The sequence below is a fragment of the Trichomycterus rosablanca genome, chromosome 18 (assembly GCF_030014385.1).
Source record: "Trichomycterus rosablanca isolate fTriRos1 chromosome 18, fTriRos1.hap1, whole genome shotgun sequence".
In the NCBI taxonomy this organism is placed as follows: Eukaryota; Metazoa; Chordata; class Actinopteri; order Siluriformes; family Trichomycteridae; genus Trichomycterus; species Trichomycterus rosablanca.
The window spans coordinates 23,515,236-23,743,323 of NC_086005.1; the positions used below are offsets into that span (position 1 = coordinate 23,515,236).

The following is a 228,088-nucleotide window of genomic DNA, read 5'->3' on the forward strand; positions in this document are numbered from 1 at the left end:
CCGTGATCTTTACATCATTATTTCGTTTTTTCACTATATAATTCTGGCTTAGTTTTAAAATAAATACAGCCCTCCTGTACGTTTGTGAGTCGACTCTTATTATTGAACCGAGCATGTCAATATGACTCATAGAAAAGAGCCGAAATGCCCATCAATAGTTGGAGGATGTGGTGAATGTAAAGTCTCGCGATAGTACCGGTTGGCTCCCCCCCTGAAGCGGTGCCCTGCTGCAGAGTGTGTGCGCCTGTGTGTGCGTGTATATAGCAGTGAGAGTCGGTGAACGAGAGGAGGAGTTGCGGCAAGGTCGCGGACAGCATCACAGCTCAACTAGCCAAACCAGCTTGTAACGGGAGAACGCGCCGCGTTTATAGAAGCGCGGGCTTTGACACGTTACTCATCATCGGCGTTTAACAGCAGCTGCTGAGCCGGATGCTGGCATCAAGTGGCGCCGGGCTGCTCCATTTGCATGACCGTGCGTAAAGTGGCACGAATTCCGCCCTGCCTACTGATACACGGAAACTAGACAAGCCAGCGTGAAGGAGCGTGGCTAGCTAACAGCGTGCCATCATTTCTCCGGGCCCGGTCATCGCGACTCATCCCGCGCTCAAGCGTTGGCCATGTCCGCGCTATCCAGTCCGTCCCCGGCTCAGGGTGATGCCCAGCCGCAGACAGACTTCTTGGGCTTGAGCAGTGGCATTGACCCCCCTGCCGGTCCAACCCCGAGTCAGAGCCGCTTCCAGGTTGATCTGGTGGCCGAGGCGGCCGGTACTGAGCAAGAACCCGGCGCCGCGACACCTCCCCGACCGACCGGAGATAGTACCGGAGACGGCGAGGCTAAGGGCCGTTTTCGCGTGGTGAACTTCGCGGACCCAAGCAACGCCTCGAGCCCAGAAGAAGCCCCAGGTGACGGCCTCCAGAACGGCGACACGGCCCTGAGCGAGGGCAGCGTTCACTCATCCACCGGCGGCCAGCACCACTATCACTACGATACGCACACCAACACCTATTACCTGCGCACGTTCGGACACAACACCATCGATGCCGTACCTAACATCGACTTCTACCGACAGACTGCTGCCCCTCTGGGCGAGAAACTCATCAGACCCACCCTGTCCGAGCTGCATGACGAGCTGGACAAGGTAAGCATGCAGGACATCACCCAAACCTTTTATGCCATTGTTTTAAGCCATCATTGTAGGCTTCAGACTTAGGGTTGCCAGGTTGCACACATTTAACGTTGCCGATATAACAATGTACTGTATCATATAACTGCTGCATTGTAACCACTGGTTTAAGGACCCTAGTTTCCAGACAGGTGTAAAATAGCCGATTTGTCAAAAAACTATTTAACCCGTTGTATTCAGGGCTGGGTAAATAACAATACCTGATCATTGACAGCCAGCACATTCCTGTCATGCACTGTCTCTGCATGCTTCATCTCAGGGTTGCCAGGTTGCACACAACATTAGTTTATTAAATGCAATAGTACCTTCAATAAGTGTAAAGAGTCTAATATTTGTACAAATTATTTTCAATAAAAACCCTTCTAAAAACTTCCCTTTCTACAAGACTTATTTAGGACATCTTTTGGCAGATATATGACCAAAATACTGATTCAGAAACAATTGCCTTCAGTCACAGTCACTGATTTCTGAACTCTGTGAAAGTAATTGTTGGTGTCATAATGACTTTAATTTGTTTGTTTGCCAAGTTTAGACCCAGGCTGTGTGGTTGTAGTTTCATATTTTCTCTGTACTGAACTAAGCTCCAGTTTATGTTTAGTGTCTGTAAGAGAGCATTTACTCTGGTAAATTATTTTCATGATTAGATCCCTGACTAGTTTTTGAATGCATTTTTATTGTTCTGTGGACAGAGTTTAACACACTAATAGACCTCACACAATGGCTGGCTATTTATTCATCACTTATTCGTCATTCGTTCACCCCCCAAACACACACTCTCTAACTCTGGAAGATCTTTAGTAGCTACAATTGGCCTGACTGCCTGTCTTTGGACTTAGGACACATAGAGAACATGCAAACTCTACACAGAAAGGACCTTGGCTGCTCGACCAGGAAATTGAAACCAGGCCCTTCTCGCTGTGAGGTGGCAGCGCTACCCACCTGCTCCGTAATTGAAATCAGCTGATCCACAATAGTTTTGCTTGACAGTTGTTACGAGCCGTACAAGTACAAAAGGTATAAATAATTTTAAGTAATTAATAATAATAATAATTTTTCTGTTGTTCACAAAACAGAGAGATCAACAGGAAACCCAGTTCCCTAAAATATATTGGAGACAAAATCTAAACATTTGGGAATTTGGAAATTAATACTTTTTCTAGGGACTGTGATTTTGCCGAGCTATATATACTAGCTAAAGGCTATTTATTTTTAGTCAGGTGTGAAATTGGTAATAAAACTTCCAGGAAAGCAGGCGACTCAGAAAGGATTGCTGTGGGTATGCACATATTATATATAATACATATACATATAAGTACATATTTACCATATTTGATGTGTTTACTAGAAAAACAGTGGAGCAGGATAGTAAAATTATACTAAATTTTATAATCACACATACAGTATGTAGGCTGAGTGGATAGTACTGGTGTCGAACATGTCTCAGGGTACAAAAATGTATATGTATGTAAATACTGTATATACTTATACTGTATATAATCTTATTGAACTCACCAACAAGTGTGATTTTGATTGGCGGTTTAAAATGTCCACGTGATCACAGACTAACAGGCTGTTCTTCAATGAGACATTTAGGGAGTCACAGTTCAGATAACCGTAATCAGAGGCATCACAGGAGGGGGATTAGTGGAACTGATTGCCCAGGGACTCGGGCTCAAGGAGTCTAAACTAAAAGGTTTGGAGTTTTAAGAAATGGGAAAAGCTCACAGATATGCATTTGCACACTGACAAAGTTGATATAAAACGTCCTGCAGCAGTGCATGTAAGCATTCAAGACACTGATTCATCATTAAAGTTTATCTGTATTATTTCTATACAGTTTAGACTGAATTTACTGTTGGAGTTACAGTCCTATCAGAAAAGGCTGTATTTTTAGCTTGTGTGACGACCCCCTCTACATGGACCGTCAGTGTTATTTTTTTTATACCAATTTAGTTTCAGCTTAACTGTATTTAATTTGTAAGTCAGGGGAATGAAATAATTAAGTCACGGCATATACTGTATGTGTATACATGATAGAGTTTATCTAGTTACCCCACTGTCAACTAATTCTGACCAGAGAAGTCTGCAGATTTGAATGATTTATAATGAGTCATCTGTGAATGAATCAGCAGTAAAGCATTTTGGTAATGAACCAGCAGACAAAGACACAGAAAAAATCCTAACTAATTTCGCCAGATGAATGACCTGATACACATGGTTTAAAGAAGTACCGTCCCACATGCAGTACATGTGTGAGAGGGTGCTACATGCTAAATTTTAGCAGTCTGTCATATACAGAAAAGGTAAACTGGTATATATACAGATCTGGAGTGTAACTGAAGCATTTGACTATTTCTTTATTGGTTATATGGGACAATTGTAGCCTAGTGGTTAAGGTACAGGACTATTAATTGACAGGTTGCTGGTTCAAGCCCCACCACTGCCAGGTTGTCAGTTGTCACTGTTGGGTCATTAGTCTGTATACTGTCACAGTGCTGTAAGTCAATTTGGATAAAAGCGTCTGCTAAATGTACTCCGACAAGATTGGTTTTGCAGTTACATTTGTAGACGTATTAAACAAACAAAACAAAATTGTTCATTTGTTGTGTCTTCTCTTTTAAATAGAAAAGACCAATTGAGTTTAATGATTGCTAATGCTAATGATTTCTATTGAAAATGCTGTAAGTGCTAACATCACATACTGCTATAAGAATAACTTGCAATAAGTAACTGCAAAATGATCATTTAATGGCTCAATGTTACAATTAACATGAATTAAGTTGAAACAGATAATAGTAATGTGCTAGAAATAAGTCTTATTGGCTGTTGTCTTTGGCAATTTTAATTAGTAATGTAAGTTAATGTAGAAGATTATTAAAAATGCGGTAAAAATTGGTGAAAATTTGTACAATAAAACATACTTGAATAAAAAGTTGAGTCTATGTTGTTGAAGTGAAAGCAGTTTGGCGAGAATGTCAGTTGGCACTGCCTGTGCTTAATGAGCATACACTGCAGAGACATGCAAGACCTACTGACTGATTAAAAATGTCTGTGTTTTATAATTGGTATCTGTGTCCACTGTCTTTTGGTAAACCCTCGTTCACTTTTTAAATGACTTACCACATGGCCGTCGTAGTACGTTCCTTTTTTGGCTGTGCCTGTCTTTGGCTGAAGCAGCTGACGGTAACCGGATACTCATTTGTAATGGTGCGTGTTGTGCAATTACACACAGTTGCTACTCTTATTGTTTGTTATGAGTCCTTATATGAGAAGCGTGTCTGATGCAAAAGTATGTGAACACCTGACCACGAGAGGGCTTGATGGACACCCAGTTTTAAAACCATGGGCAATAAATGGCATGAAAAGACTTTATTTTACTCCCATTACATTCTGTTTCCTCCCTATGTTTAAAAACAGAGGAATTTTAGGAACGCGGTTGATGTTGGCAAAGTGTATACTCGTATAATCGAGTATAATCATATAATCCTAGTGAATTAAAAGACTAAATTCCTGATGCCTTAATAAGCACTGACATTTTTAATTTGACATTTTGACCCCTAATAGTTGATAAAGTCCTGTCTCTACCAGTGACTTCCAAGCCCAATGTATACAATGTCTAACCTTTAAACTGGGTATAATGGGAGTCAAAGCAGTCGAATCTTACATGCAAAATGGGAGGCGCAAAAACAAAATGCAAATTCCCATTGCTGACTTTTTGTGCTTCGATGCTTTTCCTTCCACCAGTGTACCAATACATTTACAGCTGTTAACATCTTCCTTGAATTGGACTGGTAGGGGTAACCAAAACCCTTCAATGTCAAGGCCCACCTATTAAATACTACTATGCTTTAAAATTTTCTTGGATTACAGTATTCAAAACCAAAACTGAATTATGCCAGCCCAGGGTTTAAATCCCCACTGGTGCTATTAGCTGGACGGTCTGGACAAAATGTTGTAATTTGTCAACATTCTGTCCTCCCTTTTTAGGCTTTTTACACCTCAATCTGCTTTAAGAGAGTCTTTCATTTGTATGTTAGCTTTGTCGGTCGATTTGAACATTGGCACTGCTCTCTAATTGAACTACTTTCCCAACTGTACGAATCTGTAACTGCACCATAAATCCATGATTGAATGACAGTCCCAGTTTCTAGGCTGCCCTGAAAGGATCTTTAACAGAAATCAATGCGTGTGCCTGTACACGTTTGTTCTCTTTGTTAAATAGGACTGACCATCATTTGTCTTTACTGTAGCGTTTGCTTGCCAGATTGCCGGATGTTCGCATATTGATGACGTCTTTCTGCTGTTTGAGAATGATTTGTGTTTATTGGTTGTGGTGTTTAGAGACTGACCGGAGGATGGTGGTGCTTTATTGTGTGCAGGACCCGTGCATGACAGAGGCACAGTATTGACCGATCAGAGGGAAGCCCTGACAGGGCAGGTTTATTCAGTGTGGTGTGGCCGAGCAGAAACAGATTGTACTAAAATATTGATGGCTTTTCCACTGCTATTGATGAGAGAAGCTGCATGCCAAAATCCTTTATCGTTGTATTTGTAATTTTATATCATGATAAGGGTGTCCAGTTTACCGCCATTGTCGGGTTAAAAACAAACTGAACCATATTCAAATGATGGATCTGGTGTTACATTAAATTACAAGCTAATGTTTATAGGTCTTGTAGGAATGACAATTGTCAATCCTGCTATGATTTCTCAATTCTGTCAATTACAATTAATTTAAAACTGTTAATTTGAAATGACAAACTTAACTTTCTAACTCCAGTGATCTATTTGTATCACACTGTATAAACAGTAGGCTATAGGCAACATGGCTTACAGTAACAACCAGACCCTGTAACCAATGACCATTCGTTAGACTCTATACTTTTAATTATAGTTTCTATTCTGTTACCTTTCACCTATATAAGTGCAATTCAAACGTGCAATAACATATTTGTATAACAATATGTAATATATTACTCAAATTATACATGTATAAATTACAGTATATTTATATTAATATATAACAAAGTACATAACTTGTTTCAAGCCACCATGTTGCTGCGTTGCAGCCGAGTTCCCCTGTTTCGAGATCCAGGCACAGTGATGTCATTGGTCCACCTATTTCTGGCTTTTTCTCAGAAAAGTTTTTAGCGTAAATGTAATTTTCATTTTAACAGTTTCCCTTTAAGTGCCAAGAAAAAAACAACCATAAGTACATTGGTAAACCCCCTGAATCTAAATCTGCGTAATCAACGGTTATCGGGTGAAGCAGTGGTCTAAAATCTGGGTTCAAGTCTCAGAGTTGCCATTGTCATGCTGAAACATGATACAGAGGCAGGACCGGGGCCTCTGGGTATTCTTGATACAAAAAGATGGAACGTCTATCTGTGCAAAATGATCAAGATTTCAGCACAAGACGTTGATAAAAGTCCCAGAGCAATGTCCATTTTCTACAAGCTTAAAAGTTGCCCAGCTTGATCGATTCTGCTGTGTGGCTGTTGGTGCTTCCAGTGCTTAACAGTCTAATGTCAGTGTGCTTTACAGCTTCCGGTAGAACTTGAGAAATTAGACATTGTGTGTGTTAATCTTAGGATTGTGTTTGGCGGCCCAGGTAAAGACAATAATTCCTAAAACCTTTGTTGAACAGAGGCAGGTTGGAGCAGAGTGTGTTTTGCCCTCCCAGTATTTCCTGGTGGTGCTGGACACCCCTCCTTAAATTCTGGACCATTATAAAGCAGGTAAATGAATAAACTAGTTGGAGTCATTGAGCTCTCTACTATGTTTGCTTAAAGAGATTAAATGGCTATTGGTCTGAAAGAACGTACCTGATATTTAGAACGGGTCGCCATACTTGTACGTGTAACTTCAGTACAGAATCGATACAGAAGCTGTTGGTTTGTGCCAGCTTTAACCGGCATAAACTGCGGTAAAGAATTACAACCCTTTTTTATGGGCCCATCAATAATTGGATAATTAGCTGCTCAGTTGTTTCCGGGCCAACTACGTCGCTCGCATTATTACCTCATTCATGAGACGGCTAACGAGAGCTTGGAGTTCTTCCTCCATGTGGTTTTCATATATGAGGTGGAATTTGATATCACAGACTGCTCGGCTTACAGGAAAAAAAATCTCGCAGACAAGCGTGCACAGAAGAACCTTTTTTTTGTTTGCTAGTTTCTGAATGAAGTGTACTGGTACAAGAATTACCAGGTACACAAAAGTGCTAAACATGCTCATATGATCAACAGTAAAATGAACAACGTAAATAGATATGTAAATATGTAATGTAAAACCTGTATATTAGTATTTAAATTGGACCATATTCAGATTTTCAGATTTTGTCTGTTAAATCCGAAATTTGTTAAATGGAAGTGTGTTAAATTGAAGTTGAAGGAACACTTTTGGGCTCCATTGCATTTCCGTGTCTGGTTTTAAATAGGCTGTGAATTATCATTGAACTCCTTAATTGTAATTGATGTAAATAATAGTTCTAATTGGCTCAGTTGCCCGTAAAGTGGTGATATCTTCTACATCTTCTACGGAGTGGTGTGCTGGGGTGGTGCAATATCGGAGAGAGACAGAAAAAGACTGAACAAGCTGATCAAGAAAGTGAGCTCTGTCTTGAACTGTCCTCTCGAACCTGTAGAGGAGGTGTCCATCCTGGACATCACCACACATCCACTACATGAGTCTGTAGGAGACCTAACAAGCTCCTTCAGTACCAGACTCCTCCACCCCCTGTGTAAGAAGGAGCGCTACCGCAGGTCCTTCATTCCAGCAGCCATCAGAGCTTACAACAATAATAATCTATAATAATATCACTCATTCCTAATCTTTCATGTTGGGTGTAATAACAAGTGCAATATGTAATTTATTTACAATAAGTGCAATAACCTAATATATTTTGCATATTTTTAATGTATATATTATTTTTTAGATATTTTTAGAGTAAATAACTACACACTATGTGTGCAATATTTTTTACTTAGTTGTATTTCTTTCTGTTTTTCCTGTCTTCATACTGCTTTAACAAGTTAATTTCCCTAAGGGGATCAATAAAGTCTTATCTTATCTTATCTTATCTTATCTTATCTAACTTTAACATGGACAAATAGGCAAAACCAGTAGGTTTAAATCGGGCATCCTTTTAGCAGAACCATTAGAGAGAAAAACAATAATTTGATGATAATTATATTACATTAAGATATGTTTCCGGAGAAAATTCATCGTAGGTCGGAGAGATCCAGATCGTTGATCTAATTGTTTTTTTAATTATTGGATTCTTTGTGCTAATCACAGGGCCAGGACATGAACTGGTATTTGGAACCTCACCTTGTTGCACTGCACTGTTTAATGGAAAGTGTCCACAATCATAATCACATCCCAACAAACTGAACAAATTCAAAACAGCATTCCAGGTTATTAGTGTTAAAAAGTACTAATTATTTATAAAAGTGTAGTGTTTTTTGGTATGCTTTTCAGCCCTTCATTGCTGCCTCGTAATGCTAATGCTCATTTTCAGTGCTGTTGAATTCGAGAGGACTTTTTGCTCAAGTGCTGTTGATTCTGCATTAAAAAGCTCTTCAAACTGAAGTATTCTTGGTGAATAATATTTCCATGATGTCATTTTGAATCATGACTTTGGTTTTAATTGCAGTCAAGAGCAAAGCTGGCGTATTTTTTAATAACCTTTAATAACCCTAACCTGCGCTTGCTGTTTGTCATGTCGGTCAGCTGTATTAATGTGAGTTTATGTCTGAGTAGAGTGTTTTGTTTGGACAAGGTCATTATTCTAGTGTGTTTTCAATTATCCCTCTTAAACTTATTGGCAGCTGATATGTTTTATTGTGGGTTTATTTTCCTCTTTTGATGCGAGTTAAAGCACACAACGTTATCGCTGGCATATTGTTTGTCCATCCATCAGTCAGACAGTGTGCCAGGTGTGCTTTTAAAGACCAGACCAGATGGGGAGGGGGGGAATAAAGCTTCGGTTTCCTAGCACCCAGTGCTCCATGTCTCCATAGCGATGCCAGTCTCTTGGGCGGGCGGGAGAAAAGTCCCATCAGCGAGCTGAACACAACAGTCGGTGTTGGAGAACATTAAAGAGTAATGGCACGTGTTATTGATTGTTCAGTTTTTCAAATTAGAATTAGAAGTTAGGATGTGCAAAGGTGGCTAAATATTTTGGCCATTCAAGGTGTCACTAAACACTAAATTCGCTCTTTGGGTGTTTGTTAGGCCTGACCATTTCCATTTAGATTTTCACCACTTTGCAGATGCTTTTATCCAAAGAGACATACAGTACTGTGACAGTGTACTGTCTAAGCAATTAAGGGTGAAGGGCCTTGCTCAAGGGCCCAACAGTGACAACCTGGAATTGGTGGGGCTCAAACCAGTGACCTTTTGATTACTAGTCCAGCACCTTAACTGCTAGGGTACTGCCCTAACATGACCTTATTTATCTTTTTTATCATGTTTTTCTACTGCTTTATCCCGGTTAGGGCCACAGTGAATCACTGGGCACAATGCAGTGAAACGCAGGGCTCCAGTCCATCAATCTATCGTGGGTCTCTATCCATCCATCCATCCATCTAACCATCCATCCACAGTTTGCGTGTGTAAATATATATAGATATATGTACACACCAATTAGGCATAACATTAAGCATTATGACCACCAAGTTCACTGGGAAAACCCAAACTAGTCCTTAATACATGTGAGGTGCAGTAGCCAATCAGATTGTTCCTATGTTTAAATAAGTTTGCTCCTGTTTAAGAAAGTATGACTGACATATCTTATTACACCCACTTTGTTCCACATACCCTTGATCCACCAATCAGAACCCGAGAAAGACACACATCAAGACTCTTATCTGTACTATCACCAGGTGGTGGATTTAACTTCCTCTGTCTGTTCAAACAGCCGAGTCGCTCGCCGTCTTTAAAAGACGACTAAAGATTGTCAATTTGTGCTTCTGAGGAGAACCAGAGTTCATGTGGTGTTTGATATTAAATGTCTGTGACATGTGAAGCGGCTGATTGACACTAAGTGCTGGCGGTATTGTGAATGGCTGTTTTTCTGTGTTGTGACAAAACCATGTGTTGCTTGTCACTGTGATTTTCGGGTGACAAGCTCAGCCTTTTATTATGTGATCTATTACAGTTAAACTGTACAGGTAGGATTTTATTTTCTGCTTGTTTTGTATTATTCTGGATCATCTCAAAATGATACCATGGCCACAAGAAAATGCACAGTCGTAAACAGTGGATACAAAAAAGTCTACACACCCACGAAGAGAGAAATTTACCTAAAAGTCCTTCTGTGGGGTAAAATTGCACCACATAGCAGTGTGCGGCCCATCAAAGAGGAAGAAAGAGCGCTAATCAGTACAGGCTTACATTTTCTTTATCTCTTAAATGTAAACGTTTCCTGAGTAAACAGTGAGTGTAACAGAGTTGCAAGTGTCAGACGGGAAGCCAGTGAGGCTGGGCGACTTCTGTAAATGATGTAGGTCGTTACTTCACTCCACGTGGTTCAGTGTTTATCTCTCTCCCTCCCCCCGTCTCTCTCTCTTCATGTGGTCAGAACAAGGAAGAGCGATGGCACGGGCCTCCTCTCACTTCTGCTATGTTTCAGAGATCAACATGGCATTTTGTTGCCACCTGAAGCTGTGAGCCTTCGGTTGGAGTAATGTAAACACCGCCTGATTTGGAGGAGTCTGGCAAGCTGTGTTAAATCTGGTGCTCACTAAAACAAATCAGAAGCTTTTGAGATTTAGGGAGAGGAAAACACCAGCTGAACGGTCTATAACTATCTATCATAACATAAAAATGATGAAGCGCGTACATTTAGCTGCCTACCTTCTTTTTGGAGGCGGCTTGCGAACATTTTATATAGGTGCATGCAGACACCTTTAATTTATGAGGCCACTACCTTTAATCTGTTACAGAAAACTAGATGAATTCATCTTATTTGCTGAATTTAATTCTTTCATTTTCTCCTTTTTGCTCCCAATTTATCATAGCCAATTTGTCTTCCGCTCCTGGAGACCCTGATCACCTCGGAGAAGGGTATTTTTGCCATACTCAACCCTCCCTCCGACATGTGTGCTGTTCACGACCCCTTTGGAAATGCCCATATTTGGTGGATTACCGTGTGAGGCCAGTCTTGCGCATGGAGATTCACACACTGGTCTCTACAAACCAGAATCCTTACACAGTGCCACAGATTTTGACCCCTTTTAGTCCGTTGTTTTTCCCCACCATGCAGACTTTTATCTGCTGCAGGCACTATTAATTGTGTCCACTAGGGGGTGTCCAGCCAACCGGAAACACAGCTGAGATTTGAAGTTGGGGAGTTCAGAATCCCAGCGCTGGTGTGCCAGCGGAAAATTTCGCTGTGCCAACGGGGTGCCAATTAAAGGCATATTAAATGAGACTTCCCACTCACTCTTCTTTCTATGAGGGATTCTTGGCACACCTGCCAGACTGCCTTTGTAAATAAGCAATACATGGTACTGTAGACTGTACATATACCTTTTGGTGCTGGCACTGGGGTATCGGAGTACTGGCTGTAGGAGTTGAAGTCGCTGTTGCAGTAACAAGGAGGTAATTCCTGACATGGCTTTCTCTCCATCAGACACAGCCCACTGTGTCTGTTGAGCACCTACGGGGGGGCTGATGTCTTAGACTTCTATGTGACCTGCACACAAACCACAGGTGTGAAAACACCCTAAAAGTTTAGGGTGAGTGATATAAAAACTACTTTTCAACTACACAAGTGCTAGTCAGTTTTGCACTAGATACAAGTCCAGGTGCAGATACAGCAGGAACTCGAGCCTTTTTTTTATCTGCACATTCAAAAACAAGCCTAAACAGAGCCTGAAAAACTAGATTTTTGTTGTGGTTCATTTCCTACCAATCTAAGAAACATCTGGCTTGGTCTGATTTTAGTATCGTGACTTGAATGATGCCTTTAAATAGTTCACTCTTAATATAGGTTTGTTATATAGAATGGTTAATCATGACAAATCTAGTCTGCAGAACCAAACAGCAGTACATTGTACATACATATACTCTAGTCTGTAGTCTGTACATATACCTTCTTTTGGTTCTGTCACTGAGGTACCACAACTGGCAGTAGGAATCGAAGACACCGTTGCAGTAACAACGAGGTAAATCCTCACATTGCTTTCCTGTTGAGCGCCCAACCAGGCCGGTGACACCACTTGGACTAGTGTCTTAGACTACTACGTTATCTGAGCACCTGAAAAACAAACCTACCTCTGCTCACCTCTATATTCTCAGGAGAAGCCTATGCCCTTCTTATGGCAGTATAATATGCAAGACTAGTAAACATCATCCGGATATGTACAGACTCTAAATCATGCCTTCAGGCACTAAACACACCCAAAGCGGATCACCCAACAATAATCAAAATACAGAGCACCATAAAAGATCTCATTATGCTGGATACCTGGGCATTGTGGAATATCAGGGAATGAAAAAGCCGACCAGTTGACAAGAGGAAGAACTCTACAAAAAAATCGTTATCCCAAACGGACATCAAACCTCTTATAAAACTCCTTTATTTGTCATATATACATATACAGATGTACAGTACAATGAAATATTTTCTTCGCATATGCCAGCTTGTTTGGAAGCTGGGGTCAGAGCATGGGATCAGCCATTGTATGGCGCCCCTGGAGCAGACAGGGTTAGGGGCCTTGCTCAAGGGCCCAGCAGTGTCTGGGATTCGAACTCTCAACCTTTCAATTGATAGTCCAAAGCTCTACCCACTAGGCTACCACTGTCCATAAAGGCTTTGAATGGAGATGCTGGGGCTTGAACCCAGGACCTCATACATGCCAAGCACGTGACGTGCTCTACCGCTGAGCTACAGTATATATATATATATATATATAAGATATACATATACAGTGTATGATACAAAACGAATAAAACTAGCATAACAAAAAAACACACAATTAAGTCTGCGCACCTGAAAAAAAACGCTTTGTCATTGTGTTAGACCTTCCTGTTAGATAACAGTAGCTGGACGTTGTGTTTCTATACTAATCCTAATATCACCAGAGAATCTTTCTTTTATATTTGCACCCTCGAGAACAAAACGCGTGACCTTCAAGACGGTTCAGTCACCGCTGATTGGAACCCACTGTGCTCATGTTTGTTTTGACTTTCTCTCTGAATATGGTAATGAGTTTATAGAGTTGAAACCCAGCTTGCTGACATTTCTCCTCTTTCCTGACTTGAAGGACATAAGATGGTCCACGCTGTTCGTCTCAGTCTCTTCAAGGAGGCCTCTTGCTAGGCACACATTGCTTAAAAGCGGTTTGGAGCTACCGAGCCAGCTCGTTACACAGGCCGTTGGCAGAAAAGCAACACTCAGCGAATGATTTTTTTCTCTCTCTCTACGTTCTTGGAAAGCAAATGATCCGATGATTTGTTTTGAATCTAACAGGCCTGCCTCGTATTACTGATGGCTTTTTGCTTTTGAATTGTTTTGATTCGTAGGTTTTAGCACGGTTATGTAGCTAGTGATGAGCGAGCTCGCAGCAACAATGGGAGGCTTTGTAGCCTAGTGAGCAAACCCAGTTGGCTGAGAAGGACACGAGCTTGTATTTCATCATGTTCTTTTTGCATGCGTAGTCTAGCTCATATGGTTTTGTTTTTTTATGTTTTTAAACTAGCGTCTGAGCTTTGTACAATTGGTTGATCTGTGTTAAATGTCTTAAAAATAGAACCTAGTCATTTGAAATACAAATATAAGAAGTAACATCAATAATACAATCCCAGTCATAACATGTCCAATCAGCATGATGTCTGTGGTCCTTGAACCTTGAACGACGTCTTTAGTCGAATCGCTAATCAACTCAATGAATCTCCAACTTAATTAAACTAAAGCTTAAAACTAATTCTCTGTGTACCCACAGTTTGTTTTTGTTTACTTAAAGGTATAGCATAGCGCTATAGCTTGTCATTTGATTTAATTAATTGTTTATTTTTTAACTTGCTTGTATTGTCAGCTTTATTTGTTCAGCCTGGCTTTTCTTTGCCTTTTAACCAGCTATCTGCGTTCACGTCACGTCAGGTGACTTTGTTGACAATAATCCGTTCTAAAAATGCACACGCGACCAGTTTGTGTTTGCTGCCCTTTTGTTGCCCTTTTTGTTTGGTGGGACCTGTGTGATTGGCTGATGCGTACTCTCGAGTCAGTCGTGCAGGATTGACCTAATGGTCGAAGTCGTGGCTCAGGCTGAGAGGTTAGATTGTGGTTAAAATCATTTGTGTGTTTGTTGTTGCTACATGTGGGAATTGTTTCCCCGAGGCCAACTGGTTTACCACTTTAGGTTTGTGGTTTAGGTTTGTTATAAACTATGACGTTGTTTAGATTTGATAGCTGAACTATGCAGGCAGATTGGAGTTGATAATCTAACACTGCATTTGGTAAATGTGTAAAATAATAATAATAATAAAAAAAAAAAAAGCATTTTCACATATTTTAGATGTGTAAATAGTTTCTATGTCAATCCCAGTATTGAAATGAGCTGTAATTCGAGCCACGGTAGCTCTACTGTTGGGCGACCAAGACATTGATGACAACAACCTGGTGGCAGTTTATGGCTTGTCCCTCCTCAGACCACTGTTGATGGTTGCTGTTTTTGAGATACTTAAACTAAGAAATTGGTTGATATGGGGTCTGTCCGAAAACCTAGTGAGCTCCCTTGCTACCTACTGCCTTCCTAGGCAGCTCCCTAAATAGAGTGGATTCTAATAAGGAATTTATAAGGCAGATTTAGACCCACTTCTTAGACAGTGATTATGGCGATTACATCACTACAGTTGTTTAAGCTTACTCTGACTGAGGAGAGCCGTGACTAACACACACCCCCTTTGACACGTGCAGTAGCCGACTGCATCTATTTTTATTGAGCTATATTATTTTAAAAGTGTGTGGGGTGTGCTAGTAAATAAGCTAGAAAATAAAGTAAGCAGCTATGCCCCCCCCATCCTTCCCAAATGAAACCCAATGGAAACGTATGCCCTAATTCATGTGATAGTCGTACACTGGCTAAATAAATGCTGTTTTATTAACGTGACCTGATCAAACTCGAGATTGAGCGCTGAATTCTAAAGTCTCTGACTTTAGATCCGGACCTTATCCCGAATCAGGTTATCGTGAACAAAGCGCACTTCAGGAGGCACTGAGTGCTTGTGCAATTCTCAATCCAAACTGCACTTCCTAAACAAAGGAGTCTTTATGAGTGGGGGGGAAATCTCCACCTCTCTTTAAGGTAGCTTGTTTTTCTGAGTGCTAAAAGACTTTAGGTAGTTGAGAAATGATCAAAAAGGGCTGCTTCCTGTTTTGAAACAGGAATGACAGACATGTTACATTATGAGGTAAAACTTAGCTCTCAGGCAGAGCGGTCACTGTTGGGGAAACAAACAGGTACATTTTAGCAGGTTGGTATAGGGATTTACATGGGTAACGGCGTTGGACCATGTGTTTGTGTTTGCTCTTGGATATTATTGAGTAGTGTCAGTTTCTGACATTTAAATAAAACCACAGCAGCATGATTAATGCCTGTTTTGCATTATTCAAGCCCAGTGGATACATGTACATCTATGTCATGTAAATGTTCTATATTTTTAATATTTCGTCATGTTTCATGTTGTACCTAGTTATTTATGAGAGTCTGGATGTTACTACAATGATGAAAAGTCATTATTAAATTAGTCATTATTTAAAATGTCACTTATTTAACTTTAAATGACCAATAGTAGGCAATAGTTGCACTACTGTGCACAAAGCAAAGTCTTGTAGAGGAACTGCACTGGCCTGCATAAAGCCCTGACCTCAGCTCTATTCAACATTTTTGAGATTATTTGGAATGTCTATTCCAATGACAGTATACATTGCAGGGTACTTTTCTCATCTCAGATGGTCTAAAAGAGTGTAAACTTATCTGACCGCTGTTGTTTTTTAGAAAAGCGAACGTTAAGTTCTGCTAAAGACAAAGTGTGCTAAAGACAAACAGGACCATCCAGACCAAACGTCTGTCAAGACACAGGGGTTTATCAGTGCCCTGGAATGGTTGACTAGAGGTTCCATTAACGCAGAGACATCATGATGCTGCCATCATGTCTAGGGTCGTCTTTATACATTAATAAAGAGAGTCGCTGTACAGTGGACGGGAATGAACGGGATGCAGTATTTACAATAGAAAAAGAGTGTGAACAGAAATATACAGGAAATAACACTATTTCTATTTACAATTATGTAAATACACCCTTCATGGACCCAGAGTGTGTGTGCTTGACTTGCCTGCCTCCAGTCCAGATCTGTCTTCTGTTGAACATTGAAAAACAAGAGAATCAGACAAGGATGACCAGCAGGCAGCAAGGCAGTTGGCAGGTAGGCAGCTCACTAGGTTTTTAGACAGACCCATTGGGTATAGTGTGACCCTCTGTATGTGATAGAGCTCTCTGTAATAGACAACTAGAAATTACTATATTAAGAGACAGTAATTCCACTTGTGAAATCAATAAAAGTTCCCAAACCAATAAAAATGTCATTTATAGGAAACGATCAACATCCTTGTCTGAACGCACATCAATGAGCAAGTCCTTGCAGCAATGAATTTCATACATTTACCAACATAAAATATAACTGTTCTGTATTTTTCTTTCTTTTGACTTTCTAAGGTTGTTCTCTTGAGTCATCTACAGCCGTCTGTTATTTTTAGCGCGATGTAAAACTTGGCCTGCTGTTCCCGCTGAATTTATGACTCACCTTAATGTATTACGGAATGTACAAGCCAAACTGTCAGGCAGTGATGTGCAGTTACATTCCTTTTAATTAACACATGTCAGACTAAGCACCACTGCCATTAACACATTCATTGTGTTTCCCTTATAATTAAACCTAATTTATGGTTATATAATCTTTAGATAGATTTAGATTTAGTAGTTGGGGTAAATGTGGAGGCAAAACTGACAGTATTGTCAGTTAAATTGTCTTGAGTGCCCAAACCAATATTTATCTGTCCATCACATAAAGTCCAAACAGTTAGAAACAGTGTATAACAGAACTGTAATTCCTATGCCCACATCTGGAAATTACCTGAGATAGGAATCTATAATTAAACAAACTAATTTATTTATTAGCCCAAGTTATCCCATGTATTTGGGCAACATGCTTCTCTAAATGACATTAACACCCTCATTCCTGGGCTAGACGTCTCATCAGCAAGAGAGATATATCATTGCAAACATGTACTTTTACCACTGTAGACATATACTGTAGATAACAGCTTCTCTTCTAGTTTAGTCTTTTTCCTGCTTGCCTAAATGTGTGTTGTAATAACTGGTGCAGTCTTCTGTTTTTGTTCCTGTTTTCATTTTTGCAAAATAAAAAGCTCAAAAATAGTTTGCAAACAAAAAAAGAACTCGGAAAATTTAAACTTGGTTAGCAACGTGTAAGCTAACATTGTTAAGATGAATAAATATTGCCATTCTACCCCCTTACTTCAATATCGTTGTAATACTTGTACTGAAGTGAAGTAAGTTCTTACAAGTCAGGCAATAATACTGTTATAGCGGTAAAGCACTCTGGCATTACACTGCATCTGGCACTAGATTATTGCTTTATAAGTGAGGCCCTACTAATTCACTGGAAAATGTACTTAATTTCAAGGACCTCGTTTTTCAAAAAATCACAGATTTCAGTTTAGAATTGGTTGGGAATTTTCCAAACTCAGTTACCTGAATAGTGTTTAGTCGGGGCTTTATTTATATGTATTGGGCGAACATGCAAAAAAGTCATCGGTGCCACCGATTTCCACAAGACGGCTGCCCAACTGCTGGCAGCAACAGTTGTAGATTAAAGACGTGCTGTCGTCTGCCAAACTATTGTGAAAGTTTACTTATCAGACCACTTTGCTTCTTTTTGGTCACTCAGTGGTCCAGGTTTGGTGCTTCATTTTACCAGTTAAGCAGCATTTAGCAATGATCATGTCAAGTGTAGAGCTATTCTTTTAAGTGAGCTTTCCCTCGAGACTTGAGTTTTGTTTCGCTGATGCTTGGTTTGTCTTATTTGAGACGGTTCCTCCTGAAACAACACATTTAGTTCCCTTTTTCTGCCTTTTTGGGACTGTTGTTTGCTTTATGATGTCTTTGATTTCTTAAAGTCTCACATTGGGGTGCTAATACATGCTCATACATCTGTGCAGCTCTGACTGCAAAGTGATAAATTCACAGTTACAAACAATTATTTTTTGTTTTTTTTGTGTGTAACTGTTTTAAAACCCAAATTTTAAATCATTTGTTTAATTATTCAGTGTAGAATTAGCTTTAAGAGTGCTGGTTTGGCACAGCGGTCTAATGTGCTAACACATGACAGCTGAAATCAGAGTTTAGGCTATGCTACCGACCTGGTTGGCTGACACAATTGGTCATGAATAAGTGAGAAGCTGGACCCGATCTGCTCCTGCATACTGCCATATACGTCAGTGGTTGGGAGACTTGTTTGGAGATTAGCGTAACTTTCCATACCCAATGAAGCTCAGTGCGAGCCCTCACTGCCGGCCAGTGACTAAGAAGCGCTTGGCTAGAACAAACGTGCATTGGATGGGACGCGTGACTTCGGGGAACAGGGAATCAGAAACGACTAGATTGGGACCCAAATAAAAACAAAACCAAAAGAAAAAAGGAATTTGCTTTTAGTACCTATTTAGTTTTAGTGTTGATAAATGAATCCATCAGCTTACACAGCTGAGTTCTCACTGTACCAGTTACCTGATGAGATAAATCAGGTGTGTAGTGGCAAAGAGAACATGAGTGTTGGTGCAGCACGACTTGGATTCCTTGTACCCATGGATAATTCCATTCAGCGTTCATTTAGTTCAGCATGTACCACACATTGTTCATGTTTAGCATGAATCAGCGTCAGGTGAAATCGGTTGTTCTGCTGATTTTCCACATTTGTACGTTTCCATTATTCTTTCTTTAGGATCTTCATATGTGTTATGCTAATGCAGGGAATCTAAACAGATTGGATACATAACAGCTATAAAATGACTGGGCTCGACTTGAGAAAAATAAACACCTTTTACTTGACTGTTTTTTCCTTAGCTTTAAAAGGCATGATGTGGGTTGCTGGGATTTTTTCCCCCAGTCTCTGCCAGACAAACCTGCCACATGAAGTGTGAAACGTTTCTATTTCAGTCTTTAGACTGTGTGTAGGCTGCAGGATGCGCTGTAGAATGTGATGCTCTTTGACTCTTCGTTTCCTGCAGAAAAATGAATTGTCGGCTGGACAATACTGGCGTATAGGATTATCCTGAAATATGGGAATATTATTTGGAAATAGTGTTTGCACTGGATTATTGCTTTATATGTGTTGGATAATTCGTCAATGCCACTGATTACCACTTGTACCAGAGATGTTAATGACTATTTGTTAATTGATTAAATGAATTGTTTGGCCGGTTGGGCGTCTGCATGGACAAGATTGGCTAATGTTGTGTGGAAGAAGGGGGCCTAGATCCCAGATCCCAAGCCTGGGTAGAAATGAAGGGTTGTGCAAGGAAGGGCATCCGTGAAAAAAACGTGCCAAGTCTGGTTTGCGGACTAGATTTGCTGTGGCGACCTTTATATAAGTAAACAGCCAAGTGTTTTATGCAACCCCCCTCCTTCTCCAAATTTAGCATAGCCAATCCACTGGTGGGGCCTCGATGGCCTCTAAGGTTGGTGTTTTTCGCCTGACGCACTCTCCCTCCGATATGTACGCAGTACACCAATCCCTTCTCCTTTAGCCATACTTCAGTAGTTTTGCGTTTGAGGTCGGCGTCTTGTATGGAGAGCCACGCTCCAATCTCTGCGATCCTCTTTCTGTACAGGTACCCTAAGCACCCATCCCCTTAGTCTGGTCTTTCCCACCCAGCAGACTGCAGGCATTAGCCAATTGTGCCTTCTAAAGGGCACCCATCTGACCAGTAGCAGAGCCGAGATTCGAACCCTGGAGCGTTCTGTGTTGTTTACATTTTAACCCCTTTGCCAACAAAGAAATTGCTTGTAAATTTGTTGAGTAAAAATATTGCATTGCTGAATTTGTGTCACTTGCATTTAGAAAGTTCAAGACTACAGGTAAAAGCAACAAGTAATTACATCAATTTAGCTGTGTGCTTTCAGACTGAATTTAGTCTTAACACGAAAACATACTTGTATATTTTTTTCTCGTTCTTGTTCCATTACAAGACTCTTATTATCAGCGTTGCATATTGCGCCACCCATCCCTCTTTAATTATTGAAAATACAGTTCTTGGAAGGCTTCGAGTCCCCAGAGTCAGTTTGTACTGGTCTGAGTGGCTGATTACATGTTTTACCGTTAGGACTAACCATTCACTGAGTCTGTACAGCTGCTCTCCTCTCACCTGGCACCGTAAGGGGGGTGTTGCCGAGCCAGAACAAAGCAGCCCTTTTTCCTGCTTTCCTCCCTCTTAATAGCCCCCATGTCCCTGGTGTAAGCAGAGCTTGGTGGGGTTGTTGATGACGTTATGAACTCTGGTACAGAGCTCGTGTTGACAGATGGCTCAGGTGATGCTGCACCCTGGTGCTGGTGCTGTGCCACACGCTGGCGCACATGCTAAAGACGCCGCGTCATTTTATAATTCATATGGCTTTTGTTTCCACATCTGTCCTTAACCGACAGACCTGTTTACAGTCTACTTACCTTCATGATCGAGCTACATGTATTAATGCTGCTATTTGACAAACTGTGCAAATGGTAATGCACAGTTACTTAATATTTAATGAACTTTACATAGAAAAAATAGCCTAAATGGGTGATTATGGACCAACTATTAAATCAATACCTATTAACACCTCTATTTACAAATTCTTGCAAACTGTTATTAGATAGATAGATAGATAGATACTTTATTTATAGATCTATTTACAGATATATGTATAGATTATTTATAGATACTGTATATTTACACTTTATTTATGAAGTATTTATTTACAAAAAAAATTGTTTATAGATATATGCATAGATACTTTATTTATAGATATATACTTTATTTATAGATAGATACTTTATTTATAGATACTTTATGGATATATGTGTAGATTATTTATAGATACATTTATAGATACGTTATTTACAGATCAATCGATACTTTGTTTATAGATATATTTATAGATACTTTATTAATAGATAGATACTTTATAGATAAATCGATACTTTATAGATATATTTAGAGATACTTTATTTAAAGATAAATCGATACTTTGTTTATAGATATATTTGTAGATACTTTATTAATAGATAGATACTTTATAGATAAATTGATACTTTATATATATATATATTTATAGATACTTTATTAACAGATAGATACTTTATAGATAAATTGATACTTTATAGATATATATATTTATAGATACTTTATTAATAGATAGATACTTTATAGATAAATTGATACTTTATAGATATATTTATAGATACTTTATCTATAGATAAATAGTTATTTTATATATCATGAAGGAAATTATTTTGTAGTTAGTTAGGAGTCCAAAGAGACCTCTGTACCTTTGCTCATAATTTTGCCCAAATGTTGTTTCACTGTTGCAGCATCAGATCATGATGATTAATTCAGACTGATGATTGGCTAAGACTATTTAAGACTATCTAGAAATTTGACTGGTTTGTCCTCTTGGCTGGGTACCACAGGTACGTGAGCTTTTCGGGGAAACACAAGTGGTTGCCATGGTAACCAATATTTTCAATAAGTCAAATTACCTTGTTGTGTCTAGCAGTGAAACATTTTTTGGAAAGTTGATCAACATTTGCCAATGTTATGGAAAAAATACAGAGGGCCCCTTTTTAACTCGTGTTCATGTTTTAGGAATTTAACTTGCTCGTTTTTTCCCCAGTTTTTTTTCCACTTTTCTCTGGAAATTCAGCAAGTAATCTCAAACATTTTATAACCTTTAGGCAGATGATTTTTATTTAAAACTATGTTCCTAGTGCTAAAAACTAATTTTATCACACATTTAAAATTTGTTGTCTGTTGCTGTTGAGTAAAAACCACAAATGGTTGCCACGGTAACCAGTATTTTAAATAAATAAAATAACCCTGTTGTGTCTAGCAGAGAAATTATGGTTAAAGTTACAGAGGGCCCCTTTTTGACTCGCATGCTTTAAAAATTGACTTGCTCTTCTCGTAAAATGCTTCTAGTTCTGAGATATTCTGAGACTTTCAATGACATTAAAGCGTAAGTGTAAAAGTGCTGACTGGGTTCAATGTTTAATGTATAAGGTCAACTGTCCTATTCTACTTTTTTTTGGCTTCATTTTTTCTTACTGACTACATCACATCTGATTCCAAATTTTGCACATATTTAGTGGACTCGATTCTTCCGGCTCCTGTCTTGTGTTTCCTGTGCCACTGGCTACCGCACAACCTCGAATCAAAACAGAACCACCTTTATGCTTAACAGGACAATCAAATATTGCTTTTTTCTTTCTTACCTTTGATTAATGCATTCTTTTTTATATAACCTTGTGAAATTTATTCATGTTCATACTGTGGTCAGTACTTTGTCACTGACGATATAGACAAAAATATTTAACCGTTATTGCCAGTCACTTTATGCACATTTTAGCCATCATATTTAAAGTGTTGTCCTGGGCAGGGTTGCACAAATCAGGTTTAACTGGGAAACTCTGGATGCAAGGTCAAGTTGCAAATCCCTCTTAGAGGTCCAGCCATCCACCCTCAGATACAGTGTATCACAAAAGTGAGTACACCCCTCACATTTCTGCAGATATTTAAGTATATCTTTTCATGGGACAACACTGACAAAATGACACTTTGACACAATGAAAAGTAGTCTGTGTGCAGCTTATATAACAGTGTAAATTTATTCTTCCCTCAAAATAACTCAATATACAGCCATTAATGTCTAAACCACCGGCAACAAAAGTGAGTACACCCCTAAGAGACTACACCCCTAAATGTCCAAATTGAGCACTGCTTGTCATTTTCCCTCCAAAATGTCATGTGATTTGTTAGTGTTACTAGGTCTCAGGTGTGCATAGGGAGCAGTTGTGTTCAATTTAGTAGTACAGCTCTCACACTCTCTCATACTGGTCACTGAAAGTTCCAACATGGCACCTCATGGCAAAGAACTCTCTGAGGATCTTAAAAGACGAATTGTTGCGCTACATGAAGATGGCCAAGGCTACAAGAAGATTGCCAACACCCTGAAACTGAGCTGCAGCACAGTGGCCAAGATCATCCAGCGTTTTAAAAGAGCAGGGTCCACTCAGAACAGACCTCGCGTTGGTCGTCCAAAGAAGCTGAGTGCACGTGCTCAGCGTCACATCCAACTGCTGTCTTTGAAAGATAGGTGCAGGAGTGCTGTCAGCATTGCTGCAGAGATTGAAAAGGTGGGGGGTCAGCCTGTCAGTGCTCAGACCATACGCCGCACACTACATCAAATTGGTCTGCATGGCTGTCACCACAGAAGGAAGCCTCTTCTGAAATCTCTACACAAGAAAGCCCGCAAACAGTTTGCTGAAGACATGTCAACAAAGGACATGGATTACTGGAACCATGTCCTATGGTCTGATGAGACCAAGATTAATTTGTTTGGTTCAGATGGTCTCAAGCATGTGTGGCGGCAATCAGGTGAGGAGTACAAAGATAAGTGTGTCATGCCTACAGTCAAGCATGGTGGTGGGAATGCCATGGTCTGGGGCTGCATGAGTGCAGCAGGTGTTGGGGAGTTACATTTCATTGAGGGACACATGAACTCCAATATGTACTGTGAAATACTGAAGCAGAGCATGATCCCCTCCCTCCGGAAACTGGGTCGCAGGGCAGTGTTCCAGCATGATAATGACCCCAAACACACCTCTAAGACGACCACTGCTTTATTGAAGAGGCTGAGGGTAAAGGTGATGGACTGGCCAAGCATGTCTCCAGACCTAAACCCAATAGAACATCTTTGGGGCATCCTCAAGCGGAAGGTGGAGGAGCGCAAAGTCTCGAATATCCACCAGCTCCGTGATGTCGTCATGGAGGAGTGGAAAAGCATTCCAGTGGCAACCTGTGAAGCTCTGGTAAACTCCATGCCCAGGAGAGTTAAGGCAGTTCTGGGAAATAATGGTGGCCACACAAAATATTGACACTTCAGGAACTTTCACTAAGGGGTGTACTCACTTTTGTTGCCGGTGGTTTAGACATTAATGGCTGTATATTGAGTTATTTTGAGGGAAGAAAAAATTTACACTGTTATATAAGCTGCACACAGACTACTTTTCATTGTGTCAAAGTGTCATTTTGTCAGTGTTGTCCCATGAAAAGATATACTGAAATATCTGCAGAAATGTGAGGGGTGTACTCACTTTTGTGATACACTGTATATCTTATCATGTCTGTGTAGACGCCTGACCGGCCTGCCATCAAGTACCACCGTTTATAATGATTATTTACAATGTCTGGTCATTCATAGAATTTTTTAAATTATTTAAGGTTTATTATTATTATTATTTTTAATATGAAGAAACCTACCGGTATTTATTGCACTTGTATACCAAGGTCACTCTTATGTGTACAAAATACCAAGCCATCACTCAGTAAGCAATAAAATATCTGATCAATGTTCCCTGAACGTTCCCTACAACAAGCTCGCGTGCCAATCCACTATAAATGAATCGGTGTGAAAGGAAAAGACATTTAAAAGGTAATTTATGTGATGCTAGACTTTGGACTAAAGATTATCTTGATCTTGTTTCAATGTGCATGCCCTCTGCACAGCGTGCTACTATTGAACATATGCAAAATGCCAATATACCCTCCAGCCCACAGTGGCACATTAGCACGCGGCCTGTGGTTTATCAGTAACAGAGTTGTCATCCATGCTTCAATGCCAGGATTTAAAACTAAAACTCTGGTTGCTGCCTTTAAAATCGTGATTTTATACAGACTGCTTTCCTTATGATCACAAAAAAACCTGGTAGATGGATTGACTACTTTGATTTGCCCCTAGATATGTAGGGGTAGTGTAGTAATGGGGTAAGTGGGTGTGTATTGCCCTTTCATAGACTGGTCCTCTGAAGACATCTTCACCCTGGGCAATTTCAGTTTGAATGTTATTATAAAACGTTTTGATTTCTTCTTCACCGGCATTTGTTGTCGCATCGCTTGTTGCTTTGTCACTTCAACAGGGCACCGTACCATTAGAAAGTTGTCATGTCCAGCTTTTGTACAAGTCGAGGGGAACAATAGGCTTGAACAAGGGGGTTAAAAGTTTGGATAAACATTCATCCTGTGAAGGCATCAAGTAACCTAGGCTTAAAAATAGCCTATGGTTAAAAAAAAAAGTGTCAGTCGTCGTTACCTGGGTTTTTTTGTGTGCTGGTGGGTCATTACAGTGAGTATAACCTGTAAAGTTTGATGAGGTCATTGTACATTGTTTGACATTTTGTCCATGGCGTTAATAAGATTGAGAGACCGGTGGTGACTCTTTTGTGGAGTTGCTAAGCAAGGAAGTTTAATAGCGAGTATAGGGCCATCACCAGCCTGCATGCTCAGCGGTGGTCCCAGAGGGACATTCGTGTCTGCTGTCTACGTCAGAGCATTGTCCCTACACAGGGGGGAGTCTTCCTGTGTTTGACCTTCCTTAGATACAAGGACAGATAACTCTGCCTGTCTGTCAGTATGTCTAAATGACTTGGAAAAAAAGGAAAGTGTGTGGGGGGGTGGGGGGGGGGGGGAGGGGGGGGGGGGGAGGGGGGGGGGGGTAAAGGAATGAGACATGCAACTCAGAATTAGATAAAAAAATCTGTCACAATTAGTTATTAGGAATCTAATCGCAATCTGAAACTGGTCATACAGTCGCTTTAAGTGTCAGTCTGGTTTCTTAAATAAATTTCTCTAATTTCCAGTTGAGTATGCTTAGTCTGGATTAACAAATATAACCCACATAAATGTGTTCCTGGTTCTGGCTGTTAAAATGTGTTTTACGTCACAATTTTATGAAAAAACATTATTTTTTTCCGTTGAGCTCCAAGACTAGAAACCACTAAACACAAAGCTTGTTCTGTTTCATTATTTTTTATTTAAATAATTAATTTTAGCATCATAAGTTCTCTTTACACATTTCTAGGAGATTTAACATTTCCGTCGACTAATAGCAGAGCTTCTATGCTGAGCTGGCATCTCTGAATGGCTCAGATACCTACCCTGTCATAAATGGCATGAGCATGTGCAAACGTGATGTTCAATCTCGAATAAATAAATGTACAAATATATTCCATTATCAGATGAATAAAATTCCTATCACTAAATTATTTAGGTTATTGTTTTTCTTGTATGGTGTTAGTTATATTGGTATAATATGAAATGCTTTTATTTGTTATATATATACGTATACATAAATTCTGTTATCCTTGTGTCATTGTAACAGAAATCCTATTTTCTCCTCTTATTGTTTTGTAATGATGTTATATAAAGGCTCCAGAGAAAGAACAAATCACAGAATAGTGTTTGTAAAATGAAATTATTAATCGGGTAGTATAAAAAGTTGTACAGTGTAATTTTACTTACATTTTCGACTTAGCAGACGCTTTTATCCAAAGCGACTTACAGTGTACAGTCTAAGCAATTGAGGGTTAAGGGCCTTGCTCAACAGACAGTTTCTGAAATTCTGCTATCCTTGTGTCATCGTAGGAGCCGTTCGAAGATGGGTTTGCAAACGGTGAAGAGCTGACCCCTGCCGAGGAGGCTGCGGCCAAAGAAGCATCCGAACCTAAAGGTGTCGTGAAGTTCGGATGGGTCAAAGGAGTTTTGGTAAGTCTGTTTGCAATTAGCTTTCCGATATATCTAGGAAAAGCAAATAGAGGAAAGAGTAGATGTTGGAATGTGTATTTTCAGGTTCAGTCATGTCTGGTGTGTGTTTGCAGTTTCATTAGTGTAGTTCACACAATGATAAGAGTCCTTGATGCGTGCATAGGCATGGAGGACGACTCTTCAAAGCTCGCGCTCAGACTGAGGACTAACCGACAGGAAAATTGGAAACCCCCAAAACAAAGCAGGAGTGCCGACTGAGTGCAAGTCTCGCTCTGTATAGGATTTTTGCCCCTGGTGGAAATGACACCACTCATTCCATCCTACTTATAGAGTGCATGTAGCGGGCAGCTTGTGCTAGCCTTTGGATGTACTGCTGTCAGCAAATAGATGCATATTGGGTAGATATGTAATATGTAATATTATTCTTATCCATGATTTAGGCATTAGAAAAGGATAGATGCACTGTTTAAAACAAAATAAAGAGTTTCTTCAATATATTAATACATAAATCTTTTAAAAGACACACCTCATATATACACACAATTACAATTGGAAATATTTGACCTCTTTCCATAGGAAAATAAGGATTTATGACTTTATTTTCCAGTACAACTGAATCTGCCGCAACCCTGACCGGATAGTGGCATCAAGTGGCTGATAAAAATGAAATGGAAAAAAATAAAATCTGGAGATTAAGAAGCCCTATTACAGTACCATGTTACAATTCAGTAAGTTATGCTGTGAATCATGATTGAGAATAAAAGGCTTGTGCCATGTCACTTGTGCCTAACTTTTTTTTACAAAACTCTTCTCAATACAAGATTGCATAACTTATGATCTTTTTTTTTTTTTTTTTTTTTACCATCTACCAGACAATGTTGTGAAAAGATTCTGTGAATCCGTAGAAATGTCAGTCCACTTCCAAATGTGCATGTTTTTTGAGCCCTCATATGGAATTGCAAGAAAAATGCCTAACCTTTGTGATGTAACGCAGTCTGTATATGTGTAATCATACATATATAAATTCACTATATATGTATATATTGTATACACACACACACACACACACACACACACATATATATATATATATATATATATATATATATATATATATATATATATATATATATATATATATATATATATATATATATATATATATATATATATATATATATATATATATATATATATATATATATATATATATATATATATATATATATATATATGATGCATCACCTAACAGTGCACCAGTACACTTAATTCACAATACTACATTTATGACTTCATATTTTTACATCAAGTTTAAGTAAAAGCTTCAAAATAAAAATCAATAAACAATTTTCTAAAAAATTATTCTTCTATACAAGTTAAAACTGTTGGTAGTATTAGTTTGTAAAAAAAAAAAAGAAACATTAGCTGCCAAACTAAACCCAACAGCATTAATCAAACTATTAATACTTTGTCTGTTGTCATTCAGTTGGTCAATTATTAACATTATTAACATCACTGTAACAAAAGAACTGTACTAAAATCACAACAATAATGACATACAACAGTCAGACAGTCTCTGATATAAAGCAGAATACACTTTCAACTAAATCAGGTTTTAGAGCTGTAAAGCTCAGTGGAAGAATCATATCTGGATTTTGTCACTCTTCTATATTTTGACATGTGCAGACCATACTTCCTCTCGCTAACACCATTGTCCTCATTTCCACCTACCTACTCTTTTAAAACAAACATAATCCAGATACCTGTACCAGGCGCTGGAAAGATGAAAGACGCTTCTCTGGTCTCTACGTAATTCTGGCTTCAAAGTAACGACTGAACTTTCAGTTTAGAATCTTTTTGACTCGGTTTTAAGCTGTTGACTTTCTGATAAAGACTGATATCATTCAGCTCCTCATTTCATCCACATCAAAAGTTCGGCTCATGTTTTAAATGTCACACTGCACTGTGCGCTACACACTTATCTTGTCCTTAACCTTGCTTTCCCCTGTATATGAAATCTTTGGACCAAGGCCAGGTCTGGGAAAGGGCTTCACTTGACGGTGTTTTTTGTCAGGTTCTCACAAAGCCTAACTGCCGTCCTTCCTCTGTGCAGGTCCGCTGCATGTTGAACATTTGGGGTGTGATGCTCTTCATCCGCATGACATGGATCGTGGGCCAGGCCGGAGTTGGTAGGTTTCATTCTGTTCACGCGGATCGTGTGAATTAGTGTCAAAATTCACCCGACCTCATCAGCCTTCCATCATCTCACCGTCATCTAACGTTCACATGCTAAACTACTAGCATCCACATGCAAAATGCTGCTGCAAAGTGACAAGATCAAACAAAGATCAAAGCATTTTTACTAGTGCAAGTACCACATGCTGCAGAATTGTGAGAAATGTTTAATAGGCTGCAAGTTTTAATAAATGTGGGAACATGAAAAAAAGATTAGATTTTGTAAGGTGTTTATTATGATTCCTTGATGTATTTTGCTGGATTTGTGCTAGCCATAGAAAACATGCACCCATCATTGGACAATTTTCCCAAAATATGGGCGTGTCCTATGAATAAATAATTATTTAGACCAGTGTTTCTCAACCTTTTTTCAGTCACGGCACCCTTTAAAATTATGCAAAATCTCAAGTCACCCCAGTCTAAAATGTATTAAAAAACGTACACTCTGCATCCCTCGGACTGCTAACGCACACACACCATAAGGTGTCATTTAGGGAGGGAGGGGTAAACGTGACTTACTTTTAATGGGAAATCTGAGCCTGGGATTGATGCACTCAATCGCCCTATTCTGGCAGGGATGGATGAGAGGCAGACGTGGAGCTCCTGGTCCAGAGCCCTCAGTCGCTCCCTGTACTTGTTCTTGATGTAAGTTAGGCTCGAAAAGCTCAGTTCGCGCCATGAACGAATCAGATTTAACATAATTAAATGAGTTTATAGTTTATTTCTCAATTATTTGTCATTATACTAAGAGCACTGCTTCTTTTCTGCATGTTCTCTCTGTAGCTCGGCAATGGCTCTCTTAACTCAAAAGAAGCTTTATTGGCATGACAAATAAGGACATTCGTATTGCCAAAGCAAGTTAGAGAGAAATAATAAAAAATAACAATAAGAAAGAACAAATATATACAAAACAGTTACATGTGCAAAAATATAAAATAGAATAAAATATTAATAAAAACAGTGCAAAATAATAACAATAAAAATTATAATATTTACATTATTGAGGTAGTAATAACGATCAGTTTGTGTGTGTGTGTGTCTCTCTCTCTCTCTCTTTGTGTGTGTTTTATATATATTAATAATTTAAATATTAAATTATTAATATTTTATTCTATTTTATATTTTTTTGCACATGTAATTGTTTTGTATATATTTGTTCTTTCTTATTGTTATTTTTATTATTTCTCTAACTTGCTTTGGAAATACGAATGTCTTTATTTGTCATGCCAATAAAGCTTCTTTTGAGTTTGAGTGTCTCTCTCTCTCGCTCCGTGTGTGTGTGTGTGTGTGTGTGTGTGTGTGTGTGTGTGTGTGTGTGTGTGTGTGTGTGTGTGTGTGTGGCTCGCTCGCTCGCTCGCTCTCCGTTTTCAGATTAGAATTTCGACAATAAACAGCTCTTATTATGACTGATTAATTCCCTCTACTGATGGAAGCGGAATGGGTGAATTACAGCCGAACTGCGCAGAAATAAACATATATGTAGCGGCTCCCAGAAGCGCGACTCGGTTCCTTTTAAAGAGCCGTTCAATAGAATCGGATCGTTCGCGAACGACCCATCACTATCAGAATATTTTTGACGGCACCCCTGATGAAGCCAGACGGCACCCCAGGGTGCCGCGGCACCCCGGTTGAGAAAGGCTGATTTAGAGGTATGGTTTTAGTGTGGTTAATATGATTACAGACGTAGTGCCATCTTCTGGTAGGTATGTGTCATTAGCACTGCAGCAGTCATAGAACAATGGTAGTATCAAGTTTTATCTGTACCACCAGTCCTTGGAGAGTCCATTTTTACTATTTTATTTTTAATTGAGCATAATGTAAGGTATATTATTTTATAACAAATAATAGATATTTTTGTATATATTTTTATATTTTTTATTATTTTATTTTTAATTGAGCATAATGGAAAAAAGAAAACTTTTTTTTACTTAGCTGTGGGTTTATCAAATATTAGTATCATAAAACCATATCGAAGGCAAACATTTATGTGTTTTCCCCCAAATTTTGTCCTCCCAATTGAGTCAGGTCCAATTACCCAATCAGAAGTTGCCTCTACTGCTGCAGACCTCCACTTCCGACCAAGGACGTTTGCAACCGACACATGAGGCGGATTAATATGGAGGGAACTCATTTTACCTCTGTGCCACCCAAGCACACCCCCCCCCCCCCCCCCCCCCATTGATGTTTTACTGCTTTTGAAAACTATTGGAGCTTTATTTTGACATCTAGCTTAAGTAACACTTAAGTAAAAGACCTTCAGTGTAACAGTTTATTACCGATGGGTCACACACTTAATTAGCCCTGTAGAAGTCAATATAATTGTTTTACCCTCTCATAACGCAGATATGTCAACACATGCAGGATATTGAACTTTTATGGTTGTGTGCTGAACTAATAAGAAACGACCTTTAAAGTCTTTCATACATCATAGCGGTCAGTTCATAAACATAAGATCATATGATCACACTGTTGACAGACCAGACCAGCACTAAAGAGAGACTGCTAGACTGTAAGGCAGCAGTACTATAATACAGCGACTGTAAAAGCATAAGCTTTTATATATAATAATAATAATAGAGGAAGATTTAAACTGAAATTACTGTCTACACAAAATTATGGATTGCATATATGAATTTCATCTGTTATACCTACTAATATTGTATTTCTTTGCTTTTTTAAAAACAGCATATTCCTGTCTCATCATTGCCATGGCGACCGTCGTGACATCCATCACCGGATGCTCCACCTCTGCGATAGCGACCAACGGCTTTGTACGAGGAGGTGTGTAAGCCTGAAACGCACCATGCATGACGTAACGCGATACACAGAGCCGGAGCGCTGACAAGCAGGATGTGTTTTCATTTAATATCCTCGTACAAGAGAGCGATTGTGCTGGTGAAGGTCACCTAATCTCTCCTCCAGAACTCTGCTTTCAGTAAGACTGAGTATAAAAGTCCTGCTGTCTTGACCTGTCGAGTGATGGGTGCTTAGTTTACAGGCTTAAATTAGTCCATATAAATACTGTTTCTTCAAAAGGTGACCTTAATACACACACACACACACACACACACACACACACACTAGTGCTTTCAGCCGCTCAGGCATCTACATGCAGACATGATTGATTGAGGGGATTGGATGGCTGAGGCCCTGAAACGGCGTCCTGTCCGAGCTGTGTTACTGCAACCCTGACCAGGATGAAGCGGTGTCTAACAAAAGAAAATGAAATAAAATATACTGTACATTAGTGGTAATAATTAAGAACTAATTTTATTAATAACAAACTAGTAATTAAGAACTTTTTTTATTAATAACAAACTAATAATGAAGAACTATTTTTATTAATACAAACTAATAATTAGAACTAATTTTATTAATAACAAACTAATCATTAAGAACTAACTTATTGCGTCTTTTATTCCAGATTAATGAAATACATTCCTGATGCAGTACTTCTATGTATCATCAGTATGCAGATGTCCTCACATGCAGGGTTGATGAGGATATTGGTCGTGTCCATATTTAATAATAAACAACCTTCGTAGTCCTTCATACATCGTAGCGGTCGGTTCATAAACCCCAGATCACACGGTCACATTGTTGACAGACCAGATTAACACTAACTCTGTACCACATGATGAGATTTTAATAAAGAAAAACATTGACCTGAGGAAAGTATTAAGTCCATGTAAGAGTAGAAGAAAGCTGCACGTGATGAAATACGAGAGAGAATCAGGTCACGGTTGAGGCTGGTTAACACTGCAGTAATGGTGAGGTCACCTGACGGACACAGAATCCTTTAACGCACATGACGACATCAACGCCCATTCATTATAGACACATAAATCATGTCTGTGTATCACTGCTCTATTAAATACTGTTGAGCATGGTAGTGCCATAGGAGCTCCTGACAGTGGGTTTGCAACTGTAAATGTGTGGGTGCATGATGCCCTGTCCTAGGTTTATTATTGGGAAGGTACTGGACCCTTCCAGTGATAGCTCAGTGGTTAAGGTACTGGACTAGTAAACAGAAGGTTGATGGTTCAAGCCCCGTCACCACCAAGTTGCCACTGTTGGGTCCCTGAGCAAGGCCCTTAACCCTCAATTGCTCATCGTGTTCAGCTCATGTAAGTCGCTTTGGATAAAAGCGTCTGCTAAATGCTGAAAATGTAAATGTAAATGGACCCACTGAAGATCAATCTGTCAAAAATGAGGAAGTTAACTTTTTTAAATGAGCAGTATCTTTCCTCTGGTTTCTGTCTGTAAGAGGTTTGGTATGTTGACACTGTGTCTTGCCTGGGTTTTTCCTTGGGCACGTTTGTAGGTGGATTGTCATTTAACAGCCTGGCACCTTGTCTTGCGATTTTTATTTTCATTTTATTTTATTTCCGCCAAGAGCTTGCAACCCTGATTACAACGAAGACACATTAGCCTCACCATAGACACTTAAACCCAGGATTTTAAGCTTAGACTCTTTAAAGTACTGCACTATCAGTCATGTTTGTTGCCAAGTAAACTTTGCTCCAGTATACATTTTCAGTCCGTTTGTATGCACACTCACACTTTTGCCTCTAATTTAATTTAGGATCCTAATTTGCCGAGACCACACTGCTCCACTAACTGGCCTGACTGAGAAAGCACTTTGCAGATTGTTCTCAGTTGTTACAGCTTGTGGGAAAATTTAGCAGGATGTTTCGAAATCCCAGCGCTTTTGTCGTCCGCTGTAGAGCACTGAAACAGATACAGGGCACACCCTGAAGCGGTGTTTTTTTATTCAGCTTTCTTTCTGAATAGAAGGGTTATAGTGTTGTAGAGCGGGTATTTATATTTTCTGAGGTTACACCAGCAGACGTAATATTCTGTTCAGCTCTCAGGTCAGGTTTTGTGTGCACAGGATTGGTTTACAATTGCATGCTGGGATAGAAATGTAGCTGGTACCTGTTGGTGTTTTGTAGATAGTTTCACAGCGGGTGATAAGTAAGTAGCCATCAATAAAGTTGTAAAGTTGCTATAATAAATGGTGCTTTTGTGCAGAACCACAGAGGAAAGCTCAGTTTAAGTGTACAGCAATAGGAAAAAATTGGAACTCTGCCTATGTTGGTAATTATTTTTGTTCATAGATTGAATTTGTCTTATTATTATTTCTTAAATGACGATCAGATGTAACTTCATTAACACGTTAACAGCTGTCAACGACTGTGTTTTAGATTGAATTAGTTTATATTTTATGGTTCATTTTTATTACTTTCACACAGCAGAACATTTTGCATGTTTAACTTAAAATAACAAAAAAAAACAAAAAAAACCCACATTTTTCATCTAAAAGTAAAAGCATTACATAAAATGTTCCATTTTGCATCGATGATATAAGTTTTTTGGAGGAACAACACATAATAATAATAATTCAGGAGTTACGTCACCCACCCACATTTTAATAAATTGTTTGCAGTTGCTTTAAAATTTATGTGAACTCCTGAGGTACTGGCCTTCAAAGTTCAGATGTTACAATCAATGAAGTAAGATTAAATACATTTTTGGAAACTCTCTAAACAGTGAAACTATAGTGTGGGTTTGTGAAAAGCTGAGGACGTGACCCGGCACAATATTAGCGCTGTTCAGAGTTAACTTCTCCACAACTTTTAACATAGGTAGCCTCTTTAGTGACCACAGCTGGCCCCATGAGAACAGGTATTTATATACCTTGTACTTTCACGTACGCTATATGGACAAAAATATTGGGACACGTCTTCTAATTTTTGAATTTATGTGTTTTGGCATGACAGGTGAAATAAATCAGTTTTGTAAAGAAAATAAAGTCCTGTTGTTCTAGCAGTGGTAGCCTAGCGGGTAAGGTTCTGTACTACTAATCAGCCAGCTCATGGTCAGGTGTCCAAATACTTTTGATCATATTGTGTACTTTTTCTAGCCTGGACAATGAATTATATATATATGTTTATTAAAGACACTAACATCCATAATGTTTATCTGTTCATATGACTGCTGAAAAAGTCTGCACATAGTCATTAATCCCACATTAAACCCCACTAACCCTAATCTACTCTGGAATTCCAGCAATTTCTCAGGTCCCCTTATTAGACCCGAGCTAAACCTACTTAGCAAGTCTGTGCCAAGCCACCATGTTTACATTCCAAACACTAAAGTTCTAAATTTGACACACAGTGTCTCAAAGCTGAGCAGGTTTATATTAAAAATATCCCATTAATTTAAACATGTGTACCATTAACAATGTTGTTCTTTGTTGTCTGTTTTTAGGAGGAGCTTATTACCTGATATCCAGAAGTTTAGGTCCAGAGTTTGGGGGGTCCATAGGGCTCATCTTTGCCTTTGCTAATGCTGTGGCAGTCGCCATGTATGTTGTAGGCTTTGCTGAGACTGTTGTGGAACTTCTTAATGTAAGAACCATATAAACTCTTATTTCTCTCTTGACTACAATACTAGACGTACATTTAAAAATTCTGCTTTAATTATAAACTAATCTCTGCTAAAAGTTCTAGGAAAGAGAAATGATTAAAATGCATCAATTATTTGCCATGCTAGAATATTGAAGTAGACTTAGACCACCTCAGTGAGAGACATCCTCAACCAGAACAAAAATAAAGATTTAGGGCTCATCTTAAAATGAAGGACTTGTAAAAACTGAGGACTTGTAAAAATTGAAGACTCAACTTTAAATTGAGGACTCGGTTGCTCAGGTGAAAACACACGCTGGAACCAGAGCTGGGATCTCGAATAGATCGTATCAAGTCTCAGCTCTGCCTGCCAGCTGGGCTGAGCAGCCACATGAACAACGATTGGCCTGTTGTGGTGATGGGAAAAGAGGGTGTGTCTCTCCATACACAGTGCTGATCTGCACTGCATTCGTCAAAGTGTAGGTGACAAAATGCATACGGCTGCTGCCCACGTGTCGGAGGGGACGTGGGTTAGCTTGGTTCTCAATCAGAGCGGGGATCGGCAATGGTGGAGAGAAAGCATGACGCAATCAGGCAATTGGACGCGCTAAAAAAGGGGGGAAAATGCATAAACAAAATATTTAAAAAATTGAGGACTCAGCTTATAATTGAGGACTCAAAAGTGAGGACTCAACTTAAAATTGAGGATGTGGTGTGTGGTGCACTGTTGAACTTAAAAAAAAGATCACATTGTTATTTGTTTATCTAATCTTGTATCCTAGGATGCTGGTCTCACGATGTTGGATCAGGTGAACGACATCAGAATTGTTGGAGTCATCACGGTCATTATCCTTTTGGGAATCTCAGTGGCTGGTATGGAGTGGGAAGCCAAGGTGAGATGTTGGGATTTGTATTTTTGGGATTTTGTATTTTTATGATTACATTGCACACACCTTATATAAGAACATGAATCATTATTAGCTAATTATTATTTTTTTGCTTTCCCTTAGGCTCAAATTTTCCTGTTGGTCATCTTGATTGGTGCCATCTTCAACTACTTCATTGGCACATTCATTCCCATGGAGTCGAAGGGAAAATATGGATTCTTTGGCTACGATGGTACCAATTTTGTGGATCATTTTTGGATAGTTTGCCTTTTCTTGTAGCTTTTATCACCTGTTCATGTTATACCTCTCTGCTCTGTAGCTGACATCATGCTGGAAAATTTAGTCCCAGATTTCCGAGGAGAAACCTTCTTCTCCGTCTTTGCCATCTTCTTCCCTGCAGCCACTGGCATTCTGGCTGGTGCTAACATCTCGGGGGATCTGGCGGTGAGTTCAGAATATAAACAGTGATGGTCAGAATACAAAAGTTGTTTCTGAGGACCTGACGATTGGTTTTTATTAATGTTTATGTGTATTTTATAGGATCCGCAAATGGCGATCCCGAGAGGAACCCTTCTGGCCATACTTATCACCGGTCTTGTGTATGTAGGTGTTGCTATATCTGCAGGTACGTGATTTTAACTAAGGTCCTGTTGTACTGTGTGCCAGGCACTTATTAATGGTCCGAGTCAATAGTGTTAACTGAAAATAAATTATATTTCTGCATAATGAATATGCAATCAATCCAAGAGAGAAATGGTTTAAACTGTTGTATATTAGTAATTAAGATGTTGTATATTTTGTATTGTTGTTGTTGTTTATATTGATGTAGAAAGACCTGAGTAACTTTGACAGAATGCACTCATTAATTTTCCCTAAATCAGCCCAATATCAAAGTGGACCAGCACCTTAAAAGACAACAGACTGGTTTTAAAATAGCATTTGTTATTTAGAATTGCCTAATCAGGCTTAGTCTCTTACCCAAGTATAATATTGTGGAATGAAATGCAAATTTAGGGACAGTGGTAGCTTGTTTGGTTGAGCACGTAGCCACTAATGCAGCGCTGCTTTCACATCATTATCACATGAAAATCTTCTTCCTCTTAAAGCTTCTTTGAGCGTCCAAAAAGGTGGAAATCAGATGGTGCTAAATCCAGACTATAAGCATCTCAGTCTCTCAGACACGACAAATTACTACTCCTCCCATCCTCATCGTTTCTAATGAAAATATAAAAGTGCGGAAACTTTTTGAAAATCGCTCGTATATATGATAAATCAAGCCATTCTGTTTTTAATCTGGCCTAGATTATCGATTTATCTCATATCTAAATTGGATCCTGTGTAAAAAACATAACAGTACTTGAGTACTGGAGTTTTAATCAAAATATGACCAGAATATATTTAATGATCCTGCCATGAATGTAACTAGTGTGTTGACAGAAGAAACTGCGCCTGTTCGTATGTGGTATAGCATTTTCAGCTTGGTATTTGTTATGTATTTAAAAGGTGCCTGCATTGTCCGAGATGCCACCGGTATTGAAACCAACGGCACCCTGAGTCCTGAGCTGAACTGCACCGGTCCTGCTTGTAAATACGGTTATGATTTCTCCTCCTGCAAGCCCGTTGGTGTGGAATCGCCATGCAAGTACGGACTCCACAATGACTTCCAGGTAAGCATATGAAAAGAAAAATGTCATTATGTAATAATAGCTGCACTTGAAGTGAAACTGATTCCTGTCTGTTTATCCCCAAGATCATGAGTGTGGTGTCTGGTTTCGGTCCTCTCATCACGGCAGGGGTTTTCTCTGCGACCCTGTCCTCGGCCCTGGCCTCTTTGGTCAGCGCCCCCAAAGTGTTCCAGGTGGGTGTTTATCTACCCTGCTGCTGAATGTTTTCCATTCTTAAGTTTTGGAAATACAACAGCATGGAAAATGAAAATTCGAGGTCATTTGGACATTGTTTGGTGTGAAAAATCAATGCTAAGGTTAAATTTCAGTCCAATGTACTTTCAATGAAAGTCTGAACCATCTAAATAATACATTTAGTTGCTTTTATTTCTCAAATATAATTAAATAAGTAATTAATAATATAACAGCATTTACATATGGGTGATTTTAGTGTTTTAGTAACGTATTGGATCACCATGAGCGACCAAAACAGCTTTGATTTATCTAAATGATCACAATTCCTCCAAAATATATTATTTAAATTTGGATTTTGCTGATGGTTGGCCCTGACCTCAATCCCACTGAACAGCTTTGAAATGAATTACATCAAATGAGACCTTCTTGACCAACATCAGTGCCCAACCATACAAATGCCCTTTTAACTGAATGGGCACAAATTCCCTCAGACATACTTTAAGGTCTTGTAAGAAGCCTGGCTGTTGTTAGAGTGACCCCTGTGTGATCTTTCAGTTATATTTTAATACCATTTGTTTTTTAAATGGGATGTCCAACAAGCTTATGGTCAGGTGTCCAAATACTTTTGGCCATATAGATGTCCGAGGCCCTGCAGTGGATTGGCGCCCTGTCCTTAGTATTTCAGCCCTGCACGCAGTCTTTTTTAACTTTTTCAAAGCCTGTGTTTTATATCAGGTCGTAAATACTTTCTCACTTTTCAGGCTTTATGCAAAGACAACATTTATCCAGGCATTGCCGGGTTTGGTAAAGGCTACGGCAAGAACAATGAACCCCTGCGTGGCTACTTCCTCACGTTCGGCATCGCCATAGCGTTTATTCTTATTGGTATGCAGACATTCATCAGTATTTACATATTTATCCATAAGCTTTAAATACATTTTCTAAATTTGTGTGTTATTATTTCTCCAGCTGAGCTGAACATCATCGCTCCAATCATTTCAAACTTCTTCCTGGCATCCTACGCCCTGATCAATTTCTCTGTGTTCCATGCCTCTCTTGCCAACTCTCCTGGTAAGTTTTTTGTAATGCAAGTAATGCAAGTTCTGATTTACTGTAGGTTTGGAGGGATGCATGCAGGACTTTAAGTCCTGTGCATTGATTTTCAGCAGTTTACTGTAGTCCAGGATGGGTGCTCTGCAGGGTCACATGTTGTACTTGGAAATTAATGGATATTAATAACAAAACATGCAGAAAAAAGTAAAAATCAGTGATGTTTGTTTATTGATTTGTTTATTCATTATCTACACTGGTCTAAAATTAAACTAACTTTGGCATAGTTGCCATTCCTACCCTTCTTATTTTTATCCAAGCTTGGTACTGGCACCTAGAGCACACTGACAAGTGCACCTCCCAGTGGCTAGGCTGTTCGGTTATCCCACACACAGCCAATTATGTCTGTGTGGACGTCCGACCAGCCAAAAGCATCACTGAGATCCAGGATTTGAACGATCCATGATCGTGGGCTAGTGTATTTTATCACTGCACCACCTGAGCGCCCACATTTAAGTGTGAAACCACAAAATGTTTGTTTATTTATGCCCCATGACCATCTGTTTATCAGTAATTGCTCTATTTTATTAGAGTTTATTAATTATTACTTGATTTAAACTGTCTGAAATGAGAACATGAATGTTGATAAGGTTTCTGCCGTTTCTTTTTGATGACAGTATAACGTATTTGTGTTTGATCATATCTTAAGTACTTATTTATTCTTTGTGTAAAGAGGTACGTTCTTCCTTCAGTACCAAACCTCTAGAAGACCATCAGGTAGATATTTTGAATCTAACTGTGATGTACATAACCTTTTATACGTCCACTTTCATGTACGTAAAGGGTACCGTTTAAAGCCGCACTGATGTAAGAGCTCATACTGAGCTCCATTTTGAGGAATCACAAATCATGTACCCTTTATGTCATGCACCCTTAGTACCATTACTGTTTAATTATTTGACCTTACTAAATTTCCATTAGCTTAGAAGTTCCTTGTCAAACAAACTCATTTGTAAATTTTAACCTCATTTTGTATCCTAACTGGTGCTAACTCATCTTAATCCACTTTGTTTTCATGTTTATTTTAAATTGTGGCACTAGTACATATAACTGTCTGGTGATGCATTTATAATGTATAATGTATAATGTACCAGCCAGGTTTAAAACATGAAGGACCAACATATATATATATATATTTATAATTGTTAACATATATTTATATATTTATAATTTATTTATATATATAATGTCTAATTAATTTTTTAGTTTAGAATCTGTTTTCTTGACAGATTGACCTCTAAGGTTTGTGAAGGGTTCTACAGTTCACTCCATATTAATGCCCAGGAATTGGAATAGGATACTCATACTCAAAAATATTGGGTTTATTTTTCCATCAGGCAAATGAGTGTTAAATTTGCTAACATTAAAATAATGGATAAAAAATTTAGTAATTTTACAAAATAAAAGATTTATAATAATAATATTAACGATATTTCATACAAAAGTGCCCTACTGTAATTTTCCTAAGGGTCCGAGTACATTTGACAGTATCTAACGTTTGTGGCTGCGTGTGTTGGGCAGGGTGGAGACCCAGCTTTAAGTACTACAACATGTGGGTGTCCCTGGCTGGAGCAGTGCTGTGCTGCGTGGTCATGTTCGTCATCAACTGGTGGGCCGCCCTTCTGACCAACGTCATTGTCCTGTCTCTCTACATCTACGTCAGCTACAAAAAACCAGGTATGACCAACGAAGAATCATTTTTAATAAATGCAAAGACGTTCCTCAACATTGACAAAACCATGTCTTCCCTAGTCGGGCGGCCAGGGTCCTTTTCTGTGTGGTTTGCATGTTCTCCCCATGTCCGTGTGGGTTTCCTCTGGGTGCTCCGGGATCCGCCCACAAGTCCAAAGACATGCAGTCAGGCTAATTGTGACTAAATTGCCTCAAGTGTGGGTGTTTGCCCTGTGATGGACTGGCAACCTGTCCAGGGTGTTTCCTACTTTTTACCTAGTGAATCAGACCCACTGCAATCCTGTCCAGGATAAAGCGATGGGAAGGAGGGAGGGAAGAACGGAGGAAGGAAGGAATTAAGGGTAGAAAAGAAGAAGGTAAGAAAGTAAGAAAGAAAAAAGTGATGGAAAGAAAGGAAGGGAAGGGAAGAAGGAAAGGCAGGGACGGAAGAAAAGAAGAAAAGTAGGAAAGAAAGGAAGGGAAGGAAGAAAGCAGGGTAGGGAATAGAAGGAAAGAAATGAAGGGAAAAAATTGAAAGAAAGAATGGAAGGAAGGAGGGAAGGGAAGGGAAGGGAAGGAAGGAAAAGAAGGAAGGAAGGGAGGAAGGGAAGTTTTTACCACAGATTTTCTAGAATCACTGGGCACAGTGCACTAACAGCCCAGACAGGACGCTGTGATAACCCCACTGTGGATTTAAACCCTGAATCCCTGCAGTAGTGAGCTATAATAAAATATCGCCGGGCCACCCGAGAGCTTGTGATTAATAATCAGCAGTCTCTAATGTCTGTGGAGTTATAATCCCCGTCCATACCTCTCTGTTTTATTTTGAACGAACTACGGTTTAATTAAAATTCCGTCTAGCTGATCTGGGTCAGCTGAGCTTTGCAGCGAGTTCTGCATAACAGACACCAGAGATGAACGACGGCCGGGTCAGTCTGGCACTGATGCAGCAGATTGCCTTCCACCCCGGATATTGATACCCTTTTTCTTTTTGCCGTGTCCTTGTGATCCACTGCATCTCTATGCAGCAACACTGCAGTGGAGCTGATTTTCTATTTTTGGGTGTAGATGCGGACGGGAAGGGCAAGAAGAGTTCGACTAATGTAGACTCGGTCTAGTCGTAGCATATTGGTGCAATCTGATTAGATAAGTAAATATATAGAACTGGAGGAATTAAAAGGCTTCTCCTGGGTTCCTCTCTAAACTAATGGTTATTCACTTAATTATATAGAACAGCTTAGGGCTTAAGGAAAAGAATTCATTTAAAAAAAAATACTGTGAGAAAAAGCATATAATATTATGATTTCTGGGGTCCAAGTATGAATTCGCCAAATGTGGTCCAATACGTATTTAATATTTTTATTATTATTTTCCTTTAACACTGTATCACCAAAAGTGTATATACACCTGACCACGAGCTTGTTTGAAATTGAATGCTTTCCACAGGAATTTGGATTGTGACTGTGGAAATTTGTACCAAATGGAACAATTGATGATGGATGAGAACCCCTGGCTTGCAGTTGTCATTCCAATTCATCCCAAAGCTGTTCAATAGGGTTTAAAGTTTACAGTTTTGTGTAGTCCAGTGGAGTCCAGTGTAGACCTCAGTCTTGAATGTCATTTGAGTTCACATGAAGCTGCAGCCTTCAAATGCAGTCTGAGTGCACTTACTTACCTCGCATTATAAAACTCACAACACAGAGATCACGAGATCGCAGTCTGGGCCTGCTCCAATTGCGCGTCCCTAGGAGGAGCTGGCTTGAAGCCTGTACCACCTGCCGGAGCAGTCCGAGGGTTCGCAGCCCTCCGGGTCAGGGACACACTGAGCCCACATATGCTAAGAACTCCCATGTGGTGTGTGCGTGTGCACGTGTGAATGCCGTGTGTGTGCACCAGTCTAAAGGTCTTTCATATGAAAACACAAACAACCATGTGAATGTTACTTTAAAAATAAACAAAACAATGAAGCATCTTGGTTTGATGTAAACTCTGCTCATTTTGCAGATGTGAACTGGGGCTCTTCCACTCAGGCGCTGACCTACCACGAGGCGCTCACCCACAGCCTGCAGCTCTGCGGAGTCGCCGACCACGTGAAAACCTTCAGGTAGAGAAACGCCGGGTCTCTTTATTTCACCATGTTGTTTCGTTTAGAGATTTTTATCAAGATATCTTTCATTTTCAGCTTGATTAAGTTTACTGGGAAGATCTTATGATTGGCTCATTTCATTTCTTGTAGCTTTTTTGTGCCTAATTAGTTTTAATGATTCCAGATTGTGTGCACATGTGCAGAAGTTTGCAGCCTCTTTTTTGTTTGTTTGTTGGTAAAAAGGACTTTGGCTACATCACATCATTTCCAGCAACAGGTGGTGCGGTGGTAAATTATGCTAGCCCAGTACCGCTGGCATCCAGGGTTCAAATCCTTATTATTTATTAGAATTTTACTGTCATGTTTTACACACTTTGGTTACATTCATGACCGAACAGGTAATTACTGGTTACTCCAGATTCATCAGTTCAAGTTTAATATCAAACACAGTCATGGACAATTTAGTATCTCCAATTCACCTCACTTGCACGTCTTTGGACTGTGGGAGGAAACCGGAGCTCCTGGAGGAAACCCACACAGACACGGAGAGACGGAGAGAACATGCAAACTCTACACAGAAAGGACCCGGACCACCCCACCTGGGAATCGAACCCAGGACCTTCTTGCTGCGAGGCGACAGTGCTACCCACTGAGCCGCTGTGCTGCCCCGACTTACTTTGTCTTGTAGTCTGTTTGGGAGGCAGATAGCAAGTCAGTAATAAGAAATACGCTGAACCCATCAAAACAAATTGTGCTGACTTCCCTGCACACTTAGGCTTAATCCGTGAACAAAAGCCGACCATGTTTTAAATCTATGACCACTGCAAATAACCTGGGAAAAAAACATCCAGCCTGTAACCCCTGTCCTGAAAGTTTCGAATATGAGTACTGAAGAACAGAATGTCAAGGATGATTAATAGCTCTCCAACCTAGGTGAGCTGTCTTATGTAACGATCTCATGGGGATCCAACGCTGGAAGAAATATCCGCAGCAGCCGTGACTCACCAAGGCAGATCTATTTTTTTGTCCATGGGATAAATGCAGCCAATGCAGCAGTGTTATGTAGTGTTACAGCCAAAGAACAGTGTTACTACATAACACTGTTGTTCTCAAATGTAAATGAATTCTCATTACATTTATAAAAAGTACACAGAGGGGGATGCTAGAGGGTTGTGCCGTTTTAGTCCATTGGTTTGAATGTCCTGAGGCTAACTGTGTTAGATTAGTAAGTGAAAACTATGGTGACGTAATCACCGTCTAAGTAGTGCGTCTAAATAATCTGCCTTATAAGTTTGATGTCGCATTAGAATCCTTTCTACTTGGGCGGCTGACTAGGTTGGCAGTAGGCAGGAAGGCAGCTCTCTAGTTTATGTGAAAACTATGACCATAGTTTGGTGAAATTAGTACACAATAAATGTAATCTTATCAGGACCAAGTCAGGGTTCAGCTCGAGGAGACCGCTGGAGCTGTAACGGAGAAAACTCATATCAGCATGTGGCCTATTAGTGTTCCCATGGCAATAAGTCTGTGCAGGATGAAGGAGTATCTGATAATTCCATAATCATCAAACGATGTACTCTTAGCCTTTGCTTAGCCATAATCCTATTTATTGGAAAAATGTCTTTGAAGTGCTTGAATCTGAACCGGTCATGTTCTATTCCTGACCTAAGAGGGGATCTACAGAGGTCATGTGAAGGTGGGTTGGTTTCATTAAAGCTCCAAGCACTTCTGTTATCGTAACTGCAGTGGATGTTTTTGGCAGCACATAGAAGCGAACCACACAGGCACTGGATTTTTACAATTTGACAATTGATGGTGCAAGCCTCACCACTGCAAATTTGACATGAGCAAGGCCCTTAACCTTTCAGTTGCTTGAATTGTATTCAGTTTAGTACAAATACACAGCTTGCACACTGGAAGTTTGTTGGCTGTTTTTCTTATTTGCCAGCCTGTCAGAGATACAGTTGTTAGTAAGATCTAAGTGGATTCTATAATTATATAACTATTATATTATTTTAACTATATCATAGAATAGAATGCCTTTATTTGTCATATATACATATACAGGTGTACAGTACAACGAAATTCTCTCTCACATATCCCAGCTCATTTGGAATATGGGGTCAGAGTGCAGCGTCAGCCATTGCATGATGCCCCTGAAAGGGCTAAGGGTCTTGCTCAAGAGCCCAACACTGGCTGCATGGCAGAGCTGGGATTCAAACTCTCCACCTTTCAATTGATAGTCCAAATCTCTACCCACTGGCTACTACTGTTTCTAAGTAACATAATTCATAGCCAAAAAGGCATTAATAATATGTCTGCACGCTGACACTAGAAGCACCTCACGCTAGTCACTTAACCGCTGTGATGTCTTACTAAAAGTGCCACGCCTATTTGACCTACTTATATCTAAAAACACCAAGCACCGGTCCTCTGACAATAAATGAAGAAATTCTTTGCACCCAATCAAATACTCCACAATTCTGCAATGTCAAATTGTTTATAGGAAATAAAAGTAATTTAATTTTTTCATGCAGAATTGAATTTAAAAATGTATATGACTGTGGGTTTGTATTGCTTGTACATTTCCACTTAGAGTTCTGAATTGTGGCTAATTTTTGTTTGTTTGTTTCCTCTGGTTAAACAGCATACTACATACACAGTGCATTAAATTCCTGCTGCATTGATACTCCTGCTAACATTGGGGGTGGGGGTGGATGTCAAAGATGCCAATTTGTGAAGATTTGTATATTATTAACACTACAGTTTTGTACATTGACACCAAATGGCATGACATTTTGTTTCATTCTATTATTAAAGGGTTAACTTGAGGGTAACAGTTAATCAGGCCGTATCTGAACCATATCATCTTTATTTATTTCTAATACATTTTTACCAATTTATTTCCCAATTTATTCATATCCAATCACCCGATCCCATTTTGCTTCGTCTGCTGCTCCTGATTTTCACTCCTAACCGAGGAGAGCCGTGACTAACATACATTTGCAGTACCCACTGCTTTTTCTCACCTGCATTAGTCGGTTTCATATGGGAATCAATATCTCATATAGAGAGTCATGCATGGATCTCCATTATGCCCCCGTCTCCATTATATTATCTTTATTGACGCCAACTTGGCCAACACCCTGTCACTGTGATACAAGTAATGCAAGCGCCATTAAATGGATTTAGGGAATAAAGCCTTGCTGTCTGCGAAGACTTGGAGCAAATCTGCTGAAGAAGCTTTGTCAGTAGAATTTGTAGATGTTTTGTTCGTCAGCAGAACTTTATAAAGTGTTACTTGGATCCTTAGTACGAGGGTTCTTCAAAAAGTTTCGGCACTTTTTAAACTCTATTTATTAAGTACTTTAAAAACAAATTACATCACTTTTCTACATCGTCTCCTTCTGATACATTTTTCCCAGCGTCGTACCAACTCTTTAATGGCATCAGCAAAAAATGTTTTTGGTTGAGCGCATAGCCACTGATGCAGCGCTGCTTTCACATCATCATCACATGAAAATCTTCTTCCCCGTAAAGCTTCTTTGAACGTCCAAAAAGGTGGAAATCAGATGGCGCTAAATCCGGACTATCAGCTCTCTCAGTCTCTCAGACACGACTGATTACTACAACTCCCACCCTCACCGTCTCCAACCAAAATATAAAAGTGTGGAAGATCCTCATAATTTAAGTGTTTACTGTGTTTTATTGGATCCTAAACTAGCGGGTGCTTACATAGACAATGATGTTGCATATGATGTAAAAAGCTTACAGTTTTTATCCATGAGCAAACAGCTTAACTATAAATTTATTATAAATATTTGTTTGTTTGCTTTTTACAGGCCTCAGTGTTTAGTAATGACGGGAGCACCTAATTCAAGACCGGCTCTTCTTAATCTGGTTCACGCCTTTACCAAGAACGTTGGTCTGCTGATGTGTGGACACGTGCGCATTGTAAGTACTTAACAAAAGTTCATTTTTTTTATCTTTCGGCTCTTCTGTTTAGGGGTCGCTGTAGCGGATCCTTCTGGTCCATATACCTGATTTGATAAGTGCACCTTCCTGGTTAGGCTGTTCGGCCATCCTGCCCTCAGACACAGCCAATAATGTCTGTGTAGACGCCCTGTTTTACTTACAGGATATAAAATCTACTTCATGAACTTGCAATACCGAATTCTTCAAACTATAAATGCTTCTACATGTTTATAGCTTTTAACTCAGTCATATTCAACAGTAGCCTCTTGTTTTCGAGAATATTTGTACACTGAAATGAGTCCACGTGGATCAATAAATGTTCCATTATGCAAGTGTTGGGAACAGGAGTGATGTCAGAGTTAGACGTGAAAGGCACTTTAAGGCCGTTTTACAGCCGGCCCCTGCAGACTGCAGTAATCAAAAACACACCGTTTGGCCCATCTAGTACCCACAACAGGACACAAAGAGCCCTGTACCCTTCCGCTGGCTCTGGCTAAATCTTCCATTAGTAAACCGAAAACTGGTCAGGACGTCTAATTTTTGTAGCTTTTATGAGGTAGGAACAGGAATCGGATGTTAGAAATGTTTTGCTCATTATATGTAATGGGAACCATTATGTAAATGTCTCCTGGTTAGCCTGTGTTGATTACCACTACAAAAAGGCTTGTGGTTTTTGGGTTGTATGGCACCAGAGTGATGTTGTATTATCCAGTAGTGATATCCAGTTTGTCATTTTAATAAGCTGTTTATGTACTTGTTATCAGAGCTCTCGTCGGCCCAACTTTAAGGAGCTGAACAACGACACGATGCGCTACCAGCGCTGGCTCCTCAATAACTGTAAAGCTTTTTACACACCCGTCATCGCAGAGGACCTTCGCCAGGGCACGCAGTATCTTCTACAGGTGTGTGTGTTTAAAACAACCGATCTCTTATGTAAAAGCTTTAATTAAACTGTTTTTGATAACTAAGCAGGCGATGTCTTTAAAGAGTTACGTTTTGACTCTTTTGTCAATGTACATAACAGGCTGCTGGGCTCGGCAGACTGAAGCCCAACACACTGGTGCTTGGCTTCAAGAATGACTGGAGGAACGGAGATATGAAGGATACCGAGACCTACATCAACATGATTCAGTGAGTCACGTCTTAGCTCATTTAAAACCTTTAGCATTTACAGGTAAAATATGGGCTCAGAAAAAGTCATACACACAAGGCGCAGAATCAGCCACACCAGAGTAACCCACCAACGCCTGATAAAAGGAGAAACACCTTCCGCATCCTAATAGAATTTCCCAAACACACCAAGGAAAAAAAGACAACTACAAATGCCTGAAACTTTAAAAGAAATTCTTACACAAGACAACAGTTTTAACCTACACAGCCATAAAAATAAAAATGCCAGAATCTAAAGACAAGGTACAATAAGCAGACTCAATAATATCCATCATGCCATACAATGATTGACACAAGTATGTGTTAAACATGGCATTAAAATCCAAACAAACAAACAAACAAACAAACAAACAAGAAAAAATACTTTTGGGTTCCTAATTCAGAGATACGAAGGTATGTCTAACTCTTTAGAGCACCAATGAACCACAGTGAGGGCCATTTAAAAACTAGCATTGAATATACAGATTCATACAAGGGTGTGAGCTTTTTTGGAGGAAAAGGCTGGCCTAACCCTTCTTCTGATAACCTTTTTAAAAACTGAGAACAGTTTTAACCTACCCTGCAGCCATAAAAAAAATAATACAGACAAACACATTAAAACACGTTAAAACACAAACAAACAAACCTTACTGAAATCAAAATATTAATACCCATTTCTGATATTTGGTCCTCTCCCTGTATGCTTGTTCTATCTTGGAGTTCAGACAAGGTGAACACTTCCTGGTTTCAGCATTTAGGAGCTAAAAATGAAATCTTATTTGGAAAAAAAGATAAAGACAAAGTTATAGGTGGTGTTAGAACATAAATAAGTGGCTTTCAGATCATCTTATCCTAATGCTGAACAATTAGCATTATTTTATACAGTAGTTTGTATGTTTTCATGACTATATTTAAACACTTCTCACTCCTAATAAAAATCAGTTTAATTTAAAGAGAACATAAGCCACGTACAAATCAAATCAAAACGTACAGAGGAAAATGAGTGATCAGTGACGCTGCTCTGACTAAAGAGTCATGTGCTTAGAAACCGCAGTACAATAGTTCTGTTGTGTACGAGAGTTCATACTCATACAGTCTCAGATTATCTTTACTCTAATGATTCTGATGACAAATTATTTGTAAATAAGTCTGTGAACGATTCGCTTGAAGCCAGGTCCAAGTTCTGTCCTCTAAATCACCACAACATGCTGCTGCTTGTTTGTTTGTCTGTTCTGCCTCAGTATTTACAATAATTGTTTCGACCTGGTGGAAAAGTACCGCTCAAACGTAAACGCCACCCAGACCGTCGTGGTTGTTGCGATATCCGCCCACCACTGGGCACCAATGGTCATTTATCTGTGTGTTTGTGTATTTGTGTTTTAGTGATGCTTTCGACTTCCAGTACAGTGTGGTCATTCTCAGACTGAGAGAAGGACTTGATGTTTCCCACATTCAAGGACAAGGTAACGAGCAGCTTCTGGATCATGAGGAATCCCCTCTGACACCCTCCCTACGAACGAGCCAATCATTTTTTGTGTAGGCGCCCAGCCTGTTGGTAGCAGAGCTGAGATTTGAACTGAGTAATGCGCCACCTGAGCGCTGGAAACAACCTTGATTATTAACATGGCTTAATAATGTCCAGCTAATCCACTCATATTTTTACCCCCTCTACAGATGATACATCAGGCATGAAGGATGTTGTGGTGTCTATCGACATGAGCAAAGACTCGGATGGTGACTCCTCCAAGCTCTCGTCCAAGGCCACAAGTGTTCAGAACAGTCCAGCTGTTCAGAAAGGTCAGTCCCCCCCAGTAATGAAGTGGATTAGAATTGCGTGATTGAGTTTAGAAAAATGACATTTGTTTATGTTTTGTGTGACATTCAAGAATTCTTAGTAAAAGTTCTTTTGTTTACATGTTGTTTTATCCCTCGAGTTCTGTTACGCTGCTGAACGTGCTACTTATTATCAGACCGCTTTAATCTGTTCACAGAGGAAGTGCAATGACGTCTCTGTGATCCTGACCGTCCAACTGGGAACGTGTGGCCTAGTCACTAACACATACACACTCATTCCCCCCACAGCTGGGTGACAAACAAACTGGGAGCTAATTCCCACAGACAGGAAGCAGTTTTTCTGGGAAAGGAGCTGCACTGTAGTAGTTGCATGACATGTCATGGTAACTCTGTGTTAAGTGAGCTGAGAATAACAAAGAGCTCTGCTTCTAGAATCCTCCTCCAGGGATTAATGAAGTGTTATATTACCTTATCTTACTTCCTACAAGCTCTGTGAGTCCGTATGAACATGTGACTTACTGATAAGATCAGAGTGTTGTAGGGTAGCGGGAGCTCGTTGATTTAGGGACTGAGGAGCTGAGATTTAAATAAATAACACCTCATCATTATAATAATAATAATTTTAATTTATATAGCGCCCTTTACATCCCCAAGGACACTTTACAATGTAAATATTAAAGAAAAGAGCATATAACATCATTGTAAAATAATAATAATAAACACAGTAAAACTAACACATACAGAAAGAAGAATAATGTGCAGTAAAGAGGAAAGGAGGGAGTTTCAGAGCTTAGGGGCTGAGGAACTAAAAGACCTGACACCAACTGAGCCCAGAACTGCTAGAAGGCCCTACCGGAGGATGTTAGGGCGCGGTTAGGGATGGTAAGGGTGCATTCACATGAGAAGCGGCAAAATCGCTTTTGCGCCATGGAGCGTAGTGGTGCTGCTTAGCTTGCTGGTGCGCTTCTCTCAGTGTTCACATGATTGAACTTTTCAAAGCGCCTCCAATGAGATGAACTGTTTGATATGACGCTGGCAGTACGACTCGGGCAGTACGAACAACGCTTAACGTGACATTGTATTAAAACAACGAGCGAGGAATTTCATTAGTGGAGAGAACTTATGAGCAGTAATAATTAAGAGAGGTTTAGGGTTCCTGTGTCATTCTTATAATACATTAAACAACGTTAAGCTTTATTTTAACGATAAGCATTTTAGACTCTTCTAATTTCTCAGCTTTCTAAGCTATAACACAAGTTTAAAAGTGAAACAGGAGGAAAATCCAGCTAAAATACATGTGGACACTTTCAGACGTGATTTGATGGTTATTCCACACCAGTGCAGATTCGTCTCATATTTGCACTTTGATGAAGTTTTACCGCACTGTTCAAGCCAGGCGCTGAGCAAAGCGGTAATTTGCGCCGCTTTCGCCGCTTCTCATGTGAATGCACCCTAAGAGTGAAGGACTTTGCTAAGGTAGGTAGGAAGGGGTGAGGCCATGAAGGGCTTTAAAAGTAAACAGAAATCATTTGTATTTGATCTGGGTATTTACCAGCATTTTAACATCGTCATCGCTGAGCATATGGTGGAGACGTGCAGTAGTAGGAATGGTAGCAATGGTAGTAGGAATTTTTAGTGATGGACTGGTGAGCAGTTGTAATGTTTGCTATAGCCTCTACTTACTGTCACCTATAAATAATCACAGAATTTGATGTTGAGCGTAAAATTGCAAGGCTAATTTGCTTGTTGATTTGGCATATAAATCTATTTTTTTTACATTAAATGTCTCACAAATGAGGTCCTTTTATTCTTTCTGTTTCATGGTAATTAGCTGCTCCTGTTTTCTAGCTAAAACTGCAGATTTATTAACGTTTGGTTTGCGGTGCTCCACAGAGCTTATTTTAAGAATATTCTGGCCATAATTATCATCAGATTGACTCCAATATTCCTAAATTCCATTTTGTGGTTAAAGGATGGTGCTTTGCTATGACCAGATATTTTCTTTCTTCTTCCGTACAGAGCTGTTCGTATCATTCGGAGATCTTTCCTCTGTGTAACAGAACTGACGTCTCGTTGTACCTCATTGTTGACGCATGTGTTTCTCATCACGACAGCAGCACGCATTAAACCTTCTTATTTTCTTTTTCCCCCCGTTTTTCAGAAGATGAGGAGGATGCCAAAGCTCCTTCACAGCCCCTGCTGAAAAAAGGCAGTCAGTACATTTTGGGTTTTGTTCTCTCTCCTGCTTTCTAACTTTCTTTTTATAGCTTTCTGTATTTCCTCTGCCTGGTCAGTCTGCTCGTCTGGCTTCCTCACACTTTTTCCTCATGGCCTCCTGTTACCTCAAGCCTGTCTGTACAATACAGTACATTACTATGTGCTCTCTTCTAGCTGGGAATCTGATCTATTTCAGTCTGTGTGTTCTGATGATCAGTCTTCCTTTCTTCCTTCTCTCCTGGTTTCATCCTTTTGCTGAATCTATTGCCTAACCTGAAAAAGCAAGGGCTGTACTCAGAGTTGGCAAATGTAGTGGCAACTTAAAGGTGCAGTGTCGAACTTTTTGTTAAATATATTTAAAAAAAAAATTAAAATAAATAAGTGGTTATGTTTGGTTCTCAATGTCCACAATATGGCTACATGTGGAAACACGAAAATTTCAGGGGATAAGAAGTGGTCGCAGATTGGACTCACAGATTACAGATTAATACGGCTCTCCTTGATCTGATCGGCGGTTTTGCATTTTAAATAACTCTAAATGAAGTAGATCTGAGTCAAGATGTCATATAAACCACACATTGTTATATAGTGCCAAATGAAATAATCCTGCTTTTCATCTTAGTAGATGGAACTCCAGATGAAGTAGAATTAACTTGAATTCAAAAACTCAATTTCAAATAATTAAGTAGCACCTCTGTTTTGGTACCTGCCCATCCAGCAATGTTTATATGTCTGTTATTAAATATCATACCAATGTGCATCAGTAGTAATAAATCTTTGCCACTCACACATAACTCAACCCGGAGTACAACCCTTAATTCTTTGTTGCAGTAGTACATATAATGTGATGTAGTGTAATAGTGTGATAACTGCTGTTAAATACAATAACCTACATAGTGTGCTTTTTATATTGCCTCTAGTTATGTATATTTGTCCTCTATATGCTTTTAGATAATAAAACAGCACAACAACATTTTGTAAAACATTGCTTACCAACTACATTTGGCTGGTTAAGTAACCAAGAGGTTGTGTATTATTGTTTTCCTTAGATAAATAAAATCAATGAAATAACAAAACCTGAGGCAATCTGTAGCGGACTATTACTTTTCTACACAGCTGTTGTAATATAATCATGAATTTACTGGTACCAGTCTACAGCAACTTTATTGTAACACCAATCTGGTGCCTCGAATAAAACTTGTGCGTTTCTCTGTCCTATGAGATAAGCACCACCCTGCAGTCAGGTTTAAATCCAGCAGAGGAGTTTTATCAGTGCCTCCCTGTGCTTGTGCCTCCATTTATTTGTGGTTTTGTGTTCACAGATAAAGCAAGTCCCACTACGCCACTCAACGTGGCAGATCAGAAACTGCTGGATGCCAGTCAGCAATTTCAGAAGAAGCAAGGCAAAGGCACAGTGGACGTCTGGTGGCTGTTTGATGATGGAGGTGTGTGACAGGGTTTTTAAATAGCAACCTTGCTTTAAAATGTTCTGACCCGATGTCCTTCCTAATTCTTCTTCTAATTCTAATTCTACTTCTGTACTATCCTCCAAAACCACATTTTTTTCATTGCTCTTTCTTGTCAGTTGACTTTTGCTTGATTTCCTGTAACAGGCTTGACTCTGCTCATTCCATACTTGGTCACCAACAAGCAGAAGTGGCAGGACTGCAAGATCCGCGTGTTTATTGGGGGCAAGATCAACAGGATCGACCATGATCGGAGATCGTGAGTAGTTTTTTTTTTGTCCCTGTAAAAAGTGATTTTTTGTAAATATGTAACATATTGCAATTGCTTAAATGTAAATGAGATGATTGTGTTATTGGTGTCCTTGCTACTGGACAGTTGTAGTCTAGTGGTTACGGTACTGGACTAGTAATTGAAAGGTTGCTGGTGTATTATCATAAATGAATTAGATTTTACAGAAAGTGTTTCACATAGTACAGCATTTGTTAAATATGTATGTAATACTGAGGTGCATTTTTGAAAGGTCATGTGATCAGATCTGTGTCTCACTGCATAAGCCTCTAATCATCCCTAACTTCTTTAGATCTTTAATAATAATAATACTAGTATACACCGACCAGGCATAACATTATGACCACTGACAGGTGAAGTGAATAACACTTGATTATCTCTTTATCACGGCACCTGTTAGTGGGTGGGATATATTAGGCAGCAAGTGAACATTTTATCCTCAAAGTTGAAGCAGGAGAAATGATCAAGTGTGAGTTTGACAAGGGCCAAATTGTGATGGCTAGACGACTGGGTCAGAGCATCTCCAAAACTGCAGCTCCAAGGAAGGAGCAGTGGTAAACCGGCAACAGGGTCATGGGCGGCCAAGGCTCACTGATGCACGTAGGGAGCACATTCTGGCCCGTGTGGTCCGATCCAACAGACGATCTACTGTAGCTCAAACTGCTGAAGAAGTTAATGCTGGTTCTGACAGAAAGGTGTCAGAATACACAGTGCGTCGCAGTTTGCTGCGTATGGGGCTGCAGACCAGTCAGTTAGGAAGGTGGTCATAATGTTATGCTTCATCGGTGTATTTAGTTCCCCTAAAAGGAAGGCAGTTGTAATCTGCTCACGACTTTTTTGAGTAGTATTACGTGAGGTTATAGATTGTACGACTGCACTGTACGACTCAGTCCTGTAAGAAATAACACTTATGACGGATGAGTGACCTGGCACTAGGTTACTCATAGTACTGTGTTCTCCTGCCATCTCTTTTTCAAAAGGTGCTGAAACCATGTGGCTGCATTGTCCAACACAAATGTTTCCCATTGTCCTCTGCAGCTGCCTGCCGCTCTTTGTTTGCTAAATTTAGCCATGTGCCAGGGCTCAGTCTTTTCACAGCACGCTCGGGGAAGCGTAGAGTTCGCAGTCTATCAATGAACTCCGTGCTGTATATAAAAAACTAAGCTTCTCTGGCACGGCCTGTTCTGTTTGCTAATGTTATTTTATGCTAAGTGGCTGATCAAATGCAGCTGAACGTGGTTCGGATTTTATGTTTCTTCACAGCATGTGAACGAATAATACATCATGGTTGGATTTCATCACGGAAAATGAGTCAGAAAGAGCCAATCTATAAATCCAATGAATTTCTGGGATTGCATGAAAAGCGCTGATTTTTTTAAAAGTATTATTACTTAAGTACTATTTGAGTTTGTGTTCTGTGTAGAACGTGACTCATTTATTGGCTCTGGGTGGATTGAGAACTACAAATGAATCATGATTCATTCTGAACATGACACATGCAGCACTAACTCCACTAAGTGTTGTTTTGAAGTCCCTTTGAGAACATTCAACCAAAAATAAATAACAAAGCTATTGTACTTAATAAAAAAGCTCTGACTGAAGTTGCATTTCCTTTTTTAAGCCGTGAGGAACTTGCTATCTAGAGAGTATTTTTTCCAAATCTACAGAGTTTTAATTTGTCTGACTTTACCTCGATTTGTGCATTGCCCGTTTCCACTAGCTCAGGGTTTTTAAACTTTTTTTTTTTAAGCGACCCACATTTTGTCCACGATTTTTACCACATGGCATCAAAGCATATCAAATTCATCAAAATGAAACACAAAAAAAGGGGGCATTTGTATATAAGTTTTTTATGTTCCTGTTAAAATGATTTATTAGTATTTAATTATTATTGTTTTTGTCTGTTTAAAAAACCCTGCACTAGCTGAGTCTGTTAATGTTGGCTGCCAATTTGGGAAAACGGGGACTAACAGGGACATGTTTTAGCCATGTGTATATCACCAAATTACTGTTTGTTATCTCTGACAAGGAACAAATATAGAAACAAACGTCTAATCAGAATCTAAGCAAGTTTATGTTTCACTGTACATTATTGTACACAAAGTGGGCAGAGCTGGCAAAGCTGGACAGTGGTTGGTCTGCATCCAGTTCTTATTGAAATAAATGACTTATGGTCGCATTGTTGTGCCACATGGAAATGGAAAATAAAACATGCAAACCAGCCACCTGCTTTGTTTTGATGATGCATCACCATTGAACAGGTCAATAAGCTTAAAAAAGAAGCTTGAAAGAGAGGAAAACCCTCCAAACACATCTCTAGATTGGGTAGTGTTGATTTAACTGTTAGGGCCCAGAGGAATGGCATTCTTTCCTAAAGTGCAGGACCATTTATGTCCTCGTTGACTTACAGGCACAGGTTACTATGGTGTCACCAGGGCTCAAGCTCTGATCTCTGGATGAATATTGATGCAAACACCACTCTCTGGGGCCACCAGTCACTTATTCCTCAGAAGACATTTTACACTGACCCCAAGGCAGCTATAAATGTGTTTTTGAACAGAATGGCGTTGTAGGTTTTCAGTAACCTCTGCTTGTTGTTTTCTGTCCTCAGGATGGCCACCCTGCTCAGCAAATTCAGGATAGACTTCTCAGACATCACCGTCCTGGGAGACATCAATACAAAACCCAAGTCTGAAAGGTAGGATGAGAGCTTCCCGTCCCGTCTCTTGTGAGCGCTAATCTTATTTATGATTTCACACAAACACAGCAAAGCATTATTAAGCCCACCGTTATTAAGCTGACTAGATCTAAGTGAAGCTGTAAAATGTGTATTTTAAGAGTAACTAAAACCACTACAGTTAAAGTACATTTGAGAAGCATGTAAGCGAATCGGATTTAATATAAAAAATAATAGGATGACCAAAAGTTTGCTACATTCATTATAATGCTTGTTTTGCTATTTAGCATTATATAATTTTTTTGACTAGTAATAGTGTGCTAAGACCACTGTACATACATAGTACATTGTACATACATTGTTTATGACCTGTTTAGGAGTACTTCACAGGGGAAAAAAGATTACACAATTATAAACCTTGGGCGTGTTTTTCAGTGTGACAGATTTTGCTCAGTTGATTGAACCGTACAAGCTGCGAGAAGATGACATGGAGCAGGAGGCAGCCGACAAGCTCAAGGCTGATGAGCCCTGGAGGATCACAGATAATGAGCTGGAGCTCTACAAGGCCAAGGTGGGCACAATGTTTACACTAACAGCTGATTCAACATTTGAGTGTTTAGTTAATGGGCCTCCATTGTAGTAAGTGTGATCTGGATAGACCTTGTTTTATTTGTTATGAGCGGCTGATCAATTTTCACAGCTGGACACATTTTCTAAAATAAAAACAATTAATACTGTAATTACTCTCACTAAGTAAGAGGTAAATGGATAGTAGTAGCTCAGTGGTTAAGGTACTGGACTAGTCTGTTTTAAGAACCCACCGCCGCTGTTGGTTTCCTGAGCAAGGCCCTTAAGACTCAATTGCTCAAATTGTAGTAAGTCATAACTAAGTCACTTTGGATCAAAGTGTCTGCTAAATGACACAAATGTAAATAGGCAACACGGTGGCTCGGTGGGTAGCACTGTCGCCTCACAGCAAGAAGGTCCTGAGTTCGATTCCCAGGTGGAGTGATCCGGCTTCTTTCTGTGTGGAGTTTGCATGTTCTCCCCGTGTCCGGGAGCTCCAGTTTTCTCCCGCAGTCCAAAGACGTGCAAGTGAGGTGAATTGGAGATACAAAAACTGCCCATGACTGTGTTTGACATTAAAAACTTGAACTGATAAATCTTGTGTAACCAGTAACACAACTGTTCTGTCATTAATGTGAGTGTAAAAAACATGATAAATAAACAAATGTAAATAGCCATAGTGATTTTACAAACAATGGCCTGGATTCAACAATTGTCATGTAATAACTCAACACTGGTGATTTGTACTAACCTGTGCACGTGTATTACAGAGTAATCGTCAGGTCAGACTGAACGAGTTATTGAAGGAGCACTCACGCACAGCCAACCTCATCGTCATGTAAGTACATTTCAATTTGATTAAGCATTCAATCAACTATTTTGTGTGCCTCATTAAGTACCTTAAGTGTATAAGCAGTGTTCCAGGGTAACCTGAGACAGCAGTCTAGACCCTTTACCTAAACATAAAACTCAGTGGAACTCGGGTCCCTCAGCCTGGACCTCCTGAGAGCAGGTTTATGCTTATTCTGTAGTTAGTTTTAATCAGTGTCACATTTTAATATTCTCTCACTGATACTGTCAGTGACTCATTGCAGCAAAGCCAAGCTACACTGAAACAGTGTTCATCTTTTATTCATCTCTTGTCCAGTGTTCACAAAGGCTTAAAAGTGAACTCATAAAAGTATCTGGACACTGCATGTTTCGAGTAATGGATTCCACTACCTCAAACACATCCTTTGCTTTGAATAAAATAGAATCTTTATTGTCACTATATCGTACACATGTACAATGTAATTTCACATGGCATCTCTCCAATAGAGGTACAAGCAGCAGTAGTAGAAAAAAAGATAGGAGTAATAAAATCACAACAATTATTTACATTCTGGTACATTGAGGTGAATAAAATAAAGAATGCAGCCATCACATGACTCTAGAAAACATTGGCAGTGACAAACAATGGGGAAAAGTGGGGAAACACACTTCTATCAAGTAAAAGAGTTCAAATGCTACCAGGATCCAGACTGTCCTTAGGGGGAGTCACAGATTGAGCTTCCATGGTGGAACATTCATACAAAAGCCAAAGATTACGGCTGTGCAATGCCAAGCATTGCCGTTGACATTTTCAAAGCACCTCCAATGAGACGAACTGTTTGATAACAGTTCGGGCAGAACAAACAGCGCTTAACATGACTTATTGTATTAAAACAACGACTGAGGACGTTCATTAGTGGAGAGAACTTATTAGCAGTAATAATTAAGGGTGGTTTAATGTTCCTGTGTTGTTCTTTTAATACATTAAACCACGTGAAGCTTTTTTTAACAATAAGAATTTTAGACTCTCGGAAAAGCTGACTCTTACCATTTTCTCAGTGAGAAAAATACAGATAAACACATATACAGTGTATCACAAAAGTGAGTACACCCCTCACATTTCTGCAGATATTTAAGTATATCTTTTCATGGGACAACACTGACAAAATGACACTTTGACACAATGAAAAGTAGTCTGTGTGCAGCTTATATAACAGTGTAAATTTATTCTTCCCTCAAAATAACTCAATATACAGCCATTAATGTCTAAACCACCGGCAACAAAAGTGAGTACACCCCTTAGTGAAAGTTCCTGAAGTGTCAATATTTTGTGTGGCCACCATTATTTCCCAGAACTGCCTTAACTCTCCTGGGCATGGAGTTTACCAGAGCTTCACAGGTTGCCACTGGAATGCTTTTCCACTCTTCCATGACGACATCACGGAGCTGGCGGATATTCGAGACTTTGCGCTCCTCCACCTTCCGCTTGAGGATGCCCCAAAGATGTTCTATTGGGTTTAGGTCTGGAGACATGCTTGGCCAGTCCATCACCTTTACCCTCAGCCTCTTCAATAAAGCAGTGGTCGTCTTAGAGGTGTGTTTGGGGTCATTATCATGCTGGAACACTGCCCTGCGACCCAGTTTCCGGAGGGAGGGGATCATGCTCTGCTTCAGTATTTCACAGTACATATTGGAGTTCATGTGTCCCTCAATGAAATGTAACTCCCCAACACCTGCTGCACTCATGCAGCCCCAGACCATGGCATTCCCACCACCATGCTTGACTGTAGGCATGACACACTTATCTTTGTACTCCTCCTGATTGCCGCCACACATGCTTGAGACCATCTGAACCAAACAAATTAATCTTGGTCTCATCAGACCATAGAACATGGTTCCAGTAATCCATGTCCTTTGTTGACATGTCTTCAGCAAACTGTTTGCGGGCTTTCTTGTGTAGAGACTTCAGAAGAGGCTTCCTTCTGGGGTGACAGCCATGCAGACCAATTTGATGTAGTGTGCGGCGTATGGTCTGAGCACTGACAGGCTGACCCCCCACCTTTTCAATCTCTGCAGCAATGCTGACAGCACTCCTGCGCCTATCTTTCAAAGACAGCAGTTGGATGTGACGCTGAGCACGTGCACTCAGCTTCTTTGGACGACCAACGCGAGGTCTTTTCTGAGTGGACCCTGCTCTTTTAAAACGCTGGATGATCTTGGCCACTGTGCTGCAGCTCAGTTTCAGGGTGTTGGCAATCTTCTTGTAGCCTTGGCCATCTTCATGTAGCGCAACAATTCGTCTTTTAAGATCCTCAGAGAGTTCTTTGCCATGAGGTGCCATGTTGGAACTTTCAGTGACCAGTATGAGAGAGTGTGAGAGCTGTACTACTAAATTGAACACACCTGCTCCCTATGCACACCTGAGACCTAGTAACACTAACAAATCACATGACATTTTGGAGGGAAAATGACAAGCAGTGCTCAATTTGGACATTTAGGGGTGTAGTCTCTTAGGGGTGTACTCACTTTTGTTGCCGGTGGTTTAGACATTAATGGCTGTATATTGAGTTATTTTGAGGGAAGAATAAATTTACACTGTTATATAAGCTGCACACAGACTACTTTTCATTGTGTCAAAGTGTCATTTTGTCAGTGTTGTCCCATGAAAAGATATACTTAAATATCTGCAGAAATGTGAGGGGTGTACTCACTTTTGTGATACACTGTACATGTGAAGCTTTTAGAGTGAATTTGATGTTTATTCCACACAAATGCTGATTCGTCTCATATTTGCACTGTGATGACGTTTTACCGCAAAACGCTTCTCATGTGAATGCGCCCTAAGGGGAGGTTACACTAAATTCTTGCCACTTTTTAATACTGAATACAAAGTCCAGTATTCCTGTATTTTCTGGTTGAATTCTTCCTACAGAGATACAGTGAAACAATTATATATGTGGGGTAAGACTTGCACATTACTGTACATAACTTTATAGCTTTATTTTTTATCTCTAATTCTTGATTTTCTGTCCTATAGGAGCATGCCCTTGGCCAGGAAAGGGGCGGTGTCGAGCGCCCTGTACATGTCTTGGTTGGACACTCTATCCAAGGACCTCCCTCCTATCCTGCTGGTCCGTGGCAACCACCAGAGTGTCCTGACGTTCTACTCCTAAGCGACTTGATTATCGCCAATCCCGTGAAGCACACCTCGCCTATATATTGACACTAACCACAAATGTGCACACACAAACACAAAGGTAGCTCACCTGGCACTGTAAATAACGAGGCCGACTGGCAGGAGGAAACCGCGGGCATTTTCTTTTAGAAGCTCCTTCATTCGATAGCTCGGTGACGCCCGCCACTAAGAAAAAACTACACACAAGCTGGAGATATGAGAACCTGTACTAAAATTTGCAGTCAGCATTTTTGGCTCACAGGCGTTTGAGCATTTCCATGTTATTGTTAGCATAATTTGCATTGTTACAATGAATTGAGGATTGTTTTTCCTTGTTTTCCCTCTTTGAAGAAGCAATAATCTCCCTGGGTTTGTTTTTCCACATGGAAAAAAACCATGCAGAATGCTTTGCAACACCTTTTATAGCCTTATAGATGTGCCTTCCAGTTCAATCAAATTGAATTCCTCAAGTTGATCCTCAATACGAAGACGTTTTAAAGGTTTTAAATTGGATTTTTAAAAATCTGAACAATGGCATGAATGTCAAGTGTCTGTTCTCCAGTGAGGTTTTATTTCCCCCCGGTTGTTTCTTTTTCAGGTTTAAGTCTTCCTTTAAACTGTGAAGGGTTTTTAGCGTTCCAAGTACAGTACCCTCACTAATCCTGATGTAAATTAAAACGTACAGTGGAAGGACGCTCGGTCCTCGGAGGGCACGCGAACGGCCTGCGGCTTCAAAGCGTGCCGACTGTACGCCGTCTGTAAAGAAAGCGTCTCGATCCGAGCGGGACACCAAAGCTGCTAAAAAGGATGGACACAAAGAACAATCAACCAAATGGTGTGTAAAAAATGCGTTTAGCCAATTCCGCATCGTGCAGGTCTTGATTTTGAGAATGACTTTGCCTTAAAGCAGAAGTAATGATTGTTGACTTCTATTTTATAAGCCATACTGGCTGGTCGATTAATTAGCGGGTACATGCAGATGTAGATAGATTAAACGATGCATAACAGAATGTAACGTTCATGTTTTTTCCATAATCTCTTCATTAGTTTTTGTCTTAAAGCTCTTCCATCTAGTGGACCATTTTTATTTATGAAGCAGTCCTGAACGGTAGCTATAGAAAAGCGGGATTCAATAAACCACGTCATTATTATTGGCAAAACGTGGACACATTTCCATTAATATTCCAGTGGACTGTTGGTGTATCAATTGCATGTTATATTCTGGGCTTCCCTGTAACCTGGTGTAGTTCTCAAAAACCTCATCATGTCCAGATCACAGTTTGTCCTTCAGAATTTCACAAAAAGTCCTGAGAATGTGTTTTGTCTGATGTCTGTTTAATGAGATGCAGATATACCTCTATGCAGGTGAACTGAGATAAATATTTCTGATTTCAGAGTCATTTCTGCAGTGCTTTTTCAGTCTGGGTTATTTATTGTTAGATGTTCTGTCAGTGGAACCTGATTGGTTCTTTCTAATTAAAAAATGAATGTTATTCAGCCAGGTGTTCTTTCTACTGCTGCAAATCTCCCTGAGGAAAAAAGCCTAAAATATTCAAAAGGATTACTGGTCTTACTTGCTTTTTACTTAGGTCAGGTCATCATCATCAGTTATGGGCACTATTAAGCCAGCAAGGTCTTCAAATCTATAAACGTACTACAGATCTGGTATGACTGATTTAGGGCTAGTATTTGATTGATACGGGGCTGTCACGGTGTCACAAAATGTTGGTTACAGGATGTTATTTGGTAATGTCGCAACAGGAGTTCATTTCGATATATACTTAGATAAATCTAAATCCAAATTCACAGCTGTTTTAGAGAGAACCCAGACTTATAATCATGTCACATAATCAAGGTACTGACATGGAACCTTCTGCTGAATATTTAGCTTGTAAATCAGCTTCCTTTTTTTCCTGTTGTGTTACTTTATATCAGGGCCGCAGTGGGTCCTGTTCTACAGGGAAACACCAGGCCCATAACAGGAATTCCATGGACAGGGCACCAGTCCATCGCAGGACTCCAGCAGAAGGTGTTTTTGCCAAATACAGACATGGTCAATGCTTTCTTTTTGACTTTTATTTTAATAGTCCTGGACAATATTTATGTAGCAATTATTTAGCCTAGTTACATTTACCACTATCAGCTTAAATCAATTATTAATTCCATAGACAGTGCTGGTTTGATATTGAGAATGTGAATGTTTAAAAATCAGTAAGAAATCCTTCTTGGAACTAGATTAGTATGCAAACCTTTTGATAACTAACATATACAGATAAAGCCTATACTTTAAAGCTAATACTGACACCTGTGGTTGGTGTCCTGCCTTAACATAGTGTCTAAATTATTTTTGCAGCAGTCACTGCCTCATGCAGTGTGTTGACCAGACTTTCGAATGAGAATAATCATGCTACTGGTACTGATTCACCGTTGTTTAGCAAAACGTGTGACTCTGCATGTAAATTCAAGCTTATTCTGCTGCAGCTCTCTGGCATTATCTGCCTTACCCTAATGTGTGATATTCACACTAGCAGTACCAGCTCTGCTCTTGACTAAAGTAAGAATTTGATTCTGGTCCAGTTCCACCAGAAAGCACTGGATGGAAGGCAGGAATACCCTGCACAAGGTGTCAGTCCAACCCGCAACCCCCTCAGACGTTGCCAGTAGTGTCTGTATAGATGCCCAGCTGCCCAATAGCAACACTGATATTCAAACCCAGATGTCAGCGGTCATGGGCTAGCGTGACAGGCCGCTGTGCCATCCAAGCACCTGTTAGAAATGGAGTTAAAGTTTTAAATAGGTTGACAGATTTCCCATTTTCACCTAATTCCCATTTCAAAGCTCATATTCGCCAATGCAAATACTAATTCTTTCTCTAACTCATACACTTATACAGTAACCAATCTCATTTATAGCAAGTAAGTTGTATGTGAGTGATGGCAGCTTTAAAGAAAGTTCTAATCCCATTCATTCACAGCAAAAATATTAGTGAATCAGATCAGAAAATATAGCAGAGCAGTACCTATACAAAGCCAGTATTTTGGGCCAGTGTGGGCCCCAATATTATTATTCTGCATCTTATTGGGACATTCCTATTACTAGCTACTTAGCTAGTTATTTCTAGCATAGGGATTAAGACTAGTGTCAGTGTTTCGGTAGCAACTACGTGGTTGTGATCAACACCGTGACAGCCCTGTTAAAACCCAGCCACATTCTACACCAAACTGAGGGCAAGTTAGTTTTATAGACTTCATTAAATGTAATACATTGCTTTACAGGTCATATGAATGTAGACACTAATGCTAAAGAGACGATTTTATGTTTGTCCGTGACATTTTATTCATTTTAGCCCAGGCAAATTTAATACTGTGATGTGTGTTGTTAGGCTCTCTGTACTATATATAACTACATGACTGCAGCTCAACAACGTGTGTTCATCACCCATCACCCATGCACAATTGAATATACTCCTATTTATAGCTATATATAGTCTAGTGTGTAAACAGATTTTGTACTTAGTACGTGTGATACATGTACCAACGTACCCACCACCTACTGTGCGTTTGTGTAAAGTGTATACATTTATTATATATAAATGTATAGCTACACGTAGCTGTGGCACTACAGGCTACTGTATCATGGGAGTGTGTGGTACTGCCATGTGCTTCTCACAGCTCTTGTACTGTGTGTGTGTAAGAACAAACAGATCGACGTTGTGCGTTCTTATTTCATGTCGATGGATTTCTTTCAAACTTCCAGCCCATGTGTAGCCAAAGCCCAGTTTCTCACTGGTGGGAGCCAGGACGAACGATCAGCATTGTAGCTCCCACCTCTAGTTCACACTGTATTTCTGTACTAACGTGTAAATATATTCTAGCCTAACCACATAAAATAAGGGAGTGAAATAATAACGGGAAATTATTACGGAGAAATTAATATTTATTTTAGTTTAGATTTCTCCCTTTTGTTTTAAATTAAACTGCATGATTTGGTTTTCTTTTTGATTATTTTATTTGCTCCTTTTATCTTTTATAAGCATTTTAAGGAAAAGCTCTGTGAGTGTTTGAGTCTCAGCTCAAAGGTCAGGACGGAGTTCATTCATTCAGCCTGAAGAGTCGGTAATGTTTTGATATACTGTACTGTTAATTGTCACAAATGTGTTTTCTAACATTTTAACATTCAAGGTTGCTGATACTTTGTACATCTCTATTGCAATAAATAAAAATCAAATGAAATGGCAATCATGGGACTCATTCTTTTAGGTAAGGGAAAGCATCAACTGTCTGTGCGACCTTAAAAATCTGTGCGACCTTAAAAAGAAACAGCATTTTGATACATGTGACTTACTACAGTGTTACTTGTATTAAGCTAGCTCATAAAATGTAAATGCATGTTGGCTTTATCGGGAAAAATGAAAAGAAATCAATATGGCAGGCAAAATTTAACTGATCACTACAAGTGTTGTACAAGCCCATCAACCATGTTTAAATGACTGCATGTGGACAAAGACTTTTAAAGGGAACACAAAAGGAAGTAGGTACATTTTACTATATGCTAATGTTAAAAACTGTTAATGTCAACTAAATAAGTTTTAGTTGCCTTAAATTGACTTATGTTTCCTTTATGTTGTCTTAAATCCAAGGAAAACGTTTAGCCCTTTAACAGAAATTTTTTTTTTAAATGATTTCTTTGCATTTCTTATTTTCTTGGAACTATACCAACAACATTTTTTTACTAGTCCACATAGTATTTTTATAAGCCTCTACCAAACAGTTGAGAAGATCACAATAATGCAACTTTCATGGATGTTTGTTCAGCTGCTAGCTTCAAGCTGACATGGCAGTTAGAAAAGCTGCTTTCTTTAAACTAGGGGTGGGCGGATTGATCCAAATATCAATACCAACGTTGGTATTGGGATCGGATCAATGCTAGTGTAATGGGATCGATACTTTAATTTTACTTTTTCTCCGCAACATTCAGTAAGTTTCTCCCGTTTCATCAGAAAGTAAAGACCATGTCTGTACAGACTCACTTCTCTCACATCTTACATGCTCACCTCTCTCCTCCTGCTCTGCTGTGTTTTCTTGTGGTACCGTCACGTTGTTATGTTGTTAAAATCCTAACAGACATCATCAGTACGTTGGTAGGCATTGGAAGATTGTAAGTTTTTGAATACTTTGCTTTGCACATACAGAAATAAGTGCACTATAGAAATAATAGTGTAAATTATATGTACGTAAAGTACGTAAAGCACCTTACGCAGTTTGCGCACCCTACGGAGTATGCGTAGTAAGGCTCTTATTCTGTCTGCGCATGCGTAGTAAGGCTCTAATTCCGTGTCTGTGTTTTGGTGAACAAGTGCTCTTTTCTTTTGACTTTGAGCTTATAAATGTAAACAGAATAGCATCTGTGTTTATTTTAAATGAACAAAGACACATGTATTCAGTCACTATTAAAAATGTACAAATGTATTCACCCAGCAGACACAACTATGTGTTATGAGTTACGCCATGATATTAACGTTGTGAGAAAGTAAAGCACCAGAAACAAGAAATCTGAGCGCTTTAATCAACTGAATTTATCTACAACCCTACTGAGAGCAGCTACTTACAAAAATGTCTGTATTACAATATTAATATGATAGAGTTATAAATACAGAGTGCTTATAGAAACAGAAATCACTGCAATTAGCTTAGCAGCTAACACTAGCGACTAAGCTAACAAGTACCCGTGTTGTTTACCTTGGATATTAACTCACAGCTGTAATGTGTTTCGTATAGTTAGAATACTGCACACAGTGTACAAGTCTATATTGTATAATATTGTTATTCAGTATCTTTTATTCAGTATATTTTAGTCAGTATCTCAGCTGTGAACTAGTTGGCTAGGCTGGTATTGACATTCACACGGCTGTTCTAACCATATTACTAGGGATGGGCGGATCGATCCAAATATCGATATGGTGGTGGTGCAGCCACATTGTTTAATGTTTATTTACTCTTATTTATGAGCTAATCCAAGTCAGCAACTGGACAAGTTACCTCAGCAAAGATCCACATGATGGCGCAGAAACACCACAAACATCTTGAAAACGCTTCATTTGGTTACATTTCTGTTTATTATCAAAACTGTCATAAATAACGAGTACAAATGATTATTTTCTTATATGGAATTGCAATAAATTATTTCATTTAAATGTAAATAAGTAATATAATAATACGCATTAAAATGAATGATGAGTCGGTTCAGTGATTCAGTTGTTCATTACTAGTTGGTCTGTCAGTCACGTGGTGTTTAGCGAGGTGACGTCACCAACGTGCCACAGTAACGGTGGATTGTTTGTTAGCGGTTTAGTGAAAGTAGCATCAAACACACTAACATTACTTAAATATTCTTTCGAAGCAGTGAAAGCTGGAGAAGCAGACGCGAAATGAGAGGAAACCATACCGGGGCAAACTCATCTAGGACACCAGGGATGGTTGTTTGGATAAATGATCATCTGTTAACAGCATTGATAAGCTAAGTTGGTTGTGAGCGGGTGGAACAGCGACCATGTTGCAGTAAATGTTTGTGTTCAAGCTGCTTATTTTGCACAAAGAGTATTTAGTTTTTGTCTGTGTTTATTTACAAGTACAAATAAAGTTCATATATTTGAAATTTAGTGTTCTTGATTACTGTCCTGATTTGCACACACACTTAAACACAATGGTTCTTTAGTCGAGACGATGGTTCATTTGTACTTAAAGGCTTCTGTGCATTATGAAATGTAGCCTAATTATCATCAGAAACACAAATAATGAAAACCACATTTAATGTTAGTGCATGATTTTGTTTTGTGTCCTTGATGCCACTTAAAGCTAACAGAAGCATTTATCAATCTCCTGCTGAAACTTTCTCTTGGATCTAATTAATATTTTTTAATTATTCTTTTATTTCTGACATAAGATTGTACTTTACCTGTGTATAATTTACACTATAAATTCCATAAATTTGTCCCTATTTCTGTATGTGCAAAGAAAAGTATTCAAAAACTTACAAACACACCTTACGTACTTTACGCAACTTACGCAAATTCACGAAACCACCCCCATACGTAGGTCAGTTTCATGAATCGGAGCATGCGTAGTGAGGCTCTCATACCGTGTTTGTGTTTTGGTGAATGTGAAGTGCTCTTTTCTTTAGACTTTGTACTTATGAATGTAAACAGAATAGCATCTATTTTTATTCTAAATTAACAAGGACACGTGTATTCGGTCACTATTAAAAATTTACATATTTATTCACCCAGCAAACACAACTACGAGTTAGCTGCTTGGTGGTGATAGATACTTTACTTATCCCGAGGGAAATTACCATGATGGTAACGTTGTGAAAGAAAGCAAATCACCCAGAAACAAGAAATCTGACAAAAATGTCTGTATTACAATATTAATATGATAGAGTTATACATACAGAGTGCTTATAGGAACAGCAACTGCAACTAGCTTAGCAGCTAACACTAGCGACTAAGCTAACAAGTACCGCTGTTGTTTACCTTGGATATTAACTCACAGCTGTAATGTCAGCTTAGTGTACTGCACACAGTGTACAAGTCTTTATCTTTCATAATAATAATAATAGTTATTCAGTATATTTTATTCAGTATATTTTAGTCAGTATATCAGCTGTGAACTAGTTGGCTAGGCTGGTATTGACATTCACACGGCTGTTCTAACCTTATTACTAGGGATGGGCGGAACGATTCAAATATCGATAGTATCAATACTTCAGTTTTACTTTTTCTCCGCTACATTCAGCACGTTTCTCCAGTTTAATAAGAAAGTAGAAACCATGTTTGTAGAGACGCTCCTCTCACATCTTACATGCTCACCTCTCTCCTCCTGCTCTGCTGTGTTTTGTTGTGGTACCGTCACGTGACTAAAGGCGCTGAGAGACCGAACACACGCAGCAGTGAGAGAGAGAGAGAGAGAGAGAGAGAATAGGGGCTGAGAGAGAGGAGCTGTGTGGGGATGATTTCAGAAAAGTGCAATGTTTTGTTATTATATAATTGGTTCTGAACAAAAACCTCACTCAGTTCATTATAGTAATAAATGTCCTACTCATAAATCATGACACACTGCTCTCCCCTACATGAAAGTAAACAAACTGCTTTTATAAGTTAAAAGTATCGGTACTGGTATTAGTGATACTGGCCCTGTATTTACTTGGCATCGATACCAAATATTGCAGTATCACACACCACTACTTTAAACCATCTACCAATATTTTGGAGTTTAACAAACGTCAACCACAGAGTAAATACGGGCCAAACTAGATTATTAAAATACAGCTTATTTTTACCAAAGTAATAGGCCTATTTACTGTTCATTATTATTTAATTAAGTGTGTAAGGGTTCAGGGTAGAATTTTTTGCTAATTCAGTGTCATTGTGGATTTACATTTTGCAAAAAAACTTTTTTAGCTGCAGTTTTATGTTTTGCTCAAATAGCACCTTTATTGGGCACTTTGCAGGTCATGCATTCTGCTTCCCAAGAATCCTGACTGAGACGAAAACACTGAGAAGTGCGAGTAGGCAGGACCCAAAGAGAAAGGTGAAATCCATTTCCAAAAAAGAGGACATGTCCGGGAAATAGAGAATGTATGGTTACTCTAACTTATTCCTCTTGGCCAAATATCTTTAATCACCAAAAGTTCCAAGAGTCGCTTAAGTGCTTGAAAGCTAAGGGCTTTTTTTATTATAGACTGTGACATTTTATTTATTTATTTATTTTGGCCGATGGGTCTAGGCGAACATGTCAGAAATGACACAGTGCTTGCTGTTATTTTGCTTCAGTCGTTGTATGAAAGTCTCGATTAATTAAACCTGTTCCATACATTTGCTGAAGGTGTATAAAATGACGAATGTCAATACAAAATCACTACAACAGAAAAGCTATTTACTGTATAATGTAAACACATTTATGCATATATACCAACTGATGTGTCTTTATTAAGACTCATTTTATGCATTATATTATCTTCATAATTATCACAATTTTAAAGAAATACATCGTTTGAATGATGAAAAAAGTGCCTTTTACAGATGGTCTAAGTCAAGAAGTGGTTTAAGGCCGGAAGATATGTCTACTTTGCTAGCTTTGGCTTTCTCTTCAGTATAAAATGGTCTGAGTGACCCGTAATCAGACTTTTGTGCTGCTTTCTGAAGCAATAACACCCTAATAAAAATACTGTCATTGAACAAAATGTAGAATTCACTCAGAATTTACTACTGGCATACTGTTGACAACTGGCCATGTATATTTGACCAATATTGAAAAAGTGTCTCATGATAGTGGTCCATAGCACCATAGTGAGAGCTGCTTATTTTGGGTATGTGAGCCACACTGGCACACATCGTCACCCTACTGCAGTGTGACTTGTAGCTTCATGTGCAGGTTCTGCCCTAGCTCACCTGAGAGGTAGTCTCTGTTTCTGCTGTCCTCCAGCTCGAGCAGTTGTGTGTGATCATACAAAGGATAACTGCTGATCACCAGAACATACAGTCCAGCAGAGGCTTTCTTGCGTACACAGTGCAGGTAGCTCAGCCCATCCCGCTGCTGGAGTACAAAAATCCCATCCTCGTTGCCCGCTGTGATGGAGTATGAGACGTGATGGGTGAGAGACCTGAGGGCGGGCACCAACTCCAGAATGTGCTTTTTAGAGTTGCACTGGGATGTGTTGAGTACCAGAAGCAACGGCTGATCCATGTCCACACTGGCCAGGCTGACTGGAGCTTCCTGTTCAGACTGAAAGCAGGTACACGAGTAAGGTCGTACCTAATTCACGGCCATGAAAATCACACCACGAAACATGAAATAATCATAACCAATCTGTTTACTGTGTGGTAAGTCACAGTATATTAAATGCAAGATCCAAATCAGCCCCAATTCCAATTAAAAGAAGTTTAACTAGTTCAACTACCTCAATAGTTTGGGATAAGTAGGGGATCAGGCATTAAGTAATCAAAAAGCCTAACCAAAGGAAAAAAAACAACTGATGATAAATTATGGTTATACTGTGTATGTATTTTTATGGATTTACCTCTTTTAGCTCTGTTTGGTTGGCAGCACGACTCTTCCTGATGCCCCTCTTTTGATGGCCGTTGCTATTGCAGTTGTAGCAGCCTTCAGAAGAAAGGATGTTATCCTCCACCGCTCCAGCTGCACTGACAGATCCTTGCTGACCCTTTCCAAATCCCAGCCCTGAAACACAGTGCCTATACACACACATATACATCCACTTCCTTTAGCTAATAGTTTGATAGAATGGTATCATTAAGCAATAATAATAAACAATAATAATAACAATACAGTACTTGTACAGTATATCCACAATGCTCTTTGTTTTTCTCACCCTTGGCCCACCCGGTAGTATCCAGTTGGGCAGCCACACACGTAGCCTCCTTCAGTGTTGGAGCAGCCATAATTGCAGGGGTTCTTGAAAGAGGTACACTCATCCAGATCCTGGCAGCTGTTAGAGAACTGCTCAAAGGTGTAGCCAGAGGGACAGGCACACTTGAAGCTGCCCAGTGTGTTGTAACAGGAAGCAGTACCACAGGTGCCTTGGGTGGAGCATTCATTTTCATCTAAAACACAGAAATCAGGACAGGTAAATGACAAGTTTATGAGACAAATTTGCCTTAATTTTGTAAAAACTATAAAATAGCTGATTTAAAGAATACATTGCTGATTTTGTCAGTGTTGCACTATCACAACTATTATACCTCCATACTCCATAAGAGGCACTGTTGTTCCACTGCATTACAAAAAATGTACTATTGAGGTACACAATTGACATAAAAATCTAGACTGAAAAAACAAAAACCATCCACTAAATGGGCAATTCTGCCTCTGGAAGCACATAGTAGATGCCAGGGCTCAAACTGGTTCAAGAATTCAGTTTAAATAGGGTGTTTCTAAAAGTGGCCAGTAGAAAATAAAATCAGTATAATGTTAATGTGTAACCATATTTTTTTAGTTGCAGATTGAATTAAATTACTGAATAAATGACAAAAGTGTGTTTTGTTGGGTTATTTAATGGGTATGTATTCAGGACAGCCTCAGGGTCCTGTCTGAATAATTTGCATATTTTTTCGTTCATGCAGGTATTGTGGGTTTCCATAATTCCCAAAACATGGCAGTAGCTGATGTAAGTAGCTTGTTGAATACACTTTATTGCTTTCTGAGTTTATAAATTACCTGCATATGCTCCTGACCCACCATTTTAATAAAAATGTAGGGATAAATTGTTGATTTCCATACAAAATCTATACCTACACCAAGCAGGCATGCAAAGAAAATTTTCGACTTTATTTATTTATGAGTTGTCTCACCGACGCACTGGTTCCACTGGTAGTGCTGGCTATAGCCTTGTGGGCAACTGCAGCGGTATCCTCCTATCATATTATCACATCCGTACTGACATCTGTGATTACTCTTACACTCATCAACATCTACAAACAAATGAAGAATTCAACACAAATAGAGAGAGACACAGATAAAATAAGTCAGTGCACCAATACTTTTAAAAACAAGCACTAATACTAATGTATTACAGAACAAATCCATACTAAAGGAGCTATTTAATCCTCACAATCCAATGTTTCCTTTTCTAAACATCATTAGTCCTTTTATAATATGCCAGACGTTTTCTGCACTTGATGTTCAATGATGCAGTATTACTGTTTCCTTTCCTGTCTCCCAGATGTTCTTGTGGTCAAACAAAAGCTTCTCTTGGAACGTAAAGGAAACGTTTATGTCTAAATCCAAAATATTTCTTGGATATATGAGCCAGCGCTGTAACAAACTATTCATGTGAACCGGATTCTCTGGCTAGAAGCAGACTGGCAGTTCGACAGTGCATCAGTTTCTAATATATTTAAAAAGGAAGTTGAATGTGTCACTACTAAACAGTCCATCTGTTATGATTCCCATCAGTGTATAAACTACAGTGAGGGAAAACAAGTATTTATCCAAAGTATTTAATCGCATTTGATCACAAACTACAAAAAAAAATAGAACTTTCCAATAAAAATATTCAACCTCCACAGAAAATATTGAATAAAATATTTCATCTGCTGAAGGTTTATTGATAAATTAACAACCCTACTGCTAGTCTGTAAGACCTGTAGTTTATATTATGTTGGATTCATGATTAAAGTATTGGGAAGGTGTGTTGCAATTATGGTGTAAACTAAGAAGCCGTTGCAAAAGATGAGATGAGATCATTTCATTGCACCAAAAGAAAGAATTTCCAAGAACTTTCCTAGAGCCACACCATTAGAAGTATTGTCTGAAAGGTCCAAACTCATGGTGCAGCACCAAACCTTACTGGCCAAGTGAGAAAACCCAAAATTTGACCAATAAACAATGAGCTCCACCACAAAAACCTCTGTGCCTCGAACGGAGAACGGAGATGTTCACGTCTATACGCATGTACATATTATTACCTTTACAATGCAGGCCAGTAGAGTCCAGGCTGAATCCTTGTTGGCATTTACAGCTGAAGGTGCCGGGTGAGTTGTGACACATGCCCTTTGCTCCGCACCGATTTGGCTCTGAACCACACTCATCTTTATCTGAGAGGGAAATACATAATAACATGGTGGGGATATGAGCACCTGTTATAGCAGTCATTTAGTGGTCACAGGATATTGATACATTTCTCTCACTGCTCTCCCTACATGAAAGTAAGTAAACTGCTTTTATAAGTAAAAGGTATTGGTATCAGTATTGGCGAAATTGCCCTGTATTTACTTGGTATCGGCTCGATACCAAATTTTGCAGTATCACACACCACTAGTTGCCCAGTTGCAGAGTACAGCTCTTACATGCCACCCTGAGTTTGATTCCAGCTTAGAGTGATTCTACACTCTGTGCAGAAAATCAATAACACACACAGAAATGAGAGTTGTTGGTTCTTGACAGGTTCGTAACATGCAGTTCAGACTTTGATTCAGTAGAATACATGCAGAAAGGTGAGTTTTCTACTCACCTATACAAGCAGTGTGGTGTTGTGTGAAGCCCGGTGGACACTTGCACGTGAAGCCACCAATAGTGTTAACACACATGAACTGGCAGTTGTGTCTTCTCGACTGGCATTCGTCCAAATCTTTAATGCAAACACAAAAATGTATTAGATCCTTTATATTCCAGTAGTAAATTTTAATACTAAATGTATTAGATTCATAAGCAATGCCTAATACTGCATACACAAATGAGCAAAAGAAAACACAGCTGCATTGCTCTACTTGAACTTGAACATAAGATGTTAAGAGTGAAAGCTGGCACATGCTTCCTTTGTCCAACCATATGCACTTACAGGCACCTGCGATTGGCTGGCAATAACATAACCGATAGAGAAGACCAGGATAACCAATCAATTTCCAGTCTGGGGCTCAAGCTCTGAAGATAAACTCTGGAGTGCTTTCTCCACTATGTCATTTAGAAAAACAATATTCACGTTTTAGGATTTACAATAAATTATAATCAGTTCACTGAAATTATTTGGCCTTTTTTCACCTTGTGCTTCACAACCTGACCATGAGCATTTCTACTTTTTTCCATTACATGCAATAAGCCACTAATTTGCGTTACTTGAAATAAAGTGTTGCTGTTGTCATGTAATATTATAATGAAATGTGACTGATTTCTGATATTAGTAATATTATCCAAATATTTTTAATATAAGCCAAAAAAATAAAGTCTACAAATGGTTTCCATGGAGTAGACTACATGACAAAATCTTAACCCTTATGTTCTGTTTGGGGTTCCCAAAACCCCAGAGCCTCCTTAGCCTTTTTCAATCAGCATGATACTACATGACGTTTCCTAATTTTATGAAAACTGCAAATAAACAATATTTTTATAATGATATTGCATACCAAACACCCTCTAATTCATTTGAAGATTTTCAAATGACTTGGGTTTCGGTCTAGTGTTGAGGATACAGTTGACTATTTTATATGCATACACTGAACTCAATGTATTTGTAGTTTACCCACACAACACTGGGACCCCAAAGAACAAGGCAGCAAAGTCAATATCAACAAAACACAATTATTCCTTTTCTGTTAAACCCTCAAAAATGATAAGCATTAGTTTGTTTAGCACCTAGAGGTTTCCTGATAGAATCCTACCTTTACATGTCCGGCCGTCCTCCTGCAGCGTATAACCACGTGGACAGGAGCACATGTAGCTCCCGTGTGTGTTCTTACAGATGAAATTGCATGGCTTTGGAGACATAGTACACTCATCCAGGTCTAAAGAAATCCCACACAATTACCATGTATTGCTATATAATAAAATAATGGTATATTTATCATTTAAAGTTAGGGATTCAAGTATTTTGCAGCATTAATATCTACAAGCTGATTTATTTTTGTAACCTTAACATATACGGTTCCAGACTATATGCCCAAAAATATGTGGCCACCTGACCATAAGCTTGGTGGGATTTCCAAATCCAAGAGCATTAACATGCCATAACAGCCACCACACTTCTGTAGAAGATTTGAGTGTGTCTGTAGGAATTGACATCAAGTATCTGTGCAGGCCAGTGGCGTTCCACCACACCTTGTCAAACCATGTCTTTATGGAGAGTACTTTGTACACAGGGGCAGAATTATGCTGGAAAAAATGGTCTTTTCCTAAACTGTTGCTACAAAGTTGAAAGAATATAAATTATTCTATAAAATTTACATTTATCGATCTGTTAACTTAATCATTCGGAGTGGTATCCACACACTTTTGACCATAGGTTTGTCCCTGTCTGCAATATCTATCTACCGACTAATTAGTTAATGGTAAATAAAGTAAATAAATGCATTTCTGTTTACATTTGTACTAAAACTATATTAATATAATAAGAAAATCGTATGTATTTGAATTAGTCCCCAGCCCACCCCCTCACTGTAAATCAAAACTTTTCTAGAATGTAAGAACAAAGAAAATAAGGTTTGTGGTTTTTCAGTATGCAAAAGGAAGAGCCTTACCAACACAAGAAGTGCCCATAATGCTGGCTTTATAACCGATATCACAGTGGCATCTGAAGGTACCCATAGTGTTGATACACCTGCCATTCTTACACACGTCTGGGATCAGCTTACACTCATCTATATCTGTAGATGAAGGACCATTACTGTCAGAGCTGTTCAGCTGCCATGTTTAGTAAATAAGCAATATAGCACAAGATTATATAACATTTCAATATGCACGACACATCCAACCCTGAGATAGAAGGGATACAACAGCAAAGGAACATAGTGTGTTCTACTCATGTCAGCTAAGAACATGAATATGAGGCTACAGTGGGCACAGGTTTACCAAAACGAGACAACTAAAGATTAAATAATGCTTAATAGTTTCACGGTAACATGCAGATGGTTTCAATCAGAATTCAGTAAAGACAGAATGAATTCAGAATGGTTTTATCACAAATCCCTAAACACTATCTCGGTTTAACATAAAATACTGTAAGCCAGACCTGTGCCATCGGTGTCATATCCGGGACCGTGTGGACACAGTTTCTTGTACTTGGCAGTGCCAGGCAGAGGACAGAGCTCGCACTGGTTACCCCAGCCACGGCCACCGTCACAGCAGCACTGGGACTTGGTGCTTGGAATTCGGCTACTGGAGGACATCTGACACATGGTCTGTAGCACCTCAGTGAAACAGAATCCTTGCCTGTAGTCTAAAAAAAAACATGCTTAACGTATTGTTGAATTAATTTTTCAATTTTTTAAACTTAATTGATTTAAATGTAATTATCAAAGTTTATTCTTTTAATTAGCCTTTTAAAAAATCTATTAAACACATTTTTAAAAGTTTAAAATTAGCTTTTTCCTTTTTTTGAAACTGGGTTTAATTGTTTGATGGACATAATATTGTCACAGGACTTTCATATTAAATGTAAAGGCAGATTAAATATTGTTTGAAGTCTAGATGTTTGGATTATACTAAACCTACACATTACTGTTACAGAAAACGCAGATACGTTGAGGACTTACCGACACAGTGAGTAAGAGAAGAGTCTGGCTGGAAGCCCTCTTCACACTCACACATGAAGCTGCCTATGGTGTTCACACAGCGGCCGTTCTCACAAATATCAGGCTTAGTACGACACTCGTTCTCATCTAAAGAGTGCAAGAGACACAAAAAGGAAGATGTTGATGTTAATGCATGCAAAATAACTTTTTTTTCATTAAGTCTAGTACCTGATTAAGACTGATCTAGAACACAGTGGTGTAAAATGTTTTTACGTATATGGCATATGGTTTTGGAGAGAAAAAAAAATCTACTGATGTGCAATAAACAGTTTTGGATGATGATTTGAGTAACTTTTATTTAGCAGAGCAGACCTTTATTTATTGCTGTTTGTGTAAGTGTTCGGTTTTACAAAATGAAATAATTGAGCATGACAAATATGAAGTCTTCTTCTTGTTCCTCAGCCTTTGTCCCGTTTTTAGTTACGGGGTCGGCATTTCTGGCTTCTTCCCGTTATGGGTCGCTGGTGGGATTTGGCACAGTTTTACGCTGGATGCGCTTCCTGACACAACCCTCCCTATTTATCCGGGCTTGGGGCCGGCACTACAATGCACTGGTCTGTGCATCCCAGCGGCTAGGTAACTATGGGACAATTCAGTGTATGACAAAGTAACAAAGGCAATTGGTATGCGACAACTGTATATGACATAAGTGCCATACCAATTTTTCTTTTGTGTCATTCTCATCATTAGACCCTTTATTGGTAGATAATGGTAAAGAATTACATTTGCAGTACATAAACATTTATTAGTAGAGTTTGATTAAATGGATTTCCATTATTTTGTTACTTTACATACCTGTGTTTAAAATTGTTATTGGTGACTTTCATTTCATTTTTCAATATAATACACTGTTCTGTTCAATGTACTATTCTATTCATATTGCAACAAGTATTAAGGTAAGTAAGTCTTTTTTTTCAGCATCCACTCATTTACAATGTCACAGATTCTTACCCTGACACAATTCATCATCCATTTTTCTCATTGTTCCAGGCGGGCACAAACACATAAAAGTGCCGACAAGGTTTTTACAGTTCATTCCCCTGGTGTCACAGTCATGTAAACCCTCCAAACACTCATCCAGGTCTGCAGTGGAAAATATAACACCAAGAGGAGAAAAAGGTTGGAAATGTGGTGAGTACTACAATACTATTTTTTAACAATAGTTTTAATGTTTTATGTTTACATTTAACTGTACATGAAGTCTTACCCTGGCACATTCTGCCATCCTCCCGTAGAGTGTAGCCTGATGGGCAGGAGCATTCGTAGCTTCCAAACGTATTTATGCAGCGAAATGCACAAAGCAAAGGATTCTGTCCACATTCATTTAAATCTGGACCATAAACACAAGCAACAGAACAGTTTGTAAAACAATAATATACAATGTAAAAAATATACTTTAACATAACATGACAAAAATAATTTGGCAACTTTACCTTCACATGTCATTATGGGACCTGGTTCGAATCCTTCTTCGCAGTTGCACTCAAAACCACCAATCACATTAACGCAAGTACCGTTTCCACATGGATTCCCTGTGGCACACTCGTCGACATCTGCACCGACCAAATAAACACATCAGAGGAAAAAACATTTAAACACACGCACGCCGTTTTGAGCTTAAATCAAAAAAGGAACCATGTTATATCTGAAATTATACCAAAAGAGGGTGGGGTCAGTCACTTATATATACAGTGTATCACAAAAGTGAGTACACCCCTCACATTTCTGCAGATATTTAAGTATATCTTTTCATGGGACAACACTGACAAAATGACACTTTGACACAATGAAAAGTAGTCTGTGTGCAGCTTATATAACAGTGTAAATTTATTCTTCCCTCAAAATAACTCAATATACAGCCATTAATGTCTAAACCACCGGCAACAAAAGTGAGTACACCCCTAAGAGACTACACCCCTAAATGTCCAAATTGAGCACTGCTTGTCATTTTCCCTCCAAAATGTCATGTGATTTGTTAGTGTTACTAGGTCTCAGGTGTTCATAGGGAGCAGGTGTGTTCAATTTAGTAGTACAGCTCTCACACTCTCTCATACTGGTCACTGAAAGTTCCAACATGGCACCTCATGGCATAGAACTCTCTGAGGATCTTAAAAGACTAATTGTTGCGCTACATGAAGATGGCCAAGTCTACAAGAAGATTGCCAACACCCTGAAACTGAGCTGCAGCACAGTGGCCAAGATCATCCAGCGTTTTAAAAGAGCAGGGTCCACTCAGAACAGACCTCGCGTTGGTCGTCCAAAGAAGCTGAGTGCACGTGCTCAGCGTCACATCCAACTGCTGTCTTTGAAAGATAGGCGCAGGAGTGCTGTCAGCATTGCTGCAGAGATTGAAAAGGCGGGCGGTCAGCCTGTCAGTGCTCAGACCATACGCCGCACACTACATCAAATTGGTCTGCATGGCTGTCACCCCAGAAGGAAGCCTCTTCTGAAGTCTCTACACAAGAAAGCCCGCAAACAGTTTGCTGAAGACATGTCAACAAAGGACATGGATTACTGGAACCATGTCCTATGGTCTGATGAGACCAAGATTAATTTGTTTGGTTCAGATGGTCTCAAGCATGTGTGGCGGCAATCAGGTGAGGAGTACAAAGATAAGTGTGTCATGCCTACAGTCAAGCATGGTGGTGGGAATGCCATGGTCTGGGGCTTCATGAGTGCAGCAGGTGTTGGGGAGTTACATTTCATTGAGGGACACATGAACTCCAATATGTTCTGTGAAATACTGAAGCAGAGCATGATCCCCTCCCTCCGGAAACTGGGTCGCAGGGCAGTGTTCCAGCATGATAATGACCCCAAACACACCTCTAACACGACCACTGCTTTATTGAAGAGGCTGAGGGTAAAGGTGATGGACTGGCCAAGCATGTCTCCAGACCTAAACCCAATAGAACATCTTTGGGGCATCCTCAAGCGGAAGGTGGAGGAGTGCAAAGTCTCGAATATCCGCCAGCTCCGTGATGTCGTCATGGAGGAGTGGAAAAGCATTCCAGTGGCAACCTGTGAAGCTCTGGTAAACTCCATGCCCAGGAGAGTTAAGGCAGTTCTGGGAAATAATGGTGGCCACACAAAATATTGACACTTCAGGAACTTTCACTAAGGGGTGTATTCACTTTTGTTGCCGGTGGTTTAGACATTAATGGCTGTATATTGAGTTATTTTGAGGGAAGAATAAATTTACACTGTTATTTAAGCTGCACACAGACTACTTTTCATTGTGTCAAAGTGTCATTTTGTCAGTGTTGTCCCATGAAAAGATATACTTAAATATCTGCAGAAATGTGAGGGGTGTACTCACTTCTGTGATACACTGTATATATTAGGTTATGAACTCCATTCTAAGAGCTGAAAATAGGTTCAGGAAAACAGATTAATGATTGTAGCACCAATGTGTGACTACAGTGCCAGTAGCTCCCCCTTGTGAAAAAACTTCTGCCATGAGTGAATTCTAGCACTCAACACAATTTCAGCCACCGAGTCTCCGTCATATGGGATGAAATGTGTTTTTTTCATGTAACAACCACTCAGGAAAAAAGACATACCTATACAATGGATACCAGAAGAATCAAGTGTGTAGCCTGTGGGGCATTCACAGCGGAAGGAGCCATCAGTGTTGACACAGTGGCCGTTATCACAGATGCCTGGATTCTCCACACACTCGTTCATGTCTGAAAGGATCCATCAAGCACAGGAACAAAAGTACAAGTCTAGATAGCTGGGTGCCGACCCCAATTTCAGAGTTTCTAGTCAGTTTCAGGCTATGACGTAATGTGTGCACATTTAAAGAACTGTGTCTTTTCCACTCTGTTGTATTTTTGTATATTTAGTGTTGTGCTAATACCCCAATAGTCCAGATTTCTTATTGCTGCATTTGTGGTAAATTGACATTTAAATCACAGAAATGTTCCTTCACACCCCTCATTAAAAATGCTGTGCACTGCTACTTTTGCCAAATATAAAAGTCGTAACATCAAAATATTGACATTTACCACCTGCTTTGAGGCCAATACCTCACAGTAAGGAATCTCTAAAAACCTGACACAGAGCCAGGTAGAGAAAAAGTAGCAGGAATATGGAAAAATGTTTTATTCAAATGAACCATTTGCTGAGTCAAGTAGATCTTAATGATCTCTTAAATTTGTCTAAGAAACCAGCAGAAGCCTTGGCTCTGGGTTAAAAGGCTAAAATCTCTTCCATCATTAAACTAATGTTCCATGTTGTTTTGCACTCACCATGACATTTAAAAAAATTTTCTCCCATGAAGATGATCTGGTGTTTTGTAATGATGTTTGTTCTGTTAGGGCGGCGCTTAACCATAAATATAACACAGATGAGTGGAGCTTGTTCACTGATTCATCAAAAGTGAGCAAAGACGAAATACACCAAACTCACACAATGACTGGAGGCAAAGACAGAATCCAGGTCCCTAGGACCTTGGAGATGTGCAGCCCCCAGGCTACCTGCTGACACTACCAAATATCCTCCAAACATCTTTATTGTAAGTATTTTTTTAAAGAATGCTCAAAAGACACAATTGGGACTTCTCATACTCTCCATCCACTATTTTATATAAAAAAGCATGTCCCTACCTATGACTGTGTCCCCAATGCCTGGAACGATCCCAAAACCAAAAGGACACAGGTCCGCAAATCCAGCTGTACAAGAGAAATACATCACATGTGAGTTGTTGCAACCAAAATTCCTGTGCAGTAAATAAAGAACAGCTGTGTGGTGATAAAGGCACCTTCATTCTCTTTGGGGCAGAGCTCACAGGGGTAACCCCAGCCCTCTTTGGGAATTGCACTACAGCAGCACTTGGCTTTGGTAGTGTTGAAGGCCTGAGGGTTGGTGCATTTGCCATTCTCAAAGCGGTTGAAGCAGAAGCTCTCTCGTGTGTCTAAAAATTGAATAAATAAATGTTCATACATTTTTACAATAACTGAGCCTTGTTTTTAAACATTATATCATCTACTTTACAAAAGTAACATCCCAAACATCAAATTTAAAAAAATTGGTCACAGACAAAAATAAAACATGAACACCCCCTTGTGGAGGCTTTATGTTCCACATTTGTCAAATGAATGCACAACAAATGCAAAAGTTGCACATTAAGTAATATACAAAAAGTGACGCAATCTGGATATCAAACTGTCAAACAGTGTGTGCTGTTTAAACAATGTGCTGTTTAAGCTGTCATGATTAATCAGTTAAGACAGACTGCACTGTAGCCTTAGAGAAATTTCTACACAGGAGGTCGAAATGTATTTGCAAATAAAGAACACCAGTACTCTAAAACACATCTGAAAGAACTGAACAAAACTGTTTCTAAAACATTAATTTTTATGACTTAGCTTGTTTACTCGAGATGTTTTGAGTGTGTTGTGAATTAAACTCCTAAAAAAAGAAGTTGGTAGAAGGGGGAGGGGGAGCTCCACCGAACAACATCTGCATTTTGTTGTTAAATCTCTTACAGAACCATGCTCGTTCATTAGAAGATTCTGCCCTTTGCTGCCATAACAGCCTCCACTCTTTTGGAAATGCTTTAAAGTAGATTTTGGAAGATCATTCACTCACAATAGCAGTGAGGTTGTTAACTCACAGTTACTGTGTTTGGGAATTGCTATGCGCACACAGGATCGGTTGCCAATGCTGGAAGAACACAATTTAGAATGTCAGTGTAAATGCTGTAGCATTTAGATTCCTCTTTATTGGATTTAAATGGTTTAGCCAATACCCATACCACCAGAGATTCCCAGACTATTATTCTTCCTATATTTAAGCTTAATTAATTCTTATGGCATCAAACAAACCCAGATTTAGTTTGTTAAAATCTACAACAACAGATGTGCTTTAATGACTTCATCTACTTTTTTTAATTGTGTGGTTGCATGATGAAGTTCAAGATTTTAGGCTGCTTGGATATAAAACCAAATCCTTGGAGCTCTTGGCACATATTTTTTGTGCTGATAGGCTTTTGTGGTCTACCACTTTGCAGCTGGTCAGCTGTTGCTCCAAGACATTTCCACTTCACAGAAACTGCTCTAACAGTTTACCAAGGCTATAAATGGGACATGAATTTGACAATGTGAGTTGGTTGAACGGTAACAGGCTATGACAGTGGCATCATTATAGACAACCACTGATCTCATACTGGGTTGTCCTCACACTCAGTGATTTCACTACCCCTGCATGGCAGTGTGCTTAATTTTAGGCACCTGTAAGCAGTCTCTATACCTGAAACAGTTCAAACTAACTAATCATAATCGGTGTCCACATACTTTTGGCTATAAAGTTTATAAAATGCACCAGTGAGAACATTTTCTAAGCAAATGTAGCAAATTCACTCATGTTTATCAGGCAGCTACAATAAACTCATGTGTGGTTTTAAATCTTCAGTTGCATTTACACATAAAAGCAGCTTTTGCATACAGTAAACAGCAGATAAAAACTGTCTGTTTGGGCCAGGTTTACAATAGTCATAAAATATGATGATTGCTTGTTTAAACCACAGTGAAACGTTTGCTGAATTACCATAACAGCGGCGTCCATTCCCAGAGAGCACGAAGCCAGGTTTGCACACGCACTCAAAGCTGCCTGGTTTGTTGTAGCAGGAGCCAAACAGACAGATGTTGGGATCTTCCTCACACTCGTTTTCATCTGGCACAACAGTGAGAGAGTAAAGCAGCTAGTCATCACAAGCAAGGGCAAAGATATTTAGACTATGTTGTCAGAGAAAATCTTCCCCTTTCCTTTTACTGCAAACTGACCATATACTTATATACTACTGTTCTCTTTGTTGATTGACCATATTCTCATATACTATTATTCTCTTTGGTGATTGACCATATACTCATATACTACTGTTCTCCACGGTAATTGACCACATATACCCATATACTATTGTTGTCCATGGTAACTGACCACATATACCCATATACTACTGTTCTCCATGGTAATTGACCACATATATCCATATACTACTGTTCTCCAAGGTTATTGACCACATATATCCATATACTACTGTTCTCCATGGTAATTGACCACATATATCCATATACTACTGTTCTCCAAGGTTATTGACCACATATATCCATATACTACTGTTCTCCATGGTAATTGACCACATATATCCATATACTACTGTTCTCCAAGGTTATTGACCACATATATCCATATACTACTGTTCTCCATGGTAATTGACCACATATATCCATATACTACTGTTTTCCATGGTAATTGACCACATACAGTATATCCATATACTACTGTTCTCCATGGTAATTGACCACATATATCCATATACTACTGTTCTCCATGGTAATTGACTATATATACCCATATACTACTGTTCTCCCTGGTAATTGACCATATATACCCATTTACTACAATTCTCCATGGTGATTGACCACATACCCATATAAAACTGTTCTACATGGTGATTGACCATATACTCATATACTACTGTTCTTCATAGTGATTGACCATATACCCATAATGGCAGGGGACATAATGGCATCCAAGATCTGCATCATTTACTTCTTATCAGGTAGGATTATTAAGGATATATCTGTTACTGTTACTGAACTTTTAGCAGTGTGGTTGTTTATGCTGGTACTTCAACTGTGTATGTCATAATGATATACATCTATGTTGATTTAGATAATTTATCAGGATGTGCTGGGTTGTGCCAAGTAGCTTTAGGATTTTTTTGGTTTACCTGCCCTCCTTATCTCAATAGCCAACCTTAATTTAAATTACGTCTCCTGAATAACTTTTTTACTTCAAATTCCAGCTGTATTTAAAGCCTTTTGTTTATTGACATTGATCAGTAACTAAAGGGTTAAAGTATAAAACTAGTATCAGCTACATCTACAGTCATGTGCAAAAAATGAGAAATGTTGTACTTTTTGTTCCCTAACATAATGTGCAAACAAAGAGGATGGCATTCAAATATTATATTATAAGATCATATAAAGTCCTTGTACATACATGCATGGTTTAAAAAGTCAACTCTATTTAACACTAGTTGTAGTTTTTACCCAGTTAAAGGCTGTATACATTGTTTTAGAATATTTGAATGAAAAAATGAGTATAAAATAATTACAAACTTTAGCAAATTTTGGATGAGGCCATTCTCAGTCTTATTTAAAGTATGTACACTTAACAGTCCCGGACAAAAGCAGAGCCTTACGCAGGAGCTAATTTTTTTTAAATGGGGTCACTTACCTACACACTGACTGTTCTGCACAATGTAACCTGGCGGACAGTGACAGCGGAAAGAGCCGTCCATGTTCTGGCATGTTCCAGGAGCACAGATACCGGATAGGATTACACACTCGTTTACATCTGCAGTCATCATGAAAAAGAGGGAAAGGTATATCAAAACATCACAGTGCTAATGAAACATGCTGTGAAGTGTAAAACAGTGCAACAGTCCGGTGTAAGACATACCAACACAGTTCTTTCCATCCAGACTCGGCTCATAACCGTCATCACATAGACACTGGAAGGAGCCCACACTGTTAATGCAGTGGCCATTCCTACACAGCTGACCATACGCTGCTGAACATTCATCAATATCTAACAACCAACAGCAACACAGAGCAACATGAATCATTAATAATTTATTAATATTGTTAGGAAATACATGGCATGTGGTTACAAGCAGTTTAAGAGAAATTGAGAATGTGGTTAAATAGCTTAATTAAAGCTATTTATATAAAAGCCCTTATCCAATTAAATTTTTTCAGCAAAACTGGGCTGACAGATACCAAAGGTTTTATGGCATTCAGTAACATGTGTAAAACATAAGAAAACACAAATAAAATTTTAAAGCTGTGTTCATTTTATAAACTGTATAATGGCTATGAAAAAATGTGGATCAGCTTTTGCGCACGGAGAGTCACACCCTGTTCCCTCCCTTGAACAACAATCGTTGTTTGTGTAGGTGCTCAGTCTGCCAGTAGTAGAGCTGAGATTCAAATCGACGAGTTCGCAATGTCAGCTCTGGTGTGCTAGCGTGTTTTACCGCTGCACCACCTGAGGGCCATAGTAATCCAAATTTTTATTCCAAATTGACACAAAATGTTCATAATTTCATAAGTTTTAGCCATGGCAATCCTAGTCCTCTGACCTAAACCTTACCAAAAAACTTGTTGTATACATTCCCTAGGAGCCTAAAAATCTGTTTGAGTGTTCTTAGAGCACTTTGCTCTAAATTCTTTTATCTTACAGTAGAGGATTATAGAGGAAGACATAAAAAATTTTAACACTTTCTGTCATACACTATATTCAACAAAAAATATTTACATTATGTTTTAAATGCACCTTGCTAACAATGTCAATAACTTTTGAGTTGACAGTACACAGTAAATAACATGCATGTAAAATCCAATTAATAGTAAAACATTTCCAGGAAATTTTAAGCCTAAGGATCATTGTAGACTTGTGTAACTTTCTGGAACTGGCATGAACTTTTACTTTGATATATTTGATATATACGCTATGCCTCCAGGCAGCCTGGCAGCTTATGCATTTAATCATTCATTCTATACCACTAGTTACCCTACCTTTCTTTACATGTGTTCAGATTTTCAAGTCTTTGCAAGTCTAGGTCAAAAATGCAAGGCTAAGTAATACATTTTGATTTAAATCTTTTCACTGTAAGCTGTTGATGAAATATATTAAACAAAATCCTTTTTTGACTTCTTAAATACACACATAACTCCATTTAGTGCAAACTGATGTTTTAACTTCATATACACACTTCTCCCAGATTATGACGGAGTAGAATATCAGTTCAGTTATCAACAAACTGGAAATGGATTGAGTAAAATGTACACTGATAAACGTAAACATTAGACCAGTATTATACAAAGCAAAAAATGACAAGAGAAAGAAAATACAAGAAATGTAAACAGATACTTATCAAGCCTGTTTGAATTATTGCTAGGAACGTGTCCAAGAGTTTAGACCACGAATGCTTCATCCCCCATTTGTTTATCATGCTATTTTAAATGCTAGTAAGTCTTTAAGGAGTCTATATTAATCAAATCTGAAAGTAAATCAGAATAAAATCATATGCACTTTAATGATTTATAAATGTTATTTAATCTAAACCCCATAACGAACTGGAAGACAGTGAAGCAGCATAAGTATTGGTATACAGGGGCTCATTATGGTGCTGGTTACCAACTTAGCAGCAGTCCAGTTCTTTACACTGTGCCTTAATATGCTTAGGTAAATTCTACCACTTTTACTACCCAACCAGGGGTACAACAAAAATGTTTGATTTTACAGCAATGCTAATGCCAATATGGCATTTCTATAATACCAGGAAACGTATAGGCAGTGAGATGTTTGTCACTTTGAGGATGTGTAGGTAGCTCTGTGAGCAAGTACAACTCTTACCTGTGCATTGGTTATTTAGGGTGAGCTCAAAGCCAGTGTGGCAGAAACAATTGTAGGATCCCACAGTGTTCTTACATGTGCCATTTTTACAGGGCTGACGCACACATTCATCAACATCTGCAATGAAATAAACAAACAGCTGAATTTCAAATGGCCAAATCAACTCCACATTTTTATTTGGGTAAAAACAAGCATTTCCATTACCTATGCACATCTTGTTGTTGGAGGTGGCCGTAAAGCCAGTATGGCAGGTACACATATAACCACCGTGGATGTCCACACACTTGCCATGGCTGCAGAGGTTGGGGGTTTCCAGACACTCCTTGCGGTCTGCCAGCAGCATTCAAGGCCACATGTGTGATTGAAGAAAGAACATGTAAATGTTGTTGAAGAACACAAAAACATATTAAAAAGTAATATTATATTGACAACAAAGATGATTAGCCACAAGATTGTGCTATAAAGAACATTTGTGGACTTGTGAGTAATAAATCTAAAGGGTATTTCAAAATACCCTAGCAGGCATGATTGACTTAAAAAATTTATAGTTTGATGTTAAACCTCTGGCTATTACTCATAGCATGATCTCACCTATGCAGGCTCCAACGGGTGAGAGCTTGAACCCATCCGAGCACTCACAACGATAGCTGCCAGGAGTGTTAATACAGTCTGCGTTCCTCTGGCACAAGTTTTCTGAGTCACTACACTCATCGTTGTCTATACACAGACAGAACAGAAGAGAACAGAAAAGTGCTTAAACACTGTCAAAGGACAAGAGCGGCTGTGAAATAACAACACACTTAAAGAATAAGGTTTACACACACTGTATTTCAACTGTCAATTCCTTACTTTGGGCTTTTTCGCCGCTACATTGGTAAGTGATTTGCATTTTGTTAACCTTTGGCAAAGCTCCGATCTTTATTAGCTCAATGTGTGCACACAGCTCCCTTGTTATGGTCTGTTACATACAGCCTAGAGGTACTTAAAAGGGAACACTGGTCAAGATTCAGCCCCCTTGTGATTTGCAAATGTGCTGGAGAGGACACTGGTTTGAGATCATATGATCAAAGCTAAATTCAGACTGACGCTGCATGTGAGACTGTCCTGCCGAGCCAGTCAGGGGAGTGGGCGAAACATAAACACACTGAGATAGTGTTTAGAGACGTGCTTAAAGTAGGAAAGTCCTGTGCTGTGACAATGGTAGAAATTTATGAAGGCATAGTTTAGTTACAGTATCTTGTGATTTAATAATGGATGATAAATGATAATGGATGATAGATAATAAATAATACACTATATGGTCTAAAGTATCTGGGACATTAGTATTTAATTTAAAATGGCCCCCTTAGAAGCTACAACAGCCTCTGTTCTTGAGAAGGCCTGACTCGCTTTTGATGTTTCATTTCATCCCAAAGTTGTTCATTTTGTCTTGGGACAATCGCAGCACACAATGTTGAAAGTATATCATTTATTTTTATATACTTGATTTAATACACCAATATAGCAATAGGTGTGGTTGAAACACCTGAACTTAATAATTAGCAGAGGTGTCCATATGCTTTTGGCCCTGGTTGGTCATATTAAACAACCTTTTATAGGCAACCAAAAACTGGTATTTTCCTGTATCCAAATCACTGCCTAGGTCAAGAGGAAAACCCAAACTTTCATCTTTTCCTAGGAGGGAATTTGTATGGATGATAAAATATAGTCCACAAATCACAAAATATAAGGCTAGCATTTTGAGAAGGCGCTTGATCATGGGGCACTGTCTACAGTCAAGTAAGCTTAATGTAGCCATTGCCTTAGAATCCGCCAAGAATAATCACTGTTCCAAATTCAGCACCTTAAATCTTGACTTAAGTTTGTTGCTAATCACATGGTTTAGAAACAATTCTGATTCAGATCGAAGAGTCTGAATTAGTTGGTTAGAAGTTTCAAATAGAAAAAAGACCAGGTGTTATGTAAAAACAAAGTGGCATTGACTTTATTGCTAGCCATTCTTACCTACTTTGCTTTAGACAGAGCCTGTCTCTAATTATAGTCATACTGTATTAAACAATAAAATTTAATTTAAATTTAATTACAACAAACCTTCACAAACTAGTAGCAAATCGTTGTAGCTGAATCCCCTTGGACATTCACAATGAAAACTTCCAATCTGGTTGAAACATACACCACTGGCGCAGATTCCTGGGATCTCCCGACATTCATCAATATCTGAAAATTAAACAATCATTTAAAGTTTATACACTTTTATTTGTATGTAACACTTATTTCAGAAATGTAAACTAAATTTACTATATAAGACAACACAGAAACAACACAGACTGATATAGTTTAATAATTGTATCTGTTTCATCCTGAAATTCTTTTAATTATGGTATTAATTAATTTTAATTAAGTTTGCTGCTTGCTGCAAGACCTCACATTGCTGGAAGGGTATTATTAAAGTGATATTAAGATTCAAAGGGCCTAGCAGTAGTCAAGTGTGGATATGTTGAGTCTAATTAAACCCAATTATTAATTACATTAAATAATTGGGTTTAATTTAATGTAAGATGTAATTGCTTGCATTATTCACATTATGTTGTCCAATTAAAACATCATTACTGTCTGTTTGGTTGCACATGGTAGTAGCTTATTGATTGATTGATTAACTGATTGACTAATTCATTTTTAAAACTATTTAGAATGTGGGTGCTAATGTTAGAATATCTTCATTAAATGAAAAGTCATTATGATAGCTAATCATAATTTTAACTTTAAGGAAAATACTAAAAAAAATACTAGTTATATTTCTCATCATTGTGCAGACCTACATTTCTGTAAAATAATAAAATATTTGTCTTACCCACTGGTTGTCCAGTTTCAATGTCTATCTTATACCCTGGTGCAATGTTTCCACAGAGTGTGTGAAACTCCTCTAAAGAAAACACACAGAAAGTATTAGTCTTGCGTAAACATATGAGTATTAAACTCTCTGTCACTGAGTGTCCAGTTCATTCACCTGTTCCTGGTAGGGGACATTTCTGGCAGGGTTTATTCCAGGCTTTGCCCATGTTGTAGCCACAGCAGCAGATTCTATGTGAAATGTTGAAGGCCAACTCGTTCTCACAGCTAGTTCCATTGTAGTTGCGAAAGCAAAGGCCTTTTCGCATGTCTGAAAAGCATGACATACATTATTTTAGTCATTTTATAATAATTATATTTTATTAGCTGTTTAAAAAAGGAGGATGGGAGTGGAAAACCATTTAAGCATTTTTCTTAAATGTAATATGTCTGTTTATTTTAAATCATAATTTAAATGACATAAATTGTTTATAATGGATCAACAAATTAGCTGCAAATGTATTAACTTAAGCCTCTAATGGGTAGATCAAATTCACATCATCTGAACATGTGCTTCAATAGAAGGAATAAAACACAAGGAAATCTATTACAAATGTGCTTACTTGTTACAACATTCAGAAATGTTGTGGAAAGCCCTCCCAGGAGCAACTTTATATTAATGCATATGGCTTTGGAAACCCAATGCCTATATATTCAATATATTCACTAAAGAATTTAAAAGCTCGGAAACAAAACAATTAAGCCAGTAATAAAAAACTAAAAATAAACTAAAACAGAACAGAACATTGTTTATTAATGTAAGATATAATGAATAAATGTAAGATTCAAACAAAATATAAATGCATCTCATTACATACCCATGCATCGATTGCCTCCATTGACCTGCATGTAGTCTTGAGGGCAGATACATGTGTAATTGCCCAGCGTGTTATAGCATGTGCCAGGACCACAAATCCCAGGATTCATCAAACACTCATCAGTATCTGCAAATGTTACACATATATTAAAGCTGAGCTAGTTCTCAATAATTCTTCTTTACGTGATTCTGTAAAGAACATTGCATACAATTTCAGTGTTATACAGTGTTAAAGAAAAATAAACACTCAATTTCAACAGTGCACTTCAACACCTGCTTTTTGTTTTGGGTCAGTTTTAATAAATATGACCCTTATTAAAATGTGCAGGTATGCTATTAGGATCGGCATACTGACCCTCACAGATTCGAGTATCCACGTTGAGGTAGTAACCTCTCGGGCACTCGCACTGAAAGCTTCCAAACGTGTTAATGCAGTTTCCACCCTGACACAGACCAGGAAGCTCCTGGCACTCGTCTATGTCTACAAAGAAAAGAAAACAGATAAACATTCTTTAGATCTATAGACACGTCATGCAAAACAGGGCTGGAAAGAATAGAGGCTCGCGCATACATTTGAAATGTAAAATTGGATAGGACTGTGGTGGTGAAAAAATAATAATACACATGATTTCATCAGCTTAAACACTAACCGACTTAAAAGGAGTTAAAATCAGAACAGTTTGTTGCCGAGCACAGCATGACCCTTTTAAATAATTCCAGCATATACAACTGACAAAATAAAGATTGTTACAGAATTGTTTCCAGATCTAAAATACATCACTTTGAAACAGACAGTTTGGTATCTAACTTTAAACAAATGACATGACATTAGTGTTCAGTTACCCTCCAGTATAACAGTGATGAGATTGGGTCTAAATCCCTCTCCTCCTGGACACAGTGTGTTGTAGTCAGCTGTAAACACAGAACACAACAGACAAGAAGTGTTAGTTTTTATTCATTAATGAAGCTAAACAGCAGGTAGTTCTGTTCTGCATTTTTATACACTATACTTTCACACATAATACAATGTGCGTATTAAACTGCTTCCCCTATAGCTGCTGCAGTTCAAGTTTGCCTATAAGCTAAGTATGCCTATAAACCAAAATGTTGACTATTCCTGACCTACCCTAAAACATTATCGAACACTGTTCTGTACCTCGTACCCTTCGAGTCACAAGTCTGGCACAGCTGAGTCTTTTGACCTAAAATATGACCAAAGACCCACCTGTACACTGAGTATTTAGATGGAAATTGACCTAGCATTTTAATTATCAATATGTTAAAGAAGCCAGAGGTTTGTAAAGCCTTACAGCTGTTGACAGCGGGACAAAGTTCACAGGGGTTTCCCCAGGATCGACCCAGCGAGCAACAGCAGGATGAGCGACTGACCCCGATGCCCACCTCCACACTACAGGCGAATCCAACCCTACCCCGATTCACAGCCTCCAGGTAACAGGTCCCAACACGAGGGTCTTAGACATACAAAAAAAACAGTAAGACAGTAAGGATGGTAATAAAATCACAATAGCAATGATGCTTAGAATTACTTTGAGCACTGATAACAGCACTTCTTATACACACCAACGCAACCAACTCCAGTAGGGTTGAGTTCATAATCTAGAGGGCAGTTACATTCATAAGAGCCTGGTGTGTTCACACAGTGTCCGTTCACACAGTTTATAGGATCCAAGCATTCGTCAACATCTACACAAAAGCAAAAGTAAAAGAAAATTAACCACACAAAGCTAGAGGGAGCACACACATTTCCAGGCAGTAAGGTAAAGTATGCTGTATTAAAACTACCTGTGCAGTTGCCCCCGGATCTGTCCAGCTCATAACCCTCGTCACAAATGCAGCGGAACATGCCAGGGAGGTTTTTACATGTACCAAACACACAGATATGCTGAAGAGAACACTCGTCAATATCTGCAACACATAACATGTATTTGTATGAAGTATTGTTTTCTGGCTTTAAAATAAAGGACAAAACATCATCATTAGTTCTCCTGGTTGTGGTATGTGTGTGTGAAAAGGGAAACCTTGGCAGGCTCGGTTGTCGGGGGCTGAAGTAAAGCCCATCTCACACTCGCAACGAAAGTCTCCCGGAATGTTCAGACACTGGCCATTTTCACACAGGTCAGGATTCGTAGTACACTCGTCCACATCTCCATAAAATGCAAGAAAAGTTCAGTTAGTACTGAAATTAAGTCATTCATACTTCAATTGCATTTTATCCTACTTTCAAAGTAGCATACTCAACACTTAACAAAAAGATAAATACATTACAAAGACATATACTTTAACAATTTTGTTTTTATTTATTTTCAATGGTTCATCAAAAATCATCATGTGATGACTATGTACAGTACTTTGCTCCCAACAAATGAACCATTAACCTGTCAGGACCCACAAAAGTCAAACCAGTGTGCCCATCTGCACATTTTCCGAAAAGCAATTTGCATACAAATGACATTGTGAGATGGTCCGAGTGTTGTTGGCTACAAAACAACTACAAAACTACAACAGGATGTTCACATTTTGTTTATTTTCCGTCCCTGTTACCTTTACAGGTGAAGCCATCTCCTTCAAAGCCCTCTGAACAAGAACAGCGATACGATCCTGGTGTGTTTACACACTTTGCGTTAGAGCTGCACTTGTGGGTCCTATCGGTACATTCGTCCACATCTGAAAAGATGAATCAGACACATTTAATACATGCAGACGAAAAGCTTAAACAGATGCTTGGTGTTTCCTGAGGGCAAAACTGTTAATAAAAGAACCTTCATGCTGCATGCTGTTTTTTTTTATATGTTTGCCTTAAGTAATATTATGTAGGGTACGTTGGCAACTACAGAATAAAATCAATGCAAACACGGTATATTAATTTAGCTTGAGCCCTGTGTATTATTAAAACAGTCATTTTGACAGAAGGGAAAGACTGATATTAACCAGATTACTTACTTAGACAGTACTTACCAATGCATTTCACACCATTCCCAACCCATCCCTCTCTGCAGGAGCAATGGAAGCTTCCGGGGGTGTTGGCACAGGTGGCATGCATGTCACAATTGTGGGCATCAGTCTTACACTCATCAACATCTATCAAAAGCATAAATTGTTGTTTTTATCTCTAGAAATGATACAGGGATTCCCAATACAGGACATGTATATTTTAACATATGGGAGCATTTAATATCAAATTTATTATGAATTATTCAACGTCTTTAAATCAACCTACCTGTGCAGCCCGAGGAACCCTTCTTCACAGAGTAACCAACCTCACAGTGGCAGATGAAAGATCCCTTAGTGTTTTCACATTCCCCAAACATGCAGATGTTGGCATTGATGTCACACTCATTCACATCTGGGGGAAACATACAGGCATGCAGTGATCTTCCTCCAAGCCCCACGTCAAGAAACTCGGCAGAAAAAAATGTAGCTAAATATGGCTGACAGATGCCGAAATGAAAAACCAGGCTCCAAAACATTAAATTTATTGTAGTCAGATGATAGAAGGAACGTACAGTTGAATGGTGAAAGGCAAAATTCATGCGCATGTGAAAGGAATGTCATTGTATATCGTTAGCAGCTACGTTTGTATTTTATTTGCTGCTAAGTAGAGAGTTATTAAAAGACCCCATTAAAAGTCTTGAATGAATTGGACTGTTGACTGTGAGCCAGGCATTCTCATTCAACATCAGTGCATGACCTCACAGCCCCTTTACCCCTATTTGAGGAGGGTTGCAGACTGTCACGCGTCTTCGCAGACACTCAGGCGGCCACATTACATTTACATTTTTGGCATTTGGCAGACGCCTTTATCCAAAGCGACTTACAGTACTGTGACAGTGTATTGTCTAAGCAATTAAAAGTTAAGGGCCTTGCTCAAGGGCCCAACAGTGGCAACCTGGTAGTGGTGGGGCTTGAATCAGCAAACTTTCGATTACTAATCCAATACCTTAACCAGTAGGCTACAACTGGCCACCAGTTGCATCTTTTCTTTTCAGGGGAAGCCATGCACTGCCATCTGCGATCAACCAACCCTTTGTGCAGGTGCCTCAGCCAGCCAGCAGAGGTCATAATTGCAGCAGCAGTAAGGAAGCCCTGCTTGACCACACCCCCATCACCAACTAAAACACAGTCAACTGTGCATCTTGTTCAAAAGATATGAAGTTATAATGTTGTAATTTAGAGAAGGCTAGGTGGTTGTTTTGTGTGTTTTAGGTGGTTTTGAGGTTTATAGACAATTTTAAAGATTTTTAATAGTAAACATTGTACAGCATCAAAAAATATTAGGGGAAAGAGACACCAAAACAATGATTATAGTGACTCTGTAGTAGACAAAAACAATTGTAGCAGTGTTCATACCTATACACATGTGTGTGTCAATGGAAGCCATGTATCCGTCATAACAAAGACAGTGGTACTCTCCAGGAGCGTTGGTACACTGACCACCATCACATATGTCAGGCTCTTCTTCACATTCGTCCACATCTGGAGAAAGAGAAACAGCTGGTAAGCAGGTTTGAGGTTCTTATCTTTCTACCACCGAATTTACCATAAACCTGTATTAAAGTGTGTAACTGTGAGAGCTAACCGCCCAAGTACCTTCATCAGCCTCAGACATTCTCCAGCCATGACTCATATGCTATTAAACTGAAAGTTATGGCAGGCCTACATCACACGGACATGCAAAGGTCAGAATCGGAAGAGAGTATGCTACAGTGGAACACTTTGTCCTGCTCTTATGACAATGATGCTGTTCACAAATATCTGCACCAAGAATAATTAAATTCATTTTGACTGATTCTAAAAGGTATTACAAACATGCAATCTGATTGGTTTAAACAATTGTACTTGTCACTATCACTATGCAAGTGTCATTTGCTGTAACAAAAACAGCTCTTACAGCTTCGGTTTAATACAAATTTTCTTTCTTAGCATTAACTTCGGGGATATTTTTTGCCTCCACAGGAGATTTTTACAAACAGCAAAATAAAATATTTTGTGAAATATGTAGTTATTTTAGTTAAAAATTTTTTTAACCCTTAAATAGTAGTAACTGGCAATTAAAGATTGAGAACCTCTGGTCTAACCATTAAACCATAAATTTAAAACTAAATAACGATTTTACTGACTGACTTGCAGTCTTTTCTTTGGTAAGGATGTAACATTAGTGGACAAAAAAAATTACAGAATTAAAACCTTACAAAATCAGCTTTTAATCAGCCGCAACAATGTTGATGGAAATGGTTTCCAGTTGTAGTTCAGTGGCAATAATACGCTAACCCTACCGAACCAATAATGGCAAAGTCACTCCTTTAAGCCCCTTCATCACCAGGTTCCCTGTTGATCCCTTGAGCAAGGACCTTAACTCTCAATTAAGTAAATGATTTAACATTTTACATTGCTTTGAATAAAAACATCTGCAGAATGCCTAAATTAACCAATGGAATTGGATCAAGCTCATTACTCTCACTATCTAGAACCCACATGAATCAAAGAGCTGCCAATTTCACACAAATGACATGCACATGTAGGAAATAATTCATGTCTTAACATGTCTTAAGTGTTTGTTGTGCATTAATACAACTAACAACTAATTGTGCACTAATAAAGGTCACACTGAATAAAGCTTAATGCATACCCATTGAAAACATTTATAAACGTCAAATTCATGCTTTATTAAGCAAAAAAAGATCTTAAAAATCTCTCATTACCTGCACAGGTTCTCTGATCTGGCATCAGCACATATCCATGTACACAGCTGCAGGCGTAGCTGCCTTCTGAGTTGGTACAGAGAAAGTCACATCCTCCATTCTCTATGGTGCACTCATCTATGTCTAAAATTAAAAACACAAACAGAAAAGCCATATTCAGCACACACAGTTGTAATGCAATATATTAACTGTTGGATGGATTATATATGGTTGTTTTATAAAGCAAATTTACACACACACATACAGACACTTAGGCCAATTTTTAGTAGCACCAATTGGCCTGACTGCATGTCTTTGAACTAGTGGAAGGAAACATCTTGGACACAGGGAGAACATGCAAACTCCAGAGAGAAAGGACCCTGGCCACCTGGCCTGGAAATCAAACCCAGGTCCTTTTTGCTGTCAATACAGTTATAAAAAAACACAACTTTTGAAACACTTTGAAACAATTTTTATTGTTCTTGACATTGTTTTCTGTATGATTCTCTGCATTAGGTCATACTTGTTTTCCATCTTCTGCACTCTTGCCCTTCTGTATTCAGTGCTTTGTTCAGTCATTAACAATACACTCTGATCATAAATGTAGTCTGCCATCAAAACTCTGTGTGTAACCTTAATGTGTAACTATTTTATCAATAATATACTAAAACATATTGTAGTAGTAAAGTAAAGTATCAGGCAGTAAAGTATTATGCACTTAACAACAAAGTATAATTTCTAACTAGCTAACAGAATGTCAATCTTGTAATAGATGTTAAGACTGAAGTGTGCTTTAGTGTAGAGACTTTACCTACGCATGTTTTTCTGTCAGGAGTGGACTGGTATCCAGAAAAACATGAGCAGTGATAAGTGCCAGCCACGTTTACACACTCGCCGTTTGGGCACAGAGTGACACTTAGCTCACACTCGTTCACATCTGCAACATACACAAACAGGACATTTTAAATTCAAAATGTAACATCTATTAACAGTTGATTGATAAGTACATATAAACTTCACTTCCAGAATAGTCAAGACACTTTGTAAAATACAATAAAAACAAGAATCTCTGATTTGTCAATTCTCTTAAACCTTTATATGACTGACAAAAGTACAAAGAAAGGACTTCTAATGTTTCACTGACCAGCTTGATTGTATTTTGTAAATATAAACACATGTTAAATTTGATGTCTGGAAATGGTCAAAATAAGAGGGAAAACAGTATAGAACATTCCAGTTACAGCGTTTTGAAACAGCCATTAAAAAATATATATGTATGGGTGTATATCAGTGCCCACTCCATGTGGCACTCCACTGTATTTGTCAGAAGGTACCACTGATAACTGGTATATTGTGATTTTAGAGATCAAGGCAACGTCTTTTCCTAGAAAATTCATGTTTATTTCATCAAGAAAATGCCAGGCCGCATTATGCAAACACAACTGCACGGCTTCATAGACAGAGTGAGTGCGCTTGATCTGTTTTCCATTCAAAATGTATGGTGCATCATAAACAGGAGAATTAGACAAGGGTGGCCACAGACTTATATGAATAAGAATGGGCACAAAATCTACTTGTAAAACTGCAACAGTTAGTATTCTTGGTTTCAAAATGATTAAAGTGTAATTAATAAAGAAATATGATGTAACACAGTGGTAAACATGTCTCTGTCCATCCTTTTTTAAAAGCACTGTAAGGATTAAATTCGAATACTAAACATTGGTACGACTCCTCCTTGTACATTTTCTAATCAAGATATTAACAAATCACATATCACAATAGTTTTATTCCATTTTACAAAAATACAGATTCTTCTAGAAATGGGCTAGCAGATTTATTTTTGTAAACAAACCTTCACAGGCATGTGACTCCTCAGACACATGGTGGCCAGGTGGACAAACGCACTGGAAACTTCCTTCTGTATTCTTACACGAGCCTCCCCGACACAGTCCAGGGTTTCGTTCACATTCATCAATATCTGCAGCACAAACACAAGAACTATAACCCACTTTTGCTACAACAGTTCTTGCCATGAGAACTGATGTAAAACCACCAGTGTTAGGCAAGCTAATTTAACATTTTACTCTTATTACAAAAACAGTGTAGCACAGCAAAGAGACATACAGTTAAACTGTTACATACAGTTAACATTTACTGTAAAACATTTATACTAATTATATCCCCAAAAAAACATTATTACTACTACCGTAACTACTGTAATTTTCTATTACAAGTTATTACACACATTTGCTGTATGAATTTCTGTAATGTTTCATTCAACAGGTCAGCCACTGAATATAGGTAAAGCTTTATTCTTTATTATACTGTTAAAAATCTTACTAATAGGAGCTTCAAATTTAGCTTAGACTCCACCACAATGTTCTAGATTATTGTTTCACTTATTGTACCAAGAACCATAAAAGACTTTATATAATTATTTGGAGGAGGTAAGAACCTTTCAAAGGGTTCTTTGGGTCACAACCATGCCAATGAAAAGTGTAATGTATGATAACAAATTACACTTAGGCTGGGGCATCAGCATGTGTACAGGTAATGTTAAGGGTTAATGCTAAGCTTAAAAACTCACCCATACAGATCTTCATCATCATAAATCCACTCTCATAACCTGGAAAGCAGTCACATTCAAAACTGCCTGGAGTGTTCACACATGTGCCATGTCCACACAGGTCAGGTGAGATTTTGCACTCCTCGATGTCTGCTCTCACACACATATAGAGAGAATATACATTTAAAAGAACGCCAATTAAAAATAATCATTCAATGTTTAGTTACTGCATTTGTAGCATTTGAGCAATCCCTACAAACATTATTGACACAATTCTTTGCATCCTTTCTCATGGGTGACAGTTCACCAGTTAGATTCAATGATAATCATAGGTTTTACTTCTTAATGACTATGCCAGCTGTCATTTACTTTATCATTAATTTGCTTTGACTCCATTGGCTTAAATGTGATTGACAGAAACATATGACCTTGTTAATCCATTTTAGGTCTTGTTGTGTTACAACACTTACAACCATTCCAAACCACATCCTGTGGAACTCTACTATCAATAATACACTAATTAGACATGCTATCTAGAGCAGTGTAGTTTGGAATGAGCCCACTGCTGTTTTACAAGCCCTACCACCAGGGAGAGTAAACCAGCTCTTTAGTTTAAATTTAGTTCTCGCTCTATTAAGACTTCTCTCACCACCCACTGTTAAGCCCAAATCCCCAAAATACGTACAAGTGTTCATAGACTTTTAAAAAACCAGTGTAGCCCCATAAGTAAAAGCAGGCCAGTTTCCTAATTCTGTCAGATTATGCAAACAAACAGCATAAAAAACTACAAACGTTACATCCTAAATCAATGACTCAAACATCAATAACAGCTGGGTCAATACATTTGAAAGTAATTTTAGTCACATGCTTTTCCTAAAATCACTGGTTTTCATCGAATCCACTGAGTAAATGTAAACACGACTATAAATGAATTCAAACAGATTTTTCTTTTCTTTGTAAAAAGCAACTTAATCCAAATCTTTTGATATGAAAATATGTATTGCAGAAAACAATAGGCTTGCATATTTCCTTGTCACGATTATTGTTTGTGTTCATTGCTCATAGATAGAAATTAAGCTGAGCACTTAGAGTTAAGTCACCATAATTATAAACATTATACAACAATCTCATTTAAAATTTAAAAGCATGTTTTTACACTTGAACTATGTTACAAAGAAAATTTGTAATTTTTAACTCGTCACTTACCTGTGCAGTTTCGTTCTTCTGCATCTAAAGCAAACCCGCTATTACAGCGACATCTGAAACTCCCGATTGTGTTCCGGCATGTTCCGTGAGTACAAATGCTGGGAAACACTTTACATTCGTTGATGTCTGTCAAAGGAAGGATAATGAACCAAATGTTAAAACAAATAAACCATAATCAGGAACCATAATCTAACCACAAGGTTTATAAACAGCACCAACATATCATAAAAATCATAACACATTCAATTAGTCAGTGCTTGTGTTTTATCAAACTATAGATCACTTTATTCCCTCATGATTTGCTTGTAGGAAGATTTAGGCAGCTTTTAGCATTTAATGCTTTCACTTAATCTTGCATCCTGTTCAAATCAGTCTGAAAATGACATTTACCTTTATACACGGGTCTGCCTGTGATCACGTCGCCACGGTTGACAATGCCAGGTCCTCTGGGGCACACTGCTTCATACTCGCGTGTGCCAGGCTCTGGGCATGCGTCACACTCCTTCCCCCAGGCTGAGCCAACCGTGCAGCAGCATGCATCCATCCTGAACTTACCGGGCACTGGCAGGCCACACATGTCCTCGTCGTAGGTCAGGTAGCAGCGCTCTAAACGAATGTCTAAAGAAATAGAAAAGTTTATGATTTTTACAATGGCTGACCCTGCGTTTTGACCCCAGCTTCTAAAACAAGCTGGGATATGCAAAAAAAAATCATTGCACTGTATATGTATATATGACAAATAAAGGCATTCTATTTGATGTACAATTACACTGAAATAGAAATTTCTTTCAGGCAGAGTCAAATGATTGCATATCTTTTTATTCATTCATTCATTTTCAATAGCAGTATGATTTTGGTCAGTATTACGGTGGGTCCAGCGCCACTGGTAAACATTGTTCTCGAAACAAATAAAAAATACCCCCTAGGTATGGTACCAGTCTCTCACAAGGCATCACACGCACTCATTTATTTATCCACTTACACTTTGTAACAATTTAGAGTAGCCACACTAGCTGCAGTATGTTTCTGAAGGTGGAAAGCATTAGCATTGTTTAAATGCCGCAGCCAGTATTGTTGCTTAGCATGCACGTGAGATTCCCAGCCTAAACAATAAACATGAACCAAAATGCAACCAAATGTCAAACAATTAAAGCTGCCAACAATTTACATTATGGTGCTAACATACCAACGCAGCGTAGTCCGCTGGCATCCAGTGTCAGGCCTGCAGGACACTGGCACTTAAATGAGCCTCTTGTGTTCACGCAACGTCCATTGTGACACACGCCAGGAAACAGCTCACACTCATTTACATCTGTTTAAAAATACAAAGAGGTCCAGGTGTCACCGATAAAACTGCAAATTTATACAAAACAATCACATGTATCATAATTACATCCGAGATCAGTGATTTTAGTCAGGGGACTTTTTTAATATTTGGTGAAGTTTTAAAGCTTTCCTCAGTCATGGAGCTGGCAATAAAATATGTTCTTTAAAATAAAGGCTCACTGTGGCCACCTCAGGTTCGGGAAAGGTTGGGGTGGACAAATGGCATTGGCAAGAGAATGTAATCCGCATTAGGTTTTCGACTAGCATTTTAAACAATAAAACCAGCATTTTAATCGTTTTTGCATTGATCTCTGTTTAGCATGGATTTAAAAATAACACCCAAATCACAGCTTGAATTTGTCAGCTGTTGAATTATAAAACTATTAGTTTAGCTTTATAAAAAAATTATTGGTGTTCTCATTAAATTCCAAATAACAATAGTCAAAAACATACTTACCTTCACAAATAGTCCCTCTTGGTCGAGCTAAGCCTCTCAAACAGACAGGATCTGAGAATAAACCCCATTGGTCGCACATTAATAAAGTTAGAACACAAGCGGCGACGGATACAGCAAGGTAACTTTCAAACACCCAAGATTTACTGACAGTTTATCCCGAAAGCAGGCAAATAACATACAACACACTAAACACTCACACAAGTACAACACAGGATGTATTCAATCATTTAATGTTGTTCCTCTCTATGTTTCTGTGTTTAGATTTATAACCTAATGTTCCCATGATTTACACGTAGCCAGTAAATAAATGCTTCCCAACAACCACCAAAATGGGATTGTGGGGGCTAACACATGCTTATTTCAGTGCATGTAAAGCCAGCTGCTACACGTCTGTTGATCATGCAATGAAAAAAAGACTGAACATACTTACCAATGAACGCTTAAAGTACTGTTCTGACTAGATGAGGTTACTAACACACAGTATTGACTAATAAAGCTCATTCTTTATGCAATTTTCCTCCAATTTTCCTTCAGATCTAGTTGTAAATGCAATAGAACCCGATTGCATTTGACTCCTCAATTACTGCTGACACGCTTCCTCCGACATGTGTGCAATAGCAGACTGCTTGTTTTAATCTGCATGAGGCAGGTTCATATGGGAATCCGTATCACATATGAAGAGTCATGCACTAATCTCTATTATCCCCCATCTCGATACACCAGCAGAGATCGTTATTGCAGCAGGTACCCCACTAGCAGGTGAGCCAATCATTGTTTGTATATTCCACTAGGAAAGCAAATTAACTCAAATTCCTTTAACTGATAATGTATAATCATACAAGCATACAAGCATACAGATACTGTATTTACAAATTCTAAATACACTTGTCAAAAATCGTTTGCAGCATTGCATGTGGTTTTCTTTCTAATGTTTTTTTAAAAGGTTTGTGTCAAACTTTGCTCTAAGAAGTGACTGCAAGAATGAAAAACCTCTTTTTATCATCACTCTATATAAACAATACATCAGAAAAATAAAACAAATCAATACAGATGTGAGGAGGAGTACAGATGTTTAGAGGCAACACAGTAAAAACAGCGCTTGCCACAGAGGATGGCTGACATACCAGTCTCACAGGGCTCACAAGGACTTCCCCATGCAGCTCCCAGCGTAGCGCAGCATTCCGACCTCAGGGTGGCCCCGTTAATGTTCACCTCGCAGCGGCCGTCCTGCATGGTCATCCAGCAAGTCGCCTTCAGAGAGTCTAAAAGAAACACAGTTACCACAGCTATGTTTTGTCGCTGGTTTATTATGCATTGATACCACAGAGGTGCACTTTGTTTTCAGAACGTAAGTGATTCTACCCTGTCCATTCAAGAAAAATAACCACCAGGAGCACCGCATAGATGTTTTATGACTGGTAAGGCATTTTTATACTAGAAGAAAAGGGTCACTGCTAGGTCAAGAATGGTGCATCTCAAGCCAAAAATATCCAGCCAAAAGCATCTTGTGGTCATAAATACCCTTTGATGAAGGGCAGTGAGGAATTATACTCTTGAAGCCAGACGTAATCTCATAGCAGGAAAACGCATCTGATTAACCATGTGGAAACAGAATGTGTGTGGAAATCCTTAATCCTGAAACCCTTGATAATTATCTGTATAATATATATATATTACCTGAATTATTATTTTTAAGACTATTCTATAACTAGACACATTCACAATAAAACACAATAAAAGTCCTTATTAAAATGTATCTGACCAAACAATTTCACAATTACTGGCATCTGTCACGAATCCAGCCTCCCTGTGCTCCCAGAGCTCATGTGCATGTGCCACGCCCTTGTCTCCAGTAGCACATAAAGACCTTTCAAAATGTCTAATTAATTGGCATAATATCAGACCACAAAAATGCCTCAAAAAACTGGAAGGTATTTTATTTAAAGTGGAACTTTAAATTAAATGGCATTTTAGGGAGAGATAGAACGAAAACAAAGCTATTTTCCAACAATCAAGGTGAGTTTGATGTAATATAAGAAATCGACTTATGACATCAAAATGGCTTGTATGTCTTTATTTTCCAGTTTTTAAGTAGTAAAGAAGACTTAAAAAAAACTAAGTTTTCCTTATTTAATAAAATTATACTGTATTTAATAAAAGATTAGATTTTAGAGTAAATTTAAATTAATAAACCTCTAAAATTTTATAACATGGATGCTGGATGAAGCTGACTGTATAGTAGAAGTACCTGATAAATAGTTACACATGAGAGGTTACTAAACAAAATGCTGCATGTGGCTCAACTTTTCGGTGTGTGTGTGTGTGTGTGTGTATGTGTGTGTGAGCCCATTTATAAACAATTACCATAGCAAATTAGGCCAGTTGGATCCAGTTTGCTGCCGGGAGAGCATTCGCAGGAGAAAGAGCCAGCATTGTTTACACACACTCCGTTGATGCATGGGCTGCTCTCACATTCATTCAGGTCTGAAATGTAAAACAAGACAGCATTACGCAGTGATTAGTTGAAAAGATCAAGATGTAAAAGCAGAATTTGATTATAGTTTACTGTCTTAATGGTCTTGTCTATTCACATGAGAACATGCTGAACCATGAGTGATACTGTTTACAGTCAGAGTCCTTTCTGTGTGGAATTAAGAAGTTATAGAACTTTCTGCATCACCAATTACTGCTGGTACTACTACCCTTCCCTAGTGGATAGGATGGTATTTTGTTCAAAAATCAGCTCTGCTACTGGCAGGCCGGGCGACTATACAAACAATAATTGGCTCATCTATGAGAGGGACTGCAGGAAGAATTCCTCTGGGGACTGGGGACCTCTGCCTGACGCACAATTCCCTAGCTAGCCAAAAGGGCCAAAGACTAGCACATGCTTCCTACAACACGTGAAACCAGTAGCCACATCTTTAAACATGCCTGTAGATTTTTTAAAAGAGTCTTTACATATACAAAGGACCGTACTACTCGAGCAGACAGTAGAGACTGCTGTTGCTGCAGAGGCAAGGACTAGAATCCCAGACTCTGCCAATTAAATCTGGTGAGCACCTGGCCAAGCAAGGCAGTGGGTTAGCGTATCTGTTCTGCATATCAATGTTAGGTAGTAATGCCTTACTAATAAACCACGTTTTCAGTAAAACTAATTACAATTTTATTACATAATGACTCCTGGCAAGATCATATCTCTATTCTGGAGAGATTCAGTCATCCTCATTATATGGAAAACATCAAAACATTTCATGTTATCTCTAACAATAGAAGCAGATTATTACACCACATTAAAGTAACACAGAACATCTGGCACGTCGTATGTGTTGAGTGGATTTTTTGTAAATGGTGAGGTGGCTCTGAGGCATGGGTGACTCATGATTAAAGACTCAAATACAGATGACTCGAATGGATCTGTTTTTCTTAGCTGTAGTTCTGGGAAGTGTTTTCGCAGACACTTGTAGGTTGGTGATAATTATCTCCAATAAATACACAGCAAGTTTCTAAGTGAAACAGTGTAAGAAACTGAGAGACAAAGAGAACAAAATGATTATAAATAGAATTTAAAAGCAGAACTAATGACGCTATCCAGTGTGGAATGAAATTTATAATCTAACAGTGTAACAGCCTCTAAAACTATTCATGGCTGAAGTCTCAAGCTATTTCTCATTCTCATTCTAAACTCTATACAGCTGTACTATGTCCACACATCAAAACCTGCTTCTGCCGAACAAACATCTTGCAGTCTCCAGCTGTTGACTCTGAGACTAAACCTGAGCTTCAAAGTATCCTATTTATCAGTTTAGAGGGCCTAAAACTTTATTTAGGTTTATTACTTAACAATAAAAAAAATCCAAGACCCAGTGGCCAAAGACGTATATTTTAATGTCAAGCCTAAATACCAAGCTGTTTAAACCTAGAGTCTGAAAGGAAGGCTCAGTACTGGTCCTTCTTCTGGATGAAACAGTTCTCAATTTGTTTCTGTCTAAAGGTTGTAGTGGAAAGGTTAGATTTTATGCTTAGTATAATCTGGATATTAGTATGCTGCTTGTGCATTAAATCCTCATAGTCATATTGTTGCTTGAGTAAGTGTGGCTGGAGTGGGAAGTTCAGAGCTAAGCAACAAGTCATAAGCAGATACGGAACGACAGTGGTTGATACGGAACAACAGAACAGAATGCTTGGTTCCAAAGGCTTACACCCAAGCTTTAGAGGAAGTGATGAATAATCTTTATTTTCTTTAATCATCTGACCTTATTTTTTCATGACAAGGGTGACAAAAAACCCAGTGAATCCAGTGAAGAAAGATAATGAGTGCAGATGATTTTAGGCTGATGTACTGTATGATGTACTATTAAGCTAGTAAAAAGTCCTACAATGTTCTGTGGCATGTGTACAAATGCTAAATAAGCATGGTAGACCAAAGCGAATGTCTGGTGGTGTGTCATGCTGTGGGGACTCTGCATAGTGTGGGTTCATTTGCTGCAAATCTGTGCTTCCAACCAGAAACACACAATGGACAAAAGTGTAGGTGGATATTAACAAACTGAAAAAAATAAGTTTACTCTTCTTATCAATGCCTCGTATCAGTCAGACAGACAGACAATAGATAGATAAATAAATAGACAGCAGCTTACCTTCACATGAATCCAATTCCTGTCTAAATATAAATCCTGATGGACATGTACAGGTGTAGCTACCTGGACTGTTCCGACAAAGACCGTTATCACATATGAGTCGATTTATTAGACACTCATTAACATCTGTAGAGAGCAAATACATTATCAGTAATCATTTATTGATTTATTACAACTATTTATTTTAAGTAGTCGGCCCAACAGCTACTAAAGATGCACTCATCTACTGAAGTTAACATTAAAAATGACTGTTTCTGATTAAATGGCTGTATGTGACACAGTAACATTGACTGTTTTGGCTTTTGCAGTTAAAAATCCAATCCAAACAATTTGACTCTAGAGTCTTTTATATAATTTATATAAACGGAACTCATTCACCTATATCTTTATGGACCTTAAGGCCATCACAGTGGGGGCTGCCGGCCCACATACATACAGTCCCCTGAACTCTAACATTTCTTATCCGTGGATTGATTTGGTTCCTCACCTATACAGGTCTGTCCACTCAGATCAGCTTCATAACCGATGTTGCAAATACAACGGTAGCGTCCCCATAGATTCTCACACACTCCGTTGGAGCAGATATCAGGATCCAGTGCACACTCATTTATGTCTGTGGGTGAAAAAACAGCCCCAATTTATGTTTACACACACTTTACACGTATATGTATTATTGAAACTTAACAGAGAGAACAAGGTGATAGTATCACACTATGTCCTGTAGTTTATACCTGATCCGTCTACTGAATATCCAATCCCGCTTTGACACAGGGCATTGAATTCATCTAAAAAACAAAAAAACAAACCATCATGCTGTTAAATAATTCTGACTGGTCACCTTATTAATATAATTAAATCACATTTCTATCCTGATGACAAAGCCATAACAGGTCACTACATGGTAAACTAAGTATGAACATTTTAATCCTAATTCAGCTGAGCACATAAGGGGTTTTATACAGAACTCCACCACCATTATCAATGTCACTGTCAAACAACTAATTAAGAAATTAAGTCTCTTAGGAAGTAATATGGTTCTATTCATTCAGAACTCTTTCAGACTCTATGCCAGAATCACTGAAGTTAATTTAAAACAGGATAATCAGGTTCATCTGCTACATGAAGCAGGTTTTGCTCCTGAGTTTAGACTCAAACATGAACTGCTTTCCATCTGGATAGCTGGAGAAGGACATAATAAATAAATATTTAAAATGATTCCAAACCCCATTTCCAGAAAAGTGAAGACGAAAGAAAGAATCTTTAATATCTTAATTCTCTTCAACTGTTGAAAGTAAAAAGAAAATATTTTCAATGTTTTCACTGATTTGGAAATCACATTTAGAATGTAATGCCTGCAACACACTCAAAAGAAGTTAGAACAGAGGTGTGTTTACCCCTGTGTTCCATCACTTTTCCTATTAATGAGAGTAGTTTTGCAAGTGGAACTTGTCTCCATTAATGCTGGATTTGAGACTTCAGCTGCTCAACTGTCTGTGGTCGAAGTTGTCTTATTTTCCTCTTCATGCTGCACCATACATTTTTAATAGGAGACAGATCTGGACTGCAGGAAGGCCAGTCAAGCACACTCATTCTGTGTCTAAGCATTCTGCCACGCTTTTTTTGTAGCACGTAAAGGTATCGCCTTGCTGAAATAGTCATGGATCTCCCAGGAAAAGATGTCGTCTTGATGGCAACACATGTGTCTGATGTTGGTTTTTGCACCTTTCACTGATAACAGTCAAAAACAACCAAACTATTGACTCATCTGATCCCAGGATAAGCTTCCACTGTCTTTCAGACCATCTCAGCCGCAGAGAACATTTAACCTGAGGCATTTCTACATAGAATTCTTGTACAGCTTTTTCTTTGTTAAATAGAGCTACATATCTTAATGCAGCGGCGCACTGTGCTAAGTGACAATGATTTTATAAAGTGTTATCAAGCACATGTGGCTATATTCATCACAGTAGCATGACAGTTTCTCATGCAATGCTGTCTGAGGGTTCAAAAACCCCACATATTTAACAGTGGTTTCTGGCTTTGCTCTACACAGCCTGAAATCACTACAGATTCCCTGAATCTTTCCACAATATTATAAACAGTAGATGGTAAAAAAAAGACTAAATTATTTGCAATCTTGCATTGAGAAATTATTTTTTAACTGATTTGAACTGGCAATTCTCTCCTGAAGTTTGGTATAAAGTGGTGAGCTACGACCTGTTATTGCTTGTAAAGGTGGGTCCTCCTTTTATACCCAATCATGATTTACCTGTTACCAATTCACCTTCTTATTGTGGAACACTGTAACTTAAATATTCTATAAACGTTTTTAGTTTTAATTTTTAGAGTGTGTTGCGGGCATCAAATTTTTTATGTATTTATATATACAAAATACTTGTATAGTTTGTATTGCCACAATAAACCTGACACGCCTAACATCACGCTTGATGTTTTGTCAGCTAACTTGTCTGCTAATACCATAAGGATATCAGTTAGATCTACTTTAATCTGAATATTAAAAACTTCTATCTTATTTATCCTAAAACTGGACAAAATAGAATTTCCCTAACTATTACCCTCTAGGGTATCTTTAACTTTACTGAGCAAATTAAGTGAACTGCTCAGCTATCCCAGTTCCCACTAATCTTTTCCAGGCAGTAGAATCTTCCCAAATAAAAAACAGACCCAAAATGACACCATTAAGCAAATCCCATAACACAGTGTGTGTATGTGTTACATTTAACAAGACATTATGGGTTATTTAGAAGGAATTCAAGAGGTACCTGAGTTCAGGACAGGACATGGCTGGCAAGGCTCACCAAAACTGTATTCTGGGCTGGCACAGCAGCATGCTGATTTGGTAACTGCTCCCTGAAAAGGGCGCACACAAACACCCTTTTTAATAGCTCCATAGCAGGTGCTGCGCATGTGTGTGTCTGGTGACGGAATAAAAACAAATTTAGAAATCACAAATAAGGAATGAAGGAAACAGCCCTCCTATATTCAAAAATTTATTACATATCAGTATTGAAATGTAGCCATAAAAATGTCAAATTGGAACAAATCTGACGGTAAAACAGGGACACTGTGTGGAACACGTGTTGCGTTTAAACCTAAGATTACTTATTAAGGCTGAAATCATTTTTCCAGTCCTTCGATTGGCTAAACAGGCACACAAATGAATATGAACAATCTATCTGAGAAATATATGACAGTACTATACACCCTAGTATTCTGGCAATACATAAAGCTTTCCATGTGTTGTGTGGCTTTTGCACTTGATCTCTAAAGAAAATCAAACTGAAGTTGTTAAAACAACAGAAAATGTAAAAAGAAAAAATTTTTGTATGTAAAATAGTGGCATGTTAAGTATGCTTTATGCTGCAGTCAGTTTAACTCGTTGTTTCTTAAGGTAAAAGCAATGTATATGAGCACGTGCAATGTTCAAGTGCAATTAGTGGCCCCTAAAGACTGATGCTTGCTTCCGAACCTTATTTGAAAAGATTGACTACTTACAAGCTTTTAACAAGTATTTAAACATAGTGATGCTACCACGTCATGCTATCCCCCTTGAAAATGTACTTCAACTAAAAGCTTTCCAACAGTCTGACTCAGTCTGTTCTTTCCCGTCTGTTATCAGAATATTTTGTACTTGTAAACATTCTCAGTATCAAATGTCTCAACAAAAAGACAAGAACACTACACATTAATTCCATACCCAGGCATGTGCGTCCATCAGACCCGATGGCTAGTCCTGCCATGCACTCACACTTGTATGAACCCTCAGTGTTTATGCATCGCCCATTTATGCAGATACCTGGAATCAGGCACTCATTGATATCTGTGGAAATGAACATGAAGGTTAAAACAGCAAGAAAAGGTGGGGGAACATGCATAAACAGAAAATGCCATCTGTTATGACTGTATGGTAACCCAGATAACCAGCTCTTATAATGGTGCAGTTGGCTTAATATCCTCTATTAAGAAATTATAGTTTTGGCATGACTTTGTATCAATGTAATTGTTGATGTAGTTGTATTAAAAAGCTGTATGATGAATTTACAACACTTAAATAATTCAGTAGGTTTTACGTTAAACAAAGTTGAAGCCTTTAAATTGTAAATGAAAGGCATCAAGTACATCCTGTGTCAGACTACAGAGTTCACTTTAGGTAAAGTGCTAAACAATACACACCTGTGCAGTAGTGCCCGTTAGAGGCGAGTGTGAAACCATGTTTGCAGACACATTTGAAGCTGCCGTCTTCATTAATGCACATACCATTCAGACACATGTTTGTAATGGAACATTCATCATGATCTATGGGACAAAAACAGTAAACAAAAAAGCAAAAATTAACCTAGCAACTCATTTTCTTGTGAGCAAGGCCCTTGACCCTCTCTGCTATTCTACTGCTATTCTGCAATACTATTCTATCTAACTACAACCCTCTAAGTTTTAAGTAAGAGCAGACAATGACATTCAGGACTTACCCTTGCAGTTTCTTCCATCAGGGGTGAGCTGGAAGCCTGTGTTGCAGATGCACCGAAAGCTGCCCTCGGTGTTTACACATCGGCCATTCCGACACAGCATTCCGTTATTCAAGCATTCGTCAGTGTCTTAAGCATAAAACGCCACAATGTCACTGATTCAGCAAGGAATGGAGGACAACACTAAATATTTACGAAACACACGTTGATAAAGAATAGCTGATCGTGTATACTAACATTGTGTAAGGACGCAAACCTAAACAAATTATAATGTACAGAACAAGTCTCTGGCACCTGATCTACTAAATTATCTTCAGTATTACAAAAAAATATAATTACATAGAATTAATACTGTACTGCAATGCTTAGAAACTTACCATAGCAGGTTTGCTTGCCTGCAGGTCTGTGGTAACCCGTATGACACTTGCAGTAGTACGAGCCAGCCGTGTTAACACAGTCTCCATTTATGCACGGGTCAGAAGCACATTCGTTTATGTCTGCAATGGAACACACAATGTTGCCCTTATACCTGTTTAATTCACATTGATGATGTTTTATTTTGCATTACTATCCACTAGTTTATCACTTTTTGATTGTTCAAAAGATTTTTGCAAGACAGAACTCATAAGTACAGTGCAGGCAGCTTTTGTTTACATCCACTCTTAAAATGTCATCTTAATAATTTAAACATCTAGTAACAATTTAGTAGTAAGCTTTAGTAATAAAATTGCTAGTAGCTTCCCATAAATTACGAATAAAATAATATAAGTACAGTAGTTATAACGCTTGCCAGTATTTAGATAAAAAGAAATTATTCACTTCATAGTTCTTCGAAATTTACTAATGTTTTTTAATTTTGCAGTTATACATAGGAGCAAATTTAATTATAAGCATAAACAAATGCCGTCATGTCTTTCAGACTCCTGGCAACCATATGGAAAAGTTTCTCCAGAACGTCCTCTTCTGTCTTCTGTTTGTGACTTCAGGCTTCATTGTTTAATTACAGCTTACAAATGTCCATCATAGGAATTTAGCTTTTTAAAATTGTGGTTCAGTTTTGGTTCATACCTTTTGGTGATTTGTCTTCCCTTCTGGTCTCAATTTCAAAAAAAGATTTTAGTCAGGACAATTATTTAAAATAAGGGGAAGGTGCCTGCCTGCAGTTATTTTTTTTTTACTTTTTGGGGGGTTTTGTTGAAACATTTAAAGTTTCCTGAGCTTAAAATTCTCTTTAAATGTGTCCTAGTACATTCCCAGCTTTGTTGTCTCCTTTGATGATGTATTTGATGATTTAATGCATCACTAGCATTTGCGGAGAGATATCACTGTATTGGAGGAGGCCTTACGTCCATAATTCTCTTTGAGAATGGTTTTCTTAGGATGATACTGGCAACACAGCCAAATTATCAATTTCTTCAGATTTCACCAAACCATTATGTAATACGTGTACTTTTACAAATATTTGGGTTTTTCTTTGTTTGTTTTAATGCAAAATATTGAAATGACTGCGTTTACATCATAGTCTATGATCTTTTCAAGTTAAACTTCATTGTTAAATTAATTATGCTGGCATGGATCCAAAAGGTATTTGCTATGCAGTTGTAGCTATGTTTGTTTAATTGTTAGATATTAATATTCTTGATTTTGATCTTACTTAACATTTAGGTTCTAAAAACTCCACGCCCTTAGGTGAGTATGCATTACCTGAGCATTCAGCTTGACCGTCCAACTGGTAGCCACTGTTGCACTCACAACGATGACTAGACCTCACTGGGATACAGCGACCATTGAGACACAAGTTGGGATTCAGCAGGCATTTGTTGACTGTCTGATTTAAACTAACTGGAAAAAGAGATTTATAAAAATACACTCAAGTTAAGCTATGTCTACATACAAAATAATAAGTTGACTGTATGTCCAGTAGCATGTAGGCTCTTAACCATGAGCTTGTTGGTCATCCCATTCCTATTCTGCTTACCCACAGGTCCTTGTGGTCTCTGTCCCCTGCCATTTTCACTAACATGAACATGGGGGATTTGGGGAAGCTGAGGATGTGTGTGACCGTTCCCATTTAATGGATACAGCATTTGTCCATCGAGACTGGAATCATGCCCACTGGGCTGCTGAGGAAGTCTTACTCCAACAACGCCAGGATCCACATCTGGATATTCTCCCAGTGCCGTTCCTTCAAAACACATCCTGAGGAATTCATCTAAAAGAAACAAAGATTGATAAAACCTAGAACAGACTGGCTAAATCATCTATCAAACAACCCTTATCTATGTTCAACTTATTTTTAGTCTATAATACAGGAAAATTACAGCTATTATCAGTACTTGTAGTGATAAAATGATTCATTTTATGTGGGCATTTCTACATTCAGTGTGTGTGTACAGTGTGTACATAAGGTGTTGTCTAGTGTCATGGGGTCAAAGGTAAGTTCTGCACTGTATCTGAACAGTACAATACTGTGCCTTTTCATATATTTACTGTCAAACAAAATGGATAGAAACTTACCAGATCTGCGGGTTGGGCACATCTCTGGCACTGTCCCTCGAGCCCAGCAGCGGCCTTTGTCACAACAGCACTGAGCTTTAGTGAGACGTCCAGGCAGCTCCTGAGCACAGCGCCCACCCAACACCGCTGCAAAACAGGAACCTGTGTGCTGGCCTTCAACACAAGTAAACATACACACTTGGGTTTTAGTTACTGGATTTACAACATCTGTGTTTAGGGCTGTTCTGTTGCACTTTCAAAAATGCAATGGCAAAGAAGATAACTGGCTCATATATATATTGTGGCTAATAAGTCAAATGTAAGCTTGGTCGGCACATGCTTTGGCTTTGCTTTAATTTCACTTGCACTATGAGCAAAGCCTATATTAGGAACACAAACAACTGTCACTGCAAATTTCCACCCCTATGGAAGTAAGTTTTCTCACCTCTCAGACAAGAATAAAAAGCTGCTCGGCATCATAATTGCAGGTTAAGGTCCGGTTCCTGAGGATGTATGGTTTTCTGGACTACATTTTACTTAAGCAAAACATTCTCTACTTGTTTTAACAAGCACTAAACAGCCATAAAACTACACTGCACAAAAACAGACATGAAGTGGAAAGTTTAAAAGGCCCGAGATGCTGGCGGATGAGAGTCAAAATACATGTGACACGTGACTGACTATTACAAATTTTTCTACAGCAATAAACAAGCAATGATTGCATGTTTTGATAGTTGATGTAGGATCAGTATTATTGATCTTTCGCACATGTACTTTTATGTGATTTTTTTTTCTGAAATTACTTATTATTCCAGTACTTACACACCATTTTTATATAATAAATATGCTGGTACTTTATTTTTTTTTTATTACAAAAATATGTAGAATAACTAGTATGTTTATATCTACAAATATAATGAAACAGACCTAGGTACCTCTACAGCAGTATTACACTTAATGATGCCCTTTGACACCACTAATCCTCTGTACTCACCAAGACAACGAGTATTATCTGCCGACAACATGAATCCAGATGGACAGACGCACGAGAAACTACCAGCTGAGTTGATGCACTGTCCTCCTTCGCACACATGTGGAACAGTGGAGCACTCGTCCACATCTAGGAAGAGGTGGACATAAAGATTTCTTAATTGTGATGCATTATTCCAAGTATAGACTATTATAGATGAAACTTTGCTGCCCACCTTAAATAAAAGGGTCACTGAAAATCAATACAAAGTTACATTATTAAGCAAATGCTTCCATCCAGAGCAAATTATAAAAGGGCTTTGTGTTTTCACTCGGTCTAGATTAGGCCAGGCTATACTTGTAACTTTTGCTAATGTATGAGAGTCGTTTCCTTTAATTTTCCTCAAATGTTTAAGTCTGGTAAGTAAACATGTGGACAGGTTTTTAACAGAAAGAAAAGTCAATCTTCAACCCAATGGTAATGGCTTCAAAAAATTGATGACTAGCTGAAAATGGTTCCTGGTTAGTTTGTGTTTATACAGGATTTACATCTGGACTTGCCTTCACATTTATTGGTTCCGTTGTTCAGGCGATGGCCAGCAGGACACTTGCATTCATATGAGCCCACTGTATTGATGCAGTTTCCTCCTTGGCATAGACCTGGCATAGCTAGGCATTCATCAACATCTGTACAAAATGAAAATCCAACACTGTACATGTCTTTTTTGTAAAAGTACAATTGTTATGTTGTATTTGAAATAAAAATTGAATTAATAAAATACTAGGCATTCTGAAAGTTAAAATAATTCTCCTATAAAAGTGTTCCTAATGGTTTGGGAGGAATAGCAGAAACTGTCTAGGAAAAGATTTATTACACACATCTTCACTAAAAAAGTCCTAGGTGCGGTTTGTGCTCCAAAGCCCATAGCTAGACCCATAGTGGAGGAAGTCAAACAGTCTAGCAAAAGACTTCTCTGGCCTTTGCTCTTGGAATGCATTAATGTCAAGCTGCTTTAAACAGCGACCCAACTTTTTTATATTTATGTCGTCTAGGGCTCGCTGTTCTTCAAATCCTGGAAAGAGATCAAATACCCCTGTCCCAGGCTTTTTCCATACCCCTGATCATCTCAATTCCAGTATTTAAGTTATAGTAATTACATTTCATGCATTTGACATGTGAGCTATAGGTTAAGAAAATAGGACAAACAATGTTTGTGTCTATCATATATCTTGGCTTTAAAATGCATTCTAAGTCACAATGTCCTGGAAATGTGTTGCCCAGACATGCTGCATCAGTAAATTTTAATTTAAGTCCCGGTCTTCCAGCAAAATTAACTTCATGACAATGCGGAATCTTCAGGTCTTACTCATTACATGGTGTAATTATAAATGATACAACAAGACCCACTACTAAAGTTGTTACCTTCCAAAATGCAGGTGTGTTTGAGACAGGGTTATAATAGTCTAAAATAATGATGTAAAATTTGATAACCAGAAATACTGGTTTATCAAAGTTACTAAAAAACTTTTTATTATTATTAAAGATTATAAATTCAAGCTGAAGAACACTATTCCAATTCTTAATGCACAGGTATAAGAAATGTACAGATTTCACCATCTACAGTTCATGATATTAAGCAGAGATTTTGCAATATTCTCTAAATCTTTTAATAAAAGATCCTTTTAACAACATCCAGAATTCACTAAGTGCAAGTTTATTTGTAAGATTGATTAACACAATAAAACAGTAAAGTTTATTAAAAAATCTATCTAAAATCTACTGCATACAGGTCAAAAAGTCTGTCAAATTGTTTGTCTTATTTACATTTTCCCCACTGTCCATAATTTACAATAGGGTTCGTATTTTTTTAAAGTCAGTCTACTATTAAGCAAAATATTAAGTCATTAAGGGTTTTGGTAGGTGTTTTGACATGTAATTCTTTCATAAATACAAACACAATTTATTTATAATTACAATTTACCATGCACATTACACCACAGATATAAACCACCAAATCAAAATTTTTTTGCTGTTTTGTATTCCCCCCCCCAATTTTTCCCCCTAATCTAGTCGTGTCCAATTACCCTGATTGCGTCCTCTATACTGATTCGACCCTTCACCGCTGACTGAGGACGCCTCTCAACTGACATACGCCCCCTCCGGTACAGTACAGATAGTGCATTTTTCACCTGCACGAGCAGAGTTCATACACTTGACGGACACTGTGTATGGAGGGCCACACCCCCATTAGCATTATTCCTCAGCCATGTGCAGGCGCCATCAGTCAGCCAGCAGGGGCCGCAGTCGCACCAGTTATGAGGACCTATGATCCGACTTTCTTACCCTTTAACCCTGAACAACAGCCAATCGTTGTTCGCCAATCGCCCAGCCCAGTCGGAAAGGCAGAGCTGAGATTTGATACGATGTATTCGAAACCCCAACTTTGGTGCGCTAGCGTACTTTACCGCTGCGCCACCTGAGCGGCTTGCTGTTTTGTATTTAACCCTTTTAAATGTGATGCATGTCAGGCAAAGTTAATCCAGATGGACCAGTAATGCCAGTGTTGGTGTTAAGACTTGGCAATGGAAAAAAGTGTTCTAGTGGCTGCAGAAGAGCATACTATAAATTGTTACAGCATGCAGAGCATTCTTTTGAAAACCAAGCCAAGATGTATATGAGGGATATCAAAAGTCCAGGCTTAGACTGAAAACAAACGTTAAAACCATGACTGATGTATGACTGCAGCTAGTTATGTGGACAGTGGCTTGATAGTTGTTTACTGACATAACCATACATTTTAACAGAGCTCAAAGCACTGAACTACATGTTTCCTTATCTAAACATACTGGCTCTCAGTGGAAGTTTGCTTTTCTAAGATGTTTAGTTAAAACGTTTGTTCAAATTGCATCTGTTGTGATTTTAAAAAATACAAAAAACCCCTTTGGGATTATGTAAATGACTAGAGTAAACCTCAAATATTCCCACCAATACATAACCCATATGATTTAATTCTATTTACAATTGCTATGATGCAAACATCATCTGGTCAGTGGATTTCTATAAGCGTCACATTCAGTTGATAAATGAGGTACTTGGGGGTTGCTAGGTATACAGAGCAACATATGGGCTACAGGCAGTAATTCTGTACCCATGAAATTCATCTGTATGGTAGATGTAACTTCTAAAATAATTGCCAAAAAGTGCTCACTGAGTGTATATTAACATTTTCTAAAAACATGAGATTATGTCAGATCCGTGTAAACTGTGCTGACCTTGGCAGGCTCCAGTACGGATGTTTGGGGTGAATCCTCTGCGACAGGGCTGTGGTTGAGTGGGACATTCTTCACATGAATGACCCCAGGCCTGGCCAACAGTGGCACAGCACAGAGTCTTGGTGCATACAATGCCACTAACCTGGCCCTGGCATATCTTGTTGACGAGCTGGGAGAAACAAGGACCCGTTCTGTAATCTGGAAACAAACATAAGGCTGTTAAAGAAACTAAGCATAAATGCACTGGTATAGAATTGTATGTAGGCAAAATGTACATTTAAAAGAATTTGATACACACTAAGCCTGTTGTGTCTGACAATTTGGCTCCATTCTGAGTAAAATTCTTCTGCATAAAAATGGCACAAAAGCCAGAACACAATGCAAACTGCATTTCTTTGTTAGTTGCAGACTGGGAGGTCTGTGCTAGAAGTGCAACGGTTCATGTTTAAAAAAGCAGGTAATGAAAGCTCATTAAAAATAAATATTTTTTTGGTTTATTTACCAGGGTTATAAACTGTTTTACATATTTCTTTTTGCCTGCCAAAACCAGGTATAAATCTGTAGCTGTCTTGCTGAAAGCAGCTTTTTTCCCCTTCTTCTGCAGAGTGCTGCAGCACTTCACGCATGGGCACTTTGACCAGCCTGTGATGACACTACCCCATACACAGAAGGGCTCGATGCATAGCAAGGAGTGTTGACACACCTCATCACCAGTATTACAATTATCTGCAATTTGAGCCACAGTAGCTCTTCTGCTTGTTCATACCAGGCACCACAGCCTTCATGTCCTTTGGCATCAGTGAGTATTGTCCACCCAACAAACTGTCAGCAGTTTACGGCTTGTTTCCTAGCCTGATAATTAAAAAATCTCTGAACATATCATGCACAATTTTTTATGAACTAGTCATTGCCAGGCATATTTTTAGGAGTGTAGTCATATAGACCATAACAGTGGCCAAAAGCCAGTCTTGCTTCTAATAGGTCTTAGGTAGGGTGCAGACTGCAAATGACCCATGTGTAGCAGGTTAAGAACATCTGCTCTAGAGAAAGACAAATGTTTGTCTTTTAAATAAAAAGCCTTTGCAGCCAGAGAGTCCAAATTCACTACTAGCACCTCTGCATAATCTCTCAAAACTGCTGAGTCCAGATACTTTCATATCTTTAGAATTGCATGGTAAACTAAAGTTTAATTTTTCATTTTTTCATTTAGTTTGCAGTTACTGGATCTACAGATTCTTCTACAATGATAAACATAAAAATGATCAAACACAGTACATAATGAGAAAATGTGTTTAATCAACCTAAACCTGAAAGGAATTGGTGCAGTTTAAGGTCATTCTAAATGGTTTACAAACCTTTTTTTTTCTTTATAATTTTTTATGTAGAAATTGGTTGGGTTTTTAATGTTTTATGGTAAACTGTTATTATGGTCATTTACAGTGTTAAGAGATGAAAGAGAGAAAGTGTGAGAAACACTAACTGTTATTCTCCACTTAACACTCACAGTGAATGTGTGACATGGTCTACAGCTAAGCCAGCGGTGCAAAAAACAGTCTGGTGTTTAAATCAGTGAGTGACTTTAAAAGCATTCCTGCTGTTTGATTACAGGGCTTTGATGACAGACACTGCAAGCGGTCAGAAGTCCTGCCCAACTTTAAAATCATTATTTTTTCTTCCTTGCTAAAACCAGCCTGCTTTTCTTTAAAAGGGTTTGGACAGGTAAAACAGACGTGCCTTATATATGAAGTGATAGACTTGTCTGGGCAGGATAGGATAGGCTTACTGCTATAGAGGGAGCTTCTGTCTGGTTTGGTGCTCTAACGTTTTCACTTGCATTATGGAGCCATTTTGGTTTCCCACTGTCTCTAGCATTGTAAAATTCAACACTGCTCAGAACACCAACATCTGCACCCACTCACACAGGCTTCTGATGTCTTTCCCAGATGTACACACCATGCACTGGACAGGTGAACATAAATATTACTTTTACAAGTTGACTTGTTCATTTACTGGTGAGGAAGTCACTACACCTGTGAATCCAGTTCTTACTACAAAAATATAAGTTAATTTATTGTTCTTATAAATGTGCAGCACTACACACGTCTGCACATTTGTATGCAAAATTACTGTTAAACACATTGGTGAGATGGACGAAATGTAATGCCATTCCTGCTGGAATTTGGACTAAAGTGTATTTAAACTTACATCAGACTTGGCATAAGATTTGACTATATAAACAAGGTAAATAAGCTGTAATTAATATTGCAAACCTTCGGTACACTGCATAACAAAAATATTTACAAAATGTAAGATGCCATGCTATTAATTAGAAGCTGCTGAAACATAAAACATAATACAGTAGATAATACTGTTTACAGTCGAACAAGCCAAGCTTTCCATTGCCCTGTGCAGTAGCAGACCTGTTTTACATCTAAGCTTAAATACAAATTTCCTCAGGATAAGCCAACCCTTTGGTTTTTCTTCCCGACCTTGGCAGCAGACTATTGTTCCATGTACTGTTTATAAAGTGCAGTCACAAGCAAGGAACTACATGGATACTGCCACAAAGGAACATTTCCACATCACTGAATAATACAAGTGGCATTGATTTTAATTCAGCTTATTTTCAGAAATCACATAATAGTTGTAAGTCTGAAATGTGAGTCTTTTTTGTAGTAGTATTCTGTATGTTGAGAATGCTCTATTTATCTACACTGGTTAACTTATTAATTAACATTATCACAGTACAAGATGTACAAACCATAATAAATAAAATATGTATAAACCATTATGTAAAAAGCTATTATTAGCCTGTATAGGATAATCTAGGGCAGAAGGAATGCCTTTATTTGTCATATATATGTTTTTGATATGAATGAGATCTTCCATAACACTAAAATATCTACAGTAAAATATATAAATATTGCAATTATACGACAGGAATGGCCCACTAAATAAAAATATGCAAATCAGCTTAGTGTTTATTAATTGGCACTCTGGCTTACCTCTTTCACACTGTGGGCCAGTAAATCCATACACACATGAGCACCGATTGGGCCCAATGCAGCGCCCTCCATTCTGACACTTCTTCTCACACACAGCTGTGACAAATCAACAAACATCTTATACTTGTGCAGAGACTTTTAAATGTATATAAGTATAAGGGTCATATACAAATAACTGATACACAATTGTACCTTTTGACAAGCCATGGAAACTGAGCATGTTATGGCAATTGGTCAGGACCTTGTTATTAAGAGCTAAAGTCATAATTTAGTATTTTTGGTAAAAAAAATGACCAAGTGAAGTGACTGAAAATAGAGCCACCTACAGTTTCCATTCTTCCACCTTTCCAAAAATATGTAACGTACACTAGACTTGTACATCCCATCTATTGCCACAAAGGTGAAAGCACTAAAGATATTATCTATCAGATAGATACTCCAGGATTCCTCCAGGATCAAGAAAGTATCTGTCTGTCTGTCCGTCTATCTATCTATCTAAACCATTCAGTTAAAAGCTAGGAATTTATTAGATTCATTAGATACCAAATGTTAAACACATTTCCACTGATCTAGAGTTCAATTGAATTTGTCTGCCAAGACAAGGTTTCACATTTTTCAGTCTTTGTGAGTGTCCTCCAGGTACTTTAATTTTCATCCACCTCCCAACATATTCATAAAGTTAACTGGCTGCTCTATATTGCCCCTTGGTGTGACTGAGTGTGATAAATTGCAATGGGTTTCCATTCTGTCCAGGGTGTATATGGGTGATGCAGACCACAAACTCAACCTGAAATATTTTAGACTTTTTATGGATTTTTAAACTGCCAAAGGGAAAGCAGATCCACAAACTCTCTTATGCTGTTTAGTGTAAAAGCATATAGTATATACATTGAAATGGAAAATGTCAAATCTGATTTAACAACGTACCCCAGAGTCAACTGTGGGACATGTTTTACACATAAATGATCCAATGCTTTACACCAAAACTGACTCTGGAAAATACGTAAAATCTGACTTAACATTGTACACCAGTATCAGCAGTGGGCAATTTATAATTAACAGAGCTAATGTACTATAGTGATTATGTACAAAATCCTTATACACTGTAAGGCCAAAATTATTCTTCTGAATATTACACATGGTTTTTGAATAGAGGGTCAAAAAAGCTTATGGTCAGGTGTCCATGTACTTTTGGCCATATAGTGTACATTCTGGATTCTATAGGGTACATTTGTGTGGCTGATTATGTACTCACGCTGTCCGCAGAAGGTCCCTGTGAAACCCTTTTGGCACTGGCAGTGATTCCCCTCACACACCCCTCCGTTCATACACTTGATGCTACACTGTTGGGCTGCGACAGAGAAAGAAGAAATGCTGTGAACCCGAAGCCCTCAATAATGATATTTTAAAGGGGAACTGTGGTATGAGTGTTTACATAATTTGCATTATGACACATGGGAGATTTTAATATTATTTATTATATATTTTATATGATTTGTTGTTATGTCAGCTAGATGTTTTAAGCTGTTTGAAGGTTTTTCAGGAACAATCACTTCAGTCTCATTATGCAAAGAAAACACTGCTGTCATTACAAAGATTATGAAAGTATTAGGTAAGTCTGGATAACAGGATAAAAGAGTTTACCTTGTAACCACTAAAGCCAATTTGAACCACATGTACCTTTCAACTGAACTGTGAAAATTGATTGGGTGTAAATGAGCAGAACGTACATGATCTGGAGGCACAGGATGAAGCGATTTGACCTGTTGGACATGTGCACATGTTTGGCCTGGAACAGAACCCATCACCGCAGCTGTTACGGCATATGGCTGTCGTAGGAAGAAAAAGTGACAATATTAATACAATAAACATTATATAATTAACTACTAGTGGGAGATGAAACTAAAACAAAATGCAAGCTGACTTAAACATTCTCAGAATGTAACTTTGTAGTGTAATTACGTCTTCTGATCCAGTCTTGACTTTTCTGTAACATTTAATTCTCGAGCACATTGATACAATCATGTAAAGTAATTTTCTTCTTTTCAATGTTGTCTGTTTTTGCCAATCTGTCACACTAACTGATTTTGATTGATGAAGTTAAACATCATACTTAGGAACTTGAGTGAAACACACTTTATTCAAATTATATTAATGGCATGATGTCCATGTGACTTGTTATATCGCCTTTAGTGGAAATAACTCCAACTAACCCCTTTAATGATTTAATGTTTATCTTTTACATTATTGTGAATGCCAAATTTAGAATATATAATTTAAAACGTTCATTAAAAATCTTTTATTAAATTTATTGCTGCTTAACCTGCTGCATTCATAGAAATTGTACACCTTCACAAAGGTGATGCTCAAATTTGATACACCAACGTTGATGTAAAATTCTTGTTTTATTTTCTTACACACTGACAAGCACCTACAGGAAAGGGTGAGACCTAGCCATGTAATTACCTAATTGTAAATACATTATGGTCAAAAGATGACCGAGTCTGTCATGTTCCCCTGACCACCTTAGACTTAAATTTACTGTTTGCAACATCTGGTATATTACTTACGTACTATACACTGGTTGCCCCCAGGCAAAGTCTTCCAGCCTGGACAGCAGTAGGAATGCAAACGAGATCCACACACATTTGGCCTGTAGAAGAATGTTGAAAGTCTGTCTTAATATCTTTCCTAGAAGTCCACTCTAAAACCAAAAACTGTCAACAAAAATCTATTCTCTACACTTCGTAAACATGTGTAGCTCCCAACACATGCATAGGTAATACCAAAATAAATATTATCCCCCAGCTCCTAATCTATTTGTTTCCAATTCCACAGATTGTCATATCTCAGCTACTTGCACCACCCCTGCCCTGACAGAAAAAAGCCACAGACTATCACACGCCCCCTTTGACGTGTGCAGTTGCCAGCTGCTTCTTTTCACCTGCCAGAGCTGGTCTCACACTTGTTAAAAAAAAAGGAAGAAAATGCAATTTTAAAAGTGTTTAATTTTCTAGAAATGTCAGTAAGGTAAAAAAAAATAATCAAATTTTCGAAAAGTACACATACACTGCAGTATATATTAATTACATTTAGTGTTAGTTTTTCAAAGCATGAGATCATGCCAAAGAGGACAAATTCTCTCACTTAACATGCAAACACAGACCAAAAACAGAGCAAAGAGTTTCCTAAGCAAAAATAACTTGACAAATAAACACTGACAAGCAATCTTGCATGTAAAAACAATGAAAGCCTGAAAATGCAAAACATTAACATTGTAAAACTATTTCAAGATGAAATGGAAAAATGTTTTGAAGTCAGTGTCTCTTCTAGATAATAGCTCTTCAAACAAATAATTCAAAGTGAAGCCAAACGTGGCAGATAAGCAATTTTAATTCAATTCAGATTTTGTTTTCTGTAAGCAGAGCGGGACAGCAACTTATCGTTCCTCCTTTTACATTTACATTTTCTGCATTAAGCTGATGCTTTTATCCAAGCTGACTAACAATCATGACTGAATACAATTCAAGCAGTTGAAAGTTAAGAGCCTTGCTCATGTGCCTAACAGTAGCAACATGGTGGTGATGGGACTCGAACCGGCAACCTTCTAAATACTTAACTGCTGAGCTACCACTGCTCTGTAAAAATTACTTATTTTGACTTTACATTTGTGGCATTTATCAGACGCTTTTATACAATTATGACAGTACAATTTCAGCAACTGAGGGTTATGGGCCTTGGACTAGTAAGTAGAAGGTCGCTGGTTCAAACCCCACCACTGGCAGGTTGCCGCTGTTGGGTCCTTGAGCAAGGCCCTTAACAATCAATTGTTTAGACTGTATACTGTTAGTCGCTTTGGATAAAAGCTCATGCTAAATGCCAAAAACGTAAATGTTACCTCCAGGTACTCCAGGTTTTTATATTGGGATTCCCACTAGGTGCAAGTGTTCCAAATTCCCCCTACATGTCAATGACTTAAGTGGGTAAGTAAAGTGAATGTGTGTCACCCTGGGATGGATTATAAACCAGTCCAGGGTGTGTTCCCACTTTGCACCCAATGTTTGAAGAACTCAATGTAACCCTAACCTTAATGTCTATCTGTCTATTGGGATTTTAAGGCATGTTTTACACACTTTGGTTAAATTAATGACAGAAACGATAGTTACTCGTTACACAAGATTCATCAGTTCACAAGTTTGACAAACACAAGTTTGTCATGGACAATTCTGTGTCTCCAATTCACCTCACTTGCGCATCTTTGGACTGTGGGAGGAAACCGGAGCTCCCGGAGGAAACCCACGCAGACACGGGGAGAACATGCAAACTCCACACAAAAAGGACCCGGACCGCTCCACCTGGGGATCGATCCCATTGTGAGGCAACAGTGAGGCAACAGTGAACTTAATGAACTGGTCAGTAAAAAATAAATGAATTATTCCAGAATACTAATATCTCACAATAACTCTATGCTGTTGTTGACGAATTGACCTACCTCAGACTGTTCACTATCCAAACAGAAGAAAAGTCGTACTCTGCAGGTGTGTATATGTATTAGTATGTGATTTGGGACACAGCCACTAGAACGTAAATGCACTCACCCCTGCAGTGACTCCTGTTTACCACGTCTCCTCACTCTGCTCCCCACCTGAACCGGCAGGCTTCTCCCGGGCATCTGTCCTGAAGAGTTCATCACCAAAACCCCCAGCAGAACCACAAAACCCGCTAAACACCACCAACTGCTCTTATAACACATCATAAAACTGCATAAAGTTCTCGTAACACCTTCACAGAGATATTATAATATTCCAAACAGAGAGAGTTGTCTGAGGTAAAGTCCTGTCAGCTACAAACAGTCCATCTTCTCCTTCAGACGGTTTTGCGCTTTTCTGGAACGGAGAAACCCAGAAAACAGATAGGCTGCATATCCCGGGGATGAGGTATTTTCAGGTTTGGAGAATGTTTAGAGAAAGTCTGGAGGTATCTGGTTGTTTCAGGCATTGAGAGAGTGTGGGAGGCGAGCGGAGGTTCCTGTAGTTTGGCTTCTCTTCTCTTCTCTGGGGAGTTTGGTGATTAGTTCTGCGTGCAGCCTCCGGTCAGAGAGAGCGCGCGCGCGCGAGCGTGCAGAGACCTGCGACCACCTCCATGTAGATACTGGGACAGAGAACTGCGACCACCTCCATCCACTCATACAGTCAGGTGAAATATTTATATTTGATCAAATATAGCCTACCTCCAGTGCATGTATTTGCTTCAATAGCTTACATCTGGTGTGTGGACACCTGACATTTCACAAGCCTGGTTAAAGACTTTCCACAATATACTTATGGTGTCTGTGGGAATTTGTGCACATTCTCTCATAAGTGCATTTTTGAGATAAGGCACTGTTGTTTATCAGAGAATGGAATGGAAGCATTTACACTCAATATTTCTACAAAAGTTTATATATATATATATATATATATATATATATATATATATATATATATATACAGGTCCTTCTCAAAAAATTAGCATATTGTGATAAAGTTCATTATTTTCCATAATGTAATGATAAAAATTAAACTTTCATATATTTTAGATTCATTGCACACCAACTGAAATATTTCAGGTCTTTTATTGTTTTAATACTGATGATTTTGGCATACAGCTCATGAAAACCCAAAATTCCTATCTCAAAAAATTAGCATATCATGAAAAGGTTCTCTAAACGAGCTATTAACCTAATCATCTGAATCAACGAATTAACTCTAAACACCTGCAAAAGATTCCTGAGGCTTTTAAAAACTCCCAGCCTGGTTCATTACTCAAAACTGCAATCATGGGTAAGACTGCCGATCTGACTGCTGTCCAGAAGGCCATCATTGACACCCTCAAGCAAGAGGGTAAGACACAGAAAGAAATTTCTGAACGAATAGGCTGTTCCCAGAGTGCTGTATCAAGGCACCTCAGTGGGAAGTCTGTGGGAAGGAAAAAGTGTGGCAGAAAACGCTGCACAACGAGAAGAGGTGACCGGACCCTGAGGAAGATTGTGGAGAAGGGCCGATTCCAGACCTTGGGGGACCTGCGGAAGCAGTGGACTGAGTCTGGAGTAGAAACATCCAGAGCCACCGTGCACAGGCGTGTGCAGGAAATGGGCTACAGGTGCCGCATTCCCCAGGTCAAGCCACTTTTGAACCAGAAACAGCAGCACTGGACTGTTGCTCAGTGGTCCAAAGTACTGTTTTCGGATTAAAGCAAATTTTGCATGTCATTCGGAAATCAAGGTGCCAGAGTCTGGAGGAAGACTGGGGAGAAGGAAATGCCAAAATGCCTGAAGTCCAGTGTCAAGTACCCACAGTCAGTGATGGTCTGGGGTGCCATGTCAGCTGCTGGTGTTGGTCCACTGTGTTTTATCAAGGGCAGGGTCAATGCAGCTAGCTATCAGGAGATTTTGGAGCACTTCATGCTTCCATCTGCTGAAAAGCTTTATGGAGATGAAGATTTCATTTTTCAGCACGACCTGGCACCTGCTCACAGTGCCAAAACCACTGGTGAATGGCTTACTGACCATGGTATTACTGTGCTCAATTGGCCTGCCAACTCTCCTGACCTGAACCCCATAGAGAATCTGTGGGATATTGTGAAGAGAAAGTTGAGAGACACAAGACCCAACACTCTGGATGAGCTTAAGGCCGCTATCGAAGCATCCTGGGCCTCCATAACACCTCAGCAGTGCCACAGGCTGATTGCCTCCATGCCACGCCGAATTGAAGCAGTCATTTCTGCAAAAGGATTCCCGACCAAGTATTGAGTGCATAACTGAACATAAGTATTTGAAGGTTGACTTTTTTTGTATTAAAAACACTTTTCTTTTATTGGTCGGATGAAATATGCTAATTTTTTGAGATAGGAATTTTGGGTTTTCATGAGCTGTATGCCAAAATCATCAGTATTAAAACAATAAAAGACCTGAAATATTTCAGTTGGTGTGCAATGAATCTAAAATATATGAAAGTTTAATTTTTATCATTACATTATGGAAAATAATGAACTTTATCACAATATGCAAATTTTTTGAGAAGGACCTGTATATATATATTTATATTAAAGTATATGTAATTACTGCACTAGTCCATCACAAGGCTTCGGCCATTCCAATCCCATTTCTTTACTTGTCTAAATTACCATTTGATGAGACTGCATACAAGCTACATATGTGTAAAATACAGATATTATAGGTATTGCCTCACAGCAAGAAGAGTCTGGGTTCGATTTCCCTGGGTTTGTGTGAAGTATGAATGATTATCCTGTGTCGTGGGTTTCCTTCAGGTACTCTGGTTTCCTCCCACAGTCCAAAGACATCAATTGGCAGTCAGGTGTGTGAGTGTGTGAGTGTGTGTTGTGGCAAATTTAAATCCAAAATTTTTAACCAAAGTCTTTTTAACTATTGATTTGCTAAACTAGCCAACATAACATAACAGAAACAGTCATATCATTTCTTATAATGACAAGGCAATACCCTCTAGATCCTTATAAAAGTATTAGGTAAAACAGGATGCATTTTAATAGCATGATGTGCTTCAGAGGCTAATCTCTTATTTTCTCATCTGTCACTGAGTACTTTGTGTTAGCCCTCAGCACTGTGCTGAAAACTGTTAAACTACCTCCTGTAACACTACAGTTTTGTCTGAACCTGCAGTCAGAATACATGACCATCAAAAACACATTCCATTCTCAAATGTTTAATTCTGCATGATTGGCTGGTGGCGTCCATGGTTCACACATTAGAACATATTTGCTGACCTCTAGTGAGGGAAGATGTAAATGTTGAAGTTCTCACCAAAAGCAACGATTAGGTTCTCTATTCTGGTTCTCTCAAACCTGATATGTTTTAGGCTGTTTTAATGTACTCTTTATGACACTGAGTACACATGATATTGGACTGTGTGTCATATACAAACCCCATTTCTGGGGAAAATGGAACAGTTTATAGTCTCTGATTTGTTCATTCTTTTAAACCTTTATTTAAATGTTAGAAGTATAAAGAAAAGATTTTCACAGTTTTAACTGACCAACTTAAGTGTGTTTTGTAAAAATAAACCTGATGCCTACAACATACCTGAAGATTGAACGTGCATACATGGGAACCACTGGGTTACATCCCCTTACCGATTTAATTACACTTTTTAATTGTTTGGGATTATAAACTGTTCACTGAATTATAAACTGTTCACACTGGTGCTGTTAGACTGGTTTGAACTGTTGTACTGTTATTATCTTTATGTACTTATAAAAATGCAGCAATTTACAGCAAGTTCACAACAAGAAGTTCCTGGGTTCGATTCCCAGGTAAAGCAATCCAAATCCTTTCTGTCTGGCTTATCTGTGTGGGTTTCTTCCAGGAGTTCCGGTTTCCTCTCAAAGTCCAAAGACATTAGGTGGATTGGATTGGATTGTGTACGTTAGGTAAATTGGAAATACAATATTGCCTGTGTCAGTGTTTGACATTGAACTTGAGCTATTGAATTGTGTGTAACCAAAGTGTAAAAAAAGATGTTAAAATGTCTAAGATTCTTTACTCTACATTTATGAGAAACTAAGCTTATTAAAAACTGCATTTAAAATAAAAGATACCTTAAATGAAGCACACATTCAAATTCCAGCCATTGTTTAACTACATTTATAACACTTTACTGTGTTGTGGATTTGCTTTTAAATAGATATAATTGCCATTTTACCCATCAATCTACATTTAATCACCCATAATAAAATAAAGACAATTCAGAGTCTTTCCAAAAATTTATTAAAAATCAACCATTCTCTCATATCTAGAACTCAGTCATGTCCATGGCATAGTTTCTTAGCGTGCCTTTAAACTGTTTATATGCAAGTAAATCCATTTAAAAAATCTGACTACAAACTACAGTGTTGTAAACCCGTGGAATGAACAAGTCCTGACTAAATGTTTAGTAGCATTTAACAGGAAATATTTATTTTTCTTCAATATTTTCTGCATATTTACAGTGTTGGTAAATAATTCAGTTACAGTTTTGTAAAATGTGTGCTTTTAAACTAGGATATAGCTCAAAGGCTATCTAATAAATAATTATCATAGTTAAATTAACAAAATATTCTCACAAAAACACCAAAACCATTTTTAAATCACTGTAAAATTTCAATGTGTTTCTGAGAAAACGCCAGTGTTTTTATTTAAGGTAAAAGTCAATATATTATAAAAGATAAATTAGCTTTTAAACTTAAACTCTGGACGATATGAACAAATGGTTCCATTAAAACAAAGTAAAAGTAGGAATTTTGTTCTGTGATAAAATAAATCTATAATGTAAATTTCCATGCACATGACCTGTCTCTATACATTTATACACATGTTCAGAGTCTTATCCGGCCTGAGACGATGTCCTCGTACACACTTTGAGAGAGTGGAATATAGGTTTTTTTTGAGCTGTCCAGAAAGTAAAGTGGATCTTGTATGGCCTGAGGACAGAAGCCATCCTCCACTAGCTTTTTCTTCTGCTGCTTAAAGGTCTCGGTCACATCTAAGGAATTCTGTGGACGACAGGAATAACAAGGTCCAGTAGCAGATCACATTTGATATTGCATTACCTGTTATACTTTGTGCAATACATTTTATAAAACCGTGCAATATTCGTTTTGCTTTTGCAAAGTTTATTCTTTTGTAATTTTGTGTAATTTGCAAATTTTTTATTTTTTTTAATCTTTTTATATATCCTGTATGCTTACATTTCTATTTTTAAATATAGGTATAAACACTTTTATATCTTTATAACTCCCTCAAACACACCTGCTATGCCCATCAATGTATATCCTCACACATTCTTTGCCATAATTTTCTTACCTGGACTCTTACAAACCATGGCCAGGCATATGCTGGAAGGTTCTGAATCAAATGGCTATACAGGCATTCTCCATCCAGTTCATGGCCTTCCTTTAACACTACTGCTGCCATCCCTGCTCTCCCCTCATAGCCTGTAGATGAACAGAAACAATGTGAGTAAGGAGAATAATTACTCACTCAAATTCAAGGCTGGCATCATTTCCAGTTTTTAGGGTACCCACACTGAAAACTGGCTATTATTTGGTACATAATTATAGGTCAGAATGCCTCTATTACATTAAAACACGAAGGTTTAATACTAAAAAGACAAACAGTTTGGTAACTAATTTTCAGAAATATAATTTAGGTATGCAGAGAAGTTTATTTTATTGTTGCCTTAGAATGTTGCATTACGTTTTTAATCCAAACTCCCACCGCTGTTTAAAAGAGCTATACTAATTCTATAATTATAAGGTCAAAGAGGACTTCAATAACCTGGCACAGTGACACCATAGACGTTCACATCCTGCAGGAAATCCAAACATCCTAAAACTTCTGACACCTCAGTTGTGGCCACATTTTCTCCTTTCCATCTGCCAGGCAAAGAAATGAAATACACAAAAACAGTTAAAGGTGTGTAAATAAACAATAACAGTGAATTATAGAAACCTACCAAAATAATTAAACATTTAAAACATTGTGGACTTCCATTTGTTCCATTTGTTTTGTTGATAGTACACATGTAATGACATGTAACATATTTAACAGACCAGACAACACACAGATTGTTGATAAGTATTTCATCTTTAATGAAAAAGATGTTAGCATGTCTGGTTGTGCTTGTTTTGTTGGCCCTATTAAAGATAGGCAAGTTATCTATGCTACGCAAAGTCATACATTACCATACCATGATCAGGTTTGTAAACTATATGCTTGTAATAATTTGGATTGTCCAAGAGCACAGCAAAAAGATTGTGACACAGCAAAAAGAACATCCAAAAGGACATATTAATCAGTGGATCTATTACTTATTTTATTATCTATTTGTTTATTTTATTTTTATTTTTTATTTTAGAATAGTCATTAGTCAAAGTTAGCAAAAAAATTAATAAATGAATTAATAATTTTAATGAATTATTATATACCATTACAAGCACGCTCAAAAGAACATATCTGAAGATAAGTCAGCAGGTTCTGATTGCAAAATCCACAATAAACACTAGATGGCAGAATTCGCTTAAACAGAGGTTGTGGCTCATCGCATTGTGCCAAACTTCGTAAGAGAATTGTCAACCAGACAACCAAAGTAAGCCATACATAAATTCAGGTGAGCAAAAAGACAGTGTAAACGTGTGCTGGGGTCAGATGAGTCCATATTTCAGCTTGTTTTAGGGGAAAAACAACTGACGTCTCCATGCCAAGCTCCAAGTTCTCCATGCCAAAGATGAAAAAGGATGCTTCATATTGTTAGCAGCACATGTTAAAAAGCCAACATGTCATGATATGGGGGTACATGAGTGCTCATGTCGTGGGTGCCTTACATGTGCGTGAAGGTACCATTGACACTGAGGCGTAGATTGGCATTTTAGAGAGACCATGTTGCCATTTATATACAGTATATTGCCATCGGGGTGGCGTATTGTCCCGGGAGGTCAATGCTTATTTTAGCAATACAATTCTGTATAGCTTGTTATGCTGACTGTTATGCTATCCCACTGCCAAAGAGACCCGGGTTTAAGTCTCAGTAGTGCAACCAGCACTCTACAGACCCCTTTGAGACGAAAGAACGCATTGGCTCAAATGACCAATAACTGCAGGACAGGGGACATCAAATAGTCAGCGATAGACCTTTCATTAACTCAGATTAATGATCCACAGAACTAGATTAGAAATAAATATCTAAAATATACAATCTTCTAGACCAGGAATTCTACTAACTTTAACCCTACAAATGTGCATGAATAATGAATCCAAACTGGAAGAAAAGAGAAACTTCTGTTGGCTCCCCAGTAATACTTTTAAAAATACTGTCCCAGGTTTAATAGATCACCACAGCCTTTTGTCACATTCCTTCTCAACGCCACCCTGCCAAATCTGAAGAAGATAAACGGCCCCATTGAGACCCGTGTAATTCTTTTGCCATCGTCAATGAAGGGCCCAAGCTTTTGACCTGCTGGCATGCTTGCTAATGTGACTATTGTTCTCCAATCCTCCACTAGCTGTTTCCCCCCATTAACATCCCACAGCCGGTCATCGGGTGTCTCACATTTACTCTACCGCAACGTACACTGCTCCTTTGATAAGCCTCTCCGGCTCAGGCTTTGGAAGAGAAGCTTTGCGTCACTGTTGGCATTTTCATGAATGGACGCAGCCTAGATTTTGACCTGGCTCTTTAGCAGTACTGCCAGGTTTTATTAGTCTCAGCTATGGGTTCCGAGGAGTTGTGGGGAGGAAGGATGAGGGGGGGTCCATCCTGAGCATTCTCATCAGTGTGAACTCATACACATGAGGGTTAGAATGTGAGAGAGAGAGTCTACACAGCAGGGTGTTAGGATTGACGCCCATCTGATGAATGGCTGCCCATTAATCTTCAAATTCAGCACCTCTGTTGGGTGTTTAATGAATGATGGACAACAATGCGAGTACAAGGCTTACCCTGAAATGTTTCCTGGGTAATTATGCTTTCTTATTGTACTGGTGTGGACTCGATGGAACAAAAATATACACCAAATTTTTCAGAAATTATGATCACAAGAAAAAAAAAACAGTGTTTACCTGAACGTGTCTCCTATCCTGTCTTTAAAGTAGACAAAGTCTCTGTGGTCCTGAAGCATTAAGTCTCCTGTGTTGAAATACACATCCCCCTCCTTAAACACGTCTCTCAGCAGCTTCTTTTCAGACATCGCCTTGTTCCCCGCATAACCAAGAAAAGGGTTGGTGAAAGACAGGGGTGCAATCAGCAAGCCTACTTCACCTGAAACAACACAGTGTAATAAATATGCAACAGCATATAACTTCCAACAACAGGAAAACTGGTGAATACAGATAACGTTTTACCTTTATTCGCTTTCAGACAGCGTCCTGCGACTGTTCGGATAGGCTCGTAGGTTTCTGGGTGACATTTCAAAAATTCAAAAGGTAGGCTGCGCTGCAATAGAGCAAACAGATAAAAAATAAGTTAAGTATACAGCAGAAGTCTTTTTATAACATTATAATTCATTTACCACATAAGAAAATCTTCCAGGAATATTTGGTCTACCTCAAAGTTTAAAAACTCATCATTAACCTTGTTAAAATAACTGGCACGCCCGACGGGTCCGATTTCAGCGGTGTAGTTAACGAAGCCGATGCTGGCCTCGGTTAATCCGTACCCCTCGCAAATCCTGATTTTTCCAAAGCGACTTGCAAACTCTTTCCAGACGTCTGATCGTAGGCCGCTCCCTGCAGCGATACGTACTTTATGTGCCGTCTCCTCTGCAGTCTGTGTACACGTTAGCACAAAGAATTAACAGCTAAATGCAGTCAGAATACACACATTTAATCTAGATTTTTAACAGTTTGTTTTTTAAGTGTGACCACATACACCTACGGTAAGAAAAACAGGTTTTTTATATAATTACGGTGAATTTAGCAGACACTTTAATCCAAAGCGACTTGCAAAACTGTGACAGTATACTGTCTAGGCAATTGAGGGTTAAGGGCCTTGCTCAAAACCCCCCAACAGTGGCAACATGGCAGTGGTGAGGCTTGAACCAGTGACCTTTGGATTACTAGTCCAATACCCTAACCACTAGACACTAGGCTATCATTAATCTAAGAGCGGGCTGTCAAGACTTGCATGGCGCTTGAGTTTGGGGACTGTTTGTGGTTCCATGAGCTTTCCAGTGACAGTTTATTAAAGTACTCACTATGGAGTTTAAGGTGTTTTCTATGGCTATGTAGCCTTTTTTTAATTAAATGTAAATAAGACTACCTTTACTGTTATTACTGTGTAAAAGCATTAGCAATTCTTTTATAATCAAATAAAATGAATAAAATAAAATAAAAACAATAGTGACTAAATTCTGTATTTTTGTGATTGACTTTTTAAATGTTAATAATAACAGCTATTCAAATGTAGCACAGGAAAAAACATATTTGCACATGTAGATAATTAGAATAAGTCATGTAAATACCTTTGGTTGGTTGACTAGGTATCGACAAAGCTCTCCGATATACTGGAACACAGTAACCTGGTACTTGATGCAGTCCTTCCAAAACTGGCTGGCAGAAAATCTTCTCTTCAGGACACAGGTAGCTCCTAAAACAAGTTAAAACATGTTAGGGCTAAGATATTTCTGCCACAGCCATAAAAACGTGAATGAAATGTGGTCTCCATAGACAAACACTGACAACAGAATGTATTCAGTGATGTTCAACATAGCACTGTCATTTTTTAAATGTCTATGAACAACATAACAGCTCAGCCATTGATGAGAAGTCTACACAAGCTCACATAGAAACTCTAAAGCATGTGGCATGTAACATTGTCCTGCTAACATTGTCCTGTTGGGGATTTGTAACTGCAGCAAATGGGAATTATTTATTTATTTATTTATTAGGATTTTAACATCATTTTGGTTACATTCATGACAGGACAGGTAGTTATTGGTTACACAAGATTCATCATTGTAAGTCATGGACAATTTTGTATCTCCAATTCACCTCACTTGCACGTCTTTGGACTGTGAGAGGAAACCGGAGCTCCCGAAGGAAACCCACACCAACACAGGGAGAACATGCAAACTCCACACAGAAAGCATGCGGACCACTTTACCTGGAAATCAAACCCAGGACCTTCTTGCTGTGAGGCCCCTGTGCCACCCAAAATGGGAATTAACCATATATTAATGTCAAAGGTTTTGGAATGTTCAACAATCATGTGGTTATTGGATGTACTGGATTTTAAAGCCTTAAAGCCAATATAATCAATGCTTTTAAATATTTAATTCTAGTTCAAACAACCATATAGACCAACCAATAGAGCTCTACTGATTTGTTAGTTTGTTAACTTTGAACAAACCTAAACAGACACACACTGCAATTTTGTGGTACAGACCTTTACATAACCTCATATTTTTGGTATAAAAACAGTTCATATTTGTACTGCCAGAGTACCTTCTTTTTACTGCACTTCCTTACTTAGCCATAGGGACTTCCAGGAATTGTACATGTTGTAAACACGTGTTACCACACTGTTTCCTGAGGCCAACATGTTTAGGTATTTCCTGCGAGAGCCCATAAACTACTTACTGAAAACACAAAAAGATCTGCTAAAAAAAAAGTCCAAACTTTGAATCTGGGACACGCCAAGAAAAAGTGAAACTACAATAACACTACTAGACCATACATGTCTCAGACTACATTAAAATTCTGATACTTAAAATTATATTTTATTAGCTGCAAGTTAAGGTACTGGACTACTAATCTGAAGGTTGCTGGCTCAAGCCCCACCACTGCCAGGTTGCAAATGTGGGGTTCTTGAGTAAGACTCTTAACCCTCAATTGCTTGCACTGTAATATAAGGCTTCGGATAAGTGTGTTTCTTAATAGCCTAATGGTGAATGCAATTCCATACCTAGATCAATGCACCCGCCAATCCCGAGGAGAGAGGCGGCCATGTGGTAGAGAGGCAGGGTAAGATAGATGGTATCGTTTTCGTTTGCCCCAGACATGCGAAAGAAGGCCATGCTCATCACAGCTTTTATGTGGCTGACTCGGGCAGCTTTTGGAAGACCTGCATAAAAAACAAAAGGAAAATAATCTGAGGGATATCAAGAGAATCTTTGAAATGTTATTACAATAATGTTTAAAAGTTTAGATCAGATCACAACAACTATTTTAAAAAGCCCAAATCCATGGGGACTAATACAGGAATTAACAGACTGCACTGGATTTTGGATTGTGTTTCAATAGAGGATCTGTAGAGATCAGGTACTAATGTTGGATGAGAAGGCAGTGTTCACAATTAATGTTCCAATTTGCCCCAAACTCATTGTACCAGGTCTATATGGACCATAGTCATGCTGGAACAGGAACGGGCTTTCCCCAAACTGTTGCTACAAAGTTGGAATTATACAATTTAGCTGATGACAATAAGCATGACTAAAAGACCTGAAGGTTTGCGTATAGTTTTGATGATATATTGTATATTGAAAGAAATTACAATAGGAACTGTTTACATAACTAATAATTGTGGTAAATCATTTTAAGACATGACACACTGCATAGGTAGATAAAATAAATAATTTCAATAAATATCTAAAATACATTCTGAAAATAAACCAGAAATCCAAAGCACCTCAAAATCCACCATATGAATAACCTTCTGAGTCCCCCGACTTAAACATTGTTAAAGATATTTGGGTATATCCCAGACCTATGAGCATTCTACAAAAGAAAGTGTGTTAGAATTCTTAAACCAATAACAGAAAATCTGATACTGACTTGGTGTGGTGTCTAAATCTTTACACATACAACAATTACTATTCTATGTTTTATGGTTGATCATATATAAAGTAACTGTGCATTAACATGGAGACTAATATTGGAATTTTTTTTTTGCTGTGAATCAGTAAAAGATATAATTTAGGCAATTTATTAAATTTCATTCAATTAGATTTTAAACTTTTGTTTTAATCAATTTATGGCAGTTTGGTTTATAGATGTTCCCTCAAGTATGTTTCCTCATTATAAAACTCTTTGCTGATTTATGCCAACTGAACTCCTTAGTGCAGAGAGACTGTTTAATTTGAAGCCAGCATTTGTAGAAGCTTAAACATTTCAGCTTTAAAAAAACAAATACAGTTTAAAATAGGATCGCTTCAAATGCCTCTCACTACTGGTAATAATCACCAACAACTGGTACACAGGTTGATTAGATGACTAATGAATGTAATTGGTGGAAAATATACAAATTAAAATAAGCATTTGATCATATAAATGATTATATTACCAACAAAGCCAAGAACACAAGCACTCATTAGGAGTTTTATGGGCTTTTTTTTTTTTGATTGGGTGCGGCTCGGCTACACAGTTCCTCTGAACATGGGAAAATGTTTTAGTGTGCAAGATTCCACCAACCAAAACAACCACTAACCACGTCCTCCGCCCGTTGCTAAAAGAAAAGTAGCTGAGCAGTACCTGTGGTGCCGGAAGTGAAGATGAAAAGAAAGTTTGATGTGAGGTTTGGAGGGGGAAGATCTAGTTGTGGCTTCTCCTCTGAGGCCAGATCTATTTTCTCCAACAGAGTCCCGACGTCCGGATTTGAGGAGTTTTTTGCAGTGACCCACACGTTAATTTTGTTTTCCAGTAGGGTAGAGAGGACATCAGCAAGAGATTTTACCAAATCTAAGGGAATCAAAGAGGAACACAATAAATATTTTATAATAGCAGTATATTAAAGGATACACCGTGTAATCATATAGTCAGTGTATGATTACTTTCACTGGCCTGTTTTGGCACCCAATGGACATAATTAACCAAGTCTGAGGGCAGTAAGATTGGATGGGGAATTATCTCCTATCTGCTACAACAGCAACCAACTGGCCAGTGATGTATCTGTTTTTTTCTAACACAGATTTGTGTACAGGCCATGGTCACATGTTAGGAGACCCAAGAGAAACATGTTTTTTGGGATTCTTAAACAAATTAAGATTAAATGTCTTAATTAGACAAAAATGTTAACATTCTTCCATATGATTAGCTAGAATGTAAATTAATTAATTTTTAACCAAAATGTCTGTATTAAAATAAAATAAACAATGATACACTAACCACAACCCTCTAATTAGGCACAAAATATAGAAACCGTTGAGGAGATAGATAATGCCAAATATTGGATTTCAGCAGAAAAACAGCATATTTAATAGACGTGATGTTTAAATGGCCTATTACAGTATAGAATGCCCAAGTTTGTGACGCTTATCACAAATGGATTTAAGTTTTTGTATTTAGCAGTGATAGTGTATAATTACTTTACATGTGCCAATGTTTGGACCCCATAAGTCAGTAACAACAAGCTAGTAGTAACATAGTCGCTGGCTGAAATCACAGCTTGAAAACACTTTGTCTAGCCAGCTAGGAATCTTTTAGTTCTTGTTTCAGGAATTTTCACCCACTGTCACTGGCACAGGTCTAAATCTGAGGTATTCTTGGGCCGTCTTGCATGCACATGTTTAATATCCACCTACAGATTTTTTATTTTATCTGTCTGTCTGTCTGTCTGTCTTCTATCTCTCTATCTTTTTTATCTATCTGTCTGTCTTCTATCTCTCTATCTATATATCTATCTATCTGTCTGTCTGTCTTCTATCTCTCTATCTCTTTTTATCTATCTATCTGTCTGTCTGTCTGTCTGTCTCTCTATCTTTTTTATCTATCTGTCTGTCTATCTTCTATCTCTCTATCTTTTTCATCTATCTATGTATCTATAATCTATCTATTATCTCTGTATCTATCTATCATTTGTCTGACTGACAGCTCACCTCAAATTGTAAGAAGAGATTGAATAGTTTAAATCTTATAAAATACAATACCTGATCCTACAATGAGGACTGATGCTCCACAGCTGTTCAGACAGTGCAGAAGAGATTTGGATTTGATGTTGGAGTTGATGAAAGCCACCTCACAGCGCAGTTTACTCAGTCCGAACCAAACACACACAAAGTCGGGTTCGTTACTCATCCACAGCGCCGCTACGTCTCCGTGTTTTATACCAGCCTCACTTTTAAACAAGTTCGCAAACTTGTTGCTTCGTAGATCCACGTCCCTGTATGTGTACATTTCATTCTCGAAAACAATAAACGGCTTATTAGGAGTTAGTTTTGCCTGATCGCAGAAGCGGTGGAGAAAGGTAAGAACTCCGCGCTTCATCCTCGCCATCGTCGCCTTCCCGACCTTTCGGACCTTTAAGTAATACATCAAATCGTCCCAGAAATACGGGTAAAACATTTTCTGAAAAACCAACAGTGCTGCAACTCCAGCCGTTAACGTGGTAAATATCCAAATAAACATTTTTATAGAAAAACAGGGGTGTGTTCTTGTTTGTTAAGAAGAAGTTTGAATCCCGCTGAACGAAGCTGCAGTATCCCTACGTTTAAATGCCTCTACGCTCTAATGCGCATGCGCACTACTTTAAGTCTAGGACAGCATTGTCAGTAACTTGTTGTAACCTGCAACATCAGTCAGCTTCAGAAACAAAATATTCACGTGTTTAATCCCTTAAAAAAGTGTTGCAATCTTGGTCTGACCACTTCCTTTATATATTCATGTGTTTTACTATCAGCTTTCACTATCAAAGTCTCGGTGAATCCGGTGCCACACAGAGTAAGGCCATATACATTTACACTTACATTTTCAGCATTTAGCAGACGCTTTTATCCAAAGCGACTTACAGTACTGTGACATTATACAATCTAAGCAATTGAGGGTTAAGAGCCTTGCTCAAGGGCCCAGCAGCATTCTGGCAGTGGTGAGGTTTGAACCAGCAACCTTCTGATTACTGGACCAGCACCTTAACCACTAGGCTACAGCTGCCCCATTTATAAGTTTTACATTATACTAATGTAAAACTTAAAAATAACTGTATATAATAACTTATTTTTAAATAATAAGATGTCAGGGCCATGTTCATTTCATAGCTAAGTACCAGTGTGTCACCCTGACATCTTTTATCCACCACAAAAATTGATTTACTAGGGCAGGTTTTGGAACACTGTTCATTAGTTATTCCTCTTTAGTAATCAAGGTTTGATGAAATTGGAGCTTATAGCCAGAAACACTGTGCACAAGGTAGAAATACAGGGAGTCAATTACTTATTCACACGAGATTAAACCCGTTTATGTTACTGTGCGGCACTCTATCAGTTGCGCCACCATGCGGCCATATAGGGACAAAGCAGAAATACAGTATACTGTTGACTTAGTCCATTACACAGCATTAGGTCTACATAATAAAATGTACAGCATGCTATACAGCAGGACTGCTGTGCCAAGGTGATGCATATTTCTAATCTGTGAGTTTAAGAATTAAGTTATTTATTTCTAAATTCTTTCTAGATAGAACGTTAATATAATCTCTGTTTAACTGCATTATTAAAGTTGTCTTTGGGACTGCCATTTGCAGTGTAACCAACATTTATAGTAGGCCTAACACAAGCTGATTCTCAGACTGGGTACCACTATGGAGTACACAGATATATGAGATTCGTTTTAGTTTAAGGTCATTGGCTTAAAAACAACACTCACAATGTTCTAATCTCAATAGCAGAAACAAAGCAGTGCATACATACATCAAATAATTGGCCACCAGTCAAATCACCTGAAAATAGATGCACATCTATTAGCCTACATAATGTAATCTTAATCTTTTAAGTGTTTTAATTAGGATATCTTTGAGAGATATGGGTTAGATTGGCCACTGATTGCCCTTTGAGCAATGCCCTTGACTCCCAACTGCTTGAATTGTATTTGACACAACTGTAAGTCACTCTGATAAAAAAAAAAAAAAAATTGTTAACTAGAATACATTAAAAATAAAAACTATAGGCCGCTCAGGTGGCGCAGCGGCAAAAACACACGCTGAAACCAGAGCTGGATCTCGAATACATCGTATCGAACCTCAGCTCTGCCTTGGCGGCTGAGGCTGAGCGGCTACATGAACAACGATTGGCCTGTTGTTCAGATGGGCGGGACTAAGCCGGATGGGGTCTCTCTCTCATGACTGGTGCAATTACGACCTCTGCTGGCTGATTGATGGCGCCTGCACAGAGATGAGAAAAGAGTGCTCTTAGGGTGTGTCCCTCCGTACACGCAGCTAAGCTGCACTGCACTCGTCAAAGTGTAGGTGATAAGATGCATACGGCTGCTGCCCACGTGTCGGAGGGGGCGTGGGTTAGCTTCGTTCTCCTCAATCAGAGCAGGGATCGGCATTGGTGGAGAGGAAGCATGATGCAATGGGGTAATTGGACGCACTAAAAAGGCAGAAAAAGGGGAGAAAATGCATAAAGAAAACAAACAAAAAGAAACTATAGTAAAGTGTCTGATAAAATTATTCACTTTTTTGGGGGGGGGTGGGGGGGGGGTATATTTTAATCCTGTAAGTGGTATTATATAATTATATTGTAATAAAAAACTTTCAATAAAGTAAAATTAAGAAATTCTGAAATGGGTATTCCTGAGAAAATGCAGAAATAGAAGCATATTCACTAGTGGTCAGACCTTTGGCGTAGCTGTGAAGAAATGTGTAGTACAGGTTAAGAAATGAGAATACACTGATGGCCTATTTATACAACGTGAACATGTTTGCTTACTTTTTTCCTTTTGGATCTTGTGATTTGTTACAGCACATGTAAGTGTTTGGGACCAATCTAGACACTAGATGGCAATGTAGGGTAATGTTTAGTAGTTTACCTACTCAATAATTGCTTTGGTTTTGGTTAAAGGAAACTGGCGACAAGGTGAATTCTGGTATTTCTCGGTACTTTCAAATTGGCATAAACGTGCAGTTGTGGGACAGACAGACTCATATTAACTTATTTACTTGTGAAACTTATTTACTTCTGGACACTTTAGGTTTTTAAGAGCTCGTGTTGAGAAATAGGCCGAAATGCTTTCAGAAAATATAAAGAATTTTAGTTGGAACACAAATAAGCTACGCATTATAGTTCTGTTTAATTACAGACAAATTTAGCTTAATAGTACTGAAGTCATACAAGGTATCCGTTGTAACAGAAAAAACAACCTAAAAACGAGAAATATCTCGTTATAAGACAACGTATGTATTGTACATATAAATCTGATCTATTCAAAAAACAGAAGTGCTTGATCACCCCCTCCCCAATTAACCCTACAGACTGGGTGAATAAAGATTTGAGTAAAGTTGTTATAGTAGTATAGTATCAGAGGACTTATACCTAGTTGTGGATCTTAAATGCTACGTAGCTTTAAATTGTTGCTGCAGTTGTGAAGTGTTGATTAATATGCAATTACTGAATGGGAAAAATGGGAAATGCAATCCACAGGTCATTTACAGTCGATTTAGAACTACTGGTGTATTCTTTTGAAGAAGAGGTCAGGCAAGTGCACGGGGGCCCATGGCTTGGGGGCTCCACGACATGAACTCACTTCACTTCAATTTAATTTCACCTACCTTTAATTCATTCTGATCAGCTATCAGCATGCAGCATATATATATATATATATATATGAAATTTGTTGAGGGGGCCCCCAAATATTTTTTTTTGCACTGGGGCCAATAAGCTCCTAGTTAGGCCACTGGGTCAGGGTAACGCGAAAACAATGTAATTGAAATTTTGCATTTCTCTTTCGTGCGTATTTTGAATGTTACTCTAAAAAAGCGTTGCTGTGCGTTTTTTCTGTAGTCATTGCATTTCAAATTTGGCACCAAGTCCTTCGTAGAAATGTCCACTGACACACAGCAGTGATAACAGTAAATAAGGACGCGCCTCTGTGCAGGACACGCCCAAATCTACACGGCTGGTTGTACAACAAAGATCACGTGACACACTGTGTGTTTCATAAGTTTCAAATAGAGACAGAATAAGTAACATTGAAATGGACATGTGTGGATGAGATGATCTTCTGCTGTTAAATTATTCTCGTTTTGTGTCTTTCTTTCTTTTCATTGAGAAATTTACGGGTTAGTTTAGTATTTGGTCAGTCATGGTTTTCCCAGTATCCTGGGCTACTGCTCTGCTGACAGGCATCTTCTCAGCTCACATCGCCCAGCGTCTGTTTCTCCCTTACTTCTGGAAGGACGTCTTCTACCTGATTAAAGTCATCAGATACGGACTTCGCCTTGCGCGCTTCAAAAAGACCTCTAAAATCACCACGGTTCTGGATCGGTTCGTTCAACAGGCGCAGAAGATCCCTGACCAGCCTTTTCTGATCTTTGAGGGGGAATCGTTCTCGTACCGGGATCTGGATGAGCGCAGTAACCGGGTAGCGCGGGCTCTGCAGCAGCACACAGCCCTGAAGAAAGGAGACACGGTGGCGCTGCTCATGCACAACGAGCCCGACTTCATCTGCGTCTGGTTCGGTCTGAACAAACTCGGATGCGCCGTAGCTTTCCTCAACACCAACATCAAACCCAGATCTCTGCTGCACTGCTTCAACTCGTGCGGGGCAAAACTGCTGGTGGTCGGGGCAGGTAATGTTTACAATGCTGGACAACTGGATCATATTGACAAGCCCATTCACACCACTTGAATCCCAGTTGTAAAAACAAACACGAATAGGCAAGCTTCAGCAAATTACATAAAGAAGTTTCTTATCTGAATAAAGAATACACCATCCAAAATGATTCATTATATATATAGTAAGTATTTGTTGACATATACAGGCAATAATCAATATTCTTATTATTACTCCATTACATAGTCAGCTGCACAACGTTCTGCCTTGGATTTGGTTGGTATATTGGTAAATTTATCACAATAAAACATTAATGATAAACACTAATATCTTGTAACTCATTCAAGTGTTTTGCATTAGCTTTTATTTATTTTAAAAAAAATTTACCAGGAAATATGATTAACATCTTATTATGATATATGATTACATCTTATTTATTTATATTTTTATATCACCCCCTCTGGTACTTAAACTATATTTACAGGTATTTTTATCTATCTATTCATCTGTCTGGCTAGGAAGTGTAATGTATCCACTAAACATTTGGAATAAGAACACGTTTTTCATATCCACTAGTGCATGAATACCTAATCTTCATCTAATAACAACATTTTTTCCCAGATAAATGTGGTTTAGTGGGGTTAAACCAAAGTAAACACACTGAGAAAACAGTAAAATGCAGTAAAATAGTGCATCTGGCAACCCTAAGTGTCTAGATAAAGTACTGTATGGAAAAACAGCCGCTCTTTTGGTTCCCATTTACTCAGTAATATTCTTTAACATTAGCTAATACTAGTTACTACTTAATAAATGGCATAAATGATATATTTTAAGGTATCTACATGGACATTTGACATATTAAACTGCGTTCACACTGAGGTGAAAGTCGCTGATGTTGCTCCTGGTTTGTGTGCGAGAGGAGCCGCTGCTGCTGACACTTGAGGACGAGCACACAATGTACACAGTTAACTGACCAATATATTTATATATATATATATATATACATACCACACAGTTGCTTTTATTTAGTATTCATTGTAATACCTTAATTAAATATAGCGTTAAACTATATTACATGTTTTCTATACGTGCTAAAGAAAAGCTAACCAAAACAAATCACTTGAGCTGTGAGGAAACAACAGGAATCACGTGGAACCGGTGACCGACCAATCATATAACGCGAACGATCCTCTGACAGCACGAGCTCCTGTTTATCAGTGTTAAAGCGCCTTTTTTAATGAACCTAACACTAATAAAATAAAGTAAATACAGTAAAATGTTTCACCACTCATTGCTAATTCCAATATAAATTTATTAAGTGAGCAACTGAAAACATGTTTACAGTAATATATAAATGTATTGTATATAATGCCAAAGTAAATTACCTTTTTATTAGCATGTATTGTTTGAATAGTCACAACACTATCCAAATTTTATACTAATTTTATACTTTTTAATGTAAAATTATGTATAAATTTTTATTTTAAATATGCTCACCTTTGCAAAATAACACAGTATAATACATTACATTAGATACATTAAATCTGTTCCATTATTTTAAAGCAAAAGAGCTGAATTCAGTACAAATAATTTCTTATATATATATATATATATATATATATATATATATATATAAATATAATTTATAAATAACTGTTTTTAATATGTATCAGAATCTTTTCATTCGCCAAGTAGCAGATGTACGTACAAGGAATTTCTTTTGGTGCAGGTGTCAACATACATACAAGTTAAATAATAAAAAGGTACACTATATCTAAACATATAATAAACAATAAACAATGTAGCAGCAGCCTAAATATATACAATATATAAATATTAATTAACACAACTCATTAATTAATTGATACATTTTTTTTTCCATTAGGGTAATTAATAGGCTGGATGAATTCCCACAGCTCATGGTCAAGCTAGTTCCCTGGCCGGGCAGGCAGGCAGCTCCAGTTTTCTTCCCACTAGTTTAAAGACATGCAGTCAGACCAACAGGAGCTACTAGAAAACTGCCCTAAGTGTGTGTGAGTGTATATGTGTGTGTGTGAGACTGTAGTCTTTCTTACTTCTTAGGGTACAAGTACCCCCAAACAGCCAAACAGTGTGCATTCCTCATGTCTAAAAGCATCGTCACTCCTTATGTTTGCTACTTTCATTAAGTTTCCGATTAATACCTAATACTATTATTAGTAATTATGTTATTATTATCGGCCGAGATCTGTCCATTAAACAAGACATGAAAATTGTTTTTGAACTAGATATCCATTTAAATATTTATCACAGACAGTACTTTTTAACATTTAACATATTTAGTAATTCCAGATGTTGTCTGCATGAATGGTCCAACTGATTGACACCCCCCCCCCCCCCCCCCCCCCCCCCAAAAAAAAAAGTAATTTCATCCAGACACAATAACACAAACAAAAAGATTTAACGAATGGTTCTTTCCTGTTTTTGTAAAGACTTGTTGGATACATTGGAAGACATCCTGCCTAATCTGCAAGAGGACGGAATCTCAGTATGGGCTATGAAGGAGGTCTCTCACCTCGGGGTGCACTGCCTGGTAGACAAGCTAGAGGAGGCCTCATGTGATCCACTGCCAGCTGAGCTTAGATCTGCAACCTCACTTAAGTCTGCCACACTTTATATCTTCACTTCAGGGACCACAGGTGAGTAAGCTAACTGGAAAAATTAAAATTAAGTTCTGAATTTAAGGAATAGATCAAGATGAGTGTCTTGAAATATGACTTTGCTAATCTAAAACAGTTCTGAAGGACAAGCTGCACTGTGCCAGCTGTAAAGTTTGGTGGAGGAGGGATAATGCTATGGGGTTGTTTTTGTTTACATTGACGACATTTAGCAGACACTTTTCCACAAAGCGACTTACAATTGTGATTGAATTGTGCCCAACAGTGGCAACTTGGCGATGGTGGGGATTGAACCAGCAACCTTCTGATAACTAGTCTAGCTGGTATCGCTTCAGGGTTATGCTTATGCCCCTTAGTCCCAGTGAAGGGAAATCTTAATTTTTCATCATACCAAGACATTGCCATTGCCGATATAGGAACAGTTTAGGGAAGGCCCTGTTCTGTTGCAGCATGACCATGCCCCAGTGCACAAAGCAAAGTGAGTTTGGTGTTGAAGTCTGACATTAGTGTCTGACCTCACAAATGCTCTTCTGGATGAATCTGCAAAACATCCCACCGACACAGTCCAAAATCATGTAGAAAGCTTTCCCAGAAGAGTGGAAGCTGTTATAGCTGCAAAGGGAGGACAGTTCTTAAGTTTATCAGCTTTTTGTTAATATGTGGAAATTCCAATTTAATGCCTGCAAAACATTTTTTTTAAAAGTTGGAACGTGATTGGGGGTAAAAGAAGCATTAACGAAGGCTCAGTTGTTACACACAAGGAAAGGTTGATGTTTGACACTTTGCAAAAACTGCATTAGTAAATAGTCCTCACAAGGAATTGCAAGATTTCACCATCTACAATCCATTACACTATTGACAAATTGAAAGAAATCAAGTCCTGACCAAGAGAAAGTTATTCAAAACAATAAATTAATGAAATGTATTTTGTAATGTTAATTTTTTTAGCCATCTTTTATTTTTGATGACTTAATCCTGATCAAGGTTGCGGTGGGTCATTTGACAACACTCAGCACAAGGCAGGAATTTCTAGGGACAATTTAGCACAATCAATTCAGCTTGTGGATGTTTTGGGTGAAACTTTGACTCATGGGTCACTGAATTGTCTAACACCAATTTTATTTTTATCCATTACTTTATCCTGGTCAGAGATGCAGCAGGTTCAATTTGAACAGGAAACACTGAGCTCAAGGCCTTGAACAAGCTGCCAAGACCACCAAATTGGACATAACCGATCATGTCTGTGTAAATACCTGGCTGGCCTGTTGCACCACTGAGATTCAAACCTGGACCTGTCAGTGGGCCAGCATAACTATCGACTATACTATGCAAATATAGAAAAGTGTATTCTGGGTGAACATTTACTTTTCACTTGGCTTTGAACATTGAACACAGTAATCAAAAGGTCACATGGAGCAATTCACTCCATGTTAATCCAGGAATCACATGATGGCTGTCACACTGTAGACCAAAATTCCTTAGCAATAGATGTGTTTACAGTGTTCACTTATTGTTTTTTAATCATGTTACCACAGGGTTACCAAAAGCAGCTGTGATCACTCATCTACAGTCTCTGAAGGCCTCAGCTGGGTTTTGGGCATATGGTGGTACAGCAAAAGATGTGATCTACACACCACTTCCTCTCTACCACAGTGCGGCCTCCCTCATCGGCATTGGCGGCACAATAGAACTGGGTAATACACTGTTTAATAGCACATAAATGCCTACATTTTGTAATTGGTCATCTCAATCATTTATATTATTGTAAAAGTGGAATAGATAACAGATAATATGATGTGTTGTGGCATATACTGTATGGTATGAGTGCAATATGATGGAGTCCTATAATAGTATGTTAATATGAAGGAGCTAAATCCATCATCAATCACACTGAACCTTTTTAGAGGTACAGCGATACAGCTGCTTTAAATAAAAATGTACTGAATACCCTATTGGCTCTATGAATGTACACTATACTCAGGTCCAAGTTCTAGAAAACAGAAATGACCTGCAGTAAACTTGCCAGTCATCCATGCAACTGAATTTTATTTGATCAGTGTAAACAGAACATGCTTGTTGTTCTAGTTATTTATCCAGCCCTCTCAATTGAACACAAGGTTCCATTATATACCGGACATTTTGAGAAACTGTTTCATCACTTGTTTTTGTGGACACAACCTGAAGTAACCCCCCTCTGTGCCAGATTTAATCTGTGCTGGTCAGTGGAAGTCATTGCATCTGATAGTAAATTCCTAGTGTGGTCATTGCAAGATGTTGAGTCAAGATAAAGCCTGCTGGTAAAGCCTGCCTGTTTCTTAATCAGTTGTATGTGTGTAATGATGGAGACCTGAATCTGGAATTCCAAGGAATTTGCCAAGGAGCACTGGTGCTCCTGACTTGAAACAAGAACACACAGTATTATTAATGCAAGGCACTATTGTGAGTGGTCCAAGTGGGGGACAAATAATCAAGCCATTTGATTAAAATATTTGGAAAATCGGCCATGTGTCTCTATTTGTGTGGATCGCTTTCAGGTATCTGGAAAGCCACACCTATTACTAACAGGTGCACAAAGCAAACATGCATGCAGTGGCTATAAAAACACTGGCAGTAGATTATTGTAGATTAGTAGTTAACAAAAGTGCTCAATGACTTTCAGGTCTACAAGTACACTTTTACAATCACTGTCATGAAGATGCCACTTTCCAACAAGTCTTTGCCCTGCTAGACCAGTCAATTGACCTTAAAGTTATTGTTAAATTGCAAAGATTAGTAGGTAGCTACTATGACTGTTGTGCATTTATCACGTCTTTCTTTTGTGTTTTTTTGTGTTTTTTTCATTCCATAGGTGCAACATGTGTTTTAAAAAAGAAATTCTCAGCCTCCCAGTTCTGGAATGACTGCAGAAAGTATGACATTACAATATTTCAGTATATCGGGGAGCTTTGCCGCTATCTCTGCAATCAGCCTAAGGTAATTAATTGCTCAATGTCTGGCTAACTAGCAGGTCTGGGATTTCTTGTTTTTCAGGTATTTGATGAGCTTTGTATGGATTGACAAATCGAACAGCATCCTGTTTAGGTCACTGTTACATGGTTTAATATGAACACGTCTTAAAACATTTTTTCATTTTGCCCTTTTATTAAGACTAAAGCTGACTTTTTAGACTCCCAAAATCACATTTTTAAATTAATTCGTACAAGTGGCTAAATCTGAAAATACTGTTGTTTTTTTCTTTTAGTGTGATTGGCAGAAAACAAAAAAGAAACCCTGAGAAATAATCTTTTCAGAAACCCTGAGAAATAATCTCTCAGTTCCAAACTGAATATATTGTTCCCTATAACTAGGGCCCTACTAAATTCATAGGAAAATGTGCCTAATTTCGGACCTCATTTTTCAAAAATCACAGATTTTACGCAAGTGCCACATTTCACGACGGTCATTAAATTACACTAATAAATTGAATGATAGAATAAATGGAGGCTACAATACACAGCACAGCCGACCTTAATAGTTGAATGTAAACCTAGAACATCCAGCGAAACACATCCATGTTTTGACCCCCCCTCGGCGTCCACAAAATTGGTTGGGAGTTTTCCAAACTCGGTTACCTAAGTGTGTTTTTAGCTGCTTTACACTTGGACATCTTGGATATTTTGACTAAGCGATTGCTAACTGAATTGCCGTAGGGTTGCTAGGACCACCTCATATTGCAGATTAACCAGTAAACACAAGGCACTTGAACGTTATGTGATGAAAAATGTTAAATCGCTGAACACAGACGTTAAATTTTGAATTTCACAGCAAATAGCATATTACACGGGAGGTAAGAAACCATTTTGGATTCGGGCCACTACACTTAACTGTAGCAGCAATATAATGTTGTGATGTAATAGTACATTAGGAAAAATGTCAACAGCATGAAATCAGTGCCAGTGTGGAGTGGACCTACACCAGATGTGAAAGGATGCTGTCCCTGCGCTTTGATTTTAACTTAGTCTTTGCTTACTGTGTCAAAAAGTAACTCTTTTGTTGCATTTAGTGACATTTTCATGCTGTAAAACCTCGAGGATAGTTGGAGGATAGTTTTAGTTTATTACTATTACTACTTTCAATAAAATTTTTATTACCATGTAAATGTAAAAACTCTAATTTGACTAAAGCTGAAGCCAATCACCAAATTGCACCTGGACTGCCTACTTCTCATACTCTTGTTTTTTAAAACAGTACCATTTTCATACAAAAATATTCAAATGATCTTCCCAACTATCCCACAACCAAGCAAAGCGTCACGGCTACATTAGGTCACTGTCATTCTTTGTGGACCAGCTTTCCTTCTGCAATGCCACAATGAACAAGCGCTTTGAAAGCACTCTTTGTGCCAGCATACCGCCTCTACAGCCAGCCAAACTGGCCGCCGTACCGCCTACAATCAGTACGCTCATAACAGAAACACAGACTCTATTGGAGTTTCTACCAACCCGTTTTCTACACCACTTATATTTATGCAGAAGAAAACATGACCGGAGATACCAAAGATGGAAATATGCTGTGAGAAATATTGCAATAAAGAGTAACACTTTCTTTATCTATAATCATGGTAAAATATGGGGTATTATTGTACAATCCTGATGGTATATGCTTATACGTATTATTGGGATTCAGCTATTTGTTTAAGTAAGCTAGCTGCTGAAAAAAGTTAAAACAGGTTAGAAAGGTGTTATGGTACTTTTATTTTTTTTGCATTGTTTCGATTAATTACAGGGGAATGAGAGCCATTTGCATGCTTTGAAATATGTCCACAAGTGCATAATTTAATATTTTGTGTGCTGCTGAATTGCTGTCATTTACTGTCATTTTGTTTAAACAAGCTGCTCCCATGAATTTTTATACCATCCTACAATACCACTGAGACGCACCATGCACAGTTGCTTTATCTTTGATAAATTATGTGTGATCATGAAAACATCATACAAACACTTATTTGTAGCCAGATTAGTATAGTGTCTTTTTATCATAGAACACCAATAAAAAAATCCTTGCAGAACGTTTCTAGTTTGACTGTCGTTCATGTACAGCATTTTTAAGATCCACCTAGAGATTTTTAGTGGTGTTTTATTCAGAATAATGTGATCAGTCCAAACGATTTAGTTTGTTCATGGTGGATTTTTAAGGTATGTTTCGAACCATTGCTCTTTTGTAAAAGCCAGCCTCATTTTTGCCTTAGATTCTTGATTGACTTTGTCACTTTTCCTTCCAGAATCTGAATTTGCTTTTATTTTGTAAAATCCATTTTCTATCCAAAGCATATTAGATCGATTTCCACTGTGTGTGTGTGTGTGTTGCATGGGGGTGGATTGTGCCTCTGGCTTATCTTCATGTTGTTTTGCATACTTCAGACTTTGAACTTCATGATTAGGGCACAGGTGAGGTTTTCCTTTTAATGACTCTTCCATGCAGAACATGTTTGGCAAGCAGGTCTGCATAATAAAATGGTGCACCAGCACTCAGGTGCTTTGTTTTCTTGGTCTTGCCAAATCTACAAACCTTCCATTATCTGTTGTTTAATGACATTTGGATGGTGGGCATTGCGAGCTAGATGCACTTTTTCAACATTGTCATCATTCCCATTATTCCTGAAGGCATTAGCTGGTTGAATAAGACCATGGGTGTCTAGTGTTGTCAGATCATTTATTATCAGAAATTATTATCAGTTTGTTATCAGTCTGCTTAACAAGTAATTCCAGTGGTTTTCTTTGTGTAGTTTGAGTTTCCTCTCAAATCTAGTTTCTATTCCATTTAATTCTTACTTCATATTGGGACAAATTAAACATTTTGAAGCTTGAAATTTTGGTCGAATGTGAGATATTTAACTTTAGTAATATTGTATGTAAGTTGGGTAACAAAAACAGCATTTATTTTAAGGGACTGAATGCACACTGAATAGGGGAAAGTGAATAAGCTGGGTGAGCAGGTCTGTTAACCTCTCAGTGTACTGGTGTGACAGACTGCCTTTGTTAACCCACACAGTTGCTCAGTGTGAAATGATGAATAACCGTGGATCTTTTTATGCTGGTACTTGAGTGTAAACTGGAACCTGGTCCAGTGGTCTACAGAAAGTCAACCTTTTTATTCAAGTGTTTAGCCAGCTTATTTTATAGCAGTCAAATTATAATTGCTTGCTGTATGTGTATGTGTTTACCAGGAGGAAAATGAGAAGGATCATAAAGTGCGTATGGGTGTTGGAAATGGTCTTCGGGCGGACATATGGAGAGAGTTTCACCATCGGTTTGGCGAGCTCCGCATGTGTGAGCTGTACGGCTCCACAGAAGGAAACCTCTGCTTCATGAACCATATCGGCAAGATAGGAGCTGTTGGCCGCTCCAACTTCTTCTACAAGGTGAGTCTGCATCGGTTATCCATGCAAAGTTTACGAGCAGAGCTTAAAGCTAACTTTGTAGCCAAGCATCCTCTGAATTTATGCTTCTCCCACCAAGGTTTCTTAATTGCAGCCCTGCTATAGTCTTTCAAAGCTCACAATATATGATTTTCTGTATACTGTGTTGTCTGTACTTAGGGAATTTTAGCAACTATTCTGTAAAGTGGCCATTTATGTCTTAACTTATGACCTTTGTACGCTTTTGTATCTCTCTCCTATTAAACCTTTAAAAATGCTTTAGTTTTTGCGATGAAAGCACTTCAGGTAATTCAGGTATGACATTATTTGGCCTCTAATGTTGCATTGAAATCTCAACTAGCTTAATGTCAAAGCTCTTTTATAGCTAATAAATAATGTAAACTGTAATTAACTTAGAAGTCAGCCACATGTACGTCTTAGTACTCTAAACCCTAATCACAGTAAATCAGCACTAAAGCAGAATAGGTGTAATGTCCCGTGATTAAATCTAAAATGTAACATTTCCACTTCCCTTGTTTGTAGCTCTTGTTTAAGTATGACTTGGTGAAATATGACATGGTGAAAGACGAGCCTGTAAGAAACGAGCATGGTTTCTGTGAGCGGGTTAAAAAAGGTAAGTGCACTTGTATTGCAAGTATGCCTTAAACAAATCAACAGTTGGAATCCTGTATAACCAGTCTAAACAAAGCTACACCAATTCCTACTCCCTACCATTTACATTAAAGTAGAAAGGGGTTTTGCTAAAAGAAGGGGTCTAAATAAAAGCAACTGACCGCATATAAAGAACTAGCTATCTACCACCATTGAGGTTCAAGTGTTAATTTCTTTCTCTCCTACTGTAAGTCTGTGTGCTAGTTCAAAACCCATAATACACAAAATAAATAATGTACTGTACAGTAAATACAAATAAACCTGTAGTTTTCCTAATAAAATAACTATGAAGCTGCCTTGTCATGGACTGGCGACCCTTCTGGGGTATTTCCTACATTTTGTCTGGTGAATTGCACCCCCCGCGACGCTGAGTAGGATAACACAGTAATAAAACAGGCCATGAATGAATGAGTGAATTATGACGCTCACAATACTAAAGCTTTAGCGTTCTAGGGTTGGGAGCAACTCATCACATTAATTAGTACAATGGTCAGCTTAAAATTATTTTTACTACTTTTATTTTTTCTATTTTCTGTTTATTGTGTAAATGTAGTGTGACTGTATAGTTTTATTGATGGCAGTCCTTTTGATGGCTGATACCAGCATGCAACCCTAAATTTGAATAACAATACAATTCAACATTAGACCCTGGAGGATTCAGCTAGATATAGACAATAAATTACTAGTTTGGATGTTGCTATGGAACCTGTAAAAATATACAGTGTATCACAAAAGTGAGTACACCCCTCACATTTCTGCAAATATTTCATTATATCTTTTCATGGGACAACACTATAGACATGAAACTTGGATATAACTTAGAGTAGTCAGTGTACAACTTGTATAGCAGTGTAGATTTACTGTCTTCTGAAAATAACTCAACACACAGCCATTAATGTCTAAATGGCTGGCAACATAAGTGAGTACACCCCACAGTGAACATGTCCAAATTGTGCCCAAAGTGTCAATATTTTGTGTGACCACCATTATTATCCAGCACTACCTTAACCCTCCTGGGCATGGAATTCACCAGAGCTGCACAGGTTGCTACTGGAATCCTCTTCCACTCCTCCATGATGACATCACGGAGCTGGTGGATGTTAGACACCTTGAACTCCTCCACCTTCCACTTGAGGATGCGCCACAGGTGCTCAATTGGGTTTAGTCCATCACCTTTACCTTCAGCTTCCTCAGCAAGGCAGTTGTCATCTTGGAGGTTGTGTTTGGGGTCGTTATCCTGTTGGAAAACTGCCATAAGGCCCAGTTTTCGAAGGGAGGGGATCATGCTCTGTTTCAGAATGTCACAGTACATGTTGGAATTCATGTTTCCCTCAATGAACTGCAGCTCCCCAGTGCCAGCAACACTCATGCAGCCCAAGACCATGATGCTACCACCACCATGCTTGACTGTAGGCAAGATACAGTTGTCTTGGTACTTCTCACCAGGGCGCCGCCACACATGCTGGACACCATCTGAGCCAAACAAGTTTATCTTGGTCTCGTCAGACCACAGGGCATTCCAGTAATCCATGTTCTTGGACTGCTTGTCTTCAGCAAACTGTTTGCGGGCTTTCTTGTGCGTCAGCTTCCTTCTGGGATGACGACCATGCAGACCGAGTTGATGCAGTGTGCGGCGTATGGTCTGAGCACTGACAGGCTGACCTCCCACGTCTTCAACCTCTGCAGCAATGCTGGCAGCACTCATGTGTCTATTTTTTAAAGCCAACCTCTGGATATGACGCCGAACACGTGGACTCAACTTCTTTGGTCGACCCTGGCGAAGCCTGTTCCGAGTGGAACCTGTCCTGGAAAACCGCTGTATGACCTTGGCCACCATGCTGTAGCTCAGTTTCAGGGTGTTAGCAATCTTCTTATAGCCCAGGCCATCTTTGTGGAGAGCAACAATTCTATTTCTCACATCCTCAGAGAGTTCTTTGCCATGAGGTGCCATGTTGAATATCCAGTGGCCAGTATGAGAGAATTGTACCCAAAACACCAAATTTAACAGCCCTGCTCCCCATTTACACCTGGGACCTTGACACATGACACCAGGGAGGGACAACGACACATTTGGGCACAATTTGGACATGTTCACTGTGGGGTGTACTCACTTATGTTGCCAGCTATTTAGACATTAATGGCTGTGTGTTGAGTTATTTTCAGAAGACAGTAAATCTACACTGCTATACAAGTTGTACACTGACTACTCTAAGTTATATCCAAGTTTTAGTTCTATAGTGTCGTCCCATGAAAAGATATAATAAAATATTTGCAGAAATGTGAGGGGTGTACTCACTTTTGTGATACACTGTATATATTAGTAGAAGCACAGTTGCCTGCACTCTTCATAACCATGGAGTTTGAACCATTTTATATTTGTTGAGTAAATCTAGATGTTTAAACCTAATGTAAATGTACCCTGATTGTTTTTTTTCTCCAGGTGAGATGGGGTTGTTATTGTCCAAGATTAGTTCCAAGACTCCCTTTTTTGGTTATGCTGGGAGCAAACAGCTGACCGAGAAAAAGCTAATGAGGAACGTGTTTAAGAAAGGCGATGCCTATTTTAACACAGGCGACTTGATGGTTGAGGACAAGGAGAGTTTTATCTCGTTTAAGGACCGAGTTGGGGACACCTTCAGGTAAAGAGAGAAATGTTATTTGCATGTCACATAGTCAGAGCTGGTCGGTTAGTTTAGAGTTCAAATCAAGCATGCAGGACATGAACATGTGGGGTAGTTGGATAGCATCTGGATGAGTCACTCCAATTATTTCCTGTTAACACTGTTGTCGGTGACAGTAGGAATAAGTAACTACTGCATAAGCCTACTGAATTCTTTATATCTTAACACCCATTGTTGTAAATTAAAGGTCCAGGTTTGGTTTCTTCAAAACCATCCAGTCAATGCCCCCTTGTGGAGGCTTTATGTAACATCTTGTACACCACAGAGAGAGTAAGATGCATTGCTTGTTGCCTGGGTCGCTTGAACCAACAAGCTTTAACGTTTTACCCTATTAAACACAATGAACTGCATTAAAATGTTGCCTGACTAATTATGACACACTGTAGTAGCAAATAGTAAATTGCTACATGCTGCTGATATTAACCCACATAAATGCATTTTTTATAAAACACGTTTGTGAAATTATTGGTACTGAGATCATAAATGTGGTTAATAAATGTTCTGATTTTAAGCTAATTTGCAGAAAGTATTTCAGAAACCCAATTTTGTTGCTAATTCTTCACATCAGGTTTGAAAAATAAGCTGCTCTAGTTGCATTAAAAGCTTGAGTACCATGTTTTTAAGAACTTCCTTCCTTCCTCGTCCTAGCAACATTGGCAACAGTAGACAAAACCTAAAAAGCAAAATGAAACACAAAGGTATTAAGGATGGAAACACTAACAGCACGGATGGGTGTGCAACCCGTGACTTTTATGAGAAGCTGAAAAGCATTTTGAAGGACAGACACAGTTTGTTTAGCTTATCTTTAGATATGGAAAATGCATTGGAGGATGTGGTGGAAATTCATATAAATAATGCTGGACCGCCCAGTGTTGAGCTGGCCTTTGACCCAGCCTTTATATCAAGTTTATGCTCATGTTATTTATACCAACAACAACAATAAAAATGTTGGTGAAAACCCAGGTTCCCATCCCTCTAGTGGAATTTGGCTTGGAATTTAACTTCCCATATGTCTGTGTGTTCCATCCTCCTTTCCAAAACATGCCTGTATTTTAACTGTCCGCTACGTGTGAATGAAGTACAAGAACATGATGCCCTGCAATAATCTGCCACCCTGTCAAAGGTCAGTTCCTGCCTTGCAGTGCTACTGAAACAGGCTTCTGACCCTAAGCAAAGATAAAGCATAACTGAAGACGAATGGAAATACTTTAACAAAGAAGAAATAATAATACTGATAGAAATACACGGTCCATTTGCACCCCAGGTTGAGTTTTTGCTGTGATTTACCAGACTGGTCTGGCTATAGCACTCAACAAACATAATTGGCTGTGTTTGAGGGAGGAAAGACTGGATGCTGAATCACCTCTCGCTGGTGCAACAGTGCCTACTAGTGTGTGGACAAAGCATCAACATAAGTGGTGGAGGAATAGCGTGTTCATCCATATGTATACATTTAAATTGGTAGGAGTAGAGGAATACAAAAAAGAAAAATAATACACAGCTCAAAAATACAATGTTAAACTTAGTGGTCGAGTCTATTAAATTACCAGATTTTAGCTGGGGTGTGTTTTTTTTACAAAAGCAGAAACTAATTTACCCTACACACAAATACCTCAAGCAAACTATAGAATTTGTGATCAGACCCTTGGTGAGAATCAGATTTTAGAAATAAATTTAATTAAAGTCTGCCCTGCTGTATAAACATGGTTACAAGGTACAGCTCACATAAAGTGTGATTTATTTTGGGCTGACACTTGTGGACCGAATGGCTGATTTGTTTACCATGAACGTATGTGATTTTTAGATGGAAGGGTGAAAATGTGGCCACCACAGAGGTGACAGAGTTTCTGGGATTGCTGGACTTTATTCAGGAGGCCAATGTGTATGGAGTAGAGGTTCCAGGTACTGCATGTGAACATTTTTACAATCAAATACACAGAAAAACTTGATTTACTAATAAAGAAAAAAAACAGTCGAGACATGGGTCTCATGTAATTAGTCGTAGAAAATTATGAGAAAATAATTTTTTTTTAGGTGGACTAAAGTGTAATGGGAATAATACATTTTAAATAAATGCAAATGCAATAAATCTATTTTTGAACTGTTATTATTATCCAGATGGCAAAAAGCCTGTGTATCCTGGCATGATTACAATCAGATCTGCATTTTAAAACAAACTCCAAAATCTCAGTGTTAACAGTTTTAAAACTTATACCTAAATCATTCTAAAAGTATTCAGATCATTAAGATTTTTAATGTATGCAAGTTCTTTTAACTCTAGTATAGAAAACAAAATTCTGATACTGGTGGAGGGTTGAGGGTTCAAGCCCGATCACAACTAAGCTGCCACTGTTGGCCTATTAAGCAAAACTTGTAATCCTGTGTTTCTTGGAAATAATCTAGTATCGACTGAATTCATTTTCAGTTAAAGTATTTACAAGGCATCTTATGTAAATCCAAGTTCGCATTTTAAACAGATACCTTGTAATTGCTTCCAGAAACAGGGTTTGGAGGCAGAACAAAATAAATGCAAAACCACAAACCACACATTGCTCATTTACTTTAATGTCATATATAATAAAGCCTACTTTCAATGTATTCAACCTTTTAAGGCACAGACTCCCCACTTTTTATACTAACACTAATGCTGAGATTAGAATTACTGTTGTTGGAGTACATGATTCTTTATTCATTTGACAGGAGATAAAATCAGTGAATAAATCTGCACTGTTACAGGTCACGAGGGTCGAGCTGGCATGGCAGCCATGATTGTGAGACCTAGCTTTAAGTTTGATGGGAAGAAGCTGTTTGAGAATGTCTTGTTTCACCTGCCGACCTACGCTCGCCCCCTTTTTATTAGAATACAGGTAAGTGCATGTCGATTTTACCTAAAGACACATTTAGAAATATGTTACACATTGTTTGTGCAACATATTGAAGGCTTTGTCAGGCTTTTAAACAATGTAAATTATTTTTGGGACAAGCCTGCTCCCTGCTGCTTGTTGAACAACACACACATTGGCTTAAAATCAGAATCAGGTTATACTCTCAAGGTTTCTTCCTGTATTTTTAATGGAGTTTTCCCTTGCCACTGTTGCCCTCGGCTTGCTCAACAGGGGTTTTTGGTCTGTTGGTCCTGGATTCTGTAAAGTTGCTTTGAGGCAATGTTCATTGTAAAAAGACTTGACTTGACTTAACTTGATACTGGCCAAATAAGCTGGGCAAACAAAATTATGTGGACAAGAAGTCTTTAAACTTTAAACGTATTAATGTTTTACAATTAGAACACATTATTGTTTTAAAATGAAAACACATTAAAGTTGTTACTGAGGCCTTAAGGAAAGCCAGCAAATTATGGATAAAATTTGTGAATGTAAACAACAATAATTATTATTTGAAAACCTGTAAGGATTTTAGGATTTTCACCCGTGAATTAAAAAAAAGGATTATGAGAAATCAATTATGTCTGCATTAACGTGATTGGTGATTTGGTTATATGTTTAATGCTTTTTGTCTTTCCTCAGGGACTGCATATGCAAATTAGCTTGTTAGCTAACTCTGGTGCGATGCATCTTTTCTGTGTAAGATTAATGTATTAAGTGCATGGTCCCTGACAAATAAAATAAATAAATAAAAATAAAAGTACAATTAAAATACTGTAACCAGCTAAGTGTATTTAAACACTACAAATGGTATTTTTTTGGTAGTTTATCAATGCTGTAGTACCATTTCGGGACAAGACAAAGCATAATAATGTCTACAAGTATTGTCAGGTATCAGTGCATTATTGGATGTAGTTCAGCAATTATGGTGAAAAAATAAAAACATGGTAATTATTTAGAAAACAGATTATAATTATTATAAATAAATGTACATGCAGTTAACATATACAAATAGCATACAATGTTTTGTTTTATACTGTATATCTTTTTGGATTTAATGGGAATAGATCAGTCATGAATTCATGAACTTGTCAGTTAACTCAACTGTTGTTTAGCTACCGTAACACCTTAGACAATTGATTCTGCATTTATTTTGGTAGGCTATGCATTTATTATATATTTTTCATATATAAAAGACTATTTAAAGGTGGTTTAATTTAGGAACATGTTTACTTAAACCTTTTTGTGATTGGAAAATGAAATATTGCGTTTGAATGAGTTAAAAATATTATTATGGCAGTGTAACTTTCGGACAACTGTTTTTGTTCAAATCTTATAACTATGCATGTTGAAATTTTCTTTCAAAACTCTTTGCATGTTTATTAACATTGACTTTAACAGCACAGGGCTTTATATTTTTTCCAGTTTATATTGTTATTTCTAAATTAATTCAGTAAACTGTTTTATAACTTACATACTTTTTAATAAATCATTAAAATGTTTCTGAATGCAAGATAAAGGACTTGACTATAAACATTTTATTTTTATGACATTTTACTGTTTCATCTGTTCGTACAGAAGGTATTACATTTGATCATACATTTAAATTAGTTATAAAGTGTTTAAAATGTTTTGTTGTTGTTTTTCAGTATTGTAAAAATAATTGATTACACAGTACTTCTGATACATAAATACAAATACTATGAGTCACTTTAATACTTGAGTAGATTTACCATGGCCTACATTAATTAATATACATTTATCAGAAAAATATTTTCACTTAAGTATAAATATTAAGTACTACGTACACCATACAAATTGTTATCATTTTTCAATGTTAAGAATAGAAATGTTATCGCATCCCTAATGTCAGGATATTTATTTCTGTGTTTGTATAGGAGTCAATGGAGATGACGGGCACATTCAAGCAGCAGAAATTTAATCTGGTGAAGAGTGGATTCAACCCTTCCACCATATCTGACCCTCTCTATTTTTTAGACTATACCGAGAAGAGTTATAGTCTCCTCACAGACTCTGTGTATGAAAGCATAACATCAGGACAGCTCAAGCTCTAGCTTTTAAATTTGCACAAGGCTCTGTTACATTAGCCAAAGAGGAGCCATGTTGTTATGAAGAAAGAGCCTGATTGTGTCCAGCTCGTTTGTAGTGTTTTATATTTGATGGAGTTTGAGAACAATACAGAACAAGTTCATGCTGAATAATGAATTGCTTTCTCCATTGTAAACATTTCACATGGACAGCATTGGTTAATAATAAATTAGACTGTTAATGACTTTTGGCCTTTGCAGAGGAGACTGATTACTAGGATGCTAGCGCAGCCTGAATCTCACCAGTGCCTATTTGGTATTGGATTCTGGTGCCGTCCTTGCCAGTGCCTTTCTTTTTGGCACAAAAAAAAAGGCCAGGTGACACTCAACACTAACAATGTTTGACAATACCTCTACCTTTATTATTTTGTTGATTCAAGCTCTCATCTATTCCTCTGCTATCTCGGGAAGTAATGGAGATCAAAGCATTGAACACACATAGCTGCTACCATAATAAAACTTGAACCTGAATTTATTTTAGATGTAAAGCATTCCAAAATATTTAAATATAGACTGTATATACATACCTCTGTACCTATACGCCCATTTGCCGTCGAACTAGGCAGCACAGAGGGATATGACTACTAACATAGGTGAGCTGCTGAATCTCATTCCACAGCCACCTAGTTACATCTAGCAGTAGGTATCATAAGTAAATGGTGTTGTTAATAAGCTGACATAGTACTTAGTACACCTCTTTGTGAAATGGAAGTGGGACAGCATTTGCACTGTTTTTCATAATGAGAATAAGAAAATATGTACTTAAACGATAAAACAACAAGGAAATGGGCGCATTAAATGCAAATAAATCAAGATATTGTGCTAAACCAAACAGCAGGACATATACAATGTGATGAATTAAATAATAAAGGAATTGCCTTTAGAATATGAAAGAGCTGTGGTTTAATGATTTAAGATTCACTCACACCACCACAATCTTCATTGCTCACAAACATGGCATAAGTTTACCTCACAAGTCTACCTATCTAATTAATAGCCATGCTAATAAGCAATACACATTATAAACAGAACGGCCAGGCATGCAGCCAGCACAGATTAAGACATTGTGAAAAAATACCTGGAGAAATCCCACAAAAACAGACTTGTATTTATCTTCTCGCCACAGTAACTGAAGCCACTGCAGCTTCTGTTGGATTAATATGCACAGGCAAATATGCATCCTCTAAGTAACTAGCTGTTACATCATTTAGCAGATAGATTTTATTAGATATTCCATAACTAGTCTATCACAATGAACTCTGTTTCTTCCTAATAGTGTCCCATTCATATAAATGTCCACATGCATGGCTAAATATATAAGCAATGACACCACACTGTATTTTACACCCTTTATAAATACAGTATGTAATTAGAGACCTTATAAATGCCATAAGTTACATAAGATTGCACAAGCGAACCCCAAGTAAACCAGAACCTAAGCTCTCCAGCTAGCTATGTGACTCAATACAAAATTGCTATTTTGTACAGTGAGAGTGTTGTTTAAACTTTACACTGTGGCACTTGATATTAAACATGACAGATCTACTATTGCATGCTGTCAGCTTTAAATAAATAGACTTTTCTCTGGCTGATCTAAACCAGTTGCACCAGAAACACACAGACATTAATAAATAAGGTGAGCTGTGTTTGGTGTGCTGTGGCTGGAATAAAGATACCTGGAAACAGTCAGGGGAAAAACTGATCTAATTTTAAATTTTTTGTCCAAGGCCTACAAATGGTGCATACTATATTGTTTGAGAGGTGCTTCCATAGAAAACATTTCCCTACTCCAGTTTAAGAAGACAACAGTTATAGGATACAAATATGCTGAAACCCTGTTAAAACAAAGGAATAAGTAGAAGACCTTTTAAAGATGCTATAGAAGATAAGCAGGTGCATGTTAGTTCTCAGCTTAAGTGCTTAGTAAAGAGATGGATCTTTAATCCACCATTTTTAAAATGCTCATAGTCTTTATTTACTTGAACAACTAATACAACTTTTTATTTAACTAACACATTTTGCAATACAAAATACATGTATATGTCCTTTTTTTCCATGTGCCATCCCGACCATTTGAGGGGGTTAAGATTTAACTGGAGTTACTCCACACCAAACTCATCTTTATGAAAACTGCGTTGTGCACAGACGCATAGTCATACTGAAACTGAAAAGGGCTTTTTCCAAACTATTGGCTACAATTTTTTGGCCATATAGTCTAGTGTAGTTAGTACATATTTTGTGATGTCATGTGGTATTTGTGGTGTCAGGTACCTGTCTCATGAACATTAGTTTGCATAATATTTTTTATTATAAAAGGACGTTGCCTTCACCAAACTGTTGCTACAATGAAGCATCATTTATTTTATGATTTGTAATGTCATGCGGTATTTGTGATGTCATATACCTGTCTCATGAGCATTAGTTTGATTTATATTTTTTATTGTAAAAGGAAACTATCTTCACAAAACTGTCATATTAATGATTTTATAGGCCTGTTAGTCATGGCTGTAGCTAAACTGCACCAGAGAAGCTTATACATAATTTGCGGTGCTCCATGTAGCTAATATATACAGGTACATCGATCAGCCATAACATTATGACCACCTCCTTGTTTCTACACTCACTGTCCATTTTGTCAGCTCCACTTACAATATAGAAGCACTTTGTAGTTCTACAATTAATGACTGTAGTCCATCAGTTTCTCTCCATACTTTTTCTTCAATGATCAGGACCCCCATAGTACCACCACAGAGCAGGTATTATTTGGGTGGTGGATCATTCTCAGCACTGCAGTGACACTGACATGGTGGTGGTGTGTTAGTGTGTGTTGTGCTGGTATGAGTGGATAAGACACAGCAGCACTGATGGAGTTTTTAAACACCTCACTGTCACTGCTGTCCTGTGGTGGTCCTGACCATCGTAGAACAGGGTGAAAGCAGGTTAAAAAAGTATGTAGAGAAATAAATGGACTACAGTCAGTGATTGTACAGTAGAACTACAAAGTGCTTCTATGTGGTAAGTGGAGCTGATAAAATGGACAGTGAGTGTAGAAACCAGGAGGTGGTTTTAATCCCAGGAAAAAATTTACTGTGAGGTTTTACAGTAAAACTGTTAAGTTAACAGTTGAACCATAATAGTTCATAGTTCTACTGTCACTTTTACAGTTTGACCATGAGTACAACTGTGAACTCTTATGTTACCATGAAGTTCATAGTCACCTTTTCAGTGTTTAATAATATTGACTGTGAAGTTTACAGTTCAACTGTAAACATGATATTGTTGAATTGTGAAATTCAGTCAACTTACAGTTCAGTTCAACTAATAATAATTCTAATGTTTGATGTTTACAGTCATTTACAGTTTAACTATGATCATATAGGTAAATGACAAGATACAAATATCAAGACAATAATAATGTATATGATATTTATGTATTATTTAAAGGAGGTATGTGAATGAAGGGTGGAAGTGTATGTGTGTGGGGGTCATGGCTGATCAGTGTGTTTCCAGTGATTCGGCTACAGTTTTGACGTCATAATATTTGTCTTTATATTATATTTTCATTGAAACAAAAACAGGTCTTCCTAAATCTGTACCACTAAATTGGATTTCATTTGTTAGCAATACTTTTGTCCATGTAGTTCAATCAGTCAGTTAGTCAGGCAGGCAGGATGTGGGTCACACACACACACACACACACACACACACACCTCAGGCTCCTTCAGTTGTGTTCATCATGGCGGACGCTGCCACACACAGCAACAACCACGTCCCTGTTTTATTTTCCTTCTCCGTGTTTTCTCGCCCCTCTTCGGTTCCAGTGAGCTCTGGGTATGAAGTTCTCACCCAGAAGTTTCTCTCTCTGTACGGCCATCAGATCGACGTGCACCGTAAATTCCTGATTCAGGTTTATTGTGAGGAGTGGGGACAGTATGTTGATCTACCGAAGGGATTTACTGTCACTGACAAATGCAAGCTCCGATTAGTTCCACTTCAGACTGATGTAAGAAATGTTTTTATGTTTTATTATTATTTGTTTCATGTCTTATTTTTATGTCGCGTTTTGGTGTTTGTGAATCAGCTCTCAGATTAATGCTTTTTCTACCTTAACCTACCAAAAATGCACCTTTTTCCTTTACCAGCAATCCATTTTATCATGTTGTTTCTTATCCAGACGTTATTTACTGTGAAATGATTCTGTTCTACTTACTGATTTCATTTTCCTACTTGTTGATCGTAGAGAACAAACGAAAGTAAAATGTGTAGGTTAAATACCGTCCTACTCAGTATATAAGCGCACTAATAATAGTGCAGCTGGAATACAATTGCTTATACACCGACTAGGCATAACATTATGACCACTGACAGGTGAAGTGAATAACACTGATTATCTCTTCATCACAGCACCTGTTAGTAGGTGGGATATATTAGGCAGCAAGTGAACATTTTATCCTCAAAGTTGATCCTCAAGAGTTGAGTTAGAAGCAGGAAAAATGGGCCAGCGTAAGGATTTGAACTTGTTTGATAAGGGCCAAATGTGAGAACTGGGTCAGAGCATCTCCAAAACTGCAGCTCTTGTGGGGTGTTCCCGGTCTGCAGTGGTAAGTATCTATCAAAAGTGGTCCAAGGAAGGAACAGTGGTAAACCGGCGACAGGGTCGTGGGCGGCCAAGGCTCATTGATGCACGTGGGGAGCGAAGGCTTGCCCGTGTGGTCCGATCCAACAGACGAGCTACTGTAGCCCAAACTGCTGAAGAAGTTCATGCTGGTTCTGAAAGACAGGTGTCAGAATACACAGTGCATCGCAGTTTGTTGCGTATGGGGGGAGCAAAAGGTGGACCAATACAATATTAGGAAGGTGGTCATAATGTTATGCCAGATCGGTGTAGTTATACAGTATACACACTGGATATTTTTGTGATTCAGACAAAACGTTGTGATGTCATACTGTATCCCTGTCTGTCAGTTTGCATTACACCCATGAGCAAAGTTATTCTAGGGCAGTGATAGCTCAGTGGTTAAGGTACTGGGCTAGTAATCAGAAGGTTGCTGGTTCAAGCCCACCACTGCAAAGTTGCCACTGTTGGGCCCCTGAGCAAGGCCCTTAACCCTCAACTGCTCAAAATCGTGTTTCGTCATAATTGTAAGTCGCTTTGTATAAAAGTGTCCACTAAATGCCAAGAATGTAAATGTAAATTCTGTATTATGAACAATACACTTCAGTTGTATGCAAAAGTTTGGGCACAATGGGCTAAATTACATGTTTATTCATTTTATACTTACTAGAGAAAACAATTAAAAAACTTTTGCAGCACATTATTTAAAACATATTTATGCATATTATAATTCACAGTTACTTTAAATTTTGATTTATTCATTAAAAGTAATTCTAGTTTGTGTAAGTAGTAACTTTGGACGTTTGTATCCACTATTTTTGTTTGTACTTTTAAGATATTCTTAAGCTGTCCTATGTGCACTAGACTTTACAGATTGTCTGTTATGTTTCATTAAGTGGACTGTGAACATCAGTCATAAAGCATTGGCATTCTGTTTGTAGTAGGCATGATCTCTTCTTATGCAAACTTAAAAAATAATCATAAAAATCTACAGCTGTCTTTTAAATTTCTGGTGCAGAAGATCCTAAACATCCTAAATTGCCCTGTAGGTGTGAACATGTTGGAAAGTTTCCCTGCGATCTTATTCAGTGTGTTTTCCGGCTTTCCGTTCAGTCTTTCTGGGATGGATGCCAGACCAGTACAAGTCAGTCAGACAAAATCAGACAGTTACTGAAAATAAATACATGGATGTTTATTATTCACAAGGTGATCATTTTTAGATAACCACAATTAATAGTCAAGTTCAGTTATCCCACATTTTCATGCAACGGCAAACATAAGGTTCAGTATCAGATAATTGTATATGTATTTATGGATATATTTTGTGCTGTAATATTTTAATCACTATTGTTGGTCAAGAACTCATATTTATTTGGTTAACAGTGTTCTATTTGGTTGAGTTGTGGTGGAACATTGTTAAGTTTTGATGTAACTCATTGTTTTGATGTAGCTATTGTTATATTGCTGTTATTCTTAAAAGGTTTATTAATTGATGCAGAACTAATCATTGCACTGTACACTAGCAGGTTAACATCAAGCCTGTTCAAACTGATTCTATTTAAAATGAACATCAATAAGAGCCTATAGTGTATTACCTTGCTAATAAATTGGCTATAAGACAGTACTAATGAATTACATGGAGCTTTTATCTCTTTCTCTTTTACTGTAGATCTCTACCTTGGGCAACCTCTCTCCAGCCACCACAGTATTCTTCTGCTGTGACATGCAGGAACGCTTCAGGCCTGCCATCAAGTACTTTGGTGACATCATCAGCGTGGGTCAGAGGCTGGTGAGATTGACTCGGCCTCTCATTCTGCTCCAATTTCTAATTTTCCACAGAAATGGATTTATCACTGTTGCCTGAAATTGAGTCATTGACACTGTGCATTACTACAGCAATTTATCCGAGACAGGAAGGGCAGGCCAGCACATTTTGTATGCAGATCATTTTATTTGACATTTTTATTACTTTGTTGCACTTCTGTGACCTTTATTCGCAGACTGTGTATCATTTGGTTTGACCGTGCTTCCTTTAACCTTTAGATCCGCTGTTTATGTTTCCTTTTCCTCAGGAGTCTGGATTCTATCTTTTCATTCGGTCATAAATTGTGATCAGTCATTTTAACAAAAATGCTTCCTATTTTTTTTAAACAGGAACCTGTATCTGGTTGCAAAATGTCTTTTTGGTTTTGTCTTTATCAATCAACTATTGAATTTGCTGAAATATGACTACTTTAAATAGTAATACGTCACTATTGATTGGCAATATGTGAGCTGATGGTACTAACCACTGAACCTAAAAATGGTAACAATGACTAACCAGGAGGAATTTGTAAACATATAGAGATGTATCTGATTCCAGTGGGTAGATCGATAAAAACACTTAAAGAAAAGTACATAAAGAACCACTTTACTATTAAAAACAGATAGAAGATGAGATGAAATGTAATGGAACCATCCAAATAATTACTTGAATAAAAGTTGGAACGTATTTTATGAATTAATTCAAGCAGTGTGCTGTTACATAGGATTAGATGAGATATAAAAAAAAAACATTGTAAACAAAGTGACAGAAATTATTGAAATGAATTAATCAAAAAGCATTTTATTATAGAGAAAAAAAGCCACAGAATATAAAATATGAAGCCCCAGACCAATTGCAACTCCATACACTTAAGTAAATGTAACAGTGTTGTAAATGTAAATGTTTGTTGATCAGAAGGCTTTCTTCAAAGGGAGGATTGGTATCAGATATCGGCCCATTTTACAAATTCAGTTTACAAACACTGTATGTTCTACTGAGCTGCATTAGATAATTGAAACATGTCATTATAAGGCAATTGTCATTAAGCAAGACTCCATCATGGCTATTGGGTTTCCAATTGCTTGATTGCAGATAGTCAGGATAATATTGTATTGTATATGGTTCTCATACTCTGGTTCTCATATATGTATGTATCTCATTCTCTCAAAACTGTGATTATGCTAGTGATTCCCAAGTTTTTTTTTCTGCCGTGGCCTCTTTTGTAGATTAGAATATTTTTAAACCCTCCTACTCCGACATGTCTTTTGCTTCCAAACAATACTGGATTTTAATTTAAACATTTTACTCCATACAAAACTGCAGCTTATTACTGAACAAAACAAAATAATGTAGCATGCATTATGTATCTTAATTTTTTACTGTGTAACAGCATTTATTGCCAGCATTGCTCATGCAATTTGATATGTATAGCTCACAAGGCCTTGATAGTCTTAAAGTTATGTCCTTGACGTGCACTCATAGGTTTATTGGTTTTGTTATTTGTTATAAATTAATGTTATAAATTAATGTTCAGAAAATTTATTAAAATTATGTACAGGATATTTCTGTAGTCAAGATACAAACCCTACACAACCTTGACCATAACCTTAACAATTAAACACAAACTGATTGGAAAAAAAATAACGTTTGCTTTGGCGGACCACCAAAATAACAACTCCTCTTAAATTCCTGTCAGCGACAGACTTGAATCCCCTAATCTAGATCACTAGGCAAATAAGAATCAGATGAGTAGTCTGGGAACAATCATGCTGACCTGTGGAAATAGCATAAAAATCCATTCATCAATTTGTCTGCAGATAAGCCAAGATTTTTACTTATTTAAAATCTAAATCTTAAATCTTTTGTGTTTTAGCTCCAGGGTGCACGTATTTTGGGGATCCCGATCATTGTGTCCGAGCAGTACCCTAAAGGCCTGGGCAATACAGTGCAGGAGATGGATCTGACAGGTGCAAAGATGGTGTTTCCTAAAACCAAGTTCTCCATGGTACTGCCAGAGGTGGAGGCAGAGCTGGCTGAGATTCCAGGAGCTCGAAGCATTGTGCTTTTCGGAGTTGAGGTAAGTGACGCCTGTTCTGTCAAAATAATTCTGTCTGTTAAAATAATAAGCTTGGACGCTGTCTGTTATTGGCAAAGCATTTTATTACATTTAAATTTAATGTTGACATATTCTCATCCACACAGACCCATGTGTGCATCCAGCAGACAGCACTGGACCTGATTGCAAAAGGGTATGAAGTGCACATTATAGCAGATGCAACATCCTCCAGAAGCATGATGGACAGAATGTTTGCACTAGAGGTACAGTCAATGTATTTACAGATAATCTGTTCTATACAGGTATATGTTTTAATAATATGATATCATTTAAAACTAATGGAGGGCCCTTTATAAGGCTTTCTCTTGCTTAGCTAACACTTTAAAAAATCTGGTTAATTCCAGTCTTAACACCCAGTATCAGTCCAGTCAGCACCACCCTGATTTAAGAACTTAATCTTCTGCTCTTGTGGTATAGAGAGTGCAGTGAATTTATCTGTTAAAACATAGTCTTGACTCTTTTTAATATAGACCAATGATTTCCCATTAGACTGGCATTGTTTATGAATGTAGTCAACCACAAAACACAGTAAATACATTAATAAAATTGATTGAATTCCAGTATCAGCAAACAGCAAAACATAAATCCAACAGCAAACATTAATCCAGGAGTCAAAATCTTGGTTTATCAGGCACTAGCCCACCACTGCTGAGATCCCAGTTTTAATTTCTGATGTGATATTGACCAGCTGGGTGCCAACACAGACACAGTTTGCTGACTGTTATGGGGGATGGTCAACATGGCCTCTGCTGGTTGGTTGAAGATACTTGGACAGAGATGGTGAAAAATGGAGAGCAGTGCGTAATGCAGTACTCCTCTTCGTTTCACCTTGCCAAACACACGGGGGGTGTTTCTGAGGTACGTCCCTCGGTCAAGGTAGGGGTGTGCAGCAGTGGAAGAAAGATACATCTGAGAAAGGTCATGATCGGAAGGTCGCAGGGTCAAGCCACATCAACACACAGTTGGGCCCCTGAGCAAAGCTCTTAACCTTTACTTGCTTTTAAAAGCCGCTTTGGATAAAAGCATATGCACAATGCTGTTAAATGTTAATAAAGTGTTGGATTACTCTATTTTTATTTGATCACAAATGTTAACAGAGATCTGATAATAAAAATATTGGTTGTTTGATGGGTTCGATCATCAAAATTTAAAAATGGCTTTAAAAATATTTGAGTTGAAGACCAACAGATCAACAGTTTCAACTAATTTTTATAAACCAAAAAGTGTGTTTATAGCAGAAATCTCAAAGTCTCAAATAAACAAAGCCACTCATGTGTTTTGAGCTGCTTAAATTAAAGGACCTTACTGTTTTTCATCTCAACCTCATTACACCCCCTGCTGAGAGAACTAAATGAATAAATAAAACACTGTCTCTGCATGCTGTGCTGCACGTTTTTTCTACCTATTAACTAGAGCTTTAATCTTGTCATGAGCAACTAATGGTATTTGCTGTTGTCATAATTTTTTCAGGCTAAAATAACACTCGGGTGTTTTCCTTCACTGTTATTTGGAGGAATGTCATCAAGCAAAGTCTAAAGCTGTCAGTTGTTTCCTAGGAGATTTTTCTTTCATCATTTCAGAAACATTTCTCATTTCTGTTGACTGTCATTTGTGACACATCTTGACTGGCGTCAGCGAAATGGTTTGTCCTCAGACAGAGAACTATTATTTGTTTTTGCTTTTCCTATTTTTTGCACCCAATTTCGTAGCTGCTGCCACCCCATCCCCAATTGAATAGGGTTGAGGCTGTCACTCACCCCTTCCGACATGCTTGCAGATGGCTTATTTTCACCTGCTAGGGGGCGTGGTCTTACAGAACACAGTATTGCATGTAGAGAGACTGACCTGCTATTTGTAACTAGCCCATCCAGTGCAGAATCTTGTTTCAGCCATTGTCTCTCCCACTACAGACACACAGCCAATCGTGTGTCTGTGTGCCCGACTGGCTGATAGCAGAGCTGAAATACTAACTCGAGAGCTCAAGATCTCAGCGCTGGTGGGCCTGCGTGTTTCACCACTGCACCACCCAAGCGCCCAGGGCTAATATGCTTTTGCTAGGTTGTTGGCAATACTAAACTTGGCACTGATTACATTTCTTGCCAACTGACTGACATCAGCATATTTAAGTTGAGCTAATGATGGGCACTGAGCACCCGGACAAGTGCTTTTTCTAATGGCTAGGCTGTTTGGCTATGTGTGAGGGACGGGATGGCCGATCACATCTGTGTAGAAACTCGACCAGCTCATACTAGTTACCTAGTGTTAATTACTGTCTGCTACAGCACTAAGCTGATAAAATTTGCTCTGTCCCTCAGCGGCTCGCTCGTACCGGCATCATCATTACCACCAGTGAGTCGATCCTGCTGCAGCTTGTTTCTGACAAAGAACATCCAAAGTTTAAAGAGATCCAGAACCTCATTAAAGCCAGCGCTCCCGAATCAGGACTGCTCTCCAAGGTCTGAGCAGAGTGAGAGTGAGGCTCTACAGTTACTCCTGTTACTGAAGTTACATAATGTCTTATAAAGAATTTACATCAATGTTTTAGCTTGGATTGGTGTTTTGAATTTCTTTGTCAAAGATTTTCATGTGTAAAGTTACCGTGTTCAAATTGTTACAAACTATGGTGTTTACTATAGTGTTTTAGGTAGTGGTCAATAACCCAGCATTTATTCCCGGATGTTTTCTATTTGCTTAACAGCAAAACTGGGTAGAACAAGAACAAAATCAACACAAATAGCAACTTTTAATGAGTACTGCAGATTTAAATATTCAACCCCTTTAATAGAATCCTTTATAAGAGCACACATGTGTTGTGTGGTGTGTGTATATATACGCATATATTTTTAAATAGACATTTTACGTTTAAGTAGCACTTTGTTTTCATCAATATGATCACTACTGGGATGGTAAACGCTGCTACTTGTTGACAACTTAAACAGCGTGCAAATGTGTCTTGATATTATGTTTTACTTTCTGGTCTAAAGCCTTCATATAGATTTAGTTTTATATTGGGGACATTGGTTAACAAAGCAGCATAGTAGCACTGAATTAATCTACATTCTGTTTCACCCACTTCCCAAAATGCCAGTGCAATATTGTCCACAGAATTGAAACATAAAGTAAATAACAAAAATGGAAATGGGCTTTTGTTAATGCTCTGGATGGAGGTGACCAAGCTAGTATGTGTTATACGAGGGATCTTCAAAAAGTTTCCGTACTTTTATATTTTGGTTGGAAACGGTGAGGGCGGGAGGAGTAGTAATTGGTCGTGTCTGAGAGACTAAGAGAGAGCTTATAGTCCAGATTTAGCGCCATCTGATTTCCACCTCCAGCTTTAAGGGGAAGATTTTCATGTGATGATGTGAAAGCAGCGATGCATCAGTGGCTACACAAGAAGTTGGTACGACGCTGGGAAAATGCATCGGAGGGTGATTATGTAGAAAAGTGATCATTTGTTTTTGAAATTCTTAATAAATAGAGTTTTTAGTGTGGAAACTTTTTGAAGAACCCTCGTAATAGGGCTGTATTATTACTATGACCACTATGCAGTTGTATACCTAAAACAGGTTTATAAATATGATCTTGAGCCTAGAAATGATGAAAATATCATTAACTATACTTTGCATTAATGAAATGCACCAACTAGTGCATTCGAAATAAAGTTACTGAAATGAGTGAACAGCTGGAATATGTTAAGTACACCATTACCTAACACAGTTATGTTATTTATTGTATGTGCACAACTGTTAGAAAATAGAGATGGAAAATAACTAAAGCACTAAAGCACAAGTAGGTCAATTATTGCCTGCTCAATTCTAAACAAGTTGTATTGTTAGAAGTACTGTATTCTTCTGGCACTTGCCTACTTAGAACTGTGTAACAAGTGTACACCATGTATAATGGTATGTGTGTTACGTAGTATAAAGCACCCAATGACTATTTAGTAGAGAACTGTTAGAAGTGTTGGTACTAAAAGCAGACTACATCTCATTTTATTTTATTTCATTTATCTACTGTCACACTTAAAATTGTTAAATGCTATTAAATAAGGTCCATTAAAATCAAATGTGCATTTACAGTATGTCATTGGAAAACTGTATTATTTATTAAAATTACACACTGTCGAGTCACATTATTATGACCACTTCCTACTTTCAACAGCTGCAGCTCGCAGCTCATGAAGGAAGTCACGTTTTGTGAGCTGGCTTGGTGCGTACATAAAGTGTGAAAGGCACTCTCAATTGATTTGGGTACAAATCCATCCCTGCAGATCACGTACACCCATACATGCTGATTGTCTTCCCTGGGGCGGATGGGATCTTCCAGCAATGGCTAGAAATGTCCGACATTGGTTGGAGGGGCATGACCAAGACTTCCAAGTACTACCCTGGCCTCCTAATTTCCCAGACTTGAACCCAATTAAACATTTAAGGGACCACTTTGATTGCCGTGTTTGCTCTATGGATCATCTCCTACGCACCCTCCAGCAGATGTGGGATGCACCGCGGTCAGCATGGCTCCAGATACCTGTGACAACCTACCAGGACCTTACTGAGTCTCTCCCAGCCCATCTAGCTGCTGTCTGCTGCACACGGCGGTTATTCTGGATATTAGCTGGAGGTCATAATAATGTGACTCGACAGTGTTCAGTATGTTGTATAGTGTTTGAGTTGGTGTATCTTCATTTTCAGATCTGAAAATCTAATTAAACCAAATGTTTGAGCTACTTCTAACATGTTTTCTTTTCTTTTAGTTTAACTGTATTTCTGTTGGGTTTTAATGACATAGATTAGTGACAAATAAAAAGAAAAAAACATCTACCTTATGTGACTATGAGCCACCAAATTGAACTGTGTTGCCCATTTTTCTGTGTTCTGGTACGTTTATCTGGGACGATCTGGTGGATCTGATCACTTTATACTCATATGGATCCAACAAATAGTTAAATGAAGAGAAGCATTGCATATGACACACACCTAGCATCACCAGAGAGTTGTGCTAAATGCTGACAACAGAAATTCAACACCCTTATCATGCAGGTGTTGGTAACACAGCACAATTAACTTACGTGTAGACTGACGCTAAGCCCCTGGAGTGCATCCTGAGCACACTGCAAAGTCGAAGAAGAATCTTTTTTGGTGTTTATATCATTTAGAGCGAAAAATTGGAAAAATATTTGTATGTAATATAATTAAGTTTATTGGTACAAAAGAGATGGATCATGCAAAATATAGAAACCATGTACTAAAATGAGCTGAAAATCAATCAGAATATTTAAGGTTTCAATTAATCAATCAAAATGTACTTTTCCCTATTTTTTATAATGAGTTTTGTGTGTATTTATTGTTTTTTCATTATTCCCTGCTTCAGTCTTCAGCTTTCTTAAAGTTGATCTGTGTTTAATCTGGTAGATCTGGATACACAGACTTTATAAGTCAGCTTTACTCATACCTGGTTTAAAAGGAAATGTGCTGTGCTGACATGATTTAACTGTATATTAGAAACACTATCATAGGGTTTCTGTAGCTACAGGCACAGTTATGTAATGTAGTCATTACTGAAGTACCAATTTCAGACCTGTCAGTATCACAATTTTTATGGCTTCCATTCCAGTGTCTGTTGAATTCATTTAATGAGGTGCTAATTGAATAATCACCTGAACCAAATTTTATTTAATGAAGAAAAAAATATATAGAGAGCCAGAGAACCTAAATGTTTTGCAGTGATGTCTTATTTTTTTGTACATATATACGTACAGTATATCAGCCAAAATATTAGGACCACCCACCAAAATGTGCATAGCAAAGCCTATTTTGTAACAATTGTGCTTGTCCTGTTCAGGGTTATATTCATGAATGCAGCAAATAGGATCAGGCATTTACACCTGAGTGATTTTGTTGAAGCAAGTTGTTATGACCAGACGATGGGGTTAAAGATGGTATCTTCAAAGCAGCAAGGGACTTGGGGACTGGAACAGGCAGCTGTGGTGAGTACCCACTGATAATGAGCCAAGGAGGGACAAATTATGAACCACCAACTGGTTGTCGGGCTGCCAAGAGATAAAGACTACGCTGTTCTGTGTATGGATTGTGTGGTACCTACAATGGGCACCCAGGCATCAGAAATTGGACAAAAGAACAATGGTAAAAGGTCGGCTTGGTAAACAAATCCTATTTTCTCCAAGGTTACTTGGATGACTCGGCATATGTGCATCATTTACCCACAAGAGACGCACCAGGATGCACTGAAGGACACCTGACAGTGAGCTTGTTTTGCATTCTATTGTAAAACCATGGTTATTAATATGGACTTGGTCCCCATGTTTTCTTGGGTAAATCTTTCCACATGATATTCAATGTGTAGCAGTGGTGCTATCGGCTGGTTGGGCTTCTTCACACATACATGATTAGCTATGCTGGAAGTGACCGAGGCGCCACGATAGATTAGCATCCTGTTCATAGTGATAGTGCATTGTGCCCAGTGATACCAAGGAAACTGGACCTATTGTGATCCTGACCTGGATAAAGCAGTGGTAAAACATGCAACTTCAATAATAAGAATGTTGAAGATATAATAATAATTATAATAATAATTATAATAATAGTGTTATTAATAGCACTTTAATCATAAAATACAAGCTATTTAGCAGAAGGGTCTGTCATGTTTTCCTTTGTTGTGTTGCATTAAAATGCTCTTGTTGTGACTAGCAGGAGGAAAGTAAAAAAAAGCCAGCTTGTTTTATTGCTTCTTTAGATATTTTCATCTGAAATTTGTTGATTTAAGAACAATTAGATATTGACCAGTACCTGATACAAGTACGTACATGTATCTACAATCCTTTAAGTGTACATGAACATTTTAACAGATTGACCACTGGGGGGCGCTGTAGAACACAAAACGATAAATAGGGTTTCTGCAAACTGTTTTATGTGGGAAATGGTTAAAAAACCTACTTATAAAGAAGAACAGAGACTCCTTTTGTGTGACTGAGGTCCAAAGCTAGACAATAACATGACTTTTAAATCACTACTAGCCACGTAAACCAAGTCACCTTTAAAAAAAAAAAAAGATCTAAACAAAATAAGAACACGTTAAATCTGGAGCCAAATCCAGGATAAACGTTTTGTTCATCTAAAGTCAAGTCGATGCACCACAGCTCTGCTCGCACTGTGACCCTGACTGGGATACAGTGGAGATTTTAAACGCTGGACAGAATGGCAATCAATCACAGGGCAACAAGGTACATTAGAGCAAGTCTTCATCATACCATCTTCTGCATGTTCAGGAGGTGGAAGGAAACTGGAGGACCAATAGGAAACCCATTTGGAGACTGGAAGAACATGCCAAATTATTCACATACCTAGCCAACCTGAGACAAAAATGCACTGCTGATTGGTTAGATCATAAAACCAAGTCCATAATTTTGGTATCATTTGGTATCATGGTATCAAATTAGTTATTGCTTTGAATTACTACAACTGGCACTGTGATGATAATAATGACCACACAAACAGTCAGAATGACTAAAGTTAATATTTTGCACATTTTGTTTCTTTTCAGTTCTGCTTCTTTCTTTTTCAGTAGGGAATCAAAGCCCGGCGTGTACAGATCCTCCAGCCAAAAATTCAGTTTCCTAGGGTCTTCCTGTAAGAGAAGAGAATTATTATGAGAAGATAAATCAACCGATATTAAAGTGACTTAAATGTATTATCCTGAATTATTATTCTTGTACTCACACTGCCTTAAGAATTTTGTAAGTATTGAAACCCAACTCATTTAAAAAAAATGCCACCACCTATATTAGTTCTGCCAATTACTTTAATGTTTACCAGATACATATAGTGTTGGTAAAGCTTAACAATAAAACAAACTACTTCTACTGGGAAGGGCTTGCTGACTAGCTTTAAAATTGACAGCTTGACCTAGAAAGTTTGTCTATACTTTCAGATTTAATCTAGATTGGATTAAATTGAGCTCTGGGGTAAATTGAGAGCCTCTAAAATGGTTTTGTATAATTCTTCAAATTTTATGGGATTGGATCTCTGACTTGTTTTAAAAGCTACTTTGACTTCAGTTGTGGGCAATAACTGTTGTGGGCCTAATATGCTCGCCCACCACCAGGTTGAGCTATCGAGTTCGAATCCCAGCAGAGCTCTTGACCTGTACAGGAGTCTAACATACAGTAATCCATGCCAGAGGCAGGGAGGTCGGTGTTCCTCATTGCTGCTTTAAATGCGACCTTTGCTGGCACATGGTGGATTCAAGGAGGGCAAAGTGTGACTGTCTGACTTAATATATTACTGCATCTAAAATGCTTTAAAAGTAAAATGGTTTAGGGCTCTAAATATTTATCTGAGACACAGAAATCAGCTCACTGATTCTTTAACTACTCAGCATCGAGTATTACCTGTAGATAATCAGCCAGGTTTTCATGCAAAGAGTGTCTGTCAAATTCCTCAATAGTCCAGGAAGGTTTGGACCTCTGGTTTTCCTCCACATGTACAGTCTGTATATCTGTATAGAGTGGGTTTTGCTTGACCCTTGGTTTTAGAGTAAGTGGTGTGATGTGCTGCTCCAGTATTTTGTCTCTGAACTCAGGACTGCCCCCTGGTGACACTGGCTGTTTTGACATCTTCATTCTTGTCCTTGAACTCTGAAAGAAAGAAGACAGAGTGGACAGTAGAAGAGAGCACAGTTAATGTGTCAAACTCACGCTTGTGTTAAATTGTTAACCATAATGTTGAAGCTATAATGATAATAATGGATAAATTATGTACTATATTAAAGGATTATCTCTCCATCTTGTGTTAATAACAATTCATAAATCATTTAAGCTTCTAGTAATAAGAGCAGACTGAGCCTTGATCTTTAGAGTGAGTAATTCTCAGGCGATAAAACACACTAGCCTATACTAGTGTTGAGATTTAGAGCCCTTGAGTTTGAATCTCAGCTCTGCAATCAGCCAACCGGGCGTCTACACAGACACATGATTGGCTGTGTGACTGCAGGGAGGGACAGTGGCTGAAACAGGGCTCCTCGTTGCTGCTGTAAGATCGAGGCACCTGCATGGGGGGCGGATGATCATGGATCAGCTCTCCTTGTTTAGAGGGTTGGGGTGGCGGCGGCATTGATGAGAGAGAGATACGTTCCAATTGGCCATGACTGAATTGGGCGCAAAAAGGGAGAAAGAAAAAAAACCCCATTAATTTATTTACTGTTCATTCATCTTCAATAATAGTCTCATCCTGGTTAATGTGGCAGTAATGATGGGAACACACGACTGACAGGGTGCCCTCATGTGCACATCTAAAATCATTCACACCTAAAAGCACTTTAAAGTAGCAGATCTAAGTAGTAAACCCACATGGTGGCGTATAGATCAAAACGACAAGCTGCCTTAGTGTTTCACTACAAATAAAAAATGCTACAAATGTGTGTCATTTAGGAATATAGACAAAACTCTGAGACATTTTGAGCAGTCAATCCACCTTCTGCATGATTTGGGAGGTGGGAAATGGGAAGTACTAAGGGTATCCTCATAGACACTGAGAGATGCTGGGAAACCTTCGCACAGACAATGACAGGAGCCAAAGATGGAGCCAATAAAAAGAACTGCCAGTAAAATCCAAAATATCTAGGACTGAAAATGTCATATAGATATAAATAAATGCATGTCGAAACAGTGCAAGCTGTCAACTGTGTACTGAAATGTATGTATATGAACAAATGCACCTGACAGTGGAAACTTTTCCCCATAAAATGTAAAACTGAAAAAGTTAAAGCTTGCTCTGTTTTACCTAGAAGAGTTGTATGATTCATGAGTATTAAATAAAGTAAACTCTACTCAACATTCAAATCCTCCTGAATTTGTTTTGGTCTCAATGCTAATGTGTTAAGCTGTTCAGCATGTTTTCTTACCTGTGAGTATACCTTGTTGTGCCATTGCCTCTGGCCAGAAAGTGCAGCCCCGATCTGGAACATTCCATGGCTGGCTGGTAGCGTTCTCACATCAAGCTGGAGGAATTTCTCTGGATGGTTATTGTTCGGAAGAACAGTAATGTCCATGTTCTTCTCTCAGCTAGCATGGACTTCTGAGTCTGACTCAGCCTTAATGCACTTATTATTTATTAATATAGAAGCAGGTGTCAGTAGCAGGTGTGTGTGTAACCCTATCTTACCCCATCTGTGAAAAACAGGAGTCACACCCACATGGTGAGTATGGTTCTTCTGCTTGAGTGTTTTCTATGTTCAGTCTAGAAATACCTTCATGTTATATTAGTAGATCATTCAAACCACGTTTTTTATATTGAGTGTCAGTAGAGAATATTTCAGCTGCACAGATCATGAATTTTTATGGTCAGTTCCAGATCTAACTTCTTTACACCCGACTTGGCAGATGGACAAAATTTTGGATGAATTTTTAAACACTTGGTTTTGAAATAGTCCTTTTTTGTGGGGCTAAATAAACACCAGCATATTTCCAGTACTCTTATTATAACCCCAATTCAAAAAAGTTGGGACAGTAGGTAAAGTTTAAACAGAACACGGTAATTTGTAAACATTTTCAGGTATTTAATTAAAAACACCACAAAAAAGTTGATTTAATGCTTTACTTTATTAGATAGATATTTTTTTTGTGAGCAGTGGTAGCAGTTTACTGAACTAGTAATCAAAAGGTTGCTGGTGCAAGCCCCATGAGTCAACTGCAAGTCACTTTGGATTAAATGTAAATATGAGGGTTCTTCAAAAAGTTTCAGCACTTTTAAAAACTCTGTTTATTAACATTTCTTAAAACAAATGACATCACCTCTCTACAGTCACCTTCTGATGCATTTTTCCCATCATCGTACCAACTTTTTAATGCCATCTGCGTACCGCTGCTTTCACATCATCACATGAAAATCTTCTTCCCCTTAAAGGTTCTTTGAGCGTCCAAAAAGGTGGAAATCAGATGGCACTAAATCCAGACTATAAGCGTCTCTCAGACACGACCAATTCCTACTCCTCCCACCCTCACCGTTTTCAACGGAAATATAAAAGTGCGGAAACTTTTTGAAGATCCCTCATATGTATTAATTCCTAATTAGATTTTAAACTGTGTGAGCAAATAGTCCAACAGCTTAAAAACAACAGTTTTTAATGCATAATCACAAAGGATTTAAGAAGCTAGACAATAACATTATTATACGATTCAGAGAATTTAGATAAATCTATGTGTGTAGAGGGCAAGGCCGAAAAGTACCAATGAATACCTGTGACACAGCACTGTATTAAAGATCGACATGCTTCTGTAATAAATATAATGAGGTTTCATTTATTTAGAGCCTTTCTCAAGCTGAAGGACATTTTACAATAGTTAGAACTCGCATATAACCAACAATTCCAAAATGTAAGGGGAAGGAAAAGAAAAAAAACTTACACTAGATCTGAACTAGGGGGTGAGACTGGGTGAAACCGTGGGCTTTTAGCTGTGAAAACAGCTTCCACTCTTCTAAGGTTTTTGAGTGTGTTTGGGAAAATTTCACCCATTCATCAAGGACAACATTCGTGAGGTCAGACTGTCTCATTCTTTCACAAAGGGTTGTAAAGGCAGACTGCACAGTCCAGTGCTTTTCCACTCTGCTAATTACTTAGCCTGGCTGTTTAAATGCAGCACAGTTCATTGAGTATTCAGCTCAGGGATAAAATATTGCTCTTCTGTTTTTGGGCTAGAACTATCACTTCCTACCACTAGAGAGACTGGGGTGATGACGTAGGTCAGAATGTCGTCACAAAGTGTCGGTCTGGATTTAATGAGCCATAAAGGGAGAGAGAGAGGGGTAATTGTGTAGCAGTGCTGATTTGGGACAGCTGTTTTCTTTACTGCATTGACTAGGAGCTGCTATCTTTAAGAGATCAGAGATCTGTCAGTGTCATTTACGCAATGCTTTGAGCCTGATAAATCTGTCATTGCACACGGCAGTATGGTCATAATACAGCTTTACCACTTTAATTTAGGTGTTTCAGACAAGTATAAACACTATATTCAGTTGTGCTGTCATTTGTCTGGGCCTGGGTTTGACATTTCTGAGTGCCAGGGTTTAAGTATAAGTGCATTTAGGTAATCATCAGGTAAAATCAATACAGTATTGTGTACATTTGCTAGCCAACCACTGATGAGATCCAAGTTGTGTGCCTATACAGACACACAACTGGCAAGTCAATAATATATCTTTGGAGGAAATTTGTTGAGTGCCAATTAGGCCCTTATAACCCATCAGAACTGTCTCTGTGGTAGGGGCAACAGTGTGAAGTAGAAAGCAAATGCTTTACTTTTTTTTTTTAACTGTAAAGTTATTCATCCAAATGATCCTCTACAAGGCAACAGCTTTAACGTCATTATTCTTAAGCAAGGGCTTTCTTCCATGCCAGCTTTAAAGCTAATGATGATGTCAAGCTTGCTTGACTGTGGACAGTAATACAACCAAACTTGTTTTAGTCGTGTTTGGATTTTATCTGTCCCTCCACCATGAAATAAAAGTTAGAATTTTCTTCCTAACCTTGTTAATGAGATCACTGTGTTAAAACTAGCCCTATTTACATGGACAAAAGAAGCACAGAAAAGTCACCAGATATGGTCAAAGAACATATTGTGATGTTGCTGAATTCTTGGCTTTCTGAAGCTACAACGCCCACATAAATGCTCTAAGGGGTAAATGCTCTAATAACTGTAAGGTAAAAAAAAGTCCATACAGTCAGAACGAGTAGTTGTATAGTTTTAAGGTTTAAGATTTAGAATGAGAAACAATGTTGAAGCATTTTCACTAGTAGTCTCAGGTCTGCACTGTATTTAAACTCACAATTAACTTTTTGATAGAACTCATGTTTGTAAAAGGAGATGTGGAACAAAGTATGTGTTTCCATCATTTAGAATTGGTGGTGCAAAAAAGTATACCTGCAACACAGTACAAAGTCAAGCTGGCTTTACACTGACATATGTTTAGCAAGGATTCATGATCCAGAAGCAAGGGCTTTCTTCTGTGCCAGCTTCTAAGCTAATGATGATGTAAAGCTTGCTTGACTGTGGACAGTAATCCAACAGCTTCCAATCTATGGCAGACTTATTTTTAGTGGTGCTTGGATTTGATTTGTCTTTTCACCAGTGAAAGTTTGGGTTTTCTTCCTAACCATGTTAATGAAACCACTGTGGTAAAACTAGCCCTATTTATATGGACAAAAGAAGCACAGAGAAGTCACCAGCTATAGTCAAAGAACATATTGTGATGTTACTGATGTTACAATTCTTGGCTTTCTCTATCTGTAGATCCCACATGAAGTTGTAATATATAATACAGCTCTAATAACTGTAAGGGAAAGTTCATCCAGTCAGAACAGGTAGTTCTTAAGAATGAGAAACATTGTTGAAGCATTTTCACTGGTAGTCTCAGATCTTTGGTCTCCAGTGTATTTAAACTCAATATTAACCTAATGTTATATTATGTTATATTAACTCATGTTTGTAAAAGGAGATGTTGGACAAAGTACGTGTTTCCATCATATAGAAGTATATTCAATACATGAATTGGTGGTGTAAAAAGTATACCTGTAACATGACGCAGGGGGATCTTGACCAAGCTGCAAATATTGACGACTTTGAATGAGATTGAATGAGAACGTGTTGGTAACACAGCACAAAGTCAAGCTAGCTTTAAACTGACATATGTTTAGCAAGGATTCATGATTTGAATCATGATTCATGATTGTGATGCAAGGGCTTTCTTCCATGCCAGCTTCTAAGCTAATGATGATGTAAAGCTTGCTTGACTGTGGACAGTGATCCAACAGCTTCCAATGTATGACAGATTTGCTTTTTAGTGGTTCTTGGATTTGATTTGTCGTTCCACCATTAAGTGAAAGTTTGGGTTTTCTTTACCATGTTAATGAGACCGCTGGGTTAAAACTAGCCCTATTTATATGGACAAAAAAAGCACAGAGAAGTCACCAGCTATAGTCAAAGAACATATTGTGATGTTACTGATGTTACAATTCTTGGCTTTCTCTATCTGTAGATCCCACATGACGTTGTAATATACAGGGTGTCCCAAAATGAACTGACATTTAAATTTTTTAATAAAACACATTTTTATTTGAACATTAATAATGTTTTTGCTTTATTTGAAAGTAAAGACATGGAGGTTATGTATGAAACAAAATATCTGACAAATGACCACCTCGACCGTGGCAGCATATGTTCACTCTTTTGATGAAATTTTCCATGACACGTTGACAAAATTGCTGAGAAATTTCAGCAATGTTGTGTCGAATTTCTTCTGTGGTTTGTTGGTGTACACTTTATCCTTAAGATAACCCCAAAGAAAGAAGTCTAACGGCGTCAAGTCACATGATCTTGCCGGCCAATTCACATCACCATTTTTAAAGTTTGATTTAACCTCAACATTTACTAATGACATCAATTTAAAAATCTCTAACTCTGGTTTTGCCAGCTAATTTAAAATGTCAGTTCATTTTGGGACACCCTGTATTTATTTATTTATTAGGATTTTAACGTCATGTTTTACACTTTGGTTACATTCATGACAGGAACGCTAGTTACTCATTGCACAAGATTCATCAGTTCACAAGGTTATATCAAACACAGTCATGGACAATTTAGTATCTCCAATTCACCTCACTTGCATGTCTTTGGACTGTGGGAGGAAACCGGAGCACCCGGAGGAAACCCACGCGGACACGTGGAGAACATGCAAATTCCACACAGAAAGGACCTTGACCGCCCTATCTGGTGATCGAACCCAGGACCTTCTTGCTGTGAGGCCACCGTGCCGCCCGGGACACCCTGTATAATACAGCTCTGATAACTGTAAGGGAAAGTTAATCCAGTCAGAACAGGTAGTTCTTAAGGTTTAAGATTTACAATGAGACACTGTTGAAGCATTTTCACTAGTAGTCTCAGGTCTTTGGTCTCCGGTGTATTTAAACTCAATGAACTTTTTGATAGAACTCATGTGTGTAAATGTGTTTCCATCATTTAGAAATAAATGACCCACACAGGCAGTACTGTATGTAAACGTTTTATTTCCAGCTAGTCGAGGCGGGGTGTGAAACCAGTCAGGTAAATGCTGACGGCCGAATAAAGAAGCTCTTTCTTCTCTTGTAATACCTTTCCCTGACATTTTATCTCATCTTGAAATAATAACGCGACTTATGAATAAAACAACACTCATTTATATGTCTGTATAGCAGTATTTAGGGACCAGCTACACCGTTAGCACGACGGTTCGTGGATGTGGACGTGTGATGTGGAGTGAAGCGCTCCATTCGATTTCCCTGAAGCAGCCCGTTATTTCGAGAAGACAGTCGCTCCGCCCAGAGAGAGAGAAAGAGAGAGAGAGAGCGAGAGAGAGAGAGAGAGAGAGAGAGACTGCTGAGAGAAAGAAAGAACACTTCACTTTCATAGCCGGTCATGTTCAAGCGTGACTAACCGCTGCAGTCAGGATAAGCTCCGTGTAAAGTATAGAAATAGATGAAGATTATTTTTTAAAAAGCGAAGTTATTAAACGGACGCGAGTGCCAAATTGTAAACAACATGGCGAGTGAGCCTAGGACGCAGTGGTTTAGGTAGCGGAATCGCTCTCTGTCGTCACCAAACTACAGCAGAAGTGTAAAACTGGATGGATGTTTTCTGAAAGAGAGCTTTGTGCTTGTCACTATGGACCCTGAGAAGTCTGTTTTTGTTCGGGTAAGGCAAACATGCTTTTAAACCAAATGTGACCAGCTTGCCTGACAAGATGAAGAGTTTGCGCTTTGCATTTGAACGCATTGGACCGCTGCTGTATGAGCTGGGTACTTCAGCTGAATGGATGGGTTTTCCTCAAACTGCTGCTCCAGACTTGGTCTGCTGTTGGACACTTGAGAATGTCCAGGTACGTTAACCATTTGAGGACATACTTCAAGTTTACATGATGGTAGACACCTGGGCACATCCCTCATTCCAGCAGTACAAGGATTCCTCTGGTCAAACCTGTCCATCTCTATAAAAGTCATCAGGTTTGATCAGACCATGGCATTCGGTTGCAGAAGAGCCTGGTCAAGCGTGCTCATCGGGGTAGTCCTCGGGTTCACCACCGCCTCCTGGCTGCTCGTCCCCTGGGTCACCGAGCTGGGTGGCAAAACCAGAAAGTCATCCCTGTGCTCACCGTACAGCCTGGGTAAAGTCGAAAAATCACACAAAATCTCCACACCTAGCAATAACTGGCACGCTAGCCAGCTCAGACCTCCGTCCAGCCATGAAGACGAGACTAGCTTTGAAGAAAGTTTGGACAAAACAAGCCGAGAAGAACCCCTTCCCCGACCCAAACACTTCCTCTACGTTGGAGTCATGACTGCCAAGAAGTATCTGGACTCAAGAGCAGTGGCTGCCTACAAGACCTGGGCATCAAGCATCCCAGGAAAGGTGGAGTTCTTTTCAAGCCAGGGTTCTGACACAGTGCCCCTTTCAGGACCGCTGCCCATGGTGTCGCTGCCAGGAGTGGATGACTCATACCCTCCTCAGAAAAAGTCCTTTATGATGCTCAAGTACATGCACGATCACTACCTGGACAAGTTCGAGTGGTTCGTGAGGGCGGACGATGACGTCTACATTCAAGGTGAACCAGCCAAAGAAAGTTTCTGGGAAATTGCATCTTCCTGGACTTTAGTGCCAGGCGTGCAATTACAAACTGGCAACTTTCTTTCCAAAGCTTTTAGCAAATGTTATTTTGAATTATGGTCACCGGTACAGGATGTGTACTTATTTATCATTTTAACTGTCAAGTGAGGTGTAAATCAAAGTCTGAACTACTGTATAGATTATTAAAAAGGCTTTCAGGAGAAATCTTGTACAGGGGCCCAGATTGCATTCAGATAATTGGACATTTAATGACTGGCAGCATTACCTTGATTGTTATTGCACCTTCAACGTACAGTAAGCAGTTACCTGATTTCTTCTACCATGTCTAGACATTTTGCTCATGGTGGATTTTAAAAGGCATTTATTGTTGGTGCTGTATAGCTCCAGAATCTTGGCTTTAACTCTAAACTCTGCTTACTTTTTTGATATTTTCTGAAGGAATCCACAAGAATCAAAACACCTAAAAAAAATGCCAGTAGATATATTGGATAAACCGCTCTTGTGTGTGTGTGTGAGTCTGAGTGTGTTCTGTCTAGGGTGCATTTCTTAATTGCTCCCGGTGTTTCATAAAAAGGCTAATTAAGAACAAGCAGCCATTGAAAACTAAATTCATTTCATTTTGATGTTTGGTTAGGACTGCAGTGGGTCCGACTTCCCCGGGCTCAGTGCAGTAACACACTCAGGAGAGGATACTAATCAATCTTAGGGCCTTGGACACCCCCAACCCACCCAATTTCCCCCCTCCCCAATCTAAAAAACAACCAAACATGTCTGTATGTAGACAGCTGGAATGGATTAGAATTCTGAATGACATATGTAAAAATTAATTTATTTTACCCAGAAACACTGGCAACAAGACAGAAACATTGTAGGACAACACACACACATTTTACCACTTACATCAGGGGTAATTTAAATCAGCCAGTCCAACTAAAAAACCCACACAGAGAACATGTCAAACTTTTCAGAGACAGCGACTAGAAGTGAGACTCAAATCCAGAACCTCAGGAACCATGCTGTTGCTGTGGGCCACCCACTTCATCAGCTGCTTCACCATGCCACTCTGTATTTAGGGATTCACTGTGTAATTTGGGATTAAAAGGTCTGTCTGGTAGTAATGTATTATTGCCTGCAAGTTGGGCGGAATGTTGGCACAGCTGGTAGAGCGGGTGCCGCACAGCAGTAACTGTAGACAGTACAGTACAAAATTTTCTGCTTATGTGCAGGAACTGTTTATCACTTTTACTTATTAAGGCGTCATATAAAATACATTTTAAGCTTTCGCTTTTGCGGCAACAGTTTGGGAAAGGTCCTTTCCTGTTCCAGGATGACTGGAAAGTTCGTAATGACCTGTGCCTGTACTTGTAAGGCCATCCAGTGCCTGACCTTACAGTTGCTCTATTCACTGGGCTCAGGTTTTCACAGACATGCTCCAGAATCTTGTGGAAGGTTTTTTTTTAGAAGAGTGGAGGCTGTTCTAGTTGCAAGGGGGAGAAGGAGACTTCATACTAGTGCCTATGGTTTTAAAATAGCACATGTTTATTGGTCTTTTCAGTGCACTTTTAATAAAGAATGCTTAAAATTCTTGTAGCTTAAGCAAGAGTGATCAGAAAGCATCAATTCATATTAAGAATTCTATTAATTAACTGCAAAACTAATTTGGTTGATAAGATCTAATAGATGTGGTTGCCAGATTCATGAAACAATCTCTGGATGCAAGAGCTACTATCAGATTAATTGTCTGTTTCATCCTATTAGCCCTGTGATATTAACAATAGGCTGGATAAGGTTGTTGGTTTCTGCACACTAACTGCATGCTAACGTTTTTTTTTTAACACAAATGTTCATATACCCTAAAGAGCGAACATAATATTATTGCTCTTTCTCATACGCTCTGCATTGTGTGTGCTGTCTTTGTATTAGGGGAAAAGCTGGAGCTCTTCCTGCGCTCGCTTAACAGCAGTAAGCCGCTTTACCTGGGGCAAACAGGTCTTGGCACCACTGAGGAGCTTGGCAAGCTGGCACTGGAGCCTGGTGAGAACTTCTGTATGGGAGGCCCTGGCATGATCTTCAGCCGCGAGGTACTGCGTGCAATGGTTCCCCACATAGGCACCTGCCTGAAGGAGATGTACACCACGCACGAGGATGTGGAGGTGGGACGCTGCGTCAGGCGATTTGGGGGAACCCAGTGTGTCTGGTCTTATGAGGTAAGCCACATGGAGTCTTAAATATTTCATTGGTTTACCTATTTAAGATTAGTGGGTCAAGTTCAAATGCTTTGTCATTGTATTAAGCTTGGGTGATTGCCTAAATAATATATTTAAGTGGATCGTAGCCCAAAAATGCAGCTCTCACGTAGCATGTTCACTTTAGAGCAGAGTCAGCATAATATTATAATTCTGAAATGTAAAGTGGCTAGTCATCCTTTTTGGAAGTGCCCCTTTTCAGTGGCACAGTACCCTACAGCACGGTTTTTTTAAACCCTGGGTCGTGAGCTTTTTGATGCATTGGTTATTGGTGCATTGGTTTTAGGTTCATTTATTATTGCCACATTGGTTTTTGATGCTTTTTATTGACGTATTGGTTATTGGTGGATTGGTTTTTGGTTCATTTATTATTGCCACATTGGTTTTTGATGCTTTTTATTTGCGTATTGGTTATTGGTGCATTGTTTTTGGTTCATTTATTATTGGCATATTGGTTTGTGATGTTTTTGTATTGGCATATTGAATATTGCTGCATTGGTTTTTGGTTAGTTTATTATTGGCACGTTGGTTTTTGATGCTTTTTTTATTGGTGTATTGGTTATTGGTGCAATGGTTTTAGGTTCATTTATTATTGGCACATTGGTTTATGATGCTTTTTATTGGTTAGTGGTGCATTGATTATTAATACATTTGTTTTATTGGTTAAACAGTGTAGTATAACATTACTTTTGCACAAACCCAACACAAAACAGTCATATTAATAGTTATTTGCTTATTTTCACATAATGTAGCTTTTTATTAGCTAGCTGAAGCATGACATCAAGCGGGTCAAACCATATTTTTAGCATGTTGGTAAGTTGCTCATTAAATGAAAACATAATGACAGAAATTGTTTTTTTTACTTAACTTTTATGGGCACCAGCAACTTCACAGAGAATACACAGTTTGAAACCAAAACAGGGCAAAGCATCCTGGGAGATGTAGTAGTAATACACTGTAGCACCACTATATAAATAGACAGTTGATCAGATGATTATTTTACTGCATGGCTGCTCCTCGTTTAATCACTTTGTAAGGGCTGAATACATAAATTATACTGAACGGTAATTTTTACTGACTTGAGGCGTGTATATTTATTTTTTTTGGCAGCATGTTTAATTTCCCTTTGGTTAACAAAAGCACCTTTCACGGTCTGCAGAAGTTCATACACATATCGATTACAGTGGACTCCTCTCAGTTTCCTCTAGGCTGGAGTCAGGTTCAACCCTCTGTGGTATCACACTCGTGCTCTTTGTGAATGCTGATGAGGTTCTGGCACTCTACAGTAACGAGATGATCTGTGCAGGTGTGATGTTTAATTCATTTTCTGCTGTGTGGTGTTGGCGGACTTGTTATACAAACCCCATTATCAGAAAAGTTTGGACATTTTGTAAAATGCAAATCTGTGATTTGTTCATTCTCTTGAGTTTTTATTTAACTGAAAAATTATAAAGAAATGATTTTTCATGGTCTTACTGAAATTGCATTTTGTAAGTATAAACAAATTTATAAATTGATGCCAGAAACATGGGACAGAGGAATGTTTTTCTATTACTTACACTTTTTAATCATTCGGGAACTGAGGATACTTATTTGCAAGTGGAGTTTTGATACAAGACTTCAGCTGCTAAATAGTTCATGGTCACCGTTGTCTGATTCTTCTTATGCAGATTCAACAGTAATTTCTGTCCTTTACCCACACAAACTTTGATTTCTTTAAGATTCTTCAGATATTTTCACAATATTATGTACAGTAGATGGTGACTGACCTTTTTTGCAAGAAATTTCCTTTTTAAAAGTGATTGACAATAGCGACAGTAGCGAGCAACAATCCCTTTTTGTTTTCCAAGACTGAGCATTTGGTGGATCCTTCTTTTATACCCAATTATGATACCCCTTATTGTAGAATGTTTTAAAATGATGTAACTTGACTATTCTATCAACTTTTCATGCATTAAAAAGTGTAAATTTGTTTTATGCACAAAATACATTTAGGTTGGACAGTAAAAATATCAAATGTCTTTTCTTTGTATCTTTCTCAGTTAAATAAAGGTTTAAGAAAATCAACAGAACAGATTTATGTTTAAATGCATTTTAAAACATGTCCCAACTTTATCAGAAATAGGGTTTGTACAGAGATACTCTAGACATAAAAATAAAATTATATCTACAGATTGAAGTTCTAATAGTTTATAAAAATTCGTCCCCCTTGTTACATAGTTATGTCTTTAGCAGGTCATTGTAGTCAGTGATTTTCCTAAATACTTTTGCACAAGGTAATGATGTAATGATGAAGTCTGTGATGTACTTATTTCCATTTACAAAATTCTCTTAGCATTGTATTGTAAGGTCAGTTTGGCAGAAGTGCATTTGTGTGCAGCACACACCAGATGTTTAATAAACTAAAGCAAAAGTTGCTATAGCAGTGTCTTTTAAGTTTACCTGCAGCTGTAGTCTATCGGTTAAAGTACTGGACTAGTAATCAAAAGGTCGCTGCTTCAAGCCTCACCTCCGCCAGGTTGCCACTGTTGGGCCCTTGAGTAAGGCACTTAACCCTCAATTGTTTAGACAATATACAGTCACAGTACTGTAAGTCACTTTGAATAAAAACGTCTGCAAAGTGCCAAAAATGTAAATGTTATTTAAACTTCGATACACCAATATTACTTTGAATTCAAGTCCAAAAGTTCCAGTTTAGTCCTATTAGACCGCAAGCAACTTCCTTAAGGGATGGTGTTTGGGTATTTTTACCCTTGCTACTCTTCATTAAGACCTTGGATAAGGTTGTTTCATGAATGTGACCGTCAGCCACTTTTGCAGCTCAGAGTAGCAGTTGGTTTTACACTTGCCATTCTAACGTGTGACCTTATAATTGGAAACAGCTGATTGACAAATTGCCGACACAGCCGAGTGTGTCAGCAAGGTAATGTGTTTAATGAGAGTGAGAACACATGTCAAGCTGGCTGAACACAGGTCGAGTCTGTCTAAAAAACCTAGTGAGCTCTCTACATAGATGCATTTTACGTCATCCTACACGCTCCCGAGAAGAATTCTTAGATACCTTAAGATGCTGCCTACTGAGGTGCCTTATTTCGAAGTGATAATCTGACTGAATGACGAGGGAGCATCTTAGCTTTCTTAGCGATCAAGGCAATCCCAGCATTCAGTGCGGCACAACTTCTTTTACAAAAAAATTACAAATATGGCGGACGAATGCAGAGCAACGAGTTCTTTTCATATGTAAATAAATTCTCATTGATTTTTAATTTGTGTAAAGGTGCACACGTGTCAGTTACTTGCAAATTCGGTATGCTGGCGTGCTAGCGGGTTGTGCAGCTTCAGCCCATTGATTTGAATGGCTGGAATCTAACCGTGTTAGTTAGTGAAACTGCATGGACTTAATCGCTGTCTAAGTAGTGCGTCTAAATAATCTGCCTTATAAATTTGAAGTCCTATTACAATCTTCTCTACTTAAATAGGTAGGCAAGAGGCAACAAGGCAGCTCACTATGTTTTCAGACAGACCCATCATATAAGAACATAAATTACAAGATATGGCCATACCAACTGGGCAGCTGAAATATAAAGTTATCAAAATACATTTCCAAAATTATAGTGTCTGTCTGAGAAATGTTAGTTTAAAGTTCTAAAATAAAGCTAATAGGATCGGTCAGCTCAGCAGGAGGACGAGAAAACTGCTGCTGAAATAACTAGATTTTAAAGAAAAAGCATTTTCAGTCCACAGCCTTTAAATAGCGCCTTGAATTGCTTTAGGGCACTGGTTTCTCATCGATTTTTTTAGGATTGTGTTTGTTTTTCTAAACCCTAACCACTGCAGTACATTCTGCTAACATAAAATGAGTCTTATTTCTAAGTTTAGTCTCTTAAACCCAGTTACATAAATGGATCATGATACCACAGAGCAAAGTACAACCTCGAATTGGCCTCCTTTGAAATAAACAGAAATTCTATCCAAGAAAGTCCTACAAATCCCTAAGATTACTTCTGATTTGTGTTATGAAACAACACTGATCTTTTCTGCATTTGTGTAATCACAAACTATCATTCATATGCATGACTGTTTTCTAATAAAATGCCAAAACAAGCCAAAGTAAACCAAACCAAATATTTTACTGGCCGTAACCCATCTCATTTACATTTACAGCATTCAGCGGATGCTTTTATCCAAAGTGACTTACAGTACTGTGACAGTATATTGTCTATACAATTAAGGGTTGCTCAAGAGTCCAACAGCGACAACCTGGCAGTGGTGGGGCTTGAACCAGTGACCTTTTGATTACTAGTCCAGTACCTTAGCAACTAGGCTACAACTGCCATCTCTTTGATGACATCTTTCCTTTAGTTCTTTCCTTTAGTTTTTAACTTTTAGAACTATTGAACTTTAATTCTATCCATTTATTTTAATTTATTTCTTTCTTATTTCTGCTAACTGCTCCTTTCTGGATACAAAAGCTGAACATATTCATAAATTAAGACTCTCCTACTTACCAAAGCATTACTGTAAAGTGATGACATGTCAGAACATGTTAAGTATCAGTGGCATTCATTAAAATAGGCAAGTTAGTTTTATATTAACATGAAAAAGCTGTTACAGAACATAGACCTCATTTATCCCACTATCACTTGCAAATTGCTTCAAGTCTGAGGGTGGGAGTCGTGGCACGGAGAAACACATCATATCTCATCGCAAAAGAGTCCTGCAGAGGAAACACTGATGAATTTAAAAGCCTCCTACCGTCATTCCTCTTTCGTTTAGGGCGCATGGCTGGATTATTCTGGACAGGGAACCAATCCATTGCAGGGCCCACCCACTAGACATAGCCAAACATGTCCGTGTAGATGCTAAGATTTGAACTAGGCGTGTTAGTGTAAGTAAGTAAGTAAATTTTATTTATAAAGCACTCTTAAAACAACTTACGTTGACCAAAGTGCTGTACATCGAATAAGCATACATAACACAACATTATATTAAAAAAGTAAGAACCAAATAAAAATACAGAGTAAGAGACAAAATAAAACAAATACAAATAGACTAAACAATTAAAATTAACACAGCTCCTCACTGTTCAAATGCCAGCTTATAAAGGTATGTTTTTAGGAGTGATTTAAAAACAGCGGCCGAAGGTGCTTGTCGAATATTAGGAGGTAGAGTGTTCCATAGCCTCGGAGCATAAACTGCAAATGCACGATCACCTTTTAGCTTCAAACGAGCCCTAGGAACAGTCAACAAATTCTGAGTGGCTGATCTTAAAGATCGCTGTGCGGTTGCGGGAGAAAGCATACCACTGAGATAAGCCGGGGCTTGACCATTAAGCGCTTTAAAAACAAATAAAAGCACTTTAAAATGAATCCTGTGCTGAACAGGCAGCCAATGTAGTGAGGCAAGGACTGGTGTAATATGGTTTCTTTTCTTGGTATTAGTCAGTAACCTTGCTGCTGCATTCTGGACTACCTGCAAGCGCCGCAACAGAGACTGACTAATCCCAATATACAGAGAATTACAGTAGTCAATTCTTGCAGAAATGAATGCATGAATAACTTTTTCCAGGTCAGAATAGCAGAGAAAAGGCTTAATCTTCGCAATATTTCTGAGCTGGAAGAAGCTATTCCTTACCACAGAGTTGATTTGTTTATCAAATCGGAGGTCAGAGTCAAAGATAACACCAAGAAGAGACTGCTGCACCACCAAAGCGGTTAATCTGTGTGGTCAGGTGCAGATGTTGAACAGGAAAGTCTAATTTGCAAAGAGCCTTCCCAAAACTGTTCCCATGAAGGTAATGGAAGCATATCTTTTAGTTTATATGATTTATTTAATATACCTGTTGCTGCTCGATGGAGCATCTACTTACAGACATGATTGGGTTTGTCTGGCTGGGGATGGAGTGTAGGGATGGCCGAGGTGATTTTCTGTACTTGACCCAAACATTGTCTGGTGAATATCTGTTGAACTGAAAATGGGTGGATGACAGTAAGCAGGAAGTTGCTATACTATCAGGGCTTCTTAATTCTAATGTATTAGGCAATATACAGGAAATGTTGTGTACTGGTGTATTAGGACATATCAGTGGGTGATTTTCTTGATCAGAGACATTATGTTGGAGTTCAGACAGGGTTTAGCCAACCTTTCATGTAAATCAATACTGGCTGAGCATATTAATAAAACTCAACATGGCATTGATAAATCACCACTTTGTCTTAATCTGATTAGATGTCAGCAGTTTTTCTAAGCAATACCAGATTACCAGACTGCACAAACACACAGATAGACAGACATTATTGCAGTTTTAATGGGATCCAAGTCAGTAGATTGGCTTGGCTTTTACAACGACACATCTTCAGGTCTTTTAGCTTTATGTTTGGAGTTATTGTAGTGTTAAAATTCCCATCGTTTCAGCTAAAAAAATTTTTAAATATATTTTAGTACGTTATTTCATCCTTGTGTCCTTGGATGACCTGTAATGACCCAGTATTTGCAGTAACGGGGCGGCAAGTACTGGGTCATTACACAGTCATTCAAAGAAAATGAACCCAATTTGCAGGATGCCTAACCAACATAGAACAATACTTTGGGTATTGAAGGGGTAATGAAAAAATAAAAGCAGTGGCCAAAATGTAAGCGAAGTAACAACAAATTTACAGCCTGCAATGGAGAAAGTGGATAGAAAATGGATAGAGCAGAAATGAAAACTGATGGTCACATTAAGGCAAGCTACCCAGTGCCTGTGACCAACCAGTTTTATAGGGTAAAGTAAGGAAACCCAAAACAAGCCATGGACAACAGTGAAGAAGCAGGACTTCCTATCCATATTTTGGCAAAGCTTGCTCCCAGCATGGATCCATACATGGCAAGGCTCTTGGAAGGGTCATCACGCTACCTCTGTGGCAGCTGGCTCACCCATGCCAGTTCTGTCATAACACTAGTGCCAGCATTTGGATCAAGCACAGCATCACAGTTTCAGAGAAAAGCAGGTTGCCAACAGAGTAGCCGGCAACATTGGGAGAAAGAAACATCTCTTGTCTGTGTGGGTACCTCTGGGTTTTCTACAACAGTCAAAATAGTTGCCAGTTGGTGGATTTTCAAATTTAAAGGTCAGCTCTGTACCCAGGATTGATTCTGGGCTCATCTGGTGAAAGGAGTCATTGTTGCAGAATTGCATTCACACAGACTCAGTCCTTTTCAAACCATGACTCGACTGCACAGCTATTTACTGTGCAGGAATTATTTGAAATGGATGGCACAAGGGAAACCTCTTTGCTGTTGTAATCATTGGTAATTTAGTCAATGTGTTGCTTAATTACCAAGTTCTTCATTACTTTGCTTCCCACTCATCAACCTTTGTCTGAAGCCTTTCGATTAAAGCTGCACACTTACATACACAATTAGATTTACTGTTTTCATGAGTTGTAGTGGGAGCTCGGGTGGCACAGTGGTAAAATAAGCTAGCCGGCTAATACTAGTATGATGGGTTCGAATCCCCAGACCAGGTATGCGCAGTGGTAAATTAAGATAGCCTCAGCCCAATTATGGCAAGCTGCTCAGTGCCTGTGACCACCCAGTTCTCATAAATAGGATGAAGGAAGGGAACACAAAACGTCATGGCTTTGATATGGTTGATATGCCTACACTCTGCCTTTGATATTTTCCCTAATAAAGAACCAAAATTCCTACCAACTGGCCATTTTCTATCTTCTCATGTAAGGCCAGCACTGTAAAAGTGTGTCCTCTTAAATGTGACCAGTTAAAATAGCTGTGTAATTACAGCTGTCAGAATTTTAGCTCTGCATTTAAAGTACTTCAGTCGGTCACTGTCGAGCTCTTCAATTCTGTCACTTCCAATCACGTGTTCTGAACTACGTTAGAACGTTGCTGTCATGTCCACCCCCAAAAGCAGGTCTGAAGTGGATCGAGCCGGTCCTTTTTCTTCCACCCACCTTCTCTCCGGAACGCTACAGAAAGTGCAAATCTTGCCATCTGTCCCCCCATGAAAGCCAAAGCTACATGCCAGTATGATGACGGTTTTTTTGCACACTTGTCAAGAATTAAACATCAAGGTCCTTTTACTATTTTCTGTTGCTTTCATTGCAAAGTTTAAGGCCAAATTTAAATGATTACAAAATGACAGAACACGTCACTAAAAACTTGCTGACTCATCTAAAATGACATTATTGATTCAGACAAGCACGATGTTCATGAATTAATAATTGTAATATTTTATTATTAATAATAATAATAGTAATCATGATAAAAATATATCTTCCCTATGATGGACTGGCGACCCACCGCAACCCTGAACAGAATAAAAGCCGTGGTAAAACAGACAATAAATGAATGAATAACAATATATCAAACAGTGATGCTTGGGTGGCCCGGCAATCTGTTATGCTAGCCCACCACCTCTGAGAACCGGGTTTGAATCTTAGCAGTGCTATTTCTGATATTTCTGAAACTGCCTAACTATGCATCCCTATTGATTAGCACACAACACTTTGGTGTGCCTGACCACAGAAACCACAGCTGACACTGAAACTGGCATGAATAAATACATGGTGGTAAACGTGAGTTAGTGTTTAAAGGTGCCGGCTCATTTAAGAAGGCAGATGAGGGCTAAGAGATTTGATATAGTGTTGGGCAACATGCCAATCTGGCCTCGCTGCAAATCCAGGCGACTTCATCCTTGGAGCTCGAGGCCGGGGACACACTATTTATCTCTGTCGCACTTTACTGCAACTGAGTGCGGCGAGGCATTTTAAATCCGGTGCGATAGCGGAGCTTTAACGACCTGTCAAAAACAGAGAGTCACTTCCAAGGCTGTCACGCTCGCCGGCTGATTCAGCACGGTGGATTCATAAAGGGCGAGTGACGTTTTTACAGAACGGCTACTTTCTTACCTCAGTAAGGGGACAATGAAGTATGAAATAGGAAATGATGCTGAAGGGGAAGACTTTGCTTTTGCTGGACTATGTGATGTTCATTGCTTAGTATGCAAGTGGATGAAGAAAACAGGCACAAACCAAGGCAACACAAAACATAAGTGCAGGGCATTTAAGGCGTATATTTAGGGCATTTCCAAACTTCCAGTTTTTTTCCAAAGTGATATTGTTGTATTACATGCAATAATACTGTTATTTGTACATGTGCAATACCTCTACACTTTCTAAGTATATACAGTGGTACCTTGAAACTTGACATGAGAAACTCATAGAGGTAACAGGTAACAGGTAATAAGAAGCGGCCACAGACTGGACACGTATTAGAAGAAAAAGAAGTGTGGAGATCCGGCTCTCCTTGATCAGATCAGTGGTTGTGCAAGTGGCAGCGGATTCACAATTAGGAGTTTGTGTCTGTGTAGACGCCCGACTTGCAGCACAGCTAAGGTTCGAACCCAGATCTCTGTGGTAGCTGGTAGTTAGAATAGACCGCTGCGCCACCAGAGCAAAAACATTCTCGACCAACCAACTGCACTTTGTTGGAACATGATTGCTGACAGTAGAAATAAGGTAACTTGAGACTACACGGTGTGTATGGGAAGACTGCTCATACTAACTCTGTCACTGCTGCCTTTGTGCAGTGAGCCACAATAGCAAACAGAGAGTGTGAGTCAGTACACACAAGTCAGATCCACCAGCCACATCAGCAAACACAGACACCCTAAAGTCAGAAGAAAGAGTTCATTGGTAACCAGGGTGTGAAGGTAAAGAAAGCCATGTGGGAAACGTGTGTGTCTGTGTGTGTGTGTCCGACAGCTCTTTATCATTATTGTGTTATTCTGCACATCATTATGCTATTTAGTACAAGGACGGCTTTGTCATGAGCCTTACAGAGACGCTAGGCTGATTTTACAGGCGTAGCGAGTGAGCGAGTGTAAGTAAATGCATGTGTGGGTGGACGTTTTTGTGCTGGTGATGCAGAGCTGAAGCATGATTTGAAGGCTGGGATGGCTGATTTCCTGTTGAGTAAACGGCGGATTAAGATTTCAAGGACCTTGAACATTCCCAGAGACACCGTTGGGAGTTTTGTCCAAATTAGGCATAGCGTGGCTCTCCACACGGGCAGCGGATTCACAATTGGGAATTGGAATTGACTAGATTGGCAGATGAGGGGAAATCAAGAGAAGAAAGACTGAAATGAACTGACAAACTGATAATCTGATAGCTGTTAACTGATAACTTATCAGTTGTTTTAAAGAAGAGATTATTTATATTATGGACTCTGTGTTGAATTCCAACACTGGCAGGTGATAACAAGCGGTTGACGACTGGGGACTTGTGGGCAGGGCCATGTGATTGGCTGCATTGCTCTTTGGCCAGATTGGGGGTTGTGCAAGCAGCAGCAGGGTTAAAATTGGGAATTGGACATGACTGGATTCAAAGAAAAAGGGGAAACGGATAGTTAGGTAGTAACAAGTTACCTAATAGACTAAATCTTCATTCTCATCTCTAATAAAGCATAGTTTGTGAATACATTCTATTGTTGGTAGTGCAAGTTATTTCATTTTATTTAAACCCCCCCACCCCCAACTTCATGCACCAGTCATAGCCAATTATGTCTGTATGTAGATGCCCGCTACTACGTATATGTAAATGTATTTTTCATTTCTCAAAATCCCAAAAGAGTGCCAGGGAAACCTGGACTAATTACATAATTGTAGCTGCACCAAGGAGCATCATGATTCATCAGTGAAAGCGCGGTCAGTAAGTTTTTCCCTGCTTGTTAAGGACACATTGACAGCATTGGTGAGGTTTTTGTTAGAGAAAAAAAGTGATTTCTTTAAAATAGCACAGTTTTGACTTGCTCCTCTTGAACAGGGCTTTTTCACTGCAGGAATCTGGCCAACTAACTGTCAGGAAGGTTTTACACCGACTGAACGTCTGCATACTTGATTTTATGCACTTGCAAGCAATAGCTTCAATAAATCAAGTGTCCATGTACTTATGGTCATATATTTTATATGACTTTAACTGTTCAAGTGGGGTCAAACAGGACGACCAAATGTTTTATGTTCCCATAAATGATTTTATAAAATGTGCTGTTTCACCCCAAGCCGTCCCTCTTTGTCGCAGGCCCTGGCAAAAACACACTGCGGATTTCAGCTGGTCCCCAGAGACGGTTTTATCCTGCATGAGGATGCTCGTGCATAGTCACCCTAATCTATTTCTATAGCAACTCTCCTCATTTTAGCTTCTAGGCAGCCAAATGCAAATATCCAGCTAGCTTAGGTCCTGTAGTCAGGTCCAAGACCAGGTACCATCTTTATTTAATTAATTACATTTTTAAAAATGTACATTTATGCCATTTATTCAAGACGACTTAAAATTAAGGGTTAAGGGTCTTGCTCATGGGTCCAACAGAGGCACATTACTAGTGACAGGGCTTGAACCAGGGACCTTCTGATCACAAGTCCATTACCTCAACCACTGAGCCGCCACTGCCCATTTATTTCCCATTTCGCCCCATTTGGTCAGGTCTATTTCCATTTTCCATTGCACTTGCGACCTTTGCCACATGCTGACACCCACAATGTCTGAGAAAATGCCATACAGGCTCACTTAGGCCTCCCCGTGCAGCTGTATTGCCTCTGTTTCTTACAGAGAGCTGGTTTGGGAATTTTCACCCACTCTTCCTTGCGCAAGACGTTTAGTTCTAAGATAAATTTGGGCTGCTGTGCATGTACAGCATGATCAGGATCTGTTAGTGTATTTTTATCAGGATTTTACCCCCTGTATCTTCCAGTCTAGTCATTTCCAATTCAGCCCTGGTGAGAAAGTTTGCCCTGGTAAAACGGGTTCCAGTACACCTCAGCTGTGTCCGTGTCTGAATGGGACTGTTTATGTATTCAGCATATAGGTAGAGGCGTATGATTTATGGAGCCGAGGCAGTTGGAGCGGGGTATGTTAATGAATAAGACTTAGTGTACTCTCCAACAGCAGAGTGCCTGTATGGTCTGCATTAACATCCGCTAATCTCAGCTCACCTAGCTGGCTGGATGCTAATCTGGCTAATAAGTACTGGTCACCTGCTTGCACTTTGTTCAGATGCTTTTTACAGCAAGTAAAACATTAATTGTTCTTATTAACAATTAATTATAAGTCACTACTACCAATAGGAAAATGGTATTATTGTTATTATTATTATTGTTTTGTATGCAATTTCCCCCCCTTTTCTCCCAATTTAGAGTAGCCAATCCGCTGCTGGGGACCCCGATGGTGTCCAAGGAGGGTGTGTATATTCGCCCGACACTCACTCCCTCTGACGTGTTCGCAGTCCACCGAGCCCTTCTTATTCACCCATACTTCGGTGGATTTGCGTGTGAGGTCGGCTTCACATACAAAAAGCCACGCCCCGATGTCTGCGCTCCTACCCTTTCTGTACAGACGCCCTGGGCAACCAAGGTCCCTACACAGTGTTTGATAACCACACCCTTAGTCCAGTCTTTCCCACCCAGCAGACTGAAGGCCAATTTTGTCTGCTGCAGGCATCCTGCTAGTGGGCGCCCCGCCGACCGGTAGCAGAGCCGAAATTCGAACAGGGGAGTTCAGAGTCTCAGCGCTAGATCCCACTGCGTTACCTGAGTTGCAGTGGGTCCAGTTCCCCTGAATCACTGGGTGTGATGCGGTAACAGACTCCGAACAGGACGCCAGTCCATCGCAGGGTCTAGACATCCAGTTTCATCTGGACATAGCTAATCATCTGTATGGAGATGCCTGACTGGACGATAGCACTGTTGAAGATTAGCGGGCTAGTGGAATTTACCGCTGTGCCACCCAAGCACCGTCTTTTTATTATCATCTCAAATTTAATATCAATCTAAGACCTGACTGTATGAAAGGATTATGGTCATTATGAACCTTTTTTAGAAGGCCCTCACCATTATTATTTCTAAAAGCTTTTAGTAACCATGCTACTGTGCCAACAGTAATACCTCCTGATGTAATTATGATATAAATAGACTGAAGTTGCAGCTGGAGTGATTGTACCATTATGGTATCTGCTGTTACAGTCTGCTCGGTGCTGAACCGGTCCTGCTCCACTTCTTTCTTTTTTATTACAGTTGATAAGGATCATTTAGAGCAGATGGATTGGCTTTATTTGTTATATATACGTGCACACATGTACAGTACAATGAAATGTATTTTCTGCATATCCAGCACGCTTGAAACTGCAGGGTCAGAGCGCAGGGTCAGGCATTGTAGAGCACCCTTAGAGCCGAGAGTGTTAGGGACCTTACTCAAGGGCCCAGTGGCTGCATGGCATGCATTGAACATTTTGACTAATCGATTGCTAACTGAATTGCCGTAGGATCGCTAGTAAACATGATGCACTATGTAGTGCTGGACCCACTTTGATTATTTCTATGGTAAAATGCAAACTTACCTGTTCAGGGATTCTGTTTTACCCAGGACACACGTTTCAGAGATTAAACAGAACTAATCTGCAAAACGTTTGGTGGAATATTTGTCCTTTAGTGCGACAAGAGAGGGACGAGGAAGGTGCGTAGTGATGACTTCAGCACTTCTGCCTCTCAGATACAAAGTCTGTTTGTGATTCAAGCCCAGAATGAGAGAGGGGGCAATCCACAGAGAGCACAACTGACACAGCACTATTCAGACTAAAGCATTATGCCACAGATCCTTAACACAACTTCAGTGGAATGTACACAGCATCTTCGAGCTGTCAGCACAGGCTGGGGTGATGGATAGATGCACTGTGTCCTTTGCCCTTGGAGAACGCACTGGGAAATTTGTAGTAGGAATGTGAAAATGAGGGAACGCTGGCACTGTCAAACAAATGTTTGCGACATAACTGCTGTTCAGCACAACTGTTAGTGACAGGAAAGGAAAAACTGGAAAACAATGTCAGCAGTAGAACAGATGAGACAAATGATGCTGTAGTGGGGGATACATCTTGGGTCTGTCTAAAAACCTAGTGAGCTACCTTGTTGCCTGCTGGCTACTGCCTAATTACTGGGGTTCGAATCCTGGGCTGGGCTCACAAATACAGAAGGTGCATGTGTAAACCTAGCCATTTGCGGCACACATATAAATGCACCCTTAGTGCTTTCCACACAAGGAGGATGGAGGTCCATGCTGAGTCTGGTTCCTCTCAAGTTTTTCCTTGCCACCGTCACCCTTGGCTTGCTCAGCAGGGGTTTTTGACTTGGTCTCTAGCCTGGACAAATGTGTCACGAAGGGCATCCAGTGTAAAAACTGTGCCCAATTAAATATGCGGACAAATGATCCACTGTGGCGACACCTAACGGAAGCAGCTGAAAGGAATCGTTCATTCATTTGTACCCAAAGTGGTTTGTTAGGTTCTGGTCACTAGAAGGTGCTATTGTGCCAACAATTCTGCCAACAAATAGGATGTCACTACCTCTGTAGACGTCCTTCAGGAGGGTGGATGTAAAAAATCACACTCAAGATAGATAACGTCATTTCTAAAGGCTTGGGACTTGCTGGTTGTACCATTGTTTCCTATGGAGTGAGGCTGGGCCACTTACTTTGCTGCTGTACTTTTTTGAGCATCATGTACCGCACAGATTTGCTGCTTTGCCGCTCGTTTTTTACCGCTTGTCGCTGTGCTCAAAAGCTTAATCTGATTTAACCTGTTTGCCACTGACCTCCAGTGCCACCAATGGTTTATATGATGTAGTCAGCAGCAAAGCATAGACATGACGGAGAGAAATTGATTCTTACTGTTTCATAAAACCCTGAACTATTTATTTCCACTTTAAATTAGAACCATGACATTGTAGGGAAAAATACAGCCCGGCTAGTGAGCTGTGAAATAGGGAGACCAGGTTTGTGATCAGTTGGCTTGTCTGCGTATGTAGCTAATGATAACCTCCACATCTTAGTAATTCTTAGCTTAAATGAATTGTTAGCTAAAATGACTGACAAGCTCTGAATCACATGCAGATTTGAATCCAAACAAAGGAGCTTTTCTCCATTTAACAAAAGTCTAGTCTTGATGCAGTTTGTTTTTTGTAGACAGAGCTAAAGAGCTTGTTTGAATGAATCGTTCAGTACAAGGTGCCGTGTCGGTAGCACACTGAATGCCTCAATTAAGGCAAGTGCGTCCTCTTCGTGATTACTCACTTCATCTGCAGAAAAGAAGCAGAACGTCTTTCTTCCTCTATACAGCCAGTGTACAAGTTATGTAAAAATGACAGGAAAAAAATGACACCTAAAGCATCAGCAGTGCTTTTACTCTTGAATAGCTTCTAGCTAATGTGGCTCTTGTAAAAGGTCTATTATATCACAATGTGGGTGGATTATTAGCGTGGGTTCGGAAGGCGCTCCTAAAAATGAATTTGAGCTATTGTTAAGGAGATCGTGTATGAGCGATAAAATCTGAATGGAGAAAGGAAAAACAGAACGAATGGCCGCTGTGCCGGGTCCCCACTGGGCCACTGAAAAGCAATAACCAGCTCTTCATAATCTGAAATAAGCCTCTATTATATTGCATCACAGTTACACTGAACAACGGCAAGATATCACTTCCTACGAGAAGAAGTATCATTACAACTGCAAACTCCAGTAACGCCATGATAGGAATACAAAATTACTTCACAGACAGGATCTTTCAGGAGGTGTGTGTATGTGGGGGGTGGGGGGGGTGTCGGGGTGTTTGCTCTTGGCGACAACTGAAATGATGCCAACAATGAGGTTTTTTTTTTCAACGGTTCAGTTGAAATAAACTGCTGCTGAAATCTGAGAGTTGCTGCAGAGCTTTAACATGCAGGATATTCAGTTTGCCATCAGAGCTCAGTCTATCCAGGGGCGTTTGAGTGTCTGTTGTTTAGTATCAGTATAAAGAAGCAGAGAACCTAAGCGTACACAGAAGAAAAGCCATTGTCATGGAACAGGGGAATTGGTTTTATTTTCTGATACATTGCTGGTGCCTTGACTAATATAATTCAATACATTCAAAGAATAGACAAGTAAAGAGGTTTGGTTAGGAGCTTGGATTTTGGTTAGGATTGGTTTAAATAAGAATTAGAGCTTTGGGGAGGCTACAGAGGGTGCATGGCTAAATCCTGGTATTTATTCAAACAATCATGTATAAGGATATCATTCTTAAATATGGGAATGTTTACATTTACATGTATGGCATTTAGCAGATGCTTTTATCCAAAGCAGTTTATAGCTGTGGGCAATTAGGTGTTGAGGGTCTTGCTCAAGGGTTGAACAGTGGAAAACTGGCAGTGGTAGGGCTTAAACCAATGAGCTTCTGAACACTAGTCCCATAGGATGTACTGGGTCCTGTAAAATTGCCTTGCAAAGCAACCAATAGACAATGGTGTAATACCACCATAAGAATTAGAGCTTTGGGGAGGCTACAGAGGGTGCATGGCTACATCCTGGTATTTATTCAACCATTCATGTGTAAGAATATCATTCTTAAATATGGGCATGTTTACATTTACTTTTATAGCATTTAGCTGACACTTTTATCCAAAGCAGTTTATAGCTGGGGTCAGTTAAGGGTTGAGGGTCTTGCTCAAGGGTCCAACAGTGGCAACTTGGCAGTGGTAGGGCTTAAACCAATGACCTTGGTTTAAATAACTTGGTACTGGGTCCTGTAAAATTGCCTTAAATTTGTTGGGTGTTATACAACCATGCAAATCAATCAATGGACAATAGTGGATTTCCACCATATGGCTACCCATAGCATTATGGATCAGATCATATTATTGTTTTCCAGCCTCAATGGCCCAGTATTTGGGATTCTTTTTTTTTTTCATTTTTATTTATGGATTTTCTCCCTTTTTCTTCTGATTTAGAGTAGCCAATTAGTCTTCTGCTAATGGGGATCCCAATTGCTTTTGAGAAGGGTATATTTGCCTTACACATGCTCCCTGTAAAATAAATGGATGCTAAATGGTCAATATGGTAAAAATAAAGAATCTTAAAGATTTAAACCAGTAGCTCTTATAACTGTGTTATAACCAACTTCATTTCTGGATGTTGGATGACCGTTGCAGTCTCCTCTGACTGGTGCTGCTGCAGCTGTGATGGTAGCGAGCCGGTGCTTTAATAGATTTGCCCTTTTTTGACACTGTGCAATTCTTTTGGGTGCAGGTGAGAAATCTAAACTAATGGTCTCTGGTATTGGAGTGTTGCTAGGTCCAGACGTAGTTGCCTGTGATTGATGTTGGTGTTGCACCTGAGTCGGAGGAAATGTTATTACCTCTTGCCCTTTTGACCGTAAAAGGGATCATTTGAACATTCTAAGAGGGTCAAAGCCTACAGTCTCTACTGAACACCACACACAAATACAGAAAAAAATCCCTTTTACAAGCCATCAATCCATCCATCCATTCCACTACAATTATAATTAAGGCTCTATCTAATTCACACCCGTGAAAATCATTCACCCAGTAAATTGTACCAACCACAACCCTGAACAGGATAAAGCAGTGCTAAAACAGACAATAAATGTTCACAATTTATGTGGCTGAAACACCAGACTTGAATTAGGAGTGTCCACATACATTCGGCCAGTGTGTGGGAACATTTTTATTTAGTAAAACAGACAGTTTAACAATACAGCGCCGCTTGCGTCGCGTCGTTAGTGCAGAACGTTGTCTTGTAAACCTACAGGACTGATTTGCATGCGGTGCCAGAGAGAGGCAAGGGAATTACACAGAAGGAGATGGATGGGCAACACAAGCAGTGAGGGTGGCATAGTGATGAGACAATTTGTATCTATTTGAAGTCCTAATTTGACCCCACGTCAGGAGGAGAGAGGAGAGTGCGTAATGAAGATCTATAGAGTGACTGAATGATACATAATAATATTGTTTGCGACTACCTGAACATTTTTCATGTTGTTGTTTTAATAAACTGCACAGCTCTCTGAAAAACACAAATCCACCACCTTTTATCTCAGTATTTTTATATATATTTTAAACATCCCAACAACTTTTTTGCACCTGCTGCATGCAAGTACAACACACACTATCATGACATACTATCATCACGTTGGTGTCATTGCGGTGATAAGAATGGTTCACCACCCAAACAACATGTGGTGAGTGCGAGTTTTCAGTTGAAAATGGGCTGCAGTGGGATGACAAAATGCAAAAAGGCACCTGATGGGTTACAATCAGTAATTGTATACCCGCAAACTTCATCAATATGCTATGTGTAGCTTATAAAATCATCAAAGAATGTACATCCAAGATAGGTGTCTAATAAACAGCAGTGAATGTCTGGGATAAATTCCTGCTTCGGTTATATTGAGACTATTAACAGAGACTGTTTTATTGTTCGTATTGATTGGCACGGGACACAGATTACAGTATCATGCCACTAATAGCCCTTCTGATGAGCTATATGACAGGTTGGCCAGGTACAATCCAGCCTCCTTGATAACTTTGGTTAGTTACTAATGGCTGTAATTTCTTGGGTTGCAGAGGCACTGTAGCACCCTGATTATGGATTGATGGTCCAATTTTTTCGCAGAATGGCAAAGATTACTGCAATAGCTCTCCTTGAAATAAATGTAAGTGATCCAGGTACCTTGGATAATCGTCTCCTTTCCCTGTGTAAGCTAGTATGAATGCTTCTTTGTAGTTAAAGCTTGAGTTTAAGAGAAAATCGAACCCTTCTGTAGCCTGCTGGCACGTTTGCTTGGTTTCTTGGTTTCTCAACCCTGTGGTTTGATTCCAATAGCACTTGGATGTGCTTACGCTTGTCACATTTTCACAGGCATTTATATAAACACGGGCATGTCAGCCCGATGACATTTTTAATATTTAGCATAGCGCTCCTGAAATATTAGATTTTTCATCACATCAGTGTGGCTATCACGTACGTCTAAATAATAGAAAGGCAATTCGGTACAGCATCCAAATGTATCTGCAAACCTTATATTTGAACTCTGTTCTGGGCTGGCACAGAATATGAATGCTATAGTGCATGAATTTATATCTCAGACTCTAAGCTTAAAGCTTAGCACCCCGCTGGAGGCATTACCTGTCTGCCGATTTGGATTTCATTTAGCCGAGGTCTTAATGATCAGCGGAATTAATCGAATCACGCTGCGCCTGAGGTAAAATCAGTAATACGGACACGGGTATTTTTAGGATGGAATTTTTTCTGCTTTAATTATTAGATTGAATCAATGAACACGTTGAAATTACTTTCATTTTGGGCCATCAGATTAACCTCAGGCACACCAAAGTTCCTGATTATTTTCATTTCACTTCATTTTTATGCTATTTTATTTATGCATTTCTCCCCATTTCCTCTTAATTTACAGTCTTCTTAAATTAGTCTTCCACTACTGGGGGCCCCGATCGCATCCGAGGAGGGGATATTTGCCTGACACACGCTCCCACCGAACCCCTTCTTATTTACTCATACTTTAATGGTTTTGATCATAAGGCCAGTCTTGCGCATGGAGAGTCACCCACTGATCTCCATTTTCCTCCACTTCTGTACAGGCACCTCGGGCTACTAACCAGGGTCCTTATAGAGCGTCGAAGACCCCACCCCTTTTTTACTTTTTTCACCTAAAACAAGTGGCCAATTGTGCTGCTGAGGGTGCACAGTCGATTCCAATAGCAGAACTGAGATTCAAACTGGCGGCGCCACCTGGGGACCTCATTTTATTTAATTTTAACATTTTACCAGTGCTTGATCCCCATCTGACTTGTGGCATGTCCGGTTTCCCTGGGCGGAATGCAGTAACACATCCGGATGATACTGCCCCTGTGGACTACAGCTACTCTGTCGGTTCTTCAGAACCTGTAGAGACAGTTGTGGACTACTGTCACATGTCCCTGGTTTCCCCTCGCTTCACCAATCCAGACACACTTCCTCATTCACAATCACCTGATTACTGATGGTTACTGCCTTCTTCACCTGGTTCCAGTAAACACTTCTCACTGGGTCTGTTCGAAAACCTAGTGATCTCTCTACACAGACGCTATATATACTCTGTTTCTTGGATTGCTTCTGTTGACTGTATTTTCTCTGCTAGTTCACTACTGCTGGCATCCAAATTTGAATCCTCAGCGGTGCTATCAGCTGGTCGAGTGTCTACATACAGACATGATTGGCTATGTCTGAGGGATTTGGGGTGGAGGGAAAGTGGTGTTATGACCGAAGCCCTGGATTAAATTGCCATCCTGGGTTGTGTTACTGCATTGCGCCTGGTGCTTCCAGACAATCCAGACCTGAAAATAAAATGAAATGAAAATCAGCATCTTTCCACCCCCCTCCCTCTCATTCATGCATTGTTCTCAGACAGCTGTTTTGCCAGCGGTGTATCATCAGATTTTTTTTCCTGGTGATGTCAGCAAGCCATCAATTACTGCATTAAGACAGGGTGTTAGAACTAATCCTTAGATATGTCCTCTTTCCACACCAAAAACTGACAGGACTGAAAGGTTGTGACAACCTTGTGACCTTTTGCCTCCTATTGCTATTAAACCTTTTCAGTTACTGGCTAATTATGTGTTTTTCTACAGCCAGCAACTTCTAAAAGGACGCCCTGTTCTTTAGACAAGGGTTTTTCCCGCGTAAGTGCCACGAGCCAAAAAACTGGGTTGCAGAGAAAATATTATGGGTTCTTACAGCAGTGGAATAGCTGAAGAACAAGGAACAGATACTATGGTCCTCTCTTTATACTGCTCTATCCATTATCATATTGGATGTTGGACTTTGGAACAACAGCTTTACGACAGCTTAATGACAGACGATATTGCTTATCTCTGTACTATAAACTCTCAGCCACATCTCAAGCACAATATAACTAAGGATTTAACAACTATAATAATACATAATACTAATATTCAGGTTATATTAAGCATGAATTTTAGATTTTTCCATAACAATTCACAGATTCGAACTTACTCTTACTTACTTCCTTTTCTTGCCAGCAGAATTACTTTAGAATTTTAACAGCACAGAAACACGAAATAAACTTGTACGTGATCGGCCACTTGTGGATGCTTTATGCTACATTTTGTAAACCACAGTGGGGCCAGATTGTACAGAGCAAAAAATTATATAAATTATATAAAAAAGTGCTCGCAGCCACTTGTGATGCCCTCTCGAATCGTGCATGAATGGAAATCGGTTTCTCCGACTCCACCAGAAGCTTGGATAATGTACGCCGTTCAGGGAGCGCTTACGCTTTCCAGCGGTCGGCCCTGTTCCCAGGTGAGCTGGAGCCGGAAAATGCTTTCAGAAGCACCTACGTGCCAGCCTTCCTGAATTACCATCTCTGTTGAGTTATGCTCTAATAACCAAAGCTGATTAAGGAACAGAAGCTAAGCCTGAACAATACACAGCAATATTCAAGTCAAGCCAGTCGTATCCAATTCATCCTGCACGATCAGCTCTCTTTTTTGGTCCTCTATTCATAATAAATTTAAACAGAGACCATTCAGAATAACCCACCTATAAGCACATAATCTCCCATACTTTTACTTTTTTTTCTTTCTCTTTTCAACATTCTGTCCTCTGTGAAATGTAATTTAATTCAGTGGTTTCTTTCTTCACGAGAAACTCTCCAAAGAAAAGGATTTTGTCAGGACTGTTCAATGCAATTTTCTTTTATATACCATATACTATTGAAAATTGTTTTATAATTTTAATATTAAGCTCTACTCACTGCCTTTGGGATTCAGGATCTGTTGATATGGCACTCAGGTGGTGCAGCAGTCTTTTATACTTGCCCACCCACATTGGCACCCCAGGTTCTAATCTCAGCAGTGGTATCGATCGGCCGGCCACGCGTCCACACAGATATGATTGGCTATATCAGAGGATGGGGAGTGATGGATAAGCACCCTCTTGAGGGTAGCCCTTCCTTGCATCCAGTACCGGACCTGCCATGACCCTGACCAGGACACAGCACTGAATGAAAATGAAATGATATGAAAAATGTTGATATGAATCTTATTAATTTGCTAATTTGCATTTGCTTTCAAATTTCTAGTAAGGATGATCTAGGGCAGATGGAATGCCTTTATTTGTCTTTGAAATTCGAACCCACAGCCTTCTAGTTGGTAACCCATGGCTCTACCCATTGTACTAAGTATTAAAACAGGCTGCATTTTCTTCCAATTTAGCGCACTTAATTTGTCTTCTGCTGCTGGGGATCCCTGGTTGCAGTCGAGGTGGGTATACCGCTGCTCATGCCCCCTCCGACCCACACGCAGCCCTTAGCGGAACCCTTTTTCACCTATGCACTCTGCACAGGCACCTCTCTATCTACAAATGCTTTCAGATTATTAATAAGGATAATCTAGGGCAGATAGAATTCCTTTATTTATCTCAGAAATTCGAACCCACAACCTTCTAGTTGGTAACCCATGGCTCTACCCATTCTACCAGGTTTTAAAACAGGCTGCTAAATATTTTATTTAAATTATCAGTTGAATCAGTGAAATCAAAGATGATTAAATATTAATCCTGTGATGTCTGTATGAATGTATACATTTATAACAACTAACTTTTATCAGATTTTTTTCCAGGCATTAATGCTCACAGATTTAAACGTATTCCTACTTACTTACTTTTCTTGCCAGCGGTAGAACATTCCTCCATAAAGAGAAAATGATTTCAGTGTACCCTGTGGGTCAGGAAACAGCAGGACTGCAAATGAATTCTATGACCCTGTTAATGTAACTGCGTGATCGCCTCGTACCAAAGGACTGAAACATAATCGCTTCACTACACACTTGCACGTGATAAGCGTTTTTAAGCATGTATTACTGCTTACGCAATGTTTACACTTTTCAGAACTGCTTTGTGCTCTGTGTACCACTGAGCAGCTAGCTTAAAAACTATACACAATAGTATTGACGGTTTGTTCGCATGCAGTTTAGAATGAATTGTATTTTAGCTTAAAACATGAAAGCCCTGCAGTAGTTATTTGGAGCCTTGAGAACTAAAAAAATATGATGTGAGTTGGTAAAACTTTATCGCTTCAATCAAATGTCACACTAAATCTTATTAAAGAGAACTCAGTATGTTGCTCCGCATTTTCCCGCCATATTTGTCATCTTTTGTAAGAAAAGTTGTGCCGCTCTGAATACTGGGATTGCCTTCACTGCTATGGAAGCATCAAATGCTTCCTCATCATTCAGTCAGATTATTGCTTTGAAATAAGGCACCTTAGTAGGAGCATTTTAAGTTATCTAAGAATTCGGACAGCCTATTTCTTGGAAGCACCTGTAGGATGACTTAAATGCTGTCTATGTAGAGAGCTCAGTGGGTTTTCAGACAGACTCATAGTCTGGAAAGGTCTTGTCTGTGGTATGTTACTGCATCGTGCCCAGTGATTCTAGGAAAACTGAACCCCCATGACCCTGACCAGGCTAAAGCGGTGGTAAAAGATGAATGAATGAATGAATGGAGCCATAAAAGTGATCTGCAAACAAACTCACTGAACTTTTTCACTGACAATCTGTAATAGCATACATAAAATAAAACACATAATTATTGCAGAGTTTAATGTGCTGTGAAATGCATCATAAAAATAAACCATTAGGCATTTCAAATGGGGGCTGGTGGGACACTGGGATCTAGAGTGACTTTAATGGATGTAGTGATGAATTCAGGGGAAAAGTGGATCATTTTTATTTTATTTTAATCAGCTGCTTTAATCTGGTTGCTGCAAAAACGGTTCCACTGGGAAACAGTGGAACACTGGGCACAAGGCAAGAATACCCATCGCAGTATCCCTATCTTCAGATATAGCCAGTCATGTCTGTGTAGATGTACGGCCGGCTGGCAGCATCAGACATTCCAGCGTGGTACTGTAATAGGAAATAAGTCAGTTTGTGAAATTTATTTCCTTCTGGTTATTCCATGATCAACTGTAAATGGTTTTATTGAAAAGTGGTAGCATTTATGTAGACAGATCATGTATCATTGCAGAGTGGGGTCACCGAGTGTTGATGTGCATAGTGCATAAAAGTCGCCAATGCTCTGCTAACTCAGTAACTTGAGTTCCAAACCTCCTCTGTCATTAACATCAGCACAGAAAGCATCAGATGGAGTGGTGTACCACCACCACTGGACTCTGGAGCAATGGAAACGTTTTCCGGGAGTGACAAATCATGGTTGGATGGATGGATGGATTCATGGATGGAAGGATTCATGGATGGAAGGATCGATGGATGGATGGATGAACAGCTGGATGGAAGGATGGATGAATGGATGGATACTTTATTCATTTCAAAGGAAGTACAGGCCCCAGTAGCTTGTTATATACATTATTACATATATAAATAAGTAGGATGGATGTCCATATAGTTCTTGACATAGGGTGTATTATCACTGTAGGTTTGATGTCTGCTTTAAAGACAGATGTTACTGATGTTTTTGTACAGATTTACTGTTTGCAAAGGTTTAAATCAGGTTAAGCATCAAGCAGATTGGGATTCAGAGGTGAATGTACTCTGAATTATTAAAATGTGACCCTAGCACAGCTCAAGACTGGAGACACCTCCTTATCTGCAGAATTTTGAATATTTTGGAAATAGCATACGTTTGAAGTAGCGTGTTGTTTACACAAGCGAGTGTTTGTACTTTAAAGGGAGACGCTGATTTACTGAGCTGCCTCTCGGACCACATCAGAGAGGCTTTCCACCACAAATTCAATTCACATGCTTTGCTACGCTTTCAGATATTTTTGATTTGGATATCATAAACTCCATATATTATATACAGTGTATCACAAAAGTGAGTACACCCCTCACATTTCTGCAAATATTTCATTATATCTTTTCATTAGACAACACTATAGACATGAAACTTGGATATAACTTAGAGTAGTCAGTGTACAGCTTGTATAGCAGTGTAGATTTACTGTCTTCTGAAAATAACTCAACACACAGCCATTAATGTCTAAATAGCTGGCAACATAAGTGAGTACACCCCACAGTGAACATGTCCAAATTGTGCCCAAATGTGTCGTTGTCCCTCCCTGGTGTCATGTGTCAAGGTCCCAGGTGTAAATGGGGAGCAGGGCTGTTAAATTTGGTGTTTTGGGTACAATTCTCTCATACTGGCCACTGGATATTCAACATGGCACCTCATGGCAAAGAACTCTCTGAGGATGTGAGAAATAGAATTGTTGCTCTCCACAAAGATGGCCTGGGCTATAAGAAGATTGCTAACACCCTGAAACTGAGCTACAGCATGGTGGCCAAGGTCATACAGCGGTTTTCCAGGACAGGTTCCACTCGGAACAGGCTTCGCCAGGGCCGACCAAAGAAGTTGAGTCCACGTGTTCGGCGTCATATCCAGAGGTTGGCTTTAAAAAATAGACACATGAGTGCTACCAGCATTGCTGCAGAGGTTGAAGACGTGGGAGGTCAGCCTGTCAGTGCTCAGACCATACGCCGCACACTGCATCAACTCGGTCTGCATGGTCGTCATCCCAGAAGGAAGCTGACGCACAAGAAAGCCCGCAAACAGTTTGCTGAAGACAAGCAGTCCAGGAACATGGATTACTAGAATGCCCTGTGGTCTGACGAGACCAAGATAAACTTGTTTGGCTCAGATGGTGTCCAGCATGTGTGGCGGCGCCCTGGTGAGAAGTACCAAGACAACTGTATCTTGCCTACAGTCAAGCATGGTGGTGGTAGCATCATGGTCTTGGGCTGCATGAGTGTTGCCGGCACTGGGGTGCTGCAGTTCATTGAGGGAAACATGAATTCCAACATGTACTGTGACATTCTGAAACAGAGCATGATCCCCTCCCTTCGAAAACTGGGCTGAAACTGAGTTTTCCAACAGGATAACGACCCCAAACACAACCTCCAAGATGACAACTGCCTTGCTGAGGAAGCTGAAGGTAAAGGTGATGGACTAAACCCAATTGAGCACCTGTGGCGCATCCTCAAGTGGAAGGTGGAGGAGTTCAAGGTGTCTAACATCCACCAGCTCCGTGATGTCATCATGGAGGAGTGGAAGAGGATTCCAGTAGCAACCTGTGCAGCTCTGGTGAATTCCATGCCTAGGAGGGTTAAGGCAGTGCTGGATAATAATGATGGTCACACAAAATATTGACACTTTGGGCACAATTTGGACATGTTCACTGTGGGGTGTACTCACTTATGTTGCCAGCTATTTAGACATTAATGGCTGTGTGTTGAGTTATTTTCAGAACACAGTAAATCTACACTGCTATACAAGTTGTACACTGACTACTCTAAGTTATATCCAAGTTTCATGTCTATAGTGTTGTCCCATGAAAATATATAATAAAATATTTGCAGAAATGTGAGGGGTGTACTCACTTTTGTGATACACTGTATATATATGAAAACACTGGGTTTGGGCAGGGGCACATCCTACATGTTTTGGAAACTTATGCAAACACAAAGAGAACCAGACAGGTGGAACATGTAAAACGATGCAATTCAAATGGTGTCCAAACAAACACACACACTGAAACAAATAGTGTAAATCTAACTGTGGCACCAGTGTTACCAGCAAAACTATTTACTTCATTGTACCTGTTAAAGCCGGTGCTGTTATAACCAGTGCTGAATAATCGAACCCTCACTGCACACAGCAGCTTTTTCTGGTAGGTCCGTCTTGGGTGGTCCATATCTCAGCGCGTCTGAGCTGTTTTGGCAGCATAGTAAGTTCAGCATGTAGAGGCTCTGTCTCCCCCTACAGTCCTGGGGTGTGTTTAAAAAGCTAGGGAGCGCTCTAGGTTTTCGAACACACCCCTGGAGACAGGATTCATGTGGCGCTACTTGACAGAGCAGTAAATCTCGCAGTCACGTGATTTTGCCAGCGACCTTGCAATGTGCTGGGATTTAAAAACAATTCTTATGAATGTCTGAGCTGGAAATAAGTTATCATCTTATAGTTATCATCTACTGTTTTACTGTATTTGATGAAAAAAGGAGAGTGATATTAAAATACTATGTGAGATCTTAATGACGTCAACATCTTACGTCAGAGTAACAAGAAGTTGATTTTTTATCCATTAATAACAGAGACATTAACAAAAAGAAGTAAATAATTGAATTAAGCTTAACTACGTTATTAAGCTTCACTACTTTTAGCCATACTAAGCAATACTATATATTTTTTTAATTAGAAAAAAATTTGGTCCCCAGAACTAGACTAGCTGTGTCTTTCCATTAATTGCATAATACATCTTTATGAATTGTTCTTTATCTACTATATGTATATTTTCAGTCCATCAATTGAGATCTATATAATAAAATTTCAATTATTTCTAACCATGATTATTGCTTTTTACTGTATATGTTTATTTGATAATTCAGATATGTTTTCCCCATCTATTTATTTAATTATATGTATTTTTTATTAAATACAATTATTATTATTATTCCGCTCTGGTGGCACGACAGTCTATCATGCTGGCCCATCAGACTGATGATTTTTATTCATTTAATTTCCATCAACAGCGTTATCCTGGTCAGAGCTGCTGCAGGTCTACTTTAACCAGGAAACACACAATCTTTTCTGTATAAATGCCCAGCTGCCAGGATCTTAGCGGTGCTATCGGATGGCTTGTTATTGGTTATGTCTTGGGATGGGGTCTCCTGAGGCATGCGATGGAATGGCGGCCTGTTCCTCTCAAGTGCCCAGGGTCATGACAGAAACAATTAATTACAGGGCTTTGGCCACCAAACCCAGACATAAACAACTGTGTAGACACCTGCCCAGCCGATAGAACCACTGATTTAAGCTTAGATCTAAGCAGTCGTGGGCTAGCTTAATAGACCACTGTACCACCTTAGCTTTACTGGTTATGCCATTTATCAAATTGTTTAATAAACTAGATTGATCAATAGTGTGACTTATTGCTATTTGTAGCTTCTTAATATTAGTATTAGTGGTCTGGGAAACAGCCAGAATGAATGTCCTGGTTTATTTCTGAAAAATTTTATAAATGGAAATGTATTTTGAGAGGTTTTACTACAATTAAATACATCATTAAGAATATCATAATGCAAACTGAGGGAAAAAAATGTAATCTAATTTATGAGTACAGATAACGGATGTGAGTAAACATAGTTCTGCTATTATATGAATGCAGGTGGAACATTTAGTAATCGAATTAATAATTTTCTTCTTTACCAGGGAAGTAAATAAATAAATAAATAGATGTTTAAGAAAATATCTTGACAAATTGTTGGCAGACCTAAATATTTTCTGGATCATGCACATTTCCAAAAATCATTATATACTCTTGCTTTTTGCTGTATCGCTCACCCGAGTAAACTGATCATCTTATTTCTCTTTTTCTTTCTCTACCTCTTTCCGTGCAGATGCAGGAGCTGTTCTACGAAAACTATGAACACAAGAAAGGGTTCATCGAGGACCTCCACAGCAGCAAGATTCACAGTGCTATCACCCTCCACCCTAACAAGCAACCGCCTTACCAGTACCGGCTCCACAACTACATGCTCAGCCGTCAGATCTCACAACTGCGCTACCGCTCCCTCCAGCTGCACCGTGAGAGCATGGCCATGAGCCACCTGAGCAACACAGAGGTGCAGTGGGAGGATCAGCAGCTGGGGGCACCACCCTCCTTCACACGCTACCAGCCGAACGAACGAGAAGACGTCATTGAGTGGGATTTCCTGACCGGGAGGTACTTGTACCCTACAAGCGAGAATAACGTGCCCCGCCAAGGGCTCGGCAATGCCTTACGCTTCGCCTTAGAGGACATTGTGCTCCAGGTGATGGAGATGATTAACGGAAACTCCAAAGCTCGAGGTCGGGTTATCGACTTCAAGAAGATCCAGTATGGCTATAAGAGGGTAAATCCTTTACATGGGGCTCAGTATATTCTGGATCTTTTGCTGCTCTATAAGAGGCACAAGGGACGGAAAGTAACAGTGCCGGTACGGAGACACGTCTACCTGCAGCAGTCCTTCAGCAGGCCTTTTTTCACCGAGCCTGAGGAGCTGGATGTAGGCGAGCTAGTGGAGGCAATTAACAGTGACTTTCAGTCCTTTTCGCTTCTCTCGAATTCATTCAAGATTTTCTCTCCATTCCAGTTTTCTGACTCCACCAAGGAGATGCGAGAGCACGCTCAAAAGAAGCTTCACATCCTCGTGCCTCTGACAGGCCGTTACGAAACGTTCGTGCGATTTATGGATAATTTTGAAAAGGTCTGCCTCATTTTAAACCAGAATGTAAAACTCATCATTATACTGGTGGATAATGACACCAACCAAGAGAGAGAGAAGCACCTGGAGCTTATTAAAGAATATCATAATAAGTACCCCAAAGCCGATCTGTCCGTAATACCAATGACAGGTGAGTTTTCACGAGGTCTCGCTCTAGAAATGGGTGCCTCCGGGCTTAATAATAACTCGCTCTTATTTTTCTGCGACGTGGACCTTATTTTCAACGGTGACGCGCTTCAGCGATGCAGAGACAACACCGTAGAAGGGAGTCAGGCCTATTTTCCAGTTGTCTTTAGCCAGTACAATCCCAAACTCGTCTACGCTGGGAGCCACCCCGAAGACAGCAACTTCGTTTTTACCAAAAAGACCGGCTTCTGGCGAGACTACGGCTTCGGCATCTCCTGCATATTTAAAAGTGACTTGATGAGAACCGGAGGCTTTGATACGTCAATACAAGGCTGGGGACTCGAAGATGTAGACCTGTTTACAAAGATCATAAACTCTGGTGTGAAAGTGTTCCGCTCCCAGGAAACCGGCATTGTGCATGTTCATCATCCTGTTCAATGCGATACAAATCTAGAGCCCAAGCAATACAAAATGTGCCTAGGGTCTAAAGCGAGTACGTACGCATCTGCGATGCAGTTAGCTGAATTATGGCTGGAGAAACATTTAGGTGTAGGATACAACAGAACCTCATCCTGACGTTTTAGCCTTCTGTCAGCACATCTGTCACTGGAGATTACCTCAGTTCCTCAGACCTGAACTCTAAAGGCTGGCTGTGTGGACGCGAGTCTAATGTGAGCAGGTTTTGCCTAATTAAAGGTACATTAGCTCCTTTGGGGACTAGCTGACATTTGTGCAGTTGACTCGTCCACGGCGTCTTCCAAATGTCATTTGTCACAAAGTTATAGGGGTGTAATGATACACAAATTTCATACTTAATACATAATGCTGTTTTTGCATCACAATACCATACATTTACAAGAAATTAAAAAATGTATTTCCTGCATTCATACTTCACATTTTGGTCAAATATACAGTTGAAGTCTGTAGAACCTGATTGCAGAATTAAGCAGTTTAAACAAACATCAATTATATGGCCACTTGGGTGCTCAGGTGGCGCAGCGGTAAAACACGCTAGCAACCAGAGCTGACAGTTCGAACTCATTGTTTCGAATCTCAGCTCTGCTATCTGGCAGGCTGGGTGCCTACATAAACAACGATTGGCTGTTGTTCATACAGGGTGGGTGCTGGACGAGGATTCCTCATAACTGATGCAATTACGACCTCTGCTGGCTGATTGATGGCACCTGCACAGAGACGAGGTATAATGTGTTGTTTGGGTGTGGCTCTCCGTACACAAAGCCGATTTGCATATGAACTCGTCGGATACTGCACATGTGTCAGAGGGGGCGTGTGTCAGTCTCGGCTCTTTTCAACCAGGGTGGGGATGAACATCAGTAGAGAGGAAGAATAATGCAATTGGGTAATTGGATAGAAATGTCTTTCTCCGTCAGCCAGTTCAGAAGTGTTGGCTAATTGGCTTCATACTTCATATTATTTAAACCAAATAGCGTAGCATAACCTTTATACAATCAGATTGGTTACAATGCTCGTTTATACATAAGCCACAGGCCCTGGTTCTGGTTTCATGTAGTTTTAGGTGCATCATTATACCAAAAACATTTGTGATGTGTTATTTGACTTTGTACTTAATGAAGCAATCATGAACTCTACTGGTATACTCAGGAGCTTATTTTCCATCATGAACATCATTTCTGAATGTGTTAAGTATGATGCTTGTTGTTAAAGCTGTATGAGAGGTGTTTTTGTTCCCAGGGATACAAACATTGCTATCATTGCTTAATGAATTATACTTATTATATTTATAACTTTAAAGTACCATAAATGTGCTTTATATTCTCCAAAAGGGGACTAAAGATAAATCTTTATATTTAAAATAATGTTTATTTTTCATTTATCAGCAGTATTTTAAAGATATTGTAAATTTTACTTTGTAGTTGCAGTAGGATTATTATTTAAGGTACTGGTTACCTCCCAATGTGTGTTATGTTCTATATATATATATATATATATATATGTTCTTTTTTAGTGAATTTTGCGGAGCTATGTTACAATTAACAAATTAAATTATGATGACATTGTTCATTTTGATTATTTATAATAAATATTATAATGCATAAACTGTATGGACCTGTCCAGGGTGTTTCCTGCCTTTTTACCCCAATGATTTAGACCAACTGCGACCCTGACCAGGATAAAACGGTGGTAAAATAGACAATGAATAAATGAATAACCTTTTTTGAAACTGAGTGTCTGTGTCTATTCACTAGCAGCCAGTATGTCATAGTTATAAGACAAATTACAATATGTAAAATTAAAAAAAACAACAACAGTGTTTGAGTGCCACATCAGTGCAGGTAAGTGGGTGCCACAAATCAGAGCGGTTCCTTGGTTCTGGGGTTGATGCTCACCTCTAGTTAAAACTTTTCATAATATTATATTATAATATATAACATATATATATATATATATATATAGCAAGTGTGTTTGTGAAAATGTGTACCCATGTAGTAAAAGATAGCCTCATCAAAATCAGGTGCTGATGTTGAGAAAGTTATGTTAAAATCCTAACAAACATCAGTACGTTGGTAGGCATTAGAAGATTGTAAGTTTTGAATACTTTGCTTTGCACACACAGAAATGGGGCAATTTATAAAAATAATGTAAATTATATGTGTAAATAGTGTAAATTATAAGTACGTAAAGCGCCTTACGCACTTTGCGCACCCTACGGAGTATGCGTAGTGAGGCTCTTATTCAGTCTGCGCATGCGTAGTGAGGCTCTTATTCCATTTGTTTGTTTTGGTGAATGAGAGCTCTTTTCTTTTGACTTTGTGCTTATACATGTAAACAGAATAGCATTTATTTTAATTTTAAATGAACAAGGACACATGTATTCAGTCACTATTAAACATTTACAAATGTATTCACCCAGCAGACACAACTATGTGGTATGAGTTACACCATGATTGTAACGTTCTGAGAAAGTAAAGCACCAGAAACAAGAAATCTGAGCGCTTTAATCAACTGAATTTATCTACAACCCTACTGAGAGCAGCTACTTACAAAAATGTATGTATTACAATATTAATATGATAGAGTTATAAATACAGAGTGCTTATAGAAACAGAAATCACTGCAATTAGCCAGAAAAGTGGAACTTCGGTCGATAATAAATGCACATGTTTATCATTCATGTAGGAGTATTTTAGCACTGCACTCTCAACTGTTTCTATCAAAAGAAGATTATGTGATTTAAACATCGTATTTTAAGAAGTAAAAACACGTTCAGCTCGTATAAAAGCTCCCGGTTTCTTCTGCTCATCTTCACTGTTCAGTCTGACAGTAAAACTGTTTTTTTCCTCTGGTGAATTACTCAATATGCCTCAGTGCTCAAAACACAACATTACATTTTCTTTTCTTTAGTATTTGAGCTCCTGTACAGACGCTATTGTGGTGCAGCCATATTGTTTAATGTTTATTTACTCTTATTTATGAGCTAATCCAAGTCAGCAACTGGACAAGTTACCTCAGCAAAGATCCACATGATGGCGCAGAAACACCACAAACATTCTGTAAACGCTTCATTTGGTCACATTTCTGTTTATTGTCAAAACTGTCATAAATAACGAGTACAAATGATTATTTTCTTATATGGAATTGCAATAAATTATTTCATTTCAATGTAAGTAATATAATAATACGCATTAAAATGAATGATGAGTCGGTTTAGTGATTCAGTTGTTCATTACAAGTTCTGGTCTTTGTCAGTCACGTGTTTAGCGAGGTGACGTCACCTCAAGTAGCAGCAAACACACTTACATTACTTATTTATTCTTTGGAAGCAGTGAAAGCTGGAGACTAAAGTTACACAAACTACTGGTTCCAGACTCCAGTCCAGATGGTGGCGGTAATGCACCAAAAAGTTGGTTGCCAACCTCCATAAAGAAGAAGAAGAAGAAAGCTGGAGAAGCAGACGCGAAATGAGAGGAAACCATACCGGGGCAAACTCATCTAGGACACCAGGGATGGTTGTTTGGATAAATGATCATCTGTTAACAGCATTGATAAGCTAAGTTGGTTGTGAGCGGGTGGAACAGCGACCATGTTGCAGTAAATGTTTGTGTTCAAGCTGCTTATTTTGCACAAAGAGTATTTAGTTTTTGTATGTGTTTATTTACAAGTACAAATAAAGTTCATATATTTGAAATTTAGTGTTCTTGATTACTGTCCTGATTTGCACACACACTTAAACACAATGGTTCTTTAGTCGAGACGATGGTTCATTTGTACTTAAAGGCTTCTGTGCATTATGAAATGTAGCCTAATTATCATCAGAAACACAAATAATGAAAACCACATTTAATGTTAGTGCATGATTTTTTCAGAAGCATTTATCAATCTCCTGCTGAAACTTTCTCTTGGATCTAATTAATATTTTTTCATTCTTCTTTCATTGCTGACAGAACTTTTTTTATTGAACATACAGAAATAGGAGTAATTTTATGGAATTTATAGTGTAAATTATTCATAGGTAAAGTACAAACACACCTTACGTACTTTGCGCATCTTACGCAAATTCACGAAACCACCCCCATACGTAGGTCAGTTTTGTGAATCGGAGCATGCGTAGTGAGGCTCTCATACCGTGTTTGTGTTTTGGTGAATGTGAGTGCTTTTCTTTAGACTTTGTGCTTATAATTGTAAACAGAATAGCATTTATTTTTATTTTAAATTAACAAGGACACATGTATTCGGTCACTATTAAAAATCTACATTTTTATTCACCCAGCAAACACAACTACGAGTTAGCCGCTTGGTGGTGATAGATACTTTACTTATCCCGAGGGAAATGACCATGATGGTAACGTTGTGAGAAAGCAAATCACCCAGAAACAAGAAATCTGACAAAAATGTCTGTATTACAATATTAATATGATAGAGTTATAAATACAGAGTGCTTATAGAAACAGAAATCACTGCAATTAGCTTAGCAGCTAACACTAGCGACTAAACTAACAAGTACCCGTGTTGTTTACCTTGGATATTAACTCACAGCTGTAATGTGTTTCGTATAGTTAGTGTACTGCACACAGTGTACAAGTCTTTATCTTTCATAATAATAATAATAGTTATGGTGTATGAGTTATTCAGTATCTTTTATTCAGTATATTTTAGTCAGTATCTCAGCTGTGAACTAGTTGGCTAGGCTGGTATTGACATTCACACGGCTGTTCTAACCTTATTACTAGGGATGGGCGGATCGATTCAAATATCGATAGTATCAATACTTCAGTTTTACTTTTTCTCCGCTACATTCAGCACGTTTCTCCTGTTTTATAAGAAAGTAGAAACCATGTTTGTAGAGACGCTCCTCTCACATCTTACATGCTCACCTCTCTCCTCCTGCTCTGCTGTGTTTTGTTGTGGTACCGTCACGTGATTAAAGGCGCTGAGAGACCAGAGAGAGAGAGAGAGAGAGAGAGAGAGAGAGAGAGAGAATAGGGGCTGAGAGAGAGGAGCTGTGTGGGGATATTTTTTAGAAAAGTGCAATGAAAGGGATAAATTATGTTTTGTTATTATATAATTGGTTCTGAACAAAAATCTCAGACTTTGTTCATTATAGTAATAAACGCCCTACTCATACATCATGACACACTGCTCTCCCCTACATTAAAGTAAACAAACTGCTTTTATAAGTAAAAAGTATCGGTATTGCCATCGGCGATACTGGCCCTGTATTTACTTGGTATGCAGTATCGCACACCACTACTTATGATTACTAGTCCAGTATAACCACTAGGCTACTGCTTGTCCAGCTACTATTAGAAGTAGCAGCCACATGTTTTTTCTTAAATATTAGTTGTTAACTGAGACCACATTATCTGTATTTGATCATAGGTTAAAGGTCAATATTCAGAGTTGGCAAATGGGCTGTAATGCTAGAGCTCTGTGACATGCAATTTGTAGAAAAATACAGGGAGTTGCTTAGTTATACTTCAGACTACGATTTAGTGATATGTCATTAATTATTTTCCTGACAAATACAGTCACAGTGACATGACTGATCAGTCTTGAGTTCTTTCCAGTGAGTCGGTTCAACTTGCTTAACTTACATATAAAAGCGCGTTCATTTCTCAAATGACTCTTTGTTTAGTAGCGATTTTGAGTGTGTATTTGCGCTCATCGTGAGTCGGCTCCAACGTTCACCTAAGAACCGAATTGAAGAGTCGACTCTTTGCGACCACGCGTCTCTGCGCTGTACAGTCAGCGCTGCACTGCTGCAAACTCAGCGCTATGGCTGACGAGATAGCCAAGGCGCAAACTGCAAAAACTGGAGGAGATACAATCTTCGGAAAAATCATCCGCAAAGAGATTCCTGCTAATATCATATACGAAGACGATCAGGTGCGAATTAGAGGCAATTGCAGATTGTTTTGATGCAAGTAGTCAACTTGCTAATGCTAACTGCGTTTAGCTTGAATATGACAGTCGCCGTGTGCAGATAAATAGCTGTGTTAAATTTATCTTATGACTTAACTTTAAATAATATATTTCATGCATATCCATTAATGAGTGCTTCCATTAATTGAATGCGCTATTTTGATAGTACTGAATCAAAGCTGTTATCTCGCAGTTGCAGCATATCTGCCCAGTCATTTATTCCTATTAATAGCACCTGATTAGCGGTGTAGCTAACGCAAAATAATAATAAAGTTTTTTAGACTTGTGTATGATATGGCTAAATTAAAATATAGTGGTGAATATGGTATCGGTACAATGAAATGTTTAAAATTGCTGCTAAAATTAGCGAAAACATGTACAGCGATTAAATGTACATTTACAGTAATATCACAGTGTTCCGTACAGTTTCACTTCATGATTATAAAACCCAGTTTTATCCAATTCTATCCAAAGCTGATTGCATTTTGATTTGAAAATGTTATAACAAGCTTCATGTTGTTGTAAGGCTGTTGCAAATGTATTAAAACCATTTGTGTATGATTTTTTATATTGATTCCACTTTTCTATTCTTTGTCTTAAAGTGCATAGCCTTCCATGATGTGGCTCCACAGGCTCCTACACATTTTTTAGTAGTCCCTAGAAAACCCATCTCTCAGATCTCAAAAGCTGAGGACAGTGATGCTGCAGTAAGTATGGACCCCTGCATAGCTGTTGCACAGAATCAGTTTTATGTCTTACTGAATTGTGCCAGTGACTGGGACAGTACGCAAATAAAAAAACAATGAATCACTTGTTAGTTAAGAACATGGATGATCTATGTAAACCCTTTCTGCATGGACGAAAATATCTTTATTTATGACTTATTTATTTACAATTATTACATGTATTTGTTCATTTATTTATTCATTTTCTGTTTTACTGCTGCTTTATCCTGGTCAGGTTCGCAGTTGGTCTTCATTATAAATGTCCACCTAAAATGATTGATAACAGGGTGTGTGTTCCTAATAAAGAGGCCAGTAAGTTTAAATAGTAGTTAAAAATCCCAACAACACTGCTGTACCTGCTACACTCAGAACACAACACACAACCGTACCATTAATGTGTTGCTCAGGATAATTTGCATTTTGCTGCAGGACAGCTGGGCGAAAATACTGGTTTAAGCAAATGTGGTCCAACCTCTGCACCACACTAGTCGTCCTGCATAGTGCAAAGATATAAGTGTGACATCTAGCTATATTTTTATTGGCATGTTATTTAGCTAGTTATTTTAATTTATTTGATATTTTTGGGGTTTCCAATCATGTAAGCGATTTCTTGCTGTGTTTCAAATCGCATCCTATGCACTACATAGTGTGGAACAATGCAATTAGAACAAACTATTGTTTTTTTTATGCTTGTTTTATTTTTATTTTGTCTAATCAGTCACATTCTTCTCTGTAGCTTCTTGGACACTTGATGATTGTGGGCAAGAAGTGTGCAGAGAAGGTGGGATTATTACCCCAAGGCTACCGGATGGTGCTAAACGAGGGCCCACATGGAGGTCAGTCCGTCTACCACGTCCATCTCCACATTCTAGGTGGCCGTCAGTTGGGCTGGCCTCCAGGTTAACTAGCACCAGTCCTAATGTCTACTGTCAGCTGTAACCAGTCCTGTGGTGTTTATCTGGATTAACAAAGTTCTGTATTATTATGTTAATGTCATGAGGATGCAATAGGGAAAAACAATAAATGCACTTACCAACGATCATATCTGTATGTCTTGTTCAGTCTGGAAACCTTGTCTGTTAGTACGAGGCATTCAGCCCCCTATAGGAGAAATACAGGCTCACTTGAGGGCGCCCTTGTACAATAGGTGCAAATGTGGGCCTTGTATATAAGTGAGATGCACAAGTTCAGGCCATTATAAAGCCTTCAGAAACCAGACATTGATGGCAAAGTGGCAAGATAAAAAGTGGCACCTTTTAACAGCGTACAGCTTCAATGGGCCCAGACAAAGCTCAGATTTAAACCCCATCAAACGGGGCCAACGCTGTACTTATGGCCATGGTTTTGGAATGAGATGTCTAACAGGCTTATAGTTATTTGTCTACATTTTTGCCCATGCAGTGTATCTTATTATTTAGTTAGGTAGTTAGTTTAGTGCCTAAATTGACTATTGATTAAAGGGTCATATGCCTTTTTGGACAAATGCTATATACTAAAATGTAAGCACATAAGGTGATATTCCAAATTCCTTTTGTTGTATTGGCCTTCACGTCAGGTAATGTCTGGATATGCCAGTGAATCAATCCCCACTGTAAATCTGGCACTTAATCTGTAATATTTGGGGCTGTTTTTCTCTCCAAAGGCTTCATAACCTTGTTACAATACAACACATACCATCAGAGATTCTAAACGAACATCTGGCCACCTCTGTCAAAAAGCTAAAAGTGGGTTTGTTGGTTCTTCCAGAAGGATCTAAAACATACAGCCAAATCCACACAAATAAGGTTTGACCCCAGATTCAAGCTGTTGCCATGACCATCCCAGTTCTCTGACCAAAACCCCACTCAAACATCTGGTGTGGGCTAAAAGAAGTCAACAGAAGAGGACCTCGAAGCAGGAAGAAACTGTAATGAAGCTGAGAAATGCAAAAAGAGGAATGTTAACATTTTTAGTACAATACCAAAACAGTAATTCCTGGTTTTTGCCTAGGGCCCCAAATTCAC

General features: G+C 38.7%; 8 protein-coding genes and 1 long non-coding RNA gene across 13 annotated transcripts; 6 read left to right on the forward strand and 3 right to left on the reverse strand.

Moving 5' to 3' along the window:
- Nucleotides 1-313: 313 nt before the first annotated feature.
- On the forward strand, nucleotides 314-65,682 carry slc12a2 (solute carrier family 12 member 2). 2 transcript variants are annotated; one of them, XM_063014117.1, is made up of 27 exons: nucleotides 314-1,139; nucleotides 26,948-27,067; nucleotides 29,181-29,256; nucleotides 31,988-32,083; nucleotides 35,576-35,715; nucleotides 36,495-36,605; nucleotides 36,723-36,831; nucleotides 36,919-37,043; nucleotides 37,140-37,224; nucleotides 38,103-38,266; nucleotides 38,350-38,457; nucleotides 39,220-39,343; nucleotides 39,428-39,529; nucleotides 41,090-41,245; nucleotides 43,244-43,343; nucleotides 47,168-47,279; nucleotides 48,065-48,202; nucleotides 48,325-48,431; nucleotides 49,833-49,912; nucleotides 50,124-50,246; nucleotides 52,405-52,455; nucleotides 53,783-53,905; nucleotides 54,074-54,185; nucleotides 56,827-56,913; nucleotides 57,328-57,463; nucleotides 58,230-58,297; nucleotides 61,307-65,682. In XM_063014117.1, exons 1-27 carry the CDS (start codon nucleotides 618-620, stop codon nucleotides 61,440-61,442), a joined length of 3,411 nt encoding a protein of 1,136 aa, XP_062870187.1. In that variant the 5' UTR covers nucleotides 314-617; the 3' UTR covers nucleotides 61,443-65,682. The 2 variants fall into 2 exon arrangements, with proteins under 2 accessions (XP_062870187.1, XP_062870188.1); XM_063014118.1 differs by lacking the exon at nucleotides 52,405-52,455.
- A 4,736-nt stretch (nucleotides 65,683-70,418) lies between these two features.
- Nucleotides 70,419-126,539, reverse strand: LOC134332120 (fibrillin-2). The gene is made up of 65 exons (XM_063013596.1): nucleotides 126,382-126,539; nucleotides 124,354-124,436; nucleotides 123,514-123,612; nucleotides 123,039-123,134; nucleotides 121,784-121,879; nucleotides 118,779-118,976; nucleotides 116,067-116,192; nucleotides 115,531-115,656; nucleotides 114,558-114,710; nucleotides 114,019-114,252; nucleotides 113,745-113,882; nucleotides 112,418-112,537; nucleotides 112,044-112,169; nucleotides 111,748-111,870; nucleotides 111,272-111,394; nucleotides 110,337-110,489; nucleotides 108,285-108,338; nucleotides 108,041-108,166; nucleotides 107,554-107,679; nucleotides 105,278-105,397; nucleotides 104,038-104,175; nucleotides 102,914-102,964; nucleotides 102,317-102,442; nucleotides 101,521-101,748; nucleotides 101,131-101,256; nucleotides 99,946-100,074; nucleotides 99,211-99,336; nucleotides 98,170-98,295; nucleotides 97,380-97,502; nucleotides 96,028-96,153; nucleotides 94,898-95,023; nucleotides 94,636-94,758; nucleotides 94,222-94,344; nucleotides 93,699-93,824; nucleotides 93,463-93,585; nucleotides 93,241-93,363; nucleotides 92,970-93,131; nucleotides 92,503-92,571; nucleotides 92,015-92,140; nucleotides 91,661-91,786; nucleotides 90,961-91,113; nucleotides 90,805-90,876; nucleotides 90,045-90,170; nucleotides 88,545-88,670; nucleotides 88,158-88,283; nucleotides 87,954-88,070; nucleotides 85,995-86,123; nucleotides 85,770-85,889; nucleotides 84,075-84,200; nucleotides 82,288-82,440; nucleotides 82,133-82,198; nucleotides 81,086-81,211; nucleotides 78,959-79,078; nucleotides 78,733-78,855; nucleotides 78,477-78,608; nucleotides 77,487-77,612; nucleotides 76,964-77,170; nucleotides 76,473-76,598; nucleotides 75,618-75,740; nucleotides 74,474-74,590; nucleotides 73,929-74,057; nucleotides 72,813-72,932; nucleotides 71,834-72,065; nucleotides 71,522-71,696; nucleotides 70,419-71,217 (listed from the first exon to the last, which is right to left on the reverse strand). Exons 1-65 carry the CDS (start codon nucleotides 126,537-126,539, stop codon nucleotides 70,843-70,845), a joined length of 8,649 nt encoding a protein of 2,882 aa, XP_062869666.1. The 3' UTR covers nucleotides 70,419-70,842.
- On the forward strand, nucleotides 74,064-90,713 carry LOC134332121 (uncharacterized). The gene is made up of 8 exons (XR_010015215.1): nucleotides 74,064-74,168; nucleotides 77,021-77,130; nucleotides 77,461-77,493; nucleotides 77,928-78,101; nucleotides 78,516-78,656; nucleotides 81,845-82,041; nucleotides 85,018-85,089; nucleotides 88,553-90,713. It is a non-coding gene; the product is annotated as an uncharacterized LOC134332121 (long non-coding RNA).
- A 4,425-nt stretch (nucleotides 126,540-130,964) lies between the features above and the next one.
- LOC134332288 (long-chain fatty acid transport protein 6) lies at nucleotides 130,965-140,672 on the reverse strand. The gene is made up of 10 exons (XM_063013864.1): nucleotides 140,195-140,672; nucleotides 138,801-139,007; nucleotides 137,236-137,394; nucleotides 135,794-135,918; nucleotides 134,905-135,099; nucleotides 134,676-134,766; nucleotides 134,394-134,592; nucleotides 132,114-132,211; nucleotides 131,640-131,770; nucleotides 130,965-131,329 (listed from the first exon to the last, which is right to left on the reverse strand). The coding sequence occupies exons 1-10, from the start codon at nucleotides 140,670-140,672 to the stop codon at nucleotides 131,153-131,155; spliced, it is 1,860 nt and encodes a 619-aa protein (XP_062869934.1). The 3' UTR covers nucleotides 130,965-131,152.
- A 3,548-nt stretch (nucleotides 140,673-144,220) lies between these two features.
- On the forward strand, nucleotides 144,221-163,102 carry slc27a6 (solute carrier family 27 member 6). Its single transcript, XM_063014620.1, has 10 exons — nucleotides 144,221-144,828; nucleotides 147,284-147,490; nucleotides 149,005-149,163; nucleotides 150,318-150,442; nucleotides 153,675-153,869; nucleotides 154,410-154,500; nucleotides 156,979-157,177; nucleotides 159,024-159,121; nucleotides 159,956-160,086; nucleotides 162,000-163,102. The coding sequence occupies exons 1-10, from the start codon at nucleotides 144,342-144,344 to the stop codon at nucleotides 162,174-162,176; spliced, it is 1,869 nt and encodes a 622-aa protein (XP_062870690.1). The 5' UTR covers nucleotides 144,221-144,341; the 3' UTR covers nucleotides 162,177-163,102.
- Nucleotides 163,103-165,937: 2,835 nt separating this feature from the next.
- On the forward strand, nucleotides 165,938-175,562 carry isoc1 (isochorismatase domain containing 1). Its single transcript, XM_063014428.1, has 5 exons — nucleotides 165,938-166,212; nucleotides 168,494-168,613; nucleotides 170,502-170,705; nucleotides 170,831-170,947; nucleotides 173,060-175,562. Exons 1-5 carry the CDS (start codon nucleotides 165,946-165,948, stop codon nucleotides 173,204-173,206), a joined length of 855 nt encoding a protein of 284 aa, XP_062870498.1. The 5' UTR covers nucleotides 165,938-165,945; the 3' UTR covers nucleotides 173,207-175,562.
- Nucleotides 175,563-178,196: 2,634 nt separating this feature from the next.
- LOC134332937 (major intrinsically disordered NOTCH2-binding receptor 1-like) lies at nucleotides 178,197-180,809 on the reverse strand. The gene is made up of 3 exons (XM_063014772.1): nucleotides 180,663-180,809; nucleotides 179,152-179,397; nucleotides 178,197-178,388 (listed from the first exon to the last, which is right to left on the reverse strand). Exons 1-3 carry the CDS (start codon nucleotides 180,807-180,809, stop codon nucleotides 178,197-178,199), a joined length of 585 nt encoding a protein of 194 aa, XP_062870842.1.
- Nucleotides 180,810-186,796: 5,987 nt separating this feature from the next.
- On the forward strand, nucleotides 186,797-221,161 carry chsy3 (chondroitin sulfate synthase 3). Of its 4 annotated transcripts, none has more exons than XM_063014062.1 (4): nucleotides 186,797-187,022; nucleotides 187,074-187,390; nucleotides 189,337-189,620; nucleotides 217,966-221,161. In XM_063014062.1, exons 1-4 carry the CDS (start codon nucleotides 186,805-186,807, stop codon nucleotides 219,532-219,534), a joined length of 2,388 nt encoding a protein of 795 aa, XP_062870132.1. In that variant the 5' UTR covers nucleotides 186,797-186,804; the 3' UTR covers nucleotides 219,535-221,161. The 4 variants fall into 4 exon arrangements, with proteins under 4 accessions (XP_062870132.1, XP_062870131.1, XP_062870133.1 ...); XM_063014061.1 differs by having other exon boundaries at nucleotides 186,797-186,941; nucleotides 186,990-187,390; XM_063014063.1 differs by having other exon boundaries at nucleotides 186,797-186,932; nucleotides 187,008-187,390.
- Nucleotides 221,162-225,158: 3,997 nt separating this feature from the next.
- Nucleotides 225,159-227,124, forward strand: hint1 (histidine triad nucleotide binding protein 1). Its single transcript, XM_063014085.1, has 3 exons — nucleotides 225,159-225,324; nucleotides 225,963-226,067; nucleotides 226,822-227,124. Exons 1-3 carry the CDS (start codon nucleotides 225,214-225,216, stop codon nucleotides 226,987-226,989), a joined length of 384 nt encoding a protein of 127 aa, XP_062870155.1. The 5' UTR covers nucleotides 225,159-225,213; the 3' UTR covers nucleotides 226,990-227,124.
- Nucleotides 227,125-228,088: the final 964 nt, after the last annotated feature.

Bases quoted from the DNA above. Each gene is read 5' to 3' on its own strand.
- slc12a2 (XM_063014117.1), top strand. From the start codon at position 618: ATGTCCGCGCTATCCAGTCCGTCCCCGGCTCAGGGTGATGCCCAGCCG. The intron at 36,606-36,722 runs GTGAGATGTTGG...GCTTTCCCTTAG, and splicing joins GTATGGAGTGGGAAGCCAAG to GCTCAAATTTTCCTGTTGGT. The intron at 49,913-50,123 runs GTAACGAGCAGC...CCCCCTCTACAG, and splicing joins TTCCCACATTCAAGGACAAG to ATGATACATCAGGCATGAAG.
- LOC134332120 (XM_063013596.1), bottom strand. From the start codon at position 126,539: ATGATGTGTTATAAGAGCAGTTGGTGGTGTTTAGCGGGTTTTGTGGTT. The intron at 101,749-102,316 runs GTATGTTAGCAC...CTATTTCTTTAG, and splicing joins CAGCGGACTACGCTGCGTTG to ACATTCGTTTAGAGCGCTGC. The intron at 88,071-88,157 runs GTAATGGAAATG...ATTTCATTGCAG, and splicing joins CAACAACAAGATGTGCATAG to ATGTTGATGAATGTGTGCGT.
- LOC134332288 (XM_063013864.1), bottom strand. From the start codon at position 140,672: ATGTTTATTTGGATATTTACCACGTTAACGGCTGGAGTTGCAGCACTG. The intron at 137,395-138,800 runs GTACTGCTCAGC...TTTTTTATGCAG, and splicing joins CTTCACTTCCGGCACCACAG to GTCTTCCAAAAGCTGCCCGA. The intron at 135,919-137,235 runs GTATGGAATTGC...AACTTGTTTTAG, and splicing joins TGGCGGGTGCATTGATCTAG to GAGCTACCTGTGTCCTGAAG.
- slc27a6 (XM_063014620.1), top strand. From the start codon at position 144,342: ATGGTTTTCCCAGTATCCTGGGCTACTGCTCTGCTGACAGGCATCTTC. The intron at 149,164-150,317 runs GTAATACACTGT...TTCATTCCATAG, and splicing joins TGGCGGCACAATAGAACTGG to GTGCAACATGTGTTTTAAAA. The intron at 153,870-154,409 runs GTGAGTCTGCAT...CCTTGTTTGTAG, and splicing joins GCTCCAACTTCTTCTACAAG to CTCTTGTTTAAGTATGACTT.
- isoc1 (XM_063014428.1), top strand. From the start codon at position 165,946: ATGGCGGACGCTGCCACACACAGCAACAACCACGTCCCTGTTTTATTT. The intron at 170,706-170,830 runs GTAAGTGACGCC...TCATCCACACAG, and splicing joins TTGTGCTTTTCGGAGTTGAG to ACCCATGTGTGCATCCAGCA. The intron at 170,948-173,059 runs GTACAGTCAATG...TCTGTCCCTCAG, and splicing joins ACAGAATGTTTGCACTAGAG to CGGCTCGCTCGTACCGGCAT.
- LOC134332937 (XM_063014772.1), bottom strand. From the start codon at position 180,809: ATGGACATTACTGTTCTTCCGAACAATAACCATCCAGAGAAATTCCTC. The intron at 179,398-180,662 runs GTAAGAAAACAT...TCTTTCTTTCAG, and splicing joins ACAACAAGGTATACTCACAG to AGTTCAAGGACAAGAATGAA. The intron at 178,389-179,151 runs GTAATACTCGAT...CTTCTCTTACAG, and splicing joins ACCTGGCTGATTATCTACAG to GAAGACCCTAGGAAACTGAA.
- chsy3 (XM_063014060.1), top strand. From the start codon at position 186,805: ATGGCATTCGGTTGCAGAAGAGCCTGGTCAAGCGTGCTCATCGGGGTA. The intron at 187,391-189,336 runs GTGAACCAGCCA...TCTTTGTATTAG, and splicing joins CGATGACGTCTACATTCAAG to GGGAAAAGCTGGAGCTCTTC. The intron at 189,621-217,965 runs GTAAGCCACATG...CTTTCCGTGCAG, and splicing joins AGTGTGTCTGGTCTTATGAG to ATGCAGGAGCTGTTCTACGA.
- hint1 (XM_063014085.1), top strand. From the start codon at position 225,214: ATGGCTGACGAGATAGCCAAGGCGCAAACTGCAAAAACTGGAGGAGAT. The intron at 225,325-225,962 runs GTGCGAATTAGA...TTTGTCTTAAAG, and splicing joins TCATATACGAAGACGATCAG to TGCATAGCCTTCCATGATGT. The intron at 226,068-226,821 runs GTAAGTATGGAC...TCTTCTCTGTAG, and splicing joins CTGAGGACAGTGATGCTGCA to CTTCTTGGACACTTGATGAT.